This window comes from Trachurus japonicus, chromosome 4 (genome assembly GCF_045865225.1).
Source record: "Trachurus japonicus isolate A0001 chromosome 4, Traja_1.0".
Lineage (NCBI taxonomy): Eukaryota > Metazoa > Chordata > Actinopteri > Carangiformes > Carangidae > Trachurus > Trachurus japonicus.
Genome location: NC_140910.1, coordinates 12,419,967 through 12,706,608, shown reverse-complemented (window position 1 = coordinate 12,706,608; position 286,642 = coordinate 12,419,967). Strand labels below are relative to the sequence as shown.

General features: G+C 42.3%; 14 protein-coding genes and 1 non-coding gene across 82 annotated transcripts; 8 read left to right on the top strand and 7 right to left on the bottom strand.

Annotated features, from left to right (window-relative positions):
• Positions 1-6,709: 6,709 nt before the first annotated feature.
• LOC146988556 (uncharacterized) lies at positions 6,710-7,840 on the bottom strand. Its single transcript, XM_085775404.1, has one exon. The coding sequence runs from the start codon at positions 7,838-7,840 to the stop codon at positions 6,710-6,712; it is 1,131 nt and encodes a 376-aa protein (XP_085631530.1).
• A 9,757-nt stretch (positions 7,841-17,597) lies between these two features.
• atp8b3 (ATPase phospholipid transporting 8B3) lies at positions 17,598-34,667 on the top strand. Of its 4 annotated transcripts, none has more exons than XM_085774063.1 (30): positions 17,598-17,776; positions 17,862-17,889; positions 17,973-18,077; positions 18,325-18,389; positions 18,844-18,929; positions 19,080-19,193; positions 20,107-20,205; positions 20,842-20,903; positions 21,520-21,592; positions 21,831-21,901; positions 23,059-23,150; positions 23,234-23,392; positions 24,711-24,799; positions 24,890-25,083; positions 25,182-25,390; positions 25,990-26,021; positions 26,160-26,316; positions 26,968-27,156; positions 27,278-27,390; positions 28,485-28,652; positions 28,992-29,103; positions 29,239-29,314; positions 29,391-29,514; positions 30,389-30,575; positions 30,704-30,927; positions 31,011-31,094; positions 31,945-32,169; positions 33,069-33,207; positions 33,452-33,582; positions 34,075-34,667. In XM_085774063.1, exons 4-30 carry the CDS (start codon positions 18,365-18,367, stop codon positions 34,315-34,317), a joined length of 3,477 nt encoding a protein of 1,158 aa, XP_085630189.1. In that variant the 5' UTR covers positions 17,598-17,776; positions 17,862-17,889; positions 17,973-18,077; positions 18,325-18,364; the 3' UTR covers positions 34,318-34,667. The 4 variants fall into 4 exon arrangements, with proteins under 4 accessions (XP_085630189.1, XP_085630190.1, XP_085630191.1 ...); XM_085774064.1 differs by having other exon boundaries at positions 17,609-17,776; positions 18,022-18,077; XM_085774065.1 differs by lacking the exons at positions 17,862-17,889; positions 17,973-18,077 and having other exon boundaries at positions 17,727-17,776.
• A 5,859-nt stretch (positions 34,668-40,526) lies between these two features.
• onecut3a (one cut homeobox 3a) lies at positions 40,527-58,698 on the bottom strand. The gene is made up of 2 exons (XM_085774074.1): positions 57,443-58,698; positions 40,527-42,069 (listed from the first exon to the last, which is right to left on the bottom strand). Exons 1-2 carry the CDS (start codon positions 58,479-58,481, stop codon positions 41,777-41,779), a joined length of 1,332 nt encoding a protein of 443 aa, XP_085630200.1. The 5' UTR covers positions 58,482-58,698; the 3' UTR covers positions 40,527-41,776.
• Positions 58,699-81,666: 22,968 nt separating this feature from the next.
• foxq2 (forkhead box Q2) lies at positions 81,667-83,332 on the bottom strand. Its single transcript, XM_085774079.1, has 2 exons — positions 82,801-83,332; positions 81,667-82,059 (listed from the first exon to the last, which is right to left on the bottom strand). Exons 1-2 carry the CDS (start codon positions 83,305-83,307, stop codon positions 81,685-81,687), a joined length of 882 nt encoding a protein of 293 aa, XP_085630205.1. The 5' UTR covers positions 83,308-83,332; the 3' UTR covers positions 81,667-81,684.
• A 2,613-nt stretch (positions 83,333-85,945) lies between these two features.
• Positions 85,946-104,755, top strand: pias4a (protein inhibitor of activated STAT, 4a). The gene is made up of 11 exons (XM_085774073.1): positions 85,946-86,371; positions 88,724-89,105; positions 89,244-89,328; positions 89,439-89,480; positions 89,709-89,799; positions 92,212-92,340; positions 97,092-97,197; positions 97,330-97,403; positions 97,508-97,668; positions 100,902-101,053; positions 101,199-104,755. The coding sequence occupies exons 1-11, from the start codon at positions 86,345-86,347 to the stop codon at positions 101,471-101,473; spliced, it is 1,524 nt and encodes a 507-aa protein (XP_085630199.1). The 5' UTR covers positions 85,946-86,344; the 3' UTR covers positions 101,474-104,755.
• A 6,249-nt stretch (positions 104,756-111,004) lies between these two features.
• map2k2a (mitogen-activated protein kinase kinase 2a) lies at positions 111,005-121,044 on the top strand. Its single transcript, XM_085774045.1, has 11 exons — positions 111,005-111,783; positions 111,986-112,196; positions 113,155-113,301; positions 113,450-113,527; positions 113,916-113,967; positions 116,632-116,756; positions 117,382-117,595; positions 117,777-117,841; positions 118,345-118,406; positions 119,106-119,151; positions 119,255-121,044. Exons 1-11 carry the CDS (start codon positions 111,695-111,697, stop codon positions 119,363-119,365), a joined length of 1,200 nt encoding a protein of 399 aa, XP_085630171.1. The 5' UTR covers positions 111,005-111,694; the 3' UTR covers positions 119,366-121,044.
• A 2,963-nt stretch (positions 121,045-124,007) lies between these two features.
• On the top strand, positions 124,008-147,262 carry zbtb7a (zinc finger and BTB domain containing 7a). 4 transcript variants are annotated; one of them, XM_085774027.1, is made up of 4 exons: positions 124,008-124,207; positions 134,222-134,785; positions 135,833-136,731; positions 138,909-147,262. In XM_085774027.1, exons 2-4 carry the CDS (start codon positions 134,300-134,302, stop codon positions 139,342-139,344), a joined length of 1,821 nt encoding a protein of 606 aa, XP_085630153.1. In that variant the 5' UTR covers positions 124,008-124,207; positions 134,222-134,299; the 3' UTR covers positions 139,345-147,262. The 4 variants fall into 4 exon arrangements, with proteins under 4 accessions (XP_085630153.1, XP_085630156.1, XP_085630154.1 ...); XM_085774030.1 differs by having other exon boundaries at positions 124,035-124,207; positions 134,226-134,785; XM_085774028.1 differs by lacking the exon at positions 124,008-124,207 and adding an exon at positions 125,306-125,466.
• Positions 147,263-155,311: 8,049 nt separating this feature from the next.
• Positions 155,312-183,850, top strand: tcf3b (transcription factor 3b). Of its 50 annotated transcripts, none has more exons than XM_085774007.1 (21): positions 155,312-155,873; positions 158,912-159,008; positions 161,108-161,180; positions 166,585-166,658; positions 167,363-167,435; positions 167,981-168,021; positions 168,261-168,393; positions 168,811-168,857; positions 173,419-173,518; positions 173,607-173,707; positions 174,035-174,128; positions 174,271-174,329; positions 174,679-174,754; positions 176,897-176,958; positions 177,176-177,373; positions 178,156-178,264; positions 178,554-178,698; positions 179,028-179,081; positions 179,685-179,917; positions 180,036-180,184; positions 180,315-183,850. In XM_085774007.1, exons 2-20 carry the CDS (start codon positions 158,934-158,936, stop codon positions 180,176-180,178), a joined length of 1,890 nt encoding a protein of 629 aa, XP_085630133.1. In that variant the 5' UTR covers positions 155,312-155,873; positions 158,912-158,933; the 3' UTR covers positions 180,179-180,184; positions 180,315-183,850. The 50 variants fall into 50 exon arrangements, with proteins under 50 accessions (XP_085630133.1, XP_085630131.1, XP_085630130.1 ...); XM_085774005.1 differs by having other exon boundaries at positions 179,682-179,917; XM_085774004.1 differs by having other exon boundaries at positions 178,153-178,264.
• Positions 183,851-184,182: 332 nt separating this feature from the next.
• LOC146988548 (cytochrome b-c1 complex subunit 10-like) lies at positions 184,183-186,173 on the top strand. Its single transcript, XM_085774025.1, has 3 exons — positions 184,183-184,324; positions 185,389-185,530; positions 185,991-186,173. The coding sequence occupies exons 1-2, from the start codon at positions 184,263-184,265 to the stop codon at positions 185,507-185,509; spliced, it is 183 nt and encodes a 60-aa protein (XP_085630151.1). The 5' UTR covers positions 184,183-184,262; the 3' UTR covers positions 185,510-185,530; positions 185,991-186,173.
• A 318-nt stretch (positions 186,174-186,491) lies between these two features.
• On the top strand, positions 186,492-195,925 carry mbd3b (methyl-CpG binding domain protein 3b). Of its 5 annotated transcripts, none has more exons than XM_085774041.1 (8): positions 186,625-186,690; positions 189,134-189,202; positions 189,916-190,075; positions 192,116-192,253; positions 192,342-192,432; positions 193,618-193,795; positions 194,345-194,497; positions 194,729-195,925. In XM_085774041.1, the coding sequence occupies exons 1-7, from the start codon at positions 186,677-186,679 to the stop codon at positions 194,490-194,492; spliced, it is 798 nt and encodes a 265-aa protein (XP_085630167.1). In that variant the 5' UTR covers positions 186,625-186,676; the 3' UTR covers positions 194,493-194,497; positions 194,729-195,925. The 5 variants fall into 5 exon arrangements, with proteins under 5 accessions (XP_085630169.1, XP_085630167.1, XP_085630168.1 ...); XM_085774042.1 differs by having other exon boundaries at positions 186,662-186,690; positions 189,134-189,163; XM_085774043.1 differs by lacking the exon at positions 189,134-189,202 and having other exon boundaries at positions 186,492-186,690.
• Positions 195,926-196,181: 256 nt separating this feature from the next.
• Positions 196,182-212,863, top strand: LOC146988546 (unconventional myosin-Va). 3 transcript variants are annotated; one of them, XM_085774038.1, is made up of 35 exons: positions 196,182-196,455; positions 197,087-197,197; positions 197,301-197,472; positions 198,329-198,473; positions 198,657-198,813; positions 198,911-199,054; positions 199,204-199,285; positions 199,391-199,498; positions 199,646-199,758; positions 199,846-200,114; positions 200,204-200,285; positions 200,609-200,749; positions 200,873-201,004; positions 201,177-201,260; positions 201,349-201,465; positions 201,543-201,640; positions 201,756-201,842; positions 203,008-203,328; positions 203,672-203,828; positions 204,592-204,831; positions 204,932-205,141; positions 205,262-205,355; positions 205,474-205,622; positions 205,723-205,938; positions 206,166-206,266; positions 206,891-207,005; positions 207,249-207,351; positions 207,701-207,817; positions 209,146-209,297; positions 209,513-209,602; positions 210,026-210,158; positions 210,244-210,544; positions 211,486-211,660; positions 211,746-211,826; positions 211,910-212,863. In XM_085774038.1, the coding sequence occupies exons 1-35, from the start codon at positions 196,429-196,431 to the stop codon at positions 212,069-212,071; spliced, it is 4,986 nt and encodes a 1,661-aa protein (XP_085630164.1). In that variant the 5' UTR covers positions 196,182-196,428; the 3' UTR covers positions 212,072-212,863. The 3 variants fall into 3 exon arrangements, with proteins under 3 accessions (XP_085630164.1, XP_085630162.1, XP_085630163.1); XM_085774036.1 differs by having other exon boundaries at positions 207,246-207,351; XM_085774037.1 differs by having other exon boundaries at positions 201,543-201,647; positions 201,763-201,842; positions 207,246-207,351.
• A 2,472-nt stretch (positions 212,864-215,335) lies between these two features.
• Positions 215,336-265,147, bottom strand: unc13a (unc-13 homolog A (C. elegans)). Of its 5 annotated transcripts, XM_085774031.1 has the most exons (43): positions 264,741-265,116; positions 258,996-259,025; positions 257,449-257,548; positions 255,685-255,802; positions 254,256-254,379; positions 252,563-252,633; positions 252,263-252,317; positions 251,513-251,542; positions 250,833-251,025; positions 249,272-249,391; positions 246,895-247,743; positions 245,969-246,062; positions 244,683-244,729; positions 244,440-244,518; positions 242,618-242,692; positions 242,304-242,523; positions 241,424-241,651; positions 241,020-241,161; positions 236,890-237,059; positions 236,646-236,761; positions 235,553-235,716; positions 235,302-235,455; positions 235,134-235,202; positions 234,711-234,800; positions 234,324-234,458; positions 232,691-232,824; positions 232,401-232,486; positions 230,664-230,790; positions 230,452-230,548; positions 229,516-229,659; positions 229,292-229,369; positions 229,038-229,115; positions 228,791-228,879; positions 228,490-228,636; positions 227,863-227,986; positions 224,655-224,684; positions 222,985-223,041; positions 222,807-222,887; positions 221,821-221,968; positions 220,966-221,022; positions 217,788-217,880; positions 216,148-216,307; positions 215,521-216,043 (listed from the first exon to the last, which is right to left on the bottom strand). In XM_085774031.1, the coding sequence occupies exons 1-43, from the start codon at positions 264,760-264,762 to the stop codon at positions 215,755-215,757; spliced, it is 5,514 nt and encodes a 1,837-aa protein (XP_085630157.1). In that variant the 5' UTR covers positions 264,763-265,116; the 3' UTR covers positions 215,521-215,754. The 5 variants fall into 5 exon arrangements, with proteins under 5 accessions (XP_085630158.1, XP_085630159.1, XP_085630160.1 ...); XM_085774032.1 differs by lacking the exon at positions 220,966-221,022 and having other exon boundaries at positions 215,336-216,043; positions 264,741-265,147; XM_085774033.1 differs by lacking the exon at positions 249,272-249,391 and having other exon boundaries at positions 215,336-216,043; positions 264,741-265,127.
• Positions 265,148-266,402: 1,255 nt separating this feature from the next.
• On the bottom strand, positions 266,403-271,512 carry hmg20b (high mobility group 20B). Of its 3 annotated transcripts, none has more exons than XM_085773969.1 (9): positions 271,434-271,512; positions 270,939-271,025; positions 270,007-270,207; positions 268,528-268,648; positions 268,337-268,386; positions 268,169-268,235; positions 267,792-268,007; positions 267,579-267,711; positions 266,403-266,894 (listed from the first exon to the last, which is right to left on the bottom strand). In XM_085773969.1, exons 2-9 carry the CDS (start codon positions 271,017-271,019, stop codon positions 266,882-266,884), a joined length of 882 nt encoding a protein of 293 aa, XP_085630095.1. In that variant the 5' UTR covers positions 271,020-271,025; positions 271,434-271,512; the 3' UTR covers positions 266,403-266,881. The 3 variants fall into 3 exon arrangements, with proteins under 3 accessions (XP_085630095.1, XP_085630094.1, XP_085630096.1); XM_085773968.1 differs by having other exon boundaries at positions 268,337-268,389; positions 271,434-271,511; XM_085773970.1 differs by lacking the exon at positions 266,403-266,894 and having other exon boundaries at positions 267,575-267,711; positions 268,337-268,389; positions 271,434-271,511.
• Positions 271,513-273,077: 1,565 nt separating this feature from the next.
• LOC146988542 (elongation factor 2b-like) lies at positions 273,078-280,942 on the bottom strand. The gene is made up of 13 exons (XM_085773967.1): positions 280,879-280,942; positions 279,355-279,569; positions 278,139-278,320; positions 277,688-277,899; positions 277,371-277,549; positions 277,034-277,139; positions 276,510-276,762; positions 276,191-276,386; positions 275,711-276,077; positions 275,256-275,609; positions 274,939-275,121; positions 274,552-274,684; positions 273,078-273,439 (listed from the first exon to the last, which is right to left on the bottom strand). The coding sequence occupies exons 1-13, from the start codon at positions 280,879-280,881 to the stop codon at positions 273,246-273,248; spliced, it is 2,577 nt and encodes an 858-aa protein (XP_085630093.1). The 5' UTR covers positions 280,882-280,942; the 3' UTR covers positions 273,078-273,245.
• Positions 276,849-276,915, bottom strand: LOC146988543 (small nucleolar RNA SNORD37). Its single transcript, XR_015035800.1, has one exon. It is a non-coding gene; the product is annotated as a small nucleolar RNA SNORD37 (small nucleolar RNA).
• Positions 280,943-286,642: the final 5,700 nt, after the last annotated feature.

Below are 286,642 nucleotides of genomic sequence, written 5' to 3'. Positions count from 1 at the left end.
TTCATGGGAAGCTGTGCAAGAAGGATGAAAACTGTATTGAAACCACAGTAGTCCAGGCTGCACATGCGATCATAGGCAGAAAGAGACACCACTAAGCTCACACTTGTGTATTTTAACTCACTGATGTTTCCTTCACACCCTATGTCTTGCAGATAGCACCATTGCTTATAAAATAATTCCAGGCATCATATCATAGACTTGCAAACTTTAGAAAAATAAATAAACACTTTAATGACAAAAAAAAGACTTGCAAACTTTGCAAGGCAGTGCAGATTAAACTGTCACTCAGGATTTCACACATGAGGGACTTGAGTGCAAACCATAACTTCAGTTGTCCAGTTTAGCTGCGAGTACTCCTTTTTGTTTTTGTCATTCACACTTTAGGCATCTCCTCAGCATACGCTCTGATCTTAGAGTCATGGTTTGATGTGCCAGTCAGCCTGAGCCCGAAGCTTCAAAACAAGTTTCAAAGAGGCCATACACCCAGTGTGGTGGTGAGAGAACGCACATGAGGTTAAAAATATTCAAGCCTGTGCCCAGTGAGCACATAGACCCTCGTATGCATGTATGAGAGCACGCACACCTGCATACTGGTGTGTGATGCAAAGACTAAGCGTAGGATACTCAGAAAAGCAACAGCAGGAAGACAGAAAACAACAATCATACAGGGAGACAGAGAAAGAGAAAATAAAAAAAGAGAGAGGGTTCCTGAGTGAAATCTCTCTTGAGGCCAAGCCCGCTCACTACTCTGCTGCACATTTGCACCTGTTTCTTATTGACTAATTATAGCCAGCCTGCTTTTCAGCAAGGAACTTCTTCTTTTGGTGTCTGTCTGTTTTTTCATATTCTACCATCTGCTGTTGTCTTGCTGTGTGAACCCTGCCAGCCACTGTAAAAATAACTACCCTCGGCCAGTCCATACCTCAATGTACTCTTCTAAACTGCCATCAGGGAAGTTAGAGTGAATTTATGCCCTCTTGGGGGAATTAAGAATTTGCCACAGTTCTTGGCTCAAATTGTCTGTTAGCATGTACATTCCTTGAAGGGCGCTGCAAGTAGCTCTCGGCGCCATCCTATAAAAGTTTACTCAGTACCATCGCAAGAGGAAACTAATATAATAGTTGGGCCCCTCTACAGAGAACATGGTACTTAGCCATTGAAGCGGTGTTGAAGACAGATGAACAATGGATGAAGAAAATATCTTCGATTTAATTTGTCTTACATCAGTGTTAAAATCCATTAATCTTGATTGTCACATTATGTGTCGGGGTGATTTCTTCTGTTTTTTGTAAAACCTCGTCTCAATTTGTCCTATCCACATGAGTTTAGTTTAGTTTAGTTTATTTAGATCCCCATTAGCTTTTGCCACGCAGCAGCTATTCTTCCTGGGGTCTTTTCATCATAATAAATGACAAATACAAACCATTAACACACAACACATTAATACATAAAACAGAAAATACATACAGAAAACACATACTCAATACAAAAACAAAACATCCAAGACAAACACTTATGTCACATATGTTACCCGCTCCTACATTGAATCACTACACAGCAAGAATACCAGGACCCAATTTACAAATAGGCTACTAATGGTCAAAATTGCGAGCAAAATAATAATCTCTTAGTTTCATTTTAAAACTAACCATGTTTAACCATGTGAGATATGACACATTGAAAGCTCTTGAGATTTTAGATATATATAACTTATCTATAATGGTTTTGTGGCATTTCAGAAAGGCTAAACTCCATTTAAACAACATTTACTTAAGCTTATGTTATGACTTGCTACTCCATAAGTGTTGTGCAATCAAGCCTCAGATGTACAATAAGTAAAAGCGCATGTTTCTCGTTGATAATTCTCACTCATAGATCAGGAGAATAGAAACACCTATGCATGGTAATGGCCAGATAATAACACTTAAAATGTTCAGCAATGCTGTAGGTTATACTAGAGCAGCCACACCATTTTTTGCAACATAGACCAGTTTAAGAAAGACAAATTTCCCAGGGACGATAGTGTCTAATAACCCCATTATCAAGTAGCTAATTGTTGTATTTCACCAATGAAAAAATAAATAAATAAGCAGTTCATCCTTTATGTGCATCCCAGTGGCAAATTTGCTTCTGCCTGGTACTAGTCCACAGCCCCAGTGGCTGGGGACCACAGTTTTTTTTGTTTGTTTTTTTCAGATTTAAGTGTTAAATATTTACATTACGAAGATATCGGGTGGGAGCGCACACCAGCGTTGGGGAGGTGCTGATAGCAGGAACAAAAATAGTGAAAAGAAATGGAGTCGCACACTCGTAGCCTCGATGTACAAAAAACGTATTTAATATAAAGTAGCGAAAATGAACCAACGTTTGGACCAGGAGGTCTTCTTCGGGGTCATTTTCTCTACATATTAAACAAGTTTTTTTGTACATCGAGGCTACGAGCGTGCGACTCTATTTCTTTTCACAAATATCTACATTCTAAAATGTATTCATGAAATATCTTCAGCTTCACATACATCTAGAATAGTTTTTTTTTAAAGGCAAATTAAAGTACAATTGAATCTTAAACACCAGCAGTAGTCACAGCCTCACAGAGTCTGATATTTATTTAAAAAAGAGACAAATTACTTAAAGTACAATTTAATCTTAAACACCAGCCACCACCACCATATATTTATATGAATATGTCACTGAAACAACAGCAACAAAAGCTAAACTAGTCACCAATCAGCTTTACAGAGGAATTGCTATACTGCTGGTTCGGAGTACCTACATTACAACCTATGTGTTTATACCGAAAAATGTGAACCAACCAAACATTAATAATATACTTAAAATGAGAAAAAAACATGCTTCTTTTAACCCTAACCCTTTTTGGATGATCAGGATGTGCGGTAATTTCCATAGGGTTTAGATTATCTCGGATGATGTCTCAAAAGATCCAATGTAAATGGTGTAGTTCAAAACAATGCTTCAAGACCATTGGAGTCACAGTGCACCAAGATGTCGGCTTAACTGAGATACCGTATCTTTTCTACTTCTGTAAAATGTGACCGTAATCAGACAACAACATGAATATCACTCTTTTATTTATTTTTTTAGATTTTATGACAAATGATCAAAATTGAATTATAAATTGTGCCATGTTATAGAAACACGCCATGTTCAAATCTGTCTTCGTAAGTCATTTTTCAGATATTTAAAAGGTAGTGACACTTCCCCTTCCTCAAACTATTCTTGTCAAATATAACAGTGAAACATTTTTAGGTAATGTAAAAAAATAAATAAAAAAAAAGACAGACAGAAAGAAAGAAAATAAAGACTGTCTTTTTTTGATGATATTGAAAATGTGAATATTGGTCTAAAGTTGTGTGTTTTGGCAACAAATTTAAAAGATTACCCCCAAAAAACAAAACAAATTTTACTGCGCTGATTGTCAGTGTCAAACAACACAATAGTAGCACATGTGTATAAACTATTATCCTTTGGTCACTTACACCACAACAATCATTTTCTTCTCTGAGTCCACCTGCTATTACACATCGGTCAAAACCGCCATATGTGTTAAAATAAGCTTTCAGGCCTTACCTTCAACGGTTGTGTGCAAAAAGTCCGCTGCCGCCGGGGTGCGAACGACCTAATTCACAGATATCTTGTTCTCACCGGCTATTAATTCACAACTTGAAGCACTGAACTCTCCTGTGAGACTGTGTTATGCGATTATAAGCAGAGGGGGGCTCATAACATGTTGCTGCTTTCAGTCCTGCCCTCTCACCTCTACTTCTTTTCTTGCTCTCTCTTTTCTTTAGGTGTTGCTTTCCTGTCTCTGACTCTGACTGTCCACCTCTGTTATCACATGTCTGTCTGCCCCCCCCTCATCACATCTAGTGTGGTTGTGTTCGTGGCTTTCCCACATAGTGGTCTCCCCTTTGTGACACTTCTGTCAGTTTCAAACAGACATATTTTATGTGTTGTGATATGAGAACGACAATAATTGAAATTGCTAAAGAAACTCTACAATGGCGCCACTTGAAGTGAAGTCATTGTTTATGTAAATGCATGCTTTTTGTCTTTTTGTCCTCGAGTTGTATTACTGTTGTTTTGCTAAGCTGTGGTTAGATCGTACTGTGCTGTGTGTAGTATTAATTATAAATGTCATCCAAACAAACTATACTATTTTACATTTAAGGCTTACTGATGCTTTCCTGAAATACTTAGGCTTAGCATGAGTAGTAGCATTAGCCATAGAAACAGTAGTAGTACAAGAGACTAAGCCACAATATCAGGGCAAAAGATAAGTGTTATTTGTTGTTACAGAGTGAACTGAAGTGATGGAAATGTTTCTGCATGAGTAATAAATAAATCTTTAGTACCTCAGATTCACAGAAAAAGAGAAGTGTTCCTCACTTATCAGCGTCGAAGTTGCTACTACATGTCTGCAAATATGATATTCTGATTATTCTGCTTTCACTCTGCTTGCTAAAGGGCCACTTGTCATGTTGTAAAAAATACAAATTTACTTTGCAATAGGAATTTTAGCGCGTGTTTAACATGACAAGAAACTTTACCTCAACCACCATTTCTATATATAGATGTTGTCACACACAGACAAGTAACGTTTTTGCTTCCTGTTATGATGCATTGAAGCTGTAAATGTTGAAAAAAGTCAATGAGAATAGTTAAGAGTTGTATGGCCAAGAAAACTCAGTTCAATGTTCAACTTCTCAGCTCTAGCATTTTGCAGAGAAATCTGTATGTGACTTCATTTTCAATCAAACTGTAAGCTCTTTATGTGGGATTGGAGTAAATGACAAAGCCGTGTTGTCGGAATGAGAAACTACATTACGTAAACATTTAGATGTAACATCATCTGATCTGACATTAAGCAAAGTGCATATTCATGAATTCTATCACTCAGAGCTGGTAGTTTGATTTTGGCTGATGGCAAAAAGAAAGCATTATTTACTTTTAATATTGATTTTCAAATTAAGATCAATTCATTTGTAACCTTGGAATATTTCAGTAACTTTGAATTTTTTTTATCACTTCCTTTTTTCCAGGGTTAAAAATATGCAAGAGGCACATAAAATGAAAATAAGTGACATTGTATAGAGCTATAATTGGATCTATATACTTTCCGTTTGGTTGCCTGTTTAACCCTGCTGAAATGCATAGCCTACTAGTAATAATACTTTAAAACCTCTCTCTCAACTACATAAATAATACCCACCTGCTGGTTTGCCATTTGCCACATTATTTGTGTTGTAGCGCCCTCTGCTGCAGTTCAGGTACACGCACTGCCGTGTCAGACTATTGTGATGGCCTGCAGAGTTTTGTTAAAGATGAAACGAGGACATAGGAGAAATAATTCGGCCATTTTTTCCTTCTAAGAGTGTAACAAAAAGCAACATTGCAGAGAAGCTGTCCAGAACTTTGAGACGTTTACAAGTGCCATTAAAAGAAGAAACTGTCCCTAACAAGGAAATTAAAATCTAGTTGATTTGTAATATTTCATAACCAGTGTTTTTATTTAAGCCATACTAGTTATCGTACGGGCCGAAATGGACTTTCTCGGCCGTGCATAAACGAGTTAAAGCTCTAGATGGCATGCAGCTTCCTGTCGACATGTATTTGTTTAAATAAGCCTTAAAAATGAACAATAGGTCAAGGTAAAATGAAAGACTTGGGCCTTGCTTAATGGGTCGAAATTGTAAGTAATCTAGAATATTTTAAAATGGCTTTTATGTTTAAAACGATAAACTCTTATTTCCCAAGCCTTTGTTTAATGATATGGAAATGCCTTTGGTCGTACACGTAGCCTTTTTATCTCAAATTACAACAGATGCACATTTAGTTAATGTGTTGTTGTTTTTTTAATTATCGTTTAATATTCATTCCTGTAACAAATAGTTCAGCACCAAAGAGCAGTTTAACCATCGTTATAAGGGTCTATTGCATCTGCAGAAGCAATGCACGAGGAGATGAAACACGAGAAAAAACAACATTTCAACGTTTGATTTTCCATTGAATCAAAGTGTGCTGGGAAATCACGCAGTGGGGATGAAAGGGAAATACCAGGTCAGCAAGCACCCAGTTTCACTGTTTATCTCACCGCAGTTTAAACGGTTAACATAAAAATCCTCAAGCAAAACCAACCCACAATCAGATCAATCGAATCCACCAACAATGTAGATAATACGTCTCTGATATCCCAATTCACGACATAGTAAGAGTAGAAGTGTCTTTTTGTATCATAATTAACAAGGGTGCATTTATAACTTTACAATCATTTGTAAAATAAAGAAATTACCTATAGGCCACTTTGTTGATATAGGGCGTAGTGGACAGTACCGGTCACTGTGTGCAATATAGCCACAATTTCATTAGAAACACGTTTGATACCAGAAAATCACACAGTAAATTCACAGTGCACTGTGCATTTTATGTTTCAGAAAATATATCCTGTTAATATATAAAATAAGGCACTTTTTGTTTTCATTATGGTCTAATAACAAATTGACATGCATTTGGTTTGCATGCTGTATTTTTGTTACTCGCTTATAAAGCCTCTTATGTATTAATTAACAATACAAACAGCAGTAGACTTTTACCCCCACTAACTAACATGATCATAATAAAAACACAGTACGCTTTTTTTTTTTTTTTTTTAACTCTTTGCAATAATGGTTTTGACAGTGAAATTGTCCTGTCAGCGTCCATCGGAGCTGAGGTTGACCCCGAGCTGAGACAGTCCCGCTGGCGCACTGAAGCGGCTCCTGAGCCCCCTCTGGATGTCCGCCTCTGACACCAGACCCGGGCCCTGTCTCTGTCTGTCGTGGATGTAGAGCGGCAGGCCGGGATAGACGGCGGGTGGGGGCAGGTAGGAGGATCTCCAGGGCAGCAGGAGATTATTACACACCGCCGGGTGACTCAGATGCGGCAGCAGCCAGTTCTGAGGCGCGTACGCCAGTGTGGACGGGGCCGGGTGGAGTGGCTCAGCTGTGGGCACAAACGCGCAGATGGAAGAGGCATGGCGCGAGGACTCGTCGGTGGAGTTTGGGATGTCATCGCTGGATGAGACATGTCGCTGGGCATCCTCTGCCTCTGCTGACCTCAACCCCTCCACAGCTGACCGGGGAGAGATGACACGAGCCCCGGGGAGAGGGAGGATGCCTTGCTGTGCGCCACTCAGTGGGTTCAACCCCCCAGCACCTTTAGTGGAGCCAAAACAATTGATATTTGCGTCAAAGTGGTGGTGACTGGCTGTTTCCTGGGGCCTCACACCCAGGATAGAAGCCGGCGGTACCCTGGTACTCCCCCAGTGTCCTGCCTGGAAGAGAGCTGGGGTGTGAGCGCCTCTAGGAAAGGACAAGGTGGAAGCTACAACAGATGGAGTGGATGTTGCCCCAGGAGAAGGAGAAGCAGCTTTGCTCATTTCTGCGCACAGACTGCTGTGATACTGCAGACTGAGCACATGAGCCCGCAGCTGCGCGTTCTCCTCACTCAGTGCCAGCAGCTGACCCTCCATCATCAGGTCACTCAGCCTCCTTTTCTCCCTGGACCGCTTCGCTGCCTCGTTGTTTTTGCGGCGCTTATCCCAGTAGGTGGAATCTTTCCTGTTGGCGGGGATCATCTCCCTCTTGCGGCGCGTAGCGGGGCCGACGTGGCCTCTGCAGGTGCGTAGACGCAGGAGACGTCGAGCCAGCAGGGAGGGCCTGGTCACGGAGAGCAGGAGCCTGGGGTCAGGGTCAGACTGGCTGAGGGGACTGCTCTCCACCGACGAGGATGGCTGGCAGGGAGCAGCGGCCCCTGCGCCGCCAGGGCTCCTCGGGGTGGACATGTCGCAGGACTGGGGAAGTAAATCACAGTTTCAGTAAAAAAGCCTCTAAATCAGCCAACCACATTAATTAGCAGTCTCTAACAATAGGTTTTTGAACCATCTGTTCCTCCTTGACAGATAAAGAAAAGAAAAAGTTAATAAACTTTTACTTTAAAAATCTTTTGCCGATATTAACCTATACATTGTTGTCTGAGAGAAAGTTTGAATGAATGCAGCTTTTGCTTGTACTCGTAACTTGTGAAGTTGCTGGTGGACCTGCATACCCCCACCAGACTCATCACAGTGAAGCCACAAGGTGAACAGCGGCGAGCTGTTGTCTTTCGTTTTTCAAGTAGGCTATGTGTACATGCATACACGTGTTAAGATTTTTAAAAAGACAACATCAGATAACGGCAAGAAAAGCGTGGAAAGACTGATCAAAGAAAAAGAACCTAACACTCGTGACTATTAAGTGTTACAGTGTTAAAACTCACCGCACTGACCTCAGTGAAAAGATGACACCTGTTAGATGACTTGAAGAGTGAATCGGCTCTGAGCCAGTCTGATGTAACTCTGCAACACGCAGCAGCCTACAGCCTCACACAGCGATCCTTTATCTATATTTCTGTGGATGGGAGACGGCTGCAACAACCTGTCAATCACAATCAGCGGTGCTGAAGAGAGTCGAGCTGCTGGACGGCGCACGCATATAATGTAAACGCGCAGCCAATGGCGTTGTGTCTTCGTGTTGTCTGTTTAAAGCTGGGGAGCCTGATCAGGCGACTTCACATGGAGAGCGGAAGACCAAGAGAAGAGTGTGGTGACGTTCAAACAAACAGGTGATACTGAAATGAGTCACTTTGGATCCACTGCCCTACTTTTAAAATTCCTATACAGCGGTGCGCACGGTCAGAGCACATTACATGCAGAAAGGTGTCTTGATGCAACCCCATCCGAGCTTTACTCATACATGTACATGGGGTTGTGAATTAAAACGTGAATTATGCAATTTATTGGTTTTAGATTGTAGAAACAGAAAACAAAACAAACCGAATTGTCGCACAAGTCAAAGGCTATACAGTCTGTTCAAGTCATTGAAGTTTAGAGGTATTGGGCGTTTGGATTTGAAATAGCTTTGCAGCACTGAACACTGAAACATGTTGCAGTCAACATTTGAACAATGTTTTCTGCTCATTATAGAAACTCACACCTCTAATTTCTCCTCACGTGTTAAGTGTAGCGTCTGCTATGAAGCTCTATAGCACCTATTTAATGTCCCCTATGAAATTCACGGTGCGAATCGGTCTGTTCATCTGACAGCCTAATATAATCTATAATGTCCATGTAAGTATATAGTTTGTGCAAATGTGTGGACGCTTAATAATACAGTCATTGGTTGTCAGTGCAGTGAACATAAAGTACCTAAATGAAGTCAGCATTTGGGGTAACCACACTTTTAAAGAGAATCAATTGTTTTTGGTAGTAGCACTGCAAGATTTGGAAGTACACACTTGGCATTGAGGGTGTTTAAGTATCTTGGAGAACAGTGTCTCTGTGTGTCTTGGTGCCTTTGTTGTCCAGGTCATAGCTCTGGGGTTCAGACCGTCTGTTTTAGGACTCCTTGTTCTCGTCTCTGAAGATAGATTGTTTTCAGACTGAATTTGGGATTGATAAGACTTTATGGTATTAGGAGATTGATAAAAATCAAAACATGTACACTACGTAAAATTTTCAGTGCACCATGTTCTTGCTTTTGACTTGCATTTCCCAGTTTCAGAAGGTTTCCTGGGACACCTGGAAAACTGCCGCTCATGTGGACTTCTGTCCTGTAACTTGGCCCATGATACTTCTGTCCAAGCAGCACAGTTTATGTTAGCATTAAACTAATGAGTTAATGGCACACACACCTTACTTCGACATAAAAAACAGGATAATGCTAGTGTGAACTATTCCAGATGTTTTCTCTGGAATCACTCTCCCATAAAGATTTAACATCAGCATTGAAGTTGTAAGATATACGTGAAGTTAAGATACACCGGTAGGGTGGCTGACTGGAGGCCGTCCCCACCCCCTCATTAACTGCCTTTGTTGAATCACTGACCACACAAATCATCATCAAACTGGAATCTTGTCATCATTGCAGAGCAGAAATATCAGCTGCAAACCTTTCCACCCTTTAGTTTCGTGGAAGCTTGGGTCAATATAAGAGGTGCCCATTAGAAGATCACGCTGTACCTTTCTCACCCTGGCCATCTTGTGTTTCAAATTGTCATTTTGAAAAAAAAAAACACTGTCAGGCAAGAAATCCACCTGCACCAAGGAATCCCACCTAAATGGAAAACCACACTACACTGCAGAAGGGTGGTCTTGTACAGTTTGTGCTGAAGATCTTACAATGGTGTGCTGAGTGTGGGGGCTGTCCAGAGCAGTAGCTACCTGCTCTCTGTGCATTAAAAAAAACTCCAGCAGATTTCTCTATGTGACTCACGGTAACCACAGAGGCCACAGTCTTCTAACAGTCAGATTATTCTTTCAGCGAGAGTCTCCAGATTTTTAAAGGGGCATAAACACATAAGATTCTTGTATTGATTCCTACTTCTTATTAGTTTGTTTATTTAGATCTCCATGAGCTATTGGTTTGCAGCAGCTATTCTTCCTGGGGTCTATGCAGATCTGATGTTGATAATACAGCCATACATATTCGCAATAACAATAATTCACATAAGACAGTACATGGCACATACTGTACTGTACTGCACATAATAACAACTTAACAAACACATAGGAAATAACCAAGCTCCCACTGAATAAAAGGACTAGTAAATAGAGCTAGTAAATAATTATCAATGGCATGCACATGAATCTAGAAAAGAACGTGGTAGGAGCGCACACCAAAATTGAAGAGGAGCTGACAGCCGGAACAAAAACAGTGAAGGAAGAAAAAAGCAGTCGCTCAACTCATAGCCTTGATGTAGAAAAAAAATATATAATTTATTAAAAAAGGACCAACGTTTCGACCTCACACAGGTCTTCCTCAGGGTGTACTGCACATGAATCTATACACAAAATTAGACTCTTTAATTGAAAATGAATTAATTGAATTGAACAATTCTTCTAATGGTCTTGTGTGTTTTTTTTTTAAAACTATATACAGTGCATGTTATTTGTTGTACGTTATAATTTGTGAGTGAATTCCATCCCTGCAATTGCCCTTTATGATAACTTGATGTAGTTTTAGATCTTGGTAAAGTAAAACAACCTCGAGTAGCATGTCTTTATGAAACATTAATGGAGTCATTGCTTTAATTATTGATGGTTTCCCAGTAGGAATGTCATCACAACAATATATTTTTTACTTATAACCAAGACAGACAATCATGCATTATTATAACATCTGTTCTCAACCCACAAGAAAGACCAACACACACATGCTGCTTTAATTTTGTAATTTTCTTTTACTACCTATTGATGTTGTTCACCAAACAGCTGAGCGATAATTTAAATGACATAAAGCGAAAGCTTGAATTACTTGTTTTACAGCTTTTTGTGTCATCCCTTAATTGCAAAGTATTGCCCATTTTAATTACAATTTATTATCATACTTACGCCTAAAAGTTTGTTTCCTTCACCTATTAACACAGTATTTATTGAGTGCTGGTTTTGAACATAAAGAATAATTTGTTCTTATAACGCTGGTGGTTTTAGATACATTCAAAATACAACAAAATACGAAATATAGTCTACTACCAACTTTACCCCCTGCTCAAGATTTGTATTTAAACCACTAATTGTTCTCTGCGCTTGATACACACACATACAGTACACACACCCACACCCACACCCACACACACACACACAACACAGCCTGTTGTTGTAACAGGAACTCGTCTTTGTTAAGCGTTATGGCATCTAGAGCAAATGTCAGATAATTCAGTTATGGGTAAATTGATGAATGCATGATTGAATTGTTTTTCAAAATATTAGTAATTCAGCTTTGCTTTCTGTATTGCGCAGTACTGACAAACAGTCTGCTCTTTTTGAAGATGAGTCATTGTGATTGCTCAAATGAACATGCTCAGAAAGCACTGTGGTATGGCACAGTGGGCCTGCATAATTTTCACCACTGCCACTTTCTCATTGTGTGGCAGCACCCACATCCTGACTGCATGTTGCAGGTGATTTCTCTTCATCTGGATGCTCTATCTAGAACAGCATGTCCTATTAGTTTTAAAACAGTTTCCAGTTAAGGAAACACATCTGGTATGGAATCACCTTGGTGATATGAAAGCCTGTATGACTAACGCCATGTTAGATGTAGCTCTGCTTCTTGCCCAACGTATGATACAGTGGACCTTCCCCCCATGAATCAGTTTTCAGGATGAGGTCGGTGTTCTATGTTTTTCTCATTGTCAACAATTCCCATGAAGTGATGAAAACCCAGCCTAGCATTGGTTTTTCTCAAGACTTTCACAACATACCCGTTTATGTTAATTTGTAAAAACACATCACATATTTAGAGCGTCTCTTTTTCCTTAAAGGCTACATCATTTCCTTATTCAGCTGAGCACTCCACAAAGAGGACGAAGCATGTGTGTTTAAAGGGACTACTGATACTTAGTTCTGACGTCATTTGCTGTACCCAGTAGGGGGGTTGTAGTGGGCTTGAAGCGGTGTGCAGTACGTTGGTGTTTTTATTCTTGGCAAAGTGGAAAATAATGTTCATTCATTCATTCCATTCAGTTGTACTGTGACCTTTGTTGTCGTTATAACAACAACCAAAACACGATTAAACCAGAAATAGGTCAGAAGTCACTTTCTGAAGTCACTTGGCACGTCCAACTCTGATTATTCCACTGGGAGCAATGAAGGAGATCACAGATACTGACCAATTATTTCAGCCCATAGCCAGCAAACTAAATATTGGATTGATTTTTCACAAGCCTCTTATTCGAGACATGTCTGCCTTAGTAAAAACACTCCAATGAGACTTCAACGTAGATCTCTCCTCTCTGTCAGTTCTGGTGTCACTGCTGCAGTGGTGCTGCCATCACAGTTTAGGGCAGTGTTTTTCACCTTGGGGTCGTCTGGAATTTAAATGGGGTCACCTGAAATGTCTAGTAATTATTACTGATAAAAATATTTTTTATTCTTATTACTATTCTTTTTAAAATTATGATTAAAATCACCACACACAATCTTAAACAACTTTATTCTATACTTTCACTTTCTCGAATATAAATCGAGTTCAAATAAAATGCTGCATATAGAAATATCTGAGCTGACGCATCCTGATTGACTGCTGCAATCATGTGACTGCACGTGATCGCCAGAAATTTGTGATGTCAAAATGGGGTTACGAGCCAAAAAAGGTTGGGAACCACTGGTTTAGGGGGACCATGAGCTAAAAGTTAAAACTGACATAAAACTTCTTGTAACAGTTAATTTATTGTTGTTATTATTACTAAACTGTTTTTGGAGAGAAAACTGAGAATATTGGACTGATATGATCTTGTACTGGGTTGGTGAAATGAAAGTGTTGTGTTGTGCTTTATTGTAATGTTTCAACATTGCATGCCACAGTGCTGCAGGCTCTCTGGCATCCTCCCACAGTCCAGAGACATTCATACTGGGGTAATTGGTGACTCAAAGTTGCCCATAGGTGTGAGTGTGTGAGTTCCAACGCTCCAGCAATCCTGCACGGAAAAGCGGTATGGCCGATGCACAGATGTCTCTATATGAACAAGCAATCGTGACCACGCCCATGTAGGAGACAGGAAATACATATAACTTCTTCCTATTGATACTGCTAATAATGTCTCATCTTTTGTTATAGTATCACTTAGGCATCTGGAAGGGTTACAGTTTCACAAGCTTAAGGCACAAAAACAACTTGGTCAGATTGAGAAAAAAAATGTGGTTTAGGTCAAACTGAATACTTCAAAGAGCGCTCCGGGGATGACATTGTTTTTTTGGGGGGGTTAACCCAGAAATTAGCATCACGGTGGTTTTCTTTACAAACACACAGTGGTATTTTTCCATTGCTCACTGCTCAACTTTCCTTCAGAAATTGGAGGTATATTCCTCATATTCAGCTCAATCACACTGTATTAACAATGTGCTTAAGATATTGATAGGCTTTGCTGCTGCGAGTACGAATGAGAAAAAGAAGGTGTCATAAACTGTCTGTTCTCCACGGGACCACACAGTCTTGCCTTGACTGACAAGTTGCACCTTGTGCACCTACTCATTTCACTAGAGCAACATAACCAGGTGACTCATCATTGGGGGTTAGTCGACTCAGTTTATGTCTGTGAACTTTGATGTTGTTATGTCACCCCCCACTCCTCACACACAAACACACACCCCCACCCAAACCAAACCTCATTACCATGTTCTACTTTTCACAAGCTATTGTCCTCTCTGTGCACTCTAAGCCCATTTAATTGGAAATACCACTGCTTTGCTTTGGCTTAACCTATTTAACATTTGTTTGTCTGTCATGTCAGACCGTATTTCTTTCACTGCCCTCTCAAGCAGGCCTTCTGTGTGATTGTTGGGGTGGATGTCTGCTGGCCTGATTCCTGCTCCTTAACTCGGCTGAGCTGTTAACCACTTTTTACAGGAAATTGAGCCTCAGCAAGCATGGGGGTATCACCTCCTCATTGCTGCACTTGTGTACAGTCTCACATGAAAACCTTACAGTAGTAATGAAGGTCCCTGAGATAGCACAGGCAGAGAGAACTGAGAAGCTTCCCACAGCCCTGGGCTTTCTCACACTAGTCTGATAACAGGGTCGGTCTGAGGGTCATGCACTGCAAAGATCCTGTGAGATACAGAATAGGATGAGAACAAACATCCTCACGTTAAAGACGTAGTGGAAACTCAGCCTGTATTTTTAACAGTGTGAAAACGAGCATGTCTGTTTTGGATTGGTTCTTGACAATTGTGGTTTTTATCATCAGCATGAGGCTTTTATAAAGTGATAACTGTGATACAGTTGGCAAAAGACATTGACTTAAAATTGCATCTTGGTGCACTCACAACTGCTTTGTTGTGTGGCTCTAAATTATCTTTCAAGAGAAAGAGTGCTTATCTAGAAATCACAGTTACGTTCTTGAAATAACAACCCAAAAATGACTTTTCTTGCCCACGTCTGTCAAGTTGTATCTTCGTTGCTGCAGTGGACATGTGTTGTTGTTTTTCAGCGGCCTCAGGTTTAACAGGTTTTTTTTCATCTTTCCATTTGTATTAAACAAAAGATGAGGAAGTTAAACTTGTCATCTTCACTTCTTGTATTCTTCTCACTAGCTACTGAAACTGCGGTAAGAAAAAGAATCATAGCTAAATGAGACCTTTCTTTTACTTATAATAAATGACGTCTTTGTCAATTCTCAGAACTTAATGGTGTAGAAATAAATAAGAAGTGTTGCTAATATGATTGTGGGCAGCTCCTCCCTTCCCATGTACTTATTTTACCACCACTAACAGGGACAAATAAGTTGTATCATTGCATCAGACAGCAAAGTGGTGCACAAGAATCTAATTTATATGAGCTGATTGTAGTTTTATTCTTCAGATTATCACCCTAAATTTTTGATCACTTGAATTTAAAATGATGACATTTTGTCTTGGACTAGCTTGATCCTTCAAAGTAAAGATTTTACAAGAACTCTGTATTCATAAGAGACAGCTTAATAATGGTTGTTCATGGTTGAGAGGCTTTGCAGCCGTGATGGGCAACGGTTAAACTGTGGTGGAAAAGCCAGGCCTATTGGCTGTCATTGTTTCTGGAGGCCTGAGAGCACCTATGCCACACCACCCGCACATCACCCTAACCACTCACATGCACAGCCCAGCTGTAAAAATAGATAGGAAAGATCGCCCTAGATATGCAGACAAATCCACGTACACACATGTAAGACGCAAGATTCACACCCGTTCAGGTGTTGATGCGTGGCCTTTGTGGGGACGACCTCACTTACACAGGGAAGAGATATGAGCCAAAGAGATATGAAACCACAAATGGTACATTTAACTGACACTGAGTGAACATCCAGTCAACGGCCTCCTGTTCAGAGCTGCTACTGTTTATAATTTCACCTTTCTTTTCCCTTCATCTGGTGGTTAAACTGCAGTGGTTGCTTGTCTCCACCAGGTGGCATTAGATTCATGGAGAAAGGGGAATGGTTGTCTCTTTTAAATAAGCACTGCAAAACCTGAGTGATGCTTAGCCTAATCTCAACCCCAAAGTTCATTCTTAGTTTAAATAAAATCAGGTACATATATATATATATATATATATATATATATATTACAGGTCAAAAGTTTGGACACACTCAATGCATTTCCTTTATTTTCATGACTATTTACATTGTAGATTCTCACTGAAATTCCACTAATGAACCCTGACAAGGCACACCACCTGTGAAGTGAAAACCATTTTCAGGTCAGGTTCACCTCTTGAAGCTCATCAAGAGAATGCCAAGAGTGTGCAAAGCAGTAATCAGAGCAAAGGGTGGCCACTTTGAAGAAACTAGAATTGGTGGGGGCAGAGATAGAGGAGGAGGAGGAAGAAGGAGAGGAAGAAGAAAAGACGTGTTTTCAGTTATTTCACACTTTTTTGTTAATTCCACATGTGTTCATTCATAGTTTTGGTGCCTTCAGTGAGAATAAAGGAAACACATTGAATGAGAAGGTGTGTCCAAACTTTTGGCCTGTACTGTATATATAAACACTCACAAAAAACTCACACATTCATGAGTGTTTTCTTAACTTACTGAAATTACCTCTTAATCTAAGTAATTCATGTTCTTTTTTTTTTATAATACTTTTTTTATTGGTTTTTCAGTTTTATAAGTACAAACATTGGAACAGAACAAAACAAGACACAACAGAACATCAAAAAAAGAAAAAAGAAAACCCACCCCAAACCAACAGTGAGCGCTGCGCTGTACATAAATAAGTAAATTAAAAAAGACGACATGAGACAGGTAAACAAAGAGATTCATGTTCTTTTTGATGCCATATTAAAAAAAGATTAAATTATAATTGAATTATAAAAATTGGGGGTCAGTATTTAGTTGTTAAATGATAAATTTGACACCAGAGACCAATCCACACGTGGACTATTCTTATTCTTACTATCACTTTCAACTAAGACTGAAATAACTTGGTCACTTATGGGTAAGAATGATATTTTGTTTTATCACACTGGACACATACTAACTTAAAAATGAGTGCACAAGCAGTACTTATTTAAGGTCTGTTTAATCTAAATGATATAGTCGTGCGTCATTTTTATATAGGGTACAAATTATTTTGATAATTTAGATACATGTATACGTACAGAGATTGTATGAGAAACAAAATGGTTTCGGCCATGGAAATCCAGTCTGGTAGTTATACTGCTTTCACATTCCTGTAAACTAATACTCCCACTGTTGCTGTGGTGCAAAAGCACCATCACCTTACTGTCATGGAGGGTTTCTAGGACACTCAAGTTATTTAGGTTAGTAAAAAAAACATTAAACCAGTAAGCATGTGAATGGTCTTTTAAGGTTTGGTTTTTGGTCGTTTACTCCCAGGTACTAAAGACTTCTTATGTTTTTACAGTTAATAACTTTGAAAATGAGATAAACAAAGCAGCGATTTGATATGCTGGTTTAGGTGCCCCTCCTCCACTCCCCTTTCTCTCCCTTAGGTAAGGTGCATGGGGAATACAGTCTCTGATACTGGAGCCTTCACCTGGGAGAAAGAGGAAGGCGGGGCCGGGGCATGTTCAGGAAAAAGAGAAACAAAGGAGGTGGACGAAACAGGTGTGTGTTATGAAAAGCAGTGAATGAGTGGTTATGAAAACAACCATGTTAATCTCTAGCTGTGGTCAGTGGAGCTTCAGGATTGATGGCTCAGCTATGTCACCTGGTTGCAAGAGCTGTACAGTACTGGGAAACAGTGCAGGTAAATGCATGACTCTTTTTGTTGCTTATTTCTGTGCTGCCATGATTATTTTCAACTTGCCTCTTTTTTTTTAAATTGTTGACAGATGTGGTCTGGGCAATAATTAACCACAGGTTAGTTTAACAACAAGTTAAATGTAATGTGACTGTTCTGGTGCAGATTAATTTGCTATGACTTTGTGTTTGAATTCTGGCAGCTTTGATACAGATGGTTGGATCTGAACAGTCTCAGTTCTCTCTCACCAGGATTGCTCATGCAGCTTCCAGCAGAGTTTCATCCAGAGGAGCTGATCCATTTCTCGGTATTTCATCATATAGAAAACAAACCAAGTGTTGCCTCAAATTCACCTTTTGTATTTTTGTTTGTGTTATCAAGTGATTTATAGACAACGGGTAAAATTTGTGCAGCTTCACCTGTTGATTTATAACCTTTTATAACCTATGTTGTACGTAAGCATGGTAACACGGTGTAATGAGTTACAAGACTGATAAATGTATATCAGAAGCAGACAGAAGCAGCTCTCTCACTCACTTGTCTCCCTCATGCAGCTTAACAGAAGTCTACAAACGTCTGAGTCCACCCATCATCATGGCCACGGAAAGTGTTGAAACTGGTATGTCACGTTTGATCTCCATCCTTTAATTTCCATTTTTCTTCACCTACTCACCACTGGAACTTTATCTTATCTATCTAACTTAGATGTGTCCAGAGGGGAGTGAGTGATTTTAAATGAAATATTATCTATATCCATTAACACAAAATTTCAGTTTCATGTCTTACACCCTGCATGCCCAGACTGTGAGTTTCTCCTACAGTGTATCATGTGTCTTTAGGAGATGCTATTAGAATCAGCCTTCTACTAGATTTGTATGGGACAGCTATAAGAATCCTTTTGAGATGCGGTTAACAGCAGTACACTGCATACGCATATTAATAACACCCACTCACACAAGTGCACGCGCACACACATACTGTATTCATCTGTTGCCTGCTGATGAAAACGATACCTTAAATCACTTTGCGCAAATGGAGCTGGACTAAGACTCTGGCTAACATGTGTCTGACAGGCCTCTCATGGGAGGTGAGGGCAAACAACCGCCACTACCACAAACAGAAGAAATCCTTTTTGTGCTTCCGCTGGGGGCAATATGCGGTGAGTCCGTTCTGTGTCAGCTTCCTTTCTTCCACATGGTACCTTAACACCTATTTGTATGCTGATGTGTTCAGAAATGTGTTGAAACGTACACGATGCTTCCCTCGTGCCTCTCTCTCACTCTGTGTTGCTCTTCTTTTTGGTTGTCAGGACAATAAGGTGCGTAGTCACAAGTACTCCCCCCTGACTTTTTTGCCCCTGACGCTGTTTGAACAGTTCCAGCGAGTCGCCAATCTCTACTTCCTTCTCATGATGGTGTTGCAGGTCAGAGGAAAACTCACTCTGTCTTTTCATGTTTTTGTTGTCTAATGTTAACATTATTCAAATAAGCATCAGAAGAATGAACAACCAGGAGAACAAAACAAAGTACTGCACTATCGTGTCTGAAAGTGGAAATATGACTTTCTGACAGACTGTAAACACTGATGTAACGTTGCCCTATATTCTGATGTGATCCAACTTGTGACTATGATTCTGCTCTGTAAGGGACAACATAAACAATCAATGAGACCACATCAGCATAAACAGCATAAAACAATTACATAGGGGAACAATAACTACACAAAAAGGTGGAATAAGTATTGAGGGAACAGGATAGAGCAGTATAATGTGTACAAATAAGTGTAGTGTAGGGTGTCTACAAATATAAATATATTTTAGGCCCTGATTTTAAAGCTAAGATAGCCTTAGCAGACCTTAAACCAAGTGGACGTAACGAGCAGGTTAAATTTGATTATAAAATTAATCAATAAATGCAAGGTATTTGTGAAGTTATCTGTTAAGATAACAATAATGCAGTAAATATCCAAAGAGAAGTAAAAGTTGCTTATCCACCTCTTCAACTAACCTATGGTGCCACAGTTGCCACCCCAGAGGCAAATAAAATTTGTTCCAATGGATGGATTTGGCATTTAACCCTGATCATGAATCCCTCTGCTAAGAGTCATATGAGTTCATTTGGGCTGACTTTACTTTTTTTTTTTAATTAAGTTTAAAAAAGTAATGCCACATCTGTCTTAGACTTAATTAATCTAACTTTATGTCTAACTTTCATCTTTTACGTTTGTTTGTCATAGTTTTTATTACTTGTAGAAGCACTTTGTGCGTTCAGCGTCCACACGTGTGATCAAATTTCCTTTTCTTTCTTTGTGTATCCATATTTGCATGATGTTTCCAGTGTGTCCCTGCCATCTCATCCATTCCCTGGTACATCACTATAATCCCGCTGCTCATGGTGCTCTCTGTCAGAGGGATCAAAGACCTCATCACCGACATGGTGAGACCAACACTCACTCCTTTTATGCTCCCTTTTGTCAGGAGGAAGGAAGGTATCCCTTAGCGATGAATGCACACGCTCACGCACAAAATGATCTAAAACACAAATATATGGACTGGCCTCATGCATGCATTTATGCACCTGGCACCTAGGAATGTATGCACTCCTTTCTCTCCTTCGTTGTCCTCATTGACTCCTTGTCCTCTCCTCATTGACAGAACCAGTCATCCCAGTAGCATTAATTTTCTCTCCTATCATTAAAGCTTTTCCTTTTAAATGCAGGCGTGGTGTTTTGCATGGAGAATTCTCTGGTTAAGTGCATCACTGAGTTACGGTCGTTAACAGCTCTGGGTGAAACGCTTGCTTGACCCCTCTCTATTGACTAATCATTTAGTGGAGGGTGTAAATCTCCCAGCTGGTGTCACTGTAGAGCCCCGGTAATGGCGTTTCTCCTTTCTCCTCTCTCCTGTTCAACCTTTCATGGCCACCCTCACTCACTCTCACATGCTCCCTGTCCATCACTCTTTTTCTCCATCCTTGTCATGCTTCTCAATCTGTCTCTCTCTCTCTCCTCTCATTCTCTTTTACGGTCCGTCTTTCTCACCCCCCCACCCTCTCTCTCAATCTCTGGCCCAGGCAAGGAGACGCAGTGACTCTGGGATTAACTCCCGACCCTGTGACGTACTCATTTCCCAGAGGTGAGGACAAAGACAGTGGGTTATTCTCTCAAGACTCAGTGCAGATCCCGTTTGAAACAGCCCTCTAATGAAGCTCTAATGAAGTGTGAATGAGTGAATCCTTCGATGGCCCCCTCGTGCATTAGAGCAGGGCGAAGACCGAGTATCTTCCGCACCTTTTTGGAACAACTACCACTCTTGATGACAGTCTAATGTGCTTAGATTCATCATGTTTCTGAGAATGTTTATTTCTGATGTTGTGCTTTGTCCTGTAAACTAATAGAAAATGGCAAGAAAAAAATTATTGTGCATTGTTTTTTAGCATTTACAGATATATTTTTAGTTGAAGGGCCCTGCAGACATGTTTTTAAAGTAAAAACTACTGGAATATTTATATGTAAACTCAGAGAGTTTACTTCATGATCAAAAATATGCTTCTTAACTGATCATTATTTAAAACACAGGCCTGTTTGTTTTTCTCCCTGTAATTCAGAACTTTATTAACATGCACTGTAGGCATTTTGTGTGTAGTGTTAGTTCATTGACTAATTAATAATTTGTGGAAATGCTTGCTAGAGCACTAGAATAAATACTCTTACTTATTAAATATGCTTACTGCTCATCTGCTCTGTCTCAGTTTCAGCAGGGCACAGTGGAAGGACCTGCGTGTGGGAGACATACTGCGTGTCCACAAAGACCAAGTCATCCCTGTGAGATAAAAAAACAACAACACACGAACAATTAAAAGTTGTTTTGAAGAAAGCAACATGTCTAAACAATCATTGTACTGCAAGATGTATGATTGCACATGTAATAAATTAGCACATGTATTGAGTTGAACATTTTGGCATGTAGCAGTTGAATTTTGTTTAAATAAATGCTCTGTAGCTCTGCTTGTATTCAGAGTAACTTTACACTCAGCCACCTGTCTGTCTTCATTCCTCGCAGGCAGACCTTCTCCTTCTGTGCAGTTCTGAGCCTCACAGTTTGTGTTATGTGGAGACAGCTGACATCGATGGGTAAGAATCACAGTAAACTTAATGTTCGCATATCCCAATGCTTTATTCTTCAATCATCATCTGATATGTTGTGAACACAATACATGATTGTATATATTAGCTTCATGAGGATTATACATAGATAAGATAGATAGATAATTTATTAATACAGACTCTGGGTCCAGTTAAAAACACAAGAAAGGACAGGAAAAGAACAATACAAACAGCGACAATACCAACAACAATGACAGCAACATCAACAGTAGCAACAGCAAGACAACAACAACAACCACAATGACAACAACAAGGACATACGGGGTAGTCTAGCAGCCCCTTATTAAAAGACACTTATACCAGTGTTTCCAGAGCAGTGACGTGTAACGTGTGGCACTAAATGCAACGTTTGTCAGTTCCATCACAATCTGATTTTCTGAGTTGTTAAGACGACAAATTAACTTATACATGATATTTGTTAAGACAGACTGGAGAGTGTTGACTCGAGCAGTCACAAACATTTCAGTGGTGCTGGTCCATCTGGGCCGTTTTAACAAAATTCTTGAAGAGTCATTATATGCCACTTGTAATCTCCGAAAGCTTGTTTTTTTGTAATTTGACCACAGATGTGCAGTGTACAGCGGTGTGCAATAAGCTTTAAACAGAGTCAGCTTCACATCATCAGAGCAACAGCCAAATTTCTGTCTTAGCACATTTGCTTGCACATATAACATGCGAGACTGACGCAGAATGTCCTCGTCATCAGTGTCTGTGATCACATGACCAAGATATCTCACCTGACTACAGGTTTTTAAAACTTGACCTGACAGCTTAAAGTCAGGGAAAATCATATGTTTATCCTCATTTGTTCTGGAGATCATGATCACACTCTTTACATCATTATATTTTATGTCATGTTATTCTCCATACAAGAGAACATAATAATAATAATAATAATAATAATAATAATAATAATAATAATAGTAGTAGTTATGAGTTGCTTTTGACATAAAAGCTCTAATTGTTTATTCAGATTACTAAACAAATGTCCTTATTTTGCTCTTTAACCATGAAATTAAGAATACAGAAGTTTGGTGATCATTTACTTGCACACTGACTTTACTTCTTAATAACTATGTCTGTTTTATGCGTCAGCACTTCGGTTGTGTCTTTTCTGCTCACAGAGAAACCAACCTCAAGTACCGGCAGGCGCTCAGTGTTACACATACAGAACTGACCTCTCACCCCTCAGAGGAGGCCCTCGCTGCATTTGATGGTAGTGATTTCTTTCAAGAATGCAGACTCCAAAATGTGCTCATTTACACAAAGTAAAAGAAGATGTCACCTCTCATTTTACAGGCGTTGTGCTCTGTGAGGAACCCAACAATCGGCTGTACACTTTCAGAGGCCAGCTGCACTGGAAAGGAGAGAGTCATCTGTTGGACAATGAACACATGCTCCTAAGAGGAACTGTCCTACGCAACACAGAGTTTGCTTATGGCCTCACTATATTCACTGGTACATGTAGAACGAGCACTGAGTTTCAAACGTGATGTCAATGTAGATTTCTCTGTGCCGGAGAAATGATGGAGGGATAGGATGCCACAGGTTTTGTTTATAAAAGTGGTAGACACCCTCAATCTGTCTTGTTGAGTTGAAGACTAAAAAAATCTCAAAAGGCTATGGGAGGGGCGGTGTTTAGCTCAGTTGGTAGAGCACCCGCCCCATGTGTTGAGGCTATAGTCCTCGCTGCAGGCGGCCCCGGTTCGAGTCCCGCGTCGGACGGCCCTGTCCTGCGTGTCATTCCCCCCGTCTCTGCCTCCCATTTCCTGTCACACTCTCAACTGTCCTATCGAATAAAGGCATGAAAAGCCAAAAAATATACTTTAAAAAAAAAAAAAGGCTATGGGATGGATACAAACCCGAATTTGCAGCTCGATAGTTTATTTTTGCAGCACGTTTTGTTTTTGCATGTGTTTTGTTATGAGTGGTTTTGTTTGCATGCGTTAAGCTCTCGGAACCACCGTAGACGATGCCTAATTATCACAAAATGTTTTGTTTCTAGGCCCCTACCCTCATTTCACCCTCTACTGTGGCCTCCTCTAATGACACATTTTATTATGTGGAATACATTATACTGCTAATTATGGATAGTACTTAACTCTAGCAGGAGTGGGTCGGTTACTGTCTGGCAGATTACAGGCTCCTTCTGTCTTTTAAGTGATCATTGATCGGATATTACTGAACCTGGCAGAGGTGTCATGGATCTCACTGTTATGACCCTTTCAGTTCTGGTGAAGCAGATCAATAGATCAAATTCTTTCAGAGATGGGTTTTATGCCATTCATCAGAGACTGTCTATTGGTCTGACCCCAGTTTAGCCTGATTATAACTCTTAACCCTTCTCACACACGCTTATCATAGCCTACTTTCAAATAAATATGAGTGAGCTTGACATATTATTGTCATTGTAGGACTGAGTTGGAATCAGTTTCCTGTTCTTGGACAGTTTGGAGATATGTCACACGTTCTCAGTTTTGTCATTTTCACACAGTCCATCAGTCAGTTCAGCAGTCTATCTCAGATTGAGACAACACCACTGGAAAACATAGTGTGATACTTTATTGATCCCTGCAAGGGAAACTCGCTCGTCCCCCCCACGACCTCTCAGCAGCGGGGTCAGACACCCCCGGAGCTGGTAGGGCTACAGCATCTTGCTCAAGGGCACATCAGCAGATGCTCGCTGACATGAGGGCTCGAACTCTCACCCCCTGGCTGCAGAACGGCCTCCTTGCTCGGCCAGGCCACCGTCTAATAGCAGTTTGTTGTGTACCAGGCGCGGACACGAAGATCCTGAGGAACTGCGGGAAACTGAGAGTGAAGACGACGCAAACGGAAAAAGTTTTGAACAGAGTGGTGATCGGGGTGAGTTAATAAAGGGCAGGGGGATGAAAACCATGAGGCATAGAGCGGAGCAACTATAAACTGTGTTTTGTCCATATTCTGGATCTCTAGATAGTTGTGGCCGTGCTGCTGACGGCTCTGCTCCTTGCCATCGGCTGCGGCGTGTTTTCCAGCCAGGTCATGAGCCAGACGGGGGTTCTGTCTGCTCTGGTGGTTGATGGCAATCCAGCCTACACCGGCTTCCTCATCTTCTGGAGCTACATCATCCTGCTTAGCCCGGCCATGCCCATAGCCCTCTACATCACGTTAGTTGCCTCTGCAGTGTTATACTCTGTAATATACATGTTATCAGCCCACTTGTGTTTGTGTGTATAATGACTTCCTGCTGGTGTGACGTCCACAGGTTTGAGGTGATCCACACGGTCCACAGCCGATTTATTGGCTGGGATATAGAGATGTATTGGCAGCAAGCAGACAAACCAGCCCAAGCCAGGAATACCTCATTGACTGAGGAGCTCGGCCAAGTGGGATACCTCCTGAGTGACAAAACTGGGACACTAACTCAGAACCGTTTGCTCTTCCGACAGTGCTGCATTGCTGGAGAGATCTATGGTAACAATAAATAGCCACTTTACATTAAAAAACTGAAACTGTCTATAATACAAAGTAAATTTTCTGTAAATCTGATATTTTAATTGTCCTGCTTGGAAGAAAAATCCAAACCATAGCCAAGACCGAAACAAATACTCTATCTGGCCCCGTGCTCCACAGTCAGGACACTGTGCACAGCCGCCTACGGTGTTCTGACTAATCACCACATTATTTTTTGACATTTTATGAGTCATGGGTTCTTAATGAGCGGTGAGCAAACTTTGCTCAGCCGCTTACAGTGGAACAAAGATCACTCAGGGGAGGCAACATCTCATCAACTCATTCATTCCTCAAGAGAGGGACAACAGGAGACACTTAACATGCTCATTTCCAACAGCCACGAGTCCATCTACTAAATATTTAACACCCGCTCTGCCCACAGAAGACTAACTGTAATTGAAACCTTGTCAGAGTCACATCAACCATATGTCGTACGTCTGAGCCATTTCCTGCTTCACACCCCTTTCTTTCTTTCTTTCTTTCTTTCTTTCTTTCTTTCTTTCTTTCTTTCTTTCTTTCATACTTTTCACATCTGATTTTTATTTTTTCTGTTTTCACAGGTGAGGCATCAGTCAGGGCAGAGGATGTAGAGGTAACATAGTATTACTAATTCTAAGATTTTATCTTATCTTCTTCATCTCTTTATGTCTGTTTTCTCTTTTTCTTATCTTCTTTTTTTCTTATCTTCTTTTTTTGCTGTTACTCAGTTTCACTCACCTTTTTCCCACAGCCCATGGACTTGAGCTGGAATACATTCTCCTGCGGTGGTCTGTTCATGTCGGCTCCCAGCCTGGTGGAGAAACTCAGAGGACAGCAGTGTCCACTTACCAGGCAGTTCCTCACAGCTCTGTCTTTGTGTCACACTGTCATGGCAGAGTGGAAGAAAGGTGAGCTTCTGTTTGTGTTTGTGTGTGTTTTAGATTCAAACTACATTAAGTGAGCTGTTATCTGCCACCTGATAAAAATGTCAGGTCTTAGTCAATAGCTGCCCGTACTGGTCTGATATTTGATGATATTGTGATATGTGATTCTGTTTGTTTTTTTTGTTATGTTTTTGTATTACATAGACTGGCCTGATGGGGGCGCCATAATTAATAGATTATTCACTGTAATTTCCCCCGTGTAACTTCTCTGTTGTTAACACAATTTGAATGGAAGATGTATTTTGTTAGTTATTTTTTTGTCACTGAGCTTTAAACATCTGTAAGTTTACTTTATTCTTTGTTAGGATCCCTCAAGTCCACACAACAACAACAAAACATGATGAAATAGAACGTGAACACATGATAAAAATGGACAAAAACAAAAACAATCACATGAAGTTAGGAAAAAAAAGTTTTTGCCCATATTACTTAACATATTCTTATTCATGTACAGAAGTTGTATATGGATATACACTAGTGCTAAGTTGATGGGTGTACATGGTTTAGTTTTGCATTATATTTATGCACCTAATGATCATTTCCGATACATACATCCATCATGTTTGGATTACACCATGTTTACTTGCACCTTGTGTGCCGACTGCATTCCTCCAGAGGCGCCAGTTTACCAGGCTGCATCCCCAGATGAGGAGACTCTCGTTGGTGCAGCCAGGGAGCTGGGCTGGGTCTTTCTTTCCAGGACAAGAGACTTTGTCATTGTCTCTGAACTTGGTGTTACACGACAATATCAGTTGCTCGCACTGCTGGACTTTACCAGCAGGAGGAGACGTATGTCTGTACTGGGTGAGAGTGACACAACAACTTCAGCCTTCCAGTCTCTGCTATAAATACAAATATAAGTTCTCCTCTATCACTGTCTTTTACTATATAAATTTATTCATATTGGTTTTGTGTTGTCTTCCAGTTCGGGAGCCAGAGGGTGGGTTAAAGCTGTATTGTAAAGGGGCGGACATAGTGATCTTGGAGAGACTGCAGAGGGACTGTGCATATCAGGAAAGGACAGAAGGAGCCCTTGAGGTGAAGTAAAGTTTCTATTGAACTAGTAGTATGTGCTGCAAAGTACACCAACTAAGCAGACAATTTCTATGTCATATATTATGTATTAATATATTGTATGTCAGGATATTTTGGTTTCCATTTCAGCCAGTCTACAATAAATTGCAGGGGGCTTCACCTCTTGTTGCACGGGTAACTGGTGAAGAAACAAGCAGATCTGAACAGCATGTATACAACAGAAACACTAGCAAGTGCAAATGATAAAAAACACTTACTGCAAGCACAGTAATAAAAGCCTTGTTTAAAAGTAAAGGGTTTGTTCTTTTGTGGAATTTGAACTGGAAATTTAACTTTTAATAAAACAGTAGATTGGCAGAAACCTACTAAAATAGCTACAGAGACCTAGCCTGATGCATCAGCCGCTTATTTCATTACATTTCATATAGCGTCTGAACACGAGCCATAGGGATTCGTTTGCTTCCGGGAGGCGGTTGCTTACGTTTGCTTCAACTAATCGCTGCTGCTTGGTGGTCACGTGTGCTATACACCGGTTAAGCTCATAGGTTAGCTTGAGCGCTTGAGTTCAACGGCTTCGCCTTCAGTTCCCCATCTGTTCGCTGATTGGTCCGTCCACCAGAGCGGACGGAGCAAACGAAAACATCAGTCAGTATTTAAAACTCCTTCTGTTGTCTGACAACAAAATGGAAGTGAAAAACTTGAAAGCTCGATGCCAATTTCCCTGTATTAAAATGCCGTATATAAAGTATGTAAGCCCGAATAGGAGCGAACAGATAAGGGGCTGAAATCTGCTGACACTAGGCAAATTGCAAATACTGTAGGACACAACTGTTGTGTATCAGTTGTTTACAGTGGTTCTACAACAGTTGTCAACTATGTCCTCAATTTGAGAGTGTGAGTTATGAGAAAAAAACTGAAAAAGACAGATCCAGGCCAGTTATCTCAGGTTTAGTCCTAATGAGACTTCTTGGGGCTTGCATGCAGGACTTAAATGTTTGTCTCATATTTTCTCTGCTGACCCTTCACTTCTGCCTGAAAGATCCCTCGGTAAATAATGTGCAACCTGACAAATAACGTGTTAACTTATCTTCTGGCAGCTGTTTGCTCAGGCCTGTCTGAGGACTTTGTGTGTTGCGGTTCGATCCGTCCCTGAGGCATCATGGGAGCAATGGAGTAAAACTCTGGCCCAGTCTGCTGCCATGGCGACCTGTGACCGTGATGCACTGCTAGAAAAGCTGTATGACCAGATGGAGAGAGATCTGCAGGTGGGCTTCTCCTCAGCGTGATTTTATGTGTTTATTGTCAATCCTGCATTTGGACTTCTGTGGCAGATCATTGACTTGAACACCAGCACATACAATCCTTTTTAAATCAAGCTTGTGCTTAAGGATTTTTGCACGATGTGTTTCCCTGAATTAAGTTTTATACACGTTGAGCAAGCAGTTACTCTAGAAGAAAAGTGAATCCCTGAATTGTTGGTAAATACTGTGTTGTGTCATGTTGACTATCATTTTATCATTATCTTGTTGTATTCCTTCCTATTATGTTACTGCCAATATCCTGTTTGGAAGGTAAAAACAAATGCTAACTATCATGCTCTGTAGCTTCTGGGGGTGACGGCTATTGAGGACCGGCTTCAGGAAGGTGTACCTGAGACTATTGCTCTTCTTCAACAGGCTGGGATTAAAGTATGGGTATTGACTGGGGACAAAAAAGGTATTGTGGCATACTGCAGCAGGAAGGGGGGATGGGTGACAAGATTTTGAAAGCTGAGATAAAGCTACATGAAAACAAAATCTCACAGAGCTGTTTGTCTTCTCCACCCTGCTCCGTTCTCCTTTGCGCTTCTAGAGACTGCAGTGAATATCGGCTATTCTTGCAAACTGCTGGATCCTGATACCAGATTACTGGAATGGCAGGAGCTGAGGTTAGCAATGATAAAAATACACACACATGCACACACACACACCATCTCATTGATCTTTGTGTGTTTGCCCCGGCAGAGAGATACTCCAGGCCCCAGACCCAGTGGTCAGTTTCTTCAAGGCCAGACAGACAGAGCTGTGGGCTGTAGACATGGAGACGGCAAGAGCAAAGACTGCTGTGGTCCTCACTGGACCTGAGCTGGTAAACTCTGGACTCTACAGTGAATTGATTGCTCATTAAGTTTTTACATGGCCAAATACCTGCTGTCACGTAGTTTGCAAATGACTCAAAAAAAGCTGTGTCATTTCTATCAGACACTTGAGAGGTCATTTAAAGTAGAAGTAAGCGGAATGTTTGTGTTAATATAAGTCTTAAATAGTTATATCTTCCGACAGCAATCACTTATATAGAGTGTTTGGTCTGAAACACGGGTCTGTCAGTCACTCTGCTCTGCTGTAAGCCGAGGAGAAAACTTTCCTTGTATCCTACAACCTTTATCCAATGAGGAGAGAGAACGGCGTAAAGGGGCGGTCCTCTCTGTGTGTGCAGCCAAGGGATGCGCGTGAATGTGGTGACGTAGGGACGAGGACGGGGACTGCTAACTCCATCTGCTGACAAGAAGTTAGCCAAAATGACCAGATCGCTTACTTCTGTTTTAAGCATATGATTTTAGGCATCATCAATTTTTTTTTTTTTTTTTTTTTAATAAACATACACCAGCATTGAAGGGCATGATGACGCCTTCCTATTTATGAACAGATTTTGTGTTTTCACATTCTGGTTTTAAGTGGTGGCTCTGGTGGAAAAAGTGACATAACATAGCTAAGTAACCTTTGAATCAAAGTCTAATGTAATATGTAGAGTAGATATGATTGACAGTCAAATCTGATACAATCACTACCACACAGGCCAAATGAAGAAAATCTTTTGAGCGGTAAACTTCCATCTTAAAAAGAGACAAACAATACCCAAAACAATAATGGCAACTCCTCTAAATTCCCTTTAAAGGTATTAAAAATGATTTAATACAAATATATCACAAACTGAGCTGCTTGATGATGATGTCATACCCCAGGCAGAGTTTGACCAGAGACCAGAATGGGGGACTGCATTCATGCACCTGGCTAAACAGTGTCAGTCAGTGCTGTGCTGCCGTGTAACACCTGGACAGAAGGCTGACATCGTCTCATTGGTCAGGAAACACACCAGTTCTATCACCATGTCCATCGGGGATGGTGCCAATGATGTAAACATGATCAAGAGTAAGTCAAACGACATGGAAACAAGAGAAAAGAAAGATAAAATATTTGGTCGTCACTCTAAACTGCAGACAAACTGCCGATCACTGCTGTCTGTGTTGATGTTTTCTTTCCTTACCATTGTCCACCAGCGGCTCATGTCGGTGTAGGACTGGCAGGGGTGGAGGGAGGACAAGCAGTGCAGAACGCAGACTTTGCATTGTCCCAGTTCAGGTTTCTGCAGAGGCTGCTACTGATTCATGGGCGCTGGTCATACAGGCGCATTTCCCTGTTCCTGCGCTACTTCCTGTTTAAGACCTGTGGCTTTGCTCTTGTGCACATATGGTTTGGTTTCTTCAATGGCTTCAGTGCTCAGGTTAGCTATATGTTTATCAATCATATAAAGAAAGGAAGATGAACACAGAGAAAATATCTTCATTGTCTGCTTCTCACTTGCAGTCTATGTATGAGACATGGTTCATCGCTTTCTACACAGTCTTCTACACAGCGAGCCCTGTTCTCTGTTTGGCCTTCTTTGAACAGGTGAGACAAAGAAGATTAAAAAAAAGATTTTTATTAACTGATAAATCATATATATGTATAGATATATACATACATGCATACAGCTGGGAAAATAAGTATTGAATGCATCAATAGACTTGCATGAGCATGCATAGATGCCATGTCGGATGAGTGCATTACTCGTCGTTTTTTTTTTTTTTTTTTTTTACAACTGTATCTGCTGATTCCAGGTCTGTCTGAAGCTCCCTGTCAGTGATCCTTGGCTCTTGGACAACTCTTCTTAGTTTTCTTTTGACTCTGCCAGAAATCTTGTGAAGAGCACCTGGTCATGGCCAGTTTATGGTGAAATGATGTTCTTTTCAGTTCTGGTGGATAAAACGGTGCATTGAGACACGTCTGTAACCAAGGTCTTTAGACAGCTCTTTGCTTTTACCCATCATGAGACGCCTCTTGTGTGACACCTTGGTGATGAGAAACCTTTTCATAAGCGTCAATTTGGACTAAACCAGTTGATATTACTTTGCACTGACTGGGGACAGGATTTACTTTCTAAATACTGACAGACTCCAGCTGCTTTCTTGGCTTTCCATACCTTTTTTCACCTCCCTTTCTTCTTGTGTTCAATTCTTATTCCCTGTGTCATTTCACTTTGTTACACATAACTTAATTTATGGACATAAATGTTTGGATTTCTTTGTATATGTGCATTATTTGGGTTGTTGCCGACATCTGGTGAAAATGTCAATAGCTCTATTAGAAATATATTTTCTGAGAATAATGTTGACGCATTCAATACTTATTTTCCGCACTGTGTGTATATACAGTATACTATGTCTCATCAAATACTTGAGGCTGCCTCTTTGTGTTGTAGGATGTGAGTGCGGAAAGCAGCCCGAAGTGGCCTGAGCTGTACAAGTGTGGACAGAGACAGGAGCTCTCCAGTCCTCTGATACTTGCCTTGTCACTCCTGTACGCTGTCTACACATCGTTTGTTCTCTTCTTCATCCCACTTGGGGCTTTCTACAACACAGCTTTTGACCTCCAGACCATGGCAGTCACTGTTTCCATGGCGGCCATGTTTGTTGCCACAATTGAGGTCAGGATCACATTTTTTCATTCAAAGAAAAACCACACCATCAAAAGTTTAAATGTAGTAATGATGTTAACTATATGACTAAATGTCATTTCATTATTAAATGATAGTTTATTACGGTACATCATGTAATATGTAATTGACGCATCGCACTTGAGACAAAATGAAAAGCAAAAAAGCTAAACACAACAACAACAAGCTGCCTAGAAATTATATACAGTACCGGTACTCTTTTAAACGGTAGCTGGATTAACCAAAATAAGTCTGATCATCATGACAACTTGAATGATTGAATTGTGTGTGATTAGTTGCTCTGTGTCTGTGATTGATGTCAAGATGGTTCGTCTGTGTTTATGAGGTATTAGATGGTTAACAACAATAGCATTCTCTCATACACTGTCACAACATGGTGTGGTAACCTGAAGAGTAAATATAGAAGGAATCTGTCAGACGTTGCTAATCATAAGGCCAATTTGGGACAGAGGGTGACGGCTGTGTCTGTTCTCTTCATTTTGAGAGGCCACATTATAGTAGGAGCTATACATAATGCCTCTGGTAACAATATATAGGTAACGTGAAAAGTCATTAATTACACAGGCTGTTGGTTTGCTCAGTTGTTTCAGTTGTTCAATCTTAATCTAATATTTACCTGAGTTGTGTGTGTGTGTGTGTGTTGGTCATTGTAATTGGCTGGAGACTGCTGAAGCTCGAGTGAGATGCAAATACAGAAAAGTCATGAATTGTATTTTTACATTTTCCTTAATTTAATATTAAAAGAAGTTTGCAAAAATATTAAAGAAAAACATTGAACATGGCTAACATGAAGGAAATGTGTTTTTACCCACAACCTTTCTGATTGGTCCACATGTGCCTTGCTGACAGTGTTGCTGTTTTTCTGACAGATCACACTGATGACCAGACACTGGACAAAGCTCAATATTGCAGCTGTGTGTGTCTCTGTACTGCTGTTCTTCATCTTCACCAGGATCACACACAACGCACGCTTGTTTCAGAGATCACCCAACGACTACATCTTTATTGGTACACTCCTCTCCTGATCGCAGGCCTCCTGTCTGAGGCCATTTTAACATCCCAGTACTGCACCAACTGCTGGATTTGCTTCAAATAGAGAGAGAAAAACGTTATCCAAAGGACAGATAAAAACATAGACCACAGCATGAAATGTCCATTTCAATGATCATTTAATGTGGTCTCTTTGAAATGAAGGATCTGCCACTGTGTCTGTGAATGGGTTTGATTGCTCTGTGTGTGTGCTTTTCGTCAGGCGTGTCTGATAAGGCCTTCATCGATCCGGTTGTGTGGCTCACAGCTCTGCTCACAGCTTGGACGGCCGTTTTGCCCTCAGTGACCGCTCATGCCCTCAATGTCATCCTCACCATCCAAGCCAAACACAAGGTGAGACAACTGAATGGAAAAACAGAAGAAAAAGTCAATTGAGACAATAAGGGGAATAGGTAGAGTATCAGTGGATGTTAGCAAAGATATCCATTGAAATTTGTGACAGCTAAACTCACAGCAGGTTATTGATCCGTCACAGATTTTTTTTTCCAAACTACTGAAAACTTAGAAGTCTCCAAACAAAATGCAGCCTCATGCAGGTGTTACCACTTGTTACATATTATTTTCAGTATTTTTCTCAGTTATAATTCTGGGGTTGTGTAGTGTATATCTCAATATGAATATGGTTTTTATTTCATGTTTTTTTTTGTTTTTGTTTTTTTTTACATTTTGATGTAAAATGACCGAGTTTGTGAATCACGCCTTGTGAGGTTGTTTTTCTGGGTTGTTTGCTGTCGGCCAAGTTACTGAGGCTGCATTTCCCTAAAGTGTAAACATTTGCAATGTGTAAACGGTCACTGATGACACTCTCACCTGCCTGTGATGTAGGTCCACAGTGTGTCCCATCATCCCGTGGTGCTGAGGTCGAAGTTTACGAGAGGGTCGTCTCTCCGCCGGTCCTCTTATGCCGTCTCTCAGGGAGCCGGGCCTGGACGTCTTATCACCTCTGGGACCTGCATCCGCAGCACAGCAGCACCGGTGGATGAGAAGGTGACTGCCAATTGCAACCCCACTGACTTACAAGGCCAAATTCACACAACGGACAATAATATCCCCCTGAATGGCACTTAACTTAGTTTTAATGGGATATGGATCGTATGTGCAGCATCGAATCCAAATGGTGAATTAAAAGATTATATTTTGAGAATTTTTCTTGTTTTTGTAGTTGTTAGTGGAACCAGCACTTTATGCAGCTACTATTTTCCAATTACAGTAAATACTATAATGTACAAAATAGATTATGTACCACAAATCTAGTTTATTACTTTTGTATAGACTGTTTACCTCTGTATGAACATCTCTACTCTTTGTTGTATAAATCTGTGGTGGTAAAAATCAAATTTCCATCTGCTGGGGTCACAGAGGGATTCCCTTTAAAGATCAAACCAAACACAATAAACTGACAGCACCGCTTTGTTTTACAATTGTTTTATTTGTTAATTTATTTCAAAACACGCAATTTTACCCATATTATCCTTTAAGTTTTTATTTTTCTGTAACAGTTATTACTCAGATTTTTTTCCTTCTCAAAAGTCTCAGCTAGAGTGAAACTAAAAGTCCTCCACAGGCTCTCCGGCTTCTGCAGTGGGAGGAGGGAAAAGAGGTTTTCTGACCAGATGTCGTAAGTGGGTGTATCCCTCGTGTCGGTGGCGGTGTGTGTGTGTGTGTGTGTGTGTGTGTGTGTGTGTGTGTGTGTGTGTGTGTGTGTGTGTGTGTGTGTGTGTGTGTGTGTGTGTGTGTGTGTGTGTGTGTGTGTGTGTCTCACTCCCACACTGTGTGTGTGTGTGTGTGTGTGTGTCTTGATTCATGTAAGGACAGAATTTCTTCTTTCTCCTCTTGTGTTCTTCGTGTGCGTGTGTGTGTGTGTGTGTGGTGTCAGAGAGTGTGTGTATGTTATGTGTGTGTTTAAGTGCAATAGGTGGAATGTCCACATGGCCGGTAAATCACAGGACCCGTAGAGCAGCCCAGAGAGCTAAACATTGTCTTCTAGGTTTGGTAGCCAGATTGTCATACCTCTGATTTCATCTTTGGTTTCTGCAAACACTCTCAAAAGGCAGACTCACCCTCTCCAGCATGTGCCTGTGTCTGTTTGTGTGTCTGTTCGTCTGTCCGAGTGCAATATAAGCCACCGTCTCCGGACGACTTTGTAAACTTAAGTACAATGTAAGAGTCTTTGCATTGATTGTGGCCCTTCCTTGGCTCTGGGGACAAAGACATTCAAACATTGTAAAACAATGGAGCCATGAGCGGGGGAGGATCAGCTTGCAAACGTCAACATGGACTCCATTTTGATGTCAGTGGCAGTTTGGGGCATTCATGTAAAGCTGTACGACATCAGTCTAGTGAAACGTGGTGGCTGTAGTGCTCCTCTCTCCCCAGACACTCGCAACTGTACCTGAGTGACTGGGGATGCTCTGCTGCCGTAGGCTCATGGGGAGGTGGGGGACAGGGCTCGGAGATGGGGGACAGGGTCATGGAGGATAAAATATGAGTGTCTAAATGTCAGGGGGAGGTGTGGGGGTTGAGGGTTGTACACTCTGACCCAGCAGCAACGATTAAGATTGGGGGGGTCAGGTGTTTGCATAGTTCTCTGTGCAAAAGCCACCAACCGGAGCCATTTTTATTCCTCGCGGCTGGTTACATCATCATTAGATTAGCAGGAAAATGTGGCAGGTGATGGGAAATATGGTCTTTGCACCACAGCTCTCTTTTCCTTTGGTACTCCTGCATTGCACTACGATCGGCAGGAGGGTGAAGAGTGACGGGGGGATGAGGAGGGAGTGAATTGAAAAGGTTGGATGAGTTTTAATTTTGGAGTGTCGTGTACCACGCCGAGCTCGAACTCTACAGTCAGATTTGGCTGTGATGGAGTGAAAGATGGATGCGTGGGAGTGACAGGCGGCGGGATGGGGCGGGGCGGGGGGGGCGAGGCGGGGCAGTCGTTTGGCAGTGGGGCACTACAGCTCGTCACAATTCAGACAACCTCTTTTCCCTTGATTTTGTTCAAACATCCTGCCCTTCCTCCTTCCCACTGGCCTGCACCTCTCTCTACCTTTTTTCTTGTTTTGAAACTGATTGTCTTCTACCATCACAAAGACACTTGGTTCTGATTGATTAACAGGTAACAGAAGAGGGAGAGCACAGTGCGACTGGGGGTGTCTACATCAGCCCCACCGGCAACCTATTCGATCCCACAGTGAAACGACACACACACACACATATGCTGTTTGACAGCAAATGCTGACGACATTTCTGGTGGGATGATCAGTTGCCAAATGGTACTGTGGTTGGTTGGTCGGTCAGTCAGTAAGAAATGGTTTCAAATTTTCGCATGACAAATATTGCAACCCATATTAAAGGAACATAAAAAAGAAAACACTTTGTCTTCCACGTAGGTACAAATGAACACACATACACAGATTGAAGAAAAGCATGTAGACAGACATACAGGTATATTCAAGGCCGCTCGGGCCTGTGTGTGTCCCTCTGATTAACTCCAAGTAAACAGCCTGTCTTTGGAAAAGCAAGACACACATTTCAGGACCCGAGTGAGGACCACAAGCTGAGGAATGAAGATTGAATGCTATTGATTGGGAGGAGAGGAGTTTGACCTCCCCCAGCACACACTGCCCCCTACTGTCTGGATTTATATACATCAAAGAAACATGGGGAAAGGGGAAGGGTTGCAACAACACATGCACACAACCAGTGAATCCAACAGTGACGGAAAATCTAAAAACAAGGACCCTTCCAACGCCTAAACCCAAATCCTCCCACCCTTTTTTTGTTTTGTTTTGATTACCAAAATATCCCCCACCCTTTCTCCACCCACTCCCAAGTCTTTCCATCCTCCTCCTCCTCTCCCCACAAAATCACAGGTCATTCCTGTTGGTTTCTATACAGTTATACAATATCCATGCACAAAAGAAAAAAGCGCACCTTCTTTTCAATAGGAGGTGCTGGTCTTTAATATTCTAAGAACATCAGGAGCACTTGAACACACCCAGGAACCTTCAAAAGTAACTGTGAAATTGTTTTTTTTTTTTGTTTTTTTTTTCAGAGAAAAGACAACTTAAAGGCAGAAGAAAGCTAACAATGAGTAAAAGGTTATTCCTCCTTTGGTTTAACATTTTTTGGTTTAAAATTCAGCCCAAATCATATTTTTATTATTTCTTTTTTTTCTTTTTTTTCCTTTAAATGTACCTGCCTATGAAAGAGCTTTGAACTAAACATCTGAAATGAGTAGCTCTTGCCCCTCTCTCTATTCTAGCCTTCTCTTCTGTCTCTTCTTTTCTCATGTTACCCTCCACAGAAACATTCACAATGTCTTTTCCTTTATGAAAACAGTAAGTACATGCCGTAGCAAAAAACAAACAAAGAGAACGTACGAGAAAAATGAGCAAACAAATAAAAGGAATTTAACAGTATAAAGCTTCAAGTCACAAGTTCCAAAACTAACTATCATAGTATCATAGTTTCATAATCATTGTTATCATTAGCAGTATTATTTTTTCAGTTTAAATTACATAAAGTTTACATGAAAGGTTTTTGAGGTATTTCAGAATTAATTGTCAACACACGCCTACCGAGTCTTAGCACTAGCCAGGGGGAGAGGTCGACTGGACAGACAAGGTGGAGGGAGGAGAGATTTTTGTGTCTATAAACTGTCAGTGAGTCCTCCACACTTCTCTAGTGCAGCCTCTGTGCTTGCACGAGTGGAGAGAGAGAGAGAGAGACATTTAGTGGTAAGGTTTTATAACTACAGCCCTCCGAGCGCTTAGAGCCTCTGCCTTTTTACTCCCCTCTTTCTCTGTTACACAAAAATATCTCTGATGTGAGAGAGGTAAAGTGGCTGAGAGTAGAAGCACACGGGGCAAAGGGGGAAGAAAAAAGAAGAAACACAAAAATGCTGTGAGCTACTAGAAGATCAACGATACAGAAACAAAGACTGACAGATTAAAGAGTAACATATAATTTTGTTTCAAATAAATAGTGTATAGAAAATGTTTTATAGACTTTCTACATGATAAAGTGCTTGTATTCTAGTGTATCAAGATGGAAAGTCAATATGGGAGAAAATGCTGACACAGCCCCCACTCTGCGTCCCTCTCTTTTGCCCCCCTTTTCTGTCCATCCAATTATGGGTGCATTGTCTGTGTGTGAGTGCATGTTTGTAAATGGGTGTGCAGCTTTATGCATGCACCTTCCTGGCTGTGTGTGTGTGTGTACGTGTGTATACATGTGTGTGTCCAGTGCAGTCCCACCCGTGGTTGAAGGGAAAAGGCACTCAACTCTGTCTGCAAGGCAGCCACCTCCTATATGTGGCACGATGCAGTCTGACTGCGCTGTTAGTGGAAACATGTATCTATGTGTTTGTGTCTATATCTGTGTCTGTAACAGTTTTGGGCAAAGAGGGGGGGCTCTGTTTTTATTTTTTGTTTTATTTTTTCATTTTTTTTCATTTTTTTTGTCCCCCTAGGCAGCTTGGGACCGGTAGGCTGCAGTATCTTTGGTATTAGTGGCGGTTTCACAAACCACTCAGCTTAGTGAGGTAGCCACATTGGTTCTCACTACAAACAAATGCCATTTTGTCAGCCTAATACCTAGAGCTGAATCTAGCTATTTACCTATTCTCACTGAACTGTATACCACAAATCAATGTTAGCTCTTCTTCCCTTTGGCGACCTTAACTCACTGCTTACAGCAACGTGAAGTTAGTCGGTACCTCCCGATCAACTCCTATACAATGACCATCTCTTATCTAATCTGCACCGCTAATCTAACTACATTGTTGGAAATGCTACAGTTGCATCTTAAGACCATACAGATAACTATTGAGTCCCGAGCTTTAACCCCCACACACCCTCCAATGAAACACACTGAATCAGCCAGGACATTTGGAGGTCATTGTTTTGTCCCCCTCCGTTTTACCCCATTCTTGGGGCTCAGCTTAAAGGGGGCTGAGAGTACCACAGTTCTGACATGAAATGCCAAAAGAGAGAAAGCGTCCGTCATTTATTCTTCTCTTCAGCAGCTCCCTGTTTTTTCTTTTTTTTCTCTCTCTCTCTCACGGTAAATGTCTCCTCCGAGTCTATATTCACATAGAATGCCAAAAAAAAAAAAAAAAAGGAAAAACGTCCTTCATTGGCCTCGGTCCTTGCATCCCTCTTTCTTTCCTTTTAAAAAGTCCATCCTTTTTTGTTTTTGATTTATCAACAAGGTGCCTTACTTATGCACAACAGAGCACAATAGTAACAAGAAATAGAAACTTTGTGTCTATGGTACTAATTAAATACCCGCATCAATATAGAGAGGAAGAGAGAAAGAGAGGGGGGCAATGGGATTAGAGGGAAGAGGAGGTAGAGAACCAAAGATAGAATGAGAGATCTTTTCTTCTGCTTCGAAATGTGTCCAGTGATGTGTTGGAGACATTTTCTTTTTGTTGGTAACACATACTCTGTGTCTGTGTCTCTGTGTCTGTGTGTGCGTGTATGTGTGTGGTATCTTTGTCATTTGAGGTTGGTTATTGTATGCCTTAAAATCTGACTCTCTTTTTCTTCTTTTTTACTAAAAAAGTATATTTTAATTCAGATAAAAGCTGATTGTTGGTTGGCTATGGCACACACCGTCCGTCATCAGTGGGGCGCACTGTAGCTGTGTGTGAACCCTAGTACCATATTCTCTGATTCGCATTAAGGCAGTAAGCATTGGCACTAATTATTGTAGCATTTTATCAGCTGAGTGTGGTGGTTAGCTACTGACAACCCTTGTGTGGGAGTGACCAGGAGATTTACTTTGAATCACATCTGTTGAAAGCTTCTTCTTTTTTTCATTTTTTTTGCAAACAGATGGGATGGAAAAATGGACGAAAGATTTGCTCAAATGTGAAGCCACCCAAAATAATCTAAATGAAACCTTCACTGCACCTCAAAAGTGTCTGTACTATAGTAAGCCTGTCTGTCATATTTTACTGTTACCGTTGTACTCTTCTATCCCCCCTTTGTGTAATTTCTGTTTCTGTTTTGCAGATACTACAAGATTTCGGATTGGTTAAGTGAATCCCTGCCTTTTGCTAAATCCCTGTGTTTTCAGCGTTCAGTTTAACCATCCCCCTCCTCCGGCTTCACCAGTGCTGGTTGGATGAGGAACAACAATAGGATAATGGTTAGCTATTGATCTGCCTTCAAAGAGCTGTGAGGGCCTGAATGTGTTGTGCCGTGACTTCTCCTCAGCATCTAGTGGCTCTTCCCTCCCTCTCCTCCGCTCTGAACCCCCTCGCTCTGCTGGACACAGGTCTCTGCTCTCAACAGCAGGGGGCACTGTGGCTCTGTCAGCGCAGACAGGACAGGACAGGGGAGGGAGAGAGGTGTGCTGCTGCTGCTGCTGCTGCTGCTGCTGCTGTGGTAGTAGTGAGGCCTTTGTGTGCCCATCTCCACTGGGTTCCATGTGCTCCTCTTGCTTTCTGATTTTTTCATATGCAGCTGTAATGTAGTTGGCTGGATGCCCGAGCGTGTTGTTGTCGCTTGGTTCTCAGTTATTGATCAGAGGAAAAGCTCCCAGCAGAACAAAGAGCATGTCCAGACATCTCACCCGCCTCTCCTGTTGGTCGGAGAAACACAGACTCTGGGCTCAGGCTAAGAGTAACAATGACATGTCTCCCTACAGGCCTCCAACATCTGTGCAAAAAATATAGACCTGGGCCTGGAAGACCTGAGTATCTACTGCCGAGCGTCTTGCGTTTCACCTTCAGGAGGGGTCAAGGCCCCGCTCTCTCTGTCTGCATTGATTAATTTTTCAATTCATTAGTTTGCCGTATGATCAGGCTGAGCTGCTCTCTGAAATGGCTGGCCATCAGGGAATACCTTTGGCCGAGGAATGAAGGAGACTACAGGAGGAGGGGGGGAGGTAGAAGCAGAGAATTGGAAAGCCTTGTTGTTTTTTTCATAGGCTGCGTTGTTTTCTTTATGACGGCCTTGTGTGTGCAGGATGGGGCTTGGATAATAAGGCTATGTGCTGTTCTGTTGTCAGATTTATTGCCGTTCTTTCGCCCTTGTTGCTTCCGTGTGCCGGCGTAGAGGGGGTGTGAGAGAGAGTAAAGAGGCAGACACAAAGGAGGTGAGTTGGGAGAAGAAAAAAAAACTGGAATCAGTGGTTACTTGGGTGGTGAAGCATAACTCGGATACCGTCCAACAAAAACGTCAAATCTTTGGTGTCTCTTTGTCAGATGCTGTAAAAATGATTTTCTTTCAAAAAAAGACAGATTAATGATTGTCCTCATGTGAGAAATGCAGAGTGAGCCTGACTTCACTGTTTCACCTTTTTTTTAGATTTTGTTTGTTTCAGGTGAGAGCTTGAAATTCTGACTGACAAAAAAGATGATTGCATGGCACAAAGGGTTTTCAGGCAGAGGACACATTCAGACGGCCCAGGATGTAGGTAGGGTTGTTATAGACAGGTTTCACAGCCAATTTCCCATGTTGCCTGTTGTTCCAACCTGGTTCCCCGGCCCTCTGAAGGTCCTCTCCTCCTCTCAGGCCTTGGAGAAGGTGGTGGCGGATGTGCCTGGCTGCCCGGGGCTGGTACCGTGGTCGTCGTGCCAGCGGTCGACGCAGCGGCGGCGAGCGTTCATGAAGAAGTTGCTGACGGTGCTGAGCTCCAGTCCGAGCTGCTGGGAAATGGTGATCTGCATTTCCTTGGATGGACGCTTGTTCTCCTTGAAGATGGCGATGAGCGTGCGTCGCTGCAGGTCAGTGAAGACCAGGCGCTGTTTCTTGGGCGCCGTGTTGCGGTCCTTGTGTTGCTCCTGCTCTTTGCGCTTGCAGGCTTGGTGTGGATGGCAGCGGTGGGAGGGATGGAGGTAAGAGTGGGAGGCAAAGAGGGGAAAGAGAACACAAAGCAAGGTAAATATACAAAAGTGATTATTCTCATGATTAAATAAGAAAGTTTAGATGTGGAGGGAGATAAACTAAATGTATCATTATCCAACACTTAAACACAAAACTTAGTTTATACATCAGAGATGCAGCAGTGATTCTACAGCTCCATCTCTATTGCCATATTAAAGTTGATTTAAAGCTAATCCATGCCTCCTGCCCAGTGGGAATATTCCTTCCATCCTGCAGAGTGCAGACAGGGAGCCAGCCTGCGGTGAGAGAAAGATGGGGTGGGGGGATGAGGGGGGACTGGCTGTTGCCTGCTAGCTGGAGACACTGCTGTTTGATTCAATATTAATGCAGTTTGAGTCGCAATGGGGGACTGAGTGACTGTTGCACAAAAGTAAGCATTTTGTGTGTGTGTTCGGAAATGAGAGAGAGAGAAAGAAAGGAGGAAGGAAGGAGGAACCAACGCAGGGAAAGAAAAACTTGGAGATAAAAGGTGGAGGAGTGAGATCAAGTGTGTGTGTGTGTGTGTGTGTGTGTGTGTGTGTGTGTGTGTGTGTGTGTGCGTGTGTGTGTGCGTGTGTGTGTGCGTGTGTGTGTGTGCGTGTGTGTGTGCGTGTGTGTGTGCGTGTGTGTGTGAGAGTGTAAGACCCGAAGAGCTGAGAAGAGGAGGGAGGGGCGGCAAGTGAAGGAGAAAGAGAGATATTGACCGACTTTGCTGTAGGAATTGGGGGTTCTCTGTAGGGACTGAGGTCAGAATCCCCCCCAGCAGGTCTACAGTCTGCTACTTCAAACAGAGCCCACTGGAGCCCACTCTATTGAGCTCTGAGAGGGTATTTATAACCCACTCAACCCCCCCCCTCCCTCCTCAAACCCAAACACTCAAGAGGTGCATGCACCGGCTGCTATGAGCCCCTTCCCATACACTGAGCAATTTTCAAAAGAAAACACACCGAGTGTACTCTTTTACGTTAGGGAGGGGGTCCGTGGGGGTGGTGGGGTTGTAAGCAGCGAACACAGAAATTAATAGTTAATAGAGTGTTGTATTGTGGGTAAGTGTGTTGTAACTCAAAGTATTTGTAGGAGACGAGTGGAGGGCAGCTGACAGGTTCAGGGTAAAAAGGCAAGAAACGGCACCCAGAGATGGTGTTGGAGTAGGAGGGGGGGGGGGGGGGGGTAGAGGTGGTGGCGGTGGGGGGGTGGAGGGTTAAGGCACCACCTCTGCAGCCACATGTTCCCCTGCTGGCTGAGGATCGAATCCTGCCAGAACGGGCTGTGTGTCCCTCTCAGCCTCCTACTGTCTCAATAAAATGAGAGCAAATTGGAGAGAGAGAGAGAGAAAGATGCCGTCCCTGTGGGGTCTCCACCTGCTGCCGTCCGTATTGTCTGATACTTTCATAGTTGCCTTCAATAATGTCTCACTCCCACACTGTGTGTGTGTGTGTGTGTGTCTTGATTCATGTAAGGACAGAATTTCTTCTTCTTTCTCCTCTTGTGTTCTTCGTGTGTGTGTGAGGTGTGAAGGGGGCGTGTGTGTGTGTGTGTGTGTGTGTGTGTGTGTGTGTGTGTGTGTGTGTGCGCGCGGGTGTGCGCGCGGGTGTGTGTGTGTGTGCGCGCGGGTGTGTGTGTGTGTGTGTTGAGGGGGGCTGTGATTATGCTGAAGTGGCTGGAGCCAAGCAGTGGCGCTGTGTGTCTAATTACAGTGGAACAGAGCCCATTGATCAGCCATTGCAGTCCAATCTGTTTACTACAGATGTCTAACCTGCACACAGACCTATCCATCATATTCATATTCCACATCAACACTGCAGCTATATATATATATATATATATATATATATATATACGTATATATATACTTCACCCAAACGCTAATATGCCACATACAAAATTGTACGAACGCTTGTATCCATATCATCATACTGTGTTATACTGTGATTTATTATAATATTAAGGGTAGTCATGAGGATGGGAAGGAGGAGGAGGATGGTGATGTCATTTTATGGTTTGCTGAGAGTATTCAGTGTCACAGTGAGTTAAGTCTCAACAGGTCAGACGCTTAAAGCCACAAGAAGTCACATAAAGCTTTTGTGAGGAAATCGTTGGCACCGATGAGGCCCAGCGTTCCCCAGAATCCAAACTTCCCTGCATCTGTTGTCGTCTTTTTCTTTAAAAAGTCGCGCCAAGTATAATGACATCAGAGGCACTTTTTAAACCCTCGGCATCTGTGTGTCCTGATGAACCTATAACTACAAACCAAACTAAATGTCACCCAGTAATTCCAGGGATAAATGCTGGCGGGCTGACTCATATGATAGATTTAGAGGAAAATTGATTTATCTGTCATTCATCAATATGACAGCTTCTTTGAACCCCCCTCCCCCCACCTCATGGAGATATCTGACTTTTTCATACAGTGTTTGACAAACATTCAACTATGCATGCTTCTTCAATTACTCTGAGTTGTTCTAATCATGACACACATACATAATATATTGCAGTAGTTGGTGCTATTGTGTTTTATCATCATTGGAAGTGTAATTGTGTTTTCCTGTTATCCATGCCGAAGTGAGTGGAGATTGAATTAGATCAGGTAAATTGAAAATTAAACCACTGTTCTCCCCAGTGGTTAAAAAGCGACACTAAACTACAGGTTAATTTTCTCATTTTCTAATGAGCTGTTCCGAAGCAAAATTAAATACTCTAGTTTATAGTATCACCTTAAGTGAAACTGGCTACCAGTAAAAAAAAAAAACAGAACATCTCCATCCAAGACAAAAATAGATAGTCCTGTGTAGTAGTTATGAGACGTGGGAATGTACAGCCTTGGTGGAGGAATAGCCATTTCCAAACGATTTCTTCAACAACAAAGCCAATCAAACATTTATCATTTACTGAACAATACCAAAATTTCACACGGGAGAAAACCCTTGTTTACAGATCACTGTTTGAAGTTTCAGGCAGTTTGTGTTGGCAGACGGGAGGATGCAGGACTTATCAAAACATTTAAAGACTTGTAGTGGATCAGAGCTCCACGGTGACCACAGAAAAGTCACCGCTCAGCAGAGACACGCCGTCCCCTCTGGGTTCAACTTGTGTGAAAGAGGATTCGTCTCTCAGCGGGACACTGAGCTTAAACCCTCATCAGGGCTCTGCCAGGCCTGTTTGAAGTCCAACAGGGAGCAGCAACTACTTATTCTGTCAGGCGTGTTGCTTCATCATTGAACATCTTTGGCAAAATGATAAATAATAATAATAATGATGATGAATAAATAAATAATAAATACATTTACTGAATCCTCAAAATAAACATGGGCCATAAATTCTCTAAATTCAGACAGTTTCAACTTATTCTAAAACATAAAAATACATTTTATGACATATAATGTCTTAGTTAACAGATTTTTTTTTATATTGGACACAGCCTTTAAAACAGCTTCTGCTGTTTTTCCTGCCAGATTAATAGTCAATATTATTATAGATATGGATGAATTTCTATCTCAATGTCCAACTTAACTTTCCATTTGTTTTCTGCAGCTTCTGGTCGACCTGGACACCTCACTTCAGTGTGACTTTTGCATCCAGATGAGTGACCTTGCACACAGGTACACACACAAACACACATACACATACAGGTATAACATGGTGTTACACCTTAAAATGTCCAGTGTTTCCATTTAATAGTCTCTCTTGTTATTATGTAAATTTTATTTACTTTCTTTAAACTAGAAAATATTTTCCCTTTCATGAACAGTCTCGCTGTCACTGTACGTTTCAGACAGTAAAATCCACATGGGTCTCTCTGGCTACAGAAAGAGGAATCTTCTGAAATCTATGAATGGATTTGTTTTAAGAAGTCGAGAAATCTGTGGAGAAGAAACGAACTGCTGGTCAAGATTACGTGGCATTTTTAGGACTTTATTCTCTTTTAACCGCCCTGAAAATTAAGAGATGGCAAAAATAGACGTATAAATGTAATATTTAAGCACATAAAAGTGAGTCTGGGAGGGAGGAGTGTTTTCCTCAGAGGGTCCCAGGCAGTTCCTCTTGTCCACATCTTTATGCCGGCGAGTCACGTCCTGCCACCGCATCGACCGCTTGCTTTGTGCCGTTTCGATCGGCAGGTGTCGCTCTCGCCGTAGCCCGGCTGCACGGGGCGCCGTAGTGCGCTGCCTTTGCTACAGGCGCTGGATTTAGTAATCAATATCGATCGATCGGTGAGGAAGGGGGCCCTGATTACTGAACCAAGCTCAGCGTAGAAAAGAAAAAAAAATCGATCATTGCAGCTTTTAGAGCTACAGTAGGCAGCGAGCAGAGAGACGGACATAAACTCATGCACAAAGAGCAGCCCCGACCAGAGCAGAGATCCCGGTTTGGAGCGGAGTGTTGTGTGTGTGTGAGGTGTGCACCCCGCTGCTGCACGGCCAGAGAGAGATGTGGTTTCTATAACCCGCTATATGGAGCCGTGAACGGGAGCTGACCTACTTTGAATGGATCCCTCAGGCTCCTCACACACATACAAAGACTGGCCAACAAAGACATATTCATCTGTGGCTTTACTGCTTTAGTTAACATACATACATCTTAATCTGCTGCATTCTTATCCTGCTATTACTGTGATATTACACCCCACGATGAATATAATCTACAACATTGATACTGGACTTCTTGTCTCATATCATGCTCATATCAAATTCCTTTAATGAGTAATTTTTTCCCCTTCTCTTTCTATCAACCTGTGCTTTTCTGCTGGGGTGAAAACAGTAGAACTTGGGCCTATTTCTTTTCCACTGATAACATTAATATTCTTTGCTTCACGACAAACCAAGCGAGGTTAAGAGAAAGGCCCTGGGTGTTCAATATCGATCGATAGATTCGTGAATAATTCGTGTGTGAAATTCAGTTCGTCCAATTAATTATGCCTCGGAGAGAGAGAGGAGAGGTGGGGGGGGGGGGGGTCTGGAGAGGAGATTCATGGATGGGGATGGAGAACACCAGCAGCAAGGCAGGGAGGGTGTGATGTGATGATCCAGCTTTCTCTGCGGATTTCAAATCAGAGGAAAGCTGAAGAGGAAACGATCATCACCTGGTTCACCTGCGCGGACTCCATAGGATCCAGTCTTGGGGTGTGTGTGTGTGTGTGTGTGTGTGTGTGTGTGTGTGTGTGTGTGTGTGTTGGGGAAGATGTGTGTGTGTGGGGTAACTCCTCTGTCCCCACAGATGCGAGTCCATCTTGAGCATTAATCATTTATTGATCACCGCTGCCCTTCCTGCTCATAATGAGAAAGTCAAACCGCCTAATATTGTGCCTATGAAACCATCATTACACATCTGCATCTGTGATTTCCCCCCCTCACTTTCTCTCTCTCTCTCCCTCTCTCTCTCTACTGCTCTTCGTTTTTCAAAGAGTCTCCCCCGCGGTGTGAAATCCAATCATGAGGCACTGTTTGTGATCCCTGTAACGCAAGACGAGGTGAAAGTCTGTTGATTTAATTAATTTACCAATAAACATGTTTACCGGTTACGGTTCGGCGCGTCACACACACACACACACACACACACACACACACACACACACACACACACACACACACACACACACACACACACACACACACACACACACACACACAGTCAGTCCTGTCCAGTCCAGTCCTCACTAATAATCTATACAGTGTGCTTGTAGTTGCTCTCTTCTCCATATTGTAAGAAGCATGATTGGGCAATTTGATGTTTAAGCTTCAGGTCTATTTATGAAGTAACGTCCCTGCTGTTATGGGCTGTTGCCCTAAAGATTGATGGCAGCGCGTGCGCCGGCACCGTGGCATTTATTCCATTCAGGCTGCAGGGCAGTGCCAACTCTCTCTCTCCCCCTCTCTACCTCTACCTCTCTCTCTCTCTCTCTCTCTCTCTCTCTCTCCCTCGCCAGGCCAAAACACTCCCAGCTCAATACTCCTTAATGTAATGAGTGAGAATTGGTGTTAATATACTGATAAAGCGACACAATTTGTTTGTTTGCCTTCTCCAGCGACTCAGCTGCGAGGCATTTCTTCTTCAGCACTTCAATAACACTCAACCTGAACTCAGTTACTTCTCCGCCCACACGGCACCTCGGTCCTGCAACACTCTGGCTGCAACATTTTACTCCAGCTGCATGCGCTCTTTTTAAAAAAAAAATATATATATTTTTAAATTTGCTGTATCATCTAAATCACAGTTGTGCATGCACAGGAATTTATATTTTTGCATTTTAAAATAAGTGTGTCAGTTAACACGTCCTATTGTGTGCGCTGCGTCAGATTAAAATACGGACCTGAGGAATATGATTCATATGATTTTATTCAGCTCTGTTTTCTGTTTTCACCACCACCTGTTATTAGCAACCACTATTAAAGAAAAAAACTCAATAACCAGTAAATGCTGCTGTGTGTGATGATCACGCGCCTTATGAGGTTTTAGATAATTAAATGCACTCAGCCATTTAAGCGCATGATTGAGAGAAACGTATCACTGAATTATTATTATTATTATTATTATTATTATTATTATTATTATTATTATTCGTTCTTTTGCCTGTTTAATAGCAGCCTTGGTCTGCATGTGCTATTTACTTGTGTGAGTGGGTCCATTGTTAGTGTGATACTCTTACCCACGATTATCATTGATTTTATTTATAATTGCTTTGACCAGTTATGCGTGATAGAGGTAATGATTATGATGCTTTATTTTGAAGAGACAGACAGGCAGGCCCATGCTCTCATTTCCCACAACAACAGGTGTGGGACCGCTGTGTGTGTGTGTGTGTGTGTGTGTGTGTGTGTGTGTGTGACTGCGTGCGTGTGTGTGTGTGCGCGCGCGCGCTCTTCTGTAACGTATGAATTTAATAGGGGATTCATTTTGCCTGCTTTGATAAATTAAGACGAATTGTCCTTGAATTGTGGCTCATATTTGGCGAGTGTGGCCAAAATCTCAGTTCACTGTTTAAAAACGAATATCACCAGTTAATAAGCCCATGGGGGACAAATCAAGAAATAAACTACTTTTAAAAATTCGCATCATAAACCTTTTTAAATAATTTATATCATGTATTTAGAATAATAGATTAACTTTTAAACAAATAGCATTTTGGAGTTGGTGGGAGAGCGGTGGGTGAAGAGGCTTTTTGACCGGTCAATAGACTCGCATGTCTGGGCTTCCTGCGGATCTGAGACCGGTGCCAGGACCCAAATTCCCTCTAAGCTCCTTTTTAATTTACTGAAGAGAGTTTACACTCATTTTAAAGCTGCGTAAATTGGTCCGGGGCGCATTGATGGCGAAAAACAAAGAGAAAGAAAGGCTGAAGTGCCTGAAAAAACAAATCTATGAATGTAAACCTATGCATTTATATATTTAAAGAATATGTTTGTTTTTTTTTTGTTTGTTTTTAATTATCAACTTTTTAAATCTCGCGGGATTAGCCGGGTACACCGAGGTCAGTCAGGTCAAATGCCCTCCTCCTTACTTAGATTGAGGCGCACAGATTTCTAAAAGTTACAAGGCAGGAGATGTATGTTCATTCTCTCCAAGTGTTGAGCTGACACCTCTGCTGCTACTCCTGATTTCTCGCTAGAGAATCAGCCAACTGATCTGCAGTCAGGCGATACTGTTGACTCTGCGAGGAGACACACACACAGACAGACAGACAGACAGACAGCTTTTCAATATGCAGGAATTTTGGAGATTCAATTCAATACAGTTCTAACACTCAATCATGTGGAGAGAGTCAACTCAAATATTTCTGACCCGGCGCTTATTGCACCGAGCTAACTGCATTTATATGGTCGATTTTCTCCAATGCAAAACGCAGCATATTCGATTGAAATAAATAAAGTGTCGTGTCTTTATTATTCTGTTGCAAATTGCAGGGGTTCTTTAATTTAAATAGTTTATAGTCACTATGTTAGCGTTTACTCGAAACTCCATTTGAGCCTTTTTTTTGCAAGTCAGATTGTTGTTTTTTGTTTTTTTGTCTGAATCCTATTATTGATTATTTATTTATGGAACGTCTTGAATTATCTTTTCTATTAATTAAATTATTTAAGAAGATAATATATAATTAAGAATAAAGCCTTTACTTCACCAGTTATCTTACTGTAATGATAATAGCATAATAGTGATGATGATAATAATATTAATAATCTTTTTTTTAATTTTTACTTGAAACTCTTGGAAAATGTTGTAATTAACTCTCGTGTAATACAAAGGCTGTATGGGCTGACATCGATTCATTCATCAATTGATTTCACAGTCGTTTTGTTCCTTTGTTGATCTGTGAGGGGTTGGCCAACCGGGTACGATGCTGTGGGTACGATAATCTGTGTGTGTGTGTGTGTGTGTGTGTGTGTGTGTGTGTGTGTGTGTGTGTGTGTGTGTGTGTGTGTGTGTGTGTGTGTGTGTGTGTGTGTGTGTGTGTGTGTGTGTGTGTGTGTGTGTGTTGTTGTGATCGACCCTGTAAAAAAGACTTAGGTACAGAGGCTCCATACAAACCATCTGTAGACTCTCGTTTCTAAAATCCCCGGCGTGAGCCTCGATCTGTCACCAGCACAATCTCAACGTTTCTGTGTTTTCTCCCACAGTGTCATTTTTACACCTTTAAGTAAATACTTCAAAAAACAACACACTTTACGCACTACGCTGTAACAACGTCATATTCCTACAACACCTAATCCTTTAGTTATTCTTTATTCAAGAAGTGAAGTCATATGGAAATATATAGGCGTTTTCTTTTTTCCTGCAATGGCGTATTTCTTCTTATTGCCCCTAAATATGGCCGCTTCTTTTTACCAACACGTGCATCAGCATAAAAAATAAATAGAAATAAGCTGAATTATTTTGTCTCCATCTAAAAAATATTAGATGTTAACATGTATTATGAGATGAACTAAGTCCCTGCTGTTACAGAAACCTCTCCGCGGCCTCTTTTCTCTTTAATCGTGTGGACAGCGTCCTTGTGTTTTTAGCCTACGCATTAAACAAGCCATTATCGGGCCTTTAATAAGCGATGGCCTGTCAGGACGTCAGATAAGCGGCCAGTGTGTGTGTGTGTGTGTGTGTGTGTGTGTGTGTGTGTGTGTGTGTGTGTGTGTGTGTGGACATAGCGCTGTATCACTGCTGCTGCCTCGGCCTCGATGGACACAGACTTGGAACCGCTCTCCAACCCCCCCCCCCCCATCCAAAAGAAAAAAAAAGTAATCCGTTACTTATCCGTGGGAGAAGGAATACCTGCAAACACATCACAAGGTCTATCTGGGTGCTGACATATCAGTTGTTCAAATTATGAGAGGAAAAGATGCTGGCAAATTAATTGTTGAATTTGCTATTTGTACTCATTATCTGTGGGGAGCCAGTGGCTCCCTGCAGTGGTGTCAGGCGCGCAGGACGCACGGAGCAGACCCAGTTTTTGGGGGCATCCCGTCGTTACATAACAGCGGGCTGAGCTCTACTGACACAGCGCTGATGTGGCTCTGGTCAACATTTTAATTGCACAACAGTCTGCTCTTTGGAACCGTCACTTGCTCTGGCTCTGCGGCGGGTCAAAAGCCACAGTTTGATTTGTCTTCTCATCAGCCATCCTAACAAACAAACACACACACACACACACACACACACACACACACACACACACACACACACACACACACACACACACACACACAGAGAGAGCGTTCACCCAAATCTCAGCTCCCCCTGTTTGTGCAGCCATTTGGCTCCAGAGCGCAACGACGAATAATCAGATTTTAATCATGATTATCTTAAGGGTTTTGGGCTCTTTGTTAAAAAAAAAAAAATGTTTTGCCTAGAAAGAGGGGGTGGTTGGTGCACGCGGTGCCATTAACCCTTTGATGCTAGCCGCGTGCATTCAGTCGACTCTGCCAGCAATTTGATTTAAAGGTCATTCTCTCCTATCGATCCGGTTTGGCGAGGGGGCGACGGAGTAGCGTAGGAATTGATCATCTAAAATAGAAGAGACGGTATTCGAGACTGTACAGAGTCCAGACCTCTACTGCATTTCTAATTGCTATAAGCGCCCTCCCCCCTCCCCCACCCCGTGTGAATTAGAACAAGGTGTGTGAGAGAGAGAGGATGTGGAGGACAGGACAGTGCAGCCTCCTGCCTCAGCCAGTCGGACTAATCTGATTTCTATTAAAATTACATTATTTTGAATAATAAGGTCGACTTGGTCCGAGCAGTTGTGTGCAGGATGGAGCCGTGTGGGTGGGACGTAATGAGCGAGGGGGGGGGGTTAAACGACTGTGAACTTTAAGTCGTCTCATGCTGCTAATCCTGCTCCATCACAGAAATAGAGGGGCGCTGCTAAAGCTCCCAGATTGTTTCTAAAAGTCAGCATTTGACTGTTTGACCAGGGCACGCGGCGAGGTGTTGCAACAAGGCCAGCGTGAGTGCAGAGCGCGCGCTCATTAGTCATTCTGCTGTGTGTTATGAAGGGTGAGCTGTTAATGGGAGAAATGGTGTTGCATGGTGGAGATGGAGGGGGTTGCATGGCTGCATGGCGCAGCTCCAGAGATGGAAAGGAGAGGCCGGGGAATGGAAATCGATATAGATTCAGGGCTCGCCAGATCGGCCTTAACAATGTGGCGCAGACGCACTCTACATCCCGATCACATACACACAGGAGAGAAGAAACGGGGAGGCGACACGTATGCAGACTGTATATGCTGCTATGATATTGTCCTATGCAGGCATGCAGCATGAGAAGCTTTGAGTGCGTTTCAACACAGCAAAACGGATCTTATTACAGGGTGTATGAATATTAATGTCAGCCCACAACATGAAGATTTATGCTAATTTAAAGTTGCATTAATTGAGTTTACCCTTCCACCACATACATCCTGCCTCTCCACGCAGGGCTGTAGATAACGATGCAAGTCATTGCATCTGGTTAGAGCTATGCTGAACCCAGGATTTAAGCAAAATAGCCTCGAGGTAGAACCTCAAGAAAATGACTGTTGCTCTCCCACCAGAGGATTTCAAAGGCGATGCTTGTACATGCGTGTGTCAGTACTTACAGCACACGTTGCTGTGCTTAACGAACAACGAGGCTCTGAAACCGCAGCTGCACTGTTTACTCCCCCTATCTTCCCCTCACACATCAATTATTAAAGTACCAATCGATCATTTCGCAGGCTAACATCAAGCCATCTCTTCAAGAAAAAAAATCCTGTTTTAGATTATCCCGCATCAATCACATCTTAATGCCCTATCCAATTAAACCCATTATCCTGGCTCAAATGACCAAAAAAGAGCATCACTACTGACTGTTGTTGCTGCTTTAGGATATTTTGTTGTGAGCATCCCAAAACTAAGGACGACCTCGCTGTATTTCAGCAGCTCCCCAAAAAACTAGCAAAACCCAAACAAGCCAGGGAGCTGGATGTGATTTAAATGGAAACCCCCGGCTGGCTTCGTGCTGGACTGGAAAGCAGGATGCAGGAGGGGTGTGATTGACGCGATTGTGGATTGTAATATTGATCGATGGGTGGAAGCTGTTGGATGAAATAATGGTGTTTAGGGCCTACAAGAATGCTATTAACTATGTATTGGGTAAAACTCCGGTTTACCACCTTGAACTGTCCTCAGAACAAGAGACGAGATCCTGCGGTTCAGAGTGGACGGACGGATGTTTCAGCACCATGGACAGTGCCCTCAAACTGACCCGCTGAATAAAAACCAGACGCTTCCTCAAACTAATGCTGTGCAGAGGGAAATAAAAAGCTGTTATTAACTCCTGGTAAAAACCTACAGCTAAACAAATCCATTTTATTTGCAGTAAAGCATTCTGTCTTCTAAATTATGCTACTTTTACTAGATTGAGGCAACCAAGTACGATCAAACATCTCGTTTAATCATTAATCATTACCCTCAGCCTGAAAATAAATTACCTATAAGATAGGCAACCGAACAAAAATATAATTAGGCCACCTATGAAAATGAAGGTAAAAGGGCGCAGCGTGACGGTGATGGGGGTCGGTGGATGGGGTGGGCTGTGTGGAGGGGGGTATAGCTGCAGGATTAGGCCTGTGTAAACTGCGTGTAGTCCATTGAAACATGAATAGAGGCCTCCCACCCTTATTCCCTACAATGTTTTTCCTCCGTGTCCTGTGGGTCTTGACCTACGCACCCTGGCACGTGCTCCGGCCATTCAAATGGTAATGCACCAACTGCGCTTTTTTTTTGGCATACCATGGCACCTCATCACTGTCACAAGAGAAGACATATCTAGACATGTGAAAGGCTTTCTGCTTCCAGCTTCATGCCCCTGAGAGAGACAGTATACGCACGCGCCATTTCTGGGGTATAGTTTTAGTTTATATAATAGAATGTTTTCTGCAGCATCTGTCCAGAAAAAAGGCGTGAATATCACTTTAATAACCCCAAATGGCAATAAGTGAGAGTGCATAGAACATGGTTACAGCAAAAGGAGTGCTCTTTCTTTCTGTCTGTCTGTCTGTCTGTCTGTCTGTCTGTCTGTCTGTCTGTCTGTCTGTCTGTCTGTCTCTCTGCCTGTCCTTTCCACAACAGCTGTCCTCTTTCCCCTCTTTTCCGGCTCCGTCTCCCCCTCTCTGCTCCGGGGGAGAGAGGCCAATGGGAGAGAGTGCTGAGGCGGGATAATTGATAGATGCACTGGCTATCCTTATCGATCAGGGCTGTATTGACCCAACCAAATACATTGAGATGGAGTGTGGAATTCAACACAGATGCAAAGACGAATTGTTTTCATCGTTAATGCGATCTTTAAATGCCTCCCAAACCTCACTTTGCCCGTGTCTTTCTTACTTGTGCAGCTTTACAATGAAGCTGCCTTTTTTATTCAATACTATAGTCGACTGATAGATGTGCTTTAAGACTCTCTGGATATGCATAAAAAAGCCTGACTGCTCGCTTGGCCTTGGTGTTATGGTCCTGCATATGAAGAAAACAATAGGTGAGAAAGGATGTGGGTCTTTGCCCTTCGTTGCACTGGGAGATGTTAAGCGTGAAGGACACACATTCCCCCCCAAACAGGCCTGTCTCTGCTCTGTTTTTCGTTTCAGGAGTGGATTGTCCTGTGTGTGTGCGTGTGTGCGCGCGTGTGTGTGTGCAGGGACTGGCATTTTCACATTAGCTAAGCAGGGCAGCTGCATTGATTTGTGTGACTGTGATGAATTTGGAATAGTAATTTGAATTTATTGATTGATGTGGCCGAGCGAGTATGGCCCAGCCTCACTTTCAGCCTCCCCCAGCCCCCCACCCCCCCAAACTCCCACTCTCAGCCCATGCGAATCCAGGATAATGGTGATTTTAAAATGCAATAAGTAAAATGTTGCTCCGTGCATTTACATACATGTCATTTGTCATTTAGCCAAACTGGATTTTCCCCTCAAACCTACCGAGACAGCAGCTTCATACACAAAAGACTAAATCTGCTCTTCAACTAGAAAAATTAATTCGGGGGTTATGATGAAATGTACTTCCACACAATCATTTATAAAACCATCTGTCTGCGCCCCCTGTATTTCCATTCCACAGCCACAGAGAAGAAAATATTACGCACGTACACACAGCTCACAGCTATAGGCTGTCCTGGGCCTCACCACATGAAAACATGCAGTAGCTGTGCACTGCACAGGACTGTGCCACTCCACCACGTCAGTTGAATTGGGGGGTTTTATCCTGATGCCGAGTGTGGAAGATATAAAACCCCACAGCCCAATTAGCTTTAACAGCAGTGGCACTTAAAGAGACAATTGTAGAGTGTTTAAATCTTTATTTACCAGAACCCCACTAAATGCGCAAAGGAACAATTTACATGCCATTAAGTGCTTTTCAATAGGGCATTGACTGGAACTAAAATATGCCACTATATCTGCTTAATTGAACTGTGCGCTGAAATACGACACAGAAGAGCTGATTGACGTTTGGAAGCGCAGCACGTCTAAACAGGGCCTTTAAACAAACATCAATGAGAGGGGACCTCTCACTCTCATCTGCTGTAACCCCACTGCGACGTCTCGCGCTTTCATTTACGTTCTGTTAAGCAGGTTGTAAGTGTTAAAGGGTTTAAAAGGGGGAGGGGAAGTGGGCTCAAACCACAGCGGTAAGTGGTTGAATCTTTTAGCAATAAAAACCAAAAGGATGGATCAGGAAGATTCACAAAGCTAAAACGGAGGGAAGGAAGGTCTGTGTCACAGTTCAGCCTCTTGCTGAACAGAAGGAATGTCTAGCCCCTTCCCAAATGACCCCCAAACACACACACACACACACACACACACACACACACACACACACACACACACACACACACACACACACACACACACACACACACACACACACACACACACACGCAGTGATGTCCAAAGTCTGACACCTCATACTTTTGGACCCCACTTGTATAAGAGTGGGGTCCAAAAGGAACCACACTAAATGCCGTTTTCCTGCGACAGGATATCTAGACTGGCTTTGGAGACGAGATATCCCAGAGTGCACAGGAGACAACTGAGGCCAGACAAAGACGCATCTGTTTGTGTCTCTGTCTTTCTGATCCAAATCGATCATTTATTAGTACGCTACTCTGAAAGGGGACCCCTGGACCTGAAATATTGATCCATAGGAGGTCATGCTCTTCCGACTCTTTGGCCAGGCCTCAGACAATCCTCGTTTGCGACGACGCGCTTTTTTGACAGGGCAAGTGCCAAAGCATTACACCAGGTTTTGCCTGATACAGAATAAAATTGTGTATTTGAGCGGGCGCTGTCTCAAAGTGTAGACGTGTTTTACTTTTAGAGTAACAGCGCTGCAAGATGCTGTGATTTTTGGTCATATCCTGCTTTAATTTCCTTTGTTTGGTGTCTCTCTGTGTTTTGTTTTTGTGTGAGAGTGAGAGAGAGGATGAGGGTGAGCCAGAGGGAGAGGAGTGTGTGTGTTCATGCTGTATCCGTGCGTAAAAGTGCTCTGCTACCTGCGTAAAAACAGTCATACGAGCTGTACAGTCTGCGTTTGCACCAGCTCTGCTTTTGAGAGAAGCCACCGCTCTTTTGTTTATCACACTTCCAGTGTTGCACGGCGTGTGTTTATACTATCATGGATCGTAGCATCAATCAAAATATAGATTTCCCCCCAACATTTAACACCCCAACTGTCATGATGAAGTTTTACTCGATACAATCGACTAATAACTTCTAGTAATGTCTGTTTGAGCAGGTATTGACAGTCTCGCCACATTGACTTCTAATTGATCCCTCCACATCACTCAGGTTGGGAGCTGTCTCCTCACTCACCTGCAAGCCTGAGCGCTGACATCCGCTGGAACTCGGGCTCCTGGAGCCACTTCCACATCCTCCTGAACGTCTCCCGGCCAGACTTGAGTTTACTCCACGGTTTAGGATTCCGCAGCAGGTCAGACAGGGTTCCCTGGGACCGGCACAAGATCCTCTGAGCAAAGATGGCCTGTGGGATGCTGTAGCGCTTGAGCTCCGCCGTTATTCGCTGTGCCACCTCCTTGGTGTTTATCTCCTCCACCTGCCCCGACCCACCTCCCTGCCCGCCTCCCACCACCGTCTGCCTGTCCCGGTCTGACAGCATGGACCCGTTTGCCTGAGAGTGCGGATGACTGTGATGGTGGATGCCGTTCAACGACGTCATGAGCCCGGCCCCGTGGCCCCCGAGACCCCGGGCCAGGTGATCCTCGCCTCGGGACAGCATGGCCGCGTGGGACTCGAAGCCCCCCGAGGAGAGCATCTTGTCGTTGGAGAGGTGAGCCCCGGGACCGTAGGCGCTGAGAGTCTGCTGGGAGCTGTGCAAAGTCCCAAGGCCGTTGGACAGAGGGGACAGAGGCTGTCCCATGCCGGACATGTCTTTGGGGTAGTGGCCGTAGAGGTTACCCATGGAGGCGAGGCTGCGGTCGTCCCTCATCAGGGTGAAGCTGCCGCTGACATTCCCGGCCGCGAGTCGCTGGTGCGCCGGATGATGGTGAGCGTGAGGGTGTGGGTGGTGAAATTTCTCCGACACGGTGGATATGGGGGGCAGGTGCTGCAGCGGCGTCAGCGTGGTGTAGGTGCTGCTCAGGCTCATCCCGGAGTCACACGACATGGTCATAGCGGGGTGCAGGGGCCCGGACAGAGCGTGGTCTGAGCGGTAGTCCCCCGCTCCCTCCAGGATGGAGGCCATGCTGGACACCATGGCTGACCGCCCGTGCGACACCAAGTTCCGATGCGACGCTGACGACTGGCGCGCGTGCGGGGAGTTCATTAAGTCGCTCGTTTGGTGGGAGTGAGACACACCGTGCAGATTTCCAATGTTTTCCATTGTAAGCTCCATTGTTGGAAGGATCTTTATTTCCACCCCTCTCGCCACTCTCGCTCTCTCCCTCGCTTCTCTCCCCCTCTCTCTCCCTCACTGTCGCTCTATCTCACACTCCTTTCCAATAAATTTTGAACGATTTCAAAGCCGAGCCATTGATTGTAGTTGCCTCTCTGCAGTCAATCCAGCATGGTTTTAAAAGATCGGGTCCCGGCCGCCACACAAACTGCCAACCGAAAAACCCCTCTGCTCAGTGAAGGTGTCTGCGCCTCTGCTTTCCTCCGCTGTACAGCACCTTCCACTATACCCAAAGCTCCGCTGCGCTCTCTCTGTGTATATTGACGTGCCCGCGCTCATGTCAGGATGAGACCGACCCTGTGCGCATGTGCGCGCCCCCGAGGTGTATCCTCGCACTCGCGCATTCTGTCTGGGGCCAATCTGACGTCACTGGCCCCTATGTCATGGGGTTGTTGGTGTCGCAAACTGAACCTCGGATTCCTGAAAAAAGATTGCATTAGACACTTGTGAAGATAAACCACACAGATGCAATCCTCTGCAGCGTGTGCAACGTTTACACTCAGATGGATAAGAAGACCTCACTCCTTGTTTTCTCTGATAAAAGCTTTTGACACGGCGCCAGCAACGCATGTGATGTCTGTGTTGAAAGTTAAATATTAATTGACATGTATCACATCAGGCCACGAGCGTAATTAGAAAACCACAACTGATCTTGAAGGGGAGGTCATAACTCACAGCCTCCGCTTTTTATTGTTTTCGATCCTTATACACAGGCAAAATTGAAGATGCATAATCTCCTGATAGAATTACTGAATTTGAAGATATCCATTTCTTTAGATGTTGTTTAAAACATGACGCTCGACTGCGTGGATGACCTTTGACACTTCTCCAGTTCTTACCAGTATACCAGTGAAATTATATCTGCGTCTATCTTTTCAAATTTCTGAAAAGTAAAACATCAAATGTCTTTGTCTTGCATTAAGTCTTCATTCGGCTTTTTTTATCACTGATTTTTTCCCCCCCTCAATCTTCAAAAAATATTAGGTTACTGAATAAATCCCCTGATTTCATCTCATCATCGCTTCTAAGGGCTTCGACCCTCCATTCACGACTTGGACTCCGGCTGAGAAAATCAAACTCTCAAACACATCAACTCTCACATAGTTAATACTTCATGCTTTCCAAACTTCGGCATGAAACTCTCTGCTCGCTGACGTCAATCCTGGTCAGCAATCCATCACTGTCAGAGTATGTATGGATCAGGAGATGCATCGATAGGTCGGTAGCTATAGCAGCACGATGAGTCGGAGGGACTGGGTTTGTGAAAGGGGGTAAACAACAACAACAATAATAATAATTTTAGTATTAATAAGTTGCGTGTGTTGGGTGGAAATTGAGGGATGTGTGAAGCGTCATTGAAGTTGTCAGAATAGACTTCAGTCTCCTGTTACTGTAATACCGAGTTAAGGCCTGTTATTTTAATGCCAGATAAAAACTTTTTACAGGGTGGACACAATGTCAAGAATTCATGAATATAATGTGGAGCAGCACCAATACTCCAACATCTATTGAACAGATAAGACTGTGGTTGTAGTGGACTGGTTTTGTGATGATGGTGAGTTTAGTTTATAAGGTGTTCATGTTGTCTATAAATGTCACTCAAATGAGCTACTGATTTTAAATTTTTCGTTGTATCAACCATACAGTGACAATAAATCTATCTTATCTTATCTTATCTCTTATCTAAAACAGCGTGACAGTCTCTGCAGAAAAATATAGCAGCCATGCTTTTGTATGACGGGATTGTGTTGTGTTGTGGCAGGTTGTGGAGGAGTGTGTGTGTCTAAAGGGTGACGTGCTGAGACACAAGTGACACATGAGGAAGCTGTAAAACACACACACATCAACACCCATGTGAAGTGTTTTCAACATGTTTGGACACATTGAAGTGTGTGATTCTTTAGTGTGAGGTGTGAAGGGGGCGTGTGTGTGTGTGTGTGTGTGTGTGTGTGTGTGTGTGTGTGTGTGTGTGTGTGTGTGTGTGTGTGTGTGTGTGTGTGTGTGTGTGTGTGTGTGGCCTTTAGTAGCTCTGTGAACTAATGTGAACATTGTTACCAAGTGAAGAGCCTTGGCATTTACACCGAAGTTATGTAAAATGAGGCCATTAAGATTTCGACCAGGAGCTGAGGAAAAAATAGTCTAACAATCCAGGAAGTGGCATCACTAATCATTTGCAAATTGCATAAAATAATTTCCCTGACCAGTGTTTACCAACAGTGAGGTCACGGCCATCCATAACTCCACTGATAAATTGTGATATCATGGCCTTGGCACACAGCTCCTCACCCCCCTACCCCCCACCCCCCCAAAAAAGATAGAAAATAATGACCCTAAAAACTGTGTCTTTGCTGATTGCCAACGAGGGATGGTGGCTTTTGGCTTGTGCCATCAGGAGAACAGCAGTGTCCGCTTGGGTTAATGTCCCTGTATTGATCCCAGCAACCACTGCTATCGAAAATGAATTACCGAAGCCCGCACAGCAGCGAATCCGTCATCTGTGCGCAGCCAGCCGGCCAGAGCAGCTTATTGGTCGCGGTGGTGATGGATGTTAACTTTCATTGCTCGCTCCTTGCTCCTAATTCACCAGGGTTTACAACCCAAAACAGCGCGCTGAAAAGTTTTATTCTTTTACCAAGAACTTGTAAACTTCATAACAGAACCCCTCACCCCTCACCCCCCTGACTCTCTGTCTCCTGTATTATTTTATTGGGTTCCCCTCCGCCACGCGAGGTCAGGTTAAACTCTGCGCAGATTGAAAACAGCGGGGTCAACATGGCGTGTGGAGCTGATCACTGTACTTTTCCTATTCCCAATCAATGTTGTTTTCTTCTGTTTCATGCAGCTCGGCCAGTTGGTTCAAAAGCAAACCAAAAAAAAAAAGAAAAAAAATTGTGATGCAAAGTAAACCCAGTTATTTTCTTCCCCCTTCCACCCCCCCGAAAAAATCCATGTATCCGCCTAGAGCTCGGTTTTAATTTGTATTTTAATGTACTGTTTTCGAATACTTAAATAAGCATATCCTATGGCAAATACAATATGAAATATTAACTGTGTCGATATCTGCGGTGTGACTGGGGCGATGCCGCAGAGACCCGGTGATTTATTTCATATTAATAACAGCGGGCGAGGCGGTGGCCTCAGCACCACGCACGTTGGCATCGACTTTACACACACACACACACACACACACACACACACACACACACACACACACACACACACACACACACACACAACCCCATACACAGTGCAGAGAACGTGCAGCAGTGTTTTGTGTGTTTTAATTCATTTGTTAACATAAAATCCCCCTTTTTTTCTAAAAGTTTTGAATACCATGTTTTTCTAGGACTTTGGTAGAAGCCTACAGTTTGTGAAGCCACCACAGCATTTTGTTGGGTTTTTTTTTGGTTTGTTTTTTATCTTTAAGCACTGCTGTCGTTTACTGATCAACTAATCAATGTTGAACCCGGAGCTGCGCTCAATGCATTTCTGAAGGATCAATAGCGCCAAAAATGCATTCAGCTCCAATGGTCTAAGTTAGGTCTCTGCTGTTATGTGTTTGACCTGTCTCAGCAAACGGTTTCATTATAGGCCGACAGGAAATTACCATAGAGCACTCTGCTGAAAACTTAAACATGCAGCTTTAAATTGACCTCAGTGCACTACATTTAAATGTGTATTTCCTTTATCGTTCTTTTGTTAGATTTATCTTTTTTGTTAAATATAATGTTGTAATAAGTTATTATATTGCAATACATTTCCTTGTAAAAAAAAAAAAAAACACACATATATAACATATAAATAACATATTTCGCAGCAAAAACCCACATGTAGCTTGTATATATACTTCACTTAAAATCATTTTTTTAATTTCATCTCATTCATATGAAACACAGGGCGGTAATGAAAGGTATTACTGGGCCAACTCTCCCGCAAGCCTGTCTGTTTCCCAGGAATCACTCGATAGAGACAGACTAATCTTTTCATGACTTCTTGAATGACTCCGTGGCTGATGCATCACGCTTAATGTATTCTAAAGTATATTTACTTGAATCTGGCTATTGGCAAAAGTTAAGTAGCAGTGTTTAGTAATGTCGCATTGATCAGGCCTCTGAGCAAGTCAGCGGGATGGGGCGCTGCTGCTCTCATCCCAATACACACACACACACACATACACACACACACACACTGATGTGGCCTTGTTGGGAGAAATATACTCCACAACATCTGCTTTGTTTGATTATGGCTCTACTCGTTCAGTCCACTTCAGTGTGTGTGTGTGTGTGTGTGTGTGTGTGTGTGTTTGACAGAGAAAGAAAGATCAACTTAATAATTCTCATATGAATTGCAACTGAGGATAACAAACAGCAAAAACTTGAGTTATTTCTGAAAAAGAGTATTTGTCTGTGCTTGTGCGACAATTTATATATATACAGCATTTTTAGCTTTTAAATACAGTCATTTTTTTATTCTTTTTTATTGTCACCAGCCCTTTTTAACTCACCACTTTGCCTGTAAACAAGTAAGTTTCAGTGGGCTACAGGCCAAATCAATCTCCTTGCATTTTGAATGTTACATGTTTGTCCTGTTAAATCTTTAAACGGCAGCCCACTGCTCCAACAGTTAGTTTCACAGCCAGAGCTCTGCAGCCACGTTTAACAGGCCTAAATAACGCACATCGAGTCGCTGTGTTTGTAAAGCGTTTGCCTGCAGTTTGTTAAGGAATTAGTGTGTTGCCATAGATTATTATTTTGGTACATTTGCATTTGAAAGCGCCCAGCAATAGAGGACCGTGGTGATCAATAGCCCTGGTGCCTTATCGATCTATCCGCAGTCTGATCGATTGGCAGAAAGAATTGGACGCACATCCTCCTCTCTGCTCTTGGTTTCACTCAAAATGAAAGTCAACTTAGAAATGGGCACTTAAATACAGCAGGCCACGTGTGAGGATCGGCTCCAAAAATATTTAGGGACAACAGGTGCCAAAGCAGGCCTGGCATGCCCACCAGAAGACTAATCAATAATCGATACGGTAAGATATTTCTTGATAGATTTTTAAAAGAATAAATTTAAATTTTATATAGAACACTCTTGAAGAAAGGCTTGTAAAAACACTGCTTTTGTAAAAGAAAAAAAAACAGGGTTTCATAATAAAACAAAATAAAATAAAATAGAGATTATAGTCGTAACAGCTTTTATTCTTGTAGTTTACCGTATTTTACATTTATTTCCTATGGAGCCGTGTCCTTCATTAAACTGTTTGGATTCAGTTTTTTGCCATTCGTCCAATTTATCAAAGGACAAATGTCTCCAAACAGAGCTCCTCGTCTGTCTGTGTGTTATTGGAAAGAAACGTAATTTGAAAAAATAACAATTTGAAAAAAATATATATATAATTTTTTTGTCATAAAGGTCACTGGATTCCCCAAACAGATTTATTTGGGCTGTGACAAGCTGTTAGCAAAATAACCATCACTCAGGTGCGTTCACATGATGTCACAGCAATCAATAAGGCTACTAATCACAAACACATTCAATAGACTATCGATCCGATTGGGCTGGATTACTAAATGTTATAGGGATTAATTTAGCTTTTTTCGGTCTCTCTCGGACACCTCGGCTGAAGCTGGCAAGGCCTCGGAGTGCTAATGAGACGGCTCCGTGTTTGTTGCGTTGTCAACAAAAATGATAAATAAGAGAAATAAGAGTTGAGAGTCAGGCCTGTGAAGCCTCGTGCCGTGTTCTCCATCCTTATGTGTTTTCATTTCACTGGACAGCACCTGACATAAAACACTGCTGCCAAAATAAGACCACCACTTTATGACCAAATACTCATTTTATTTTATTCATGACTGCAGGATGCTGGAGGATGTGGGAGTGTTTGTGTGTGTGTACATATATATATATATATATATATAGGAATGTAATATATGTATTATGTATGTGCACAAACACACACACACACACACACACACAACCTACATAAAAAAAAAGTTTTATATATCACATGTGTGAGTGTGTGTGTGGGTGTGTATTCAGTGTTATGGCTGTGTTATATTGTAAATAAGTAGTGACAGAATTATATTTTGCTTTTACTTTTGTGTGCTGTGTTGTTTAGATTTGTGTATGTTCAGAACATTGTGTATGTCAATAGAAAGATGGACAGATAGTATGTGGATGTGTGGATGGATAGATAAATAACACACACATCTGACAGAACTCTCTTTTTAAATTGAATGGAGGCTGAATTGACTGGAGCTGTAAAGGGATGCAAATGAAGTGAAACTGCTGTGGATTCATTTTTACAATCCATCGACTGTCTGTGTTTGACTGACGATATAAGTGACGATATAATTGTTGTGAGCTATAGATGTTGAGGTAAATGCTGGAGTGTGTGAGAGAGAAAGCGATTGCGTGTGCGTGTGTGTTGGTTTGCAAATTGTATATAGGAATTCATTTATAACTGAACGCTTACAAATATTTAAATAATTTGATGCACACGGTCCAAATGTGTGTGTGTGTAGTTCTATACTGTTTATTGTCAATGTAATATTTTCCACACACACTCACATCGTTTTTATTTCTATACTGGATTAAAGTGATCATTAGTTTATAATGTGGATGCATATTAGCCTATGGGCCTATATAGGCTGTGTGTAATATGTATACATTTATTCTGCATCATAGATTGCAGATTAGAATGATTATAGATTGTAATATGTATGCGTTATCTCACAAGCTGGTTAAGAGCATTACTCATTGTTCTTCTCCTCCTGCCCTCCTGGTTTAAACCACACAGCTTTTTCCCCTCTTAAGTACTGCTAACGCTGGATTTATTAGGCTTAAAGAATAGCCTACACATCTTCCTCAAAGGGGATCAGACATTAAGTGTAGATCAAAAGGATACGGTCTTAAAAACAGAACAATGCCTCTTGCACAACACTTATTCTTATTCCCTTATGCATGTTAATTCAGGGATTGTATGTAGACCAGTTTAAATAGCTTTTTCTTTCAAATTATACCCGTGTGTTCCTGCACAACAATAATTCTCATGGCCAGAGGGGTTTACGTTGCTCCCCAGCTTTTATTCTATTAATTTTGCACCAAAGTAACACAGTTGCTTTTGTAAAAAAAAAACAACAACTTTCAATTCTTCAGCAGGTGTGCTGATGTTCTCCAAAAAATATATTTCCAGTATGAGCCTGGAAGTTTTTTTTAAATCCCGTCTCCAGTTTTTTTGTGTAGAGACAGAAAAGAGGAGGCGTAGATACATTTATAATGCAGGCTCACACCAGTGCGCCTTTGTATTTTCAGAGACGGCTCACTGTATGAAACAGTGACACAGCTTCAGGGAAAGTGATGGACTGCTCGCTCGGATTTGTAACATTCAGATGTACAAAAACAGAGCCAGTGTGACCTACTACTGCTAGTCATCCTGGCTCTGATATCAAACATGTTTTTGGTGTGCTACAACTGCAGATGTGTGTATCCGTGTGTGTGTTTTGTTTTTTAGATGGAAAAAATGGTGAAAAATATCGTAAAGTATCGTGTTGCTACCTTGTAAATCTTTTTATATATATATATTCATCAGCGATGGAGTAAAAACCTCACACACCATATGAAAGTGAAACATGCATCAGTCAGAATAAATGTGGAATCAAGAACAATTGGCTTTTGCTTAACATCCCCCCCCCCCCACCTCCCCTTACCCAACCACCACCAGCAACCACCCACCCACCAATACATGCCCCCCCCCCCCCCCACTGCTACCCCTCTTCCACCCCCCACCCCCCCCCACACACACACACACACACTCTTCCCCTCCCCAAGTGAAACTCCCACCCTCCACACCCGATAGAGCACCCGTTGCTAAGCGACAGAGGGAGAGATGGATTGAGGAGACATAGTCGATCAATTCTACAGAGAGAGAGAGAGAAAGTGAGGGAGAAAGGAAGGGAGGCAGGGAGGAGAACGAGAGGGAGAAGGGGAGGAGGGAGGGAGAAGGCAAAAGAAAGAGGGAGAGAGGAGGAAGAAGAAGAAGAAGAAGAGAAAGAGAGGAGAGGAGGGGAGGACAGAATGCAGAGTGATTGCGGTCGTATTTGGGCTTCAGTTTGGGCTGAAGACGCTCTTTTGAAACATCTATCTTTGTTAACTGTATCGTGCCTCCGAAAATAAATCCATCTCTGCAGCTGTCCACCCTTCCATCTTTGTCCAAGTGCTTTACTTTAATACTTTTATCACTACAAATTACAGTCCACACAAGCAGCCTGTGTTTAATATTCCCTCACTCAAAAGAGAGTTAAGTGTATATTGCATGCACTCTTTCTCTCCGGCTCTCTGCCTTTCTCCATTAGTCACTGCTCCGCACACACACATACACACGCAAACATGCAGATGCCCGGCAATACCACATGCCCCACTGTGTGTGTGTTTGTGTACGTGCGTGTGCGTGTGCAGAGCTGGGTGTTGAGCGCATCGACTGAGTATCGATCCCACCACTCACCTCCCTGCAGTCAGCTCTTGTCCTACATAGCATGCCCTGTCTGATTTCTCCCTAAATGGCTTTTATCCAGCTCCAATCTTTATTTAAACTGAAAAGTAGGAATTAGCACCCACTTCTATCCCAGTCTCTCTTACCTTTTCTTTTCACTGTCATCTCACAGTGAGTATCAGCAAGTATCGGTCCACTGACCCCTCTCCCTTCCTCCCCTAGCTATGATTGCTTTCCCACTCAGAAATGTGCAGTACAGTATGTTACTTGCATTCCTCCTCCTTCCTCACTGTTTTGTGCACTTTATATGCATCACATGGAGAACAGATGCAGCCCTTGTTTCAAATACTGATTAATCTGAGCAATACTTTGCCAACCTCTCTATTTAGGAGTTTGGTCTCAAAAAAGAAAACCAAAAAATGGCCAGCGCAAACTCAAGGTGCCTGCTTCCTTTGACCAAAACTGACCATAACCAAAGTAATATTCAAACTGCAGTCCTGTAAGACAAAGAAAGAGCAGGACATTTTTCAGCCAAATTTGGTTTGTTTTTTTCTTGAAAAATGGCTCAATCTTTATTTTTCTGTTAAACAATTGATTAGAGAGAGAAAGAGATACTGTATGTGTGGCTGTGATCATCCCTCCTGTCTGCACTGACAGTGAGGAAAGAGATTTCAGCGTAAGCGACGAAGGACAAAATCTAGTTTTTATTCTGTGCAAAAATGCATTCTTAAATTCAGCCTGAATTAATAGAGGCCTCAGCTGTCTGAGTTTTTACAGAGAATGTTTCCAATGGACACGTGGACATAGGAGCATTGTTTACGGGGCACTTGAAAAAATGTAAACTGTTCTTTAATTGATTACACTCCAACTGTATCCACACTGTATTTGAATTCGATGTCATTAATGAGTCATAAATGGGGTCATGAGACAACTCTAGTTATTTAGGATGTTTATATTCCAACCTTTTCATTGTCATGGCAACAGGGCAGACATCTCAGCCCTCAAATGAGCATCGTTTATTCTGCACAGACTATTCTTCATATTGATGGCCTTTCCTTATTGTGATCAGCCAGCCACAGCCTGGGGAGGAACCCTCTGCGTGCCGTCATCCCTTTCGATTTGATTTGATTTGTTGCTCATAGAGCGAAGTGATGGGAGAGACTCTTATCTTGGCCGAGCAGAAACAAGCCATACCAAATAAGACACATCGGACTATCTGTGCTGGCACACACAATGGGGATTAATTGATCCCCTAATACCACAGATAAATCAATTCCTTCCTTCCCCCCTGAGCTCTCTGGCCAATTGGACAGCCTCACCATTGGATCAACAGAGCGTCTCTAGCCAATGGGAGGCGGGCTGGAGTTTGACTGACATCAGCACAGAGGTGAGCCCGAAAAGAGGTTAGGGAGAGGGAGTCCATCAGAAAGCCATTGGTAGCAGGAGTGAAAGTGAAGGCTGTGGTGTAGTCAGAGTATACAGCAATCCACAGAGAGAACAAACATGCACAGAGGTGGAGCTAGGCTGCATAAGAAGAAGGTATTACTGGCATAGCTGTGCTGCTGTACAATAAGTGTTGTTCAGGTTTCACTGCTACAGACACTGATGGAGGAAGCCTTAATTGTAACTAAAATGTAACAAGCCGACAAAGACCAATAAAACATCACTTAACTACAAATTAAATGTGAGACGACAACATTTCAAAATTATTTTTTGATTTTACAGATCAAACATCCTCAATAGGCCCCTCTCCTGCCGACTACAGAGCTTTATCCCTGGTCAAGACATCAGCCATTTTCTCACAGTTACCCCATCTTATCTCCAGCTTCGTTTGATCCATCTCCATTAGAGTCTCCATTACGCAGCCCGCCATCATTCTCACTCTTTCACTTATTTTGTATCTCTTCCACCCAATCTTTCTCTTATCAGCACCTTGGCGTTTCTGTCTTTCCCACAAACACTGTTTTCCTCATACAGCTCATATAATAACAGGCTAAAAATATGCCTTCTTTTTTTTTCTTTCCAGTATTGATTTTGCCTGTAGCATTGTCCATGGAGAGAGAGGGAGAGAGAGAGAAAGGAGAAAGACAGGGCGGGGGAGAGAAGTAAAAGTAGAAACAACTGGAAAAAGAATTACTTTCTACGTATGTGGTAATGCTCTCACCTTTCCTATTTTACTTAAGTAGAGAGCCATCCTCTGCCTCAGTGCAATAGCTTTCAATTAAATGGTAAATGCATTTACTGTGGTTCTTTCTCAGCCAGTCTCACCACTCAACATCGCAGACCGCCAAAGCACTCACACACTGTACGCATTTAATAATAACCCACTGAAATTAGAGAAACCTTACCATTGCAAATATGTTCCAGATCAGCTTTTCAGGGAAAATGGTTGGCTCTTTTGGCACTGGTGTGTAATGGGAATGGAGAGAGTTGATCAATAGGCTATTGATCGTAGCTGGCCAGAGTCTGGGGAATTGAGAGTGAGAATAGAGGGGAGTTGGGGTGGGGGTTGGCTCCAGGTTGAATTTTTTAAAATGCTCTATTTCAGAGATGACAAATAGTCTATTTGAAAATAGGGAAACAAAGAGAGAGGGAGAGAGCGTCATAAAGAGATGGAGAGAGAGTTTCTGCTTGTTGTGTTCTCTGAGCAGAGAACTGAGACCTCCCTGTTTCCCACAAGTTGCAGTTTTTTGGGCAGGAGCTGCTGAACTACAAAGACAAAGGAAGCAGGGACTTCTCAGGCTACAGTAGCTGCTGTGTACTCTGGCTGCAAGAGGAGGAGGAGAGTGGTGGTGGTGCTGGTGATGGTGGTGGGGAGGGGGGGCTTATTATAAAAAAAATCCTTCAAATGTGTTAGACAGTAAAAGGAGCACATGGACAAATAATTTACACCAGAATCCTGCATCTGACATTACATTTAACCTCACTAAATCTGGGCTCATGCTACATTTATTCACATTATGTTCTGGATACTACAACCCAGATCTTCAATGGACGGTGGCCAGTGTCTGTTTCCTGCAGTGAGAGATACCCACATTCAAAGTCACACACATAAACCTCTGATGTAAATCTGTCCCGCAAGTGCAGCCAAATTGCCATCTGTGAATGGGTGCCATAATGAACCTGAAGTATGAATTAACCTCCCTGCTGGAGGGTAAGCTGGAAAGTGATGAGCGGCCTGTAACTCGTGATAGTTTATCTTTCTTTTAAGGTGCTAAAAAGAGAAAAATGAGCATTTAATATACAATATGTTGGCACCCAAAACATTTTGTGTTTGTGCATGTAGATAAATTCAGATCAAGACAGATTTTCTCCCGCAAAATGTGAATTTCATTTCCTTTTTCTGTTCAACACACACACACACACACACACACAGTGTTGTTTGGTGGGCAAAACATCAGAGTTAGATACCGACAGTGTAAACACAGCCTGAGTCCATGTTTCTATTCATCTTTTAAATGTTGTATACCTGTGTTTAAAGCAGCAGGATGCAGAGTGTGTGGGTCATCTGGAAGCACAAATTCTCTGTATGAGTAATTTCAGTGTGTTAGTTTTACTGTGGTGACAGTTGCGTATCTTGTAACACGAGTTAACAAAGCTTTAACAGTTAAAGAAGTAAAAGAAAACAATGAAACAAACTTAAGTTTCCACTTGGTTTCTGTATCGTTAAAACTGCTTCAGGGTCACTTTAACAAAGTCTTGCTTTCTCACAGTTAAACCCAGAGTTACAGTTCATGAGAGAACACATTTGTACTGTGATCAGAAGATGGTGAAGAACGAGATCAAGGTTATTTCTGGTGTCATTGTTTCGGTTTCCGCAGAAATATACAGTTCTGGCTTATCAATATCCGTCGGGCAAACGAGGGCAACAAGTGCACATTATATTCCTATGTTCCAGATACTCTTCACTCGCAAGAATATCCAATGGCACAATTTATACATGTTACACACACACAGACTTGTAAACATGGGGAAATAAGGTGGAATCATTACTTCTGAAGGCTGCCCAACTCAACTGCAGGCAATGGAAAGCAGTTAGAGCACTAGCCTGTAAACACCCCTGAGAGGAACCTATACCTCAGTAAAAATTCAGCTGTAAATAATGTATTGAATGCAAACTTAAGGTCCACAGGGAGATATGGATAGGCTCATTACTCTTTTAGTTTGCTGGTCTTTTACGTAGTCCACATAGCTCTCAAAAATCGACTCCAGATGCTCCCTCTCTCTGTTTTGATTTAAAGATGCTTTTACCTGCGGATATTGTTGTGGATATAGGTATTGTTTTTTATTTTCTGCACATTGCCCTGAGGTTTGAAGGCTGTTAACTCATGCACCCACGCACATGCTCTGTGCCCTGTTAAGGTTATTGTGTGTGCAGCACATGTGTGTCTGCGTTATCTGTGCCGGTAGTTGAGGTGAACACGCGGCCTACGTCTGTGTGCCCTGTCCGGGATGCATTGATCTCGAAGCAGGATGTCAAACATTTTAACGCCGATCTTGTCCTTGTTATTGCCTCACACAGCCGGGTTGTTAATGCATTAAAAATCGTTTGTCCCTATCTTTCCAAACTTATCTCACCCTACTGCCCTGAGCAACACAAGAATACCCCTCCGCTGTAACATACACTCCACTCCCGCCCCTCCTCCCTCCACCCTCTGTTTCTAACCATGTCCTTCCATCCTCGGTCTCAATCAATCTTTACGACACCCGGTTGCATCTCTCTAATGTTTCCGGACTTGACCGTATCCCCGTTCAAAAATTCTTAATTAAGCCCGTTCTGTATGTTTACCATTGGGCAAATTACAATCTGACAGGGCTAATAAAACAACATTGGCGAGAGGAGGGCCAAGAGGAGCATGTGCTGTGACCCTTACCTCTTTCACCTGTCTCTATCTCCACCTCAGCTTATCTCCCTCCATCCCCACCTCTTCATATCTCCCTATTTTCTACCTCACAGGTTTTGAGGGAGGAAAGGGGAGGGGATGGGAGAGAGGAGCAGCGGTTTGGCACCAGTTGGTCAGGATCTTATATCCATCGCTGTCAATGTGACTATTTGTTTTAAATACTCACATGTCATTACACTGACATATCTTGATAATACCATTCAACCTACTTGCTTCTCATCTCTGATTATTAAGATTCATGAACCCGCCTGCCTGCATGTCAACTCTTACAGATATGAGTCATATATCTATGTTCACATCAGCATTTTTCTTCATTTGGGTATTGACTCGTGCACTGTTCTCACATTCTGCAATCTATAGCCCATACGGCGTGTGTATTATATCTCTATTTCTGTACAGTTTTGTCTGGGCACTTGAGAGCTGCCATTTCATGATGCTAAAGCATGACAGAGAGGGAGGTTGTGTCATCAGAGTCTCTTCAGCTGCTTGGCTTAATCTTAAACACTAATTAGGAAAGAAACAGGGGTCTCTGAACCCAGCAATGCTAAATAAAACAACCCTAATCTTGAGGAACCACACAAATCAAAATCAAATGCCAAGATTTCTTAAACGGCTTCGACCAAATCCATAATAAAAAATAATTCTATGCCAAATTCGAGTATGTTGTGGGTTAATACTTGAACAGTGGCAACAGTCTGTGCTCATACTTGATAGTTTGCTCAATAAGGACGGTGGATTTTTTTTTGCGTCCTGTTAACGATAACTGTTCACCAACAATGCAATGCAATGCAGAAAAAGTAATTGTCGTCTCATGTCATGCAAATTGTATAACTTCCTGTTGGTGGGGGAAAAAATGGTTATTGTGTTGATATGTTGTATACAAAATGTCATGATGTTATGATAAAATGTAATACATTCTGCCCAGAATTATTCTGTAGTATGGATTTGGACCTCACTACAAATCAAATTAAGCTTTCCCTCAATAAATAAACATAACCAAACTCACTTCACTATTCCAAATCAAGTCAAGCTAAAGCAAACACAACTCTGCAGTGTTCATATCAAACTGTACAGAGCTGACAGACACTATATGAAAAGATCATTAATAGCTGGACTTTCACAGATGATGCACTTTCTCCCTTAGCTCTAGTTTTACATTATGCAGCCATATGTTTGGTCCTTTTTGTGTAGGGTTTTTTCATCTACTACCAGAACTTTCTCTGCAGAAACCAGAGGGTCTTTTTAATGCAATAGTGGTAAAAACACATGCTCCTTATATCCACATGCTAAAGTGTTAAGGAGGGCACTGTACCTAAAACTACTCGGCAAATGTCACTTTTGATGATGCATGAAGGTTGTCAAGAGGGATACCACCATGGAGGTGGAGGACATGGCTGGAGGTTGGGTATATATGTGTATGTAAAACGAAATTGATTACCTCCACCTATTATTTTACTCTGCAAATAAGAAATTGTCTGCAAAGACGTGTTGCTGATGGATTCTCAAAATGTCATTTTCTTTTAATTCTGTGAGCACCATAAATGAAAAGCTCCATCATTTTAGGCAACAGCAGGGTAGTATCTCAGAGCCTAAAATCAAAATGATCTCACACAGCTAAAATAGGAACGAGAAAGAAAATTGCGTTTTTGAATATCAGTGAGAAAACAGACTAAATACAGGACCCTCATAAAATCAAATCAAACCATCAGAACTCAACAATACACTACCTCGCTGAATCAAAATCAGGCCTAATTATGGAAAAGAAACTGTAGCAAAAATGTACCAGTGACGTGAAGGTAATAAGAAAAACCTTTTCTGAACCAATGTAGAACAAGCTGATGGCTCAATCTAATGTTGAGGTCAATGGTTTTACAGGATAGTGACTGTGGAGCACGGCGTTGGCTGGATGAGGATTATCTACTGTGTGTTCACTGTCTCATCAAGCCCAGAGCTGATCGGAAAAGGTGAGTGAAGCTCTGATGATGGACAAATCTAAGAAATTGACAATCTCACAGACAGAAAATCTGATTGAAGCTGGGATTTCGTGTGAGCGCATGTGCATGTGAGTGGCAATGTATGTCGGTGTGTGTTCTCCTGTTTGTATGTTGCACTACATCACCTGACAGGTGCAAAGCCCTGTGGGATGGCACTGCTGTATCTTACACTTGGCTGAACATATACAGCAGATCAGAGGTGTAACAAATCCATTCCTGACTGCCAGAACCTTTCAGAGAGTTTCTGTGCCTGTGAACAACACGTCTCCAGGTTTCCACACCTCAGAGCTGATGTGTATCTGACACACAGATGAAATGTAGCCTCACACAGAAGTAGAGAAGTGTTCCCAACAATCAGCATGATTGTGTGTGTATTGTGTGTGCATGTCTGCATGTGCATGCATGTGCATGTGCATGTGCATGTATGTTTCTGTGTCAAGTGTGTGTGTGTGTGTGTGTGTGTGTGTGTGTTGTCTGGATGGCGTCTTTAGAGCGGCTAATCAGAGGAGAGGTTGAGGAGAGTGTCAGAGTGTCAGGCTGGCTCCGGTGAAGAGTCCTTGAGTCCTCTCTCTGTTTCTGTGTTGACACCTCTTAACCTCAGTCTATCATCTCTCACACTCGCACACTCCACTTCTATTGACACTCGCTACCCTGCAGCTCTCCAAAGACCCGAGGAGAATCCACTACAGTGATTGTCCATGTGAGGGGAGCCTGCGGAGAAGAAAGGATTATATAATGCGCCGACGTACAGAGCAAGAAGCGGGCGGATTGGGTGGGTTGTTTGGTTTCTTATCCCGACATTTCTGTTGTTGACCAAGAGGAGAAACTAACGAGAGAGTGACAGATTGACAAACTGAGTCCATCTGTCAGTGCTTGACAAAACGCTGCATCCTCTCATGCATCAATTCGTAAATGAATCTTTTTGTCTTTGTCTCCCTCTCACCAGGAAGTGTACAGGCTCTGTGTCCACCGCTGTCACTGGCTAGTGTAAGTGGGGTCAGGAGCGCGGGGTCAACGGAGGAGAGGTCAAAGGTCATAGAGCAGTGGGTCTTGTTAAAATACCTTTTAGCCTCCTTCAGGGATATTATGTAATGGCTCTGGGAATAGGTTGGGTTCTAGGTTGACTGTTTTGTGGTGGTGACTGGGTGATATATGTGTTCTGCTTTATGCCAGATGTATATTCATTACCCTTTTTAAAAAATCAGGATGCAGAGGAAGTGCCGGGAGGTCAAGAGGGGTCGTCCTTAAGAGGTCACATTTATGTGTTTTTCGGATGTACCTTTGTTTTGGAGGATGCACCTTCCAGGAAGTGATCATCTTAAACTCCTCTGAGGGCTCTCAGGTTATAGACACTAAGACAAAAGGATTTTCTTTGTGTTACAAATGAAAATCTTAAAAAGCTCTTCTATTAAAAAAAAAAAAAAATGTGTTCTACCTCTTAGACTGAAGCACAGGCTCACCTGGAGAGGTTAGGGAGAAACTGGGTTGCGCTGATCAATATATCGGACACATTTGAATATCAATACAATGAGCGCCCTGTCTTCAATCTTAATTTTTAATATGGTGATAATAAGTGTATTAATTTTCATAACTTTCATTCAATAACCTTGGAATATGAGCGATGGTGGCCCATTTTTGCACAGCAAATATGCATCTCCCCGCTCCGCGCTGCCATTGATCAGTCCTGTGCCGTTTCTCTCCCTTTCGCTTTGTCCTCCGGTCTCTCCCTCTTCCTTTCCTCTCACACCATTGCACTGTAAAATTCATCCTTATTCCCCGCTTCAGCAAGCTAACTGTGCGCACTACCTTTTATCAGTCCAGAACTGTTAAATTAATAAATTGATATTGACGAGCTATCAGCCGGGGGGATAAATTATTTGGGAGTAGAAGGCTCGGGTCACATGACTTTTAGTACCCACGATTCTGTAATTATTCCCCACGAGAAGAACCGTGGTGTGGTGCACTGCCCCCCCCCCCCCCAAGAAATGAACACTCACTCTCACACACACACACACACACACACACATTATCACATGAACAACTATAAATATCCTCACATACAGTGGATTGCAGGGGCCATGGGAATACTGATGATCATTACTGCTATCATAACCTTCATGATACAGGATGTTAGCCCGCTGCAGATTGCATTTTATCATCACAATTTGCACAAAAGTGAAGGGGAGGAACCTGGATGGTGTAGCAGCAGCGGAGCTACCTGCCACGGTGCGGTGGAGTCACCTCCTGCAGCTCTGGAGCAAATGCAAATGAGAGGTGCAACCTGGGCGGCGATGCTGCAGATGAAGGGAAGGGGACAGCCAGCGTGTCAGAGTGCCAATCATGGAAGTGGTCTCGTTGCCCTCCGGCCATCGCTGACCTTTTGACCCTGGCCATGGCCTAAATGTCAAAGGTCACCAACCAGGGTCATCTGGGATCACTGCAAGACCCTGGCCAGGGATGCATCACCATGGCAACACTCTGTTCACTATAGGAGGAGAGACGTGTGTGTGTGTGTGTGGGGGGGGGGGGGGTTGCATTCGGTATGCAGATATCATGCACACAGGAACACACACCTACACACACACACCAGGTTGAGCATCACATGTGTGTGTGTTTTTTTTTCACTAGGAGTCAAATTGCCCCCAGTTGTCTTCCAGTGAAGCGAAGCACACAGGAGCCTGACATAACCACAGAGAACACACACACATACACACACACACACACACACACACACACACACACACACACACACACACACATTGCTTTGCCACATCCATATGAAGTATTTGTCCAGCTACAGAGGCCATATTTTATCGGCTAAGATGGCTGCACAGCTCTGCCATTATGCTCCATTATAGGGGTCAAAATGTCGCTGGGAACATATAGGGAGAAACATCTTCATAACAGTGAGGGAAATGCAAATTATCATTAAAAATGTAGGCTAAATATGTTATATGTGCAAATTATGCATAATGTGCAACACATTTTTGTTGATAACTGAAATTGACGAGGGGTAAATTACAAAAATTCAACTTCCATGAATGGCTCCTCCTCGCGGCCCCTGGCTGCTGCCTGGAAGTATTCGCTTGCACCGTGCGTCATCTAGTGGACAGAGCGGTGTGTTATGTTCCTCGGTGCTGCAGCTCGGCTCCTCAGCCGCGGCGGTGGAAGAGGGGGAAAAACCCCAACTAGTCTGCTTTTGTCTCCGGGGAGCTCCGGTCGATGCCTCGTCCCACCATATGTCTGATCGCAGCTGCCAATCAACAGGTCAACGCGACCCCGGGGAGGCAGACACTGGTGGGGAGAGATCAAACAGCGGACCTCGGGGATGACAGATGCAGATGAAAAAAAAAGGCAATAAAACATTGCTTCAAAGATGGTAACGGTGCACTGGGAGGCAAATTATTGTTAACAGTAATCTGCAGAATAGCGCCTCGCATTCTGATCGATTGACTATTATGGAGCCTTTGAAGCCGAGGTAACGCCAGGCTATTGTTCATGGTGGGACACAACCAGAAAATAGCAGCTGGTTTTGGTTCAACTATAGCGCTTAAGCCTCAAATACTACTTACTTCTATACAATCATGCTTTCTAATAGAGTTGCAATTTGGGCTTCACAGGCGTTAAGCCTATTGAGAGTTATTCATACGTTCAGCTGCTGTCGCACCACGACCAAGCATCTGGGAGAAAAGCAGATAATTAAGTGAATAAAGTCAAATAAATAGTAAATATTCAATGCTAACAATTCACAAATTCGCCTCCATATCTATCATCTACTTCAAATATGATTAAAATAATAATAATAAAGCATCAGGTGCACATGCTTTCATAATGTAGGCTTCAGCTCCTGTGGGTCTAGTATTTTTTTTAAGTTGTGCGTTTAACTCCTTTTACACAAAAGCAAAACAAGTTCGTGAAAGTAAAATAAATTAGGTAAAACTTTGACAACTCAAATCTGGATTTGTTCTAAATGATTCAGCTGGTTATATGTCACTTTTTCTGAGTTATGAAATAAAAAGTTGAAAAGGAAGAGAAAGCAAGACTGTATTAGACTAAGAAATTTAGAGATCTTACTGTAAACTAACACTACAGCAATTCAGTAAAAAGATGAGGTTGATTTAAAACGTGCTCAGAGAAAAATAACTTTTTATCAGAGAAAAATCCCACATGTCAAGTCTGACATTTAAATTCATCTGTCATCATTTGTCATATTTTTTCAACTAGGCTGTTTATCTCAGAAAGATAAGGCTATGGGGAGTTGTATAGTTTACTGGGTAGAGCATGGACTGCAGGCCCAGCAGTCCTTCACTCTAAGAAATGTTGGGTTATTTTTTCAACCCAACAGCTGAGTTGAGACTGTTGGTTAGTTTAATTGGGTTGTTTTCATCAAGTTGGGTAATCTAAGAACCCAATTTGCTGGGTTATTATCCTTGGCAGTTGAGTTATTAGCTGTTGGGTTGTAATTTCCATTATACTGTGTTGGGTCATTTCGGACTACCCAACATGTTGGGTTGACGTTCGGTGGGAGGAGTTTCCCAGCATGCTTTGGGACAGTGTGTTTGTGATTCTAAGTTTAGGTTATTTCTGTTACATGTCGCCACAGATGTTACAGCTATACAATCTTTAGTGATACTGTTCTACACACTAATTTACTAATTCAATGTTCTACTCAGTTTACAATTACTGTTGTAAATAAGCACTTTGACACCATAAGTGAAGTTATGTTTTTGGTTAGTGGTCTCCCTTCCTTTGTGTGCAGTTTGTCTGGTGGTCTGAGGATAATAGACAGCATTCTCCCTGTAGTTAAGTGGTATATGAGCTTCTACAAGATCTAAAGTTAGTCTCTGTTTGAGTTTATGTTAAATAGAACCCTAGCCTGCCACAATATAGTTGTTAAGTGCAAGTTTGTGACACACTGTTGAGTACTAGCTTCAGTTAGCAACCCAACTTGATTGGTTTAAAAGAACCCAGCAGTATAGTCAATGTGAACCCTTAATTGGGTTATATGAACAACCCAACTGGGTTGTATAAACAACCCAACTGTTGGTTTAAGGAAACCAACCCAACTTGTTGGGTCAAAATAACCTAGCATGTGTTCTGTCCAATATTTAACCAGTGTTGGGTTAAAAAATAACCCATATTGGGTTGTTTTTAACCCAATATTTTTAAGTGTGTTGCTGCAGTGGTCCTGAGTTCGATTCCACCCTGCGGCTTTTTGCTCCATGTCAGTCCCCCTCTCTCTGTCTCCCCATTTCCTGTCTCTCTCCAGTTAACTTGTCAATTAAAGGCATAAAAGCCTCCAACAATACATTATAAAATATACGGCCTACATATAAATAGTTTAAAGTTAAGTTTACAGTCACTATGAATACATGCTGTATCTGCAGTTAATGCCTTGTGATTTTAGAGTCATGAAGACAGAGGCACATTCAATTATTTTATTAAACCCTGTGTGCTGGGTTAAATCATTTTTACAGTGCTGCTAATGAAACCTACTGTACCGCACACAATAGAAACCAGAAGCTGAAACCCAGAGCAACCTTCACTGAACTGATGGTAAAATCCCTGTTTTCCTCAGTATCTCTTTGATCTAGGAGCATGTATGGGTTCAGGCTTCATCCTATGTTGTGTGAACTGTTCTGTGTTGAGTCTATAGCCAAATCAATGAGATACATGTAAGCCAAAGGGAATCAGCTTTGGAATGCTGCTGTAACTGTGTTGTATTAAAACACGGCCATAATGTTTCATCGTCATCTCAGCAGGACTGATCTTCTTACCTCACTCTCTGCTAATCAGGAACAAATCTTTGTGCCTTAATCTACGGCCCCCGCACCCCTCCGCCCATCTCATTAGATTAACAAAATGACATGCACATATGAACACACACATACACACACATACACAAAGACAGCTCATGACCTCAATCTTACTCCCCTCAAAAGGTAGTTAATTGCAATTGTGTATGTGATTTGGTTGAATATAATTGTTTTATAATTTTTTGTTTTTTTTTACAGTATTGTGGAAGGCAGGTAAAGCATAATTACATTTACCTGATTGTGTTACACAAGTGTATGTCTGTGTAGGAGTTTTATGTGTGTGAACTGCACGCTCATGGATGTGTGTGTATGTGTGTGTGTGTGTGTGTGTACCACAAACATATGCAACCAAATTAAAGCCTTAAAGCTGGTGAATTGAAGAGGATTTGATGCAGAGACCAATTCATGGGAATTAAGCAAATTAGGTCTCCAATTAGCTGCCGACATTGAATAGGAAGATTTGGTGAGCAAAAATTAATTAGATGGATTTGTCATTGTTCTAATGAACATAACCAGAAAATAACTGTTGTGAATAACGCCCTCTCTTTCCCCCTCTCTGTCTCTTAAGCTTTATCCCTCTGACATATTGTTTGTCTATTCAGAATGTAATTTCATGTCAAATATTGCCTTATTCAAATATTCAATAATTTGCAAATAAGAAGCCCACATGAGCTGAGACAAACAAACTTCAGAAAAGTCAATGTATGACCTAATCCTCTTTGGCTGGAGCACTGGGGACGTAAATGCCAACCTTTGCAAGTCAGAGAGAAATTTCACTATTGATGTAAAAGCTGGACAGGTACAAAATTGACTTGATTCTTATGCTGGTGATATTTCTGAGTCATAATACAACTAAACTGTTAATGCTTTAGAATACAGGTTCATTTATTGCTTTTAGGGTGTGCTATATATGTCCTTCAAAAAAAATGTTACTTGATCCATGCTGTATCCATTTTGAGTGTAATTTTCTGTTAAGTATGAACTAATATGAATATATCTTTAACTATTCTTTTTGCTGTACATTTCTGTGATGGCTGCTTTATGCATACATATCTGACTCATTCTTTAAAAAAGCCCCTCCCACCTCTCTCCAATAAATCAGCGTCCCCTCACCTCCCTCTCTCTCTCCCTCTGGCTCCTTCCCTTTCCTCTGCTGCCTTCATCCCCGGCCTCCTGTGGTCCCCCTCTTTCTGCAGCAGCGGTTACAGATTACACTGTGTGATAAGCTTCCTATTTCTTGATACTATTTGGGATTGCTCAGATTATCTGGCCTCATATCCCTGGGAGTCGGCTTTGGGAAGCCTGATTTTAGGCTCTTAAGGCAGAAGATTTTGCATCCCGACAGCTTTGACTAATTAGCATCTAATACCAAGTGGTATTTTAGCATTGGGCTCACTTTTAATTCTATCTACACACACGCACAGGCCAATGCATGCACACACACACACACACACACACACACACACACACACACACACACACACACACACACACACACCTGAGGCATCTGATGAAAAAACATCAGTTAAATTCAACATGATTTAATGAGATTAAAACAAAACACTGTATTATATTTCTGGTGTTCTAAAAACATTCAAAAATACAAATTAAAGATGTGCAATACATTTAAAATATTTGTACATTTTATTCAATCATTGAATGCACTAAAAACATTTTGTCCTTACTTACAAAGGTGAACATAATGTTTATTTATTTAAAAGGGACAATACACATTAATGAACATTCGTACGTGTGCACAAATGTAATGAGCAACTTGAGTTAGCAATTTGCTAATTTGCATCCGTGCCCAACTTCATATCAGTTATCACCTAATGATATAATTATAAGCAAAAATGTGTTAAAATGTCTCTTTTATCCAATAGTAACAACAGGCCCAAACTGAGTGCAGGATTCCTCAGATATATAAACTGTTCACTCTCAGGGCAGAGAGGCATGCAGGCCCGGGTAGAAGCCCACTTGTGGCTGCACACGGGACCAAGGCCAGTAGAGTCTGGGTGCCAGACAGGACAGAGGGAGCGCTGGGGCCTGAGGACAGCACCAACAGGCGGTCCTGTGAGGCCGGGTGAGGGAAGGGTGGTATGGAGAGCTCACAGCGGAGAGGGGGTGTTGTCCTGCAACCCTACGAACCCTTCGCCGCGCCCTTCGGCAGTGATAGTCCCCGTTGGAAAAGTCCTGATAGTTTGATGGGTGAATCGCCCAGAAGTGGCCTTTACCATTGTCACTGCGACCTGCTTTGACGAAGCAATCGTTCAGAGACAAGTTGTGACGAACGCTGTTCCTCCAGTTTTTGTCCTGTTGAAGCAAGGAAAGAAATGTTGTTAGGCCAAGAGCAAAACCTTGAATTAAGTAAGAGTTAAACGGTGGGTGACCCTGTTCAAAAATGAACATAGGTGGCTGCTAAGTATCACTGATCCTCCTCAGGATGTCACCTCGTCCTGTAGTTGGCAGGATGCGCGATAGCGTGTCAAGACCGTATATGATCACAGTAAGACACGACACCCTCAGTTACCTTTTTAGCACGTCAAACCAGTGATCAACTTTAATCCACTAGGCTACGTCCAATCTGTTGTAGCACCTGGTAAAGGCACAGGCAGTTTGCAACCTAGCAACAGGATTACTTTATTTGTGAATTCGCCAACAAGAAGATCATCTAGTGTCCCTGTGAGCACCTAATTGCCTAACCACTCAGACAGATTACCTGCCAAGTAGGTCACATCATTTGTGAAAATGGCTGCCACATTATTTTTCAGCAACAGAATCAAACATGACAATGAAGACTTGGATGAACACGAGTTGTCATCTGTCCCAAGAAAGCCTTACCAGTAGCTGTGTGGACAAGTTAACAAAGTCAACAAAAGATTCATTTCAGAGTTCTCCCGCAGACACTAACCACCTGTTTTCATGTTGTTTTGCAGCTTCGCCTTGTTACTCAATTGGACTTTCTAAACATCCTCCGTCACTAGCACAGCCACATATGCTGACCTCTGCTTTTCTGGTAAATAGGAATACATGAGAGCACAGACGTGTACGTACCTTACTCTTGAAGTAAGGGTAGTGGTCCATGATCCACTGGTAGATGTCACATAGCAGTAGTTTCTTCTGCTCGGATGCCAGGATTGCCCGGGAGATGAGTGCGATGTACGACTGGTTGGGTTTGTCCGACTTGTCTGACTTGTCCGGTTCGCTGCTGACAGACATGGTGGTGGTCACTTCCTCCTCCCCCTCTGGTTGTTGGTCTTCATCCCCCTCCTCTTCTTTGACTTTCCTCTCTTCGGTGTCTACCGCTGACCTCTGTAGCTGCGTCTCGTGTATCTCAGAGCGAATCCCCACCTCTTCAGGTTTAGGATTCTGATGATTTAGCATGTTGTTCGCCGTCTCCTCTTCTGTACGACTTCCTGTCGCTTCTTCTTTAGAACCTTTGACTCCTTTATTGAACAGAAGGTAGTCAATAGTGAAGCTCAGTCCCAGCCTTTCTCTGACGCCGGTGTGGCTGCTCTTGTCCTCCATTGTCATTTCTGAATTAAGATATCTCAGACTCATCAAAGAGGTTTTATTGGTTCCAAACTGACTGTTGAATAGTAGAAAAATGGAAAGCGTTTCTCTCAGAAGTTTTCTCAGAACTGTGTGGCTGAGTTTCACAGCATGGCTATTTTCTTTTAAAATCAGGACCCTTCATAAACTAAATCTCTCAATGACACTCACGTGTTTCGCGAAGTCTAACAGTTGACTCGATCACAGATAAAGATGAGCCTCTCAACTGTTGTTAACCCTGATACGCTGATGAGCGACACTACCTCAACCTGTGGAAATGACGTCAGTCTTGAAGACTAAATAGGCTCTCTTTGTTTGCCAACGAAGTGTAATTAAGCGTTTTCGCCGCCCTGACAACTCTGCACTGAACCAAACGTCCCTCGCAAGATCCAACTGCCTATTGCTCCTGAATCAGTTGTTAAGGTGTCTCTATTTATATGACTGTGAATTTATCCCTCACAGAAAGGGGCAAAGAAGGCACAGGGGTGGTCCAGGTAGGGGGTCTCAATTGAGGCGGATTATTTTTATTAACCTACGCAAATCTTTGTAATTATGGGAGATTAAACACTCAAGATTTAGTAAGACATGGTGTGCAGAGGATGGATGCTGTAGAATCAAAGGCCTTTTAGATGCCAGTTTTATCCTGTTAAAGTTGTTTTGTCCATAGAGATGCTGTCCAAAGAATTACTTTAGTTAACACAGTGCAGTAATTAATGAGTCGAATTTAATCTAATGGAGAAAAAAACAAAAACACAGATTCACATTAAGTCACACAGTAACCATGACTAAAGAAAACAAATAAATTCATTTCTGGTTCATATGAACTTTTTTTTTTTAATTGTGTCAACCATGACCTTCATTCAAATTCTTGCAGGCAATCATTACAAATAATTAAGAAATACAATGAGTTTTTGTTTGTTTTTTCATTTACAATGTGATGGGCCTGCACAAATACCAATAGTGTTCTGCTTGTAAATTAATTCACCAAATGTAATGTCTTGCACATTTTTCAAGAATCTCCAGGTTAAGTCCTGATACTGTGTGTTTTACAACTGTGTATTGTAGTATATTGTCATCTTTAATGGTTAGGGTTGGGGTATTTTGGTTCAGTTTTTCTTTTGAAGAACGGTTATTGCCTATAGTGCTTTTTAATTATGAGTCACATCATATAAGGGTAGTATGGAGGAATATTTTATCAAACTTTAAAACTCTAAAAAAAATTATCATTTCTGTTTTTTTGTGGTTTACATTGAAATACAGTGCATTTTGTTTGTTTTTGTTGTTTATATTATCATATCAAACATACATTTCAAACTGTGACATAAATTCTACCTTTACACTTGTTTAATACAACTGGAATTTAAAAACTGAAATGATCAAGATTAATGTTTTTAAATGATGAAAAAAAAAGTAAGTGTCATTTCAAGTTTTTTGCTGTTTGCTGTTATGAAGCTTACCAAAACATCTTACTCATCTTAAAACATAGCCCCTTCCCCATATAGATAGTTATAGATAACTTTATTACAGACTCAGGTCCATTAGCCTATAAAAATAAATATATATAAACTGCCTTAATTTGCTCACATATTCTGCATCTTCTTCTTACGATTCAGAGAAGCTGTATCATACTGACAATATTGAAATTATAAATGTGTCAAAAGTCCTATGTTTTATCTTAAAGTCTGGGATCTGAAACAAACAAAAGTCTGTGTAAATTAGTTTTTACTGGGGGAGGGGGGTAATATGAACTGTCGACAGGTGTGGGTATTGTCTCCACAGTGGTTATCATGTCAGTTAAGGAACAGGAATGATTCAGTGTCTAGATGGATCTGCTTTATTCTGCATTCAGAGCGCATGAATTAACAGTCAGGTCAAATCATGGACCATATTGCCCTCTTCTGTTTAAATAATGGAACATGAAATGCATGCACATCACAGAGCACAATGCTGCCTTTACATTAGCAAGCTTTTGAATTGTTATCAACTGTATAAGTCCATATGCAGACCTTTGCTATATAGGATATGAACCAATATTAGAATTGTAAATAGATAGTAGCTTGTATTGTGTAAAATGCACCATGTTGTAGGCTAGTTTGGGTCTACATTTGTGAAATAAATTTTGACAGGTGCATCAAAAAAAAAAGAAAAAAGAAAAACTGAGTCCTATAGCATGTGTCTTTTTTCCCCCTCAAATTCACAAACTGTAATTATAGATGGCATATTCAATTGGCCAGCTTAATGACAAAGCCAGCTGTCCTTTTGTATGTACAGCATTGTTTTATTGATGTCTCACGTCCAAAGTAAAGCCAAAACAAAACACACCGTGTTATTACATGATACTGCAATTCCTTCAATTGATTTTTGTGTTTCCATGAGGCTATTCTTTGCCACATATAAAGAGCTTTTGGAAAACCCGGGCTGGATCACCAGAGGGTGCGTGAAGGTGTCCCAACCAAACATATTTTTGTTTTGCAAAAAGCGGAACACAACATGGCATAGGTGTCTTGGACATGATGTAGCTGGTGCATGTTTTGACGTGTGGGTGTATTTTGTCAATCACTCATTTTGATTCAATAATGAACATACCTCAGACAAAGCATCAACTCCACATCTCGCGGCTGGGGGCAAAACCTGAAACGGATTATTTTGCTCGGAGGGGATTTGAAGGGACCATGCGACCGATTCCACTTGACACCCCATGCTTTACTCCTACGTTGAATTTAAACATTTTTTAAGACCCTTGACCACAATTCCTCAATACTATAAAACAGGCACATCGTGGATATCAAAACACTTTAACACGCGGTGTCATTATGGGACACTGAGGCCTAATTTTGAAAATGAGACCTGTCTCTTAGTGTTTTTAAAAAGTTGTACTGTAACTTTAAAAAACGGTGATCCCGCCCATTTTGTTTGCAGCGCTTCGGGGCCCGGGTAACCCCGCGCTGTGATTGGCTGATGGCGCCCGTCAATCAAAGCTTCCTCTCCGTTCCATTGGTGAAAGACTAGCCGTCGTCGCTGACTCTCGCGGTACTGCTGCACGAAGATGGCGGCCGAACTGGTGGAAGCGATGGCAAGTAGAGCTGGGCTAGCTTTGGTTTGATGGGAGACGGGCGCGGGAGTGTGGGCTGAAAGTGTGCCGGGCCGTGGGGAAACCGGTGGCTTTGTGTGGATACGGTTAAGATTCTGTACTTTTAGAAATGTGGCGTATTACATTCACGACGAAGCGAACTAGCCTGCGCCGCTAACACAACTAGCCTGCTAGGTTAGTGTTAACCAGGCAAGTGCGTTGGTTCAGCTAGCATCACGCTGCTGGCTCAGATGGAAGAAATGAAAATGAATGATGAGACCATACAAACATTTAGGTGGTTGCTGCTAGCATGCCTCCCGCCATCTGAATAAACGACATTATTTGTCGCACAGTGAAGTCTCTCTGTCGCTACCAGTGAGTTTATGGAGCTGTGCACCTGTCAAAATGTCCAGTTGCCATTATTGAATACCGACAGCCCAGTCTTTTAGACAAGCTAGCCAACCGATAGCAGAGGCTGTGCTGATGGTTTTGTGAGTGAGGCTGGTGAAGCTGCAACGTTACTGACTTTATGGCTGCAACTTTTTTGCGCAGCTCATCAATCCCAACGCTCAGTGGACATTTGCGTTATTGTGAAAATCTTGTGTGGGCACAAAGCTGGCTTATAAAACATGGCAGCATGGCACTTTGGCTTTTCCATTCACAACAACAGTCCGTGTGCTGCTGCTGCTGCCCGACAGTCATGTTGCCTCACTAAGTTACCGCTACCCGTGAAATACACAAGATTGTTTTGTGGGTCCAGCCCTGAAATAACTGTTTTCACCTTTCAGTATGTCCTGTTTACAAGTTTAGTAAATCCCAACCTGGTATACTGAGTACATGATATGACTTGGGTAATAGACTTTCCATTGTACTGTCTTCTTAAATCCGATGCACTCACAGAGTAAACACGTGCTTATTATGGTTTGTCTTCCTCCTAAAAGTTAACTTGCTAGTGCTGGGCATGCGATTTTATCCAAATGCCATTAATGCAGATAACGGTGAATTTTTATACGCTTTATTTGATTGATTGATCTCACTAATTGTATATATCGTTAGATATATCTAATCCATCTAATAAACAAATCTATCGGTAATGGAACATAATGCAGTAGTAGTGAACTTTGTACAAGTTGTCTAGTTTTATATTTGAGGTGTATTCTATCTGATGGGACTGTAAATAGATTTTGGTACGTAAACATTGTTTAAGAAGAGCTGTGCCCATCTTTTGTTAAATGAAGATTCAAAGTATTGGTATTTCCATATATTTTGAAGTTGCCTTAGCAATTTTGTGTCTCCCTTTGAACATGGGGCATTAGGCTAAATCCTTAAACTAAATACAGCCCAATGTGTTCATGTGTCACAGACATGTAGTCTTGGTAATACAGTGTTGAAGTCATACATTTTGAGTGGTATGATGAAAATGTATAGTATTATACGATTAAAATATACTACAGTTTGTCCAAGAATGGGACTATGAAAATGACTTGGCCAAAATGAAAGTGGTCAAAATGGGGATTGGTGTAACTTCTTACTATAGCTGGCTAATAACATGTCCAGTTCATCCTTCTCAAGGATTAAAGTGAGTCGCCTGCTATTTAATTTTAAATGCTGCATTTAATTTTCTAGATGTGGAGGCTGTCAGGTGTCAAATTTAGCAGCCTTGTAGGGCATGGAAACCAACAATGCAATGATTAAATTATTAGAATTAACAAGAGGGATCTTTGAGGGTTTTCTGAGAAGATAATACATTCACTGGAGTAACTCACAGAATATAAACACGTACAGTGGAATGCATTTATGTGCTTGAGTCACATAGTTATATATCTAAGCCGAAGCATGAGCCTCCATGGCATGGACTTCGACACCGTTGTGTTACACATCACAGTTCTGAACACAACGCCGCCATGCTATTAAAAATCATGCACTAGTGGGGCTGCATTACGCCAGGTATGTTTGGTACAGTGTAAATAAGCATTAGCCGGCAAAATGAGGGTTCAAAAATGATAGTGAGAGCTGTGTTTAAAAGAGGCTAGTGGTGAAATTCAGATTATAAATCCCTTGTGGAAAGCGTCAACAACAAACAGTTTGGCAAAGAGTAAAATATTTGAAGCATTGAGGTATTCGAAAAGGCCATAAGTTTAAAAAAATCCACAGAAAAAAGCCATTACAGCTGCGTTAGTTAAATGGTTTTCCATTTCAGTCAAATGTAAATATGCCACAGGTGGAAATGAGAATGAAAATGAGTCTAAGGACTTGTAAATTGGTCGTATTGTCACTCAAACCTCCTCTGCATAGAATATGGAATGTTGCTGTATTTTATATCTCATGTTTTTGTCTTTCTTTCTCTTCCCGTAGAACATGGTCAAAAGTTTTCGGGTCTCAGACCTGCAGACACTGCTGGCCTCAATGGGTCGCAGTAAAAGTGGGCTGAAACAGGACCTGGTGGGGCGCGCGCTGAGGCTGGTGCAGACCGAATACAGCCCAGAGCTTCTGAAGAACGTCAGGCAGCTCTACGAGTCGCGCTTCCCCAAAGCATCAGGCTGGCTTGCAGCACGGCGTCCAGAGGGCGTCCCAGTTACCTACTTACCCCTCAGCTCATCCCCCACTGCCACCTCTCAGGGCGCAGACTACCTCAATGGCATTTCCAAACCGCTCCCCACACCTGCAGCAGAGGTCAAGCTGGTACCACTGCCCTTCTACCAAACATTGGAGACACTCTTGCCACCAACAGAGCTAAGTAAGTGCAGATCATTTGGTGTCTTTATCCTTGTATTTAGGTGGTTCTCTTTTGGAGAAATATTTCTCCCTTGATAAATTATTCAGCTACGTGCTGTGCCTGTGCTGTAATGTAATGGAAGTTTTCTACACTTTACAGTTTCCCAGAACAATGAGAAACTGCAGGACAGTCAATGCATATTTGAATTAACACCAAGCCAAGCAGACCAGATCAGAAATGCGAGGTAAGAACGTCCAACATTTTCTCCCACATCTGCACTGTTTTGTTAAGACCAGCTTTATTTCAAAATATGTAACTGATGCTGGTTTTAATCTGTGTCCTGTCCTTTCTCAGTGAGCTGCGTCCAGGAATCAGATCAATCCAAGTGGTTCTGAGGTAAGTTCACAGTGATTTATTTTGAATCAATCACCAGTAGATATTTCGTAATCCTGTTGTTGCAAAGGGAAGAAAGGAAAATGTGTGTCACCCTGCATGGACAAACACTATTTAACCCTCAGCTTCATATTTCCCTTTTTGAAATACAGAAGTTCTGAACTACGACATGATGGATGCAGAGGCAGTCATGCTAACTGGCTTTTTCTCTCCTTTCACTCTCTGTCACAGAATCTGTTACACAGACTCCATTGGCGTCCAGGAGGACCAGTATCCCCCTAACATTGCTGTCAAAGTCAACCAATCCTACTGTCATGTGCCGGTGAGTTGCTTCACTTATTTGGCACATGCCGCACCTTCAGAGCACAAACATGACTGAAGCAGGAGAGATCTACTGTTCTTGTGAAATATTTTTTTTCTTCCAGTGATTACAGTAAGCCTTCTGTTTATATACAGTCACTGAGTCACTGGTTGGGTTGACAGTGACAGACCTACTGCCTGTTCATGGCCAAACTGCTGGCCCCATATTGAATGGTGGTGATGGATTACCAACGCAGGCATGTGCCTGGACGCCAGGATGTGTAATAAGACAAGTAAAAGAATATCCAGCTACAGATTCAGCTTTGGTTGAAGTTGAAATTGAAGCAATTGACTTTGTATTTATGGGTTTGTTTAAAGGTTGGGTCTGGAGTTTTGTGCCCAAAAATAAACATTAGACTTATACAAATGAAATCTCTTAATCATCACCTATGGGCTTCTAGTCCTATGTGGTGGTGGCAGTGTCTGCAGCACCCCCTCCCCTGCCTGTATTTTGGTCTTTTACTCTGTTTTGTTATGCATGTGGACGTTTCTGGGTGGAGAGCGAGAGAGTCTGTGTTTTTTCTCCAGCTAACCTGCACTAGCTGTCTCTGATGCTGCCTAGTCTCTCTCTGTCTCAGCAGCAGCAGTCAGGACGGCAAAGAAAAAGAAATACAGTCTTGAGTGAAGCGCTGGAGCCGCGGAGCGATTCCCCATCGTCACCAACAACTAAAGCCTCGACTGGTAACAAGTATTAGGGCCGTTGTTGGGAGCTAGCTCGATGCTAACTTCGGCTAGTGGTAGCGGTTAGCATCCGCCGCTAACACCCACTTCCCAGCTCACCACAACGGCATAACACGGAGGCTCCTCGTGTTGGTGACGGTCGGTTATCGGCCCATGGCCGCGGTCTTGCTGCTGTCAGGAGCAAGAGGCTACACAGTTGAGCCCGAGAGGAGGGGCGCAGTTGGAATGTTTTGTTTACAAACTGCAACAAACAAAACTCCAGACTCTACCTTTAACACTGAGAAAAATGAAAAAAAAAAAAAATTGAAATTAAATTTGTTTTTGCTTCATATACGCCTAAATAAGCAAGAGCACAAGGGCAAGCTCATAGAGAGAATAATATACGGAACTATAGATGTGACTGTAATCTAAGATCCCTGTGCAACTTGTTTGGAGCTCTGTGCGCTTCCTTTAGAGAATGGAGCTCTCACTTCCATTTTAACAGTACAAAAGGGAAAAGACTAGAAGCTGTTAGTGTTGTCACGATACCAACATTTTGGTACCGGTATCGGTACCAACATGTTTTTCGATACTTTTCCAAATAAAAAGAGAACACAAAAAATGTCATTATTAGCTTTATTTTAATAGAAAATCTTAGAACTATAACATATGTACCAGTAAATAATCACTAAATCAGTAAACAGTCATTTTGACCAGTTGTAATTTTTGGGAGAAATTGTCATCAGTAGTTTATAGAATGAAACATAAACGTTCATTTTACTCAAACACACACACCTATTGTTTCCCATACGTAGACCAAATTGACCCCCCCCCCCCACTCCTCCGCGTAGCTCGCGCTGTAATGGTAAATTAAAAAAAAAAAGCACCTTGCTTCGTTTGTGGCTCGCTCACTCGCTCGCCGCGGCTCAAATTACAATGCGGCGACTTCACGCGGCGACGTCACCACTGCCGGCGGCGCAAAATGAAAGTACCGGTCCCATCTAAGCGCAGTATAGTACCGTTTTAAATGCGTTAGTACCCCGGTACCACTCTAGTACCGGTATACCGAACAACCCTAGAAGCTGTTTGCAATTTTGTGCCCCTTGGATGAAGCAGTGAAGGAACAATAAACACAATAATGAGCCCAAACAAAATAGTTTTTTAAAACTCCATCTAACCTCTTTAGATAGAATTCTGATGCATGCCATTTAAAGAGGAACTATGTAAATCTGGTCGCTTTTCTGCTGTTTTGCTAACTCTCGTCCCGGCCATGTGCATTTGTTTACAAAGAAGCCAGCAAGAAATAAATCAGTAGAGTGGTGGATAACGTTATATACGACGTTACGACGTGTATATTTGTGTAGTCATAAACAAGAGATTACGGGTCATGGGGCGCGTTTGTGTCGCGGTGCCGCAGAGAGAGCTGGGACACCGGGGCGGTGGCTCTGATCTTGCAAAGTTGTTTTTCAGCCAAGACACGCCATAGGTGACATGCACGTGGAAGGCAGAGAGCCTCCTTTGTCCCCTGTAACAGGTTAAGCCATTTATTAAACCTTCACAATTACTCCAAAGCTGTTTAATTAAGGTACAAATGTAGCATAGTTAAGCTACAAATCCTGCATAGTTCCTCTTTCAGCAAGTATCTCAAACTACTTCAGAGGATAAAATAATTAATAACTTATATTGTCCTTTGTGTGTGTCTGTGTGTTTACAGGGCTATTACCCATCTAATAAGCCTGGTGTGGAACCCCGTCGTCCATGTCGACCTGTGAACATCACTCCCTGGTTGCATCTCTCGAGCGTCACTAACAGAGTCACCATCACCTGGGGAAACTTTGGCAAGGTCAGAGTCTGTTTCTGAATCTCATATTGTGGAATAACACCATTGTTGTGGTGGCAACACAGCAAGGAGACTAGATATCGTCCTCTGGTAGATTACAAGGAGCACCCAGGTGAACTGCGGCACATTATTTCTGAGTGATTTCCAGGTCCCACTCATTTGTGCGTGGTCAGACTCCTGAAGAAGGCTTTTGTGGGCCAAGTGCTGAAATGCTTCAGCCGCCTTCTTGCATGTTGCCTCCACAATCTTGATCCTGATAAGCAGCTGGAAAGCTGATGAATACACTCTTACCTGTGTTGGCATCCTCTCCTTCAGGGCTCTTCTGTAAACCAATTAGAGATGAGCAACGTGAAAGTAAACAAACACAGAAAGAAACAGGTTTTTCTCATGTGCTAATCAGAGCTGAAAAAATTAGTCGGATAGATAAGTTGAAAAATGATTGTCAACACTGTTTTGATGGTCGATCGTTGATACTTATATAAACAATATACACAGGAAAAAGAACAGAAAAGGATGAGAAAATAAAAAAAGAATTCAGAAAAGAACACGCTGGATTGCCATGTCTCTGCAGTTTGTTCCTGCATTACCAGTGTGATCGTCATTGTTCTTCTTGAATCCTTATCTCATGAGTCCACTGTTCCATAATGTATATTTCATTCTAGAGGTCGACCGATTAATCGTTTTGGCCGATTAATCGGCGCCGATAGGACGTTTTACAAACTATCGGAATCAGCTGAACTTGGCTCCGATAGTGGCCGATGGCTGCAGTTTTTTCCACAGCGCCATAAACTGCTTCTTCCCTGCCGCTCTCTGTCTCTCTGATCACTGAGGGGCGGGGCTGCTCTTCACACACACACAGAGCAGGGGAGAGAGAGAGACGGGGCCTGTGCAGCGGCAGCAGCAGAGAAGTGACCCAGGTGAGGGTACTGTAGGTGCGGTGCGACCGCGAGAGAGGCGGCTGGTGGAGGGGCTGACTGGAACGAAACTCTCTTGTTATTTAATGAGAAACACTGTAGTATTTTCTCTTAATCATATAAGGGTTCCTGCATAGATAATGTGGTGGCGGCTGCCACGCTAAATATCTCACCGCCACCAGCTCACGAGTCAGTGGGTTTTTTTTTTTTTTTCCCCTCCGGCTTTTTGTGCTTTTATTTTGAAAGGACAGCTAGAGAAAGACAGGAAGGAGGAAGAGAGAGCGCCGCAGAGTTGGGGCAGACGCACAATAATGGCTCTTTACACTACAAAGTTGGGCTCTATGGGCTCTACTCGACTTGGTTTAGGTCCTGTTCCATAACAGCAGAGTTCCTCCTCAGCGGGGACGGGGTCGTCATATCACGGCCGCTACGTGCGTCTCGCTCTCTTTTTTCTCTCCTCCCGTCAGCTCCAAACACACTCGTCCAGCTCGATCACGATCATTACAGCGTGGTTTTTCTTTTTACAGTCTATGGGTTTTCCACACAGTAGGCTAATTGTAGTGAAACAGTCACCTGTTAATGTACGGCGTAACCACACCACGAGCTTACGTCCTGTTTAGTTACAGTCTCCTCTCCTGCAGCGTCACGTCACTACAGCTGTTCTGATGTAAACAAACTAACGTGTGGAGTTCGGCTGTTCGTCACTCACAGGGTCCAGGGATGATTCAGTGTCCCACATCCTTTAGTTTTACACTAGCTAATAGCTATATATTATTATTATTAGAAAAAATTTAAAAAATTAATTAATATATAATTTTTTTTTCGGTGGGGGGGGGGTATCGGCCGATTAATCGGCTATCGGCTTTTTCCTGCTCCAAACTATCGTTATTATATCGGAATTTAAAAATCCACTATCGGTCGACCTCTATTTCATTCACAATTTCCAACCAGTCATCTTGTGTGTGTTGAAGTCATTTTTAAAGAAAAAGATTTTAACTCTAGGGCTCCAGATTTTACAATGTGATTATTATTTAATAAATCCAGATAATACAGTTTTATGGAGGTTAGCCTGCCATAAGCCAGTATTAAAATATACGGCCTGCACCACAATTTCACTGTACTAGTTTTGTTAAATATTTTATACAGTGTTCTGTAGTATTTATTATAATGCTCAGGGAGAAAGAAGACAGTCATAGCAGATCTGTAGTGGTAAGATTTCAATGGTCTCTCTTTATCCACAATATTAAAATAAACAAACATGAACAAGATACTGCAGTTTTAAACCACCCTCAGCATGTCAGATCTGGTGCATAGGGAAAGTGCTGCTGTAAATTTAGTCAGTTTAACTTTTTCTAATGTTTGTCCAGGAGGGAGCTATATTTGCAGTAAAACTTTCAATGTTTTTTGTGTATTTATTTAAGTTGATGCAAGTAGATATTTAAAGCGGGTTAAAACAATGTGCTGTATTAGGTTTTCCTACGATGCGTGACTTTTGTAATAGGCCCATATAATGAAAGAGAATGCCTTGTATAAAACACCAGAGGGTTCCTAGGGAAATATTTGATAAGATTTCTCCTCCCATAAAAAATCTTGTTAAAAGTTTCAGTTTCTCAAAGTGAAGTTTAGCTTAATTTTATGTTCAGTGCCAGTGGCTTCAGAATCTTTTCAGACTCCTCCACATTTTACACACTGTATTGTGTTGATTTGAATTTAAATTGATAAAATTGTCACGATGGATTGTGGAGTGCAAAAATGAAAACATATTTTTAGACTTTTTTTTGCAAACTAATAGAAAATCAAAAGCAGATATCTCTTGTTTACAGATGGTGGTTTTGTGAATAGAACAACAAGTGTTGTATAAATGTATCTTACACAAGCCCTTTGATCCAGAAATGCAAGTGTCAGAAGAGCAACAGGCACAAACAGAGCACCTTTCATAAAAGACGCTGGATCTCCTTTTCTAGAAAAAAAGCAGGGATTTTGATGAAACCCAGCCATTAGCTTGACTTTTCTCAGGAACGGAGGCACGTAGAAGCAAACGGTTTGTGGCCATTTGAAGCAGAACGTTTCACCTTTCAAATGAGCCATAGTATGTGTTGGTGGCAATAATATAGAATACGCTGTGGCTCTACAAAAATCGTCAAAAATGGTCTAAATTGCCGGTACACTTGACTAAAACTTTGGAAAAGAGCGCAGCACTCAGTGAGTTAAGAAGGGATAGACCTGTGTATATAAGTTTCCAAATTTCACACTGCTAATGTTATGGTACCCAAGCCACAATGTTCAAGGCGCTGCTTGCAGATGCCAAACGGTATTTAAAAGACTAACCCCTTTGGGCAGAACTCCAAACACTGTGTGGCGAACACCAGGTACTGCTCATCACCTGGCCAAGGCTGTTCTACGGTGTAGCATGATGGTGGACAGCAGGGACAGACAGACTGCTCAAAACAGAGGGAAGGATACATTTAAATGAGTATATCTGGTTCTGGAGGGCACCCGACCTCAGATGGTGGTAGCCTCGCATCACCATCATCTTCAGACAAGCGAAGAGCCTGGTGTCAGTTACCTCCCAATTAGTCTGCATTCTGGTTCCTGTCTGTAGCGGATACCGAAATCACCAAATTCACCAAAATAAAAGTGTTCACCAACATAAAACTTATAAAATAAACATTAACTTGCAATACAATAAAAGCAAAATGTTAACTTAATTGCTCGGGGACTTTCTTGTAAATTATATTCCTTAAATTAAAGAGTTTTACCGCATTTTATTAGCTTGGTGCTTTTATTTTGACGGAAAGGCCTGTCTCTCTTGCCCTGGATCCGTTTCCTTCCCAAAACAGCGAGTCAACGGCCCCAGACTAGATGGTGGTGATGGTTGAACTTTCAGTATGAAAGCAAAACAGTGCTCGGATGGCGCTGGGTCGAGTGTCTGACCATCTGTGGATGTCTCAACCAAAGCCTAGACTTAAAGCAGAAGTAAGCGATCCGGTGGTTTTGGCTAACTTCCTGTCAGCCGATGGAGTTAGCAGTCCCCGCCCTCGTCCCTACATCACCACATTCACGCGCATCCCTTGGCTCCACACAGAGAGGACCACCCCTTTATGCCTTTCTCTCTCCTCATTGGATAAAATTTGTAGGATACAAGGAAAGTTTTCTCCTCGGCTTACAGCAGAGCAGAGTGACTGACAGACCCGTGTTTCAGACCAAACACTCTATATAAGTGATTGCTGTCGGAAGATAGAACTATTTAAGACTAATATTAACACAAACATTCCGCTTACTTCTGCTTTAACCTCCATAGAACATCCGTGGAGAGTCTGAATACTTAGTCTACATGATAGTTTCAGTTTTTCATTTTGAAATCCAAATGTGAGGAGGAAGGATTATTATGAATCACTTATAATTTATTCATTTATCATTACTCAGCTGCTCTTCTCCTCAAAGCATGGGGACAAAGTGAGACCAGATGTTCTGTGATATAACTAGGCATAGGGCCCTTGCAGTATATCTAGTATCCCCTGGCCAACTGATGAACAGCTTTTCTTTTGGCCAAAGGGCGAACCATGATCCTCAGGTTTGTCTTCTGAAAATTATGATATTGACCTTTTTACATGCAAATTTCAACATGTGTAAAGAAATATTTAAAACGTATCCACGCTCTGCCATTTTAGCCCACCCACCAACACTCAATAACCCATAAGAATTTGTTTTGACTCTACAAAATGAGTAAGTGTCCAGAAGGAGATGGCATCTGAATACTTTAAAGCTCTTCTACTGTGTACTTTATTTTAGTTTTTGTGGTCTTTTGAACTCACAGCATTTGAATCTATGTGTTTGCAGCGGTACTCGGTGGCAGTGTATTTAGTGAGGGTCTTCACTGCAGCAGATCTCTTCAGCCAACTCAAACTCTGCTCTGTTGAGAGTGCGGAACGCTGTCGTGAACGCAGTAAGTATTACTGTTCATAATTTCCTTACGTTTTTTACTCATTAACACTGTTCTGGTGTACATTATAACATTAATAGGAAATGAGTCGTCACAATGAGCTGTCACATTAAATTATCCATCATTTATCTACAGTACAAGACAAACTACGCTTTGACCCAGAGAGTGAAATTGCAACCACAGGCCTCCGGGTTTCTCTCATCTGTCCAGTGAGTATACAAACATGAGAACACATGACGGGTATCTCCTACGTGTTATTCCTGCATTGAATTTTGACATCTGTGCTTTGTCCTCTCCCTTTCCCATCTCCCAGTTGGTGAAGATGCGGCTCGGTGTACCCTGTCGAGTTTTAACTTGTGCCCATCTTCAGTGTTTCGACGCGGTCTTCTTCCTGCAGATGAATGAAAAGAAGCCCACGTGGACTTGCCCTGTCTGTGACAAGCCCGCTCCTTTTGAGCTGCTCACAATTGATGGGTAAGGAGACAGAAACACGCTCTGACTCGTCCAGAGGTGGCAAAAGTACTCATATTCTGTACTTAAGTAGAAGTACAGATAGTAAAGTACAGATAGATGTGTAAAAAAATACTCTGGTAAAATTAGAAGTACTGATTCAACTCCTTTACTCAAGTAAAAGTAAGAAAGTACAGGCACTGAAATGTACTTTCAAAGTAAAAGTAAAAAGTAAAAATGAATTTTTGCCGTTAATGAAACCTACATCATTTGATAATATTAATTTTGTTAAACAAAAAAAGTTCAGACAGAATAATCAAGATTGAACTGACCAGAGGCAGTGTTTCCCAACGTTTGGGCCGCCACAGACTCTCACTAAATAATAAGAATAAGAATAAGAATTTTTAAACAGCGTTTCATCACTTCTCATCTCTGTCAGTCAGTCCACCTGCCGTCTCTCTCGCGTGCGGTCGCACCACACGTACACGTACGCGCACACACGCGCGTACATACACACAGACACGGGCACATGGACAGGTTGCGCTTTGCCGCTCGGAAATGGTAAATGCACTATCTATTGCGCTGATTGTACGGTGTTCAACCCCACCCCCCACCCCCACCCCGTCGGATAGTCCGACCACCATCGCTTCCTTCCTCCATGCAAGCTGCCTCCATGTCGCTGCTACAGTACAAGTTGGTAACTCGGTTCTCTCTCTACCACCCCTCCTCCCTCCCTCTTCTTCTCCCTCTTTCCCTCTCTAGGGCCCCGTCCAGACGAATACGCGGCTTCACCGAATCCGATCTTTTTCTTAATCGTTTTGAAAAAAATCTCCGTAAACACGGCATCGTTTTCAGAAATATCTGCATCCACACGCATCACCTGAAAACGACCCAAAACGCTGTAGTACCTACATACTGCAGGCGTGTGTGTGGAGTGTGTGTGGCGCTGCAGCGCTGCCTGCCACACATAAACAATTAAGACAGAGAAGAAGACGGAAAGTCCCCGCTGTAATTCAATAGAAGAAGTTCCCCGCTGTATTCAAACTCAAACATGGGATTAAATGTTGACAGGGAGTCGTGTCAGAGTAAATATGATGATCAGTGATGATTAAACAGGCGCGATTCAGCTGCAGCGTCTGAGCGACCTGACGGTAGTCGGCCGAGACTGTCAGTGTGCAGCTGCTGCTGCAGCGGTGTGTGTGTGTGTGTCTCAGGTTACAGGTAGAGCGGCGGGGGACATGACATCATCGTTTCAGAAAAAGTCCGTATTGGCCGTCCAGACAAAAACGCTGGGGCGGCGTTTTCAAATTTTCCCACTCTGGGACCCGTTTTCAAAAAATACCGTTTTCACCCCCCGAAAACGCCGGATTCGTGTGGACGCGAGGCCGATCCGATAAAGTATTTATCCGGATTCGAAAAAAACGGATTCGTCTGGACGGGGCCTAGTTCTTCATGTCTTTTACCAGTGATTTTACGTCGTGTCAAAAAAAAAAAAAGTAACGAGCCTGTTTTTACAATGTAAGGAGTAGAAAGTACATATTTTTGCGTATAAATATAGGGAATAAAAGTAAAAAGTCGTCAGAAAAATAAATACTCAAGTAAAGTACAGATACCTGAAAAATCTACTTAAGTACAGTAACGAAGTATTTGTACTTCATTACTTGCCACCTCTGGACTCGTCCCACTGCTGCAGCATCATCATCTTTTCTATAAGTCCGTACCATTTTTTAAATGTCATTTTAACGACCCTCTTTGCTGGAACCAGTCTGGGGAGTATGATTAAAGCTTCTCAGATGTCAGGCCCCATTTCAGAACTCTTTATACAAGTTGAACCATGCACCAACCCATTATGTTTTTATTTTAAAACCTTTGCATGTTTTGGATGGCATGAGAGGACCAACTTTTGATTCTAGTTTATAAATTAGGGTTGTACAATATGATGATAAAATAGTTTTAGAATTATTTTGACAGATACTACTATTGAGATAAGACTCATCATTTTAGATATTTTAAACATACAATACACTTTAGTCCTTTTTGTTACTCAATCAAAATAATTATCGGACACCAAACAAACTCTTCACAGCACTGTTTTTCTTATCACTGTTCAATGTAGCATGTAAATCCTGTGCATATACAATTTGCTGGTGAAAAAGCACAACAGATTTTGCCGTCTCACTTTGTGACTCTTGGGGCAAGGAAGAGCGGAGTGAATCAGCATGCTGCAGACAGCTCCACAAAGAAGTAATGGCACAAATCACCAAGTTGGACATACAGTGTTTTATATTAGGCCTGTACAAGGAGAAGTGTGAATAAATCCTCAGTTCATTATAGAACTGTGGGCAAATGCAGCTGATTTACTGGGTCCCAAGAAAGAGCAGTTGTCCGCATAGGCTTGTATGTCACGGATTTCTATTAATTTTGTGCAACTAACATAACACTACAAGGAACGCTCCATCCCTCTCAGCCTATAGTCGAATGTCCAAGCCAACTTGTCCAACCATATGAAAAAAAGAGTAACCATTTTCAGAGTACATGTGTGTTGCACACTCGCTCATATAGATTATTCTCCTGATAACACATCTTAAAAATAACAGTGAAATACTGCTCAACAGGAAAATGACAAGTGAGTCTAACAAAGATACTGTCATTGCGCCTTGTGCCACTTTGCACCAGCTGTGTAGAGCTCTGCATCTTTGATGCACACAGATGGTTGATGCTGGGATGCCTTGTAGAAAAGAATACACGTAGATCTACTCTCTTTATCTTCTGCTCACCCGATGATAAAGTATTTTTCTATCTGGGCGTGTAATTTCTTGCAAATTGTGAGCAACTCTCATAGGCACTCCCTAACTTCCACAAAGACTGAACGCATTGTATTACAGTTTGGCCCTGAGATGTATTTGCATTCCTTAAATTAAGCTTGTGTGAAAGTCCCTTCTTAAACTGATCTCTAGGTTTCACTTTCAGTTGCCTAATTACTAAATGCTATTATGTTTTTTTCTAATTAATGCAGTTTTTTAGTTCATAAGAAAATCAAGCATTTTGGAGGATTTCTATGATTTTCTTCACGGAGCATACCTTGAGCTTTTTCTTGTTATTGAATGAAAATAGATGGATTAAGACACAATTTGCAAACTGCAGGATCCCATGCAGACGTTGCTGCTAGGCTTTGCTCCTGTCGTTAAGTATTCTGCTCATTTTCTGGTGTCAAATCTGTTTTGTTGGACAACTCTAACCAGCACTGTGTGTTTCAGGCTGCTGTCTGAGATTCTTAAAGAGACGAGTGAGGACATTGAGGAGATTGAGTACTTGACCGACGGCTCCTGGCGACCCATCAGAGATGACAAGGAGAGGGACAGGGAAAGAGAACGCAGCAGCACACCAGAGTACCCTGTTGTTGATATATGTAAGAGTCAAACCTTGTAACATTTATCTCTTTAACTGGATGTGTTCACTTTTTCCTGTGGATGAGTTTGCTGGAGTAAATTCTTTTTACAATGTAACAATGTATCTTTTTTTCCCCTTCTTCTAAATGACATTTTTGTCTGCAGGCATTCCTGAGGCAAACGGTCATTCACCAGCCCACAGCAGCACCAGCCTGACGGGTAAATCTGGAAGCGGTTCAGTGGGGATGGCAGGAGTCACAGGAGGAGCTGCCGTGGCACCGGGAGGAGGCGCAGTGGTAGATCTGACTCTTGACTCCTCCTCTGAGGAGGAAGGGGGCGGGGCAGGAGGAGACAGCGAGGACACAGAGGACAGCGCTGACAGTCCTGCCCCAAAGAGGGGCCGATACAACTACGACAAGGACCTGGTCACTGCCTACTGACCCCACACCTCTGTCCCCTCATAGACTGACACACACACAGAGACAGAGAGGCAGGGGGCTAAAAACTTGAGGACAGGAACACAGTAATCCACTAGATGCAACAACCCTTCCCTATGCCCAAACATCGGAGCCTTTTAGCAGCTCTGATTTATACCCAGACAAAACAAACACACTCAAACATGCACTGTTAATGAATCTTCAATCTAGAGTGATTAGGATTCCTCTTTGTACTGTACACCACTGGAAGCAAATCGAACTCTTTTTGGCCAACCGTCACCTTGCAGTGAATATCTGTACCGTCCTGCCTCTACTAAAGAAACTGAATGGATCAAGCACCCCACCACCAACACCACCACCACCACCACCACCACCCAACCTCTCTCCTCCTCTCCTCCTCTCTCTCTCTCTCCAGACAATTTCCTCTCTACCACCCCATTTCTCTTTGTATTTGACTCTGAATTACAGGCTCTTTTAGCCGTGGGCAGTCAATGTTTGTGTCTCTGATTTTTGTCACATGTGTGATGAACAGGCAAGTTGGTAATGGAGGCTCCTCAGTAGTTTTTGGTAAAAGGTCAAAAACAACTATTGGAAAAGAGCATGAATAATTTGGGGGAGGACGAGGCAGAGGTATGTGGAGTGTGATGCAAATTGATATATTTCCTATTGTGTTATTGTTTCTTTGTTCGGAGAATGAAATCAAAGCTTGAAAGGGTTTTTTTCAGGAATCTATCCTTTTAATTATATGAAAGGGCAGAACACAATACTGGCCTCAATGTGTGATGCTTTCCATTTTTATTTTGTCCTTAGATAAGAGAACCTACCTCAGTCATAAAAACTTAGCAGACTGACCAGGGAGTAGCTATGGAAGAAGTCGAGGACAGAAGAATTGATGAGTGTTTCTGAAGCCAATTTTACACTGGAGATTTTGTTTTCCTACATTTTGATTTTTTTTTTTTTTTTTAATTCCATCGTTCCATGCAGCTCTGTTTCCTCTAAGCAACAAAATCTTTGCAGGGTGAGTTAGTTTGTTCATAACTAAGCTAACTGAACTGTAGGTGTCAGTGATGAGTGGAACATTAACGCAGTTATCTAGCTGTAACGTGTTTTTATTTGGCTTGACGTGTCGGGAGCATAAAAGGACGAAACGCATCAATATGACTGTGGCAGCTGTGCCAAAGCAGATACATTTTAAGAATTCACTGACAGGAGACGGTTTCAAGATTTTGGTGCCTTTTGTTTGTTTTTGAAGATTGGAGCTCATTGTTTTAAGACTAGCTGAGCTGGCCGGCAGATGAGACCCTAGTCTGAGGTGTTTTTATTTCATTTATATTTTACGTAGTTTTTCAGTATGAAATAGACAGAAAGAAAACCCGAGGTTAAAGGACTGTTACCTAACAAGATTCAGAAGTGCTGTCCTCTTTTTTTTTTCACCCCCACATTTTGGCATCCTTCTCTGCAAGTTTCATATTTATTTAACTGCATCATGTTCTCTTAACAGTTATTCGTCATAAAGCTACATGATATTTGGCTGTAGGTCTGTACAGACAGGAGCTGCTCGTTGCAGAAAGCAGGACCCCTTTGCTACGGTGGTTTGTGCGATGAGAGGCTCAAGGCTGTGCTGTTGAAGAACACTCCTTTTTCTTTTCCTGTGAATGAATACGACCTGGGTCAAAGAAGCATTCAGAGCATTTTTGCCGTGGTGGGTTCAACATGTCTGACACAACGAAACGTAATGAAGTGTCAGTAAGTGCAATCCCACCAAGCTTAAAGTCATTGATTGGATTACAAATTGTCCTGTCTGGAACAAGTGGAGCTGCTTCAACCAACAATCCCCCTCGGCCTCCTTTCAATGTAGATAAGGTCATATCTATTTGCTGGAATAGAATTGGACTTTAATTGCTACATGCTGTAGACTTACAACTAATATTCCTCAGCACCTGCACTAGTATTGTCAGTATGTGTTTGCTGCTCCTCAGATAAGGATACACGGGCTGCGTGTGCAGGCCTCGGGTTTGCCTGCAGGAAGGTCGTCAGCGTTTTGCTAGAAGAGAGAAGGTGTTGCTGTGTTGCCAGAGCTGTTTGCACTTTCATCTGATACTTCATCACAATATGGCTTATTTATTTTAAAGCCATTTTAATCAAGGATCAGTAACCATTGTAACCACATCTCCTCAAAGCATCTCATGCATGGGAATTAGAAAATGTGAAACTAGAAATGCGGCAGTCCCACTCCACTTTAAGACACCAGAGAAGGGAAAAAGTAGTGGCTCAGATGAGTTCTGCATGGGATGATTCCCCTCTCTCATTGTCCCTTTTTTGTTGCGGTTTGATCAGCACACAATCTGGTTTCGTTTTGCCTCGCTCAAATGCACAGAGAAACGACATTTACACATTGATCCAGGCCCTCACTGTTGCCAAGTGTGTTGTGTGATAAGGTTGATGATTGGAAAAAGTGGGTCAGATCTGGTCTTCCATTTTTCTCCTTCCTTTGAGACGCTGACATAGCTTACAAACTCAGTGTAGTGGTGAAAAATATTTGATAATCACACAAAATTGATCGACAGCATTTTGCCTGGTCTACATTGGTCTGTCCCTGAACAGGATGTTCCATATAGGGCGTTTTGAAGCAAAATAATGTAAAGAACTCTTAATACCCATCTTTAACTAGGCAATTTGTATTTGTAAGTAACTGCTATACATATAAAAAAAAAACAACATTGTTAATTTGTTGCTAGATGTAGAAAGTCATTATTTGAACGGATCTCCTAAACTTCTCTTTGCCTTATGGTTAAAGGTCAGAGGTGCTGCAGGTTGCTTCTGTGGATCTGAGCCAGATACGTTTGCAGGTTGTTTGAGAGCTGGAGAGAGCTGAGGGTCTGGTCTTTTTGTAGTGGCATCTCTTCTTATTATTATAATGCATAAGGTAGCATGGGCAGAGGCTTACAATCCATGATGTAAATGTTTTGTTTGTTGTGTTTTTTTTTATATGTTCATATTAAAAGACAATAAAATTTAAATAATATTTTATTAAGCCTTGAATTGCCTCCAGTTGTTCCTATCGGCAAACAGACAATAAGAAGCTGTGGAGGGCAGCGGTACCTAAAGCTGATGCCACTGAGGAGCAGGAGGACTGGTTAAGGTGTGGATTGTTATGTCCTGTACCACTGCTCAGATCTGGGGACACATTCGATGCCTGTTGAGGATAAAATTGTAAAATTTAAAATGATCGTATTCTAACAGCTGTTATTGACGTGTGGAATTAATTAAAATCAGTTCTTAAAATCCTGTCTGCTATTGTTTTATTTTGAAAATAGAAATGGACTGAATGCACTCAGCCAGACAGAAATGTTTCATAACTAAATCCACTCAGGATTCAAATGCATCACACCTTGTTGTGGCCATAGATGGGGCTCTTTTGCCTTAGACAGGTGGCAATGTGGAGGGAACAGTGATGAGTGACGTGCAAGAAAGGTCCTTGACCATATTAACTGAGGTTACTATGACTACCCTGTTAGCACCTTCAAATCCTTGACCACCAAAATGCCCCATAATTACATCTTTGAGTCAGGGAAAAGGGAAATATTTGTAGTTATAATCCCTACTTTCTACTAAAGTAAAGAAATGACTGCTGTCAACCAGTCAGTCTGGATTAGTTAAATGATTTCTGTACAAAACTAATCAGTCCACATTACTCATTCAAAAATCCTTAAAGATTAAGCGATTATTGAATTTAGCCTATTAGATCAAAAGCATGCAACAAACAGCAAGGGGGACTAGATAAAATTAATCCCGAGGAGATTCCCAAACTAGGAATTAAGTGGATGAGGCTGGTCTGTCTAATAAGAAATGTTAGAAGATATGTGAATTTTGTAGAAAAGATATTCAAGTAAAACTAGCGGAAATGTACACAATGGATGATTCATTGATTGTTCAGCAGGAAAAGCAGGTTACTACTTGCATGAAGATAATCAATTACTTTGGTTTCTTAAGAGGTTGTGACAGCGAGCCAGCATGCACAGTATCAGGAGCCTCTAAATACATTTTCTAATCTTTAATTTCATTATTTACACATTTGCGTTTCTTGCTGGGACCAAATGTCAAAATGTTGGTTATCTATAGACCTCAAATTAACAACAGATATACTGTTATTTGGAAAGGGACTAAAATAACTTATCTGCCATCCATATTCAGGTCAAGGGTTTTATTCATTTTATACAGTTTATATTCACTGAGAACTTTATTTGTTAACACTTGTACATTTGCTTATTCATGCTGTTACACAGTCAGCCATTCATGTGGCAACAGTATAATGCACAGAGTCATGGGGATACAAGGCGCCAACATCAGAGTGGGGAAAAAAATGTGATCTCAGGACTTTGACCATGGCATCATTGTTGGTGCTGAACTGGCTAGTTCCAGTGTTTCTGAAACTGCTGATCATCTGAGACTTTTACACATAACAGACTCCAGAGTTAACCCAGAATAGTGTTTAAGACAAGCAAAGAAACAAAAAAAAAGAAAAAAACATCCAACGAGCAGCAGTTGTGCAGATGGAACCGCTTTGTTGATGAGATGCCAGGGTTGAATGGTCAGACTGGTTGAGAGAAAGGTTTCAGTAACTTAGACAACAACTCTTTAAAACTGTGGTCAGGAGAAACGCTTCTGAGAACACACAGCATGTTGAACCTCAAGATGGTTAGGCTACAATAGCAGAAGACCACATTGGGTTGCACTGCTGCCAAACAGTTACAGAAACCCAACTCTGCCATGGACACAGGTGACAGTTAAAGTCTGAAAATATGTATCCTGATCTGACGAGTCTAGATTTCTGCTGAGGCACGCAGACGGTAACGAAGGAATTTGGCGTCAACAGCGTAAATCTATTGACCAACCTGTGTGAACAGTCCAGACTGGTGGTCGTGGTGTGATGGCGTGGGGAATGTTTTCTTGGCAGTTTGGGCCTCTGAATACCAAATCAGTCATCTACGGTAATACCACAGCCTGCCAATGTGGTTGCTGATCTTATGCTTATAACTTTTGGTCACAAATGACCCATGCTCTAACGACTGCTGGCATGACAATGCACCATTTCACAAAGTATAGTTTTCTCAAACTAGTTTCATGCACATGGCTAAAAAACCCCACCCTCTCCAGATCTAAATCCATTAGAGCATCTTTGGGATGTGGCAATTTTGTTTCAACAATGACAAAAAATTACTAAATCATTACTAAACTATTGACATCCTTTGCTGTTTCTATTTTCTCCAAAATGTGGTCAGGTATGAAGTCCAAGGAATTTTCTGACACAGACCTCCGTCATGCAACTATGACGAAGCACTGGTCACGGCGAGGGTATAAACAACTATGTGTACAGTGGCAACAATAATTGTGAAATGGAAGAACCACAAGGACTCTTCCAACATTAGGACGTCCAGGCAAACTGTATAATCAAGCCAGTGCAAGAAGAACCCAACAGTCGCTGAAAAAAAGCCACAGACATTTTTCTGGAGAACCAGAAGGAAGGAAGATGACCATCTCAGCAGCACACCGTTAACGAGGCACTATGGTTGAATGGGTTGTTGTAGGCCGCTTTGTGTAAAGGCGACTCTGAGAGGAAATACTGAACTCTGGGTAAACCAGACACTGCTCATCACTTGGTTAATACCATACCTATGGAGAAGCAATGAGGTAGCATTATGTTGGGGGTGTTTCGCAGGGCAGAGATGCTAGTCAGAAATGAGGGAAAATGACATCCCAGAATTTGTAAAATATTCCTTCAGAGGCATAAGACAGAGGGGGGTATGGCTTTACCCAACCTGTTGTATTATTATTGGGCAGCAAACCTACAAAAAATAGTTGACTGGGTTCAAAGGCCAGATGCTGATTGGTGCCAACCAGAAATGAATGCCTGTATATCAACTTCACTTCCTGCATTAGTTACCTCAAAGCTTCCCCTCTCGCCTAAACAATACTCCTCATGTCCTATTGTAATCTCCACCTTAAAAATTTGGTCACAATTTCGACAAAATTTCAATCTGACAGACTTCTGTCTTTATAGTCCCATCTGCAATAATCATGTTTTTCTCCCAGCCAAATTAGATCCTGTCTTTGTCCAGTGGCAGAGGGCAGGTTTAAGTAAATTCAGTGATCTCTACATAGACGGAACTTTTGCCACATTTGATGCTCTTTCCACCAAGTTTAATTTACAGCGCTCCAATCTTTTCCGCTATCTTCAGATTCGTCATTTTATTCGTACCATCAGCCCATGTTTTCTTAATTTACCTCCAAAAAAAGGAATAGATATCATTCTACAAATTCCCACTCACTGTAGAGGTCTCATTTCAAAATCTATAATATTATCATGTCATTCAATAAAGAGCAGACTGGGTAGAAGAACTTGGAATAAATATCTCCGATGCAACCTGGGATGATGCACTATAGAGTAAACGGGTCAACCTCATGTGCTCGCCTTGGCTTAATTCAGTTCAAGGTTCTTCATCGAACCCATTATAGCAGAGCCAGACTCTCTAGGATCCTAATGTCAACATTGTCATATAGCTAAGGCTGAAGCTTTTAGCAAAGATATCCAACCTAATGCTGAAATGGCTATATTTGGAGTTCCGGGGGAGGGTTCATTAATAACAAATAAAATTAAAAATGTGATTGCTTTTTCAACTCTCCTTGAATCCTGTTAGAATGTAAATCAGCACATCCACCCAAAGCTTCCTCCTGGATGAAGGACCTGATTCTATTCCTTAAGTTGGAAAAGATAAAGTATTGCGTTAGAGGGTCAACCCAAAAATTCTATGAAGCGTGGGCCCCTCTATTATCTTATTTTGAGAAATTTGCAGTTCTCCCACAAGATAAAAAATTTAAAAAGGCAAATAGCCTATTTGTACTGTCTTGAGGTCCACTTTTTCTCTTATTGATTTATTTTTTATTTTTATTTCATTTATTTTTCTTTATCTTTATTTATTTATTTTGTATTACAGTATTATTTTAATATTGTATATACCTGTAACTTTCTTCGTATAACATTTGAGGTGTGCTTCTCACTCACAAGTTTATTTTCATTATTTAATTTATTTATTTAATTTATTTGTTCATATTGGCAGCACGATGGGGATGGGTGGGGGGAAAGAAAATAAGAAAAATGTTGTATGTTGAATATCTGTGATCAATATTAATTTCTTCAAATAAAAACATGTTTTAAAAAAAAAGAAATGAGGGAAAATGTAGTGCAGCTATACACAGCAAGGTCCTTGAAAAGAAAATCTGCATTGAAGTGCACATTGTCAACGCAATTAACAGAATTTTCTCGATGAGAAGTTCGGGTTCGGGGGAACCATTTTTTCCCCCAGTCCCACACTGTACTTCCCCACAGGAGCATAGTCTTGGAGCTGCTACCCCCAGCTTGGGATCAATAAAGTATAATAATCTATACTGTCCTTGAGTGGAGTTTGAGAGGATCTGCCAGGACAAATTGTCCAAGTCCAGATGTGCAAAGCTTGCAGAGAGTTGCCCAAGAAGGCTCAAAGCTACAACTGTTACCAAAAGGTAATCCAAGAAGTACTGAACCTAACCCAAGACCGAGTCAAGGACCAAGACCAGAGCATACCAAGACCAAGATGACAAGACCAAGACGGGGTTGAGACCAAGTCAAGACCAAAACCAAGGGGGTTTGGGTTGGGGTAGGCCGAGTACAAATGTAGTCGATTCCAAGACGAGGCCTTGACCTTGACCTTGACCTTGACCTTGGTCTTAAGACCAAGACTGGTCTTGAGTACCACAACACTACTTTTAGCAAATGAGAGATATCAGTTTTTATTATTATTATTATCTTTTCAGAAGTTATTTTTGGATGTAATTGTTGCCTTTAATGTGATAGAGAAGCTGAGAGAGAGAGTGATAGGTCAACAAACACCAAGAGAATGACAGGATGACATGCAACAAAGGACCTTGGCTGGATGGGAACTTGGGCTCCTGAGATCACTGACTAAGTCTTAGTGGTATGCACTTCCCAACAGTTTTTGATGATGTTTTTTATGATTACAAAGGATGTGCTTTCACTTTCATTACCAGGTTGACCAAGTGTTGATTTTATAGGCAAAAATAGCACTTTTTAAAGAGATCATTAGAGGACTGCCCTGATTTCCAAGCAACAGAAAATGATTAATGACATGAATAACTAATGCATTTTTACAAACTTTTTTTTTCTACCAAACAGTACAAGGACTTGGAAGTGAAGTTTGTGGCTTCAGCAAAGGGCCATCCTTTCTAAATGTATGCAAAAAACAGTTTGCACTCAGCTGAGTGTCTCAAAGTGTTGCATTAGCAACTTAAGCAATAAGAGGAAACTGGGTTGTGAGATGTACCAGACAGAGTGTTGCCGAGTGAGGAGTATGTAGACAAGCTCAGGTTAGGTAATGTGTATTTTAGGAAGGTGCACTGATTAAGTAATGAATGTGGGTCTGTAGCTACTACTAGATTGTTTAAGGTTATCTGCATATTTCGCAGATAACATGTTTGTGAATTGATGAAAGTGCAGGTCAGCATTATGGGGATAGTCCTGGCAATTTCAGTAGGCCATGCAAAGAATGAAATTTGAGCAGCCAGAAAACAGAGCAGCTGTGTACTTATTTGAATACGGAAAACACCTTGCTTTCAACTCATTAGTTATAGGAAGATGAAAGCATACAATAAAATAGACAAATAAATACAGATTCAGGAATTTCCATCACATTTGGTAAACATTTACACCTGGTATTGCAATATCAGTTGTCTTTATTCATCAGGAATTACCAACAAATTCAAGTGACTTCAGCATTGTGCACTAAATAAATCTCTTTAGCTTTACTTTAGAAAGATTTAGAAGAAAGGACAAAGACAACAAGACTTTGATCTTTGTAGTAGTTTGCTGTATGAATGAATATACAATACACAGTGTTAATAGATGCAGCTGAAAGGCATCATTTCAGATTTTGACTGTATTGAGAAATTTGCGACACATTTTTGTTTTGAGGTATGGAGGCCCACAGATCTATCCAATTTCTGAAAATCCATCCATAGGTTTCAAATGTTTAAGTAATAAATTAACAGCTTTTATAAATAGACCAATTCTATTCTGGACTTGTGGGAAACGGTGTATTGTTATTTGGGGCATCTAATAACGGAATTTCGGAGGGTTTGGTAAAGTTTATTGTTTATTAATGTTAGGTGATAACATGGATGTATTATATTACATAATGATATTATCAAGTGATATGATTTTTGTAAAGCTTCAGCTGCCTCTTGTCACCACTGGGTGGCTGTAATGTACCGCGCCGCTTGTTTACTAACTGGCTTTAAACACATAAGAAAGCGACATGGTTAAAGTTGGCTTTTTACCTCATTAAAAACAGCACACCGGTGGTTATTATCACAAACTGCAGATGTCGTACATCTCCAATGAGACTTCTTCTGCATCCTTCGTATCGGACGCTCTCAGTCTCGCGCTATTTATGAAGGGCTCTCCCTGTGGGTGTCACACACACACACGTCTGATGCTACAGCTGCTGCTTCCTGTACTGAAGCACCGCCGCCGACCAGAGCCAAAGCCCTTTTCGCTTCACAGCCCCACACCCCCACACCCCGAGCCTGAAACACGGAGGGATATCTGCTGCTGCTGCTGCTGCTGCTGCTGCTGCTCGGACGCTGCGGTTCTGCGGAGGGAAGCCAGCCGGCCAGAGTGGTCCTCCCCCCCGGCGTAGCAGCCGGTAAACCCGCGGCCCCGTTGTGTTGCGGAAGCTGAGAGGCGAGGAGCTGCTGCACTTGAGGACTGAGAGACGCAGGGCACGATTTTTCTAGGAGCTGGTGCTAGCTACGTAGCGGCTAGGTGGCTAATGGCTAGCTGCAGGTAGATAACACAGAAGAGGCAGGATAAAAAAACAGATATGTGTTCACTCCAAACGCTATAGATGCACCGGATAACGACCTGACTTTTTGGAAAAAGCACATCGGGATGATACGTTTTGCCACATTGGTTCACTGTACTATTTTTTGCTAACGTTAGCCAGCTAACAGTTAAGTTACTAGCCACCTAGAGCCGACCCTGTTGCTTTTCTCCCCACCACACTTGAGTTTCGTAGAAGGAAAAGGTTAGTTTAGCAAGCTGCTCGGCTCCTAACAGGTTAGTTAGTTGGTGCATTATTTGGGGAAGTCGTTTCAGGGGTAGTTATCGACATGGCTCCCAAAAGAAGACCCGTACCCCTGAACATAACGCCCATTGGGGAGGGACAGGCCACCTCCAACACCATTGATGCTGCATCTGAGTGAGTAGCCCTGCTGTGGGTTTAAAAATGAATTGTACCTGTGTTGGACATAAAGTGTTAACCTTAAACTGCTCTGTGTTGGACAATGTTGCTCCTATTTATGAGCACTGGATCACATTAGGTCTGTGCACCCATGTAATAAGTCCCTGTCTCATCATTTATCCCTCTCTCTCTGTCATCACCTGTCTTGTCCCCCTCACAGAGCCAACCTCGAGGCCTTACAAAAGAAACTGGGTGAACTAGACCTGGACGAGCAGCAGAGGAAACGACTGGAAGCCTTCCTCACCCAGAAGGCCCAGGTTGGGGAGCTGAAGGATGAGGATTTTGACCCCATATGTGAGTTGGGTGCTGGAAACGGAGGAGTGGTCAACAAGGTCCGCCACAAACCCTCTGGTTTGGTCATGGCCCGCAAGGTGAAAGCAACGACTTGTTGAATACTTCCTTACAGGTGAAGTGTGATGTGAAGTAAGCTGCAGCAAAACGCAGTCAGGGTGAGCTCAACTTAGATTTTAGTGTGGAACTAGGAGTGCACTGCTCCCATGTCTGCCTACAAGACCACAATGTAGTCAAACATTAACAAAGACCGCATACGGCAAAAGCATATCATGTCATATTATAATATACTGCAGCATATTATATCACACAATAATAGAGGTGTGTCTGTTGTTTAGCCTTCCCACACTGATATGAATGAGGTGGAAAAAATAGCAGGAACACCTGTCAGCAGCTCAACAGTACCACAATTTGTAGCTTTTAAAATGCTCAGACAGTTGGATCAACACCTCTTTGACACTGTGCAACAATAAACTTATTATCTTCATGAAGGTAGTGTTAATAGATTTATTGCAGGACTTTTGTACAGTATTAGTTTTAGCTTGGTGCCTTTTTTTAATTACAAAAACTCTGTTGTCACCATATTTTATGACACCTAAAGGGATCCTTCTCAAAATCTGTTTTTTTTTAAAGAATAATTCCCACTATGTCGAGCATGTTAAGCATACAATGCAGTTCTTGTGTAGTATTGTAAACTTACTGCTAGTTGCTTTGTCTCTTCTTTTCACCCTATTTTGATCAGAATACGGGGTGAACAGTGAGATGGTAAATTACTGCTTTTTGCATACAGTCACTGCAGCAGCAACCCAAGCAGGCTCAAGCTTGTAGGCTTTCAAGCTGTGTAATAACTTGTCTATTTTTTGGTGTGGTAAACACTATTTTAAGAAGATAACTGTGAAATTGCAAATGGTGTTAGTCAGTGTTGGTGGGTTAGTTATGCAAACCAGCGCCTCTGAAATGTGTGACTTTGAGACAGGCAATGAATGGTGTAACTGCATCTGGGGCACTTGTTCACGGTCTCATATTTACCCTCTTTAGCTGATCCACCTGGAAATCAAGCCTGCCATCAGGAACCAGATAATCAGAGAGCTGCAGGTGCTGCATGAATGCAACTCCCCCTACATTGTGGGCTTCTATGGGGCCTTTTACAGCGATGGGGAGATCAGCATCTGTATGGAGCACATGGTGAGAGACAAAGACAATTAAGTGAATTAATGCGGTCAAGTGTCGGGGTATATTTATCTTGTGTAAAATATTTGTTCCCAAAGAGCCTCATGTTTTTTGATTTTTAAAATGTTATGTTAGATTTCATTTGTGCCACTTGTCGCTCCAGGATGGTGGATCCTTGGATCAGGTCCTGAAGGAAGCCAGAAGAATCCCAGAAGAAATCCTGGGGAAAGTTAGCATAGCTGTAAGTAATTCCTCAGTGTTTATTACATTTTTAAAAAAATAAATAAAGTTTCAGCATTTTTCTATTTATTTTTGAGCAGCCTATGAAAGATGACGTGTCAGTGATTCTTTAAAAAGTTTGGTGAGTCTGTTGTGGTGTTGCTTAACTGGCTTTGCTAATCAGTAATGAATTAGTCACAGAACAGAACCTACTCTGTTTTATTTAACGTTTGCTCGCAAATTTTGTCTAAATAAACCAGGTGTAAAGTTATTACCCAGTGAATTTTGTTTTGATTAATATTAACACACAGGAAAACATTCATTTTACATGTTTATATGTTAGATTATGTGCACACTATTGTCTGAGATTTGGCGTACCATTTTGTAATGTTTTCCTCTCTTTGTTACAGGTATTGAGAGGATTAGCCTACCTACGGGAGAAGCACCAGATCATGCACAGAGGTATGTGTGTACTCTAGCCTCAGTAAATTACATTGCTCTTCAAAATCTTGCTGCACTAGAAATGCAGGTATGTAGGTTACATAATCAAACTATTGTGATTGACGTAGAAATTTGTCACGTGATGATGATCAGGGTGTATGCAGACATAAGGGTTTGAATTAAGTCATGTTTTGGTAACATCACACATTACATCATTAACACATCATATAATTTTATTGCAGGTTTCTTTTTAATGCAGTGTTTATTACACAATCTCATTTTATTTTATTGGCTTAACTCCTGTGACTTGTCTTCAAGCAGAAGAATTATGACACAACTTACAGTGCCATTGACTTAGATGATCATGACATAATGTTTTGTTTTATCAAATGCAGAAAAATGCAGTCTGATCCAGTATTTCTATATTCACACGTAAAAAAAAATTGCCTCATCAGCTTTAATTTGAGGTGTTTGACAGAAATATTCCACTTATAGTTAAGTCATAACAACTGTTGTTTTACATACTCAGCTATTCCAGAGCCTCAAATCTCAAGGAAATGAAATTCGATATTCTTCAATGGCCAAGTATGTCAGCTCAACAAGCAGCAACTGAACAAGGCAGCATTAAAAGTCTGGCAAAATATCACAAGTGAGGAAACTCAGGGCTTGATGTCCATGCGTTACAGACTTTAGGCGATTAGTGATTTTCATCTAAAATATTAAAGATGGTATTTATATTTGCAACAATTTATCCAATCACTTGTAAATCTATGAATATTGTTTAACACCTAGAATCCAAGCTGAGAGGTCCCGAACATCACGGCTTGATGGCTTCCTGTCAGAATTATTGTGATGGTGTAAGGAGACAAAATGGAAAGAATGCACCACTGTCCAAGTGCTCATTGACCTGATTGTATCGGATGATACATTTGAAGTGAAAACACAGTTGTCATGAGTGACCTTGAGTTTGCTGGCAACACTGTAGTTAGTGCTATAACAGAAATATGTTTAAATTGCTTTTGTCTGGAAATGGCCATAACATGTGTAGAAATGGGCAGCCTATAAGAGCAGTTTTGCCAGATTACAGAAGACTAAACCTCATTTAGTAATAATGCAATGTGGATGTTTTTTTATGGACGGTTGTCGTGGGTAATATAATGACTCCCATCCCCTCAGTGTTACTGGTGGCTAAAATTTGCTTATTCTGATGAGGCGACCAGCCGAGAATGTTACAGTCTAAACATGAGATTTAAGAAAAAATGCTGGACAATTTTCCGCTGTCATTATCGTTCCTGCTCTGAAATAGGCTCAAATGTACTAACAAAAAACATTTAAGCATGATTTGTATTTTCAAACATCTATGAACTCTTTTTTTGTTGTTGTTAGTGAAACCACTTCAAATGTGCCTGTCTAACTAGACAGGCTCCAATCCTCCATGTAGTTCAAATTTTTATTAATTGTCTTCATGCGTTTTCCTCCATATGCGCTGCATCAACATCTTAAGACAATTAGTATGTTCACCGCATGGCCGCCTATTATTTGGAAATGTCAGGAGTTCCTGATCAAATAAGTTTGTAGCATGAAGCAAAAACCATTATCTTTGCGATCAGAAAAAATAAAAATCCCGCCGTTGTCTAAGGCGGCCAAGTTTCCAACAGCACACCGTTGAGAAACCATGGGAAACCACGGTGCGGCACGGTGATGTCTCTCAGGGTCGGTGGTACTCCAGGACAGAGTTGTCTGTGAGCTCAGGCGGTAATTACAGCCTCTCAGATGTGATTATACAGCAGCCGCACCCTGTCCACCCCTCCCTCCACGTCTCCCTCCATCATTCTCCCGCTTTTTCATGCCACCTCCTTCTCAAGCACTTCTTAACATGTCCTTGGTCGGTGGGAGGGGGTCAGTCGCCGCAGAGGGCAGATTGCAGGGCTCAGTCATACCCCATTATTTTGCAGGATGTCTTTTGTAATGAGCGGGAAATGTGGAGGACCAGGCTTGTTTATAACAGGGGCTCAGCAAGACTTGGTCCCTATTTTCTCCTTCTGCTCGATGAGCATGGTACCACAAACATACCTTGTGTGGGGGGGGGGGGGGGGGGGGGGGGGGGGGGGGGGGGGGGGGGGCACTGAGTTAGTCACCCACAGCCCTCATGACACACTGCAGTCCTTGTCAAAAATGAGTCTCTGGGGGCGTCGTATAGCTCAGTGGGTTGAGCAGGCATATACATTGGCTATAGTCCTGCCTCTGTACTGTATGCAAAATATAGTGAATAAGTGTTTCAAGACAAAATCCTGTACAAAGATGTTTGCTTTCAGATAGCTCTTGATATTTTTTCTGTCCTTGGAGGAATTTTTCGCAGCTAGCACCAGTTAATGTCTCCAATTAAAATGAAATACACTCAAGCAATACATCTAATGCACATAGTTGTACATGGAGAAATACATCAGTGCCCCTGTGCTTGTCCAAATGCAGAAGACACCAGTGTGACTGTTCTATTATTTGCTACGTGTTTAGCCAGATTTGGTAGTAAGCAGTCTATTCTCATCCTGATGACTACAAACTCTGTGATTGCCAAAGTCAATAGTGAGGTGATAAGTATGGATGACATTTGAGATGTGGCAAAAAGCAGTGTCTCACTGAACCTGACATGTATGTTTGTTTGTCCACATCCCCTCTGCCACATAGATGTAAAGCCCTCCAACATTCTGGTCAACTCTCGTGGGGAGATCAAGCTGTGCGACTTTGGCGTGAGCGGCCAGCTCATAGATTCCATGGCCAACTCCTTTGTTGGAACGCGCTCCTACATGTCGGTGAGTCAGCTCTGCACGCCTGCGCCCCCACCCCTTTTCCTCTGGCCCTATCCCCACTTTCCTTCTCCTCTTTTCTCACATTGCTCTTGTTCACTGGCCCCACCCTCTGCCTTCCCTTCCTCTGGCCCTCCCTCACTTCCCTGCCAAGAAGCGAGGGCTGTGCCCAGGAAAGGGCTCTTTGGCAAAGAGCTAGGCAACTGTGCTCACTCTTTCTCGTCCTCCTTTCCCCCTGACTCTTAGACACCTGGTGGGTGCAGCGCTGAAAGCCGCGTGTGTCTCTTCCATCTTATACCCAACCCCGTGCCCACAGAGCACCGGTGGCATTGAGACAGTCGCACTTGTATCATAATTCCCGAACGCACACATCTGTCCTTGCTCACCCCTGTAACTCCAACAGGCCAAAGCTGCTCTTCACTTCCTGCCAAAACCTCCCATCCTCTGTCCTCTTGCCTTAACCGCACCCACCTCTTCTTGCCATAACACCCCCTCCTCCCTCTCCCCTTCCATTATCCTCTCCTCCACTTCCTGTGCCTTCTCCGCCTAGCTCTCTGCCCAACCCCTCTCTCCTGCCTGGCATCTTGGCTCTACCTGCTCCCTCTGACGTAGATTGTGTGTTTCTCAACAGCCGGAGAGACTGCAGGGCACTCACTACTCGGTTCAGTCTGACGTGTGGAGCATGGGTCTGTCACTGGTGGAGCTGGCGATTGGCCGCTACCCCATCCCCCCACCAGACGCCAAAGAGCTGGAAGGCATCTTTGGACGGGCTGTTATGGACGGAGCTGAGGGAGAGCCTCACACCAACATGCAGAGGCCTAGACCACCAGGCAGGCCCGTGAGCGGTATGAAATGCAAAGGCACACAAAAACACACAGTTACATAAGATGGTCACAAAACTCATCCATGTAACTGTGCATTTCTTCACTAATGTTTGAATGATTAAGCTTGAAAACATAACATTGCTTTATAAGTAACGTAACTGTTTATGTTGAGCTGTGTGACTGATGTTTCTCTTGTTTATAGGACATGGGATGGACAGTAGACCCGCCATGGCAATCTTCGAACTTTTGGACTACATTGTAAATGAGGTGTGAGATCACAGATTACACAGTATTTTGAAATGCATGCATGTCTTGACGTATGCGGCACGGTGGCACAGTGGTTAGCACTGTTGCCTCACAGCAAGAAGGTCCTGGGTTCGAATCCCGGGCCGCCCAGGGCCTTTCTGTGTGGAGTTTGCATGTTCTCCCCGTGTCTGCGTGGGTTTCCTCCGGGTGCTCCGGTTTCCCCCACCACTAAAAACATGTCGGCTAGGTTAATCCTCCAGTCAGTGCCCCTGACCAAAGGCACTGGCTCATAATCTGGAGTTGGTCCCCGGGCGCTGCACCGTGGCTGCCCACTGCTCCTCAGGGATGGGTTAAATGCAGAGAAAGAATTTCACTGTACTAGCTGTATATGTGACTAATAAAGTACCTTTACCTTTACCTTTACCTTTACATTTCTCTCAGTTCAGGTTACCCAAAGTGCACAGTACTGTACCCATCTGCTTTAATTTCTCAGTTTTTCTCAAATCTTCTTGTTTCTCCCTCAGCCGCCTCCTAAATTGCCACACGGTGTCTTCACCAATGACTTCCAAGACTTTGTGACAAAATGGTGAGCAATGCAATGTCATGTTTGACTGACCACTGTAAAATTATCAAGAACTGAAATGTGTTTTTTATTGGTATATAGTAACATGAATCAAGCAGTTGGTGCTTACTAAAACGCACAAGTGTAGTTCTGTGCTTGGGGGTTGCAGTTGGAAGTGCAAAGAAACCCAAAAATGAACAAATCCATATAGATCCCCTCCATACATATTGGAATCACAGTTTGTCTCATTAGTTTATCCATAACAATGTTCAGTTACGTTGAATCTATGTGTGCGTTTTCCCTCATTCAATTATCTAGAGTGTGTATATACTTTATACATAAATCTGAAAACATTGTTGAATAGTCCAAAAACTATCCACATGAAGTGTGGTATTTCCCTGAATATACCCAGTTTCTCACTTACGCGAGCTGGAGGTCTTAAGTTTCCACAGCGGTCTTGTATAAGTTACTGAGAAACAGTTTGCTTTCAACCTAACTGTGATGTCATAAAATCATACAGAGAAAGTTTCTCTATTTAGCGGATAAATGTGAAAACAGCCTTCCAGTGTCAGACAAATGAATTGTTCTACACAGTGAAGCTCACACAAATAAGTAAAGTAACAATAAACAAAGCATGTTTTCAAGTGGAGGAGAACAGGGGCACTAATGTTTCTTGTAAAGATTTCATCCCAGTGACCTTCTTGTTGTCATTTGTGTCTGTAGTTTGATCAAAAACCCAGCTGAGAGAGCAGATCTGAAGATGTTGATGGTGCGTACCTGAGCTTCATTTTCACCTATCTGGCAGTTTGAAGAGTGGTTTCTTTGTAAATGATTCTAGAAAAACAATGGTTTCCCTTTTGGTTTTCTTGTAGAGTCATACGTTCATCAAGCGATCGGAGGTGGAGGAGGTGGATTTTGCCGGCTGGTTGTGCAAAACCATGGGGCTGAACCAGCCCAGCACCCCCACCCGCAGCATTGAGTGAAGAGGCCCACACTGCCCTGACGCACCTCTGGGTCTTCCTTGCATACACATACATATACTGTACATACACATACACAAGCCATCACACGTATTGGCACTTTTTTTTTCATCTTGGTTTTGGCTTCCCCCCCTTCATTTGTTTCTTCACCAGCAGCAGGGCCCTTCGAGTCATTGTACTGTAATACCACAGCTTCACCGTGCCGGTGTCAAGAGTAGCCACAGCTCACTGAAGGGCTGCCAGTGCGTCAGCTGAATTTTCATTGATTGACAAACTTCTTTTTGTATTGTTGAATATTCTGTATTAATCTCTTTTTCTATGGCAACAGTTGATGGCTTGTGGGACTGTATTTTAATAAATTACCTGCTGTAGAGATTTGTTGGGCTGAAAATGACCAGAGAGAAATCCAAACAAATGATCTACTTGCAAATTCTAAATTAGTTTTATTGAAGGTGAATGCAGTTATTTTGATTTAAAATCCCTTCGTTGAAGTTAATCACGCTAAAACGTTGTCTGAAGAGACCTTGCAGTTACCTCCAATATAATAATCAAATTTGTGAGTAGAAAGAGCAGGACAAATGGGCCTATAAGGAGTCATTTTCACTTTTAGGTAAATGAGCTATCGTGCTAAAGATCACTTTGTGAACAATGTCACAAACCAAAGAGGGTACTACTAATAAGTTTTTCAATGCCTGATTATTTTATTTTTTTGTATGCACAGTCATGAACAGTATATCAGTGTACTTTGAATGTTTTGATTCCCCCCCCCCCCCATTCAGTGACCTACACTCTGATTGTGTTGACATTGTCTCCTCCATATACATTTCAATCAACATCTCGCACTGTGCGTCTCCAGGAGGCATATGCTGTGGAGGCCTGATATATGCCAGAATGTCTCTACTGACATTGTGAAAACAATGATCCAAATGTATTCATGGGATGATATAGCATGGTTTATTATCTTTCTTATACTGTATGTGTATTTTATTTCGTAAGATCATGAGGGGGATGATTAACTGGTGTTTTTATCAAAAGCCTGAATCTCTGCAATGTCAATTTGAAATTTCAATCATGTTGACTAATCTAACTTTTTTTCTCTCTTAGTTGTTGGTCTGTACTTTCCCCTGAGGTGTATTTGATTATGTTCTCACTGTACTGCTACGCGTGGCGCTCCAGGATTTCTTGTAGGACACAACCTAAACAGAGGTGTGCTTTTGGAAACGACTCGGGTTAAACACTTTTGAAAACCTTTTTTTTTTTCTTGTGATTTAACTCAATTAATTGTGATGAAAATACACAACTACTGCAAGTGAAACTTTGGTGGTACAAAAGGTTCGACTGCAAAATTTTAACCCCGGTCAGTGTTGGTCACATGGTGGTGGTGGTGTTACATGCTAGCCTGCCGTCTTGCTAGAAGCTCTTGTATTCTCTCTGCTTATGGCTGCCCTTTCTTATTCCCCCAAAAATGTGCATTCGTTCAGAGCAAACTGGATGCATTGTCACTTGTATGTGTACAAAGCTATATACAAAAATTACAGGAGTACTATTTTGCAGTCTTAATATACAAATTTTTGATTTATGTAAATGACAAGGGAGAAGAGTCATTTTATTATAATATAAAAATGTGTTGGATATGGTTATAATGTATAAAAAGATGAAAATAAAACTTATTTGTGAATGTACTGTAATTTGTTATTCATGATGTCTCCTGATATCCACTGTCATTACTTTAAAGTTCATATTTAACATATTAGACCACTAGAATACAAATGTCATGTGATTTCTGATATAGGCTATTGATACAGTGGGCCATAGCCACCGTCCTCCGTTTTTCCTGGTACTTTCAAGTTGATTTTTAGTGGCAGGTGTGGAGGGGTACACATTAGTAGACGGAGAAAATAAAAACATTTAAAATTGTCCCAGAAAACGTGACCTTAGTGGCCTGGTTATGTTGTGACTTCTCCATCGCTTTCATACTAGATAACCTACCTGAACGACTGTACTCGTTTCTGATTGGCCGGTTAAGGTAACGTTCCAGTTCCAGGGAGCGTGTCACCATGGCAACTGTGCTAAGCTTGATTGGACCAGTTACACCTGTCCTGACCGCCCACGCCGTTTGGCCATAGACTGTAAAAAGTTTTGGCAGGTGAATCACGAGTTGAATGCAGAGTGGTAAGTGGCTTCATATTTTGTCACATTAAAGATCTGTCGACCTTAACTACTAACGTTACCTAAACTTAACGCCATTTCAGCTAAATAACTGGTGGTTTGTTACCGTTAGCTGTGCAAACACAGCAGAGTGGTGCTGCTAAGTTACAGTTTGTAGGCTAGTTTGGTTCAAATCATAGACACATGTGATTCAAATCGCCACAGTTTTCTTGCAACTTCTTAAGTTGGTGGTCGCTAAACGGTTAACATCTGACCCCAGCCTTTATTAGGCCTACAACCCACACACATTTTTCACATTTACAAACTGGTTAGGCTTTTGTTGGCAACGCTGGACGGTGACCAGGTACAATTGGTAAGTACTTTACTTAAACAATTTTGAGGTAATTGTACACGGAGTATTTCCATTTTCTTTGACTGTTTTATACTCCTTACCCACCACATTTCAGGGGGGGATATTGTACTTTCCACTCCACCACATTTATTTGACAGCTTCAGTTACTAGTTACTGTTATTGTTAGACAGTGGTTTCCTTTGGCTTCTGACGTCTTACATAAAGTAGAGAGTAGTCTGAGTCACATTCAAAAGTCTTTGAGTTATTACCAGCTCTGCCAAATAGGGATTTTCATCCCTAAACCTCTCATATGGTTCCATTTTGATGTATATTCAAATTATCCAATATCCCACTGAAAATAATGATGAGAGAAAAAGTCAAAAACCTAGATTAGATTTATGTATCTGAACTTTACTTTCCCATTACTCAGCTTATGACTGTAATTTATCTGGTTTCCCTCAACATAAAACTCTATAGAAAGTAGTTAAAACAACCCCCGCCTCACTGCAGTCGAGTGAGTAAAACTTAATTATAGAGCACTATCCTAAACCTGAGTTACAAGATCATGTAAAGCAAAATGAAACAAAAAAAGTAACATGCTACACTCTGATGTGTCAGTGTTAATCATACAATATACAATAATGTAATAATGACACTTAGTAAGTAGAGTGCCGGTATTTCATGCTGGACTACTTGAAATGGATTATGCATTATTCTATAATATATTACTATACCTCCTCTGCCGCTGTTTGTCAGTTGGTAAAGCAGCAAATTCAGAGATTCTACTTCTGCCTCCTTTTTTAGCTAAATTTAATATATCACCATTCAGACTGTAATGACAAACACAGATTTGATGTTGGGTGTCTGGAGTTGGAGAGGACCAATTTATGTTGGACTGAAGGGCGACACTGCCATAAAAGTGTCTGACATCATTTCAGACTGCCATGGGCCGACAACAAATAATTCTGACTGTGGGTAATTAGGGCAAAACTGAATAGAAGGCAGCTTGTGTAAATATTATGTATTTATGTGAAAGTGCATCTTTGGCTGTTTTCATTTCACTTTGGCTACAACTTATCCACATGCATCCTCTTCACTTAGCATTGCAAATTATAGCAAGTGTTGGCACCGAATGTCCAAAGGCTTCAATTCACGTGTATTTTGTAGATTTAAAAGCTTTAACCCTCAGATGCTCCAGGAGAGTGCTGAATACTGCCCTCTAGGCAGAGGTAGTGTCACTGCCTCTCCGTGCCAAAAAGCCCCATGGTTCATTTGCAAGGTTATCTGTGCAGTGCCAAGTCAGTGTCAAGCCCTCATGCACTATGGGACACACCTCCTCTGAGACTGACGAAAGGCAGCTATTTACAGGCAGAAACACTGAAACCCAATTTCAAATGTGTGCCTGAGATATATAAGACTTAAAAGTGCAGTCAGAGGTGCGCTGAGATGGTTTATGGTGCAACAGAATCGTATAATACATCTTGTGCTCCATCCCACTCTGTGGCACAATGGCTGGCTTGCATTCACTGAGGGGGTGTGCGGTGGGCGGTTGGAAGTGGCGCAACATCAAGTGCATGAGCTGTAAATTTACACATGGGAACTTGCCATTCCCAACCGTGGATAAGACACTTTTCGACTTAGTAATGTCTTCACTGATGCCTCACCTGTTGGAGCTTGGCAGGTATTATGTGGAGAGACTGGGCAGAGCCAGAGAGCGTTTCGAGGGGGTTGCTGGCAGCCCCTACTGTATGTGCTGGAATGTGCCATGGCTTGCTTTTGGGGTGGGACACCATGACCTCAGGCAATAGGATGGGTGGGTGTGACTTGACTCACACAGAAAAGCAAAGGAGTACGAGAGATGTGGCATGTGAGAAAAGACAAGAGTTGTGACTCTGTTTTACCTTAAACCACACATTTGAGCGCCCAGAGAGGGAAACACTGGCCGCCATTCATGGCTTAAACCACACAGTGGGAAGGCATGGGTTAATGATTTGTGTCATCTCTGATTGAGTTTATGACTTTGACAACTGTCCACTTTTGAGCGCAAAGAAATTTCCACTTTACTTTTGTCTCACAGAGGGAGGAGGGAGCGACAGAGGGGGAATGCTGTTTCTTTAAGAGAGAGGGAGAGAGAGTGAGTGAGAGAGGGAGAGAGAGAGAGAAAGGGAGGGACCTCTTTGCCCTCCAGAAACCAGGAAGGGAATTGAGTTGATCTGCTGCTGCTTGGTTAGCGCATACGGGGCTTTAAGCTGCACAACAGTGAGAGGGAGAGAGAGAGAGCTCCGGAGAGGAGGAGAGGAGAGGGCTGAGCTAACCCACAATAAGCACCACCACGGCCATCGCAGGTGAGCTAAAGGCACCCTGCCACCCCCCCGCTGGCTGCCCCGGGCCTGTCGACCAGAGGGGAGCAGGGCAGAGGAGGAGAGGAAAGAGGGAGGAATGAGGGAGGGGGACAGAAAGGAGAGCAGGGTGGGGGGGTTGGCCGGAGAGGAGAGGAGAGGAGAGGTGGGTCGCAGCAGTAGTCCCCAGTCAAGGTTCCTCTTTTTTCTTTTTTTTTAATCCTCCTAAAGTACTTCCTCTGTACTGCTCTTTACCTCTGGGGAATCTTGAGATAAAGTTTATAGGATGTGTTCAAGGCATTAACTTTTCAGGCAGGTGGAAGCACTTAGAGGAGGAGAGGAGGAGGGGGGTGGGGTGGGGGGGGTGGGGGCTCTCGAGAGAGAGGGTGGGGGGTACTCAACGAGGGGAAGGAGGAACCAAAAATAATTCTACTGGACAAGGTACAGGCAATCGCAACAACTTTACTTTTCGGGACAGTGGCAATTGAATTGCTCAGCGCGGGGGCAAGTTGGGTGCTGTGTGCGCAGGGCATGTTGTAGTTGCATTGGACTGTTTGGAATAGGAATAACTCATAATTTAGGTCAGGAGTTTTAAGTGTGTCTGAAATGTCACTTGAGTGCGAGCTGATGAAACAATCCACCTCTGATGTTTGCTTAACGCTGTGACAGTTGAGACTGAAATGCTTTTTGTTTTTTCTTCTTCATACGAAGCTCGGCCCTGTTTGATGGCTGGTCTGTACTTTAATACCTGGCAGCCTGCTAGCAACATACTGTAGTGTATAATTCAGCCCTGAGTGCTTACGTTAGAGCAGGCTTGGAGATAGTGGGGGTGGCGAGGGCAGCAAGAGCTGGGACTCGTAGTCCACAGCAGGGATTGCAAAGCAGGTCAAATGGGGTTTCAGGACTCTATATCCCAGAGTGCCTTGCCCTTGGCCATCCAGGAAAGGGAACAGCCGCCAGCCTATCCCGACGAGGAGGTGTGGTGAGTGAGCAGCAGCTGAGCCAATGAGAGCAGGGGATGCAGAGCAGAGTTGTGGGCTGAAAATAGAGGGGGGTGGTGGTGGTGGGGAGAGTGGAGGGGTGGTGGGGGGAGGGTGAGGGGGGGGTAGGTGTCTGTTTGTGTGGGATCAGGCAAGGGCTTGCCTGTATGACTAGGGCCACTCGCAAGTTTCCTGTCTGTTAAAGCTGTAGCCCTGCCCAGAGACGTAGGCAGCAGAGCTGGCTGACAGGCAGATAGGGCCCGGGAAACATTTTCTGCCTATTTGGTAAGCATGCCAAAAACATCCACACACACATACACACGCGCACTCTATGTGTTTGGACTGTGACTGAAAGGAGAAGAGGGGCAAGAAGAGGAATTAAATACCATAACATGTTGTGTGTATGTATGTGTGTGTGTGTGTGTGTGTGTGTGAAGGAGAATGACAGAGATGGGGCTCGATGGAGTTCAGAGTTCTTGACCCACTTGCAGATAAAGGAGGGAATGGCAAATAGGTCAGTGCTGAGTGTAAGGTGCCGCACAGGACACTGCTCTGAGAAATAGTTGTTGTCTTCAAGTTTGTATCCGCATCAGGCTAACTTTCTAACTATTGGCATGCGAGCTCATTGTGCATCAGTGTTGTTTCCATCCTATTAAGGAACAGCATTCTTTTATGCTTTCATCTACTACTGTGATTAAATGGCACCGCTGCTGCTATTATTAGTGGAGTGGAAGATGAAGACAGTTGCACATCCTGTATTGCTGCTTCTTTAGGGTGTTGAAGTAATTCCACAAAAACCACCGCAACGAATGTTTTCTAGGCCGGGGCACAGCAACCATGCTGATATCTGACAGTACAGGTAGCATGTTGAGTAATAGTTTATTTGAAAAAACCACAGTAAGTGACGTCCGTTCTTGCTAATGGGTTAGCTATGCAACACATATTGAGACAGCTGGATTTCACTGTTTGATTAAGCTGCCTAAGCAATGTCTATGCAATATTGAGATATAACTCAAAGCTCTGTGCTATGCTGGAGAACCTGTGTGCTTGCTGATTGATTTCAGTTTTCCTCTGCTAGTCACACTGGTCAATCTCATGTCATCTTTTTCTCTGAGCCCGCTACCCCCGCTACCCCCCCTCCCCAAGCATCTTGTTAAGAGCAGATTCTAATCTCGCCTGTCATGTCCTGCTTGCTTGTGGCCCGCGGTTTAAAGACTTCACAGGAACCCTAACTGCCTTGCCCGATAACCAGATGCATAATTTTTGGCTTTCCATACTTGTTGAACCCGTTTTTTTAAATGTGTGGGCATGGAGAGGGTACAAGAAGAGCACAGTACATGAAGACGCCCAAGTGCTGGGAAAGTGTGTGGAATGCTTCTTGGAAGGCGGCACCAAGCAGCGTTGATGACATTTATTTTTTTAGTTGAATGTCTTGGAAAATATTAGTTACAGTAAATATTGTCCTGGTGTTGACTCCTGTGACACTTAGCTAGGTAGAAGTATGGAGGAAAATATGGTGAGTTCAAGTAAATTCCAGCAAGAGGTTAAACTAGGACGCTATATGTGTTTTTGTGTGTGAGTGTGTGCTTGTGCGTCTGTGTTACCAACAATAGACTCAAGGGGAATTGCAGGGGACTTCAGTGGCTGTGGGCAGGTCCAAGACACCACCCATCAATTTGGCGGTGAGGCTGAATACAGTTTGATATTCCTGTATGTTTGTGCCTACACCACTATGGCCTGAAACTAGCAGGTTCAGACAGACTGAGAAGACAGGTTGCGTGATGTCGCCGTGGCAGTTTGAGGCTTTATTTTAGAGTTAAATGTTGGCTGCATACAATATACTACATGTAACAGTCATTATGCTTGAGCAAAGTTGTTTTTGATGTGGTGAAATTATGTATTGTGGCCAATACAGTGGGAAACTGAAGAGTTTCTATGCTGCTCTTCTGTTTCTTCATGTTTATGTGTTATGTGTATCATATTTATGTACTGTTTAAATACTTGAATGGGCCTCTTCCTTGGCGAATGCAGCTTCACGTCCCCCTAATGTTTGGTTCTCCTGGTCAGCTGCTCAGTATACCACAGCTCCCAGCCTGACTAGGCAGACAGACAGACCCCTCTCTGTTGTTTTTCTGTTGTTGTGCTGAAGTCTAGGGGGAGTAAAGGGGCTTCTTCTGTTCTCTTCTGGGACATTTATTATGGAGAGGCCAACACAACCTGATCAAATTAAAGTGGGAGAGTAAGAGGCTGGGATGTTTTTCAGGGTGGGGGTAAAACTAGACTTGAATTTTCACACATTTGGAGTGAGATGATGACGTTCGGTGATTTGTGAGGGTTCTTAGATTTTTAATATACTGTAAAAACATGAATCACATGAAGGGGTAGTTTTATGTCGGCTGTAAAATGTATTGTTACATTGACTGTAAGGACTTTACAGAAACCAGAGGCTTCTTTTAATTAAGCAGAGAGGCGAGCTGATCAGGAGGGGGATATGTGACCAATATGACACTGTCTGCATGTTGATTTAGCGAATTGGTCCGGGATGAAACAGAAGAGACGATGGGTGGGTTGCATTATAGGATGGCGAGACACAGGAGGGTGGGTGGGTCCGCGCTGCTTTGCCTCCTCAGCAGTGGAAAGGGGAAGTGGGTGGTGTGGTGGGTACTGTGCAGCAGAGAGTCTGAGACAGAGATGGAGCAATGATGAGATGAGAGCGACAGATGAGAGGAAGAGAGAGGGTCAGACAGTAGGGACAGAGAGAGCAAGCAAGCAGAGAGCTGGTCATCTGATAACAGAGCGGGTTCTGTTACACGCCTGCCACAGACTCACAGGAAGTCCTCTTTCCCTGCTGGGCTGCGCATGCACAGAGCGGCGCAGCCCGGACACGTCGGGCCTGCGGACCCACCAACTGACCAGCTTAGTTTCTGCTGGACACCGCCGCCGCCGCCGCGTCAGGGTTGTACTGCTCTTTCTCAGGCCATGTGATAGGTGTCATTATACTTCCTGGTTGGCAGCATGGTACTGTCAGAGCATGTTACTCAAGCTAAAAGGAACTCAGGCGGTGGATGTGGTTTTATTACATTGCAGCTTGAGAAGGGCTACTGTCCCGAAACATGTGTTATGACGCTCATGACTTTACACTGAAATACCCACCAAAGGACAAATGTACAGAGTAGTGCTGTAAATAGTTGTTGTGGTTAATGTTGTTTCAATACTCTTATCTCCTGAAGAACTAACATTATGAACGAATGAATGGATATGTCACCATATTGTTGTTTTCTGCAGTGATCAGATTATCAGAATAAAGAAACACCCCTAAAATTCAATACTAGGTCAAATAAATTCACATACAGTCAAAATCATCAGTGATCCGTTTTTGTTGAGGCTACTGTTGCAGTTGTCTGTGTGCTGTCTCAACTCTTTTGTGAATTGTGTGGTGTACTTGTGAGATCAGACTCTCTCTCTATCATATTATAATTATGATGTCTGTCTGCCTCACACATATGAAGCGGCAAATATTAAAGTGTGCAGTCTAATACAACATAGACTACAAACTCAACAAATAACTTCAGTATTTAATCACCATGTTTCTTTAAATGTTTCAAAAACAATTTAAGAGGTGTAAGTTTTACATGATGAGTAATTCACAGCTGTTGTACACGATTGAATGTCAATGTTGCCTTTTCTCTGGGCGCTTTACTTATAGGAGTAGCTGGCTACACTTTCACATTTCCTGGTTCTTAACTGCTGGGCAGCAGAAAATCATACCTTTATATGGACATCATAAAACCCCCTGCCAGCTTCCTCACTTTAAACTTATGGGCGGTCACCTTTCCTCTTATTATTGAAGCAGGTTACACCAGGTAACTGAATGAGATCTGAGAGTTTATCATTGACATCTGAGCCGGATTCTTAGGCCACCATGCACTCTGGAGTTATGAGTGAGCTTGTAGGTTTAACGCCCTGCCTCGCCCACTACCTTTTGACTGGCTTTGTGTCTGTGTTTTGGCAGCACTTCCTGGTTAGTTTCTAGTGAAAACTGCCAGGCTTAGACCAGCCCTTACAACTTCAGTTTTATCAGTCACTTGCCCTCTTCCTGCTTCGCTCCTAATATGACAAATCAGGTTTCCTTTCACTATGGCAGCAGTGAGTCACTTGGCCATGGCACTTATTCAAAATCCACTTGTCCTAGGAACTGCCACCCCCTCCCCATTCTGATTATCTTGGAATATCCTCTTGGTCCAACCTTGAACCCTCTTGGCCTAAGGAAAGTGATTCCCTTGCCGCAGGGCGGGCTAGGCAGGCTTGTTGTCTTAGAGGCCAGTTGAGATAGAGACTGAAATGAGGACAAGATAGGAAAAAGAGAGATGATAGAAAGAAAAAAAAAGCCAGAGAAGCACAGACAAGAGAAAAGGGCCAACCACATGCGTCAATTCCCTTTGAAAATACTGGAAATAATACTGGAAGAATGCTATGTCAAAAATGTAACATGCAGAAAAAATGAATATGTGAGTATTGGGGGCGGGACTAGATAAGCTTTTGCTTCTCCCGCTTTCCCTTTCGGTCATGTGTATTGTATTAATTGGATTGAGATGATGTGTGATGATGATGACTAATTGACATGCCCGAAATGAACCAAATAAATAAATAAATAAATATAAAAAAATTGCAGTTTTTTGCTGCAGTTTTTTTTTTTTTTTGCTCTCTGATCTTATACAAACCTTTGTGGTGGTTTAATACTCTGATAGCGAACTCGCTACTGCATGTATAAAACCTTCCCTGATTAAAATTGGGAGGAACTTGATAGAATTGTTCTCTTGTAAAGGCAATAAGCTAATAACACTTCACAAGGTGTTTGTGATAAAAAATTAACAACTGCTCTGTATTTCAGTACTAAAAGGTGGCCCATCTGTGCTCCATTACCATTTATGGTTCAAGGGATCAATGATTTAGTTATATTTGCTCTCATTGCTCACTCTTAAAGTTGGGTTGCTCAGTGGTTTTGAATGATGCGTTATTTTTGTGAACCAATCACTTTTTTGCACGCTCAGGAAACCAGCAACTGAACGTTTTGAATAGGTGACCAAAGGGAAGACACTAGCTGTCTTTAAAGTTCAGTCCCACCAAAAGGCTCCCCACAATGGGAGTTTAGACTGGAATAGCTGATATTACTTTTTTGATAGGCTAGTTTAGTCTTATTTGATAGTTATGCTCTTCACTTTATCCTTACCTTGAGTTTGTCAGAACCTTGCAAAATGTGGTTGTTTACAGTTTGTAAAAAAGTGCCGGTAAGCAATTTATTTTCATGTCTATCTAAGAAACATCTGAGGTTGCACAGGGTTAACAGTTTGTTCCTTTGTATTTAGGAATGACTGGTATGTGTCAGGCAAAGACAGAGATACTTTGAGAGTGGAAATTTGCAGTCCTTCCGTAGATGATACGTATCAGAGAAAATAAAAGTACTTTGCTAACTAAAACCACAGCCTGTTGTCAACGTGTTTGACTCTGAATGACAAGCTTATTGGGTGTGACTGTCTTGGCATAGATATTAAGAACACACATGCAGCATAGTTAACAGAAGAAACGGCGAGGCTGAAGACTGCTGTCGGTTGTGTTGTCCCTGAAACCTAACTTTGATATCTGCTCTGGCCGTGCGTAGATATCCAGGAGGGGGGTAGAAGCGAGGTTGCGTATGAGATGGAGGTGATGAGGGCGGAGATGGGATGGGTAGGTCCTGTGTTAAAGCGGTTGTTTGACTTGCAAAGCAGGCCCGGGTGCTTGCAGGCTGGGCATTGAAAGAAGGCCCTTCCATGGAAGAGGAACGCCAGGGACACGGACAGCTGCCGCGCTGCTTTGTGCTGGGCTGCGGGCCTTGTCACCCACAGGCATGAATTAGTGATAAGGAATGTTTCAAGCCATGAGGAGGTGTCAGGATCAGGTTTGTTGCGCTGTGTTTCCTCTTTCTTAGTACTCTTAGGCAAGTTGTTTGGGGACAGGTGGCTCCTGCATGTAGAGTAGTCCCTCCATGCTTCGTTGGCACCGAATCAAGTTTGTGTGTGTGCGTGTTTTATCTCCTCTCAGCTCAGCGTCTTTACCCACAAAGCCGTGACCCAGGGTCAGCTGGGTATGTCCCGGGGATAACGCACACCGCACAAGCTTGCAGCGTTGCCCGGTCTATAATGCAGGTGCTGTGTGTCTGTTCGCAAGAAAGCAGGTTGGCTTGGGTCTGGATGGGCTCACCGAGATCTATTTCCACCTGTGAAGGACATGACCTGTAGCCGTGTGTTTGCCCTTTCCCTCGCTCTTTCATACATCTCCACTGCACTCCACTCTCTCCCTCTCCCTTCCCTGTGCCATATCTCTTTGTCTTTGCCCTGCCCTCTCTCAGCATATTCAGATGATGGGTTGGATAATAAAATTTGCTCATGCCATGTCCGACAGTCCGTTTTCATCAGAGCTTTGTGAAAGACAGTGGTTGTAGTGACTCTGCAGTCTGGTCAGCTGCCCATCAAAACTGAATTGAGTTATGGGAGACGTAAGATGCAGTGGAGGTGTTTTTGCAGTTCATCAAGCAATGTGTCTGAATGTACAAACTTTTATTTGAGTGATCTCTTAATCAAAAAGCTTTAACCTAAACTAAAACAATTATTAACCAGTTTAGAAGATCACGACAAGTCGGAGCAAACGTCTGCCTGCCGTTCCCTCCCTTTGAAAAGGCTTTACCTACTGTAACCCTGACATGTTACCAGATCTCAAGGTGTGGAGGAAGATAGGCGTCGCTTTCTACAGGGGAGAGAAAAGGAAAGGTGAACACAGGTAAACTGGTAGGACAGAGAAGAGGCAGCCAGGTTAGTCAGGTTTGTTAGTGGGGGGTAGTGTGGAACATACCAGGAGGGCAGGTCTGCAGGAGTGTCATTAGAATGCTCTGTACACTGTACATATCTGCAACCCCTTGCCCTGCCCTCCCCCTCTCCCTTAACCTCACCCCCTGCTGGGTCTCCCTGGCAGATGGAGAGGGAGGGGGGTGGAGTGGTGGAGTGGTGGAGTGGGCCAATGTCCTATATGTGTGTTTCTGTGCATGTTTCATGTGTTATCGATGGCTGTGTGATGCGACAGGTCCCAGTAGCTTGTGTGTGAGTGTGTTAATAGAGAAATCGAGGATGGCTTGTTCTGCTGAAACCCCGCTCCGACTGTGCAGGCTTCAGTCGATCATTTTAATCTCCCCCCACACGTGAGCGAGGGGACAGCCTTCCCTGAAACTTGGCACACAGTACAGGGTGGGGTAACCAGCTCAGACCGGATTGACAACCTCCCTTTTTAATACTGTTCTCTCGCTGCTTGTTGCGTGTCCTCTTCCTCCTCCCGTGGAGTTCTTCCACAGGGTCTGCTCTTGCAGCCCCCCCCCCACCTCTTCTCCCCCCTCCCCTCCCCTCTCTCCTCCCTGGCTCTCAACTGACACAAGCTGCACAGCCCAGCTCCCAGCATGCACTCTGATCCCCACTGCCCTCTGCCTATCTGTCCTCCACGACCTCTTACATGGTTCCTTGTGTGATGCACACAACCGTGGATAGTTGGCGAATTCACCACAAAACCTGCACTCAGCCACCATCACTGCACACACACAGATATACTGCATAAATATCTTCACGATGGAATTCACCCACTCGTTGTGTTTGAGCTGGCAACGAGCCTGGCCAAATGTCACTCTTCATTCACTGCCATCAGAAACTAAATTATTACACGTTGTCACTCCTGTGCTGTTGTTCGATTTTGTAGTAAATTTATAAATGTGTCAGTAAATTTGCTTTAAAATCAATTACAAATGTTAAGTGGTGTGTTGTGTTACTTTAGACTCTCAGGGCTTCTGGATCCCGTGACAAGGAGTGAAATGTTTGAGTTGGTAGTTTTGGCTGCCATTTTTTGGCTCCTAATACGAGCTACTGCTTTCAAAACAGATTTATCAAGCGTTCAACACATGTGGCAAATGTAAAGCATTCTCTTTGGAGCTCAGATCAGGCACTCATGGAGCACAAAATGACTTTATTAACTTTAACAAATTGGTGTGAAAAATCCGTAGACAAGTTTTTGCATTGCCAAGATTTTAATGAATAAAGATGACTTGTTAGAGTGAATCATTTCATTTGGAGACTCTGGAAAAGTTAGTGTTTACCACAACTGGGATGACTGGGAGTATTTCAGGAGCATGGAACGATGAAGATGAAGATCTAAACCATTGATATGACATGTCTGCTGTTTCCTCCTCCTTCTTCTTCGTTGGTGTATTTATGAACGCGAAACTTGTGAAACGTGTTCTCAAACATGGCGGCGCAAGATGGCGACACTCTCTAAAGCAAGACCCTTGCTATATGTATACAATAATAATTATAAGGCTACGAAAACCAAACAAATTCGATTTTATAGCGATTATACGCTTACACAAATAGGTAGTATATTCAGATTTTGCCAATAAACCTGGACAAATATTACACACTGGACCTTTAAAGGGACAACGAGGAGTTTTGGAAAAGCTAAGCGTTTTCACACTACATTTATGAGCCTCCGCGCACCGTGAAATTCTTTGACCGGTGCAAGACAGACTCATGTTTTCATTCATCAAGAATTAAAGTCAGAGGTTGGAAGACGATCACATACCGTCGTAGTTCCCACCATAAACGGCGATTCGGCTGCGTTTTTCTCATGACTCACCACGAAACCGAAAGTAAAGAAACGCTGGTCGGCTCGACCAGCATTTCCGCCACCACTAATAATAACTAAATAACGATAGAGACAAAACAATATATTTATCGAAAATGGACCCATTAACAAGTGTGGGTAACGTAGATTCATCCACATTAACGTGAGACTTTTTTATAACCAAATAGAAACTCCTCGTTGTCCCTCTAAAGATTTTAAGTTTCAACTATGCACTCTGACTGTGATGAATGAATTGATCACTATTCCACTCTCTTTCTATGCCCACGTAAGAATGTCTTGACCGATCTTTTATTTTCATCTTTGTCTTTTCTCTTTTCCCCCTCAGACAGGCAGACGGACAGACGGCAGGACGGATACACGGGTGGGGGCTGTGCTAGGCGGCTCGGCGGCAGGCTGGTGGAAGATGTCGTCAGGAGCCGGTGGGAGGGGAGGAAGGCGGCTCAGGGGGACAGCAAGCAGTGGGGGTGGAGGAGGAAGAGGAGGGGCGGGAGAAGCCGAGGAAGGCCCCGTGGGGATCCCTTTCCCTGAGCACAGCGCAGACATCCTGGGCAGCCTGAACAAGCAGCGGCTCAGCGGCCTGCTGTGCGACGTGCTCCTGGTCACTCAGGACAGGGAATTCCCAGCTCACCGCTCCGTCCTGGCCTCCTGCAGCTCCTACTTCCACAAGCTCTTCACATCAGGGGCCGCCGCTGACCAACAGAACATCTACAACATTGACTTTGTGGCAGCAGAGGCTCTGGGAGCGTTGCTGGACTTTGCCTACACAGCCACATTGACAGTCAGTCACAGCAGCGTGGCTGACATCCTCGCCGCTGCACACCTCCTGGAAATCTCACCTGTCCAGGACGTCTGTACACATCTGCTGGACACCAAAGTGCTCTCCCCGCCGGTACAAGATCATTATTGAACTTAAATGTGTTAGATTTGAATTTAAGCTTCAACTTCAGATTTGATCTGCTCTGCTTTTATGAGTTAGTGACACCATAAGCAACCAATTTTAAGTGTATAATTAATTTATAGTTAAACAAAGACCATCTTATGTACAGTAAAGTTCAAGTGCTGCGGAACTGGAATAACTTTTTTCAAATCTAGTTCTCCTGGTTCGGCCACTTAGGGAATGATGCGTCCGGTCATCATACCATCCCCTTCATTAAATAGTCAGCATAGTCAAGCTTACATCATGGCCTTTATCAGTCTCTCTCACTATGCCAAACACACGCCCACAGCCTTGGGGTTAGTTCAGCACTTACTCATTCCGAGCCAATAGCGTATGTGGAAGGACAGCATGCTCTTTCACAGACCACAGACACAGCATATCACAGCTACACTTCAACACGATCAAGTCTAGCTGTGATATGCTGTGTCTGAATACGTTTTTTTTTTCTACATCATGTGATGAATTACAGCCGTGCTTCAGTGTCATGGTCACATCCTACAGGACATGTTAAAAACCCTTTCACAGGCTCTAATGTCGAAGAGTCCCAACCGGTATCACAACAGTTTGTGGCCCTATACTTTAACACAAGTTCACTCAACAACCTATTAAGAGTTGGTAAATGTGTCAGTGAAAACATGCATATGTGGTTTTGTGCTGCTGTACTGTTTTTTATACACACAGCAGTTAGCAGTGTGTTTTGCTAATTAGTTTTCATTTCTCATTGCGCATGCATTTACCCAAGAGCACACTGGGTCCCTGGGTATGCATCCAGGATACCCAGACAGCAATCTGCCCCCACTGATAGTTGTAAATGGAGGTCCTCCTAGTCAGCCTTCCCCTTAACTGACGTAACTTAGAGAATTTGATTTTCTGATGTACTTTTTTCTGTGCTTTCCTTCTGTACTTGTGTCCTCTTCTATTGCTGTCTCTTTTCCCCCTGCACAAACTTACATGGACTTTAACTTTCTGTTTCACTCACTCTCTTTGTTCACCACCTAGGCGGGCAATGAGCGAAGAGATGAAGATGAAGATGAGGAGGGAAAGGGCAGAGGGGGCAAGGAGCAGGGGAACCGGGTCCGGGCCCGGGAGTACCTGGAGTACTTCCAGAGAGGGGCGCACTGGAGCAGCAGCTGCAGCACGCCAGAGCTCAGGGACCTGCCTACACACCTGCACTTTAACCACGGCAACGGCCCCAGCAATGGGGCTCCAGGTGGCCCCGGTGAGTACTACTCCCCCTTGGCCCTCGCCTTGGCCCAGGCCCCCACCCAGGAGCCGGAGGAAGAGGATGAGGATGAAGAGGAAGAGGAGGATGGGGAGGCAATGCAGGGGAACGGAGCAGGCCTGGGGTCGGCTTATTACCCACCATCCCAAAACGGGCACTTCTACCTCCCCCCTGAGTCTAGGCAGCAGGAGACAGAAATGGAGGACGCAGGTAGGGAGGTGATGGTGAGGGAGAGGGAAAGGGGTTCAGCCAGTGCCCTTCTGCAGCAGATGATGGACTCCATCGGGAGGCAAAAGGAGCACTCGACGACCGGGGAGGAGCAGGGAGATGGGGACGACCCAGACATGGAATTTTACTTGAATTATTTTAACAGCACGCAGCACGAGGATACAGCTTCTGCTGCTATGACACAGGGAGTGCCACAGCTCTGGTTATCACGGGGCAGCACAGGCCAAGACAGAGTTAGAGGGGAAAGGGTTGCTGGAGAGAGAGGCAGTGGGGGTGGAGGAGGAGGAGGAGGAAGTGGAGGAGAGAGGAAGATGCGCTCCAAGGCCTTCCAGAAGTGCCCCATATGCTCCAAGGTCATTCAAGGAGCCGGCAAGCTACCCCGCCACATCCGAACGCACACGGGAGAGAAACCCTATGAATGCGCCATCTGCAAAGTGCGCTTTACCAGGTAAGCCCAATTAATGAAGTGACTACCCCGTGTCACATGTACTAATAGTCTTGGACTTGGCACTGTGGACAAACCACCCAGCACTGGGGAAACACCACAAAGCCAGGAGCAGGAGGAGTATTAGCACTAACCACCTTAGCTTTGCATTAAGAAGGCAGCAGTTTGTGAATCTAAATGTTTATCTTGTTCATGGGCTGACCGAGTCCTCACAAGGTTTTTCACAATGTCATTGTAGCCAAATGCTAATCAAAATGTCATATAGAGTATTCCAGCTCAGAGAGAGGGGTTAGATGGTTATAAAACCATGGTTTTATTATGACAACCTTCATAGCAAAGTCCTGGAATTTTAGCATAGGGGTCCTATAAAAGAAGGCCGTGCCATGGCAGTGTTATCTTGTGGAGGGCTGCTATAAAGTGCTGTGCTCTGATACAGAGGGGGATCACAGGTCCTGAATGGTGCTCTATGTGCTCCAATGCAGTAATTTGAACTTTTGATCTCTGGTTATGTTGATTATTGCCCACGGCAGGTTAGTTACACCCCCCACCCCCACCCCCCCTCCTCTCTGTCACTCCTTTACCTCTCTAATGAAATCTGCCATGTGCCGCTCGGATAAATATGGCTAGTCCACAGCAGGGGAGTTGAGTGCACATGGTTTTCCTGTATTTAGGAGTCCTGCATTTTCCTTGAAATCATTCCTTTAATTAATTAATCAGTGGACTGGTGCTGGAAATAGATGCAGTGGGCTAGAAATACCTAGAAACTCTGCTGGCATGGCAGGTAAGGAAGACCAATCTGAACTTGCCTTCTAGCTAAATTCGACCGGCAGTGGGAAGGGGGTATTGTAATCTTAATCCTGTTTGATCAGGGTTAAGAGTGTGCCTCGCACGGTAATAAATCACTCCTGTCCTTTAAATAATTCACCTCTGTCAGTATGCCACTTTGTTCCACGGCTTCAGCCAGTGTGTGCGTGTTTGTGTGTTCATGTGTCTGTTTCTCCTCACCTATTATATACATGTGCATTTCTTTGTTTTCATTTTTATATTTGGGGCAGAGTTTGTACAGACGCATTAGGGCTGCAGTGGGTTTATTTGTTTGCTTGTATGGCAGCTCATCTACTTAGATGGCAAGTGTATGTCTTTGTGTGTGTTCAAATGGAGTTGTCGTAACTAGACTTGTTTATTTAGAAGCCCTCTGCCCTGGATGTAGAAGGGTTAGACGATTTAAGAGCTTGGGAGCTAGAGAGATAGTAAGGGCAAGAGGGGGGAGGGAGGGAGTGAAGGAGGGAGGGAGGGACAAGAGTCAGATAAAGACTAAGGCAGGCTGATAAAGTTTAGTGGGCGGTGTATCAGCACAAAGTAAAAATTGTTCCAGGATGTAATATGATGACGTTAGATTTAGAGTCAAGTCATACTTTGGTCTTATGCTGACCAGAGAGTAATTGTTGTAAAACTCAAATTATTGAAAACTAAGTTTTTCAAACTGATTTGTGTAGAAGTGACACCTACTCTTATACAAAATTTAATTAAAATATAGCTCATGGGCATAAACCTAGGCCACAAAATTGATGACGTTTTACAGCCTCATCTATATTTCAGCTTGACTCAACAATAAATGTCAAGTTTTCAAAATGATTTTGGAATTGTTCTTCTGCACAGGACACTTAAATCTTAATTTTCTAGTGACAATAAACTAGCATTTTTTTTGGAATATATCTGTTTATTATGGTGTCCTCAAAGAAAAGTTAACAGAAATCATAAAAATACTGAGTGACACGATGAACATTGAGCTTTCTTGTCAGTCCACACTTGTGCTCTTGTGTGCAGTTACACAGATAAAGATGTAAAGTTTATGGCTTCTCCTTAGTTGGTATGGCTGCACTCAGAATAAATCTATTGGATGGGATCCAAACGATGGCTCTTAAACAGAAACTAAAGCCATCCAAAGTTTATTAAGCGGGCCACTGGTACATGTGAGAATTAAACATATATTTTGAGTTAATTGTGTATTTTGTCCATGATATTACATAGCCTCTGATTAGTAAGTGACCCTGAAAAGAAAACCTGAAGCCTGCAATGTATACATTCAAGTGGGTGTGAGTCAATTCTCTTTTTCATTTGAATTTTTCACTCTGTGTATTGATTCTGATTCAGATCTTGTTTATTTTTCTCCCTCCCAGGCAGGACAAGCTCAAGGTTCATATGCGGAAGCATACAGGAGAGAAGCCTTACCTGTGTACGCAATGTGGAGCTGCCTTTGCTCATAACTACGACCTGAAGAACCACATGCGTGTACACACCGGCCTGCGTCCCTATCAGTGCTCAAGCTGCTTTAAGACTTTTGTGCGCTCGGATCACCTTCACCGCCACCTCAAGAAGGACGGCTGCAACGGTATCCCCTCTCGGCGAGGCCGAAAGCCCCGGGTGCGAGAGCCGGGGCTCCTTGAACCCCCCTTGGGCCTGCTGACCCCCAGCCCCGACACAGGCCCTGTTCCTCGTACCATCAGGGGGCGGCGGCGTTCTGAGGCAACCTCAGCAGCCGAGATGGGAGCGGGTGCTGGAGCCCATGCACACAGTCCTCAGCTGCAGGAGTTGGCAGGGGAGGCAGGGCCCTGAGACTGCAGGGGCAAAAAGGACACTGCTGGACACCATAGTCACTCTGCACTGCCTGTGAGACAGGCCAGTGAACAGAGGAAAAGAAACACGCAAAGGCAAACTTTAAAAAAAAAAAAAAATGAAACAACTAACTATTCCTCTATAAACCAAATCAGGGTGTCACAAAAATCTAATCTTTATATTTCTTTCTCCTTTTATTTTAGGAAACAGATTGACTTGCAGGCACTTGAGTCGGTTTATCTGTTAAAGAGCAAAGAACGCTTCAAATCATACACCCATGACGTCCACTTTCTGGGCCATTTCTTTCTTTATAATAATAGGGGTTTTATACATTGGCATATGTGCTTGGGCAAATGTATGATAGATACAAAGAAACTCTGAGCAACTATGCAGTTGATTTAGATTTTTATTGGTTTTGTCCTCACAGCCTTCAAGCTCTAAGCAAGGTGTCTGTCAAGCACCTTCTGGCTGCTGTACGGGTGAAGCGAGGACAAATCCTCCCAGTGAAAACAACTCTTTTTCTATTCTTTTGCAGGTCTGAAATGTACAGTTACCATAGAAACAACATTGCCACAATATGGCATATGCAAGGAAAACACACCACAATTTTGATGCAACAGTTTTTTTCTCACTAAATGTTCCAGAAAGATTCAGACAAGGGTTTGATTGAAGTGTTACTTACTCTATAAAATGCATTTTAAGAATCTATGGTTTGTCTTATTGAAAAAACAAATTCATGTTGAGTCAAATCCACTTTAATGGGGGCTCGTCAATTGCAGGACTAGGGAAAAAGAGGGGCGGAGGGTTTGTGTTTTTAAAGCACTACCATTGTCAATGTATGTGTTGGCTTTACTACATTGCCTCATATCCCTCATGACTCTGCAATTTCAGCATTTCTGTTTCCCTTATGATTTTGTCTTAAATTTTTTGTTGTTGTTTCTTTTTGTTGACTGCTTCGGGTACTTGACACTTTATAATTGTATACATGTATATACAGCAGGTGGTGATATGACATTGGTCCCCTCTTAATGCTGAGGTGTACTTACCAATCGGGTTTTTTCCTCTTAGGCTTGATGTCATATTTCTCACGGGAGTGAAACTTGTGGGTGAACGAAAAAAACTGTATGAATGTTTAATGAAACAAAAAAAAAAACATTGAATCACCCATTTGTCCTAAACTTAACACTTGACATGTATAGTTCCTGCCCAAAGGACGAGGAGGTTGATTGAATGAATGTGCTTAACTTTGTGCAGTTTTTCGGAATCTGTCCTTGTGTGACAAGGCGCGGGTAGCATTTAACCAATCGCAGGTTAAAGGAATGGCAGGGAGCCTGAGCGAGAGAGTGACAAAGAGTACGAAGAAGAGATAGACGAGCACCTTTTTTTTCTATGTTTGCACAGCTTTACTAAAGATATCCAACAGAGCGATAGAGGTATATTTAAAGGAAGTAGGCTGGTGTTGAGGAGGGAGTGAGAGGAGGTTTATGTATCATGTATATTCCAATCGTTTTGCCCGAGGGACCACACAACCGTGAGGCAACCTGTATGATGAAGAGAGCAATAAATACCTGTCGAAGTTGGGAGGCCAAATAGGAGTGCAGCTGCAGCTGGTCGATGGGGGGAGGGGAACAAGGGAAGGGGAGGGGGATCTCACAATGTCTGTTGCATTCCAAAAAATAATCTCCCCCAGCTCAGCCACGTTTCCAGGCAGGAGGGGATCAAATCAGGCCTTTTCTCTCCCTCTCTCTCCCTCTGTAGTCCTCTAATGCCCCCGAACCAGCCTGGAGGGGATATTATTATATTAGAGTCTGGTGTTACTGTGGGGAGGACGCCTGGTGCTGGCAGTTTAGTGTGTGCGAGTGTGTTTACATGTACGCGTGTTTGTGTGCATGTGTGTGCATGGCAGCCAGGGTCCCTCTGGCCACATCATCACTGTGAGAGTCTGCCACAGCCTGTTCAAACATGCACCCTGAGCTGCCAGCCCCAATGCACTTTCTCTGTCTCTGACACACACACACACACACTCATGCTCATTGAGTCCAAGTATTCTGTAGAGAAGGGGAGAACACCAGGGCTGACAAATCTGTTTAAGTATTGTCAGTGACTCCATACATCTGGATTTGTTAGTCTTAAGATATCCAAGTTGTGTTTTGTACTCCAAATCCAATGTTATTTTCCGAGGAAGCACATTGAGCCTTGGAATCAAGAGGAAAACATGCATATAATTTAGCCCCCACCACCAGCACCACCACCACCACCGCCGCCATGATTTCTACAGTACTTCTGTAGTTCAACTTCAAGTCCCTTTTGCACGTTAATTGGAAAGAGCCAGGTTATGAATGCACTTTGTTACTGAGGAGGGCACTTTTGTCAACAAAACGGGTACTTTGAAACAAACCAGTTGGGAATGAGATCAGTCCTTCCTTTCTTCTGTCCATGGTGGTGAAGTAGAAGCTCCTTCGCTGGTTTTGTTCAGGTTTTGATGACATGCTGCCAAAAAGAAAAGAAAAAGATCAAACCAGAAACATGCATGTGAGTCCACATTGGGGGAAAAAAGAAGCTAGGTTCAGATACAGACAATTTGGACATTGTGATATTAAAAAAAAAAATACAAATTTGATCCATGTAACTGATTGCACTTGAAGTTTGTTGTTGAAAGAAAGCTAGTGAATTGTCTTATGCCTTAATGTTAAGAGAAAGAGGAGAAAAGGAGGAGACAGATGAATAAGAAAGGGCAGTGTGTGTGTGTGTGTGTGTGTGTCTGTGCGCGCGCGCGCATGTACGTGTGTGTTTGTGTGTACATGTGCGTGCACATTTCTTGTGTGCACAAGCATGCATTGCTGGCTGGCAGGCTGGAGGGTCTCAGGACAAGCTTGGATAAACAAACTTCGTGTCTACCCCATCTGTTCACCAGCTACTCTCATAACTACACATGTTCTCTGAGGAACCACAGTGATAATAGGTCCACGGTACCACAGAAGCAAAACTACCATATTGTTAAACAACTCACTGGACAGTTGCTTGTTTACTTCACGGCTCTCTTGGTGCAGATTTGCATAAACTCTTCGTTTACTCTTGTTGGTCATTGTTAGGGGCTGGCTAGGTTTTGAGAGTACACGTTTCTATTTTTGCTTCCCTGCTATGATAAAGATGGGGTTTAGTATTGCACAGTTTGATTTCTAGAGGCAGACCAATGTGAGATGGGTATATCCACCTGGTTTGTGATCTTTATGTATAGTGGTACTGAGTGTGTACTCCTTACTTCCATTTTGTCTTGATGTGGCAGAATTCTTACCTGTTGAGACCTGTGAGCCATGTTTTGCTGGACCTCAATATTTCCCAAACGTCTTATGTTGTTTGTTGATTAACCAAAGCTTTTTGCCCTCAATCTTGGTCTACTGTGGACGAGAGGTTTTGAAAGTATGTCTATAATTTATCCAGACTGGGCCTCCCTGACAAAGCCACACACATATGCCCTCCTCTTGAATACATATGCAGAAAGGTGTGTGGAATCATACAGATCTTTACTTGAGTTTGCTTTCTGTCGCTCTTTGTATCCTTGTGGACAATAGAATCAGAGGTTTAAGGATGTATAGTTCTTTTCTGTCTGTCTACACTCATGTTTCTTAAAATAATGTTGTGCTACAGCTATTTTTTTTTCTAACAATTTTACATGGCTGAGCGTGTGTGTTTGTGCATGTATGCGTATGTATGTGTTGGGGTGGGGGTCTTGGTTCTGGGTTGCTGTGCCAGGAGGGTGGGGTAAATGGGTGCTTGGGTGGGGTTATGGATATAAAGCCTGATAGCACTGGAAATGGTGCTTTAGCTGAGAGAGCAAAAGTTTGCACTAATGTTAAATGTCCTTGTCCTGCTTATGGGAGAAGGGCAGGAGACCTCAGAAAGGCCTGCGAGTTTCCATGAGCACAGAGCAGTGTGGTTAATACTCAATGGTCTCATAAAGAGTCCATCCAACCCCTCCATAGAAATAATCATGTACAGTACATTAAAAAATACACAGACGTCCAACAACAACAACAACAACAACAACAACAACAGATACCAAAGGAGAAAAAATGGCTTGCATTCAAGTCATTGGACATTTTATGCTACTAATCTAATGTTGGATTAATGGAGTTTTACTGTTGAACCCGAAGGCTCTTGAAAAGAGATTCTGGATGTAACTTCTGATGGAAACTGGTGTGAAAACAGCAAATTATATTTGCTCTTAAAAATATTCCAAATAAACATTTAGGCACTTAAAAAGTAGCAAAGCCTTTTTTCGAAAAACATTCAGAGCATTTGAGTTGGTCTTGATCAGATGGCTGAGATGAACTGTGTGCAGGTGCCAGCGATACTGATTCCAATTCTCTTTCAATTTAGAGATGGGATTTTATCAACATTTGTTTCATGTTCAATGACCTAATGAAAACCTATTGTTTGACACTGTTATTTTGATCATTGCTGAATTGGATGATTTCAGTTTAATTTAAAAAATGAATTTAAATGTTCTCTAATTGAAGCAGACTGCGACTCTGTGGCCGTGCCTGAGCAGAACTAAGCTTATTGTTTTATTATTCCAGACAGCCGTAATGTGCAGTGTGGGGCTGAGGCTCACTCCCACCAGGTGGACAATGCAACATCATGAGCCTCAGTGTGCCTTAAGTGGGCAGAGACTGACAAGACTCACCTTTTCCCTTTGGTTTGTTATTCTGTTCTTGTTTTCTGCCCATATCTTAAGACCAAATTGTAAAAGCCAATTGAATTCGCTCTGAAATTGATCACAAAGCTGTTTTATTCCTTAGCCTACTTGAATTAATTCATAATAATGTCTCTGTACTAGCCACTAAATCAGAGCCACGTCTCTATCAGCCTCTATGGCTCCATAGCTGGTGTTATGGAGCCTCAGCCCCAGACCAAGGTCACTCAGACACAGGCTACACTGAGACAGTCTCTGAACTTCATTGTTTAAGTGTTTTCAAAAATTGACCTTGATGTGTTTTTTTTTCAATGCTGTTATCAAAGATTTTTGGTGAATCTATCTTAGAAGGCCATACAACAAGACGACCAACAACTATGATAACAATAACTGTAAATAATCAACCGAAGCAGGACGGGGTGACTGTTATTACGGCGATTCGTGACGGCAGAAGGGGGACTGTATGCTTTGCTTCGTCATTTTGCTGCACACCTGATTTTTATTTTTTTTGTGTGTGTGTTTTCCATTAGGCTGTTGATGCACAGCAAGCTGAGCGCAGCATATGCAGTACGGCACTATGCGCAGCGTGGCTCTGGCACTTGCACAGACAGCCCTGGGTCCTTCAGAGAGGCAGCCTGCTGTCTGTTGGCTGCTCTCAGCCAAGTGGGGACAGTTTGCACTTGGAGTTTTTCTCAGTCTCTGGGGATACAAAGGTTGGCATACAGGGAGGGGGATTAAATACGGGTGGTAGGGGAAGGCTGGATGTTGATTTCAGGGATGAGGTTGGAAAACCCAGATGATGGACTGTTTGCTGAGCAATGGTTCAGTGCTGGTCCTTTAAGCTGGTAGGAATCGCATGGCCACAAATGATAAGAATTGTAATGCAAAGGAGGTCACCACAGATTTCACACTGTTGAGCTGCAACAAGGAGAAAGTTGCTGATCTCTTTTGTCTCTATGTAAGTACTTCTCAGGTGGAAATACACTGCTATGCATTGGTTTCAATGTCTGCTCAGTTTGTGGTTATGTCTGATCATCCCCCAAGTTACTTCTCTGTCTTTGCCTTTGTTGTTCATACCAATATTTAACATAATAGTTCCCTGAAAGATGAAAGCAGGAGCAGTTCCCTCATTGTAAAGTTATTAAAGTGAAATGTATAATTCTCCATCTAATATTGATCCAGTGAATTGTTTGTTGGAGGGAAGGAAGCCACTGGAGATTCAGTCTTATTAGTCAGACTGTAACATTTTTGAAAGGAGATGGGTTTGGAAAAGCACAGAGGCGGGGAGGTGTATGTTCTCTTACTTTCTTCTCCCCTCGCTCTTCCTCTCTCTGGACTCACAGTCTACATCTTTGCTGCCGACTGGCCTTTGATCAAAGATCACACACCCTCAGCAGGGGAATCAGCAGGAGAGCAAGAGAGGGAGAGAGGATTGGATAATGTCTGGAGGAAGACACAGTTTCGGTTTTCAGTCACTTAAACCAGTTTTAGGATACATTCCATAACTTCATACTGTGATTTCCACTTTGGAGTTTTTGGCCAGGTGTTAACGATGTGAGCTGGAGACAGCAGGAGGAAATGGTCAACATTTTGCAGTTGGCTGTTCTTAGTCTGTCTGTGTAGCGTCACTGTCCCTCTTCTTTGTGGCAGACAGACATGCGGACAGACAGTTCAAAAGGCCCCTAGTGTACCGCTATCCAACTGCCTTTTTTCAGCTTCTGCGATTGTAACAAAAGCACTTTGCGAAAGGCCATCCTGAATTTTGTGTGCTTTTATTTTAAAGTTATCACTATTGTTATTAATTTGTTGCTCCTGTCAATGTTTTTTTTTGTTGTTCTCTCATTGCAAATTATTATTTAAATGCAAAAAATTATATGATGAAAATGAAAAAAAAAAAAAAAGACTTGAATATTTGGTATCTGAATTGAAGGTGGTTTGAGCTGCCACATCAAATGAACACAAACAAACACATCTCTGTTATACTACCACCGTACCTGTTATATGCAGCTTATTGCATAGTCACACAATGATAGGAGGGGGATACAGGACGGATCTCTCCCTACCTGCTCTCTGCTTACTGTCTCAGATCTTGTTGGGATAAAGGTCATTTGAGCTCATTTTGGGAGACTCCTTTTTCTTGAAAAAGAAATCTGTATAACAGTTGAAAAGCTTTCTGAGAAGGCTAGCTGTGCTGAATGTTAAACATGCAGTGTTGTATCCACTGCAGAATCTCTTTGTCTTCAATAACGCCCTGTCTGTGCAGTTAAAGGCTGGATCTGGTATCCATATAGAGCTTAAATGATTAAGAATGATGTATGAAATGGCCAAATGACCATCATGCACTTTTGCAAATCAGAATGGGGAAAGGAAAATTGGCCTTAACATCTATGTTAAATCACGATTATTGCAGTAGAGTGAAAAGAATAATATTCAATAAATCTCTAGTTCAGTAAATGGTTAAACTTGGATGAGAAAGAAATAGGCTACTATTTATAATAGATTGATTGGTAACTGTGATTATTATGATTCTTAAGAGGTTTTTTCTGATGTATATTTAAAAATGGCGGCATATACACTATGTCTCAATCCTCCAATCTGGATGTTGAATTGTAAATGCACACAGAGTCACCAGAACCAGAAAACTGTTGCTCCACTTCCCTCAGTGAGCTCAAACTTCTATGCATGTTGGACCCCCACCCCACACTCCCCCTCCCCTCCCGCACTCTGTGTATCACAACAAGTGCATCCCAAAGGCAGAATTGACCTGCTGTGAATTCACTAATTGAACAGAGTTTGGCCATAAAGTGCAACATCATCCGGCGTTTCAGCAGAGTGCAGCAGCCGTTTTCTCTCCCACATGATTCCGTGTGGATTTACTTTTTAAAATAATCCCTTTCTCATCACAAAGATTTTTTCTCAGCATAGCAGTCTGTCAGTCCATATCTGTGGGAAGCTGCAGGGGGTTGGGGTGGGTTGGGGGTTAGAGGAGTATAGGTGATTTTTTTTTTTTTGAGAATTTGCACTTTTTGGTGACGAAAAGAAATTGTATTGTATATGAGACCACTAAATCCACACAGTCTAAACCATATAATTCCATTTTGTGTCATTTTTCTTTGTTCTGTTCTTCTTCTTCTTTTTTTTTAATATATCCAAAAGTGTCTGGCATCTGGTTGTCTGGTTTAAAGAATATAAAATCTTTCTATTAAAAACAATGGTTGCAAAGTTTTGTGTTTATAAAATTGTCTCTTATTACAACTAATTTAACATCTTGGCATGCATGTTTGTTTTGTGTTGAACCATCTTTCTCATGTGCTGTACATAGGGCCAACACTGGGGACAAGTCAGTTCTCTACACCAACCAGAAGGTGGCAGTGTTATCACTGTTTTGATGATTGGAGGATGCAGCAAACACTGCCATATACCTTTAACGTGTGTGTGTGTGTGTGTGTGTCTCTCTCACACACACACACACTCTCTGTCTCTTTCTCTCTCCCCCTCTCCCTCGCGCTTCTATTTATTCTTTTTTCTCTTGCTAACTCGCTCATCCTATTTAATGACCATGACAGCAAAGACTAATTTAATGTCTGCATTTTGTCTGGTGCATCAACATGGACGCACATGCATCTGTGCTTTCATTCAAATCATACATTAGAAAATAACACATCACCAGTGCAGACTGCGTGTTTTGGACTGAAATACATCGAGAGCAGTAAAGTGAACCCGTTTGGTTCCAAGGGCTATTTACTCCCAGAGGTTATGGCCTGTGTGTGTGTGTGTGTGTGTGTGTGTGTGTGTGTATATCTATCGATCTGAGGCCACCAGTACTATTTTAAATCTGATTCGTCCCAGAAGTCCAGCTGTAGACGGCAACCACTGGCTTGTTGTCACCCTGTCTTCTTGTTTGTCTCAGTCTGTCTCCCTGAGGCGATCCTGTGGGGTGACAGAGGTCATAGAACAGCTCATTAACCCCACCCCAACAGCCCACACATTGCTGCAGTCCTCAGGCCCTGGCTACACACACTCACACAAACACACACACATTTTATAATGCTCCACTAATAGCAGTTAAGTCGACTTAAGCCCACTCCTTGAGCAGTATGCTTTCAGGGATGCCACCATGACAGACGTGTGCATGTTGTATGTAGTATCACTGCATCCTAATACATTTCTGCCAGTCATCCTCAACACGTCACACTCATATGTTCATTATTTGTATGAAAAAAAGTGTTATTTTTGCTTTATGTCTGATTTAAAACTACTTTTCAACATTTCCTACCACACATTTCCATTCAGTGTCATATATTAGAGCAAGAGAAGTTTTATTCCATGTTGCTGAACCTGTTGGCCAGAGGTCTCTAGGCTCCAAGTCATGAATTGTTATGTTTGCAAGGTATCTAAAAACACAGTGGGGTATGCTGTTATTTTCCATGTTCAGACATCATTGTTGCAGTCAAAACATATTGGATAAGAGGAACAGCAGCACTTCAGGTGCTCGGAGATGCCTGGAAGCTGTTGTCTGGCGTCTCTAGTGGTATTATTCCCTTAGTCTGTGCATGTGAATGTGCACGCATGTGTGTATGCATGTGCATGTGCAACTGTTTCTGTTTACATGTTTGCCTATATGCTTATGCGGAAAAGGTGTGGTTTTATCATCTTGCTCGCTCGCACACATGTGCATGCATACCGTCGTCATTAAGGCTCGCAGTAAATGAGCCTCTTATTGCCCTCCCAATGAGCAGTTGGAGACAGGCTGTAATGTAAAGAAAAACAGTGACACGCGCACACTAGCCTCATTTTCGACACTACACACCCTTCTCTGGGGATATAAAATGCCCCTGCCTCTGCACACTGTGGGACATGAGTTTCATCCAAACTAGCTGCCGTCCTCAATAAAACCCACGTGAGCAATCTCTGCAGTATAGATTTCCAGTTTCTCTTAGGGTATATTTTGTTCAGATCAGGTGTTTAAACTGTTCAATATGACAATAATTAGGCAGCACAGAAGACATGCTCTTTCTTATGTTGATAAGGGACATTGACCTTTAACCTGTGCACCCCTGTAGCCCCCCCACCACCACAACCCACCCGTCCCATATGCCCCCAGCAAACCCCCCCTCCCTCTTGCTCTGTCCAGCTCCCATCAGGAAGGATACAGGGGGGGATTGGACAGGCTTGGAGCCTTGCCTCTGGCCATCTCTCCTCCTCCCCGGAGAACAGAGGACTGAGGTGCCTTTAAACCACTGCGGCAAAAACCCTACCAAAACCCTGCAGTCATTAATATGCAAAAATGCAAATGAGTAGGTAATTAAGAGCTGGAGCTCTCTGGAGGCTCTTTGATTGCTAATGAATTCTAATCTGCAAAGAAAGGGGGGAGGGGAGGAGAAAAAGAGATGAAAGAAATAGAGAAAACAACGAAAAAGAGAAGCTTCAACCCAAATTTTTGCCATGTCCATAAGTTTTCATATCAGATTTGTTTTTGTCTGGAGGCTGTAATGTGAATTATAATAATTACTTGATGATAGGTATACAGGTCACGAGCATTTGGGGGAATATAAATGTATAATGAACTGCCTTCAAAACACATTTATATCAAGTTAGGAGAAGGGTTTCTTTCTTTCTTTCTTTCTTTCTTTCTTTCTTTCTTTCTTTCTTTCTTTCTTTCTTTCTTTCTTTCTTTCTTTCTTTCTTTCTTTCTTTTTTTGCTTAGTGAACACCCATGAAAATAAGATTATACTAATGACATGGATATCAATGGGAAAGAAATCACTTTGTAATGGACACAGTGCAGTAATTGTGTAGATATGGCTAATTAGTGGAGAACATGACAGGCAAGCAGACACCTCTGACCAGCAGCTACCAAAGAAAATAGAAGGTCAGATATCTCAACAGTGCGTTCTTTGCTGCAACAGCAGCTGTGTGCTGGAGTAAAGGAGATGTCATTTCATCACTTTCTGAGCCATAACACATCCCCACTTCCACTCTAACTCATTCACTCTGTCACTCACACACACACACACACACACACACATACACACGCATGCACACACTGCTGTTATTGTTGTTGCAGTGCTCCCACTACATCAACAATCGCTGCTTCCCTCCCCCACACAGGCTCACATCTATCTCCCTTTTCACTCCGTCTCTTCCCCCTCCTGTCCTGGGCAGCCCTGACATGCCTACTTCAATTGATTTAAAGTCAATTCAGCTTCTGATCTGATTGTTATCATGTGACTTTTTGCACACCTCCCCTAAATATATGACCACTGTATTATTTTCAGATTAGGATTGAGTTTTTTTTTTTCTTTTTCTCATAGGTAAGATATCTCCTTTCTATTTGGCACTTTATCCATCTGCTTGCTACACTACTTTCTGTGTTTCTTCACCTTCTCATTCATCTCTCAAAAACGAAAACACACACACGCACACACAGAACACCACCACTGTAGTCTCCTATCTGCTCTTCCCCTCAGCTGTCCACTCTGGTAGTGGGCTTCTCAATTGCCCAGCTTCGTAAACAGGAAGCCGGTGTTCTGTCCGTTGTACCTGAAGTGTGGGTGGCAGAACAGGGGCACCCATGCAACTGCACAATAATGGGAATCCAAGATGGCAGGGAGGGGTCCCATAAAATCACCAGAGAGAACAGGGGAAGGCAGCACGCAGGAGAGCCATTGTCAAATGAGAGCAGACAGAAGCCAAAAAGGATTGTTGATTTAGTTTTTCCTTTAGTAAATAGATTGGTGATTTGCTTTGTGTTTGTCTGTGTGTATTGGATCCTGTCTAGAAGTGTAGTGTTTGGGAGGATTAATGTCATGGACAATCCCTCAAACTCATTTTCTTTCTCACTGTGGAGCTCTGTGGGAATTACAGTTTCAGGATAAAGGAGACAGACTTTGCATTTTTCTGCTGATGATGGTCCCGTTTTGTGATGTAGTTAAATGTGGGTTCATTGTGTCCCTCTAAGTTTGGCTGTTTTGGATACTTGTTTGAATTCAGAAAGATGTGCTGTCCTCGCTTGTTCCAAAACAATCACTCTGTTTCACTCATGTTTTTCCAACTATCGCTGAAACAGGATACCATAACCTTGTGGATTACTGCCCTGTTTAAATCACTCTCCTCACTCTCCGCACACTTTATTGTTGTTTTACATGTTGGAAGTCGGCGCGAGTTTGGGTGTTTTCTGCCAGGAGAGCTGTAATAGGGGGACGAAGCTTGACTGGAGTCAGTTTATCATGAGCACAGAGAGCACAACAGATAGATTCCCCCGTCTCCTCCCCTTCAGCACAGATAGACTCAGAGCATGGGCATTCAGCCAACACTATCAATCTATCCGCTCCTACCCCCAGCCTCTAACTCTTATTGGAGGACAGCTTCCAAAGGGGCAAGGAAGCATGAATCATAGCCCAGCTATGAGAAGCCGTTATGCCTCTAAATACACGTGTTGTGGCTCAAAATCACTCCGTTGCTTCGCCATTAATGACAACCTCACCAGTGATTGTCACAGCTCTGTAACAAAGTTGTAGCGTTTAGGAGGGGCTGAGGCTGCACGGGGAGAGGGATTGTTGGTCTTGGCCTAGTTTTCTTGTCTGATCAGAAACCTGTGCACCTCTGCCCTTCCCCCACCCAAACCTAAGCCTCTACTATTACAGGCTGTGAGGGGCTCAGTATGGAGCGAGGTGAGCAGCTTGCCTCACCAGTGAGCTCTGTGTGCGCTGTGTGTGCCGCCTATACTGTATGTTTATGGGCTTATCATTGTGTGTGATATAACCCGGTGATGTGGTTTGGCTTGCATGACTGGATTCATATGAGCGGAGCAGGATGGCAATGAGGGATAAATGTGTACAACATGTGTGAGTGTTGAGGTATAAACACTGCACCCAGCTATGAGACTGTGGAGGGGAAAAAACACTGCTGTTTGATTGCAGATTAAAACAGCTGAAATCAAAGGTATGTGTGTAATGTATCTATACTATGATGTGGTATTGGCCTCCTTATTGGCCCTCAACAAAGCATTGTGGATTTAAAAAAAGGGATTCAAAGAGGATCAACTAATTAGCACACATTATTACACCATATTACAAGCTATTATTGCTTGCGTGAATTTATCTAATTCAAAATATCTGTACATAGATAAATATTTCATTAATATGCACAAATATATGACCGATTAGCACCAATGTACCAAACATATGCTAATTTTCCATGTGCATCTGTCGTTAATTACAGATATGAAGCTGGGAATGGCTCGAAGGAATCATTGGGGGCATGTGTGACAGCATCCCTCCCCACTCGGCCTTTAACTGTCCATTGTACTGTGAATGTATTTTGAGATTATAGATGACATGTTTGTGTTTTTGTGTTTGGTCCCTCCTGTATAATGACGCCGTAAGCTTTGAGGCCGCCATGTGGTAGATTACCCATAGTGACGGAGGGATAATGAAGCAGTATTTTAACATAAAAGTTCATCTTTTAAAGCTCATTATCTGATCTTTTATATCTGTGTTAATTATCCGTGTGTTAATGAGCGTCATCTGAAACAAACACAATAGTGGACAGCAGCTTTATAACGCCTCTATATAACATTATATAGCACCTATTCCAGGCAGCATTACTCATTTTGTTACAGATGAATATGGATTACTATACATCAGGAATAACATATTAAACCAGATTGGCTCCAATGAGAAAGTGGCACCACCCAAATTCAATTGTGTTTTAAAGTATGATTCATCACACCAATATTTCTTATTTACAATTCCTCTGTCTTCTGCTTCCTGCTTTCCAACAAATTTTTGTTTAATTTTGTGTCACTGTTAGTTGCACTGTGTGTTCATTAAGGTGAGGACCCTTACTATATATGTTTTTTTGTTTGTAATTATTATTCTTTTTCAACCGCCCCCTCCCTCTCTTCAGCCTGGCTGCCCTTGTACATGCTCTCCATGTCAGACCCAGCTGTTACTACAAACTACTTGGAGGGCTTACAAGCCTCATTGCTAATACTGACAACAGCACTATTCTTACTCAAGGCCTAACGTCTACTGGAAAAAGCGAGAATATGAGGGATTTTCTCTGCCTCCGCCAGAAATTCATTTCCCCAAACAGATGTTTCCATCTGTTCAAATCTAATCTTTTGATTAATACATTCCTCAATGAAAGGAATCCAGATAGGTGTTAGATAAATAACTCAAGATGCCCTTTCTTTGATAGTTGTGATTATTTTCTGATGCTACGGCTGTCTTTTCATTTTTGTGTGTGTCTTTCAGTACCTGTGTATGTCTGCATATGTGCAACCAAATGTGAGTGTGCGCATGGTATGTTTGTGAAGGTATTTATGGCCCATATGTGCGTTTGTTCCGAGCAGTAACCCCATTACATTCCTAAGACGGTCCATGACACTAATTAATGTTCTGTGCCGAGGCTTTTCCTTTACCCTGGGGACACCCAATGGATTATTTACCTATATGTCCTATTGACAGCAAATCCCCCCTCCATTTGGTAACCTCTATGCAAATAGACAGTTTGGGGCATTAGAGGAGTATCATAACACTAAGCAGCTACGCAGAGTTTGCATTTACCATGTCTTAATTCTGTTAGCTCATACACAAGTCATGGGCATCCTGCCCACATGGTGACTCAAAGGGTACTTGAGCCACCGTAGCCTTTATAGTGGTTTATAGTAATAACAGCTTAGATGTTGAGGTGGTTGGTTTTTTGTTTTCTGCCTTTCTAAAATAATGAATGTGAAGAACGTATATGTAACATGGTGATTTTGAAGGTTGTAGACAGGAAACAAAGAAGGGTCATCTTAACTTCCCTCTTCTGTGACAAGGTTTGCCCTCAGGTTACAAACAACAGCTGTCTAACACCTACATCTACTTTTCAATAGACTGGTTATTGTGTGGTTTCGTGAGAGTGCAATCGCAGAGGGATGCAGTGTGCATATTAAATAAAGGAAGAAAACACATTAGTGAAACATATTAGTGTTATCTAAATGTTTTCTAGTTTGGGTACAGTTCATCACCGCCTGGGTATAAGTAAACTGCACTTAATCCCAAATGTTCATCTGTATGTTTTCTTATATTGTAAAAGCACCATTTCAACAGTATGGACAAATTTACGTTCATCCGGTATGCCCTCCTGTCTGAACTGTTTTCTCTGAACTACCCCCCCCCCCCCCCCCCCCACACCCCACACCCCACCCCCTACTCTGTGATCCTATACTCTCTGCTCTCCTTCCTCTCCACTCTGCTCTGGAGCAGCCAGTTACTAGGGCTGTGTTGGTCTTATGTTTATCGCCTCATTCACAAAAGCACGGAATGTGGAAATTACAACAAAATGACCAGTTCATTGATTAGGCTACTCACTTGACAGGGAATGAATTGGCCATAATTTTGTTAATAATAATTATCAATTATCTTTTTCAGTCACTTTTCCAGCAAAAGGGCCACACATCATGAGGATTTGATGCTTCTCTATGAAAAATATGATTTTTAAAAAATTTAAACTGAGTATCTTTTACTAGCCTAGCCTACTGTAGGGCTCACTGAGAAGACATGTAGGCTGTTACTTTCAAAAATGTTATGGTCAAAACGATTAATTGATTTTTCTTATTAACTGAGAAAATAACTGGCAAATTATTCAGTAGCCTAATAATTGTTAAATTAAACTCAATGGTGAAAATAATGTTTCACAATGATAAAATTCTACATGGACCAAATTAATTTTGAAACATTGCATGTAGACTAGCCTACATGTAAATACAAATTGGAAAAAAACAAAACAAGCCCCTGCCCCCTTCTCAACAACCCATAGGGAAGTCAATCAAAAACATTGCAATTACAAGCATTCAGTTAGCATAGACTGCTATGAAAACAAACAGTGACGCTAGCTTCACATGTAGCGCTACTTCATGTTTAGACAAAATTGTAGCCTACTGTAGCTAACATTTGAATCTATAGTTTACAGTTGCTGTTTTTTTTTTAACAAAACCAAAATTATTTGTAGCCGGGTAGAGAAGCTACACTGTGTTTTGAAGAAAGAGAAAGGAGGACACGCCAACCACAGTAATAAAATGATGTCAGCGGGCATGTTGGAGCCCCCCTCAGCCAGCCTCCCTGAGCACACAGGGAAAGTGAGCGTCAAGAAGAAGGCGGGGACTAAGTCGATCTGCCGCCGCTCACTGGCCAGTCTTCCTGTCAGTCAGCAGTACACGCTTTCCCATTGGCTGAGCCCCTTTGCATTTATCGTGCCATCTCGTCAAGCTGCTGCTGTGTAATCGCAGGTAACTTTCTTACGATAGCCTTCCGCTGGACGACCTAGTTCTCGTAGCGCTCCTTCATTTTGAGGATTGCAGACGCAGTACTCGAAACTGAAGTTCGCCGTCGGACATTTCCGTCTTTTTGGTCATCGTAAGACGATAAAGTAGTATTTTTCCGCTGGAAAAACACCCGCTCTCTCAAAGGCGTTTGAAATCGGACACCGCTGGCGTTTGAGGCCCTCACATTTGTGCGGAGGGATACGTTGTTGCGTCTGACAATGTGGACGGAGGTGGTGAAGATGTCTACGAGAAGAATGAAATCATCTCAGTTGTAACAACAAAAAAGGAAGACGCGACATTAGTTACTATAATAGATTTGTTTGCACACAGGCTTGTTACATTGAAGCAAACACGTGGGCGCTGTGTGAAAAGCAGGCTTACCGGGACAAAAGGAAGACATCTACTGTGCTCCAATGCGTTTCATGCACTGAGGTCGAAATTCTCTTGAAGTTTTATGTTTTTCCCCTTGCGAGTCTCTTTTCTTTTTACTGTTGGATATCAGACACTTGGAGAGGAGAGGTAAAAACACACTCTTTCACTTCATGTTTCGGGCGAAGTTGCATGAATTCGATGTGTTTCATTGCCACATATTTCGACGCCTGCAATTTTTCGAAAAGTTTTTGGGAATGTGTGGTTAAAGCGGGGGATGTAAGTTTTTGTCTGGTTTGAGGTGGCGAGCTAAGTGTGTGATGGTCTCCGCATCGACCACGGAGAGGAGGAAATTACTCCTTTGTTCTGCAAAAAGACTCCCACCAACGTGAAATGTTAGTCCTGCCTAACAAGCCTCATTTTGTTTTTTCACCGTGTATCCGCCACTAGCTCTCGCCAGTGTGTGGAAATATGAAATCTTTACGTTGTGTAATGTTGGCGAGCATTTAAGCTAAACTTTGTGTTGTGGGCCTACGCGTATTTTCCATACAAGCCCGAGACAAACTTTCCATAAAACCCATTTGGTAGCCCTTTAAACATTCCTTTATGGAAGTGTCTGGCCACCAGCTAGACTTTATTTTATTACACATTTGGCAGGAAATTCCTCATGCTCCCACCCCCACCGTCTCCACCACTGAACTCCCTCATAATGCACGACTTGAACCCTAATATGCGAAAGAAAGAGAGCAGAGTATTTTCGTTGCATGAAGTTTGGACCATTGCTCTTTATTCTCCCGGGTCAGGGCCGCTGCACTTGTTTTGTTTTTTGTTTTGTTTTTTACACATAATCTGTTTTCACTGGGAGGTCGCAACGGGATATTATGGTTTTGTCCGTTTTTGAAGATGATGTCAACATAGTTCAAAATAAATGGTGAATGGCTTTAGTTGTCAGCAGTAGCTTGGCCCTGGATGTGGCCTAGCGGAGATGATCAAATAATGTACAGCCTACATCCTGTGGTGCCCTAGATGTTTACTGTCATTGTTATAAACTGTTTGACCCAAAGTGGGCATTATTTATAATTATGTTTCTGGCACAGGACATTAACATCCGTATCTTTCGGGGGGGCAGTGTTTGAATCAACAGTTGAATTTGCCTTTTCTCTTCTGTGCGGCAGCCCCCGTTGTTTCAGTCCTAATAGCATTGACATAAACACACGTTATAGTTACTTTCTTTTCTTTATGTGAACATTTGACCTGACTGATAAAGGCGAAAAACTGCACAACACATGCGCACGGAATTGTAATTTAAAAAAACAAAACAAAAAACATTTAATAACATAAGAAAAACAGAAAAAGAAAGTAGGTAGCATACCTCAGTTAATTACATGTTTGTTAGACGGGTCAAAGGAACTTAATTTGGTCCATTATTATGTTTTTTTTTAAAGTCATGGTCAAAAACTGACCCAGGCTCTAAAATGTGAATTGTGTTTGGCCTCAGGTTTATTTCACAAATAAAGTTTTTTGGTGTAAGGCGTTTGTTGGGCTGAGTAGTTTGATTCCCTGAAAGTGCAGACTCTTTTGTGGAGAATGACCTGCCTTCTCTGCCTTGTGTGGGGTGACAAAGACCCCTAATCTGCTTGCTTCAAATATTGATCCAGCACTAGCTGAAGATGCCATTTTGTTACATTAAGCCCTCCATGTGCTCTACTCCATTTAACTCACTGGTTAAATGATATTTGGGAATATTAAGTTTATTTTAGTGGTGTGTATGACCTATTTAGTCCATCCTATCCAGAAGTTTGGGAAAAGACACAACAGCCATGTTCCTAGCCTATTTACACTTGGAGCGATATGGTGTGTATGTGTGTGTGTTTTCACTTCCTTTCCTTGTCTCAAGGTTAGATTAGTTTGGCTTGCCAGAGTTCACTGGAGTTGGATTGTGTTGTTTGTTGCTCAAAAAGTGACTTGTGGTGTTTTCAGACATGCAGAAAAAGATCTGTTGAGTTTAATGCTTTTCATTGTTTTGCTTAGAAGTGGATCTAAAGTGATGTCATTTCCTGATATAATTTCAAAACATCTGAGTTCCCTTTGTTTACATTTCCCAATTTGACACTTTAGACATGAGCATCTTTTTTTTGTTGTTGCTCTATGATGGGATCAATTTATGCTAGTTCTGTGTTACAAAAGAGGCTGTAAAAGCACACCACCTGTTGGTGTCCAAGTGCCTCTATTCCTCCACTTGCTCCTCTTACCACTAGTTCCATGTGAAGCTCACAGAGCCACTACTCAGCATCAGAGAGCGGCCTCGGGCTTGCGTTGGAATGCAAAACACAGGGTAAATCCACTATTCATGCTTACTGTGTCATTTGACAAGGTTGTTTCTGAGTTGACATATGGTAATTTGGTAATGACGTGTTTGCATATAGTCATTAGCGCTGCCTTTCACCACTATTTCCTTGGGCTAACAATAGTCCCAATTATGTCTGTAATAGTAAATGTATTACATTCTCTTTTATGTAGCAATGATCGACATGGCTGTGTTATTTGCCAGGGTTGCGTAAAATGAAAGACCATTTTTTAAAGTCATTACTTGGTAGTGATTTGACTGAAGGCAGAGTATTCATCATTTTGTGGCAGTATCTCTTGTACTGCTTTGATGGGAAGGCAGTGTCTCAGAGAAATTATCATTTTTAAGTAGACCGGCCTGAAGTCTATGTGTTAAGTCGCCTCGTGTTGTCTGTTTTTCCTCATTGGTGTGCATTTCAGTGAGGTTAGTAATTTGAGCTGCATGTTTCGGCCAGCTGAGACTCAATAGACGATCACTGATTGTCATGTTTTAACTTTCCAAATATGCAAGATTTGCCCATGACTAGCATCTATTTTTATTTTTTAAATAATTTTCGAATCCCCAGAAAAAATAATGCTTTAGCAGTGAGAAGGTTGCCTCTGCGTTTTAGAGAAGTGCTGACATACTGCACCCCTACACTGGTGTCTTATGGGAGACTAACAACTTGCCAATATGAATCATCTGACAGGTTAAGATAAGGGTTGTGATACAGCAAAGCTAGAATAGTTTGAATCATTCATTACCATCATTCACCTTGTTTATTTTTTAAAGAACTAAATGTAACTTCTCTTTGTGCTTGCTAGTGCCATTAAAATCCTGTATCTGCAAATTTCTCTCATAGGGTTTATTAGAGACTGAAGGGTATGAACGAACAGCAGCAAAGAATGGCTGCAGTGGGAACTGACAAGGAACTCAACGACCTCCTGGATTTCAGTGCGGTAAGAGAGTGGGAGAGCAGTCTGGGTGGTTCTGGGTGGCAGTGGTAGGTGGGTGGCACGGGGAGAAAGAGCTAAAGAGAGAGCGATACAGGTCGGGGTATAGGGGAGGGAAAGAGCTGGAGGTCTGAATGAGAGAAGTGGGGAAAGGGCCGTGGAAAGCTAGTGGGACGCTTAATTTCTCAAAATCTGAAACATTTTTTTATAACAATAGGTTGTGTCAGCTGAAGTTATTTCCATCTCTCAATCCTGGCAGGCAGAGGTAGTGTTGATTACATCAAAGCATGGCAGGTAAAATATTGCTATACCTCAGGGTGAGTGGTGAAAATGAATTTGAGTTTTAAATATAGGTTACTCAATTATGTAGGTGATGCAGAGATACAGCAACAAGGAAGTGGATCCTCACTGAAATGAACTGGTGTCCACTGTAAAATGTAAATAGTGAATCAGGAACGAGTGCAGGAGATGGTGGAAATAATTTCACCCCTGTTCGTCTTATTAACAGAATCTGGAGGGGCGGGGGGTAATAATGTGATGTATGTGCAGACAGCCTCTGCATTTCTTTTTGTCATATTTTTAGTCTTAGGAAGATATTTTCACAGAAACTCTTTCAGAGCTATCCTCCAGACATTATCTACAAAGTGGATAGAGGTATTCTGTTCAGCTTTATTTACCTGTGTTTCATTTTGTTGTGAAGCCCTTTGTTGAGCTTTACGCTGACATAAACATCTCAGAGGCCCAGTGGAGCTGTGTTAGTTTTTGCTCCTAAAGAAATTGGGTAGCTGCTGAGGCTAAATTGCCAGCTCTGGGTAATTATTATATATGGGGCGCAATAGCTAATTCCAAACTGTGACTCCTAATAAATATTGTCAGCAGTATTAATGTCCCATGTGATATCTTTGATAAACTAGAGTTGACTAATACTGAAGTGGTGATATCATTACAAGAGTCATTGAGATTTTTAGCACCAGGGAACAACAGGACTAGCTTTATTTTTGTGACTTTTGGAAATGCTTTGATGTGCTTTATTGTTAGAGCGCCATTATAAAGACTTGCAGGATTAAGGCAGCTGCTTCATTAATGTAGTCATACTCTCTAACACACCATTGGTATTTAAAGGAAATCTTACCCCACGAAAGAAAAACACTCCTTGTTGTGAGGGGGGGTTGTGGGAGGCTCTCATTAGACAGTTGGGTTTGTGTTAGAAAAGCTCAGATTGATCAGCTGCCAGTTTGTGTCAGCAGATGTTCCATCTAAATGTGACATTTGTAATATGGGTGAGGAACTGTCAAACATTGTACAAACAAATTTCCCTTCTATGTTTATTTGCTGGCTAGTCACGAAAATGCACGCTTGATTGGACGTGGAATAAAGCTACACATGTCTGAGATAACTTCAACCAAATGTAATGGAAACAAAGATGGTTTCCAACTCGGTTGTTGGACTGGTTTAGACTGTTCAAAAAAAAAAAAAGGAGAAAAAAAGGGATCATATGTGGTAGTGGCAGATTGTGTTATGGTGTCCTACTTTCAAAAAGGTTTGCTTTGTACAGTCGAGCTCGTCACTGAAAGATACCACACGGCAGAAATTTAGACCACACCGCGGTAAAGCTCATAGGGGCTCGGCTCGCTGACAGCGCCCATGGCCTCATCAAAGTGTTTTAGAAGTTTAAATATAATATTCCTCTGGACCTCTGGTCTTTACGTCTAAAAGGTTTAATCTCAGGATTCTGCATATTTGTTTTGGCAAAACTCGCCTATATATTGGTTGATGATACACTAAAGAAATCACATGATTTCGAAATGTGTTATTTTGCAAGGAAGGAACTTGAACGCTCCTAACTTGATACTACTGTGTAGTAGCATGTTTTACTGTTAAGATGGAAGTTTTGCTATCAATGGTTAAGTCCATGTTTTTCCAATAGTATCTGACTTTAGACCGATCCAAAAACTCAAAGGGCCGATGAAGGGAGGAAAAAAACGTACAACAGCCGATCGACATGTGTGTGTGTGTGATGTCATTTATGAGTAGAAATAGGATGTGTGAAGTGTGCCATCCTTTACTTTGTTATTTACACTATCCTTTCCTCTTTTGTCTTGTAGATGTTTGCGCCGCCAGTAGCCAACGGGAAGAACAGGACAATGACACTCGCCAGCAGTCAGTTTGGTGGATCAGGTAAGTTTTTCAGCTTAATTGCACAAACCTACACTAAATTTCAAGGCAGGGGTGGTGTTTTGTTGATACAGTATATCTTGGCAAATATTGGGTTTCACTGGAGCTGAGCATGGGATTTTAACAGACAATACTGTGGCCATGTGTAGGTTTTGGCAACAGCAATTACAATGTAATACAACTCATGATCTTAAGCATTAAAGGGGAGCTCACCCGAGTCTTTTTTTTTCTCCCCCACATAACCCTTGTGGTATCTTGTACGCAGGCGGTTTCAGTTTTGTCTGCCCAGGTTTTGAGATTTCTGCCACTGCTTTTGTAGCAGAGGTTAATTTTATTTGTGGCTCTTGAAGCTTTACGAAATTGAGGAAATGGTCGTGCTTCTATTTGTTTATCCTACACTGATTGTAATAGATTGAGTAGCGCAAGTAATTTTTGAAGAAATTACTGTTTGGCAACGCACTGCAGCTTCCTCTAGGCCTGTTTATGTGGCGATTCCTTGATTGTTATCTAAATAGAAAAGAAATCTTTTCAGACTACTGTTCTTGGCCTTTTAACTGTCCTGAATATAGTATTGGCACATCTCGTCAAAACTGAAAAAATAGACTGCACCTTTAAATCTTTCCAGACTATGAATATTTTTGTATGAAGAATTGAAACTATGAGATTTATTAATATGTTCACGTGAGTTTTATTTTAACAACCCATTAGTCTTCAGTTCACTATTTTAAAGTGCAAACTGGCTGCCATTTGACCCCCTCCCCCCAGCACCTGAAGCCTTTAAGTGAGCCTTTCTCTCTTCCTGAATGTTATGAGTAAGTTGCATTACTTTCGTTCCTCTGTCACCCTGCCAACCTGGCGTGTGAAATCGAGTCACACTCCCCAGTGTTCCCCAGAGTGAGAACTTGGCCACAGAGGAACAAAGACAAAAAAGGGGGCTTATGGACTTGAAACGACTCCCCCACCCTGAAGTGTAAAACACTCCTCCCCCAACACGGCACAGGGCTCTTACCCCCACTGATCTGCAGGAAATGGCTTGAGCCCGAGACAATGTCCCTCACCCCCAGCTCACAGCCTCTTAAACTGGCCCAGCATGCAGAGAGTGGCCAGAGTGGAGGAGAGAGCTTGTTGAATAGGGATCAGCCCGAGGAAGGCAGGATTCTGTTTGTTTCTATTACAGCAGGCAATTACTAAGCAGTGAGGAGTTAATTCCTTCCCCCCTCCTCATGTCCTAAAGTGTGGCCCTCAGTCATTGACACCCATTTTAATGCGATACTTCAAGCTGTCACATTTAACTTTGGGATATCTGCAGGTACCCTCTAATAGCACTTGGGAGTCAAAAATGTTTTCTCTCTCTTGTAGATCTGTGTCATGTTAAACACATGTAACACATAAGAGACGTCCCGTCTGTATGAGGTAGAAAACTCATATCGACAGGGGGGAAAACTCGATCCGGAAACGGGTGCACATCCATATGTCTAAATTCATATTTTCTGTAATGAGTGGATTTGTCAAAAAGGTTTTGAAACCTACTCCAGGCTGTTGTGTACTAGACGGTATGGCTACAGGCAAGAAAACCTGTCTATTATAGAACTGATGACCATTAAAGAACAATGTGTGCTTATGATGTCACTTAGGCGGCTTGTATATTCAAGGCCCCAGCAGCGCGGGAATGGTAGTGGGCAGTCTAGTGGCCCACCAGACCACCACTATTCATCAACACAAAAGTGCTCAGAGGGGTGCTAATTGCATTAGGCGTCCTTCTCCCTTCCTCAGTGGCCAGAGTGTGCGTGTGTGCTGGGGGGAGGGAGGGTGTGTCGGGTAGAGTAGAGTGGAGAGGAGGGGAGAGGAAAGAGGAGAGGATTGGCAAGAAGTGCGGGATGTTTGAGAAGTAGGGGAGGCAGAGTGTGATGGTGTGTGGTGGGAGCTGGCCAAGCCCACAAGCCTTCAGGCAGGCGTCCCCTCTGTCACCTTTGCAGCTGCTGGCAACGTCTCCAACCCCCTTCACACACATACAAACACACAAATACACAGGACGCGACATGCTCGCTTCCCTGAGATCACAACAAAAAACACTGTGAATTTACACGTGCCCCCCTCCCCAGTAGCTAGTCGGGTAGCTATATGTGTTTGACTTTTGCACCCTCGGCTGTATACCTACACACACAAGTGCAGTATTATGTCAGATATTTCTCTGTGCATTAGTGAGCTGTAGTTAGAAAATCTAAGCCCTCAGAAAGAGGAAATCTCAAAGGAGCATGGCTTCCTTCTTCAACTAAATTAGATGTTTTCAGAGCCTGCAGCCGTAAGAAGGCTTTGTGGCTTAGAAAATAAATATTTTTTCTGGGCTTTGGTTGTGAGTCAGTATTTGTCTTCATTCACACCAACCATGTCGAACTCTAGATGGATGCGATATGCTTCTAGGAAATGTGTATATTTAACCGATGGACAATTCAGAGTATTTTAAATCTTAACCTTGTTTTCCAATTTATCTCTTACTTCACTTCAACCTATGTAGCTCCCGTTTGATTAGAAGCACTAAGGGTCACAGCATGTGTCATCAGTTGAGCCACAGATGAATTAAATTATTTTTTTCAGTATATAATTGTCCATTGTTTGAAGATCAAGTGAGTTTTAGATCTGTTAGTAAGTATTAGCTACAGTACTCTGTCTTTGTGTAGTCTTGGATGTCCTGTAAGTGACTTGCGTACTGAAACAGCGACATTAATCATTTTATAGCATTTTAATGCTATGTCTTTTCACAATATGGGTAAAAAAAGGGGGGAAATGTGTCAACACAAACAGTAAAACATTTGGATACATTCAACAATATTTGCAATCAAAAGCACTGGAGTTATAGGTTTCAGCCTACTAGTCTGGTAGCTTATGTTTTTTTTTATTATTATTTATTATTAAAAACGCATAAATGGATTTAACAAAAGATTGTTGAACTGCTGGAAGTTTCTTTTCTACTTCTAGCAATATGATGCAAAAACAGCAAAAAATTGCAAGATGTCAATGCACCCAAAGAGGTGTGTTACCACTGCTGCGCAAGCATCACCCTATTGTGTCAAATTAATCAATTGCAGGTATTTAAAACACATCCACAGTAGCTGAGAACTACTGCGTAGTAGCTTGAAGATCCTTTGTTTTCTTAACAAACAAAAAACAACGAAACCTAATTTTAATTTCTTTTCATAACCAGAATGAATAATGAATTAAATAAGGATATAAAGATCTGGGGCACGTCATTTTAAATTAAATAGTGAATACAGACTCTTCAAGTGTCAGAGCAAACTTTTAAGGTCATGGACAATTGGTTCTTTTAAACCAAGGCATCATAAATATTTTTAGTGGCCAAAATGATTGATTCAAGAGTACATCACTGACCCACTTTAAATGGTTTTTACAATTAGATTTTAAAACTTGCTTGTACAAGAGAAACATGGCCACATACCCGGCAGCCAAATGTTATCATCTGATATGTAGTGGCCAGTGTAGCACGTGACCCCAACAGATTTTCTATTTTATTTTTTAATAGCATGTGAAGTGTGGCAGGTCAGTTATAAGACCATTATACATTATTTTAACATTTTGGTTGCCTGTGGTGACTGTCAATTTGCATTTGGTATTACACATGACAAGAGATTAACAACAATAGAAAGATCTCTCCTCTGGCATAGCTGGGCTCTTCTAGGCTGGCTGAGCGTCAGTGTCACCTCAGCAGCTCTCCACCTTGTTTTAATTGCCTTCGAGTTAATTACTCCAGTAAGTGTGAAACAATGTTGTCAGACTTCTCCTGCACAGCCGTGCTTTCACTCTCTCCTCCGCACCCCCACCGGCCAAATGGAGGCTTCATAGGTGGATGAGTGGTGTATTGAAAATGGCTGTGAAGATCATGAACTTACTCTCTCAAACTCTACTTGTTGTGTTGGAAGGCCCACTCAGTGCAGGTTATTGTTGACAGTGGTGCGATGTGATTTTGCAGTTTACCCACTATATTTTTATGTGTTTAGCATATATGGAAATAGAGCGTTGTTAAGTGGAGAAAGGGGGGGGGTTTGAGGTAAAGTACACTCATCCATAGCTAGGCCAGAGACAGAAAACCTCATTGTTGAAGATTTTTATCTTGCTAATTTGGTATTACTGCTCATGGTACCAAGCTTTGGCCAAAGTATCTTCATAAAAACTCTGTCATCTTTATTTAGAGACGAGCCCGTCACCAGTGTCCTGTGCCATTGGACATGGTTGATGGTGGTGCGGCGCTTTATTAGTGCTGTGGCCTTTCAGCAGGGCCGACCTGACAGTGAGCGAGGCTGATCTTTTTGAGGTCCCCTCTCCTCCTGTTTGCCTGATTCTCCATGCCACTGGCATCAGCGCCATAGATCACGGCTGTCGCAGCGTGTGTAGGTGCTTGCACCGCTCTGTTAGTCTCATCACTCATTCTCACTCGTCAGCCAGGCTGCTGATCTCGCCCAGACCCCTCTCACTCTTGTTCTCTCTCTCCATCTCCCTCTCTCTCTCTCTCTCTCTCCCTCCCCCTCTCTCGTCCCCTTGCTTTTTCCTTCCACCCGCTCACTCTCTCTTTTGCTTTCTCACACACATTTTTTTAATTAGGAAAAAAAAAATCAAAGACGAAATATGAATATTCATAAGGAAGCCGCATTAATATGCACAATTATGCAAATCAGCATGCAATTAAGCCTTGTGTCTCCAGAGAGCCTGGATAGCATTAGTGCATAAGACAGGGAGAAGGGGATGATGGGGGTATTTTGGAGTTTTCTGCTCCACCAGTCTTTTGGCTGTGTTTTTCCTTTGTGCCACACATCAGTTCTTTCTTTACCTAAAACATAATGGTTCATGTTTTGGCTTTACACATTTTGTTTTGTGTTACATTATGTGTTTTTTGTGTGTCAAATAGACTGAGTGGAATTTTAAGTGTGGTTTAGATGACATTATATCCTCTTGGAATACATTAGGGATATTAATGGTTAATTTTCTGATATTCAATGACCATAATGAACGCTAATGGTACACTGAGCAGCATTTCCTACGTGGTTTTCCACAGAAATTGTCTAACATTACATTGCATCTTGAATGCGACAGCAGCGTGTTTGATCAATAGTGATGCTCTATCCTGGCTTGTGCAAACCCACTGTGGCCACTTAAGGATATCGAATGCTGAGAGAACGGCATTGTGACAAGTTCCCTGATATGATTCCAGCATCAGGGCATTTATACATATCTGTAGTGACACATAGGATAATAATTACGTGTACTCATTTGGTGATTGCTCATGTTCTTTCACAGTACAAGCCCAACCTGCCTTTTGATTCTATCATATCTAAATCAAGACGAACATCCTAGAGTCCCTGCCTGTCAATCTAAGCACTGTCATTTCTTTTTTCAGCAATAGATGAGCGCAGCGGCTCTGGGTCTTGGGGTTCGGCAGAACAGAACAGCCCCTCTTTCAGCCAAGGACGGGTAAGATCTAAATACACACACACTCACACTCTTTAGTTGCACATGATTTTTAGTTTTGAGATCTGAGCATTAACACCAGATGCCATGATATTGTCGCACACTTGCACATATTCGGCTAATCACTCTGCATTAGATGAACACATACACACACACACACACGCACGCACCCTCTCCCCTAGCCACCACAACAGCTTTGTGCTGTTTTCCTACCGTGTGCCATGTTTGATTTGAAGTGGTAGTTTTACTTTCTACCTAATAACCTTGGCTCAGGATCCTGCATTGGCAAGCGCTCTGGTAGCCCAGAACCTCTGTGGAAGCCCACCAGTAATTGCAGCTTCACATCCGCCGTAACTGTCTTGGCACAACTCTTGTGTAAATACAAGGAACAGGGGGTGAAATAGATGCAGCGGGCTTTGATTACCACAAGTTGATAATTAAGAAAGTCGGTTTGAATCCCCCGAGCTGATGCAGATTTGTTTGGCAGGGATCCTGTTAGTTAGACAGAAAAGCAGAGGGAGGGTAACTGCTAAGCCATATAGGTGTGCTAACAAGACAGTGATGGCCTTTAAGAGTGGTTATCATTTAGGTTTGGGTATTTGTAAAAATGTATATATGTAATGATAATGCCTCCATGTTCTTTATTTCCGTGCCTCTTTGCCATTTTGAGGTTACTCATATTGTTTTGTTTGCGGTTGCTCCAGCAGGGCTATGGAGAAGGATCCCACTACAATGAGCATGAAGGCTTGTCCTCTCCATTCATCAGTTCAGGCATTGCAGGTAAGCTCTTCTTTGGCTCTTTAAGTAATTTTTCACAAGGGACTCTTACTAGGTATAAATGCCTTGATGAATTTTTGTAGCACTTAAACAAAGTGAGTGTATAAATTGGGTAAATGCACTTCTCGGTACCAGACGTAATGTTGCTTTGTCACACACACAGTTTTAAAATAAACATGTTGATAATGGCCAATTCGACTGTTGTGCATATTTTGTTATGACCACAGAATTGTTTTTCTTTGTGGCAAAATGTGTATGTGTGTCTACATGCATGTATGTGCGCGTGTGTGTGAGTGTGTGCGCCTGTGTTCATTCGTTGAGTGTTGGGGATGTTAGGGCACTGAAGCAGAAACCTTCCCTAGGGTTTTTTTCTGGCAGGCGGCTTTATGCAGCTGAGCGTACTGAAAAAGAGGAGAGCATCTCTGGACTTTCTGTACTTTAGAAAACCTAGTTTTCATTTGTTTTAGCACACATCAGTGACTCTTAATGTGTGCATACAGCTCAGGTTTTCACTCCTTTTTAAAAAGATCTTTGCTTTAATCTTGCAGGTAAAAATGAGAGGCCACCATACCCTCCCTTTGGAAGCCAGGTATGTTACTATTTTTCAGATTTCTTGCATTTCACCACAAGGTTATGCATGTGTTAGAGATATACTCACATAATGCATCAATGTAAAGGAAGCCCTGCTTTCTCACTTCTCTTTTCAGGTTAAATACTTTGAATTAACCGTCTCCATTTCCTAGAACAGAAGCTGTTTGTTTGTGCTGTGCTTTCCCACACCCCTTTTATGTATTATTAGTAAGACCTTGTCTCTCTGTCTTGTCCTAGCCTGGTTTTCTTCCTAGTGACATAGCGATGCCCAGCCCAGATGCCATGTCACCCTCTGGACTCAAATCTGGCTCCCAGTTTTACCCATCATACCCTAACAATCCCAGGAGAAGGCCACCTGAGGGAGGCATAGGTAAGATAGACATGAGGCATCTAGCGTTAGTAATTTCATTTTATGTTTATATTTTTTTCCATTCCTCTATTTCAGCAATCTACTGGTTATTTTCTTGATTGATTAATTGTTCATGGCATAATTGGCCTTCGATGAGCAAAAATTTTATTTAATGGCTACAAATTCTTAAATGTTTTTTTTTTTTAATTAAAAATAATAAATAGTTTCAGCAGCCTCATTTCATTCACACCGACATGCACATACAGACTGGCACACTGTTACTGTTGTATGTTGTCTAGTTTTTGTTTTCCAGTTGAAATTGGATGAAACTGCACCTGAACTGACATAATATTGACGTATATGTCTTTGCTGAGTCCTTATTTGTTTTTTTTCAGTCTCTGTTTCACCTTTTCTCTCTCTCCACCCACCTCTATGTAGACACCCAGCCAAAGAAGATTCGGAAACCCCCTGGCCTGCCGTCCTCGGTGAGAGCTTATTTCTGCTTGCCTTCACAGCTCACAGCCAGTCCTCTCTCTCTCTCTCTCTCTCTCTCTCTCTCTCTCTCTCTCTCTCTCTCTCTCTCTCTCTCTCCCTCTCTCTCTCTCTCTGTGCGCGCTTGAGCAGTTCTGTGACAGACGGGGGTAAAGATCCTCTGCTCAGTCAAACTCTGCAAGCTGACAGTCAGGCAACTCAAGCCCCAATAAACATCATCACCGTGGTTGTCTCTACACTACACTCAAGTGGTGTTCAGGGTCTGTCATGTAGACAAGCAATTTTATGGGATTTTGAGATACTTCGTCAAGTCTGGTAACTGGAATTACACGTTTACAGAGGTTATGGATTTGTGGTATAAAGATGCAGATGTTTCGGGGAGGCTAATGCACACGAGGTCTTGGTAGTTCTCTCAAAGTTCGTAATAAGATACTTAAATTTGTTAAGCCGGACAGTGTTTCACCTCGCTTTTTTTGTCTTTGAGGTGGGAAAGTGGGGGTGCGAGCGTCATTTCGATTTAGGCTCCAAATTAACTTAGACGTATATGAGGGAAAAAACGACTCGGCTTCGATTTTATTCTAAAAGACACGTGCATCCACGATTCTGTGCCCCCGAAGCCTGCATCGCATTCATGTGATCGGTTTTTCAGGGTGCGCACTGGTATTTAAAAATCAGATGGCAGAGGGAGAATAGCACCGTTTGGTCAACCCTGTCTGCAGCTTCTTACTGGGTGCTTCGGGTGGAGGGCTCCAACTGTTTTGGACTAGTCAGACCAACAGGTCCTGCTCCTAAGCTCCTAGATTTCCCGTTTTTCAAGGGGGGCGGGGGCTCGCGCTGGCAAGGCGGGCCGTCCCACCAACAGAGCAGTAGGGGAAACACTGCCGGAGTTTTAGAGTGCTCTTCTTGAATCTTTTATCTCTTCTCTCTTTTTTCACTAGCACCTGACAATGTAGAGACCATACAGGAAGTTGTTTGACTAAATAGTTATCAGTCTGGGAACACTTTCACTTCTTTGAATAACAATCTTGTAGTTTTAGTTCCTAAATCTTAAGTTATTTGTAAGGTGTGTTCCTTAAAGTTGTTAAAAGTGAAATTTAAATGTATTAGTTTAAGATTTAAGTGGATTTGACGGCGGATTCCACAGAGTGCTATTGAACCCTAGGTCCATGCAGTTTGAAATATCCTTTGATTTACTGTACCAAGTGTCACATTTTGTCAGTGGGCCCAGAATTCCCAGCAGCTGATGCAGCCTGTGTGTTGATGATGGCAACCACACATAGCTGGAAACACTAGTCACTGTTACATGTTTGAGAATGCACTGAATGAATCTCACTGTTGGTTTAAAGTGACTTCACAAAGAATTGAATGCAGTTGCCCACATCATGCTCATTTATAGTTTAACTTCACAAGCTAAATTTGAGTCTTGTGTGCTTATTACCAGCTCATCCTTCTATACAGTTTCAGCAAGTAGATCATAGATGACTCAGAGGCAGTTTTATTCGGGTCTATTCGAATACCACATCAACACAACAGTACCTTCTTAACATTTTCTTCTACTTTTACCTAAAATAACTGATGCAAACGTGATATTTCATGTCTGACGGATCCTATCAGACAGTTGCCTGTGGTACTGTTGCTATTAGATTCCAGTCTTGCTGTTGAGCTGCCACTGGGTCATCAATATGAAATACTGCCATTGCACAAACATTTTCTGTAACCCAGTCCCTCGCACTACTGTAGTTCTCAGATGACAAGAGTGACCCAAAAAATAAACCGGGTGTGGAACCTTTGCGTCTCTGCTGTGTTTCAGCACGGTGCCTTGAAGCAGTACACCGGTAACACAAGCAAAGGAAAACAAGATTAACACAAGTTGTTGTTGACAATTCATAAATCAGCTCGTAAATGTCGAAGAAATTAAAGGTCCCCTAGGTCAAATACTTGGAGATGATTTCATTGTCTTGGTAAATGTTGCACACATTTAGACAACAAAAGTTAAAGGAAGATCAACTAGTGCCTTTGCTCATGCATTTCTCAACACATGAAGGAAATTCAAAGGATTCATATGGCTGACTGGGTCCAAATTGCCGAGCCACGGCTGTGTTTTGTGGTAAGACGTGAAGTCGAGCGTTAATAGTTCTGTGGTATGACTCTTAGTTTGAGAAGGAGCTGCAACAGATGCAGCTACTGTAGCTGATTGTATTGATTAGGTGGGTTCATATCAGATTGACCAATTGGTCAGAAATAGATCACTATTAGACATGAACTATCTGCTTAATCCATGTTTTTGTTTATTGTACACCGATGAGGCAGAGAAATCAGTTTGTTTTTTGTTAAATCGACAATTTCCTCCACCTGTAGGTGTTGAAGTGGCTGCTGACACCTCTGTGTGTAGACAGACAGACTTACCACAGTGACGACATCTGTGATTTGAACGTGAATACTTGTTGTTGCCCTGTCTTTTTCACTGTCTGAACCTCAGTCATTCCCCACAGTGTGAACGATGGCCGCGTGGTTTTAGTGCAAATGAGATGTCTGTGTGTGAACCCCCCTCCCCCATTTCACCCAGCCCTCCGCCTACGCTTCACCACATGATGGCCTGGGTGGGCCTCCCCCTGTGAGTGACCCAGTTGTGAGGCGCAGTGCTTGCGAGGCCTCTTAGCCCCGTGTCTGAGCCCAGATTAATGACTGCCGATGATGATCCTGTGGTCTGTCCTCCCTCCCACACTCCCTCTCTTCCTGCTTCTCTTCACCGCCCCTTCAACATACTCCTCTTTTTTTTCTTTATCTGCTTTTGTCACTTAAATCATGCTGCTGTAAATCAGTAAATGGACAAATAACTACGGCCTTCTAAAGGCTGTTTTCCCATTTCCCCTGAAGCTGCCTGACTTCTGTAACCTACCAATGCCTGTACACAAGATCCTTGCCCCAACCCCGTGACCCTTCACCCCCTCTCATCTGCAACAATCAGGCACATGAGGGAACTTCTCTTCTGCCCCCTAGTTGTCCACTACACTAACCACAAAACCCACGTGGTTGAATGAAGTGCTCTGAGGTTAGTTTGATGTTAATCTTCATCTACTCCCCTCCCCTTTGCCACAACCCATGTTTTTATAGTGTAGAGACCTTTACATGGTCATAACCTGAATTACATTAAACCCCTATTAGTTAAGGATTTTACCCTAGAAATCCCCTTTCTTCCTGAGAATACAATTATCCAGCAACACCAGTCATTGTGTAGTTCTCTGTTCCCATCTAGAGCAGCAGGATTCACTCGACATTGTTCACCGTGAAAGAACAACTCAAAGCCTATTGTTAAATGAAGCCATCTCCGTCATGTTTTCCCCTGAATTAACCGTGATCATTTTAAATCCCTTGTTTCCTTCACACTCCCCTGGCCATATCAAGCTTTGTTTAAGTCATTTAGATTACCTTCTCCTGTCCCCCGTCAACACCCCTTATCTCTCTACCCATTTCATAAATCATCAGGGCCTTCATTTTTTTCCCCTCAATCCTTCCCCTTGCCCCTTTACCACCCCCTACCCACTGCACTCTCTCCATCTCCCTCTCTCTCTCCCTCCCTCTCTCTCTCTCCCTCTCTCTTGCTGACTGGATCCCAGCCCCCATCTCTCTCCCTCTCTTCGCTCCCTCTCCTCAGCCCAGCTGCCTGTGGAGTTGGATATGGTCCAGGAACAGGCAGATGGCTCTGTAATTAGAAGTGCATCTCTCCATTCCCTTTCCACTTCTCCCTGTTAAATCAAATTACAGAAAAAAATCCCTTCTCTGGATTAGCATTCTTTGCAGCATAGCCTCAATTCTCTTTCTCTCTTCCTCTATCTGCCATGTACAACAGAGGAGGAGAGAAAAAGACAAACTGAGTGGCGGCTGATGGTGTCGAGAAACTGAGGGCTTCTCATGTCCATCTTCAGTCTGGCTTTGGAGGCGTAGCATCCATTTTTGTTGGCAATACGCAGAAAGGATGTGTGACTCTTTTAAGGTGCTAATATCAAATGTCCAGTTTCATTGGAGATGATCATTTCCGTGTTTCTAGTTCTCTGTTGATGCCACAGAGAATGTGATAGTGCTAGTCTGAGGGTATTGCTTGTGGAGTGTGCATGGGTGTGTGTATATGTGTGTTGGCTCACTGAATGCATGGTATGTGTGCGAGCTGATACCGAATGTGTTTTAGGGAGGGGCTGCAGGCCAGGCAGTGCGATGTCACTGGGGTCCTGGGAGCTAGAGGAAGTGCTCACTGTGCACTGGGATTCAAGCCGTCGCTGTGCCCAGCATGCCATGGCCGCTGTGTTCTCCTCCACGGGCGAGGAGCCGGTTTGCCTACACCGCCGGCAGACTCCCTCTTGCCATCTTGTGGCCAGTGAAAGCTAGTGTTTTCTCCATAGCAAGGATAGGGTCGATTGTACATTACATTGCTATTTTGTCTAATGTAATGCTTGAGGTTATAGAGGCAAACTCTTTTTTTAAATCTAGAATCCTATAGTACCTGTGTTCAGATCTATATTGTTTATTGTACAACTCATGGACTGTTTGTTTGCTTAGGTGTATGCCTCCACATCTGGAGATGAGTACACCAGAGACAATGGAGGATATCCCGGTGCTAAGCCTGGAGCTGTCTACCCTGGCTCCTTCTACATGCAAGGTAACTTTTCACAACATTTCACTGGAATGATTTTTGTTTTCGGTCAAACTTGTTTTCATATTTGCAAATGTGTCTCCACTTCTCTTAGAAGACCCCTGGTCATCTTCTGGCTACTCGGCCATGCTGGGCAACTCTCCACACATTGGACAACCAGGCTCCTTCTCTGCAATTAACCCACAGGACAGGATGGTGGGTAGAAACAGCCTCAGTTACACACTAGTCTACTTGTCATCCTTTTCCCCCATTTCACCGACATCTTTTTCTTTCATCACAATAGCTCATATCATCATTGTATAGCTTGAAAGGACATTGAACTTGAATGTATAAGTTCACATTGAGATGTATTAATTGATTAATCCATGATGTATGAATATATTTATTTTATTTCATTTATTAATTAAAGCTAAGCATCCATTATAAAGCTGATGTATTAAAATCAATTGCAAGTGTATGTTCCTTATGAAGCTGCTTGTATCCCTCCTCCAGAAGCGTCAACCCCTGCCTCTGTCCCCACAGAACTATCCTCTGCACGGCAGCGAAGTCAACGGCTTCCACTCAGCCCCCACCACCTACAACCACACACCCGCCATCAATGGAGAAGGCATCATGGGTAAGGAATGTTTAAAATGTCCTCATCACACAAATATCATTGTAATGTCTGTCACTGATTCAACTCCCTGGTCATTTGGATTTTTTTTTCTGCCAAAAATTAGCGGGTCATCTGACTCATATTACTTATTTTGTCTCTGCAGCCAACCGAGCCACCACAGCTGGCAGTTCAGGAGATGAAATTGGGAAGGCTCTTGCCTCAGTGAGTTCTCTTCTCTTTGTTGGTTTTTGAAATTAGTGCTGGGCAATAAAACAATTACGACAGTTTTCACCAAGATTTTTATTTTCTCTGACAAAGTGACAATGTGATACTTTCAGGCGATTCTTGTAAAAAAAAAAAACAAAAGCGTGAATTTGAGTATGGCAATGATGCCAACAAAATTCCTTTAGTAGTTTACTGTTTTGTTTTTTATGGTTTGATTCAAAACAGATGAAAGTCTTGTAACACACATTGAAGATACATCTGAACAAAGGCAAAAGATTGAAGTTTTAAAAAACTAATAATTGTTTTTTATTTGAAATATTTTATAATGCATTGTATTTTCTTTCAGATTTACCCATCGGACCACAACAGTAATAACTTCTCCTCAGCTCCGTCTACTCCTGGATCTCCTCAGGCCATTGCAGGTACAGTTCAGTCCTCACATATGGATATTCAGGGGTGCAAACTTGTCACCTTTCGGCGAAATTCGCCGTTTTGGATCCCAAATTGGTCATTTGTGTGATTCGTGTAAATCCGCAAAAAAAAAAAAAATTGAGAGGGGTCCGGCGAGGCGAAGCAATGCACCTGTCTCTTTAAGGCGCATGCACCTTATCTGGATGACAAGGAGTCATGGCAGCGCTCCTCTTCTGTCCAGCAATACACGCCTGAAGCTTCACTTTTTTTTTTTTTTTTAAAGTATATTTTTTGGCTTTTCATGCCTTTATTCGATAGGACAGTTGAGAGTGTGACAGGAAATGGGAGGCAGAGATGGGGGGAATGACATGCAGGATAGGGCCGTCCGACGCGGGACTCGAACCGGGGCCGCCTGCAGCGAGGACTATAGCCTCAACACATGGGGCGGGTGCACTACCAACTGAGCTAAACTCCGCCCCCTGAAGCTTCACTTTTAATACAGACTAACTAATGCGACTTTTTGAGCATGGCGAGTGAAAGAGTCGGAGCTAGAAGATGCGCCAGTAGCGTTGTAGGTCTGCTGTATGGGACCGCGTGTGTGTGATGATCGCGATCGAGACCAATTAGCGATTAGCGCGTTTAGCATTTATTAGCTCCAGTGTCTCCTTCTCTGGAGGAGGGTCTGGCGAGCGAGACTAGCTCCAGAGCGACCTGTGCAGCAGCAGCAGCAGGAGGAGGAGGTTGACTGACTGTGGCAGGACACCTCTGCCTCTGTTTCACTTTATGTTGCTGGTAAATAATGTGGTTGTAAAAGTAGTAGGCTAAAGTTAAATTATTTTGTATGCACTAATTAAAGGGGCAGAGCTTTAAGAGACATTTTAGCTTTTATATTTTATAAGATATATATTTTGTAAGAACCACAATTAATAAATATAGGTTATATATTTCAGTGAATATCTAATTGTTCTTAGCATTTGTTAGATAACTTTCTTTGCCCAATAAATTAAAACATGTTGGAACTATCAATGTTTCCTCTCTTGCAGCCAGAATCTCACCTACTTTTAACCTCAGACTGTCACAATGATGTATCAGATGTCAGACTGCCTCATTCTTTAAGTTTTAACCTGAACAAGACATGATTGATTTTCCCAACGATCAAAGTATACGAAACCGAACCGAAAACCATGACCACAAAACCGTGAACCGAACCGTTTGCTTGAACATCTTTTAAATACATATTGCCGCTTAATATGTTTTATGTAACCTATGGCATTTTTGAGCTTCATGTGTGTTATTGGACAGAAAGAGCAGCGCTGCCTAGGAGCATAGCCCACGTACAGAAAACACATTTACATCAATAAATAAATGTTTCACAATGAACCAATCAGTCTGTATTAAATTTTATTTAGTTTGAAGGCAAGGTTTGCAAGGTTCATCTGATGGACATCAAGGGACAGATTCTCCCAAGTTTTGCACAGCTTTTGCTCATGCTAAACCTGCATAGGCTGAAGACCCCCTTCACATATTTAAAACCAAACACAGAGAGACAGATTGTGCAGGTTTAACAGGAGCAAAAGCTGTGCAAACCTGAGTAAATCTGGACCCTAGTCTCATGCTAAAATTGACTGTAAATTCACCTTTAAAGTTGTTTTGTTTTTTTTAATTCCCCGGGGGAGCATGCCCCCGGACCCCCCTAGGGGGTCGGTATCTTGTCACCTTTTTTACCCCTGATGAGTTTGCACCCCTGGATATTACAAGGGTCAAATTATTACCAAGTCAAGAACTTTATGGTATTCATCTGTATTATGGAGCCAATAAAAGTTTTTTACTACATGGTTTTGATGTAGAATTTATGGCAGTGGCAGTCTGACTGCTTTGTAAATTCTGCCAATCAAAAGGCTGGTAAACCGAGTTCAGGTGGTTTCACCCTTTTATTATTCATCTTTGTGATGCAACCATGCATTTTTTGGATAATATATCAATTTCAGTGATAGAGATCCAACATCATATTATTCATAAACATTGACATTGTTCATTTTTTCTTGTGTAGTTCTTGGTGTAAAAATGTTCCTTTGCACAGAAATGTATCTGCAGCTCCATCTGGAATAAAGTTAAATTAACACTTAACACTTTCCCAATATTTCTCTCTGCAGGAGCTCAGTCTCAGTGGCAAAGACCAACCACACCCAACTATGAAGGGCAACCACATGCACTGGTATGTAAAAAGCATTTTTCTGCCACTTCAAAGTCTTTTGGAGGCAGGGAGCTGCTGTAATATGTTCTACAAGTCTTAACATGCTCATTATACTAGTTTAGCACAAATGCTTTATTAAATCATAAACTCTAAACTACTGTGTGTAGATCTGTTGGCTGTTTCCTGTGCTTGTATTGTGTCACATTGATATTGAGGTATGTTTCTTGTGTTTATGCAGCAGAATAAAATGGAGGATCGTTTGGAGGAGGCCATCCATGTACTGCGTAACCATGCTGTGGGCCAAGGCCCTGGTTTAGAGGGCGCCCACTCTGACATGCACAGCCTGCTGTCTTCAGTACACAACGGGGGCCTTGGAGGCCTCTCTCCAGCTTTTCCCAACGCTAGCCTTGCCCTCAGCAACAGACATCCTGCTATGGTGAGTCACCAACTCCACTCAAATTGTATTTCACTTGTGTTTGTAAGTGACTTTGAGTAGTGTATATGACAACAACATATGGAAAACAAGAGTGTACATTGTGTTTTTGGTTAATTTTATTACTAATGTGTAATATGTATTAAAAGTTTTATGCAAAGATTTGGTGGTCACACTGTCAAAGTGGAGATTCAGATTTGTTTGAAAGGAATTCTGTGCAAGAACAATGCAACAGTCTTTGCTGAAGAAACCATGTCAGTGTTGGGATCAAGAAAAATAAGCTACCTATAATTTATAACAAGACTGACACAACCTTATCCAATGCAAAATACTTTGATTTGACTCTTAATTGTAGTTTTAAATTTTTCTTTTAATTAAGTTTTCTGTCCCAGCCTGCAAAACTCAATTCAGAGTTGTATTACCGTACTCAGGACTTTTATTGCTGTGAGAAACAATACCCGTCAAACACAATATCATTTGTGCCATCTGCTGGCCAAAAATAAAACTTCAAGCAGGGAGGAATAATGAACAGTTTGAAGCATAATTTTCACAATTGAGTCATGTACATTGGCTCCTCAGAAAATTAACAAAATTATTCATTTCATTTACAATATTTTTATGTCCATGCAGACATACACCTCTTCTCAGTTTTTCTTTGTAGCCAATGTGTCTACTGTAGTTGGACTAACACATTTTGTTTGGGGAACACTTGCAGTCTTGTTTTTTAGTGGTTCTGTGTGCGTCCTTGTGAGATTTACATCATTGTTCACCACCTTCATCAGCAGGGAGGGAAACATGAGGAGCCCACAGGCCTTCCTCCCAGCAGCACTCTTCTGCACGGTCATCATGCATCCGGGCCCACACCGTCAGCTGGCCAGCCAGAAGGCTTTACCAGTGAGTTTGACTCATATCTTTAGTTATTTTGCACACCATGTATGTATGTATGTTGTTGTTGACTGGCATTTCGTTATGATATATCTCTTATTTAATGGTATAATGGCATGGAAATAAAAGATTCATAAAGTCTTGCCACAATGCTATTGTACATTTCCACTGATTTATCCCTAACCCTGAGATCCCTAAGAAAAGGGGAGTAACATTAAGCCCATCTCCCATCTCATGGAAAACGTAAAAGCTTCAGTGCCTCAAAACTGAACAGTCACATTTCTGTGTTTGTCCCTAGGTCTCCCTGGTGGTGTGGCCCGCTCCACACACTCCTCCAGCAGCTCGGACATCAAGAGGGAAGACAAAGAGGATGATGAAAACTCTGTTGGAGACAAGTCCGAGGATGACAAGAAGGACTCCAAGGCAGCACGTAGTCGAATAAGGTGGGTTGTCATTAGTCATTTCTCTGAACTTTTACTATGCATTTGTGTTTTAACCAGAACTTTACCAAATGGATAACTCATGCTCTTACAGTCAAATGCAAACTATTATATTCCACAGAGGTGGAGATTTTCTTGTCACAATTGCCAAATATGAAAATATAAAGGACATGTGGCGATATTGGAAATATCCACTGCAAGGTCCCAAATGTTAGTCGCTCATAGAAGATAATGCAATTCAATTACTCTGTCGTGTGTGTCCCACTGACACTCAGATTATGTTAGATGTTTAACAATGTCAAAACCCCCCTCCCTTCATGTCACGTTTTCAGAAAGGAGGCGTTGACCCTCCAGATGCTCTCTGGCCTTTCAGACCAGAAAGATGAGTAAGTTTACCAGAAGAGAATCAATGTCTTGTGCTTTGTGGGCTCTTCCCAGACCTCACTCAAAGCACATGTTTGTGGCGCTGGTGTCTAAAATGTGAATTTTAATTGGCAGAATCATCGTAGTAAAATATTATGATATTCACCACCTCAGTGTTGTATGACTGACTTGGTATTTTTTCACATATGCTACAATGGAGTATTAAGATTTGATGTTTGATATTTGATGACAACTTTTATTCCTAATCAAACCGCCAATTAGAAAATTATACAACGCACAATTTTACAATGGTCTTTTAATGACCAAAATGACGCAAGCCGAAGGTCCAGTTTATCATCCTCTCTTACATTACTGGATGTTGGGTGCAGCAGCAACATGCAGACAATGCAATGTCTACTATAAAAAGGAAACCTGTCTAACTTTTTTGGGGAAACATTTTTATATTTTGAAGTGGATGCTGTTTCCTCCAGTATTCACTTGTATGTAGTAATGAGTGCTTACACATCTCATCTCTAGCACAACTAGAACCTCAGTGTTTAATGGTTGGTGTCAAACGTCTTCCTGTCTGTGGTCTGATCACCTTTTTATCTTTATTTTCAAAGCAGTAACGAGGAAGATGATGAGGACCTTCCCCCGGAGGTGAAGTTGGAGCGTGAGAGGGAACGGCGAGTGGCTAACAACGCCCGTGAGCGTCTCAGAGTACGGGACATCAACGAGGCTTTCAAGGAGCTTGGGAGGATGTGCCAGCTGCACCTCAGCCATGACAAACCTCAGACCAAACTTCTCATCCTGCACCAAGCCGTCAATGTCATCCTCAATTTAGAACAACAAGTCAGAGGTCAGTGTGCGAGCAGCACATGGTGGATGGGAACCATAGTTTTTCCTCAGCTCTGGTAAATACGCAGTTGTTCCTTGATACTGATCAGGCCTGTTTGTTTTTCCTGTTCTCTTGTCAGAGCGTAACCTTAACCCCAAGGCAGCATGTTTAAAACGCCGCGAGGAGGAGAAGGTGTCCGGGGTCGGTGAGGCTCCCATGCAGCTCTCAGGAGGCCATCCTAGTATGGGAGGAGATGGCCACAATCCAGTTGGCCACATGTAACACCGGGTAGGTCTTCAGAGTTTGCTAATGAAGTGACCATTCAGAATGTAAACCAGAGGATTTTGTTTATATTATTTTCCCAAGATTACATTTTTTAGCAGTCGGCGTAATGTTTGTGGCCCTTTTCTTTTTACAGATCTGGTGGTGTTTCCTTGGCTGTCAGAGGATGTGGCCTTAACAAATTTCTTCCACCCATTATTCTCAGTGTGTGTGTATATGTGGACATGTCTGTGTATTGTCCGTTCAAGTTTCAAGATGCACATTCACACACTCGTACACACATGCATACTGCCAAAACTGACACAGCCTGTTTGTCGCACTCCCAACCATGACTACAAGCTCAAATGTGAAGAACTTTTTTTTTTTTTAATTTTTGCTTTGTTTTATACATTTAAGATTTGTTTTCATTTTTTGGTTTCCACATGATGATGGAACGCCGGAGTACTTTTTGTCCTGCCACAAATTGGGACTTCACACACTGCCGAGAGGTGCTCTGGTGAAAGAAAGGAGACCTAAACAAACACAAATTAATTCAAGGATTTGTGCCTAATTGTTACATGTTTTCTATTTGACATTTAAGCAAATTGCTTTACATGTGAGGAACATTTATTGTAAGGGATTGCTTATGTGAATGAGCAATTATTTTTAATGTATGTCATTCCCAGCGTGATGGTACAGTCTTACATATGTTATGTAACCAAACCTATAGTTGAAGTTGAATTGTCTAAATTCAGTGACTTTTCCTTGATCTTATCAGCAAATGTTGAGGGAGGGCGGTGAAAAGGTCACAAGGGGAGGTCAACGTTTTTACAGTTCAAACGCAGCTTACATGAAAGACGGGAACTCTGACACAAGAGGCAGTCTCTGACTGGAGCCCGGTCTCGTCCCACAAGGCATCTGGAGACTTGGAATAGAAGACTCCTTCCCTTGAAGGTTATGAATTATCCAAGTGGTAGAATCTGTCAACGACAAAACTGTTCTTCCTCTGTGTTGACCACAAATTCTAGTATTACTCCAGTAGTTCCTTGTCATAGGTTCAGGTTTTTGTACTGCTTTATATACTAAAGCATTCATAGACAAGACAAAGCACAGTTGTGTAGGTTTAGGCTGGAAATAAAGTGTTGACCTGTAATGCATTTCAGTCCCTGAAAGTCCTATGTAAAAGCCATTTGAGACTCTCGCTAAGTGACGAGCACTACTGTGTGCTGTTACTTCCCTGAAATGGTTCACTGACAATGCCAGCAGACTTCACAGTTCCAAGTTTTCCCCCCCTTAATCTTCAATCTTCTGTAAAAGACAAAAGAATCTGGGTTCCTGTGACGGAGGGATCTCATCAGTGCGCAGTCGTTGAAGCAGACAAGTCTTTGTGAAACGAAGACTTTCTTTTCCTAAGCAAGCATTCCCACTGAATTACAGCTCTTCACCTATCTTCTTAGTAAGTTTGTTCTCACGTTTCTTACTGAGAGAAGTGTGATGTGTAAATTCACTTCATACATTACTCTGATATGTTTCATTTTTCAAAATTAAATATATATAAAAATATATATTTTTTTGTTAGTCTATACATTGTAGATTTTTTACATAAATGGCAATATTAGTTTGAAGTTTAGAGTGTATTGTAGATGAGCTGAATAAGGGGATTTGACATTTAAATGAATTTGTTCAAAAATTAATTCAAAATTGAACCAAGACGGCAGAGGAAAAAGGTCAACAGATTATTGAAGACAAATGTTGAAAGCGTTTGGTGTATCCTTTTTATTCCAGTTATAGTTGTAAGGCATATCATCAGCTACCCAGATGAATTCTTTCTTTCCATTTGGGGGTATGTGGACAGTTTGTGCTGCAATCTTGTTAAAGTGGTCTGACTTAGCTGTGAGGCGCCGAGGAAAAATGTGGGAAGGGATTTTTGTCTCTAACAGTAATTATGCAACTGGTTTTTGAATGTAGCTACCATACAAATGTGGATCGCCTTCATTTTCAAAGTTGTGTTCCTGCGTTTTGTCAGTACAGTATAATAGTTTTCATTTCACCTTTTTCTATTGTCTGCCCTCAACCAAGTGGCTCTGTGTGCAGCTCACTTTTTTTTAGTATCCTGCACATATTTTGGAGGCAGATGTCGGTATTTGCGTGTAAGGTAATGGATAATATGGAGAACAAAACAGTGTTATTGTGATGTTAATCCCATGTCATGTCATGTTTTGACTGCATTTTACCAACGTGTAATCACAAATGGGAGGTAGAGCATTTTGTGTGTTTAATTTCTACAAAAAGAGATGACGAAAAAGACCTATACAAGTCAATAGTGTGGCCTTTTCATTCTCAAGACTTAAGATGTCATGATGGGAGAGTGATACCTTATCAGTGCCTGAACTTGTATTTTCATTTAAGACAGTTTTATTTTGTGAACCATATCATTTCATTTATTATGGAGATTAAAGAGGTACTTGTTCATTCCCCCACCCTCCCTTCTCCTAATGCTTTTTTCAATTTTCAGGAAGAAGTTTAAATGGTATAAAGAGATTTTCTTTCAGTGTATCTAGTTAAATAAATAAATGTTACATAGATCTTGTTTAGTTTTTATTCCTTTTTTTCTAATTATTCAACTGGATTATATTGTCCAAACTGCTGTTTTAGTTAAGGTCATGGGTCCAGGTCATGAGTTTTCTTTCTATCTGCCCTATATTTCTAAATCACTTGACATAACGGGGTTCAAGAGATGCTGCTTTTGGCTCTGATTGTCGGCTTTTGATGCACATTAACATGTTTCAGTGTATGTGTTGCTTCACTTTCAATGTAGGGAGTGAGTTTTATTTTCCATAGTAGCTAGTCTCTAATGATTTGGAGCATTTTAAATTTCTGTATATCAGAGTGCAAGCCCTCTGCTGCGGTGACTTTCAGTATATTTTGTCTCCAATGACAATTTTCACCCCTGACCTTTTACTCTTCCAGCTCTTTGGTAACATTGACAGTGACTTTTTGTGAGAAGTTCTGATTGCTTCTTTCAAAAAGTTGTACTTGATGTTTTGGATTTTTTTTTTTTTTTTTACTATAATTATTATTACAAGATCAATAAGTGTACTGAATATTGTCAATTTGTTCCAAGTAAAAATCTGACTTGATGTCAAGTAGTATTCTGTGAACATCCCATTAGCCTGCAAGCTATATAGTCAAATTTTTTGTTTGGGGGAACTTAATTTCTTGACACAAGTCTGGACAGACAGTTTGCAGAAAAGCAACCCTGACCACTGCAGGAGCACATAATGTCAACAGAAAATTACAATATTACTATGGAAAGTGTTCAGTTGACGGGCTTGGACTTGTTTTGGTATAAGAAAGCGGTAATAAAACGCTTGCTTTCAACAATTTTGTCATATCTTTGTTGATCTGAAAGGAGGGGAGACTATTGAGTGTCAAATACATTCACAGGTACAGAGCCTGCTATCTTGGGAGTGACAATGACTCCTGCAAGGTCCTCAGAGTGCCTCACTCAATCTCTCTCTCTCTTTTATATATATATATAAATATATATAGTTGAGAACTGTCCTGTATATAACAGTAATGTAGCAATAAATGTGCCATTTTTAATAACAGATTATACCTTTTCCAATGTCTGGCTTTTGAATATTGTATACATAAAAAGGAAAATAAAGGAAAACATTGTAATAAAGGGTTTATTGTAGTTCGGAAAATGAATTTGTTCCTATTTTCCATTGCCAATAGCTGATCAGGGAACTAATGCATCCATGACGGCTTATTGTGTATGCAACCAAGGTGCCACATTAGATCCAAGAGCATAAACGCTAATATTGATCTGTACAGTCAATAAGCGCAAGACTCTGTGTATTATAGCTGAGTGTTTGGCAGAGACACAGCACACAGATTTCTTAGAAACATCTGTGTTGTAAACTGAGACCTTTGGAGTGCTGGCCTGAAGCGACCCTGAGCGTGTTGTTGCAGCCAATGCAGGCCACTGTTTATTTCTATCAGGCGTAAGAAGAGACAGTCCAGGGTCCTAAACAGCCATCAGCAGCGCAGCAGCAGCTCACTGCATGGAGTAAAGAGCAACAACCAGGAGGAGGTCAGCATGGTGCAGAAAATACTCAACAAGTTCGTCGGTGCCAAGTATGTGTCCATCCTCAGGACGTGGTAAGTGAAGTTAGCCGACACCGGCAACACAACTTCCGTCGTTTCCAGTCCTGTCTTTAAAACGAGTCCGTGAACGCCTCTGTGTCCTTCAAGAACCCCTTCGTTTACTAGCGACTGTTAGCTTAGCTTAGCATGCCCGTTTGTTTTGCTACCAACTGAATTAGCATGGCTAGCTAGTTAGCATCATCCGGTTGTCAACGAGTTACCTGAGCAGCACCTGAAGGAGCGGCAGAGCAGATTTGTGTCAGTCACAGTCCTCTCAACCCTGTTCAGTATGTTTCTGCTGGTCAACTAATCAAACTTATCCTTATTTGAATCACTTAGACTGCAGGGATTTAAACGGTAACGTTAACGTTTCCTCTGTTTATATTGTTAGCTGAGCTTATCTCAGTTTTACCTGTGAGATATTGGACCAATTTAGGATTAGCTGGTAAATTAGTAATAGTATGTGATATTACCAGAGCCCAATACATGAATGAAGATGTTTGTTTTTGTGACAGCTGTTTTTATTTGTTTTTTCTTCGTTTAAATATAATGTGTGCACAACAATGACCTTGCAAAAGACAGGGGAGGAGGGGGCACTGCTAACCTGATATTTATACAGATAATTTAGTCAAGAAATATGTTGATAAGTTATTAAAATTAAAATGAGTACTGATTCATCAAAATTTAAAGCCTTAAATTAATTCATCTTTTTTTGACCAGTGGCTATTCATGTTTTCCCTAACTTACATGAGTATATAGATGGAAGTTTCTCTTCGTCATCCGTAATCACAAACAATATAAGATTGGGAAAATTGCAAACACTATCATATCTGTTAAATCTCAAAGTGTTGAAGCATAGAGATTTGATTAATTCATTAAGTATTTTTAAAACTACAAGTGGACAAGTGAGTCACAACAAGTCCAGGTGAGGGGGTTTGTGCTTCATGTTATATTGGTTAAGGAGACTAATGTTCCATGTTATAGTTGTGGATGTATGTGTATTGCTATTGATTGATTGTGTCTCCTTGCATTTCTGTCTCATTTTTAAATCCCATTGGCACTTTCTTTTCCCCATCTAGGGTACCAAACCTGGTGGGCTGGGGAACAGTGGGTGGACTGGCCCTTGTCCACTTCACAGACTGGCGATTATTCCTAGACTATGTGCCATACATTAACGGAAAGTTCAAAAAGGATGAATAAGATCTGACATAACGCTAAAATGTGAGTGAATTATCTTGAAACCAGCACTCATTGTAACCGAGCCTTCCTCCACACACTTGGTCAGTAAAGTTCAGTTGGATTGCACATTAGCCATATTGTTACTTATTTAGCCACACACCCCTTCCTCCTGATAAGAAGCAGACAGGTGTAGACCATGCCAGGTCTTTATCTTGAATGTTCAAATAAATCATATTTTTGATTCTGTACCATTATATATTGTAGTAATACAACATAGTTATTTCTAAGCCATGTTAATAGTTAACACACCTTTATTCTCCACACTCCTCCACTCCCACCACCCTGGAAACCACTGTTTGGATGTGGTTGTGTCAGAACTTCTCTTGAGTGAGACAGGAAACAGGTTTCCAGTCTGAGAGAGGAAGGATGTGCTTTTCACACATTCAAACAGACGTGGTTGTGTACATTTTTACTAATGAATGGGCTGTGTGTCTGCCTGCAGGACCAGAGCTTGGCAGTGGGCACATGGGTGGATTGCTTGCACAACGCAAACTTAAGTGGGATGCGCTGGCTCAACAATCAGTCGCTGAGGGCTTGTTAGGAGTTCGGACAACAGGATGCACTATATTATATAAATGCTATTTTTGATTCATTGTTATTTAATGTGAATAAATCTTTAACCTACCCCAATGACTCTGTTTTTTTTGTGCACATTTCCAACAAATATTATGGGTCCAAAGTGCATGATGATGTTTTTTTATGCATTTGTGTATGGAGGATTAACATGTATGCAAAATATATTCTTCAAGTATTTGAACATCTTTAATCATCTAATACATGAAGCAGTTGTAAAAATGTGTATTTGACTGTCCATGAATATTTTTACTGTTAAAATAGAATTATTATTTTTTTATATGTTTATTTTTACTTTAGAGGATAGTCTTATAATATAACCCGTGCCTGCTGGATAACTATTATTAACAGAGGTATTTTAGGCCCAGCTGCTGTACACTGACAATACGCCAGTTTCGCGACAGATATCAGACAAGAGTCATTTTATCAGCCAGACTGCGAAATTTGCGTGGATAATGTCTTTCATTTCTCCCATCGAAGGGGGAGGGGACTGAGAGGAGAGGGGAGAAGGGATTTAACATAGCGAGAGGGAGAAAACGAGATAGTGTCTTCAAGATGGATAAAAACGAGTAAGTACATCATCTAAGGGACAATAAAACTACCGAGCGCGGTCATAATTGTAACTATCGTTTAATAAGCGGCGTGTCGTTTTCACTGTGTGTGTGTAAAGTATGTTTAGCATCGATTTAGGCAAAATGCACTCGGTGGTCTAGCGTTTGCAAAATAGCAACGCTGTGGTCTTCAGCTAGGATGTCGCTCTTTTCTTCAGCATCGCTGTGTATGTTTTTATGGTTTGATTGCTCCGATATGTACAGCTAATGTTGAATTAAGCATGGAGTCGGTACAGTGCGTCGACAGTGTGCTATGTGCTGTTTCCACACAGATTATTTTGAACCTCAGAAAGCAGATGATATTTTTCGTGCATGGCTGTAATACACACAGAGTAGCTGTAAATACATTGACATGCCTTTTAAAATGGTGTCTGTGTTTAATCGATGAGGTCTACTTTGTTCATTCATAAAAGCCGGCTCCAAGTCCGCTGAATGACAACGGTGGGCATTGTCGTGGTGAAACGGCTCAGTTTCACGGAGCTCAACACGAAACCTGCACATTTTTGTATTTTTTACCGCACACGCTGCAGGTCTGAGTCTTTATTTCACCCCGACCTGCAGATTGAATTATGCCGTCAAGCTTTATGGTTGTTGTCATCGCATTTGCGTGATTGCTATTTACGGTCGATGTGTAGCAGCGTAATTTATGTTTCCCATAGGTTAACATTGCTGCGGCGCTAGCACAGAGTGTCAAGGTACATGAAGTATAAAATAATACTACCGGTGAAAAAAACTTCAAAACAAAAGACTTAATGACGAACATGATTTTATTATTGCACCGGAATGACCCAAGCAAGCATAGACTCCACTCTGTTATTTAAATGTTATTTTGACATAACCAACATTTAAACCAAAATAAGTCAAGGTAATCAAAAAATTCAACATAGGGACTGTGACATGCTTAGCTAAAATTACTATTGAACTTGTGTGTTTAATTCAGACTTGTCTTAGAAAGTAATTGACTTTAAACTGGTTTCAGCTCATTCAACAAGTCTAAATTCAAGTGCCAATTAGCCTATTATGTAAATAGTTTTATGGAATCAAAACATTGTAAAACAGTATCATAAAAAACAATAATTATTATCCTATCTGGTTTTGTAGTTACCCAACTAGACTCAAAATATCTGTAAACAATGTACATGACATGCTCTATGACTAATGTTTTTGGTTTGGAGTATTATTCTATTACTTTTGTATTGTACTGTATTTTTTCAAAGTAGTTACCTATCTGTTGTTTGGTGGTTCAATCCATGGCTGAACTTGACCCAGGTTCAGGAACAGCATCCAGAGTAAAAAAAAAAAAGAAAAAGAAAGACTATGGAGGTGGTGGTCCTCTGTGGCAGCCCTTAGTGGAGCTAACCGGTACCTTTTTTCACGCCTGTTTATTTACTGTGATTTAATTTCTGATGATAATCTTGTATCTTATTTAACAAAATGTTTGTAACTTTCTTTTCTGTTTCAAGAAATGGAAACTACAGCTAGTCTAAGGGGCTTGACTAGGGTCTAACTGTTGAACTCAAACTTTGTTTGACCTCCTTTCACTACACTCACAGTATGGTTTAAACCAATCAATGCTTTTACTCTGAAGTCACAATTCCTTAACTTCCTGTCGTGTCCCAGCTGCATTGCGGTGTCTTTACTTAGCCGCTCCGTCCTACGTTTTCCTGGCGGATGTAGCCGTCGTGCCCGGCGAGAGGAGCAGGTAGTGATGCGGCTGAGAGGTCCGCGGCGGAGAGATCTGCGCGACGACAAAGAGATGAGATGTTGTGAGCAGCCGGGAGATCCCATTACAGAGGACGCATGTAGTAATATGGACGAAACAAAAGCGTAAGAAGCGCCAGGCCCGTCGTGCAAAAAAAAAAAAAAAAAAAAAAGCGACACATTTCCTGAAACCAGCCTCTGCCTCTTCGCAGTAACTTTTAGTGGATTTTTTTTTAAAGCGTTCTCGCGCGGAAATGGAGAAGAAAAGATGGGATTGCACTGCTCTCCCCAAGGGCTGGAAAATGGAAGAAGTGACCAGAAAGTCGGGTTTGTCGGCAGGAAAAAGCGACGTCTATTATTTTAGGTACTGACACAACGAGAGCTCGCAAAACTTATAGGTGCACAAGCCACGAGTCGGAGTGTAATAAGTAAGGGGGTGTGGGGACGGTGGTCGGTATAAAGTTTGTGATGGGAAGTGGGAGGGAGGGGAGGGGGCCCAACCAGGCCAAGCCAGGCCAGCTCCTCTCTCAGTAGCCGGGATAAAGAGGGAGTCTGTCCAACCCGTGCAGGCTAAGTAGTGGTGGCAGCTCCTGACGCCTGGCGAGGCCCTGGATGAATAAACCACAGTGTCATGTCAGCTGAAAAAAGTCTTCATTTGCCTCTGAAGTGAATCAACAACGGCAGATTTGTTTTCATTTAGCAGAGGAGAAGAGCAAGATGAGGAACAGAGGCAAGAGAGGGGGGAGGCGGGTCGGTTGTATAGTTTGTGGTAGGCTAACTGTACAATCATACTGGTGTTAACTGTGGTGTGTGATGTAAGAGACATTTGCATGAGTTACTAGCACGTATCCACCCACAGTTGTGCCTTTTGTTGGTCATCGCTCAGGCTAAAGATAATGTTGCTCACACAGTCAGAGCTGCAATGTTTCCATTATGAAACATTTGGTCAACGTGTTAGTATGTATCTCCATATTTACATCTTCTCCACAGGCTACTCTTTGCAATGTTGTTGAATATGTTAAATATAGATAACTCGCATCAACTGTCATCTCTACTAAAGACGTGTTCAGCTTTTAATAGACACCACCAGGGCTCAAGTCAAGCGCTCATCAAAGATTGCACTCATTTCACACAGTGTAATGTGATTTCAGTGTCATTTCTCATTTGGATGTGCTCTGCTCTTCTGTTTGCTGTTGACTTGTTGCATGTCCTGGTCCTTGTTGGTGTAGTTTTCTGTCTGCTGTGTGTGGGTACCTACAGTGTTTTTTGAAGCGTGACCTGTCCTCTTCTGTTTCTCTGCCTTCATCGCTGATCAGTTTTCGGTGTTGACATCCTCTGTTCTGGCCTGTTTGTGTTTGTTTGTGTTGTTTCTCTTATTGTGTGTGTCTGTGTGTGTGTGTGTGTGTGTAAGAAAAGATATTAAAAAAAAAAAAAGTGGTATCTCATGTCCTCTATCACTCCTCCTCTCCCCCATCTTGCCAGTCCGTCTGGGAAGAAGTTTCGGAGCAAGCCTCAGTTGGCCCGTTACCTTGGTAACCAGATGGACCTCAGCTCCTTCGATTTCCGCACGGGGAAGATGCTGATGAGCAAGTTGAACAAGAACCGTCAGAGAATGCGATATGATAACAACAACCAGAATAAGGTAAGATGAAACAGATTCACGAAGGACTGTCAAACAGGACTGATGGAGGCTGGGGACAGTGAGACGTTTCTGTATTATACAGTGTCCATGACACGGCCCATAGCTGCACACACCTGATAGTGATTAAACAAAGGATTTAGATTTAGATTCTCAATAAGTAGTAACATATTAGGTGTCTATTGTAGGGCTGGGCGATATGAGAAAAAATCCTATCACGATAATTTTTTTCATATCAGTCGATATCGATATATATCACGATAGGACTCAAGTCACTGTTTTTGTCAAGCCTAAATGTTCCATCATACTCACAAGTGAGATTTGAAGATATCAGAAGGTTATTTCTGATTTAAATATTTATTTTCTGTCAAAAATTTAACATTTCAGATGTAATGATAAACATATAAAAGCAATGAGTAATAACAGTTTCAGATAAATAAAACTGGTAGGCCTATTATATGTACAGTTAGTTCCAACCAAATAATTTGATTGGACAAGAGACATTACATGAGTGCTGATATACCAGCACTTGGACTTTTACAGACATTATCACTTCACTGTTCAGGCGTTCTTTAACATTACATCAGACAGGAGTTAAGTCAGAGCCAGGCTCCCCATACAGGAGCTGCCCCATCTCTCTGCTGCTACAGTTATAAATGCACCTGAACATTAAAACCCAGACCTGACGTGGTGGTCCATCTAATTAGCGATCATTCTCAGCCTAAACCTGGCTGAAAAAGAAAGAGAAATCGCCGCGGTTAGCGCTGGCTTCGCAAGTGGCCAGTGTTTAGGTCGGCACAATTGTTGCAACAGTTGCGGTGCGTCTGTGTGTCGCTCTGGTGTGAGCAGCAGCAGAGTGGCCACACCGTGACTGCGCTCCCTTTGATGTGTGACGGCGGTCGGGTGGAGCTCGACCAGAGCTCGACCCGCTCCGACTGCCTGCTGTCTCCGCTGTTAAAGTTTAGCATTACCACGTGTTGTGCTGTGTACAGTCTTCCTGTGCTGTGTCAATCTAACCTGGTTGGCTCAGCCATTGGTTCAGCGCGGCGCAACTCTCGTTTTCATTGGCTGTTTCTAAACATGAATGAATGAAACCTATCGACTTTCTATTGACCACTTTGCCAACCATATTGCTATTGAGTAAAGTTATATCGCGATATATATCGTTATCGTTTTATCGCCCAGCCCTATTGTACGGGGAGAAGTGAGTGACGAGTTTGTTGGAGTCTGCACTGGCTGTTTTTAAACTTTACTTTGGTGATATGCCAGTGGATCAACAGGATTTAGGTCTTTTTGGCCTTTCAGATAATGGCAGGTGCAACCGAAACACCTGTTCAACTCAGTGACAGGTGCAGGACATTGCTAAGAGTTTATTGTGCTGTTTAATATCAACCGTATCTCCTATCAGACTGTGTGTGTGTGTGTGTGTGTGTGTGTGTGTGTGTGTGTGTGTGTGTGTGTGTGTGTGTGTGTGTGTGTGTGTGTGTGTGTGTGTGTGTGTGTGTGTGTGTGTGTGTGTGTGTGTGTGTGTGTGTGTGTGTGTGTGTGTGTGTGTGTGTGTGTGTGTGTGTGTGTGTGTGTGTGTGTGTGTGTGTGTGTGTGTGTGTGTGTGTGTGTGAGATCTTAGGATGTACATGGAGATAAGCCCATGTTGTATTTGAACTTGCAAAACGTTTCAAAGCTGGAGAACCTTAAGTGCTGGGGAAGGGTTATTATCTGATATGAAAAGAATTGGCACTTTTCTAACACACAGTGGAGTCTCACATGAGCCTGTGATAAAAAATGAAACAAATAACTGAATGTACCTGCTGATTATTAATGTTCTGATTTATATTCCACTGGCACGCCAGGTGGCAGTGTGTTGATAAAAAGTTTTTTGATATTGTACCATGCGTCAATTCAGTAAACTGTTGAGCACTGACATACAGGAGGCCTGTACATGCTGTGTAACCCAAATCCTCTGACCTACATGACCGCATGCACTCATTTTTCGCTCCCACCCACCCTGCTGCCCCTCCTCTCTGTGTCTTTCGCTCTTTTAAGGGAAAACCTGACTTGAACACGTCACTCCCAGTCAGACAAACGGCCTCCATCTTTAAGCAGCCTGTTACCAAGGTTACCAACCATCCCAACAACAAAGTGAAGACAGATCCTCAAAAAGCTGTCGACCAGCCCAGACAGGTAAGAAACCTCTGGGTATCACGGTTAACGTTGCCTCACACAAACCTGAAGCACCGGTTACCTGACAATGTCACTTTCTTGCCCACAGCTTTTCTGGGAGAAGAAGCTCAGCGGTCTGAACGCTTATGACATTGCAGAGGAGCTGGTGAAAACAATGGAGCTGCCTAAAGGCCTACAAGGTGATCCACCACCATTTTTTCTTTATTATTATTATCATCACAGATTAGATTAAATTACACAGCTGACATCGGTCGAACCAAGAGACCGATGTCAGCTGAGACATTGCAATTCCCAAACTGCAGTCGCTGTGAGTCAGCGCAGTGTGCAAAATATATATTTGTAAGAAAGAAAGAAAACTAACTAAAGACAGAAATGAAAAGTGGGACAACAAAAAAACAATGGTGAATGAAAGAGTATGTATGGACTAGTAACAACAGGTGAATTCACTTGTAGGGGGACGTTTTGAAATATGTTAGTTTAGAGACCAGGCAATCCTTTTCAAACCATCAGAGAGATGAACAAAAAAGGTAAGCAATTTAGTTTGCTAAGCCTCTAGGATGTGACTGTAACATTCGTACATCCATTTAGACCACGACTGAGTAAATGTATCCCTTTGTAGACAAAGTGAGAAAGTAATCTTTTCCATTATGTTTCATTAACAATATCTGAAATGGCAGCACTCACAAAATAATCTTGAAACATTTATTAAACGCACAGCAGTGCCTGACGGACGCGTTTCAGCCCTTGGCTTTCTTCAGTGTGAGCCAGAGCCAAGGGCTGAAACGCGTCCGTCAGGCACTGCTGTGCGTTTAATAAATGTTTCAAGATTATTTTGTGAGTGCTGCCATTTCAGTTTTTTTCATTGTTTCGATTTTTGAGCCGGCACCCAGTTTTATCTTTACACAAGAGTCGAGCACGCCATTCCCTTTGTTCTCATTAACAATATCTGCCCATTCCTCTATTGTGGGAAGTCAGGATGCAGCCGGCGCCTGGTGATGGTTTTCTTGCCAGCAGAAATCAGAACACCAAATAGGTATTTGTTGAGATGCCCTATGATAAAAGTTAACTTCTCCCAAAATACGTTTTGAAATGGTAAGGTTTTTTCATATGGAACATGATTTCTAATATTTTCTGCATCTCAGACCAGAAATTTACAATTACTGGACATTCCCAAAATAAATGCCAGAGATTAGCATCCTGGCTCCTGCACATTGATCCACAACTTTCACATTGTTTCTTCAGACGGAAGAATTTACTTCTTTTAGTGACATTTTGTCATCATGTCAGTATTGATCAAAGTCGGTTCCTTTTTATTTTTATGAAATGTCGCTAAACCAAAGCTAACCACCCTGTCGGTCCCTCAGGTGTCGGCCCAGGCTGCACAGACAAGACTCTCTTATCAGCTATTGCCAGCGCTCTCCATACTAGTGCTGCTCCCATCACCGGCCAGCTGTCTGCAGCTGTGGAGAAGAACCCAGGCGTGTGGCTCAACACGGCGCAGCCGCTGTGCAAGGCTTTTATAGTCACTGATGAGGACATCAGGTGGGTCAACACTAAACACAGCCACACATGGATCACCAGATTGTTAATTGCTTAAGCCAATATCCCCCCCCAAAAAAGTCTGAACCAAAAATTGGAAACCAGATTTTGCCACATGCTGTGACCTGTGCCTGTAGAACAGGTGTGCTGCATATCTGGCTCTGATCTTTATTGTGTGAGTTTAAAAACAGGAAATAACCACTCAGGCAGTTTGAATAATGTCACCTCTGTTATCTGTTAAATCAGTCCTTGTAATGTTGGCTTGTTTTTGATTTGTCAAAAACACAATTACACCAAAAAAGAAAGAAAAGAAAGGCAGGATGCAAAGAAATAATGAGAAAATCACAATTCAAAATGAATCTGCCACCATCTTTTATTTTCCCAAAGATAAACAGGTTGAGTCTATTGAAGATGTCCACAGTCCATAACAACTGACCTTGCTCTTTGTAGGGAAAAAAACAGAATAGACCATCTGCTCTGTGCTGATTCAGTGGCTGTTATAGGCATCTGTAACTGCCAACTGTAACAGCTTCCTGTTGTGTTTATGTGTAGGAAACAGGAGGAGCTGGTGTACAGCGTGAGGAAAAGGCTGGAGGAGGCGCTGATGGCTGATATGTTGGCCCACGTCGAGGAGGCTGCCAATGACGGGGAGGCTCTGAAGGAGGAGGGCAACGGCAGTGAAGACATGGAGAGCGTATAGCACAGGTTGGTTAGGGGACAATTCAGGAAATCAACAAAGTTAGGATGAAAATGACTCAGAAAATGTTACTGTGTTCCTCCTGTGGTCAGAGAGAAAACAAACTTTTACAAACTACTAATTTGGGTAAATAATATGTCTTCCTCTTTCCAGTTTGAAACTGTTGAACAAGTTTTGCATGAACAAATAAAATGATGAAGTTTGAAATGCGACCTAATTGGCACCATCCTCTCCTGTAGGGTTTTGTAAAGTCTGGATAGGTTTGTTCAACGTCTGCGCAAGCACACGAACAGTAGGAGCCGTACACCAGTACAACCCTGAAGAACTGCCCCCCCCCCCCCCCCCCTCCCACAAGTACCTGCATCCAGTTTAAACCTAAACCTGACTTACTACCAACTGAAAGACTTGGTCTCTAATGAATCCACTCGTCATTAACTCCACTGGATGGGACTCGATGACTTCAGCGCCCCTGAAATGACTCAAAGTTGATCTATGACTTTAAACGCTTTTTAAAAGGAATCTCTTAACAAGAAATTACATTAAATGAACTTGCAAACATTAAAGATAACTTAACTAAGGTGTGTCAAATTCAGTGTTCGATGATGAGCATATTTTTTACCGAAAGGCTTTGAATGGGTTTGTATATTTTGCGACAATCATGTCAGAAACATTTTATGTCGGCAAAAAGTCAATTTGGGTGCTTTTTTGTTGTTGACGGCAGATTGGATATGAATGTTTTGTATTTTTGACATGTCTCTTTCTTGATTTTTCTTAAAGGTGCACTCCATGGGTATTTTTAACAAAACACACTTATTCCCCTTTTCTGAGTGGAACCAGTTGAGTTTTTCCTACACTAAGTTGAGCTCATTTGAATCAGCTTTTGGGGGAGGGGGGGTGGGTGGGGGGGTTTACTGCAGGCTACTGATGTTATTAAAACAGATGGTGTAGTTTGAAGCTTATGTACATCCATTGGACAGGACAGAGTTAACTTTTTATTGTTGTATTTTCAAGGAAATATTATCTTACATGTCAGCTTTGTTACCCTGTGAGTCATGTGCAGTATTGACCAAAGAGGAGACATGTCATTTTGAAAGGCATTAAGGTTGTTGACTCTAGTCTGTATTTGAAAAGTGAAAGAAAGTATACTTGAGTGGGCTGAGCACAGTGGAAAAGAAATGACTTGAAACCTCTTTCTATAGTACAACTATTACTGTTTGTAACTCTTCATCTTAATATAGGTGCTTACTGATGTTGTGAAACATTGCTGTTTTAGTGCCAAGGCTTTGTTTCTGTCACAGCTTCAGTTTATAGTTTTTTTTTGTTTTTTTTTTAATGTGTCAATGTTACCACACACATGCTGCCTCCTCGTAAACCCACGCACAAAATTGGTGACACGGCAAAATGACAGTAACAGTTTAGTTTTCATGTCTATTCATTTATCATTTGAGGAATCATGATTTTAGCTCATCCCTGTATGTCAAGGTTTGATTATGAATAATGTCAACTCACAATTGTAAAATTCTCTTCTCAATATCAGCAGGCTGATTGCTGAATTTGATTGTATTACTTATTAAAATGAGTCAGTATGTCACCAAGTCTGCAGCTTGTGGCTTTCTTTCTCCCAAGAGCATTAAAAACTGTACATTCATATCTATAATTGTGGTTAGACTTGTATCTAACTGGTGTTCACAGCTCTGTAATAATTCAAACTGTAGGCTACATTCTCCTCCACTGAATCACTGCATCCCTCTGCACAGTTAACAGTTAACCTGACAGTCTCTCTGTCTTTATGTGAGCGTGGACAAAGTGCAACACACTGTCACCCACCTGCACACACAGCGGCTCTGCAGATGAGCAGAGGATACCAGCTGTTTCTTCAGAGGGCTGCCCACTCAGACGTTCTCAACAATGTTTCAAGACGCACTTTGAAGAAGTTAAAATGGCAACACTGGAGTTATACAGCAAGGTAAGACTGAACTGATTGTTTTTCATTTTCATATTAAAAATGATGCTTCCCTTGTCACTCTCTTTTGCAGTGTTAATCACAAGTGTGTCTTTAAAGAAGAGTATTTATTTTACGATATAAAAGCAGCATTGTTAATCATTTGTCAGTATTGTGTTTGTGTTATGTTACATGTCAGGTGTGAGTTTGTCAGCCTTTCCAAGTTACATAATTTTTCATTGAATGTGTTTTAGTGTTTAAATGGTTAGCTTTTCTGAGTTTCATACGTTCTGTATCTTATTTAATCCTTATTTCTGTAAACCTGCTGTTCAATAATCTACAAAATTGCAATTATCAAAGTACGGATTAAAATGTATCTGCAAAACTGACACACTAGGAAGCAAATTAGATAATGGCTAATCCGTTCAGGTTATTTGGACAGGGATGACCAGCGTTAATTTTTAACACAGTTTAAGAGGCTTTTATGCTGATGGGGGACAAATGTGTTGTCAGGGTGGGGCCAGAGAATGTGACATGTACCTGAACAGTGGTGGACAGAAAACAAAATCAAACTCTTTGCTCTCTCAGACTGGTGCAGCAGATGCCAAGTGTGTTTTATTTTTCCCGTTTCACAATACTCTGTTACTTTGCTTAGGGAGAGAGTGTGTGGATTCCTGACCCAGATGCAGTCTGGGTATCAGCCCAGCTCCTCCAGGACTACGGTCCAGGGGAGGAACATCTCCTACTGCAGCTGTCTAATGGAAATGTAAGACATGCAGTACATTTACATTGTTCAGGAATCAATATTAATGCTCAAGTTTCATGGTTGCCCCCCATGCCAACACCCATCTTCCTCCCTACATTGATAGGTGGTTCATTACCCAGTGGGCTCCTCCCCCTCTGATCTCCCACCGCTGGGGAACCCCGACATCCTGGAGGGGGAGAATGATCTAACAGCACTCAGCTTCCTCCATGAGCCTGCGGTCCTGCACAACCTGAGGGTTCGATTCCTTGACTACAGCAGCATCTACACATACTGTGGTGAGCACTGAGCGGGAGGCAGCGGAAGATGGTGTGAGATTTAAGGAAATTATTGAGACAGGGAGGGCACACTAAAAGAGGGACAACATACTGTCTGTGTAAGTGAGACAGGCTGCTACTAAGTGCTTCTGTTTGCAAGATTACAGCTCATAATGTCACCTTGATTACACTAGGTCAAAGGTTGAGACATGAGGCCACACCCACACTGCCACTGGTTGAAGATGTTACTGCGGAGCAGATAATGCAAATTCTTTTTTAAGGAGGTGTCAAAACTGAAATCTGTTTTTAATCCAATGATGATAGACATAGGAACTGTCATTTTTAAAGACATTTGTCCCCTGAAAATCCTGCTTCAGTGATGTGCAGGTGAATTACAGGTTGTGGTCAGGATGTTGTGATGTTTTCTGTTGCAGAGGTGAAGCAGACTTGAAGAAAAAACACAGATTTTCAGCCCAGTGTCAAGTCAGCCATACCATGCATCCCAATATAAACTGAAGCAAAATACCACACTTTTAGTGTGCAGGTCACATTTGAAAACAACAAAAGACGCGTTGCACTCAGGACACAATATTTGTGTGACATAAAAACACAATTAAGATGAAGAGACCAGCATTAGCTAATCAGGAGAAGCCACTGCAACTGAATGTACCGCCACGTTTCATAATTTTGAGCGCCTGGTTTTGTTTTGACAAAACTAAACAGTTTTGGTTTGCACTGAGAATGCTGAAGTTACATCTGTTTTTAAAGTGTTTATAACAAAAATATAAACTGAGATTCACTAATACATAATGTAATATGCAATATACAGTATGTGTCACGTAGATTCATGTTTTCTTGTGTCTTCCCCTCCCTCCAGGTATCGTGTTAGTGGCCATCAATCCCTATGACCAGCTGCCCATATACGGAGAGGAGGTGATAGATGCGTACAGTGGTCAGGACATGGCCGACATGGAGCCTCACATCTTTTCAGTGGCAGAGGAGGCCTACCGCACCATGACCAGGTCATAGCTCAAGCACTCTTATCATAAATTTGAGCAACTGTGAATATTTTTTTAACGTTTTGAAAAGTAAACCTGGTATTTCATATACTATCATACTAATGGGATACCTAAAACCTGCAGCAACAAGGATGAGCATCACTTTACTCAACAGAGTATGACGACCACTGTTCTTTGTGCTCTTAGGGAGGAGAAGAACCAGTCTATCATCATCAGCGGGGAGTCGGGCTCAGGGAAAACCGTCTCAGCCAAATTCACCATGCGATACTTTGCAGCGGTTGGAGGAGCAGCACAGCAGACCAGCGTGGAGGAGAGGGTTCTGGCTTCTAACCCTATCATGGAGGTGAAGTTTCTTTCATTAGTTATTTTTGTTCATTTGGTATACGCACAAAATAATAAAAACTCAAAAAACATGAATTATTGTGAATTCTTCTCTACAGTCTATTGGGAATGCCAAAACAACTCGAAATGACAACAGCAGTCGTTTTGGGAAATACATCGAGATTGGCTTTGGCAGGAGCGGCGACATTATTGGGGCAAACATGAGGACATATCTGCTGGAGAAGTCTCGGGTTGTCTTCCAGGTAAACTCTCATTCACTGTCCACTGAGAACATTTTAGGTTTTTATCTGCACATAACAAATACTCTGCTGAGTGAGAATGTATTACCACACACGGGAGTATATCAAATATGTTTTGTGCAAATGTTAATGATTGTTTTATGCCTGAAAAGGCATCAGCAGAGAGAAACTACCATATCTTCTACCAGCTGTGTGCCTCCAGAGAGCTGCCTGAGATGAGATCCCTCAAACTGGGTGAGACTTAATCACCGGCGCTCCCTGGTTCTTTGTCCATAATGCACCGTATGTTATCATGCGTGCTGCATGCAGGGATAGTGGAGGTTTGTCTTCTTGTTCCAGATGCACCTGAACACTTCCGCTACACCAACCAGGGAGGAGAGATGCAGATACCTGGTACTGATGATGTAGCAGACCTGGAGCGCACACGCAATGCTTTTACCATTCTGGGTAGTTTTATTATCTATATCTATATCTGTACATCTCTCTCTATATACAAATTGACAAACACAAACACTGTACATTTTCAGACCTGAATCATGTCAGTGTTTGTGAGGATTAAAGAAAAGACTGCTGGTATATTTGTCCAACTTGCAGGTGTGCAGCCTGACCAGCAGATGGAGCTCTTCAGGATCCTGTCAGCTGTTCTACATCTGGGAAATGTCAACATCCAAGCCAGTGGGAGAAGTTCAGACAGGGGTTATATTGATGTAAGAAATATATTGTAAACACATCTGCATGGCCATCAGCTTATTTCCCATATCAGCAGTTAGACCTGACTCCTTGTCCTCTCTCAGGCAGACGACCGCGCTATGGCCATCTTCTCCAAGCTATTAGGAGTTGAAGGTCCTCAGATGGCCCACTGGCTGTGTCATCGCAGGCTGGCCGTAGGGGGTGAGATGCTGGTCAAACCCATGTCTGGTCAGCAGGCGACAGAGGCCAGAGACGCCCTGGCTAAACAAGTCTACGGCCAGCTGTTCACATGGACCGTCCAGAGGCTCAACTCTGCCCTGCGCACCCAGAGCAGACAGGTCAAATCCTTCATAGGGGTGCTGGATATCTATGGGTGAGCCATTAGTTTTGGTAGTGTTGGATATAATACACAGTGTGCAGTGTGTCTTCAAGCTGAACTGACAAGTATTTCTCGCTGAGCAGGTTCGAGACCTTCGATCGGAACAGTTTTGAGCAGTTCTGTATAAATTATGCAAATGAGAAGCTGCAGCAGCAGTTTAACAGGGTAAGTCCTGATGCTGGCAGAGGCGTTTTGGTGTGTTTGCCTTGACAACCAGAGGGGTTGTGTGTGACAGTTGCACATTTCTTTACAGTGCCTACAACCTTGAAATAAAGTCCAACTCACTTCTTGCCACAAATTCCTCTGTTGTTTAATCCCTTATACTGATATCACCAAGCACAGATTGTTTTTGTAGCCAAGCTTTCTAGCTAGTTTTTTATGATCAGGATGGGTGATGGGTGGATTCCTTGCATGTATTTGTTGTTTTCTATCAATTTCAATGTTTAATTGTTTTGATTGTCCTAAATGATGATGTGTTTTTTCTTCAGCACGTGTTCCACTTGGAGCAGGAGGAGTATGTCCGGGAGGAGCTGGCCTGGAGCAGGATTGAGTTCAGTGACAATCAGCAGTGCATCAGTCTCATAGAGGGACAGCTCGGCCTGTTTGATCTGTTAGACGAGGAGTGCAGGGTCAGTCTTGCACCTCTGTTTTTCTTTCTTTCAAAATCTAACTACAAGAAGTGTCGCATTATATGAAATGTAAAAAGCTATTGAGCTGTTGTGCATTTGATAATTCTCTGCGTTCTCGATCAGATGCCTAAAGGCTCAGATGACAGCTGGGTACAGAAGCTGTACAATCAACACCTGACCAGCAAGCGCCACCCTCACTTCCAGAAACCTCGCCTCTCCAACAGCGCCTTCATCATTCTGCACTTTGCTGACACGGTGAGACAGATGAACACACTCCATGAAAATCAATTGAGGGGAAAACTGAATGTGCACTGTAGCAAAATCTGTGCATGGGCTGCCCACTATTCATTATAAAAGAAAATCTGTGTGTCCGATTGTCCACTGTATATGTTTGAACAGCTTGTGTTGTGGTTTTTCTTTTTCTCAGGTGCAATACGAATGTGGCGGCTTTTTAGACAAGAATCGAGACACAGTCTTTGAGGAGCTTATTAATATTCTGAAAGCAAGCCAGGTAGATACATGTTAGTAATACCACAAGTTAATACATTTTTTTATGTGATTAGGGAATCAATAAGTGTGTGTGTGAATGTTTGAATCAGTCGGAGCTGGTGGCAGAGTTGTTCCAGCAGCAGGAGGCCATCTCCGCTGTGGCCAATGGAAGTGTTCGATCAGGGAAAAGAGCGACCAGAGAACACAAACTGACCGTGGGCTTCCAGGTGAGCAGTCACCACCTTCATCATCACATCACACAGATCATTGATGATATTGATGACACTGTGTTTGTGTCCGTCAGTTCCGTCAGTCCTTACAGATGCTGATGGACACCCTGAACAGCACCACGCCTCACTATGTCCGCTGCATCAAACCCAACGACCTCAAAGAGCCTTTTATGCAAGTCCTCGCCTCGCTGGGCCTGCCTTCACAGTCCAGTCTTTGTTTAAAGATGTGTTTTACTGGAGACTGCCATGTGTGCACTAAACAAACCATGACATCCCCTCCATGTTAGGTTTGACCCCAAGAGGACCGTCCAACAGCTGAGAGCCTGTGGGGTGCTGGAGACCATTCGTATCAGTGCTGCAGGTTATCCATCCAGGTAATGAGGGGACATTTGTCTCACTCCCCACAAAGCTCTTTACACTTATATACACAGTCATTATCACTACAACAATATGAAGACTCACACAATGCAACACACACACTCACACTGAGAGCAGAGGTTCTTTAACCTAAAATACTGTAATAAAGTAAATTCATAGGTTGTCAAGTAGGTCAGGCTGACAGAAAGTAAGGGGTTGGGCAAAAAGATAAACAGAGAAACTGGTTGCACACACTAAACACAGAGAAGAGAAATGCTGGTACAGCTGCAGAGAATGAAGACAAACTGGCACAAATTAGGGGCGGGGTCAACGCACACAAGAGCGGGAAACACACAATGGCAGGAAGTGGAAATCTCAAATCAAAGGGACAGGGTAGACGCACCAAAATAAAACAGGAAGTGAAAACAAAGTTAAAGAAAAGAGAAAACATAACCCAAAGTGCAGGATGGGACAAGACAGTCATATGATGGAAGATGTCAGCATTTGCATCTAGCGTTCACATAATTTTGTATTATCAATTAATTAGTACTTTTGTATTATATATCTATATTTTAGGCAGTTTAGCCATTAAATTTTCAAGATAAACAAAGACCAAACAATTGTGTTGTGTAAGGAATAAGTCTCAAATTGCAGATGTCTGAATTTCATCAAACTCTCACACATAAAATCACAATAGTATTACTGAATATGACTGCAGGTGCATTTCGAAATGAACAGAAAGCCACAACATACTCCCAAATATTACAAAAGCAATATATGTATATGAAATGTAAAACTTTTAAAATTACCCACACACATATTTTAAGGGCAATGAATTAAACTATTCATTTCTTACTTACTATAAATGTGAACTGTCAACATTTTAATCTGTAAATACTGTACCCTAACCTAATGTTACCCCCAGGACCCGGGACAAGGGTGGGGTCAAGGGGAATGGATAAATGGAATTGTAATGAAATAAAACAAAATAAAAAATTGATCACAAAAAAAAAAATCTGTAAATACTGTAAATAGCCATTTTTTATCAGAATAAACATAAATCATCATTTCACATATGAATATGATTATCTAAATATTAATTGACTCAAATTGCATTCAATCTCCTACAGAAATGATCTGAATAGAGCGGTTGAGTTATTTTCTCTCTGTGTTATTTGCCAGGTGGACGTACGAGGAGTTCTTCAGCAGGTACCGTGTCCTTCTTCGAGGCCCTCAGAGTCAGGAGCAGGCCCAGGCCTCGTGCAGACAGACCCTGCCTCAGCTCATCTCAGACCCAGACCAGTACTGCTTTGGGAAAACCAAAGTATTTTTCCGAGCTGGTCAGGTGGCTCTTCTGGAGCGGCTGAGAGCTGAGAGGCTCCGTGTGGCTGCAGTGATCATCCAGAGCCGGGTCAGAGGGTGGCTGTCACGCATCAGATACTCCAGGATGCTGTGGGCAACTGTCACTATACAGAGATACTGCAGAGGAGCTCTGGCCAGACGGTGAGGCTGGACAAAATATACTGTCTGTTTACTAGACAGAGAGAGAGAGAGAGTGTGTGTATCCTATCTAGTATACAAGTTGTGGCACAGTATTTAGGCTATATCAGTGTATTTCCCCAATATTAATACTGCCTCACCATGCTGTATATGAACATAAAGTTTCAGAAAAATATACAAATTTCCAATTTCAGTCACTGTGGAATCCGGAAATGGTTTTGTGTATACTTTCTCAATCCCTCATATATAATTTCCAAACATTACCAAGATTTAAACATTTTGAAGTCATGCTCTCCTTTGTATTATTCCAAAGTTTAGTTATGATAATTGCCTCATTTTTCTACAGCCTGGCCCTGACCCTGCGCTACACCAAGGCGGCCTTAGTGATCCAGAAGACCTTCCGCATGGTGGTGGTCAGACAGCTGTTCCTGATGATCCGCCAGGCCACCGTCACCATCCAGGCCTTCACCAGGGGCACGCTGACACGCCGCACATACAGACAGGTCAGCAGTTAATAAGTAAAGGGATAACGCCACGTGACATCGTCCATTAATTCCTGATAAAATCAACATCTCGATGGGATGGGACCAAAGAAATAAATATCCCAAAAAAAAGTATACTTTAATGTGTTTTACAGTTAAAATCGTACATTTTCTCACAAGCCACAGCGGAGCCATAGCAACTCTGTCGGCTTAATGTTACGTGATACAAAGTATTATTTCAGAAGGCCAATTAAATGCACTTCTTACCTCTTTTTGTCACAGACTCTGGTGGTCAGAGGATGAGTCAGTCAGACAGTCAGAAAAACTTGATTTATCCATATTAGCAATGGCCATAAATAAATAAATAATAAATGAAAATACAACAATCGGCAACATGAGAAAAATCACAACTGTTTAACACAGCATCACACAGCGGCACAGTAAACATTCAATGCTGATGATGGATGATGAACTGAAGAAAACTTGTTATGCTCTAAGTCTCTGTTGCCATGGTTGCCAACCAGCGCAGTAATTTAGAACTGTCATCAGGCAATTTGACCGTGACGTCTTTATACTACTAGGTGTCCTTTTTCACGGACACCCAGCAGCAGCCAATCAGAACTGAGTATTCACCCAGACCATGGTCAACAGGCTTTAACCGCCCTGTAACTTCCATCAGAGTTTGAATCAAACATCCTCCTCCTGCATATTTAGTATCGTTTTATTTATTTGTTATATAGACATAACCTGAACTGATGAGAATGTAAATCTCCTCTCCTCTCAGCTGGTGGCAGAGCGTGCTGCCGTGTTGCTTCAGGCCAGAGTGCGTGGGTGGTTGGCGAGGAAGGCATACAGGCGAGTGCGTGTGGCGGTGGTGTTCATGCAGTGCTGCGCGCGCCGCAGGGCCGCCAGGAGAGAGCTGCTGAAACTGAAGAGCGAGGCCCGCTCAGTGGAGAAGTACAGAGAGCTCAACAAGGGCATGGAGGTCAAACTGATGCAGCTGCAGTTAAGAGCCGACCAGGAGGTGGGTGAGAGTCTTTGGAGCAGTTTGACCCGTTGGAATCGTTTGAGAGGTTATTTCGTTTTAGATTTTGCATGATGAAGTTGTGTTGTCATGTTGCCAGGCCAGGGAGAGTGCTGCTTTGAGAGAGACTCTACATTCAGAGCGAGATGCCGCCAGTGCTGAGCTGGAGGCTCTGAAGGCGACAATACAGAGACTGGAGAACCAGAAACATGAGAAACCTCAGCCCTGTCCAGTGGTCAGTGAGAAGGAGGAGGAGAAGAGGAGGAGAGCAGAGGACAAAGCTGCTCTGGAGATCCTGCTACTCACACAAGTAGGCCTAGAACAATGCACGCATTTTCAAGATGTTGTCTTTGCATTTTCCTCTCCACAATTTACCGTTCACTAATTCAGATATTAATTGTTGATTCCTCTGTCTTTCTCATTTTTCAAGGAGTTGCAAACGCTACGGGGAGAAAAGGACACTTCTGACAAAGAGAGAGAGGAAATCTCAACTCGTCTCCTTGAACAAGAAAAAGCACAAGAACGTGAGTTCCTCGGCATTTGTCTCCGTCTTTTTCACTTTTATCCCCCACATTTGTATCTTAGTCTTCCTGTGTGTGTGTGTGTGTGTGTGTGTGTGTGTGTGTGTGTGTGTGTGTGCAGAGCATGTGCAACAGGCTGTGTCGCAGGCGAGTGCAGCTCTGAGGGAAGAGCTGGATGAAGAGAGGAGGAAGTACCAGGGTCTCCTGAGAGAGTTCACCAGACTGGAGCAGAGATACGACAACCTCAGAGAGATGAGTCTTCTCACTGAGGTTCATAACCACAGCTGTGATTCCCCCCAAAAAGTAACAGAGTCGGTTTTAAGCTCCATCCTGTTTCACTGAGAGTGTTTTCTTTTCCTCCTCATGACAGCGCACCAAGGGCCACAGAAGGACCGACTCTACCCAGAGTCTGAGCTTTGAGCCTCTCTCTCCCTCACCCACCCCGCTGTCACCGCAGTCCCTCACCCCACTCTCCCTGTCACCATTCCCATCTGCTTTACCTTCCCCCGAGGAGGTCCGCAGGGTCAGCGTCACCTCTCCCTCCCTGGAGAGAAGAGCCTCAGTGTGGAGCTCAGAGGGACCAATGGTGAGAGAGAGTAGCTAGAAATAGAAGAGAATAGTGGGATTTCCCAAAAAGGTCCTCATGTTTGTTTGAAAAACAGTTTTATGAGTATTTATGAAGGCTGAGATCTAAATATCACATTATTTCTGTGAATGTTAACCCCTGCATGGCACTTTTTCCAACTGGTGTTGTAATCTAGGAAAGTCAGACAACACAGCGTCATCACACTTTGTTCATTTTTGCTCTGACAGGAGCTGTTGATGGAGAGGATGGATGTGGCCAGAGAACCAGTGGTGAAGATGAGAGGCGAGGACCTGGCACACGCCTACGACGCCGTACGAGTGGCCAACAAGTCAGTCTGACTCCTACCAGTGCTTTGTTTGGTTTCCCTGTCAGATTTATGCTGTATGCTGTATTATGTATATACACAAACAAGATAACAACGGGGAAATTTAGTTGTTACATCAGCCAAGTTAAGAAGAAAGTAGAGAGGGCTAAAAAAAAGAAAACACAACACAACTCAACAGACAGAAAATATAGACACAATAAACAGTAAAACAAATCACCCTTCAACCAGGCAATGTGCAAAAACAAGTACTGAGGATATAAGGATATAAGGATATAAGGTGGCCTGATATAAAAGTATTGATAGGTAAAGTGATTATGGTGTAAAAATATTGCAACGTAAGTGACAATGATATAAATATAAGTATAAATAATACAAATACTACTACTGCAGGTGTGCATGCAATGAGAATATTGTGATGTAAAGTGACCATTTATATAAAAATATTGCAAAGTAAGTGACAATGATATAAATATAGATATGAATATAAATATACTAATATTTCAGTGTAAGTGACTATAATATAGAAATAAATAATATCACATATCTTGTTTGAGGTGATATATATATATGTATGTATGTATGTATGTATGTATGTATTTGTGTATCACCTCTCCCTCTATCCGTCAGATTTCTGGAGAGTCAGCTGCGTAACCAGCGCAGTCAGAGGGAGGAGGAGCTGGAGGCCCTGAGGTCCGAGCTGAGTGGAGCCGTCTCTGGTTCCTCCTCTGCTCCCCAGCGACAGGTATGGACTTCATCACGTAATCATCTGTGCTCCATGAATTATTATGTTCCCATCTCGTCTTTTTACTTCTTCTCTCATCTCCCAGTGTGTCTGCCTTACATAACCACCACAGTAAAAAAAAAAACAAGTCAGTCTAGCTGCCCTCACAACTGGCTGTTTGCTTAAATGCTTTTCTTCTTTTGCGCTCACTGTGAGTCACCTTGGTTCAGATCCAAAATGTGGATTTGTTTGTGTGTGAAGGAGCTGCAGGAGCACCTGGAGGCCAGAGAGAGGGAGTGTGTCAAACTGAGGAGAGAGCTGAAGGAGCTCAGAAACACAGTGTCCCTCCGACGACTCCTCACTCAGGGTGAGATTTCATTTCCACACCTGTAAACTCCTCTGTTTCATTATTTCCTGGTTTTTAAAATGTCATATCACTTTCAGAATAAAATGCCTGGTTCTCATTCTGCTTTTCTGTTAAGACAATAAATATTGAATATAAAGTTTCACTTCACATAGCACTGTGGTGCATTATTTGCTCTTAAACTAATGAATTTGAAATAGTAAGTATACTTTAAAGCTGGTCAAATGAAAAGCAGCTGATTCGTAAAGGTTTCCACTTCAGCAGGTTAAAACAAAACTTCTTCTGTTACGTCTCTGTAGTTGTTTTTTTCTTGTGCTGCTTTTTCATGTTCCAGTTTCACTGCTCTCGTCAGCTGTGAGCCCTGAGACTTCGTCCCGTCCGACCCAACCAAAGCCAGCAGCAGCAGTCACTGGTTTGCTGGAGTGTAGGAAGAAGGATGAAACTAAGCTCATCAAGAGCCTCATCACAGGTGAGACTGACCCCAACTGACCCCAGCTGACCCCTCCATCCTGCCTTCATCCTGCTTTCATCCTCACATCTCTCCTCCTGCCTCTTTTCAAACAGGTAGCGTTGCATAGAAGTCAAAGAATCTGAAAGTAGAGTAACAGCGATAATCAAAAGCATTTATCAGTAAATTCTTTGACAGTGTACACAAGAACTCACCACCATCCACTGTGTTGAATTACATACAGTATATATAGTTATCAGATGTTTTTCCTCCTCATACCAGGAGGCTGATTGGACAACCAACGTCAATTGAATACAGATAATCATACAAACATACATTTCATCATAACCATAAAGATTTAACTCTACTTTATACAGGTTCATTTTAGGAACATTTAACCTAAATAGAGTTTCTTGTTTACATTAAGTAAGAGCCAGTGCTACATTTGGCATCTTGTACCTTTAAATGCTCATTTTAATTTTGCTAACTGAATGTTTAACAGGGCTGATAACCTTTCAGACCCTGGATTCAGATTATAGGTGCGTTCGAGATGAGCCAGGCGTGCGCAGAATCGATCGCCGGTGACCAGCGCACAATGCATGCTGGTTAGATTTGTGTCCGACTTGATCCCGACTTGCTCTGACGTCATGCACGCGCCTGCAACGATAACCTCACGAGATCAAGGCGGCCGCAGTTTTTAGAGCCAGGCGCCGCAGTTGCTCTCCACCGACTGCAACCGACTGCAAGCCTCAGGGCATGATGGGAAACGCGCCGGATCATGAGCTGATTGGCTCTTAGTTAGGACTGCAAACACTACGTGTTGTTGTATAATGCTGGATTATATGAATCTCATGTTGTAGGCCTATACTGCTTAAAAAAATATATTCACACTGAGTCAAACTTCTGTTCTGAGAAATATATTGGTTATTTATTGGACACTTGCAGTAGGCTACAGCATAAGAAATATATATTTCAGTGACTTCCTATTTGTATTGACGGCGGCTGGAAACTGTCCGACTTGACTGCAGCTTTCTGTCACCGCTGCTGCTGCTGCCGCCTGCTCTCGCCGACCGTCCAGACGAGGCGCAGTTCATCTCGAATGCATCTATTCTTTCCATTAATTTGAGTCACTTGATTTGCGCCCAGGACAGTGTCTTAGCTTCTTTGCGAACACTTCCAACTCCAGTGGGACTTCAGCCTGCTCTGACCTTATCAAGACACCACAACTTTGTGTGACATGACTCACGAAAATAAACTTGTACTACTCTGCCCAGCTCGTCTGTAGCTGACAGTTCTGACCTGGCCATGTTGACTCTGCCGTTGCTGCTCTTCTCTTCTCTGTGCTGCAGACATCCGTGCCGACAGCGCCCTGTCTCTGCCTCCTGGCCTGCCTGCCAGCGTGCTCTTCCTGTGTGTCCGCCAGGCTGACTGCAGCGGAGACCAGAGCCGCGCTCGCTCTCTTTGTAGCGCTGCTGTCACTGCTATGAAGGCAGCTTTGAAGGTAACCTAGGATCTGAACCTGCTTGGTGTGCCATATGGTTTAGGATTAATGCATTAGGGGCAGTTCACATCATGTCAGGTAGATTGTCACCGCACAGAGAGGTGGACCCAACTTACTTTGAAACACTTTCTTGTGATTGCCACTGATTGTTTTGTTCCGTGTGTGTATGTGTCTTCACCCTCTGTAACCTTTTCTCATCCTCTCTGCCTCTGCAGAAACATAGCACCGATGTGGATATGACAGCTCTGTGGCTGAAAAATTCTTGTGTCTTGCATGACCTGTTGACCCAGCACTCCCCAAAACAGGTTGGATGAACATTTATTGATTATTATTCATATATTATTGGCTTGAACATTTTAGTCCTTCCTATTCCCACTTTTTATATAGAAATTCCTGGTAACCCTTTAATTTATAGGCCGCTAATTACGTGATCATGTCATGAAATAGCCAATAAATAACAATTAATTGCATAGTAATGTCATGTTTTTAAGATTACACATTTTTTGGGAAAGGCCAGAATTGTTCTCCACCAAGTCATCACAACTGACCGTTATTTCGGGGCTATTTCTATGCAATCAATCATTTTTTTCTTAGCTATTTCTAGACATTATGACGCAATTAAATGTTATGTATTGTCTATTTCTTAACATTGTCACGCAATTAGCGGCCTGTAAATCAAAGGGTTACCAAATTCCCTCATGCATCACCTTTACACCTTTACATTTCAGGCCCTTGACTCAGACGAGCTGGTTCCACTGAGCTGTGACGTGAGCGACCTGAGCCGCTCCCTGAGTGACCTGTGTATTCAGGCCTATCAGCAGCTTCTCTCCATCACCGGGACACGCCTGCATAACATCATAGGTACCACCACACTGAAGATGATACTGATGTTCCTGCTACCCCACCCCCATTATCTCACATGCTATCTATCACCCCTGTCCCTCAGTCTCTGCCCTGCTGGAGTCGGAGACCATCCCCGGGCTGTCCGGCTCATCAGCCAAGTTGGTAGTATCTAGGAAGCGAGCCGGCTCAGACCCCAGGCCCGCTGCCGGTGATGCTGCTCCCACTATGTCGACAGTGTTGAGGGAGCTGGGGGCGCTCCACACCGCCCTGTCCCATCAGGCTCTGCCCGCAGCGCTGACGGAACAGGCCTTCCACCAGCTCACCTACTACATCTCTGCCTCCGCTCTCAACAGTCTGCTGCTGCGCAAAGACATGTGCTGCTGGAGTCGAGGGATGCAAATACGGTATGAAAGGTTACACAATACACGACCACCGTTCATACATGATTTGTTGGGTATTTAACTCACTGAATCAGCCACAAACTTCTCTACTGATCTGTAGATATTTTTTTGGGATCACTTTAATATGCAATATACCTACAGTTTATACTTTATAATCTTCGCTGTACTAAAACAAAATCAGTGAAGTTGTAAAAATTAAAAATTCACCCCCAGTAGACAGTGTCTTTACTTTATTTTAAATAAAACCCAAAAGAGACTATTCTAGTTATTGTTTAAAACGTGACTGGAATGGTTAATTTATTGATTATTTGAGTACTTGCTAAACAATTAACTGTTAATTAATTGAAATATAAAAATGGTTTTTCAGTGCACTATACTCATGTGATTGGATGTAAAGGAGGGAGACACCTGATTGGCTACAGACGATCCCCTCTTAGAAAAAAATGCATTTGTTGATTGGGTCAGAGGAGTCTCAAAAGTTTCACACACAAATGCAGCGAGGTTTACAAATTAAAAGCACTTTGTAAATGCAGGTCCAACAGTTCATATAGTACAATATAGCAATGTAACAAGCTCCAAATATATATTTTATGAAGACTGCAAATACTTTTACATGCATATATTTGTGAATTTCTTTTCTGTTTGTGTGTGCATCGGAAATATGTTTATGAATCTTATTTTTGTGATGTGAATATTTTATTACTTTTATATGGAATTAAACATATTTGTGTATGCATTTAAAATCTATTTGTGTTTTGAGTCACATATCCCCAAATACATTTGTGAATCTTCTTTTGTGTGTTTATTAATTTCTGTGTATATTTATTAATTATGAGACTGTTCTAGCTCCATAGTGTACACTGTGGATCTCCTCTCTTTAGGTGTTTCCCATACAAACACAGCAGATTACTGTATTATCACCCTCTCTTTCTTCTGTCTCTCAGCTACAACGTGAGTCTGCTGGAGGAGTGGATGCGTGGCCGAGGTCTGCAGGCAGGAGGCGCTGTGGCCACACTGGAGCCGCTCATCCAGGCCGTTCAGCTTCTGCAGGCAGGGAAGAAAAGTGAGGCGGACGCCCAGGCCCTGGTCCAGACCTGCACTGCACTGTCCAGCCAGCAGGTGGGTCCATCTGTCCCGAGTCTTCAAGAGAGAGAGAAGACACTTGCTGCCTTTTAACTGCTGGTGTCTGATTTCTGTCCGACAGATTGTGAAGATCTTGACCCTCTACACTCCACACAGTGACCTCGATGAAAGGGTCACTCTGAATTTCATCCGCACTGTCCAGGTACCACAGTGCAGGTCTACAGCTCTAAGATCTGTTTTGTTGATTTACTTTAAACTAACGTGTCCCTGTCCTGGCTCTCCTAGGGGCTCCTGAAGGGCCGCTCTGACGGTCAGCCTCCACAGCTCCTGATGGATGTGAGACGATTTTTTCCTGTCACGTTCCCCTACTCGCCTCCCGCTCCCCTCCACGCTGAGCAGTTAGTCATCCCAGACTCCCTCAAGATCTCCTTTCTACGCAGAGCCTAGAAAACAGGACGTCACCTCAGCTCAGTGTAAATCCCAACACACTGAATATAGTCCTTTGAAATTTAAATAACTGTTAGGATAACTTTTAAATTTCTCTCTTGAGGTTTTAGAGGAACAAACTTGATATGATAAACCTTTGAGTTTCTTAACATTACCATGGATGGGGAGTGGTCATGTAAAAGTATCTTAACCAAGTTTAAAAAGGCACCAGTGCTGATGATCAATTTTCAATTAATTTTTCTTTGCATTCAGAAATGGTACAAGTGTAAAAGAAAAAAATGAAACAGAACTTTTTTCATATTTTATTGGAAGCAGAAACACAATGAGACTGCAGTCCCAGTAACCTCAACCCCCAATAAGAACAACCAGAATAAAAAAAAAAAGAAAAAAAAATTAGAAACATCTTGTGTATAAAAAAATTCTCATGCGAGTACTTTGTACCACTACACATTTTCAGGATTACATATTTATATATTCACAACCATTTGAAAAATAGAAAACAATAGTGAAATATCAAAATAAAGGACAACAATTGGCAATTAACATCAAATAATTATGCGTGCTGGCACAATACATTTTTTTCTTTTTTCTTTTTATTGTTCCTATCATGCACCATTTCTGGAAGTACAGGACCCGGCGTCGCTGTGCAGGTGTCTGTCTGTGTGGCCTGGCCAGCTGGACAGAACAGGACAGGTCCTACATGTCTGTCCTCTTGGTGTCTCTGTGCTTTTCGTTGTGCTTCTACATTTACCCTTTGCCCTTAATTCCTGTGTGCATTTCTGTTTCACATGCCAGCCCAATACCCCAACACGCAGAACTGAAGGGAAGGACCCCCCCCCCCCCCTCTGACTAAAGTATCATTGTCAATAGCAATAAATAAAGATTTTTCTTCGTGGCATTTCCAGCTATGTGACAGTTGTTTACCTGTTATCTAAAGTTATTAAAAGAGTGTGCAGATGTCGCCTTAGAATAAAAGACTGAGTACACAATGAAGAGTCACACAACAGGCTTAGAGTCAGTTGAGTTGTAGTTTCCTTAAGCAGCATGATGAGTATATCATGTCAGAGTTAAAGTCAGAGACAGTTTATCTATTTAGATGTTAATCAAGCCCAATTAAGATTTGTCTGTTGTTCATCTCCAGTATGTGCACAGTCTTCCTACATCGTCCAATAATAGCTACATTTCCAGAAAAGGCACACGCACACTCACACACACACACACACACACACACGCACACGCACACGCACACACACACACACACATAATTCCCAACTGCCGAGGCACCCAGAGCAAAATTCAAGTCTACAAAAGAGCAGCAAACTTCACTTCACATAGTCTGACATGTGTTTGTTACATCCGAGCTATTTACAATGTCCAACAACAACAACACCGACCGATCTCTGTTCCAGATTAATTTCCCCTCTGCGCTGAAAAGCTGTACAAACAAATTTCAGTCTCTAATTAGCTCCACTACAGCTGTGATATTTGGCCCATTACAATAGAGACAGCATTTACAACATATCAGACAAACGCTTGTGCTGATATAATTAGAATAATAACCCACAATGTAAACATTAGAAGACTGTTTGGAAAATGACTCATCTACATAGACTTTTAAAGATTAGATGCATAGAGTTCAGTTCTTACACCTTGTTAAAAAGAGGGTGCTGTTTAAATTATTCAGTTGTGAGTAATTAGGGGCAACTGAACAACGAGGCAGAGAGAATAAAAACAACCAAAACCTACTGTCATTACCAAATCTTTACTCTGTTTTTGAGAATGAGATCAACACCATTTTCTTGCCTGAATGTTTTTTTTTGTTCACATCAACAACAAGCATAAAAACTTATGCTAGATAAATAAAGCAATAATTTTCTTGTTTTTTTTTTGTTTTTTTTTAAAAGGGCATTAAGAGACATGCTGGACCATCGGTGGTCAATCCAAACATTTATTTCTATGAAATTGATGTGTAACACCTGCAGGTCCATAATTAATGAAGGGCAGACAAAATGTCTTTCTTCTGAATCTTTCCTCCTCTACTCTGATGAACAGAGTAACAGACTGAACTGTAGGCCCTCTTTTTAGTGACAGATCCAGATCTGGTGCGGTCTAGATCTGCAGCCCTTTAGCAGAGGTCTGACGTCTCGTTATCAGAGATCAGGGTTTCCCCACCTGCAGCTGGATGATCAGGGAATAATGGTTAGAAGGTCGTTAGCGATTTGTGCTCCCCCTGTGGCGTGTGGTTTTGTGACACACGGATGTTATTTTGGCAAAATAAGGTCTCGGGGACTTGTTTTCATCATCTCCTTCCATGCAAACTTTGATTTGGCAAGTTTTTTTTTTTTTTTTTTAACAAATGAAGGTCCCACCTGTCTTTCTTCCCTGCACCTCTCACACACACCCTGTCTAGTTGTGGAATGTTTACAGTAACTTAAATACAGATTTCATTTCTTTTCCCCCTCAAATTAAAATACACAGCCCCCCCCCTGTGATGCTCTTTGTTTGTGATGGCTTTCTGTGATTACATTTGCAGGTAACAGGCAACACGGGAGGCTACATGAGGTCAACATTAGAACATATTACAAACACACTCACACACGGCTGCACACATTATACCTTCTCTCTCTCTCATATACACACACACGGTGTCACACACACACACACTGATGAACGACAGTGCTTGAGGACATGTTTTCATCAGATTCATCTCTCTATACAGTCACTATATAGGAGACAGAGAAACTGTACAAGGGTCAACGTGACAGAAGGCATTGAGGGTGTCAGGCAGTGTGCTCTGTTACTGGGTAGACAGACAGACATAAAGACAGACGAGGACAATCTTTCAAGTACCGTATGTCCATTGAGTAATCCTGTGTAACTTGACATATGTCCTTCATATATTATACTATACCTATAATGATAGAGTTATTCAAATATAAATATGATTTTGAAGAGAGTGGTAAATAAATATAAAATTATCATAACTAAATAGTGCTTTGTTCCCAATATGTGTTCCCCACCCTGATATCTGGAATGTTTGAGGCTGTGCAGCTGTGTTGTTTTTCATGGGTCAGTTGGATAGTTGGTCCTGTTGTGCTTAGGGCTGGTCTTGGCATATTTCAGTGATTATCTGTTGGTCCCTTGTCTCAGCGGGTGCAGGCCAGGGAAGGGAAAGAGGGTCTGGGTAGCAAGGGGAAGGAGGAGTTAGGGTTAGAGGGTTCGGGGTTAGATAAGTAAAGAGGCAAAGACAGGAGTGGAAAAAGCCCAAAACATGAAAGGCTACAAGATATTTCTCACTGTGACCAGTCAAACATGTGTCTATACATGCGTGTGCATGCTTATGGAATGGCATGATTCACCTCTACAGACAGAGGAAAGTAGGTACATGATTATGATTTAACTGTATGAAATGTTCATATCGTGTGGATGGTTAATATCTGTGACAAGAAAGACACTAGTCACTTTCTGAAGAAAATTAAAGTGATACATTGTCACTGTGTTTTTTCCACTGAAATGAATGTATTTACAGCACTGGGGCGTGTGGTGACTGTCGTCTTATCTGTGCTTTTACAACACTGGATCATTAGGGCAGTGGCTAGCAGTGGCTCGGGAGAGCTCCAGGGCAGTGGTCGGCAATATCTGATTGCACTTCAGACGAGGTTTGTGAAATTTAGTCGTGACTCTTAGCTGCGGCCCTCCTCGGCGGAGCGTTGGTCGGACTTGAGCTTGACGAACTCTTTGGCCACGTCGTCGTTGTTGCGCTGAGAGAGGATGCGCAGGACGGTGAGGCCTGTCTCGTCCATGTGGATGCGTTTACCCAGCGGCAGCCAGCAGGCCACGCTGCCTTTGGAGGCCACGTCCTTCAGCTGCAGGACAGCCATGCCCACGGTGCGGTCCTCGCGGGCGAAGCAGTAGTCCTTCACACACACCTGCAGCTCGTAGCACTCGGGCCCCACCTCATTGCTCAGGGTGCTGCAGCAGAGATGAGAGACAAGGGCAAGCGTTGTGTAAGCGTCTCCACACCATTGCTCTACAACCGAAAATATCACTAATTAGCGTCATCGACAGCTACTCACAAGGTGAAAGTCTCGTTGTATTTGGGAGCCCAGCTGTTGTTCTTGGACTTGGTGGCGTACTTCCTCTTTTTATCGCTGAGGTGAGGCCCGATGATATAGACCTCCACAAATGGCCGGAATATTCCCTGCGTCTGCCACCTCAGGTCATTGGCAGCCACCACTGAGACAGGGGGAGTGGGAGGAAAGGGAGTGGAGAGGTGTGGGTGAGAGAGTGAGTGATTCATGTGGAGAAAATGTGTGAAAATGCAGTGAGAGAGAGAGAGCAGAGAAAATTCAGAGAGCAAGAAAATACTGGCTCCCCCTCAGGCCTCACATTCACTTTCCTGTCAAGATAGTGAAGGTAGGATTGGAATTTAATTCTATTCTCAATTACAAAGTTTTATATTTCTTTGGCAGCTGAAAAGCAGGTTTTTATGCCAGCATCCTATCATGGCTATCTCACATATATTATATAGCATATTATGTATACACCGAGCCAACAACGACATTGGAAGATCTACATTTATGGCTTTCACTCACTTGTGTCTTATTTTCTGTCAGATCACCCTTGGTCTTCTTGCTCACTTCTGTCCTTATACTAAATACTGCAGCCAGCTTAAAGCTCTTTACCTCTCAAACCTGCCCCAGCAATAACTTAGGTGTGATCTTATTTGAGCATTTAACTTATTTGTAATTCATTTATATCAATTTAAGTCTGATTTAATTCAATTTAAATATGAGAACTTGCATCTAAAGTACTTGAATGGATGACTTATCACCTACTCTACCGTGGAACTAGACATTTATATTTACTCATATGGCAGTCGCCTTTGACAACAGTGAGTTATAAATGATAGAAAACATCCAAAGCTCGAGAAGAGGAGTGTAAGTGAATAGTAAATGTTGGTTATGCATGTTAGGGTGTTGGGAGAGGAAGTGCTCTCAGAACAGGTGAGTCTTCAAGAGATTCCTGAAGATATGGAGAGGGTATGTGCTCTTTTAAGATGCTCTGCTGTACTCTGGACCATCTGTAAGGGTTTCAGAGTGAGTGAAGGGAGACCCACCAGAACAGCATTGCAGTAATGGATAAGGATTGCTGATCATCATACATGACACGAAGGTTTCTTGTGACCTTGTTCTGGGTCGATATTAAGAGGCCAGTTTGACTGTGGTGACTAAGAGTTCAGTTGGTTCAGTTAGAAAGGTTTAAGTGGCGTTATTTCATTTACGTATTGTGCATATATGTCATAGAGACAGGTACAGAGAATGTGTGGTCATCTTACAGGAACAATGGTACGAATAGTTGATTGTCATCTGCATAGTCATGAATGTGAGCGTGGTAGTGTTTCATTGGACCCCAACTGCTTTATATTGCAAAGAGAAGGGGCCCCAGCACTGATCCCTGGAGGATCCCAGTGCGGAGGTGTTGGGATAAGGACGTTTTTCCTCACTTGAGATGCCATGTCAAAGGACAGATTTAACTTATAAATTGGGATACTTGTGACAAGCTTTTTCTTGAGATTTCGAACCTTGATTTGGTATTGTTTTATCAAAATACAAAGTCAATGTCAAGAATGAACTTGATGAACTCACACGTATTGATGCATAGCTATACACTGAATCACTGATACTGTTCTAAGCTCCAGAGGGGAAACACTTACCTTTCACTGTGACCTTGTGCTCTCCAGTGTTGGGGTGAGTGAAAATCTCAACATGGATAGACACCTCTCCCACGGCATCGTCCACCCCAGAGCCTGACAGGACAGACAGACAGTGCAGACAGAACATTAATAGTTTTAATCAACTCTCTGTGTTCCTCTCACAGTCCAAACACCGACACATGTCACTGTGTCCTGTTATGAGACAACATTACAGGCCAATTACATTTCAGTGTTTTCAACTGAAGAATGAAATGGATTTGGCTGTAACTTTTGGATACTACACAAAATACTCATGCGACAAACATTTCTTTAAACTGAAATAATCACTGTCTAACTGGAGGATTTAAAATAGGGCATGGTGATCTGTTTGTGCATATGTTGTGGTCTGGATGTGGGCAATCAGACAATGCTGCTATGAGTGGGCACAAGTCTTTTAAAGTAAGTAGTGCTGCAGTAGGTGTAATATATTAAATGATGAGGTGATTTGTCTTCTTTTAGTAGCAAACACCTCCAAACAATTACAGTCCAGTTAATAGTTTTCTACAGAAACAGACAGGTTATTTCTTTCGGTGAGCCACTCTGCGTTGCGATTAGACACAGACTTCTGTGGCCTTTGTATAGATTCAGCAAGCGAGAGGTAACAATTTGGATCGAGCGAGGGCAGTAATTTGAGCCCACTCATAGATGCAAAGTGTCTGCTTGGATGCAGGGCTCTTAGTTAGAGGACAGTGTGGTTCCCCCGACACAGATCAGGTCAGGACATGCTCAGATGGATCAAGTGGACACACCCATTCCTTGGTAAAGACTTTTACCCCAGCATGGAAAGAGGAGGCACAAGAAAGGTGAAGGAGTTCACAGGAGGGAGTATTTCAGCCTCTGTGATGTTGATGAGGTATGGTACTAAATATACCCAGCTTGCAAAGTAAAGCTATACCATGTGAAAAGAGATGTGTCCTAGATAATACAGCTTGGAACACAGATGGATCTAATTTGAGGTTCATCCTTGTCTTTAACTCATAATACCACATTGAGTTAGTCCACGTGTGCACTCTCTACAAAATGGCTCAACACTGGACTTTCACCCAAATTTAGGTTCTTGGAGTCCTGCAAGACTATTTCTAGGGAGAAGAGGAGCGTGGCCTGCCTTTATAGTCCCATTCAGGTTTCAGCTCTTTTGTCTGGGAGGGAGACCGTGGACAAATCTTTCCTCATTGTCTCAATGTGGTTTTGTGCTGCTGCTGTGAACAAGTGGTTTAATTCCACATACAACTCCAGAAGGATACGGTGACAGATGGACATTAATTTTCAGTGTTTTAATTAGTGTCTTCGCTCTGTCAACGGTATCTTTGTGGTGACGACCAGCAGCCTGTGTGCGTGTGTTTTCAACCAGCCGCCCACTAAACAAGGTGTCTGTGGGAGTTAGACAGCAGAGTGTTCCTGGCATGCAGCTCTCTGGGGAGCATTATGGGATTGTTGGTCTCGCTGCCAACGGGACCAAAGAGAGCAGCAGTCATCCATCTGGCCTTGTCTACACTGTGGAGGGAGTCCATAAAAGATGAGAAAGAAACTTTGCTGGCAGGAGGATGTTGCCAGAAAAGCGCAGGCTTTTCTTCTTAAACAAGCACAGCAATCAGAGGTGTATATTTGGTGCCATATTGCAAATGTTCACCAGAATAGACATTAAATCTCTAAACTTGTGCTGTGATTGCACTGAAGCATCGGCCGAGTTCACTGTATATTCACAAATGGCCCTTGATTATTTCAACTACAAATAATGCAGCATATAGCCTGCAGTGTGTAAGAATGACAGTCACCACAGATCAAAGTCCTTTTTCAGCATAGGAACACATTCCACTGAGCTTTGTCCTTCATCCTTCTCTAATATAGTTGGGAAAACGATCTGCCTGGCAGGAAGTGAATTTACATCCCTTTCTAGAGTCAAGGACGTCCAGCCGCTAGCAGCTTGTTATATATACTGTATATATTGTATATATACAGAATAGATGTCTACCATGGAAGCTAAGACAGACCAGAATAATTAAAATTTTATAGAATATATATATAAAATTTATTTATTTTTAAATTGTGAAATTTAATCACTATTGAAAAGGTCATGAAATTGAAATTAAAATACCAGTGCTGTCAAAAACTTGTTTTTTGATTCAAATACAAACATTCAAAATGCTCATGTGTTGATTTTTAGCTGTAAGAAAGTGGGCTGCATTAGAATGTGGTCAGTGCAGGAAACAGTGAATTAGCTGAAGGCATACAGCTCCTGCATCGTCCTGTGTGTATGTGTTTGCCAGAAAAAGTCAAATCTTTTGATACAAATCTAAAGTGACAGAAATCAGAGCACATGACTTGAGGGACTGCCTCTGATTGGCTCAGTCTGTGGAGGGAAGATGAGCTGAGCACCCTTTTCTCATGATTGCTGCAGGCAGGGCCGCACTGCACGTGGGAGCTCTGTGTGTGTGTGTGTGTGTGTGTGTGTGTGTGTGTGTGTGTGCGTGTGTTTGTGTGTGTGTGATGACAGAGCAGGCAGGGACAGAGGACCCTCCCAGACAAACTGAGCCAACAGCCATCATCGTCTTCATAATCTGCTCCTCTTCATCAGCGTCTTTCACCTCAGACACAGTGGGAGGGGCGGTAACGTGGAGGGAGGGGGTTTCCTCAATACACTGCACTTCTGCTTCAGTAACCTTCAGTCTCACTCAGTCACTCACCCACGTGTACACACACACACACACACACACGCTCGGCCCCTGGCCTCTCGGTGACATCATGCCAGATCAGGATTCCTCCACACTTTAATGCATTTCTGTTCTTTGTGTCTGATGTCCGCGCATCATGCTTCAGTGTCTGCTCATACATACAGTCCATGGCGTATGTATTCAGTGCAGCTCCATATACAGACATCAGTGTGTACATTACATGCATGAATGCATAAAAGTCCATGTTCAGAGTGTCGTGGCGGCTATGTACTGTATGTGTGTGCGAAAAAGAGAAGGAAGTGAGTGTGTGCAGTGCACTTGTCTGCTGGGATGAGTTTGAGCAGGCGGGGGGGAGGGGTCAGGATGCACATGGGGAGGGAGGTGGAGGGTGGAGAGAGTTGGGCTTTGGTCTGGAGACTTTCTGGGAGTCCTGGATATCTCAGGCTCTGAGCCTGAGTGCCACATACCCTTCTCTGGGTAAACATCCTCACTAGTGGTGAATCTCACCCCCTTGCCGCCGAACACTGGCCCACAGACGGGGCAGAAGGAGGGAGTAGACAGAGAAAGGAGAGACACGTAGAAAGATGAGGTTTGCAGAAGTTACAGAGTAGAAAGACAAAACCAACATGTTAAAGTCTGATGAAGTATCTCCACTGAAATTATTATAATTCCTCCGATCAGCAGCCTGATGCTCGTCCTGCGACATGCAAAGCTCCCGCAGACCCACTGCAGTAAAATTAACTTTTACATATGCTCCAAAAAACCACATGGCATTTTGCCTGATTTTAAACGATCATCCAGTCAAATGGCATTTCTACCAACGGTGCTCAGGGACAGTGTGTCAGCATCAGCGCTTCCACAGAGATAATGGCTGTTATTGTAGCCATCTGACGATGGGATGGAGGCTGAGCAACGGAATCAAAGAGTGAGAGAAAAGGGGGTGGGTAATTATTTTTTTCATTGCAAATAGCTGTCAGATCATGTAAAGAATAGTCTGTGTGTTTCCGCAGGCTGGCTACCAGGAGACTCAGCGATTCAAAGCAGGGGGGAAAAATACTGTGCTGCTACAGCTTCGACTTTTTCAGGATATAAAGCTCAGCATTTGGGAAACCCTACTGTTAACAAAGAAGTGGGAGACGCTGAGAAAAGTGGCTCCTCAGAGAGCTTGGGGGAAAAAAAACAGACGATAATAATGATGATCTGAATTAAAGAATTACATAACATTGGAAATTCAGTTCGCATCTAGCAAATGAAGATACTAGACGCCGGTAAAGAGACTCAAAAGTGGGACAGAGAAAGGGAAGAGTGTCGCGTCAGGTTACCTTGTGAGTTCTGGGACTGGACAAAGGTCTTAATGAGTTTGTCTGTGGCCTGCGTGTAGAGGGAGAGGGCGTAGTGGAGAGACAGGAGGTCAGGACTCTTCTCCAGGAAAGTCTTCTTCAGACCCACACCACCAGCATGGAAGTATTGCTAACGTAGACAGAAGCAGAAAACGGATGTTCACTAAAGTCCTGCTGCAAAATGCTACTGAAGAAAGAAAAGTGCTTTTTTTAAACTGATACATGACAGATTTTAGCTTTCATTTATTCCCACATGTAATGATAAGATGATTAACTGATAATGGAGCGACAGAAACTATTTTTTACATTATTCTTTGGGCATAAATAATTATGGTGATTGTTCCAGGTCCTAAAATGTGACAATTTGGTGATTCATGTTCTCTTATGTTTTAGTGAATTGAACATTTTTGGAGAGCATGTTACAAGGCATATTTGCCTGTAATTGAAAAGCTCATACAGTTAATACAGGGATGTTTTTCTCATGTTCTACATGTACACTTACTCATTTGAAGATGCTTTTATCCAAAGCAACTTACACATGAGTGAAAACACTAAAGCTGTATAGCAGTCACAAACCTTGGCGTAACTAGGCAAGGCAAGGCAAGGCAATTTTATTTGTATAGCCCGTTTTTACAAACAGTTTGTCTCAAAGGGCTTTACATGGCATCGTAACAACATCCTCTGTCCTTAGACCCTCACATCGACTGAGGAAAAACTCCATGGAAACCCTTTTACAGGGAAAAATCGGAGAAACCTCAGGGTGAGCAACAGAGGAGGGATCCCTCACCCAGGACGGACAGACGTGCAATAGATGTTGTTACAGACAAGAAAACAGTTTACTAACTATTACAGCTATCTATTGACTGTAAGTAACTTATCATTCGCCTACATACAAATAAATCACAGAGCTATAAAGCAACAAAACATCTCCACTTGTTATGCGCATGTAATGGTGAGTATCTATCTACCTTGATGGTGTCCAGAGCCAGCTCTATCACAGCACACTGCTTGGGTGTGAGGGCTTTAGCCTCCTCTCGGACCATGTGCTCCTGAGGACAACAGAGAGAGAGAGGCACAAACCAAAATGACCAATCTGCACTCATATTTTCACATGTCAGAGCCCAGTGGTGTGAAAACATGTCGTACCTTCAGCTTGGACAGCTGTCCCAGCTCCTTGGCGGCGTTAAAGATGAGCTGAGTGCCCTGGAAGAACCAGAGAGAGAGAGCGATAGAAGAAAAGTAGACAGGTAAAGAGAGAAGAGTGTTGTTATTATCATGACAAAACAGGGCAGCAGTAGAGGGCTTAGTGTCACACAGAGGACAGCAACGTGCCTGACAGACAAATTCATAAACAGTCACTCTAAGCCGCTTTACAGATGTCAAGGTACTTTTCCCTCAAGTGCTGTTATCATACTTATCGGTGTTATATTCATTCCAAAACATTACACTTTGCTGCACACGCGCACACACGCACATAAAGTGAGACATTTCATTACGTAGAGAAGGGAAAGTGGTTCGGCTCAAGGCAAGGGCGAGAAAGTAGACAAACTCGTGCGCTCATGAACACACACATGCACACACACACGCTCCCACCCATAGCAGCTCTAGAGTTGCACTGTGGTGTACGCAGGTATTTACAGGAAGTCCAGCTTAATGCAATTCTCCTGTAAGAAGATATGTCAGTGAGTGCTACTGACTGCTGCTTCAAATTGGTTATGGCTCTATACATGAATTATAGCATTATAATATACTGAATGTGGCTACAGCCTGCTCAAGTTGGAGTTCATCGCTGCAAAAATGCCAGAAAACGAAACAAAATACACAAATCTGTGCGAATCTGTGAGGTTCGTTATTTTATAAAAACTATAGAGAAAAAAAACACAACCTTTGAAACTGTGCTGTGTCTAGTCATTGCAGCTGATACTTAAGATTCAGTCAGGCGAGCAGTGCCTGACAGGAACATGTGGGTGCAGTCCAGTCTCCCTCCACCGCTATGCTAATGTTTAAGGGTCAGAAAATAAGGTAGATGATTGTACTGTTTTGTTGCCAAATGCACCATAACCCCAAGTCACATCATTGGTCTGCAGCTTTGCCTTCAACTTGTCTTTCTGTTGTTGAACCAAACCGGCCTGCCTTCCCTTCCTATGAACCAGTCTGCCATCCAGTCCTCCCATTCAGCTGGTCTGCTCTCCCTGCCTCCATTGCCTACCAGAAGCTTCCTCCTTCAGCTGTTGTTAACATTTCCATGTTTCTCACATTCTCTGTTGTAAACTGTTTTCTTGTCTGTAACAACATCTATTGCACGTCTGTCCGTCCTGTTAAAAGGGTTTTCTATGGAGTTTTTCCTCAGTGGATGTGAGGGTCTAAGGACAGAGGATGTTGTTATGATGCTTATGCTTATGTGAAGCCATTTGAGACAAACTGTTTGTAAAAACGGGCTATAAAAATAAAATTGCCTTGCCTTATTTTCGTGTGTGTAGCAAGAAAATCACGAAACATAATGCTGTATTGTTTTATAAATCTTAATGCAATTAGGTGAACTCCTTGACCTGGGGGTTGTGGTGCATTTGAGCTGAAATATCTGTCTGTGTGTGTGTGTCTGTGACCTATGGTGAGACCGGGGTGCAGAGAGCTGCTCAGTCTTTGACAGTGAGATTTTCACTGCATATAAACAACAGTATAGAGGAATGTTATGTAAAAAAGAAAAATCAATATTTCCACTGCTTTATTTGACTGGGGAACTGAGACGGAGACACAGAGAGAAGACATGGAGGAGAGAGACAAGACACATTGATCTGAAGGGGTGTAGTCCTTACATCACTGTGAGAAGCACTCTTCAGCCTCCCCTGGAAAGACAGCATGTGGTTAATACTTCAAGCAGTGGCCAGTCCTTACAGTCTGACTCCACTCTCACTGATTAGTAGGCAATTAAAAGTGCACATGTTGTTTCCCAAAATGTTCACAAAATTTAAGGATGCTCAACATCAAGGCCGGTGATGTAACATTCTGTCATTTACCTAATTGTTTTTTTTAATCCCCAAAGCAACAACAACATGTTTTGTGCCATAAACAGACATAGAAAATGGCAACACGAGTAAAAAAGGATGCAACAAAAAAATCTTTAAATAATCCATTCTGATGCTCAATACTGTGCTATTTTATGGAAAGCCACTAGCACCACTTGTAATAAGTTGACATACCACTCATCGTAAAAATCACAGTACCAGAAAGCAAGAAAAATGCTGTGCGGTAAAACTCCAAATGTAAGTTAACATGTATGTCAATGCAAAAACATTCTTCTGTCAGGGAAATGAGTTATCCCAAACAAAAAGTTAATGAAACAGTCTGACATTCTGAGAAATAAATATATTTGTTGTCATGCAAAGTGTTAGATTGAGAGGATTTATACAACTTTCGTGTCTGTTTACACTGACAGAATTCTCTTATTATATCTCTTGATAAATTGAAAAGGTGAATTTCTCAAAATGTCCATGTAAAAAGTTAAACTATTCTGCAAGAACAAGAGATAAACATCTGAAACATCAATCTACCAATCACATTAAAGCTCTATGTGAGGATATAATACAATAAAACATTTGTTGTGTCAGTTGACTATCAAACACACCAAAAATTTAAGCAGGCAACTGTTTTGCCACATGCATAGGAGTCAACTACAACCCAAAATGAAGACAAACATGAATGGTTGTTGCTCCCTATGAAAAGTCACCACATAGAGCTTTAAATAATGAAAAGCATTTTGAATCCATGTTGTATTTTGACCAAACATCAGCCCAAACCAACGGCCGCTGGCAGGAAACAGCATTATACCAGGATTACAACAATCATGACATAATCATGACAACAGAACATGAAACCAAACCAGGACAGACCAACATGACAGGTCTGCAGAGACATACAGTACAGTACAGTGTTGTACAGTATACTGAGAGAAGACTGCAGTGTTGCAATAGATCAGATGCAAGCAACAAACCCACAGTGGGGGGTGGGGGGTGGCGGGTCAGGGACACAGTTCAAACAGGAGAGTAAGGTGGGGGACAGTGGGGAAGGAGGGAGAGGTTTGAGAGGGACAGAAAGGGGAGGGGCTTGAGGTGGGGGGGGGGGGGGGGGCAGGACACCAGATACCAAGCCACCGAGAGATCAGAGTCGCCCCACCAGAGTCCCGGTAAAAGGACACAATGCATGAGAAGAAACAAGGCAACACCAGGCGCAAGAGAGGAGTACCACTTCCTTATTGAGGAGAGTGTTCAGGAGGAAGAGACAGCAGAAGAGGGGGGCACTGATTGGTGGAGACTGTTGGGGGGGTGGGACCTATCAGAATCAAGTCAGGAATGCACCATGCTTCTGTCTTCACAAAAGAGAGACAGAGTTGAAGAGGAGAGGAGAGAAGAGAGTTGAAGAGAAGAGAAGAGAGTTGACGTGAGTTGAAGGGAAGAGAAGAGAAGAGAAGAGAAGAGAAGAGAAGAAGAAAAGAAAAGAGGAGAGAAGAGAAGAAGAAGAAAAGAAAAGAGGAGAGAAGAGAAGAAGAAAAGAGAAAAGAAAAGAGAAGAAAAGAAGAAAAGAAAAGAGGAGAGAAAAGAAGAAAAGAAAAGAAAAGAAGAAAAGAGAAGAGAAGAGAAGAGAAGAGAAGAGAAGAGAAGAGAAGAGAAGAGGAGGTATGGGACAGAGCAGAGAGGTGAGGCCGTGTGGAGGGACAGGGTGCGATGTGGGGCAAAAAACAGGGGAAGATCGCAGCCACATATAGCAGAGAGTCAACCACCGTGGACGGACAGACAGACACACACGCAGGAGTGCTGTACTTACAATCATCTGTGGAGGGAGAGCGGTGGGAGCAGGATGTAATAGTAATCACAACAACAACAACCAGAGAGAAGGGTCAGTCAAGCTGCAAAGAGCCCCACATCAATCAAAAACACAAGTCTGGGCCTCAGGGCTGGACGGCTGAGGAGCCAAATTACACCTGTCTCAAGTCTGGACTATGGATGCAAATAACTTTAATACAATCAGCGTGTTTTTTTTGTTGTTTGTTGTAGATCATGTGGCTTTGACACATTCAGAGCTCACTATCTTTACCTGTCTACTTCCTGTCTCTGCTCAGTTGCACATGTGGCATCTGAGCCTGAGCCAGTCGTGATAATACATCACTGACCACATGATAATCAAGGAGAAATTCCGCCTTATTAATAGTGATATGAGGCTCTTTCGTTTATAACCAAACACAAATAAGAACATATATATCCAAAACAAAAGAAAACAAGTGGCTGCTTTCCAAAATGTATGAGTCTTTTTGGAAGTGGGCCAGATCCTTTGGGCAAACATTTTCTGCCACGTTATTGTGCATTACTCATAAATCAGGAATGGCTCCGAATAATTGTTAGCTGACATGCTGGAGAGCAGCCATGAGCTGGTGTTTTAATGATATGGTGCACTCCTTTTTTCTGTTTTTCTTTAAAGGGTTTCATCTTGATTGCTTGGATGAATGGAGGTACCGGGTGCAATGTTGAATATACTGTGTGTAGGGGTTGTGGAGTGGATAGGATGCCATGTAGATGTGATGCGAAAGCAGTTTGATCTTCTTCTAGCATTCTTTTTTTTTTATAGGATGGCCATCTTGAATTGCAAACACACACACAAAATGTCTGCCTCTGTATTCTTCCTTTTCCTCATTCTCCACCTCCTCCTCCTTTTTCTTTTGATGCTGTCTTGGCAGTTGGAGGTATGGGCATGTGTGCGTGTAGCAGCATGTGTGCTGCATGTGTTTCCTGCTGTTTAACTTGTGCTGTGGTCATCATCAGTAGATGTTAAGTACTCATTTCTTTCTATTCCATATAGTCTTTCCACAGGACATCCGCATTAAGCTTTTTGGAACAGACACCATGGTGTGGGTGTATATAAATATATCTGTTTGCATGTATACATGCCAGCATGAATGCTAATATGAGTAGCTTGAAATTCATATTGTGTGTATTTGCATAGTTGTGCATTTGTAGGTCTGTGTGCTCTCACCGTTTGGTCTGTGAGTGGCGGCAGGACGATGGTCTTCTCCATGGTGTTCATCACCAGTTTCCACAACTCCTTTAACACACGTTTCAGCACAGTCTTCTCACAGATCTTAGCAAACAATGTCAAGCTGGCAAGAGGTGGTGGGGGGGGGGAGGAAAGGGGGTGGAGAAAAGAAGGAGAGATGAATAATAAGAAGCAGAACAAGGCAAACGTTGCTCTATTGAGGAAATAAAGGGATTTTTGTAAAGACAACCCCCCATGACCAAAAAGAAAAGGTACAAAAGCTCAGACTTTGGAGAATTTCAATACATTTCCCTCTCATCTAGACTCAAATAAACCTTTAACCTTTCCTAAGTCTCTATGAACAGTGTGAATGTTGGTGAATAATTTGACACTATCTATAGATGACACTTGAGTTATGAGTGAAATCCTGAGTTAAATAGAAATCCTTCTCAAATATGGGGAAATTACATACAGTTATTCAAATCCTGCATGAGGATTGTTGGTCTAACACTTTTTGAGCTGCAACTTTACCTCAAAGAGATTGACATATGGATTTAAACCACGCTAACCTGGCCACTAAACTCAACAATCCGTTCATATTTCCAATAAAAAGACAAATTTCCTCACTTGCTGTCCAGGAATTCCATAATGGGCTGCAACACATTGTCAGCGTCTTGGGCCACGCTGCTGGCATTTCCTACATTTGAGGTTCCCTTCACCTGAGCCAAGATGTCTCCCATCTGCTTCACATTCTCCTCAATATGAGGCTGGAAACTGCAGTGGAAGAATGAGAGGTAGACTTTGATGAAGTCTGTCATCAAATTCAATCAAAAATCAAAGTGAATACACGTCAATTTAATGTAAGAGTTTTGGCATTTGCAATGCAGAGCTCATTTCCATGGATGTGTTTGGTGGTGTGGGTTTCTACCTGACAGAAAAGACTCTGCTGAGATCATCCATGACATTATTGAGCTTAACCTGCAGGTCTTTCAGGATATCGCTGGCCTCCACACACAGCTGAGGCAGGTGAAAGTAAACACAAATACACACACACAGTTCATTAAGTTGCAGTGGAAAGTGGAAAGTAATAATGTCACTAATAAACACAAATACACACAAAGTTTAACTTGTGAACAATCCCAGATAGGGGTTGGAGAAGAAGGAAAATCACTCACATCTTTTCCACCCATGGCTTCAAACATCTTCTCCAGCTGAACTCTCAGCTGTTGGATGTTGTTGATCAGGATGCAGGGCTGAGGACAAGATGGCATACAACAGTCTGAAACACTTCCAAAAGCAATGCTTACCAAAAAAAAACTGTAACGCAATAACAGGGTTTTCAAGTATGAAAAAGTTAAGATGAAATATGATATTTGTTTAGAGCTGGCTGACTTGACCATATGGGTTCATCAAGTCTTTGCCCACTCACCACTTTCTCCATGGAGACATAGTTGGCAAAACACTTGGAGATTATATCAGCATAGGAAAGAAGTACATTGCTGATGGTCTGGAGAGAGAAACAAGAAAGCAACAGGTCATTAGTCATCAGGAGATAGATGTAGTTCAGTTTCTGTTTTTTTTAGGATGTCTATCCTGCATATTGGACTTTATAAAGTGTGATTTAACTGTAATTACCAATTTTTCGGAACCTACCTTCGCAAATCGTTTCATGTAGTGCCCCACAATCTGCGGATCTGGACACTCTAGCTTCCTGATGATCTCAAAGCTCTGGTTGAGCTGGGAAAAGACATCCACCACCGAGCAGGAGAAGAGAGCGTGCTCGGATGTGACCTGGAACTGTATGGCAGAGGAGATGTGCAAGAAGTTTAAAAGCTGGGGAAAGGAGTGAAGGGAAGAAGGCGCAGCAGATTAGAGGAAAAGAGCACAAGAAAGAGATGAGACGGGGTAGCAGGTGAAGCCGGGGTCCAAGGGAAGCTAGAGGGATGTGACCTAGAGACATATAGCTGGACTGATTGACATTATATCAAACTGGACCTTTGATATCTTTCACTGTACAAAGCCATACTGCCAGTTAGACAGCCATGTGTTGACAGGTGGAAGCTCCTGTCTGTCTCAGTGTAATTGGCTGGCGGTTTGTGCCTGGTCCCTAATTGGCTGGAGGTGAGTGTGTCGGTGCTCTTCCAGGGAGTGTGTGTAATGAGGTGAGAACAACTTTCCTGCAGTCAAAACTCTGGAAAAAGGCCATTAATTCACAATGTCCTGCTGTCACTGACTTATCTGCCTCCTCAGGCACATGCACGTCTCATCCACACTCCTTTCAACTCCCGAAGAATCTCCTTTACACAACGGCACACTTCTACTGAAACACCCTCTTAGCCCAAACACTTTCTGGTTTGTGTCTGCGCTGCTGCATCCATGGCGCTGTTGCTGCCTTTGAAGAATGCAGGAGTGGGAGGGGGGAAGTGTGGGAGGCAGAGCGGGAGGGAGGAGGAAACTTTGATAACTTGGAGTGTGACAGAGGAAGTACAAAGGATGGATTACAGTAATTCTGTCAGCACAACAACAGCGACTCTGCATTTCCAGGGGAGTGGAGGGGAGATAAGAAGGAGAAGAGCTGCAAACTTTTACCCCATCTTTTTTGTCTCTTTCCAAAGCACCATGCAGGAAGTCCCGAGACACTTCCTCGTTTTCGTCCAGCCATTGGATGACAAATGGCTCAAACCACCTTTGGAGAGCAGAAAACCAGGAACACAAAGTTACACAAGGACAACAATGCCTAATCCTGGTCTTACTGAGTGTTTTCAGTCTGTGGATGAGGTGTTGGTGGAGTTGCTACTCACGCAGGATATTCAGGCACTCTGCTCTTGAAGAAGGGCAGGTCTTTGCAGTACTCGTTGTAGAGCCACTTGACCTTGAAGTGCAGGTTCATGTAATCTGCACTCTTGCACAGGCGATTTTTTTCATGCTCTGGGAGAGAGAATAAAGCAGACAAATCCATGTTGAGTTCAAAGCTAATTTCTCCTGGGTGTTACAGCTAAGTTCACCTGTAACCACAGACCCACTGTGCTTACAGAGGCGTCGGCCCAGAGTCAAACACACGTCCACGTGGAATATAATCAATGGTGTAAGTGCACAATCATGTTCCAAAGACCATTACAAAAAGAGGACCAATCACACCAAGAAATAAAAATATATATCACACACAAGAGTGAGTATGAACCTTTGAGTTTTGCACAATTTGGAAAAGAAAGAAAGAAAAAGTTTTCCCTTCCCTAACACTGGGAGCATTCAAGATCCCTTTCTGACTATTTTCAACTGGGACGTATGGCTGCCACAAATAACATAGTCATCTGTGTCCATGCGGTTGCATAAAAACAACCACAAATCAAACAATTTGTGTATAATCAGTGTGATACTTCTAGCATTTCTTCAACAAAATGAGAATGGGCTTTTCACTTCTCATTTGTATGTAGATTAACCATCATTTTGTCCCCTCTGCCGCCATGGTCACTCTGAACTCCATGGCCTGTTAATTGCAATATGTATTAGTCCTTTTGTCTGCCTGTGCATAGTAATGGAGCCAGATTATAATTTTCCATTTGGGGGCAATAAAATTTTCCATCTAATTGGAAGCTCCATTAAAGCAGAAGTAAGCAATATTTTTGTGTTAATATAAGTCTTAAATAGTTCTATCTTCCGACAGCAATCACTTACATAGAGTGTTTGGACCGAAACATGGGTCTGTCAGTCACTCTGCTCTGCTCTGAGCCCAGGAGAAAACTTTTCTCGTATCCTACAAGTTTTATCCAATGAGGAGAGAGAACGGCATGAGGGGCTGTGTGTGCAGCCAAGGGATGCGCATGAATGCGGTGACGTAGGGACGAGGACTGTTATGGTGCGTTCAAGGCAACCCGTAACTCGTGTTTTTCCGACCTGTGAAGTCGTACCAGTTCGATCTGGTGCGAGTTCACGGGTCGGAAGTTACGAGTGGCCGTTATAGTGACTTTCACAGGTAAAACAGGTCGGAAAAACACGAGTGGGTTGCCTGGAACGCTACAAAGTAGTAAGGTGTGACTTGAAGCTGTAATTTACGGTTTCAAAAGCCTGCCTGGAACGCAGCATTAACCAAAACGACCGGATCGCTTACTTCTGCTTTAAGGCCAATAAACTGTATCTTGTAACCCATTTGACCCACTCTCATGACATTTGGTCCAAACCTTGTGTGTGTGGTCAATACTACCTGCAGAGCCTGTAGTCTATCACATATTGGCATGTAAGTACTTGTGACTGTCTAATAACAAAAAAATCATCAGGAACATGAATGTCATTTCATTTGATGAAAGAGATTGAATGATCAACAGCATTTACATCTAGTCCACTGGACATAGAACAATTACAGTATCTATTCAAGCCTCTCATCAATATGAAGTGCAGGTGAACTGCAGTATATTGTCTTGTGTGTGAGAGATTGAGACACAAAATCACTGTTAGCGGATAAATGTATCTCTGTTAGTTGTCGGTGCATTGACACGGCTGTGTCATTTGAGAAGCTCATATTATCACCACGATGCACTTACCCTCCATTGCATATTTCATATCCTGAGCGAACAGGTTCCACATCACCTCAGCACTGATTTTACCCACGTTGAGCTCCTGGGGAAATCTTGATGGAGGAGAGAAGGAGAAAAGCTTAGTGTAAAAATTTTGAAAGGCAATGGAGGAGAGTGTGTATTAAGTATTAAGTATTAAGAGAAGCGACAGCAAAGGTAAAATGCCATTACAGTAATATGGGAATGTGATGACATTTGAAAAATTGAAAAACAGGGACCACGGAGATGAGAGAGACATAAAGAAAATGAAAACATACTGATTTAGGCAGGGAGTGTAGGAATTCTTGTCTTCTTCAATGATGGAGACAATAAGTGTGATGAGTTTGGACCAGAAGTCCAGATTCTTGATGCTTGGTCCCTGCTCCTCCGGAGGCACGGCACCCTGCTTGGCCTGGAACAAAACAAAACAAAATAAGTTTTGATCTGACTTTTACGTTCTGGTCACTTAACATAAAATACGACAAGCAGAAAAACTATGAATTTGCATAAGATAAGTGTGTGCCGCTCAAACTTTTTTTAAAGTCACATATTGGATAAAATAACAAATGGGGAATATCGTCTGATAAGCAGCAAAGACACAACATTGTGTAATTATGCAACCATTCAGTACTTTTATTGTGCGTTGTACTAATGTTACTTTTTATTGTTTGAGACAGAGAACATATTTTTGAGGGGAATTCTTGACTGTGTTGTTAATTCAACAACTCATACATATTCAACATTTGCTGTTCAAACAGCTTTAAACAGACTCAGAATGTCAACTGTCTGGACGACTTCTTTGAAACAGCTGAAGATGTGCAGGAAGAAGAAGAAAAAAAACCCAAAGCTGAGCCCTGCAGGGGTTGACGAGTGAAGAATGATCTTGCAGAGATTTCAACAAAATATAGCAACGTCCCTGAGGATGAAATGTTTTATTCAAAGGGAAAAAATGCTTATTTGAAATTCACCAGGGAGTCTGAATGGGGCTGGTGCTTTAATGAGGACTCAAAGCAAGTTCTAGAAATCCCTGTTGAAATCTGGTGCAGGAGTGATGGATGGAGCAGCCTGGCCCACTCAGACGGAGAGGATGATGGGGACTCTTCACACACAGACACAAAGTACACACATGCACGCACACACCCGCCAGAGTCACAACGCCTTTTACATATCACTGAGGACAACGCAGAAATCGAGGGTGGTCCTGTGCAAAAGCTCTTTTGAACACGCAATACTTTTAGCTAAGCCATGTGTTCAGTCAAGGACACCACAACTTATAAGAATTCATGAAGAAAACTGTTGGCCGCCAAGTTTGAAACAATGATAACAACTCTTTCAGGAAGTTTAGAGTTAGAGATTTGTCCTGTTCATTTCATTTGAGGAAGTCAACCAAACTAATGCCCAGGAAAAAGGAAAGTGCATCACTCTTTGGACTTTTGAGGCAAAAAACAGTTCATTCAAATGGTGTTTAGCACCAAGTGAACAATACAGGACGGCAGGTAATCAAGACCCTGTAAGCAACACAGTCATTTCCTAAATGTAGACAGAGTGACCACAACCTGATCATTTAAACTGGTCCTTAGCCAAAACCTGGCAACCTAGAGAAAATAGAGTGGGACACGTCTGCCAACAATCAGAGGCAGAGGCAGACCAAGCTGTCTTTCCATAATGATGTCTTTACTCAAGTATTAAGAGCCAAGTTTTATTTACCAAAATAAAACTCAAATAAAGAGTATTTGACACACACTCACACCAAAATAAATGTTATGTTTTCTTGGGGAAAAGACAAACAATGTGTTGTCGGTCTGAGGGAAAACCAACAGAGGAACACAGTGAAATATACTGAGCTCTTTAAAATCTGCCGTCTTTTTGATGGAGAGAGAAAGAGAGATCTAGTTAGTTGCTGCTTCTTACCGGGTCTGTCTGATACTCGCGGCTGTAGAGCTCATGACAGTTATTAAAGATGTACTCGTAGGTGGAGTTGAGACAGGCTTTGACACAATCCTTCACTACCTGGCTGGCTCTGGGTGGAGACTGAAGCTCTTGGACCTGTACAGAGAGAGACAGAGGGAGAATGGGAGACAAGTCAAGTAAAGAAGTGACTGACGTATTAAATTTCTATATTATTGAACCTCATGGTGGATATGATATGATTCCTTGAAATTCAATTGTAGGATCATTTGAAGATGAACATTTTGAGCACTACATAAAAAGACACTGAGGCTCATCACACTATGTCTGTTGAACATATTGTGTTAAATGATGGTAGAGCAGACGAGCAAAAAGAACAAGGGGCCGTACCTTCATTCTGAAGAAAGTGATACTGGTGAGGAGGTCCACTGTGGACTTGAGGTCCTGCAGCCTCTCAGGGCTGCTGGCTGGGAAGTTGTTCTGCATTCAGACCAAGAAAAAAGAAAACAGTGAGCCAGCAGCACAGATGATATCACATCAATCTTTGTCCAGTGTGTGTGTTTTTTGTCCATGGGCAGTATCCAGCACAGTCACACAGTTTTCAATGCCATCGAACCCTTCCACTTGTTACTGTGTGGGTGTGCGGTGTTTGCCGAACGTGTCTTTGCATGTTACAGAGGAGCTGTCACTCTAATTAACACATCCGACTGCTTTATTCACAGTTTCTCACAAAACAGAGAGAGAAAGAGATGCACAGAAGAAGTACAAAAGACAACTCATGGGTATAAACAGTGAGATGGAGATAGATCTTACTCGGTACATGGACAGGTCAATCCTCAGAGAGTTGTGCAACTGATCAAGAAGTTTGACAAATCGTTCTTTCTGTGGGTATTAAAACAGATAGGATGATAAATAAGTGTTAAATGAACACTGAAATTATAGGTTTTGTGTTTTTTGAATTTGTTGAATTTCCTGACTCACCCCAAAGTTGGAGGCAGCGAAGCGGTCAGAGGCAGAGACGTTGTTTGTTGCCTGGGTTGTGTGGGCGTAGTAGGCGTTGATGTTAGCCAGCAGGGTGCTCATCACCGCAGGCACACCTGGGCACATGTACTTAGATGACAGGCAGGCAAAGTGGCTGTGAATGAGGAGCAGATATGTAAATAACACTGGACACTAACGGTTCACACAGAGCTCCGTGCATGACAATAAGCAGGTTTCTGACAGCGACATACGTCATGGCCTGGTAGATGGACTCCACTCCGTAACGCATGGCAAACTCATCCACAATCTCCTGAGGAGTCTCCTCAAAGTAAACCTTCCATGCATCGTCCCCTTTAGCATCGGGGATCTTCACCACGCCGTTGTTCTGGATGTCTGTCACGTAGTGGAAGAGGTTCTACAGAGGAGAAATCATCATGAATGATAAATGATGAGAATTACATGAAAGGATACGTATAGAAGATACACTTGTCCAAAAACAAAGCAGAGTTCAACCTCTCAACCTGATCATCGTTAAATGGCCGGGTTAGTTAAATTAGCCATTAAACTGAATTATGAGGCCAACGCAAGGTGCTGTATTGGCTACTCAGCCATAAAGCAGTTATGCTGCTGTAAAACATCCTGAGTTGGCTTTGTGGTTTATGGCCACTTATCTGCAGCAATAACAGTGGTCATTTGTCGGTTAAGGTTCAGCTAATGTGCTCTGCTGAGTAATGGGCCGGGTAATGATTCCGTACAAGGCCGCGATTGGTCCACTATTAATCAACCAAGTTCTCCGCGCAGAGCGTCACAGACTAGAAATGTGTCTGATGTCTTTGCTGTTGGAAGCGGTCTTTACCTTACCAGAGCAAAGCAAACTTCACGGAGTATTAACTTAAGTTCAATTTAGAGTGGATCCATTATGGAAGCGAACATCAGTCAGGTAAATTAACTGTTTGGCATGGCTCATTAGGACAGCTTGGCACAGAGGTAGATGCACACACGCACACACACACACACACACACACACACACACACACACACACACACACACACACACACACACACACACACACACACACATACACATACACACACACATACACACACACTACTATAAAAGAAGTTTTACTTAAATGTCCAACCTGCTAAGAGTGAACCTATCAGCAGTAAAATCAACTGGGTATTCAAAACAAAGGGTGGTCTGATGTTTTACATGTAACACACGTTCTTTCTTTTTTTTCAGCAGTATAGTATTTGAGTACAACTTTTGAATAGGTGTATTTCTACATACAATCACACACACACACACACACACACACACACACACACACACACTGAACTTACCTCATGCAAACAGGTGTATTGAACGTGATACGGGGCGACTGTCTCCTCTCCTTTGATCTCCACATTAATGTGCATGCGGATAGCTCCAGACACAGCTGATTTGTCCGTACGCTTGTCTGTGACGCACCAGACAGACAAAACACAGTTACCAGACGCACAGCTAAAAAAAAAACTCAATCTGAAGTTAATGAGTCATAGGAGAGGTGATGAGTGAACTAGAGCAACAGAGGAGATGTGGACTGACCAAGATTGTACCAGACGTCCATCTCTCCACTCAGAGTGCGGACCTCGATGATGGTTTGACCGAGGAAATCATCCGATTCTCGCTTGAACTTCTGCTTCACGCGAGACTTTATGTCATCGTCCTCATCCCACACTCGCACCTTGATGCGATCTGAGGAGTTGTGACACTCACTGTGCAGACAGAAGCGGAGAGTTTACACTGATTGTTCGCCAAGAAGCCCAGATGGATCACTATCGTTGAAGTCATTGAGTCATTAAATATGGAAGTGTAAACAAAAGTGTAAAAATCTCTGGAACTGAACTGGAGCTGAAAGGTCTACTAGACAGATAGATAAATAATCAACGACGCAGATAACTAATCAATAATTTAAGTAATTCATTTAACAAAAAATGGCAAACAGTAATCTGGAGATCACCTGAGGCCAAATTAAAGGGATAGTTCACCCAAAATTTAAATTTCACTCATTATCTACTCACCCTCATGTGGACTAAGGGCTGTAGGATACTCTGACCATCTGTGAAAAAATGTATTACCAATAGCTTTCTTTACCATTGTGTTCCTGTAGGTGTCTAGTAACAGCTCTCAATTTATTTATTTCCAAATCCATTGGGAAAATTCTGGAGAGTCAATCAAAGTTAAGGTGCCCAGAGGGCTCGGGTGACAAAAAAAAGAAAAAAAATGAAAATTCTAATTTAAGGTTGTGAGATGTCTAACTAGGGGTTTTAAAGGAAATGGTACTCAATCAATTTACATAAGTAATTGAACAAGGTGAAAACATATTTAACAATCAAACATCAATGGCTGGGGAGTACCATAGAAATGGATAAAACACATATATTTAAGTGCATTCAGCAGCTTTACAGCAAATTTGAGTACAGGTGTACCTTCAGTGATTCACTTACAGAAAGGCAGTATCTATACACAACAATACAATACAAACAGGTCATATACAAATAGGCAATCTCATCCATCATAACATCAAAAATATATACATACCGAGGATGAACACAGGTGTTAATAGTGAGGATGATATCACACAAGTAGAGCAACAATAGGCAGATCATCTTTTCGTCATTTTCAGTCAGACCAGACCAGTCATACTTCAGAAGAGTGATGACACCAACTGTGCACATGCATGATACCCAGTACATGAGTGTGGTTTCTATGGTCATGATGCCCTCTGGAAGGATTGAGAGGGAGCATTGCATCATGGCAAATATTTTTGGAGAACAAACACGATTTTAAGGTATGATAGTTACCTTTTGACATAATAATAGTTTTTCCTTCTGCTAGCACACGCTTTTATCTAGTAAATTAAGAAATGCATTAATATTCTCTTGTTTATTGCTTAAAAAGAACAACCATTCACCTAGCTAATGTTAGATAACTATCTAGTTAGCAAGCATGAGAGTCATTAGCAAATGTTGATAATGTCCATAGGAGCTAGTTTATGTTGTAATGTAGTGATGAGCTAGAGCTAATTTATGTAGTAATTCAGTTTCAATAGGTACACAACTGTCTTGATCGAGTCCATGGTCCATCATATTGGGGAAAAAATATATAACCAGTGTGATCAATTGAGTTGTGGCAACCTTCTCTACTATAGTAACCTTAGTCTAGTTGTATGGACCACCACAGTCTGTTTTGACAAAAACCATGACACTTGTCTATTTTAGCAGGTACAACATGTGCATGATTAAATTATCTGACTTTGAGTAATTTAATCATGCACATATGTGTCTACCTATTATCCAGACATGGCTCAGGAGTTGTATCATGACCTGATAATTTCTACCAAGACCGACTAAAAAACAGTTTGTTGGACACAGCACCGAGACAAAGAGTCCTCATGCAGTCTTCTGATTAATGCTGCATCGTCCACACCCTCAGAATAAGCTAAAATCTGAGGATGGCCTTTTGAGGTGACTTTTGAGAGCTTTTGAATCTCAGCCCCAGGACCATCACAAATGAAGCACCTCAAGCCATAAACTCCATGTTGTACCTGCTAAAATAGACAAGTGTCATGGTTTTTGTCAAAACAGACTGTGGTGGTCCATACAACTAGACTAAGGTTACTATAGTAGAGAAGGTTGCCACAACTCAATTGATCACACTGGTTATATATTTTTTCCCCAATATGATGGACCATGGACTCGATCAAGACAGTTGTGTACCTATTGAAACTGAATTACTACATAAATTAGCTCTAGCTCATCACTACATTACAACATAAACTAGCTCCTATGGACATTATCAACATTTGCTAATGACTCTCATGCTTGCTAACTAGATAGTTATCTAACATTAGCTAGGTGAATGGTTGTTCTTTTTAAGCAATAAACAAGAGAATATTAATGCATTTCTTAATTTACTAGATAAAAGCGTGTGCTAGCAGAAGGAAAAACTATTATTATGTCAAAAGGTAACTATCATACCTTAAAATCGTGTTTGTTCTCCAAAAATATTTGCCATGATGCAATGCTCCCTCTCAATCCTTCCAGAGGGCATCATGACCATAGAAACCACACTCATGTACTGGGTATCATGCATGTGCACAGTTGGTGTCATCACTCTTCTGAAGTATGACTGGTCTGGTCTGACTGAAAATGACGGAAAGATGATCTGCCTATTGTTGCTCTACTTGTGTGATATCATCCTCACTATTAACACCTGTGTTCATCCTCGGTATGTATATATTTTTGATGTTATGATGGATGAGATTGCCTATTTGTATATGACCTGTTTTGACCTGTATTGTATTGTTGTGTATAGATACTGCCTTTCTGTAAGTGAATCACTGAAGGTACACCTGTACTCAAATTTGCTGTAAAGCTGCTGAATGCACTTAAATATATGTGTTTTATCCATTTCTATGGTACTCCCCAGCCATTGATGTTTGATTGTTAAATATGTTTTCACCTTGTTCAATTACTTATGTAAATTGATTGAGTACCATTTCCTTTAAAAATCCCCTGACTTCCTGGTCTCAGCATGAGCCTGAAGCCACAAGCGTAACGCGTTGCTCTGAAATAAACTAAAGATCCTCATAACCCAGTCTAGTGTGCGGTATGTTCCCACTATTTGTGTTTTTTTTTTTTTCTAACTAGTGTACTCTTCTGAAGTATTTTGTATTTCTTTCTTCTTTTTTATTTTCATTTTATTTATTTATTTATTTATTTTTAGAATGGAATCTTTAGATTTAGAATAGGCTAGAATCTGTTCAACAATGACTTTTACTATACCCTTTGCCATACACTATAACTCAAATATACCAATAATATATGGTCAGGGAAACATTTTTACTCAAAACTAATGGTTGAAATGAACTCAGCACCCCTTAAAACCCCTAGTTAGACATCTGACACGCTTAAATTAGAATTTTCTTTTTTTTTCTTTTTTATCACCCGAGCCCTCTGGGCACCTTAACTTTGATTGACTCTCCAGAATTTTCCCAATGGATTTGGAAATAAATAAATTGAGAGCTGTTACTAGACACCTACAGGAACACAATGGTAAAGAAAGCTATTGGTAATAAATTTTTTCACAGATGGTCGGAGTATCCTGCTAAATTGCTCTAACTACTGGGAGAAGTTTCAGAGTCCTCCGTGGCTTCTCTGAGTTACAGGGGGTCTTGGCGTAGCAGTGCATGTCCATATAATGGTTGCATATGGATACCAACTGTCTTCGTAACAAAAAGACACACCAAAAAACATCCAAATACCTCCATGCTGCTCGTATGTAATGTCCGTTTTGTATTGAAGCTCCGAAATGCGAAATTGTTCCGAAAAAGTCTATTTTTCAAGCTTGTTTGGGGGCTTCAATACAAGACAGACATTACATATGAGCAGCATGGAGGTATTTGGATGTTTTTTGGTGTGTCTTTTTGTTGCGAAGAAAAGTGGTATCCAATTGCAACCGTTATATGGACATGCACTGCTACGCCAGACCCCCTGTAACTCAGAGAAGCCACGGAGGACCCTGGAAATTCTCCCAGCCCTTAGTCCACATGAGGGTGAGTAGATAATGAGTGCAATTTGAATTTTGGGTGAACTATCCCTTTAAGTGGAGAAAATGTCCAACATATCAACCGGTCAACAGAATAATATTGTTTTCAGGAGGTCTTTACTCACAAATTAAAAGTTTCCTCCCATACAGGGTTGAGGTTCCCGTATATGGTCTTGGTCCTTTTCTTGGTCTTTCCCACCTGGACGGTGACATAAGGATCACTGGAACCAGTTTTATCCTTGGCTTGTAGACCCTGGGCGCACAACACTGACAGGAGGGAGAAAAAAAGGCCAAGCTGGTCAGACACACTGTGAGTGGATGTTTGTTTGGATACAAACAGATGCCTCTTAACTCATCTGACCTTGTGCTCTATTGCCCCACAAACGCCACCTGTGCTCTCTTCATGCAAACGGCAGCTTGTCTCTTTTTATAGACACAAACACCTGACGTGTGTTGGCTCCACTGACTTTGATGTTGACATTGTTGGCCAGCTCCCTTCAAAGCTACTGTACTGTACTTCCCCTCTCACCTGTGATGCTGATCTTGGCCGACCATTTGGAGGTGCCATCGAGCACGCTCTGTTTGATCTGCTTCATATGGGTGACGTGAGTGGCCTTGAGGATGGCGAACACTTCCTGAATGAGTTCAAAGATCTCCGGTTTGTTCCTCTCGCGGATCTTCATGCGGTCCTTGAGAACCATTATGATGTTCTGGGTTCGGTCCTCTGCACCGTGTTTTGAGCTCTTCTCTGCCGCCCCTGGTTAGTGGGACAAATAAGAAAAGGATCAGATATGTAAAAGCATTGAGAATTGATTTGCTACGAGAACTCTATTGCGTTAAGTTCCTACTCAGTTATTAATTACGATAATAACAAAGGATAGCATTCTGCGTCTAATAAAAAAAGGATTTGAAAATGGGAGATTTAATTCAAAGCGGAGAAGAAGACTGTGGAGGTGATGACAAATGGTTATATTTCGTGAATGAGAGGCGGACACATTTGCGGAGCTATAAAATGCTGAGTAAAAAGAAGATAGAAAAGAGAGGTGGATGACAACAAAAGATAAAGGGCTTTTAATATCCTCTCAAGAAAACAAGCAAAACAGGAAAAGGAGGAGTGAGAGAAGAAGGAAGGAAAAGACATGACTCTTCAAGCTAAAATCTCCTTTTAACAATATATAAACTGACCTTAACAAAACAGAAAATGAAAACAATAATTTACATAAGAACAGAAGCACACGCCTCCTTTTACACAGTATAGAGCCTCATTTATCCTCGGTGTCTAGAGTCATGACGATAAACACACACTGGATTGCTAAATTTAAATTACCATACCATATTCTTAATCCAGTCTCTCATTCAGTGCTTTAGGGGATAAGATGGGGATAATGTTTTCCGGCGTTTTCTCTTACTTTGCAGACAGTCAGCATTAAGTAGATCTTGGCACTTTTCGTGGCACTTGACTCCGCACTCGGTACAGCGCATGCCCTGGCGAGCGATCCCCCACAGCAGTCCCTCACACTCGTAGCAGTAGGTGGGGGTGGTGGCGGTCCACACCTCAAAGTTATGCGGGGTGGTGCAGGAGATGGGGTATATGAGCGCCTGGAGGGTCTTCTTATACACATGACTCTTCTACAGGGGCACAGAGGAGCGATAGTGTGGGGTCAGAGGAGCCTTGTAGCAATATGTGAAATATTTCCCTTTAATGGTATAAGAGAGCACTGACCAGTTCTTCATTATGCAGCGTGCTGGACGTCAGGGCCGAGGTGATGCCGGCTTTCCTGGAGTTCTGAACCAAAGACTGTTGTGACAGAGGAGAGAGGGGGGGGTCTTTTCTCTCAGTTTACAAATCTTAGTGCAACCTATGAGGCTGTGTTTATTATTACAGTCTGCCTGCCAATGTTTTCCTGAATAGTTACACCAAGCTGGAGATGGCATCTGAAAAATTTAAAGTGCTTCTTTTTTCTAAAAGTGACCAGCGTGCTGGTGAGACCAGAAAACGATTAAACTGTCATAATATGAGTGTTTTTAGAACATCAGCATTACTCACCATAGCCTTTGGCAATGAAGTGAAGAGGAGAGAAAAAAGGGAGAGATTCAATATGAGACAAAGGCAAGAAATAGACGGGAAATACCACGGAGAGTTAAAATTACAAAAGAGATGTTGATATTCTGATGCACTCATTCAGCATTTGCTTTGTGATTAAACAAGAGTCTGCAGTCGGATGTGGAGACTTGAAGGGCGAGGCTCCCACAGCTGCAACCAGACTTGAGTATCTGATGTCTGAATGAAATAGCCTGTGATCGCTGCTCAGGACCCCACCCTGTGCGATCAATTACCTGAGACACTCTGACACGTTGTCAGTGTGTGTCTGTGTGATCGAGAGGGAGAGAAACATAGGAGCACCTGCTTGTAACTGTCTGCCAGTGTGCACTTGCTGTTAACTGTGTGACAGCAGGATTTATTAATGAAGACAGTCATCCGAGATAATGTAGGGTAACGGGGGGATCTGGTGTGTTTACCAGAGCGGCACCACTGAGCTTTACCTGGCAGTTGATATAAAGAGTGAAGAGAGGAGAATGAAAATTGCTGCCCTTTTCCAGTCTACCCTCTCTTAGCTTATTTGTTTTCTTGCCAAGAGTTAGATGAGAAGATTTAAGACACTCTCGACTACAAAAATACTACAAACAGGGGTTGACGCCAAGCCTGGTGATGTCTGAGGGTAATAAAATCCATCCACCACTACTTCTAAAACTCACTACATTTCATTCCATGTGTTTATTATATACAAATACTGAAACATAACCATTACATGTTGAGTCTTTATGCTTTGCTTTACTTGATGCTTAGCTAACCAGCTGCTGGATGGAGCTTCATAAACAATTTTCTTGTCCAAAAAAGAACAAGTGCATTTCCAAATGCCAAAGTATTCCTCAGGGTTCCTGTCATTAGTCTTTCTGGAAAGAGGGAAATGGCACAGATGCTGTGTGCTTCCATGCATATCCTGAGCTTAATGTGTTTATACCTAGCCTATACTTGCTAGTAGACTCTGAGCCTTGTGTGATTTTGATGGATGTAGAAAATGATAAGATAGTCAAACAAGGTGGCTGGTCCACGTGAGGAACAGGATTTAAATTTTTCGCAGTTGTGTCACTAACGAGCTGAGCAGACATGGGAACGATGGCAGGGTGGGGTTGTGAAAAGGTCTGTTATATGACAGCGTCTGTTATATGACGCATCAGTATCAGTCAGTGGTGGCCCCTGAACCCTGAGGTTTGACCTGCCACACTGTAAAAGCAAGGAACTCGTTGTGTTGTCTGTGGATGTGGTGCAGTAGGCTAAAAGACAAAGAGGAAGAGAAGGAAAGTGTAGGAGGAAATCTGAGAAGAACAATAGAAAGTTAAAGCAAAAAAAGAGAAAGTAGAAAGTCAGAAGGTAAAGAGAGCAGGAGTATCTTCAATATGTAGCTGAGCTGAGTGATAGATGGACCGGCCAGATGTGAGACAGTTAAGTCAGGGAATATAAAGTGATTAGCACAGAAGCTCACCAGATCTCTGACCAGAGGCATGGCTTTCCTCTTCCTGAGGTCTGGCATGCTGTCGATGCTATACAGAGCGCCACCCATCCTGGGGACAAAACACAACATGTAACAGGACTCAGCCTCCCTTATTTTGAAGTGGAGCCCTGGACACAACAACTCAATTAGACATTAAGGCCGTGGGCTTGGCCTCGGGTTGGTAAGTTATAGATTTTCAATGACCGTAGTAGCAACAGCGTCATGGTTACTTACCCCGCTGATAAAAGCAGAGAGGCGATGCCGACACTTTCTCCTCGGGCCTGTGGAGAGAGAGATGAGATGAGAAAGGAAGGCGAGCAGGGTGCCATTAGAGCCGTGACTGGAAGCAGAGCATTTCACTGTAGGCCTACTTGTACTCATTTTTGTGCGTTATACTAAGAAAAACTAAATCAAGAGCTATCGCATGGTGTTCCTGGAAAAAAAACGATGACAATATTTCATGGCAAGTTTCACCAGTAGCTGTTGCCACAATAACTGAAAGTGTTCCCAGAAGTCACAAATGAATAATACAACAGCGGTACAAGTGGGAGATAGAAAGGGGCTGAGTTGTGTCTTTCTTATTGAGTGTGGTGACTACTGACATCAGCAGTGGCTTCTCTGTGTTGGAGGATCATAGTAAAAGTAGATTACAGCCAGATGGCTATCCGTGTTATCATTCTTCTAATTCTATCTGCTCTATTATAGAAAGACACGTTCTTTGTCTGCCTGCCTGCCACGAGAACAAAACAGCACTGATGCTCACGTCACACCGACGCACAGAAAGAGTCATGATTGGTAGAAACGCCTGGCTTTGAAAATGACACTTAGCAGGCTTACAGCAGCTTCCTATGTGTTGCTTGTCTCTCCATAAATTATCTATGAGCTGCGCGAGGATACATAAAAATATCAATTAGACTGATTAACACACTATTGACCACACCCACCTGAGAGTCGGCTCCAGCCACGGGTAATCAGAACGGACTACATGCAAATCGCTACGAGGATGGCAAACAACTGAAAAGAAAATAATGAAATGGCAAAAAACAATACAAGGGGTAAACAAAAACTATTAAATAAACACAAGACAATACATTTTTTAATACACAGCAATAACCAAAAGCTGGGGGGAAAAAAAGACGAACAAGTCGGCAAAAAGCTGGGGGAAAAAAAGCTCACTGTAACAGTAGGACATGCAGGAGCTGATGCAACAAGTCAGTGAGCTCAAACAGTAGATGTATGAATCAAAGCTGAGCAACAACTTGTGGCAAGGTGAAGAGGGCCCGGGCGGGGATTGAACCCACACCTCCCGGGCAAGAGTCATGCGCGCTTGCCAGTCACCCAAAGGGACATCCCCTTGGCCAAGTAGCCAGGGCACATGATCAATTGGAGGCATAGTGACAGGAACCTCAACTGTCACAAACTGTTTTTTCCACAGTTATGAGCACAAACATTCACCTGGCACACACACACACACACACATGTAAATGCACACACAAAGAAAGAAACACGCAAGGCCATACCTCTTGCAGTTGTAGTCGCACTCTGCTGAAAAGTCGAAGCCAGTTGGCCTTGGCTCTGGCAGGACCAGGTTCCATCATCTCTCTCTTTGGGAAGCTAGAAGAATGATTGAATGATTGAACATTTATTTAAAATTACTAACTTATATGGCAGTATTTGCTCTACTGCTAATGTATTAAAAGGACAGTGTTTTAAAATGTCATGGAATCATATTAGCAAACACACTGAAGGGGAACTACTAGTGTTTAAGTACTTTTGGGGCTTCACTTATACCTGACTTAATATCAAAATGTCTCGGCCCATTATATTGATCATCTGATCCACAATATCATTACTGGGTATTCTATTAAAATGATAATATTCTATTCAAATCTCTACCCTGTCATTGGTGTTGGTGCCTTCTTTTGGATAATTACCTGTCAGTTGTGTATATATATTATACGTGCTTCCTGTTACTGGTTATATCAGTGATGACAGTGTGTGACAGACAGTTATTTGTCATTTTTTCCACTGTAAAGCTGAGTTACTTATCTATTTATTTTATACTTACTTATTAATAGAGGGCCTCATTTTTACTATAGCACTGTTTATCAAATTGTCTGCTCCTACTCTTGTATTCTGTGTTGTTCTTGCATATTTTAGTAGGATCGGGGTTGTGCAATAGTTTTATTATTGCCTATTTGGTGCTGTCTATCCTTCTTACTTTTCGCTGCTACTGTATATCATCGTACGATTGGTGTTCTATCGTTGTCATGTGCTTGTACTGTGATGTTGTCATGTGGCTGTTGTGTGTTACCATGTGTTGTTTTGTGATGTGGTCTTGTCCTGTTTGACGATACAGTCTACCTGCACTTCTGCCCACAATGAATTTCCCTCTGGGACAATGAAGTATATCTTATCTTATCTTATGAGCATGAGCACTGTTCACCTTGGGACGGGGGGCTCCTCTGTTTTCTCCACAGGAGCTGGGGGGGCGCTCTCTGAGGCTGGGGGCTGCTCCGAGGGCAGAGGTTCCTCCTCAAGTCTGAGCTCAGGCTCCAGGGGTTTGGAGTCTGGAGCTGGAACCTGTGATGGAGCTGCAGGGATGGATGATGATGTTGTTGTTGTTGTGGTGGCGGTGGTGGTAGCAGACATATCTTGCTGTGAGAGTGCAAAGCTTGGTTTGGTGGGGTCTGAAGTGAAAGGGGGCAAGAGGCTGTCCTGTGAGACTGGAGGCAGACCAGGAGCTGTGGACGGGGGCTGGAGCTGATCGGCAGCCGGACGCTGCTGCTGCTGCTGCTGCTGCTGATGCAGCGATGGCTGCTTCTCCAGCGGCGGCCTGGCGCTGGACAGACCCTCAGAGGGCGGCATCAGGGTGGGGGCGGTGCTTGTGGGTGTGGGGGTGTAGGGCGGCTCCTGGTCTTCGCTGAGCGTGCCGTCAAGTGGGTACATGTCTTCATCTTCCTCATATGGCATCTCCTCCTCGTCTCCGTAGTTGTACTCTCCTTCCTCGGCGTACATCCCTCCCTCGTCCTCGTCGTACAGCGCCCCCTCCTCCCCTCCGTCTTTCAGGTAGCCTCCCTCGTCGCTGTAGACGCCTTGGGGGTCTTCGCCGTCCCAGCCCGGAGAGTCCTCCTTGCCGTAGCTGACGGAGGAGTGGCAGGAGTGGTAGGAGTCGTTTTCGTCATAGAACTCTGAACCTCTCAAGCTCTCGCCGTCCTCGGGGACAAACTCCTCGCTGAGCTGAGAGCTGCCTCGACTTAGCTCACCTGACGAGGCGTAGCGGCTGTCCGTGGGACTACAGGGAGGGGGAGATACAGACACATGTTACATAAACACACCCACACAGGTTGGAAAGTAAACTAGAGGACTTCCCAGAGTTGTTGGATAAGGAGTTTGGTCACAGTGACACTTAAGGAACTTGTGTTGGGGCCAGGGAGGGAAACAGCTAACCAATAGGAAAAGAGGAGCAGCTTTAAACCAACCAATCAGGAAACTTAGAGCAGGGGCTCAGACTAGTGATGCATCTATATAACTGCAGGGGGAATCATGTTTTAGTCATGGGGAGGGTTACTATGGATACTAGTTCACTCCGAAATTAATACAGAAACACACACCATACAAAAGCACATGATATGAAAAAAAAAAAACAGTTTTAAAAAATCTGAATAGGCCTATTCAAATGAAAGAGAGTGAACCTGGAGAGATTGAGGGTAATTTATTAGCCTGGCAGAAGAAAAACCATCTCTTTCTGTAGATAAATAAGTGAATAATATTTATTCACGATGATGAATGAAGCTATTAGACACTGAGACGGACCATGAGTCAGGGAGAGATTTGAGACACATACGAAAACAATTTCACACACAGACATGCGCTCACACTTTATTGCTTTGTTTCTATTGATTACAGTCATCCTGGTTCAATAATGCATAGTGCAGGAGCAGTAAAGCAGAGAACTATATAATGGCTTTGGGCTGTGAGCCATAGGGAATGCAGCACAAGAATGGAAGAATGGACACCTAAGCACTCAATTACATCGCCCCTGTCCTTTTCTATTCATCACCTATCTCACAATCTGGTCCAACACACGGACTCACACAGACAGTGAAAAATGCTTGTATGATGCTTAAGGCTAAACACTTGTCTGTCTACTTCCTCAGCAAAGAAGAAAAGAAAAAGACAGTTGTAATAAAGATGAAAATGAATACAATCCATCTTGGCTTCTCTGCCAGGGCCCCATTACTGGGCTGATGGCCTTCTGCTGTCTCACAGGTGGAAATTAAATGTGTATAATTACCAAGTATGGGACACCCAGAGTACGACAGGGCTCTCCTTAAAGTCTCACATACAGGATGAGGCTGTAATAACAGGCTGCCACGATGACAGTTACACACACACACATTCAGGCTTCTCCGCCAATTCCAACCAACAATTAACCTCTCAGTTTCTGACTGTTATGCAACAATGTACACACACACATCTTGTCAATCACCCACCCACACACATAAGTAAAACAAAAATTGCACAGAACTTATGAGGGTTTAATAAATGGAGAAGATGAGCATGATATATTATTGGTGATACTGATTTGTGATTCTTCACCGGGAGCACAGTAAAGATAGATGCAGGACCAGTAGTTTTCTAGTTTAAAAAAATATAGAATATATACATATACAGAGACAGGGTAAGAGCGCATGCATGCAAGCACAGCGAGCGAGGAGGACGGGACAAGTCCACCACTGACGTCACAGCGAGACGGAGTCACAGGCCGGAGCAGGAGGAAGAAGAGGAGGAGGATTTGGAGAGGAGGTACAGAGACCCACCTATCGGACAGTGAATGCCTACTGTCTAGAGAATACTGACGACTGGTGCGCCGGCTCGACCCTGAGCCTGAGTCGATATCGCTGCGCCCGTTGGTGGCCGAGTCTAAACTATCATAGCGTCTGGTAAGAGGAGCAGGAAGGGAGGTAGGGAGGAGGGAAGAGGTGGGAGAGGAGCATCAGTACAGCTCAGTGCAAATCTTTCAAAGAAAGCTCTAACCAAACTGAGCGTCTGCACCGCCTGTTTAAAAGACAGCTTCACAGTTTTTCAGGTCGGTCTTATAAAGATAGTCAGTTTCATCAGTATTCCTGTTCACACTGCAGAGATCTCTTCTTAATGCGATTCCAATAGAAGTGAAAGGAAAAGCTAATATGAGCATTCAGCAGCCTGACGGGGTCAAATCAAGTGGGGATATTCAAGATCTAGTTGTTTTTATGTAAAATGTAGGTTTTTGTGTGACTGTAATCAGGGCCGTTGCTAGGAATTATGGGCCCCCTGAAAGAATACTAAAGTGGGCCCCTGACTTTTCCACTTTTTTTCTTAGACTTTTCCATTTTTTATTTAGCCTACTTTGTTTTGATGCTAATGCAGCATTACTATGAGTATTAGTCAGGGTCTAATGCAGAATAATTCAGTCATACAAAGATTAGACTACTGGGGGGTTTTGTGGGCCCTACTCGGTGTTGGGCCCCTAGAATTATCATCACCTTACTCCCCTATACAATGGCCCCGCTGTAATGTAACAAGGAAACACAGTCTGTTGTTATTTGTTATTGTTAAGTGCATTAGGAAGAGATTTGTTCCTGTACACACCTGACTATTGTTTTAAGACAGCCTTGAAAAATTGCAGACCCATCCTTTAAGCTTCTGCACAAAGTCCTCTCACTGAGGTTGAGCAGTTTCATTTACCCATCTAAAGGTCAAACTTTATGTGTCAGGGCAATGCACGAGTTTGATCATCTGCCACCTTCAAACAAATAATACATTGTCCACAGATTGTCAGAAAATACTGTGATGACCAGAGAAATGCATTCATTTTCTGCACAAGTTAGTGCAGAAGAGATCACATGGGGTTTCTGATGCTCACACACTCAACATGCCCACGAAGATGCAGGCACGCACACACACACACACACACACGCATTCGCACAGAAAAAGAAAACCGCAAAGGCCCGCTTCATACGTGACCTGTATACAAGAAGTGTGTGTGCCCCAGCATGCTTGTATACACTGAGGCCAGGGTTATTCTCTAGAGGAGGAGAGCACAGTGGGACATGTTACCATGTACAACACAGTGAAACAAAACAAGGCCGCAGGGGCTCAGCTGTCTCAGGGCCATATGCTGGACCCCGAATGGATTTATCCACACAGGAATATTTTGTTTACGATGGGGAGCGTGATACTACATTCTCATCATTAAACATCCTTTCTCCCTCTTTGCAGATACATTTTGTCAACCTCACCGTGGTAATCTCATGGGCACACATCACATCAGCAGTTAGACTCAAAAAAAAAAGAAAGAAAAGAAAACACTCTACGTTGGGGCTGTTGTGTGTGTGTTACCTCATGGCTCTGTGGTCATAGTCCAGCTCATTGATGTCATCATTGTAGTGTCTGTAGTTCTGGTGCCTCATGGGATACTGGTGCATGGAAGCGTTGGGCTGAGAGGTGGTGTAGTAGGGAGGCGGGATGCTGTTGCTGGTCTCGCTGCGGTAGTCACTGTCCCTGTCGTCCACAGCGCTGTCTGGGTCGTCGTCTGTTCACACAAACACAGCGGGACATCGGACAAGATGAGGGGGCGAGACAAGAATGACGCACAGAATTTTGTTACACACTATCTGAAAATAATTCTAATGTTTTTCATATTTTAAACACACAAAGGTGGCGGGAACATTTCACTGCACATGGAAGAATAAGATGGAAAATAATACTCTGTGATTCTGGACTGGTCATAGGCGGAAGATGCTCCCTAATATATCTTCAACAAACACTGCACAAATTTCTTTTACTGTGACTTAATTCGATTTCACTCTTACAGCCTGACTTCAGAATCCATCATTAAAACATGGGTGCAAGCAGAGAGGAAGTTCACAGAGGACGTGTGGAGAGGAAAAAAATATATTTTCATGGCAGTAAATGGTTTCTGGAGAAAAACTGGAAAAGATCATTACATTAAGGGAGATGTGGACAATAAATACAGAATTACTCAGAGTCATTAGCAGAGGCGCATGAGAGAAACTTACTTTGCTGATCTCCCCACAGACTCCAATTACCTGCAAGGAGATAAAGGGTTTGGAAAACCAAATTAGCTTTGGGCTACGAAATTAAACACGCCACCAGCCCACAAAGCTGCGTAAACAAACATGTAGAGATATGTTACCCTGAGAAATAATTATTTTAAGATGTATAGTTGTGTGTAGTTAGCTCATAAGTGAAGTAAATCAGTGTATACGTGTGTGAGTGTAAAGAAAAGCCCAAGGTCTTTAGAGAAGCTTAGATGGAAACCAGCTTTTGTTTAAATGCTGCTAAGTAACCAAGAACAAGAAACACTGACATGCAGCATCATCTCTGCACGCACACAGACACACACACAAACGTTTTACCATCAACTTCTACTGTCCACAGAGTTATACCATACACACTTATCCACTGGCTCCCTGTGTCATCATCGTTAGGCAGACGGACAGGTTGGCGTGCGTCTGACAACCCAGTGCTTGTCAGCTCACATTCATTACACATCTAGCACCTATAAGTCATTTTAGTGCTCAGGCAGGCCTGCATGCTTGATTCGTCACATCAGCTTTCCCCATCCCTCCCTCTCCACCCATCCTTAGACTCATCTATCAGCCTCATTTCTACCTCCTGTCTAGTCCTGTTCTCAGTAAGTCAGGGTGACGGAGCAGGGGGAAGAGGGGAGAGGCAAAACTGGAGGCATGAAAAGGACACAGCAGGGGACAGCTCAGGAGGAGGTGGCTGCAGGAGAAGAGACTCACAGCACTGTGTGGATGGCGCATGTAGTGGTTGCTCCTGTTCCTCTTGATAGGCATACTGAGGGGGAAGAAAACATTAATAGACATCTCAAAAGATAAGAAAAATGAAATCTGGGGTGAACATATTGATGGTGGTAACTGAATGTGTATGTAGTGTAAGGCAAATGGAACAGAAGTGGAGGAAAACGGGTATGAAAGTATGAAAGACAATACTGTTAAGAGGAAGGGACAAATAGATCAAGAAATAAATAATGATGGTGCAAAGGGAGTGATGGGGAGAATGGCAGAGAATGAAGTTCTTACATCTTGATCTCTCATGGCATTAAGTTGTTCAAGCTTCTTGGCCCAGTATCTGGCCTCTTCCTCTGGAATGTCTGCAGCACACAACAAACAAACACTTCAAACGCTGCTCTGCAAATCAAATATTGAACATTATGAATCTCTTTTTCTAGGACAATGGTGTGTTTGAGTGTGGAGGAAAGTGTGTTTTTTCCACACCTGTACCCACACCGCTACAGTGCTGTCATAGAGTCCTACGTAGGTCATGGGCCTGATATCCGTAGCAATATTGGTAGTACTGCTTGTGCTAATGTATTAATACAGTGTTATTCAACCTTGGGGTCGGGACCCCACACGGGGTCGCCTGAAATGTCTAAGAATTGATTAAAAAAATTTAGGGATGCACCGAATATTCGGTAACCGAATATATTTGGCCGAATATTGCAAAAAAAAACAACATTCGGCCTTCGGTGGAATGAGCGCGAAGCAAGGCCGAATATTAAAAAAAAAAAAAAAAAAGTCTGATAAATACGCAATTGCGCAACGATCGAAACGGCAGCTTAAACCCCAGCTTTATTAGTAAGTGACTCCTACTGCTGGAAAAACAATAGCAACAAGAGCAGTGGGGGGAAAGCTGCACAGCGACCGCGTGCACCGGTGCGTTCTGTCTGCAGCGGAGACACGGCCACTGAGAGGACTGAGTGAGGGGACCGGTCCTGTAGGAACGCGCCTTTTAATGAATCATTTAAAAACCAAACACACTGAACAGCATGCTGAGTAGGCTACGAAAGGGAGAGACGGCTGCAGCAGTTAAAACGAAAGCTCCTCGTCCCAGCATGTCGCCCACTCCGTCCGTGGTCGACAGCTTTTAAAACAGAGTTTCCCAACCTTGGGGTCGGGTCCCCACGTGGGGTCGCCTGAAATTCAAATGAGGTCGCCTGAAATGTCTAGTAGCCTAATTGATGAATTAAAAAAATCTGACCAAGAAAGGTTAGGAACCACTGTTTTAAAAGACACTTGGGTTTTTTTGGAATGTACTTGCATAGATCTTTCAGCACTCACAATGGGCTGATATAGGCCTAAATGAAAAACTTTAAACTTGTTGTGCTTTTTTGATGAGCAACAGCTGGAATATTCAAAAACTGTCAGAATAGTCAATAAACATTTACTTTCTTTGAAAATTAAGTTTAAAAAAATATTTTATTTAAAATTTATAACCACTTTCGGTATTCGGTATTATTCGGTTATTCGGCCAAGCGTTTTGATTTTATTCGGTATTCGGCTTCGGCCAAAAAATGCCATTCGGTGCACCCCTAAAAAAATTACTGATAAAAATATAAAAAATATTATGATCAAAAACACCACACACAATCTTAACCAGCTGCATTCTATACTTTCACTGTCTCGAATATAAATCGAGTTCAAATAAAATGCAGTATAAAAATATCTGAGCTGGCGCATCTTGATTGACAGCCATGATCATGTGATTGCGGGGTCGCCAGAAATGTGTGATGTCAAAATGGGGTCATGAGTCAATAAAGGTTGGGAATCACTGTATTAATACCATACTACTTGTCTACTACAGGTCCCTAATACAGTAGTAGCAGTACGCGTCAGTAACTGTTCTCTCTTGTTGTTGGCATATGAAAAAAAAATTGAACACAAAGAGAAATTATACAGAACAAGGCAGAATAAATGGAACTATCAAAGATCAAACCTAGTGGCAGTTCAAAGCGGGTGTCGAGCAGCAGCCTGTGAAAGGTCGGGTCTTTGGTTCCACAGATCTCATTCTCAGCCATGATCACATTGGAGTCCAGGGTCAACCACTGACCTGGCCCCTCCTGGAATAAAAAGAGGAGGAGGAGTATGATTAGGACAGTAGAATACATCAGTGTTTCAGCATGTGCTTTAAGTCTGTCTTTCCTGGCCTGGTCCTAGACCTGAGTCTCTCAGGATTGAATGAAAACCAAGTGGCAGAACAGTCTTAGCCTGATCAGGCTGACGTGCGCATCTCCGTGACACAGACTCAAGAAAGTCATTGTACTTGTTGAAATTCATAAACACCCCATATAATATAAAAATGTTAACATTTCTATTTAAATGAGGACCTAAAAACTGATATACTATAACTAAGCTTTAGAGATGCTGTTGGACATGTTTTTAAACTTTAGAGTGAACCAGACGAGCGTTGTCCCCCTGCTTCCAGTATCTGTGTTAGGCTCGACTAATTGCCTCCAGGCTCTAGCTTCGCACTTGATTGATCTTCTCATCTAACTCTCAGCGAGAATACCAATAAGTGTATTTCCCAAAATGAAAAGAACTATTTCTCTAAACGAAAAATAAAAGAAAAATGGGAAAAAAATAACAACTGAGATGAACCTCGTCTCTCCCAGTTTACCCAGACATGTATCACCACTGGGAACAATCAGCTTTGAGCTAAACAAATAGTGACAGGAATCTGACAGGAACCATTTACTGCTTCATCTTGAAATAAGGAAATTTCTCCACCATGCATCATAATGTCTAATTTGATTAAGTGACTTATTTCACTAATTCCAACTGACTTTGCACAAAAAAAATCTTTTTTTTCCTCACAAGGTATTAATTTCCCACTGTAACGTCTTCATAATGTCCATAATTAACAAAACTGTTTTAGCACGTAGTCTTTACAGACCATTGTTATTCTTGTATATTTGAGTGATCAGGACATAGTCCCTTTTCAACATGGAGGAAAAAAAAACTGAGCATGGTGTGAAAAGGCCCGTTGGGTCACCATACCTCTGAGTCACATTTGGCTGCACAGTTATACTTTGTGCCAAGTGTTTTATGTTGTGCCCATTTCATTTTCCATACATTTTAATTAGCTACAACCAGGGGAATAGAAACGTGACAAAAACACACATAAAACAGAGCTAATTCAAAATGCAATGTGGCTGAAAGTAATGAGATGACACCAATAAAAAAAAGCTCAAAGCAATTTCCTGGTTTTACATAATGACCTAATTACAGGTAGCATTAAAAGTTATGTGTATTCATAAGCTATATTTTGATTTGGCTAGTTTAATAATTGCATGTACTGTACAGTTTGTGTGGTCTGTAATTTTAAATCCAAAGAGGAAAAAAAAGAAAAAAAGGTAGCTGTGTACCTCATTGGACTGCCGTATGCTATGCAGGGGGATCCATAAGGTGCCCACCATGGTGTCCCAGATCAGCCCTTTATTCCACACCTCCACTGTCAGACCCAGATCCAGGCGGTTTATTTCACTGCTCAGCAGAAAAAGGAAGAGGTCGATTAAAAGACAAGAGGACATAAGAAAAGAGGAAAGAGATTATAATAATATAGAATTTCATAGTAAAATTGAGGCAGAGTTGTATGTAGAAGTATCATAGCACAGAGGGTTTTCAACAGAAATATATTCCATATGCCATCAAGAGCTGCACTTTAAATCTGGAGATGGATATGCACTGTGATTCAATCTTCTGAGGGAAATGAGTCACTCAGCATGAGGATGGAAAAGGGAAGGTGATTGTCAACCAGGCCGCTGGCAAGATATAAAGAGAAAGCGCAGATATGGCAACAACAGAGACAATCTATATTTCAGTATGACAAATAACTGTTATTGAACTCTGTGCCCCATTTTCCCATCAAACAACAGTCATAAACAGTATACACAACATAGAAACTCATCAGGACTAGATGGGGTTTGTATATGACCATATGTCTGACTGGCAGATTTTCAGTTCGCTAAGAACCAATCAACGTCAAACAGAGCCTCTTCTCAAGCCCCTCTTAAGTGAGTCAAACCTAATTATAGCCACAGCTTTGATATGAAAATGCATCTATTTGTTTCACTGAGATCGGGAGAAGTAATATGGAAAATGGCGGAACGAGGGGCTGAAGTGGAGAGAAGAGAATAAGAAGAGAGAAAACTGAGAATTAAAGATCTAAAAGACGGAGAGGTAGGAATAAGTTGTTTTTAGTTCAGTGTTGTTACAGTAAATTAAATATAAAAACCTTCGACCCTTTTCATCAGTTGTGTTTGGTTTGGTTTGGTTTTTTCACATTCTGAAGTTATGAGATGTTATGAAACCAAGATGGGCCAGAAAACCCTCTTCCTCGCAGTTTCCACACTCTTCAAAGGGAGAAAGAAACACACCCAAAAAGTGGGAAATAAAGGGCAAAACTATCAGCTTTTAGGAGGTAGAAACGTCACAGCCGACCCTGCTGTTCTGACTTACACAACATCTGTGTGAAGAAAAGAGGTCCTAATGTGTATGTTCATTGGTATCCATTCCACGGACAGAAAGAAAACAATTTGAAAGTACTTACCACAGTAGTATAGACCATATGTATATTTCTGTTTAATTGCACATGTGTTAAAAATGTATCGGATTATATCAAAATGCTGCTGTATAACTGTGCCAGCACAACATTGGGAAATCTAAACAGAGCTTGATAGCTACAGTAATAGACCACCAGGATACTATGGACAGTTTTAAAAATGAAAAACATGCCCACATTACCCACAATACAATGCATACAGTTGTTTGTCTGTGATTCTATCTCTGCTACCTGCCTGACCTCAGTGGGGTGTATGCAAAAGAAAAAATACTCTGTCAATCAGGGGACTGTGTGAAAAGACCTCCGAATCTCCACAATCATAACTCTGTGGATCCATAAAGAGAGAGGTTTTTTTTTTTTTTTTACACAACAGGCACAGTGAGAAGGAAACAGGCGGGTGTGGAGAGTAAGCAATACAGTGAGAAACTGTGAGTCCAAGTGTGCAGCAGCAAGGGCTGTCCCACAAATAAGCAAGAGTCAAAGAAGAAGACAGACACTTGAGAGTGGAAAGGCGTGCTGCGCTGAAAAAAGGAGGTCGGAGACATGAGAGGGGGCAAGAAGCACTCACAACATGAAGTCCTGCTCCCAGCACGGCTGGCTGCCGCGCACCGCGATGGTGGTGCTTTTAACATTCTGCACCTTCAGGGTCACGTATGTGTTAAATTTCTCTGTAAAAAAAGGAAAACACAAAAAGTTATGATGCTGTGAGTGTTCAGAGCAAGTGACAAATAGTAATAGTAATAGTAATAATACGTGAATAGGGTAAAAATTTTAACCTTTAGATATCTGCATGAAAATTACCGAGTTGATTACTTACATTAAGACAAACAAAAAATGTATTACAAGTTTTTTGAAATTCTTTGTTAACATTAGCAAATGTGCATAAATTTGAATAAACGTGCATAAATTCCACCGTTTTGATGGCACATATATGAAGTTGCTGTGGTGGTACTGGCATGAAAATTGGAATGAGTTGACTCCATCGGTCAACCGACAAGTTGACCACTTTAAATTTCAAGATGACTGCAATTTTTCAACACAGCCACATCCTTAGTAGAGCAGGTATGACATGCTCCGCCTCTATTAATGCTCATGGGTAGCCTAAATTGGTTCCATTCCTTAAGTTTTTTAACTGTAATATGTTATTAAGATTGAACAAGACATTTTCACCTGCCGCCTCACAGCAAGAGGGTTCTGGGTTCGAACCCGCCGGCCGGCTGGGACCCTTCTGTGTGGAGTTTGCATGTTCTCCCCGTGCATGCGTGGGTTCTCTCCGGGTACTCCGGCTTCCTCCCACAGTCCAAAGACATGCAGGTTAGGTTAATTGGCGACTCTAAATTGCCCATAGGTGTGAATGAGAGTGTGAATGGTTGTCTGTCTATATGTTAGCCCTGCGATAGACTGGCGACCTGTCCAGGGTGTACCCCGCCTCTCGCCCAAAGTCAGCTGAGATAGGCTCCAGCTCACCCGTGACCCTAGTGCAGGATAAGCGGTATAGAAAATGAATGAATGAATGAATTTTCACCTGCTCTACCCAATGTTTAGATCAGGTGCTGTATGTATGCAAATTAGCCATACGTAATTGGATTATGCACTGTTGGCTCATGTCATACCTGCTCTACTAAGGATGTGGCTGTCTTGAAAAATTGCAGTCATCTAGAAATTTACAGTGGTCAACTTGTCGGTTGACCGATGGAGTCAACTCATTCCAATTTTCATGCCGATACCACCACAGCAACTTCATACATGTGCTGTCAAAATGGTGGATTTTATGCAAATTTATGCAAATTTGCTCATGTTAACAAAGAATTTCAAAAAACTTGTAATACATTTTTTGTTTGTCTTAATGTAAGTAATCAACTCAGTAATTTTCATGGAGATTTCTAAAGGTTAAAAATTTTAACTTATTCATGTGAAAAAAATGTTTTATATGCGTATAAATGGGATATGTTTGGGTGTTTTTCGAAACTTTCCCCTAATGGGATTCTTCGGGGTTTTTTTTCCCTCACTCAGGACATGTTGAGGATGCAAAATCAGTTGAGTTTGCTTCTGTTGCAATTTGTTCAACCTTTTCTCATAAAATGACTGGACTACAGGTCATAGGTCATGACTCACCTTGGGGTCCATCAAGCTTGGCTTTCTTCACTGTAAACAAACAGAGAAAACAATCAGTTTTTAGTCCAGCTGTGGTAAAAGTGAGAGTGAGCGTGACACCGTTCAAAGATTTCACATTTTAATAGCATAAATATAACACACAGTGAATCCATGGAGGTTTGTTTCATGCCTACGCTTTCAGTGTCATGTGACTTCAGCCTACAGGCCATGGCAGACCCCTGCCTGTAGCTTTTGCGCATGAAAAGTATGGTTGGCTGGTGATTCACAGGAGCATGGCATTTTAGAGCAAGGGAGGGGGCTCAGGGAGGCGGGTGGGGGGTGCTGGGGGTCTTCTCAACCTGAGACTCTTCTATCCTCTTTAGGCAGAATGCCAGGATCTCAATATGAAAGACTGCATCTGTTCATCAGGAGACGTCAGGGTCTGTGAGTCACTGGGCCAGAAGGACAGTAAAAGGTGATGCCAGGGAGGAGAGTGGCCACTCTGACTGTAGGTGTGTGTGTGTGTATGTATTCCTGCATGGTTGTCAACAGGGGGGGGGGGGGGGGTTGGATAAAAGACTGAGCAGTACTGCCTTTTGTCTAACACAATAGACGAGGCTCTGTTGAGATGCCACTGCCAGTTCCTCCACACAGGGACTTCTCTCCGGAGGTACCAGACTGACTTTTAAAACCACAGTGACGTCAAAAGCCTTTTCATTATTCATTCAATCCTGCACCCTGCCTATGCCCAGCATCCCCATGTCCAACAGCGAGGTATTAATATTCAAAGCTCTGGGTTTTAATCCCTGCTGATTGCCTCTTTCCACTGGTGTTACATTTTAAGAAAAAAAAAAAAATACAAGGACTAAGCATAATTCAAAATCAATCTAATTGGCCCTCAACAAGAAGACATTAAAACCCTCCCTGACTAGATGGAAGAGCATCTTTATAATGTATGACCCACAGTCCAACTAGTCTAGCCATGAAAGAGCTGAATAAACAAACACAAGCAAAGCCTCCAAATTATGGTGGTTGCAAATGTGATGCTAACAAGGAAGCACGTCGTCAGTCAGTGACAGCCGAGCCGAGCAGGTATGATAATCATTGTGGACAAATTTGCTTCTAAAAATAGCATAACCCAAGCAAACCCTTGGGATAACGCTTATCATTTAAATATCTCAGCTTCATGAGGCAGGTGGCGGAGTATAAGCGGCGCAGGGGAGCATGTGCTTCTTGGCCAACTTCAAAGTAAAATCCCCTTCCTGATATTTTAGCTGCTGACAAGGCAAGTCACGCCTAAGGGGTAAAGGAAGGTTCATCTGGAAGGAAGCACTGAATATACGTTAGACAAGAAGAGAGACGTTGGAAATGGATTTTTCCTTTGCTTTTAACAGACTTTAAATGACAGATGCACCCCGACTGCACCCTTGCCAACACTCTCCTTCCCTCTCAAAACGCTGTCCTCTTCTCGCCATCACCCAGTCATCGCTCCTCTCTCACTCTCTCAATCACTCGCTCGCTCCTACAAGCCCCTCCTGCCATGTGGCAAGTATGCACGTGTGCTCCCTTTCTATCTCTTTCTCTCGTGCTCCATTAATCTCTCTGTGCAGCCGGATGCGGGCAGAGCGAGCTGCATCCCCAACACTAAAAATAACCACTTCAGTGTGACAAGGGTGGGGGGTGCCGGAAAGGGGGGGTAGGGTACTTACAGCTCACAGGCATAAGACTAAACCACCATCGCTGCAGTTAGAGCAGAGAGGAAAGAGTGAAAGGGAGTAGGTGTTACATGTTTTCTGCAAATCCTCAACAGAAAATGTTGATTCCCTGCCACAGTAATTACAGGATCTCGTTTTCTCTTTCTTTGCTGAGGCAAAATTTGACAAATGCATTTACTCATGCCCTGGTGCAAAGAAGTTAAAGGGGCGTTTATTTCATGAGGTTCTGCAATCAAAAGCTTTCAAAGAGCCCATACTTCAGAGCAATTATCCTGACACAGAGAACAACGATATCAACCTGGAGACAGGAAATGCAGGGAGGAGATTTCTTAGAAAAAATATCATAAAAAAAGGAGAAATGACTCAAGTGCACAATCAAGTAAAAATAAACAGTTAGAAAGACTGAGAGGTCATTACAGTCTTTCCCCATTAAACCTGAGTCACACATCTGAAGTGTATCTGGGGGAATATGTTGATAATGTTGCTTCAACTTTAGCTGCCACGAAACTTAAATCTGCCACGTGATGGACTGAAATGAAGGTAAAAAGCCATGATATATGAGTGTATTTCAGAGAACAAAAACATAGTATACAGTACAGCCTTTGCTTCTAACTATTTCCACACTTCCAATAACCCTGGTTATTATTACAGCAATGTGTTTGAAATGGTAATAAGACAAAGAGCTAGCTGAGGTCTGTTTGGTTTTAAATGATATTCATTTCTAATGTGGGACTTTTCTGCCTGCTCCCACCAAGATTCCTCCCTAATGATCTGAATACATATGTAAATAGTCCTAAGTAGATGTTACTGAAAGAAGGTGACACTAATGAGGATGTCTCTCATGGCTCGCTCTGTTAGAAAGTTATCACATCTGAACTGCCATCTCTGCATAGGAGGTGACAGTGATAGGAGGGTTGCCAGACCTGAATACGCTCATTCAGCTTCTATGGCACATGATATTTCAAAGACTGCGGCTAACAACACAAGACATGATGTAGAGTAGAACACACACACACACATACACATACACACACACACACACACACACACACACACACGCACACACACACACACACACACACACACACACACACACACACACACACACACACACACACACACACACACACGTCTAGCCAGGGACTGCCACTGCAATATTTATATCGGCCTAACTCATGGTACCATCATCTTCCCTTTTATTACTTCACTTTTTTACAGCCACTGTGAAAAAATATAATATCAATATAAACCTAGCTGCAGGCCTATAACAGTGTGTAGAAACTAATGAGAAAATGCCAGCGGAGACCTAAAATACCATTGGGGTTGCTATGCCAACAAAGCTTCAGGACATAGAGGGGCCACCAACGAGCCTGAATCTCAATCCTGACATCTGTGCAATCAGCTCTAGCACTGGTGTCAACAACACACAGTAGCATCCTCTTCAAAAAACACCAGAGGGCTGCAGCATCCTCTCCCTAAGTCTGAACAAGGCGCTTGAGGAAATCGCCTTTTTCATTTTTCCGTCACTGCTGCTCCCAGACAAATCCGGCTCTGCATTTATCAAGTGCCAGCGTAGGAAATCTGCCTAAACTGGCCCCAAATTCTCAGAGTGCACAGTTCAAATGTGTTCCTAGTTCTAGGCTGAGGGGTTGATTTTAGAGACCTGCAAAACAGTTCTGGTCAAACTTGTTTGAGGGTTTCCAGGAGGTATCAAATGACAGGATAAAGACGAGCACACATTTCAGCAGGAATTTAAGTTGATCTTTCTGGGGTTGAATTAAATTAACTTTTGGTTTGAGTCTTTGACAGATGTGATTTTATTAATTTCCGTAAAAAAAAAAAGAAGTCTGTTAAAGTGTCATATTTATTCAACAACATATTGGTTTTCTTTTTAAGCCAAAACACAAAGAGAACTTCTGGCTAAGAATCAGTGTAAGTCTGAGAGGGAAAGTATAAAGAAACATAGTCTTCCTAATTCTTGATAGTTGCTTGAATCTGCTTCTGTATATAGGTCAAGTGACTTAAATGTTTGGTTTTCAAAGTGGGAACTGGGGATGACCAGGGGTTATTCAGGTGGAACAAGAAGATCCCTGAAGCATTTACATTAATACAATCTGTCCATTTGATTTCCCCTTGGACGTGTATGCAAATCAATTTAATTGATTCCAGACAGAGGTAGGGGACCTTTTTTTTTTTTTCAAAGAATCAAGAATCAAAGGATCAAGCAAAATCAACACAAGTTTACATCTTTTATATGACCACAGGTCCTCTCTGCCTGTACGTGTAATAAGCTCATAGTGTACATGTGAAGACACTAGATCTCTTTTGGATCCACTTGATAATTGGAAAAAGACTACATTACAGACCACACCATAGACTGCAGTGACAACAGTCGTAGCACCAATGACTGTAGCCTATAAGAGATATTGGAAAAGCAGTCATATTTCAGCCCAATGCTAAGTCGAGAGCCCAGGGTGCGATTTGTGAAAAAAACAGAGGGGGGGATAGTTTATAGTCACTTTTGTCCCCCGCTACCTCCGCACCTGACAACTACCGTTCTCAACCAGACTCTGGTCTCCTAGTGGACCGGGTCTGGCTCCAAGTTTGAGCAAATGACCAGGAGACCCGACCAGGTCCGACCAGTGTTGACCCTGGACCCGATGCGGTCGGACCGCGGCAAAAATAAATAGCCTAAATAAAAGATAGACTGTAGGCTAGTTGTGTTCATAGAGACGTAACAGGTGTGGTACGACAAGCTGTGATCAGCTGTGGTCATTGAATAGACTACTAGGTCATTTCAATTTGCGCATCTGTGTTTTTTTCCTTTGTATTTTGTTTTATAACATGCGCATCGAGAGTGAGTGAGTGAGTGAGCGAGCGCGAGAGAGAAACAGCGGTGCACCAGATGGCCAACCGGCAAAAACTGAAATGAGACGGTTAAAGAGAGGAAAAACAGAATGTACGATATATGTCCAAGAGACTTTGTCCCGAGGAAGGATCGGATGGTGGCCCAGGTTTAGTGATGAGGAAACTGTCACTGTCAGCTGCACATCTGTCAGCAGCTGCTCCAAACAGACACGTCACTAACTTTATTTTGAAGGGACAGATTAGATGTTGATTTTGTTAACAGTGACTTTGTTGCACCCAAACATTAAGCATATAGAAACAGACCCGGCTTGAGACCGGCTTTTATTTGCTCAAACCTGGAGACAGACCCGACCCAGTGCAACCGGCATCTCTCGCCTTTTTTTTGAGAATTGACAGTAGCCTGGGCTACATGACGGTCTGGGAGACGCTGTGCGCTACTGGAGGGGGGATGAGAAGGCTCACGGTTCAAATTATAGACTTGATCTAAAGTAGGCTCTGTCTGACCAGAGGGGGGGACAACACGTATCCCCACCGGGGATAATAATAAATGACCAGAGGGGGGGACATCGAAAACAGAGGGGGGGGGGGGGGGGATCCCCCCCCGGGCAAATCGCACCCTGCGAGAGCCTTTATACAGTATCCAATGTGAAAACCAGTTGAGGAATCTTGAATAATTCAGAAGTTGAACAGGATGTAGTTGTAATCATAGAGCCTAATCAATATGGAGAATGATATTTTTGCATCACGTGATTTTGAGGGGCAAACCCTATGTAAAGAAACCCTGAGGCTGAGGCTGCTGCACACGCCTTTTTTTGCCTGTGCAATAACGCATAGAGCTGTTGTGGCAATGCCAGCTTATGTAAAAAAAAAAAAAAAAAAAAAAAAAGGGAATCCAAGCTGTGATAGAAGACAGCAGGGGGGATCACTTCAGGGTGATTGACATTCAAAAACAAAAATAGACCAGGAATATGCAAAATTGGCAAAGGTGACAGGAAGTAGGCTTTATCAACGTGACACATTAAAGGGAGAATAAATGAACCTACCAAATAATCTAAAGACCTATGTGTATAATGGTTAACGCCTACAGGTAAATTCCGACAAGCCTTCAAGACTCGACTTGGAGCCAGCTTCTTCCAACAGACGCTGGAGGAAAGTGAAAACAAAATGTTAGTTTCTCTCTTACCTCCGACACACAGCAATGACATTTCTTATATGCGTCTTTAGTTCGCGGTCCAGCTTCTTCACTTGCTTCCTTCAACAGAGCTAATGTGTGCAGGAGACAGGACTCAACCCGGGAGAGCCTCGGTGGGCTGGAGAAGAGGAAGCCTGCCGTCGGTCTCAGACCCGGGGCCTGGCAGAGCTCGTTGTGCCGGTCAGGAACAAGTCTTCACACTTGGAGGGTGGACGTCAGAGTCGCAAACCACTCCGTCTTTTCTTTTCTCTTTTTTCTCCTTGGCGTGTCTGTCTAAAACTGAGGCTCTTCCCCCCCACCCACCCTTACACCTTCTCTCTCAGCTCCTCGCTCCCCAACACACAGCCATCTTGTTCAGCTTCAGCACCACCGCTGCGTGGACAGCTCCTGGCAGTGACGTCAGGACGGCGGCCGCGGCTGTGATGATGGCGGTGTGTGGATGAGGGGGGGGCGTGGTCAATAGAGAAACTGAAACCCTCTCCCTCTATATTCTGTGGAAATTATTTTAAGGCACGATCGGGCATCGTCGACTAATGTGAGAATTATCAACAGTAAGGAGTCCAGTGAAAAACACTGTGACAGTAACTACTGCTCTGAACAATATGATCCTGGTACACTGCCAGCTAGTTTCTCCTACGGAGAATAAAAAGTATGGATTCTCAGGTACTGTGGCTGTTTAATCTCTGTACTGCACACACAAATTCAACAGGGAATCGAGTGTATGGTGTACAGCACACACATGCACAGACATACAGTATATATGTAGGCGATACAATATTTATAGGTAGGCTGTCTATATGGTAGGTAGTTCAGACAGCTGGTTGTTTAGTGGATCCGTTAAGCATATATTTAATGAAGTAATCTTTCAGGTAAAAATATTTCATGGCTCCAGATTGTAAAATATTTAAATTTTGTTTGACATTTCAATACACTGGGTTTCAGCCTTAGAGTCTAACTAAACCATTTATCACCGTGTTCTCTTGGAAACTGTGATGGGCATTTATCACTGACATTTTATAAACCAACTGAGTAATCAAAGATAAATAAATGTATAGATTGACTTACTATGAAAAATAATTCTTAGTTGGCCTCCTTAGGTGAGGTGATAGATTTAAATGGTAACTTAACTAAAAGCAGATGAACTGTTGGTGCTGAGAACTACAGAGTGCAGATAAACGAAAAACATAGAATTAGTAATATGCTATTAATCTTCCCAATCTTATCATTTTACCAATGGCAAAATATCAACCATAAACAAACACGCTGATATTGCCTAGATTCAAATCACAGCTACTTCCTCCTGTGTAGGCCAACAGCTCCCCCTGCTTGAACACAATATCCTTTGCATCTGCAGAGCGCTGTAGGGCCAGTGGCCCAGTATCATACAAATGCACATTTTAATAGTTACTTTTCATTTGTACCAAAACACTCAAATTTGCTGGGTTTAAATGGTAAGGCCATACAAAGTAGAAGTGCACAAATTCATGTTTTGTTGGAGACATTTGAATGATTTAATGAATATTTCAAAAAAATACAAATGTACACAAATATATAATATTTTCACATGAAACTGCTTATCTATCCCACAACCTGCAATTATTAAGGTAAATTCCTACATGTATCCCCTTACATTTTATTTTTATCCTCATCCCATTTCTTTTTTTTTCTTTTCCATGCAGTCTAAATATAACACAACATACACATTTTCCACCCACCACAGGCCAACAGGCATTTCATGTAAACTAGATATTGGACTTATCTTATTGGACAGGTCGTGGTCCGAAGGTAACTGCTGTTACAGAGCTGTACAATAGAGCTGGGGTCAATTCAAATATACTTGAGGCATTTGAAAGGTTAAAATTACATTACACCCTCGACTGCCACACAGTTTTACATTCACAAAAAATACTGTGCCTGAATACACATATTCCACAGAATACATATATTCATGAAGAGGCATGTAGATATGTGTGTTTGTGGTGTTTTGAAGTGTTTTCTCCCTTGCCTTTACCACCTTGAGATATCCACATGTATTGTTTTTGAATGGCACTGACTTGACCTGACATAATACCACTGAGCTCGTCACATGTCCCTTCAATGCAGGAATGAAATCGTCTCTGGATGAAGTCTTCTCACAACTTCTCACTGAAAAGGAAATACAACACACAGAAAGAAAACGTGACATTCAGACATACACTTTAGATACAGTCTTCAAGACTTGAGAGTGACAGCAAAAATAATCATGTCTGAGATAGTTCCAGTAACATTTGTTTTCTTATATTGCCTCTTTTCTTTCGGTAATCTTTGCTGACAGGTAGCAAAGACTACTTAAGGAAATAAATATGTTGGAGCTGATAATAAATTCTGATTCTACTCGACTAAAAACACAACAGAAAGTGATGGTTAAGTCTAAGTGCATACTTACTTAACATTTTATGAATAATTGTCCACAACACTTAATCTCAACCATTTACAATGACACTTTAACAGCAACAGCTTACTCAAATACTCAGATTTTTTGCTCTCTTGGAGGGCCACTTACACCGCATATAAAAATGTCTTTTTTTCCCTCTCTTTTTTTTTTTTTTTTTTTACAATACACCACTTCAGCCATAAACAGTCTAGATCTGAGCAACCTTTGATTTTCTCTCCAATTTCCTTTATAACTTCCCTTTGCATAGTCTCCATGTTTTATGCCACTCGGTGTACATGGCCTTGAAATCTAGTGTAGCCATATATTTTCAGAGGAAAAGACATCCTGAACAGGTTAAATGTGTGATTTGTATGTTGTGACGCACATGGCGTACGTGTTGAAGAGGTTTGAGTTACCTATCCAGATGAGAGAGGACCTCACAAAGCTGGCTGAGCAGAGCACGGTGCTTGTGGGGGTTTCCCTCCAGCACTCCACTGAGACGACTCAAGTATGAGTCCAGGTTCCCAAGAGAGGCCGTCTCACCTGTACCTGTTCAGAAGGAAAATCAGATTTATATTGCTTTCATTTAAGAGTACTACTCTCTATTGGCCTTCCCTCTGACTGCTGACCTGGCAGGGGGACTGAGGAGAGACTGTTGACCAGTGTGTGTTTAATGGCCAACAGGTGCTGATGAAGAGCCTGGGTGCGCTTCTCGTCCTGCCCCAGTTCAGCCTCCAGACGCTCTTTAGCATTGTACATGTCCTTAATATGCCGCTGCAACACTGCATTCTGCTCCTCGAACTCAATGTTGGCCTTACGAAGCCGCCGCAACTCTGCCTCACGAGCTGAAACCACAGCAAAGTATTAATAAAAATTGCGCAAGTATAAAATGATGACCTATATGGAACATGTAACCTACAGAGTTAATGTCCTATAAGCCAATATGGTTGGCTACATTTTTGAAACTGTCAGAATTATCATTTTCCATTTTTCTTTCCCTGGTTACCTTTGTTCTGATCAAGGAACTCTTCTGTGAAGATCGGGATGTCAAATCTACTTGTGAGTTCAGAGGCCTGGGGAGAGAAAATCAGCAATGGGCAACTTAGCTGTGTGCAATATATACACCAATAACATTGCACAATAAATATACAGTGTGGAGTATATTGATGGGTACCTTTGTTAAAGAGGACCCTGGTGCATTACTGATGATTACAGATGGAGTGTCTTCTGAAAGAGAAAAATGTTTGTCCAATATAGCTCAGATGGAACAATAATGGAATAAGACCGTGTCTTGCCATTTGTCCTGTGAAATGACTGTTATTTTAGAGGCAGTAACATTAACGTTGAGTAAAAATTAACTGTAACCTTTCTTGATTCTTTTGTCTTGTATCTTAGCAGTGGTGATCTGATAGGCTTCAGTCTGCTGATATTCCTTCAACTCCTGGGCATACTGCACCTTCTCCCGCTCTGCCTCGTCCAGATAGCGCTGTCAATACACAAATTAAGTTGATATTTCATCAAGGGGAAGAAATCTGTTTTGTGTAAATATTTGAAACCATTAAAAAAAACAAAAAAAACATTGTGCATATAGATTTTCCAACAATCTAAGTGGAGAAAACAGTGGAGAGGTGAAAAGGACAAATAATAATGCTCCTGGTAGAAAAGATCAAGTACAGGAATAACACCAGCATTTATACTCTTGACTGTATTTCCATGTGTCATTATGAATGTTTGTCCAAATGGCACCGTAATAAACACATAATTAACCCAGTTCACCAAATATATACAGGTATAACATTGCACCACTGACAGGTGAAGCAGGAAAAATGGCCAGTGTAAGGATTTGAGTTAGACTGACAAGGGCCAAACTGTAATGGCTATACGACTGGGTCAGAGCATCTCAAAAACTGCAGCTGACGTGGGGTGTTCCCGGTCTGTGGTCAGGATCTATCAAAAGTAATCCAAAGAAGGAACTAGTGACAGAGTCATGGACAGCCAAGGCTCATTGATACACATTGAAGGCTGGCCCGTGTGGTCCGATCCAACAGACAAGCTACTGTTGCTCAAAAGATAATAAGTTAAAGGGATAGTTCACCCAAAATTCAAATTTCATTCATTATCTACTCACCCTCATGTCAACTAAGGGCTGGGAGAAGTTTCAGAGTCCTCCGTGCCTTCTCTGAGTTACAGTGGGGCTCCATGCAGCACTGCATGTCCATATGACGGTTGCGAACGGGGCTCAATTCTCTTCGTCCACACCAAAAAACATCCAAATACCTTCACACAGCTCATCTGTAATGTCCCTCTGTATTGAAGCCCCAAAATGAGAAATTGTTCAGAAAAAAATTAAATAAGTCTATATTTCAAGCTTGTTTGTAGCGGAAGCTCCCAGCACTGCTCTTCCTGGTCCGTCCAAATCTCGCGCAATTTGCATTGACACCGGTGCAAATCTCGAGGCGAGATTTGGATGGACCAGGAAGAATTTCTCATGTTGGGGCTTCGATACAAGAGGGACATTACAGACGAGCTGTGTGGAGGTATTTGGATGTTTTTTGGTGTGTCTTTTTGGACGAAGAAAATTGAGCCCCGTTCGCAACCGTCATATGGACATGCAGTGCTGCACGGAGCCCCGCTGTAACTCAGAGAAGGCACGGAGGACTCTGAAACTTCTCCCAGCCCTTAGTCCACATGAGGGTTAGTAGATAATGATAAAATTTGAATTTTGGGTGAACTATCACTTTAATACTGGTTCTGATAGAAAGGTGTCAGTATAAACGGACCACCACACAATATTAGGCAATGGTCATAATATTTTGCCTGATCGGTGTATGTGTGAACAGTTACCTGTTTGTCATTCGGGGCTAATCTTGTCCACTCTGCTCCGAGTCTCTTGGTGATTTCTGGAAAAGGTAAGTCAGGATATCGGGCCCGCATATGTTCCCGCCGTTCATTCAGGAAGCGGACATATCCTGTTACTGGTGCCTTGGGACCATTCGGTAGCACCTTCTTTCTTTTCTTTCCTTTTGGCCAACCTCTCTTCTTAGGCTGCAGAGAGGAGAAACAGGGGCAAATGTCAGTAAATTACACTGTAAATTAAATTGCACATTTTAATTGCTTCTTTAATCCAACCAACACCCAAAAAGAATTGAAACACCTTTATACAGGAGTAAGAAAAATTGAATTAACTTTGGCAGCTTCTCTTAGCCTCAGTTCTCAAAACTGTTTAATTTCATTATGACCAATAAAAGTAATAGATAATTGATACAACAACACAAATGGACAAATAGTCCGATACAAAACATTTATGAAGCTACAATTTGTGATGCTGTTGAAATGTAGGTTTGCATTATTAAACTAATGATTACTAAGGATATGGAGGAGTATTTCCTCAGTTTTTAATTTTAGTTATTTACTAGAAGTTACCATGTCGAGATACATGTATGACTAATAATAACCACCACCCATCCAGTCAACTTCCCTATATATTTATTTATTTATTTTTAAAAGTTGACTAAAATGAATATTTTGTCTCCTTCTGTATGTGTATTACCCTTGAAATGAATATTTATTCCAGGCCTGTTGTAATAGAATGAATTACTTTTCGTGAGCCTAATAATAGGAACTGAGCATGCAGCAAACTGTATAGTAAAACTCCTCAAACAAAATGCTCAGTGAAATTCAAAACTGGACAGCCTGTGTGATGAGTCAAATGAGGAAGCAAATGTAAACCTGGTAATGTGAGCCAGTTTACCGTGTTTAGATGTAGCAGCACTCACCTCTTCTTGTGGCTGATCGGCTGAATGTGAGGCTCTGGGCTGCTGCGATGCATCACTCTGCTCCTGTTTGATGCCTCCCATGATATCCTTTCGTGCAAGTGTAAAATAAAAACAGCTTATTTTATTCGTCAGGCTTATGACGCAGGATGATGTGTGTGTGAGAGAAGTTGTTTAAAAAAAAAACAAGGTAAGGGCTATTGTCCATAAAGAGCATTAATGTCCCCACAGTGTTGCCGTCTCTGATGCTAACCTGCCTGCTAGCACTTCAGTTAGGCTAACTGGCCGCACTGTTGTAACACGCACACATACGCACAAAACACACACAAAACACACAACGGACACAAAGGTAATCCAAACTGTTCATGCTCCCAAAGGATAATTATAATAACACAACAAAATATATATTTACAAATACAATAATATGCATTAGTTCAGTACAGTGGTGGTTTTATACAACAATTTCTACATTTTAGGATAAACGTTATTATTACTCACCCGATAATGAATCTCTTGGCCAAACAGGAAGAGAAGCTCTCCTGTCACCTGATTGGTCGGAGCGGAGACTCTTGATTGGCTGACGAGAGACTCCCCAATCCAACCCGCCCACCGATTTGTATGCGCCATACACTGTGGTATGCGCACAGCGGTAGTGGCCTACGTAGGCTCACCAGTAAAATACTGATCGATAATCTCACTTTTCCCTTGTTGCATTGTATTTCTTAGAGGAGGGCAAACTGGTATTAAAGTATTAAATAGTATTAAAGGGAAATACTCGAGTACAAGTACATTAAAAGTGTTTTTAAGTACAGTACTTGAGTAAATTTGTGTAGTTCATCCCACCCTAATTAGACAAAACTATACATTTTTGCTCTTTATGGTTTATATGTCCTGAGTTTTCTTATATTGTCAATATGGCGTAAATGTAATTGTGTGGAAGTTAAACTTGAATAGTGTCTAACTGGAAGATAAGGGTGTTGTTTCAACAAGCCCAGATGTGCCTTGCCTGGTTTATTTTGAAAGTCTTTGTCACAAGCATGCAACATCCGTACATGTACAGACTGTGTTCACTACATTGTAACATATGCTCCACCCTCCAGGGATCGCACCGGAGGATATGTTTGTTATATGTATATAATATGTACAACTTTCATTTTTAAAAACTGATGAAACACTAACATCCGGTTTCGAAACACGGCGACCAAACGGAACTATTTGAGTCAAGAAATACTACGAAATGATGACTTTTCACCCTATGAACATCGAGGCTTCTCCAAACGAGTGTTTCGACAAGTCTGACCCGAACATCCTACTGTGCATAATGTGTGATTGTAAGAGTTAACCAATACCTTGCCTTGCTTAAATTTTCTTACCTAAATAAAATAAAATAAAAAGTAGGGCATTAACACATCGAGTGCTGCCCTGTTTGTTCTTAGCTGCAAAAGCAAGACGGTAATCTGTCCATGATTTTGTTTCCAAGGTCCGGGAAGTCGCAGAGTATCAAATCCATCTCAAGGTACTTAAGAGAAGAAGACCAGAGTCAGCATAGCCAGTCTATAGCTATCAGTTGATTGAGGTGTGATTTCATGTTAAATAACTACAACCTTACTAGTGCCAGAAAGGTTAAATGTGGCCAACTGTAAAAAAATAAAATAAAAATATTTATAACTGGTTGATGTAACAAGAGCAGACGTGCCAAAATCTGCATCTTTGTTTACTTCACATCAAGGATTGCCATATCGAAATGGGGCTTGGCCCTTGCTTTGGCCTTGACATAGTTACATCAGCCATCTTTTCAGTCCTAATTTTGGGTGTTAACAGGTGTCAGATCTTGTAATTGTCATAATTCATTGAGTACAGTTTTCTCTTCAGACCAAGCTCTCCACAGTTTACCTTCTGAAACCAAATTTGTGCTAAATGGTCCAAGAAAAAACTGCAACTATCAAATACACCTCACAGACCATCAACAGGTAAGAAATAAGTATTCCAAAATAAGTACTGTTCCTTAAGGAAAAAACAAAACCATCAGCAGCAAAAGAATTTCAAATTGTCTGCCAATAGAACTAAAACTCGTTCATATCACGACACTGAATCTATATCACCCAAAAAAACAACAACCCAGAAAGTCCAAAAAACAGCCTCAACCATAAAAGTTTTTATTTTCTTTTATTATCGTTTACAATTTTTGTAGTTGTTTATTCATCGATCCTTTTGGCAAACATTAGTGCTCATTGTGTTCTGTACAGTCCGGTCCCATGATGTAACTTATATTTTTGGGGAATGAGGCATGAGCCAGGTGGGTTCAGGCTTTTACAATTTGTCCAGGTAGTTGTCCAAGGCTGGGACACCTTCCTTGAGACCTTTACGTTTGCGTGTGTCTGTGACAACGATGCCGGGCTTGCTTCCGGGCTCCATTGGGTTTCCTGGAAGGATCTGCCAGTGGTCGAACACACACTGTGGGAAGGCCTGGCCACCAGTGTTGGAACGAAGGTCAGCTGTGAAACCTGGGAAGAGACAGAGCAAAAACACGTTTCATCAGTGGTTGCATGTGAAATCACAGTCTGCTATTGAGCCGTTAAGTGTGCACAATGCAGCTGTATCCTATTAACTTGTTTACTTGGCAGAGTGGACCATAATACACTGAAAGATCTTTGTTTGAGTTAGAGTTTTAAACAACATTTTTCAATCTGATATCGAGAAATAAAGTAGCAGTAGTAGAAGAAAAGCTCAACAATAGAACACTATGCCAATAGCCAAATGCATATGCACACATCATACACATGATGCTTCTGGTGGTAAAATGTCTTTTTGCAGCCAAAAGTGCCTTTTGTTCAGTATATAAATTGTACAGCATGTAATCTTGTTTTCTGTGATATGCAATAGCAACTCTTCCCACTGAGAATTAGAAAAAATAAATATCTAAACCAACTAAAAATTAAAATGCAATTGAGGCAGACCACATCATGTTAAAAATGACTTTGCTTACCCCAAGTACTCATCAGAACAGAGCACATAACTGTTGATATGCTTGTTTACTCAGTGAAGTGTACACCTGACTGCAGAACAGTGAAATAGGTAGTAACCTGTGTAAACAATCGTCTGATATGAGAAACTAAACTGAGTCTCATTCCTATCACCACACCTAGGTCACACCTGTGACCTCAGGATTAATGGTGCATTTCAATGACCTTGCAAGTCAGAGCTTGAAAATGTGTTGTATTCGAGTAGATTGTGTTTCAGTTCAGAGTTGGTAACAAGTCCAAAAAGCAACTTTTTTGGGATGGATTGTAGATAGTGATAGTTTGCTGGTGTAAGTAACATGACTGTATGTCTACAGGTAGAAGTTCCACAATACTGGCAGTTCAAGTAATTTAATGAGACAAAAAAACAAGACGCTAGTGTTTATTGTTGATGCTCTGGTTTAGAGGGTTACTCAAGTTCAGACTGCCCAATTCCAACTTCAGGGTGCATTTCTGATGTAGGCAGCTGGGGACTCAGAAAGTATGACTTTGAAATTAAACACTAATATTAAATACATTAAAAAAAAACAAAAAAAAAAAACTACTGCTTTGAGAATGCACGTTTTTCCTGCTTGGATAATTTTTTAAGGACATACCGAAGGACTCCATGACAGGCAGGTAGGCCTTGATGACACGCATGGGTGTTCCCATGACACTGGCCTCCTCGAACACATGACCACGCCTCCTGGTCAACACACCGTAGATTCCACCCATTGCAACTTCAGGACACTGCAACGTAGGCAAAAGATTAATTATGAAGAAAAAAAAAAAGCTCAAATCTGCGAGAGGGACATAAAACTAGATCTCGACAGCTGTAGTATAGACCTGTTGGTGTAACAAAATATTTTCTTCACAGTCTTTGTGCCCTGTCAAACCCTCAAAAGGTGTGACAAACTTGATGAGCAACTTTTAAAACAATTAATCACAGGGCCCGGCCGAACTAAGATACATCAGGTTGCTCAAAGACAAGGATACAGACTTACCTGAATCTCCACCAGATAGACGGGCTCCATGAGTCTGGGTTCGGCTGTCAGCTCACATGCATACAGAACTCTGCGGGCAGTGGGGATGATCTGACCACCACCACGGTGGATGGCATCTGTGTGCAGGGTCACATCATGGATGTCGAAACGGATGGCACGCATGTTCTCTTCACAGAGGACACCCTAAAGACAAGTTAAAAAGATGCATATTGTCAGATCTCTGGATTTTGGAACACAATAAAAAAAGACAATGATCTTGAGACAGTTTCAGCTGAATGCAATGACTATTGAATTCTTGCATACTAGGGGTCCCTTACCTCCTTGACGGCCCACTGGAAACCAGCCACGACACTGTCCTTGATCTCGTTGAGGTACTGCACTCCCTTGGTAACGTCCACCAGCAGATTGGGGCCATTTCCATCAGGACCGAAGCACCAGATCTTTCTGGCCTCACTGACGTCCCACTCGTACTTGTCAGCAAGGTAGCGGGCACGGGTCTTGAGCTCCTGACGAGCGGCAACGTCACCCTTCTCGATGTCCTCTGCCAGGCCTTCTTCGAAGGGACGGGCCTTCATGAACAGACGGTTGTGCTTGTTGGGTGACTTTGACAGGCACATGATATCTGACTCCTCACTGACGGTCTCTCTGTAGGACACCACTGGTTCAGATTTCTAAAAAAAACAAAAACAAACAGCAAGTGTTAATGTACCAAATTGACCTTAATGAATGTTTAACACTTCCTGGGGCAAACATTTTCAGAGGTCAGGTTTACCTTGAGTGGAATGCAAGCGTGGTCTTCCTCCAGATCCTTCAGACAGATCTCAAGATGCAGCTCTCCAGCTCCAGCAACGATGTGCTCTCCAGACTCCTCAATGATACACTGCACCATAGGATCAGACTTGGACAGACGCTTCAGACCTTCCACCAGCTTGGGCAGGTCAGCAGGGTTTTTGGCCTCCACAGCAACTCTCACGACAGGGCTGACACTGAACTTCATGACTTTCATGTTGTGCGACTGCTCATACGTGGTGATTGTACCGGTCTTGACAAGGTACTGGTCCACACCAACCAGACCCACGATGTTACCGCATGGCACATCCTCAATGGGCTCAACGTAACGACCCATCATCAAAATGGTCCTGCAAAAATCAACGTAGAGAGAGAACATCAGTTTTGAAGTGGTCATTATGTCTACCTTACGCATTTATCATCATAAACTGTAGGATGCAGCAGGCCAGATACCGGAACTAACCTCTGAATTGGCTTCAAGTAAAGGTCATCCTTCTTTCCAGGCACAAAGTTTGGTCCCATGATGCGTACTTTCAGGCCAGTTGAGACACACCCAGAGAACACACGGCCAAATGCATAGAAACGACCCTTGTCAGTGGTGGGCACCATCTTTGAGATGTACATCATCAGTGGTGCCTTGGGGTCACAGTTCTTGATACCTGGGTAAACAGTTTAGTCCCGAGTCAGTATCGGCATGCAGAAGAATCCAAAACATGTGCTATAGATGTTTGACCTCTGACTCCCTAGGATGAAAATCAAAGTAAATATGAGTGGTTTCATACCCATGGCAGCCTCATCATCTCCAGGTCCTTCATAGAGCAGCTCACAGCGGTACTTCTGGGCAGTGACAGGGGAAGGCAGGTGGATGGTGATCATCTGCAGAAGAGCCTCACCAGCAGGCAGCCAACGACGCATGACAGCCTTCAGGAGAGGCTTACCCTCCTTGTCCTTCTCCTCAACATCCAACTTGACCTCCAGCTTTGCGATCAGCTTGGCAGTTTCCTCCTTCTTGAAGTTCATGATGGCATCGAACACCTAGAATGAAGTCCTTTTGAATTAGTATATTGAATTTAACATGGCAAAGCCAAAGATGTTGAAGTAAACCTTTGTTTTTGTGCCCTGCTCAGACTGAAGGTTATCATCACTGGTAAATCAGGTCAAAGTGAAGAATATTCAATCATCACTTGCAGGTTTTTAATCATAGTGCAGTTTCATCAGAAGCGTTAACTTGTTGTAATGTGCACTTCTCTGAAGACAAAATGTACTGTACCTAAAGATTTAATTTATGACTCAAAAATCTGCTTACCTTGAAGATGGGGTCCAGGATGAGAGCAACAAAGGTGCGGGGGTATTTCTTGCCATCAGGTCCATTGGAACTCTTGCTGAACTTTCCAGTTTCAACATCATAATACCTAAAATGGACAAGATAAGAGAATTTACAAAATAGTCATGAGACAGCTACATTGTTAAGACAAAATACAGAGATTTTGAGAGATTGTTTGAAATTGAAAACATTCTTAAAAAAGCAGCCATTTCTGCATGATGCTGTGCTGTAACAAGTGCACCACTGTGTGCTATTGCCGTCTGAGTTACCCAATCAAGCACTTCATTACATAATCTGGGCCACCATTTAAGAGACTCACCTGTCACCCCACAGTTTCTTCATCATGTCCTCCACCTTCTTGCAGCGCTCAGCTCCTGTCATCTGAGCGTTGCCCTTGGCAGCAAACTTGGCTGCATACATCTCAGCAAACTGCTTCAGGGTGAAAGCCCAGCCGTGGAGTCCAGAGCCAAAGCCGACGGTACCAATGACTGGATCAACCTAGGAGAGACAGTAATGTTTGAGGACACATTTTCAGAGACAGCTAGTTCAGAGTTATGCCAACAAGGGATAGGACTTAACTTGGCACAAGAGGAACGAGTGTTTTACCTAAGATCAAACATTCATACAATCACTTACCATGATGTTGCCCATGGGTCCATGCTCATCCTCTCCGTAAGTGGAGATGATGACGTTGACTGTCTCAATGATACGCTGGAAAGTCTGGTACAGGTCTTCTGGCTCAAGCTGCAGCTCCAACAAGGCACGGTCCATCTTGTTCATCATCAGGACTGGCTTGATGCGCTCGCAAATGGCCTGACGAAGCACAGTCTCAGTCTGCACACAAACACCTGTTAAGGACACACATTTATTAACAGTTTAACCCCACTGAAAGCAGGTTAGGTTGTTAAATCGTAATTTTACAGAAGTAGTACAGTGGTAAATATTGAAGTTCCCCTGTAGTATGTGCACTTTTCTGGATCCTGAATGTATGAGATAAATGGCTGTGACTGGCACTGAAAATGTTGACTTTATCTACATCGGCTCGAGTCTGTCTGTTGTCTTCTGAGGAATTCAAGCTTGTCCTTACCAGACACGCAATCCACCACAACCAGGGCTCCGTCAGTCACACGGAGAGCAGCAGTCACTTCAGAGGAGAAATCAACGTGCCCCGGTGAGTCAATCAGGTTGATCAAGAAGCCAGATCCATCCCTGGACTGCTTAATGAAGGCCAAGTCGTTTTCACACAGCTCGTAGTACATGGAGATGGCGCTGCAACGTAAGAAATAGCCAGATGTCAAATATAGTAGTTGCCCAACCAGCAGTTTTTTCCCCCCAAGCAACAAGCTTTATTAAGTAGCTAAAAGTGCTCAACATATGTTAATTATTCAACCACTTGTGAGGCTTTACCAGTGTTTGGTTGGCTTCTAAAAATTTGGTCAAAGAAATGTAATGTGTAGAGTAATTGACAGAAAAGTCTTGTCAACACTGGGCAGACATTTCACAGGGTGCTTTGAATTTTGGTACATACAACAATATAACCAGCACGGTTTTCAAAATGGTGTGAAAAGATACACTCTTATACACTGGATATGTATAAGAGCAAGACCATTTTCATTGTGCTGTAGACCAATGTAAAACATCTTGGTGTCATAACCACAACCTGAAAATCAAACACTTTCCCACAACTGTATGTGCTGCTCCTAGATTTTGCAGTAAGTGTCAGAGATGCAGCCCTCTTTTCAATGCAACAAACGGTAGGCATGATTTACAGATACGTCAATACCATAGACTGTAAAAAGAATGGACGTAGCACCCGTGACGTCACCCATTGGTTTGGGGGAGTCTGTTTTGTGCCGCTACTACGGGGGTTTGAACCGCGCCATGTTGGATTCTACTTGCCATATTTGGAGCGGTGCGGCCGTTGGCCGGCCGAGAGCCCGCCCACTGGCCTCGAAGCAGCGGTCTCCGGACCTGTCACTCAACGGTTCTGCGCCCTAATTGGCCAGAACTTTAAACCTAATAATAGTAAAACGGTAGAGTTTAAAAAAAATTCACCCCCCTCAGAGTGTGTGCGGGGGTAGAAACTATCGATTGAGACCAAAAAAATAAAATGTACCAGGCTGTAAATATGTTTTTTTAAGCTGTAAAATCGGCTATTTTAACATGGGGCTCAATTGGAGTTGCTCCCTTCTGGAGCCAGCCCCCAGCGACAGCCCAGGGGATTGCAGTTTTTTGAACGCGGAAGTGAGCTTCACTTCTCAGACCGACAACTGCCCCCTTGGTCAATACAGCAAGATACTTACGTTGACTTGATGGTAATGCAACGTTCCTGTTCATCTTTGCGTGTGTCCGTGAAACGGGTCTCTCCAGCACGCGCTGAGGCAATGATGCCAGCCTTCGACACCAGCGAGTCTGTCAGAGTTGACTTTCCATGGTCCACGTGCGCAATCACAGACATGTTACGGATGTTGGCCTTTTTGTCCATGATGACACGGATCTGGTCTATGGTAAAGTTCACCTGTGGAGGACAAGATCAAATTAAACATTGTCAGAAAAAAAAAAGGGAAAAAAATGTTTTCTTAATGCTGCTGCCTAGCCTTCTGACATAATCAGGGTTTGAAGCCTGACACTGTCATCCGAGTATGAATGGGCTCAATTTCCTTAACCATTACAGAATGATTCTCTATTGAAATGCAATAAGTACAGGGACACCCAGTTGGTCTGGGGAAAGATAAATGGAAGCTAAGGCCTCACCTGCCACACACAATTCAACTCTGATGTGCAGCTAGTGCACAAAAAAAGTGCCCTCGTAGCAAAAGAGCACAGCTCTTCTTGTTTCAGCAATTTGCAGCCACTAGTATTCATGCTTTGGGAATACCTTATGTTAAAATATATAAACGTAACGTTTTTACCAAGTAATTCACAGCGAAGGGTGTAGGTCTTAAGGTTACTTCGCCCTGCAGTAACTACACTTTGCCAATCGGAAATAGTTGCTGACTCAACGTGAACTATTCTATACTTCCACCCTGGGCGTTGGGTATCCGCCATCACAACTATGACGTTATTGTTATCCGCACTCCTAAGATCGGTATAATCAATGCCTCGTCAACATTTATCACCACATCCAGTGAAAATCGCTGTTTTATTTCCCTACACAACTACAGAGTCGATTCATCCTTGTTACATGTCGACTCCCCGCTGTAGCACCCGGCATAATATGTCGACATGAATAGGCCACGTGTACAGACTTTGACACAATGCTAAATGCTACCGTTAGCTAGGTTAGCCTTGCCGGCCGGGGCCATGAAATGCCGGCAAGTGTTACACCGGCGAACCGCCATATCTACCAAGTCGGCAAAAATGTTGTGTGGATTATCGTCGCTAACTTTACAAACTGTAAATGGCAATGTACTATTATTGTGACGAAAATGTTTGCACTTTACGAAACAACAGCTAACGTCAAAGCAAGAGAAAGCCGCTGTCAAAGTTCACCGCAACACTATGGCGTCGCCCCAGGTTAGCATTTTAGTCATATTTCGACAAATTGCCATCGAAGCCCGTCATAAATGGATTAGTTCTGTTGCTAGACAAGTAGGACTGTAAGTTAGTAAAGAAAAGCTGTCTTTTCTCGACTGGCGGTGGCCGTTAACTCGCTAACGGTCCAGAGTAACGTTACAAAATGGTTGCCATTTTGATCAAAGCAGATCACACAACTGAAGCAGCCTAGCATCCGTTAAATGCTCATCCTGGAACACCAATATTCACACACGGGGCACCTTATGTACCCAGTACTTTATTACATGGTCAGAAATATATAACCAACTCACCATTTTGACGGATGGTTTTGGATTCGCTTGGTGGAGAAAAGAGACAGGAAATTTTACACTGCCCACCTCACGAGGGCATAGGCAGGGAAGAGACCGCTGACGTCAGAGAACAGTGATTTATACAGCGTGCGTCCGCCGTGTGCGTCATCACGTACAGAAGTTACGTTGGTGACTGCAACCAGAACGCCTCTGCTATGGCTGCAACCTCGCTGCTGAGCTACTGGCTACTTGTTGTCATGGACATGGCTGTTGTGACCGTAGTCACAAAGTTTGCCACACGGACAAAACGAGTCATAGGAGCTTCAATTATATAGGCTATTCCTGTACTTCACCGTTTATTGATACACTCTCACAAAGTTAAAAGAAATTGAAGAGAAATAAATCCCCCAGCATCTTGATTTTTGCTATAACAACACGTGACGAAGTGTAGGCCTATATCCAGTTTTTTTTTTATTGAAGAGAAACATAAAACCACGTCAAATTGCCTTTTTAAAAAACGATAAATGTCAGTCTGGTCTGGTTTGATGGTCAAACTGTAGACAGATAATTACACAAATATCTTGTAGGCTACTTAGGGAATAAAGTCTCTTTTACTGGTTTATGGTTTATGATAAGCTTCCCAAAAATGAACCACAGAGAAATTGGTAAAGCCATAGCCATCTAGTGGAAAGAAGTAGGCAAAAAGCAACAGTCAAGTCACTCACTCCATTGTAGATGTTGTAGCATAGATTTAAAAAGAAAAGAAAAGAAAAAAACAGATATATATGCTATGTTTTTTCCCCATTAAATGTCATGACTGCATGTAAAATTGGTATTTCTCAACTTTCATTTTATATCTTAGCTTTGATTCTGATCTTAACAGTAATGCCACACATGCTGTTAAGTTTATTTCCACAGTGCCAGAAAGTTGCAGCATTGACAGTTGAAGGTGAATTCACAGATTAATCATAACAGTTGTTGTATAATTTATGGATGCTTGGATCAAGTAATATTTTCTGATAAACTAATGTAATTTGACCCCCAATTCACCAAAGAATTGCAGTAGTCAGATTGCTCATGTCTTGTTGTTGATTCTTTTTACCAGCAGGTGGCTCCCTGGCTTCACTTCCAAACACTGCAGCACAGGAATCCCATAAAACACAAGTTTGTTCAACCATGTACATGTTATCATGATTATTTTATCCATAGCTGAACAGGCTTTGTAGAATACAAGGTGTTATAGCTATAAAACAAGGCTAATATTAATGACAGACCTTGGTGTCTGTCATAACATTCTAATCTATGCAAATCCAAATAAATTTTATACCGATTTCTTCTATTGTTGGTCTGACTAAATCCCCTGAATGTTTGTTTCATAACCAAAGTTTTATTCATTTGTGTGGCTTTTAAGTCACCTATACGTATACAGAGATACAAAGGAGGTGAGACAGACAGACAAATAAAGCAAGCAGATTGATGCAGAGGGAAATCCTTGATGGTTGTGAATTGTGAACTCTCAGTGGCAATGAACAAAGGGAACATCAAGGATGAGCAACTTTTGCTCTTTGTCAAAATCATCTTGAGCTCCTTATTATTCACTCAGTCTTCAGGTCATATTAGAGCATTTTAGCCACAAGAAAATATGTTGTTTAATTTTGCTTATACAGGTACACAATATAGACAGGAATAAAATAAATAATACACCCAGGAGGAGATAAGTAAATCTAATTAAATTACTAAATAGTTAAAGCTAATGCAGAAAAATTTCAAAATGAATTCATAAATGGGCATATTTCAGCTGTGCTGTTTGAATAATTGATTCACTGAATGACAGATATAAGTATGATAACTAATATGATAATAATTCGATCTTGTATTATCACCACATGTCATGGTTAAATTGCGTATTACTGAATGATACTCCAAGATATGTACATAAATGAGAAAGATCCTTGACTAAAATGCTGCCTGTGATTAAAAAAAATACATTAAATACTCTTTACTTCATTGCACAAGGACTAGAATGCTTTTCTATTTTATTGAGGTTATTGGAATTCTCCTATTAATTTGTAATAATGAGACACCACTTCCATATGTGCAGATTTTCACTAGTACAGCTTCGGGTGCCTCAAATGTAACACTGTTTTTAAAACTGGTGTCGATCTCATGTGAGGTAAAATGGTGAATGCTTAATGTTATTGTGTGTGTATTTAAAGGCACAGAGTACAGCGCATTCATCTTTTCCATTTCCATGCCTCTCTGCAAAGGCAGTGGTCAGTTTGAGAACATAATGGAGAAAATGGTGTAGCTGATGCATGATAGAGTGACCATGTATGGCCATACTACTGTAGTAAAAGCGCTTTTTAAAAAGTATAAAATGATTCCATGGTGCATGTGCTTGATGGAAACTGGAGGCAGGGAGGGGTCTGTATAAGGAGCAGGATAAGAAAACAATCCGGCATTACATAGACACAGATGCACCAGCACACAAAAAACATTGAAGTACAAAGAAAGGTAGATTTAACACATTGTTAATTACTTGTTTGAATGGAAGGTAACTGTAAATTTTTCTCATACGTCAGCACCTGATCTGCTTATTAGGCTGTGCGCTGTGGCTTTCAGCAGGCTGTCATATCTGAAAACACAAAATGATTGACAGGGACAAATGGCAGATGACTCAGCCTGAGTAATTGACCATAGATTGAAATGACACCAAACTTTTAGAGGGGTTTGAGCTTTCTCTGAGAATGTGTCTGATTAAAATTCAAAGTTGGTTCTCTTTTTCTGAGAGCAGTCCATGTTCTACTGGTGCTTTGTGTGACAGAAAGAGACAGTAGTCTGACATACCGTGTCCACATATTTGCTCCAGTCTTAGCCTAAAAAAAAAAAAAAAAAAAAAAAATGCCTGAAAGTCTTCACTGTCTGCAATTTATCCAGTCATGCCCTGTCTCTTTCACTCACTTGCCCTGATGCCTGCCCTCATTTACGAGAACCTGACCTCACACAAATATCAGTGGCCTTTGTTAAAGTGCTTACAGTCAAAAATCATCTGTGATAACACTTGTTGTTTGAAGATACACAACAAAGAAAGGGAGAAAAGGTTATATTCCAGTGTTACATCACAATATTGATGTGCTGTAGAGCTCCAAACACATTCAAATTTCTTGATCTCGAATATAAATGTGGCTTATAGATCATATGCAGCCTCTCCCATGAAGCTGCTCCAAGGTACCATTATGGCAAACAGCAGATAACAGAATAACAGATGAAGCAAATAAACACACAATTTTGTCTTCAAATGACACTGTTAGCCACCCTGTGAATACCTTGTGTCAGAAGTGCCTCTTTCACAAAAAAATATTAAAGTCTGGATGTTAGATCTTTAATGATTTATGGTAATAAGAATCAGCTGTATTCCCCAAGTATGTCATCAAATACAAGGGATTTAACTTTTATTTGCAGCAGTTACTCTGTATTAACACATAGCAACAAACACAGATGTGCAGATATAGCTACTGTATAAACAAATGGTAGCTGAGTAAGTAATAGGTGCATGGAAATATTCTGTGCTTTATGTGTGTATGAGTATGGCACTGCGTCACAAATACAGCCAAGTCATTTACGCGGTTCAATAAATACAGTAGGCCTACTTGTGTGAAATAACGATGAGTGAACATGCGTCTGCTTGACATCACAGCTGCCCATACATTTAGCAATATAGAAGTATGACACATCTAGAAAAGAGAGAGTAAAAACCTTAAATTATTGGCTACAGTCAGGAGATGGGAACAATCTATATGACCTGGAATGACACAGGAGGACAGGGATGTGCAGAGACCAGAATATTTCTGGTCACGACAGCAATGTACAAGTGCCTTTTGAAAGTATTTTGAAGTGAGCTAAAGGACACCTTTGGAAATGCCAGTGTCCTTCAGGTGCTGCTCGCTCAAGCATGTAATAAAACACTGGGCAAAACAACACCATCCAAGTCATTCCAATATGGATTCACAGTTTTGCCAGTCACCCAGTGTAAGTGAGTACAGATAATGAATGGGTGAATAGATTTCCATTCTATATATCAACAGATAATTTGGGTAAATACTCAATATTCATAGCCAGGGCTGCTGGACTATAGTCTGTGAAACTAAATTAAATGTGGTCCAGAAGAGTCAGAGGGGAATTAGAAAACAGTAAACTAATGATACCATAAAGAAATGTTTTGTTATTGGTGCTCAACACTCTGGTAGACAAAATGAAGTAGATGAATACAGAATGAAAGTACCATAAAGAGTAGGCTAAGTTAAAGCAGAAGTAAGTGGTCCGGTCGTTTTCGCTAATGCTGCGTTCCAGGCAGGCTTTTGAAATCGTAAATTACACCTTCAAGTCACAACTTACGACTTTGTAGCGTTTCAGGCAACCCACTTGTGTTTTTCCGACCTGTTTTACCGGTGAAAGTCACTATAACGGCCACTCGTAACTTCCGACCGGTGAACTCGTACCAGATCGAACTGGTACGACTTCACGGTCGGAAAAATACGAGTTTCCTTGAACGCACCATAACAGTCCTCGTCCCTACGTCGCCACATTCACGGCGTCCCTTGGCTGCACACACAGCCCTGCATGCCGTTCTCTCTCCTCATTGGATAAAAACTGTAGGATACGATAAATGTTTTCTCCTCGGCTCCAAGGGGGCAGTTGTCGGTCTGAGAAGTGAAGCTCACTTCCGCGTTCAAAAAACTGCAATCCCCTCGGCTGTCGCTGGGGGCTGGCTCCAGAAGGGAGCAACTCCAATTGAGCCCCATGTTAAAATAGGCGATTTTACAGCTTAAAAAAACATATTTACAGCCTGGTACATTTTATTTTTTTGGTCTCAACCGATAGTTTCTACCCCCGCACACACTCTGAGGGGGGTGAATTTTTTTAAAACTCTACTGTTTTACTGTTATTAGGTTTAAAGTTCTGGCCAATTAGGGTGCAGAACCGTTGAGTGACAGGTCCGTAGACCGACCGCTGCTTCGAGGCCAGTGGGCGGGCCCTCGGCCGGCCAACGGCCGCACCGCTCCAAATATGGCAAGTAGAATCCAACATGGCGCGGTTCAAACCCCTGTAGTAGCGGCACAAAACAGACTCCCCCAAACCAATGGGTGACGTCACGGGTGCTACGTCCATTCTTTTTACAGTCTATGCTCGGCTCAGAGCAGAGCAGAGTGACTGACAGACCCGTGTTTCAGACCAAACACTCTGTGTAAGTGATTGCTGTCGGAAGATATAACTATTTAAGACTTATATTAACACAAATATATCACTTACTTCTGCTTTAATAGAAAAATGAAAAAATGCAAATGGTAATATTAGAGGTAGAATAGTGGTCAAAAGTGCAAAAATGGAAACACGTTAAGTGGATAACAGTAATTTAACGGTAATGGTAATATAACTAAAGTTGTAATAGCTATGGGTCAACTGTTGTGTACCGGGGTGTGGGTTCCGATGATGACTCCGAGTCGTATTGTTGATCTTTAGTTTCGTTGTTTATTTCCATCTCACAACATCTCAATAACAGAAACACCGGCAACTCCTCAGACAGCTGATCGACACTGAAGCGTTACCATGGAGACACACACACAACGGTCGCTCTTTTCCATATTGACCAATGACTGAACAGGACTCATATCGTATCACCATGACAACTTCAAACAATTTGCCACTTCATGTGAACCACTATTTATGCTATTTAATAAATAATAACAATAATATTAATATTCTATATTAATACACCACACTCCTC

Coding starts and splice junctions, on each gene's coding strand:
- LOC146988556 (XM_085775404.1), bottom strand. CDS start 7,840: ATGTCCACCCCGAGGAGCCCTGGCGGCGCAGGGGCCGCTGCTCCCTGC.
- atp8b3 (XM_085774062.1), top strand. CDS start 18,248: ATGAGTTACAAGACTGATAAATGTATATCAGAAGCAGACAGAAGCAGC. Junction 26,317..26,967: donor CATGGCAGAGTGGAAGAAAG/GTGAGCTTCTGT, acceptor GCATTCCTCCAG/AGGCGCCAGTTTACCAGGCT. Junction 33,208..33,451: donor CAACGACTACATCTTTATTG/GTACACTCCTCT, acceptor GCTTTTCGTCAG/GCGTGTCTGATAAGGCCTTC.
- onecut3a (XM_085774074.1), bottom strand. CDS start 58,481: ATGGAGCTTACAATGGAAAACATTGGAAATCTGCACGGTGTGTCTCAC. Junction 42,070..57,442: donor GTCAGCGCTCAGGCTTGCAG/GTGAGTGAGGAG, acceptor ATCCACACCAAG/CCTGCAAGCGCAAAGAGCAG.
- foxq2 (XM_085774079.1), bottom strand. CDS start 83,307: ATGAGTCTGAGATATCTTAATTCAGAAATGACAATGGAGGACAAGAGC. Junction 82,060..82,800: donor ACCCTTACTTCAAGAGTAAG/GTACGTACACGT, acceptor TTGCTTCAACAG/GACAAAAACTGGAGGAACAG.
- pias4a (XM_085774073.1), top strand. CDS start 86,345: ATGGCGGCCGAACTGGTGGAAGCGATG. Junction 97,404..97,507: donor GGGTTTCTCTCATCTGTCCA/GTGAGTATACAA, acceptor CCCATCTCCCAG/TTGGTGAAGATGCGGCTCGG. Junction 97,669..100,901: donor GAGCTGCTCACAATTGATGG/GTAAGGAGACAG, acceptor TGTGTGTTTCAG/GCTGCTGTCTGAGATTCTTA.
- map2k2a (XM_085774045.1), top strand. CDS start 111,695: ATGGCTCCCAAAAGAAGACCCGTACCCCTGAACATAACGCCCATTGGG. Junction 112,197..113,154: donor GTTTGGTCATGGCCCGCAAG/GTGAAAGCAACG, acceptor TACCCTCTTTAG/CTGATCCACCTGGAAATCAA. Junction 119,152..119,254: donor CAGATCTGAAGATGTTGATG/GTGCGTACCTGA, acceptor GTTTTCTTGTAG/AGTCATACGTTCATCAAGCG.
- zbtb7a (XM_085774026.1), top strand. CDS start 131,087: ATGTTTCAAGCCATGAGGAGGTGTCAGGATCAG. Junction 131,120..134,221: donor TGAGGAGGTGTCAGGATCAG/GTTTGTTGCGCT, acceptor TTTCCCCCTCAG/ACAGGCAGACGGACAGACGG. Junction 134,786..135,832: donor CCAAAGTGCTCTCCCCGCCG/GTACAAGATCAT, acceptor TTCACCACCTAG/GCGGGCAATGAGCGAAGAGA.
- tcf3b (XM_085773971.1), top strand. CDS start 158,934: ATGAACGAACAGCAGCAAAGAATGGCTGCAGTGGGAACTGACAAGGAA. Junction 166,659..167,359: donor CCTCTTTCAGCCAAGGACGG/GTAAGATCTAAA, acceptor CGGTTGCTCCAG/CAGGGCTATGGAGAAGGATC. Junction 173,708..174,004: donor TTAACCCACAGGACAGGATG/GTGGGTAGAAAC, acceptor TCCCTCCTCCAG/AAGCGTCAACCCCTGCCTCT.
- LOC146988548 (XM_085774025.1), top strand. CDS start 184,263: ATGGTGCAGAAAATACTCAACAAGTTCGTCGGTGCCAAGTATGTGTCC. Junction 184,325..185,388: donor GTGTCCATCCTCAGGACGTG/GTAAGTGAAGTT, acceptor TTCCCCATCTAG/GGTACCAAACCTGGTGGGCT.
- mbd3b (XM_085774040.1), top strand. CDS start 188,688: ATGGAGAAGAAAAGATGGGATTGCACTGCTCTCCCCAAGGGCTGGAAA. Junction 192,254..192,341: donor CTGTCGACCAGCCCAGACAG/GTAAGAAACCTC, acceptor TCTTGCCCACAG/CTTTTCTGGGAGAAGAAGCT. Junction 193,796..194,344: donor GTCACTGATGAGGACATCAG/GTGGGTCAACAC, acceptor GTTTATGTGTAG/GAAACAGGAGGAGCTGGTGT.
- LOC146988546 (XM_085774036.1), top strand. CDS start 196,429: ATGGCAACACTGGAGTTATACAGCAAG. Junction 198,814..198,910: donor CTTCTAACCCTATCATGGAG/GTGAAGTTTCTT, acceptor TCTTCTCTACAG/TCTATTGGGAATGCCAAAAC. Junction 205,939..206,165: donor GGAGCTCAGAGGGACCAATG/GTGAGAGAGAGT, acceptor TTGCTCTGACAG/GAGCTGTTGATGGAGAGGAT.
- unc13a (XM_085774031.1), bottom strand. CDS start 264,762: ATGTCATTGCTGTGTGTCGGAG. Junction 241,162..241,423: donor GGCCAAGATCAGCATCACAG/GTGAGAGGGGAA, acceptor CCCTCCTGTCAG/TGTTGTGCGCCCAGGGTCTA. Junction 234,801..235,133: donor TTGACCTGTCCATGTACCGA/GTAAGATCTATC, acceptor GTCTGAATGCAG/AACAACTTCCCAGCCAGCAG.
- hmg20b (XM_085773968.1), bottom strand. CDS start 271,019: ATGGGAGGCATCAAACAGGAGCAGAGTGATGCATCGCAGCAGCCCAGA. Junction 268,649..270,006: donor TAGCCCCGAATGACAAACAG/GTAACTGTTCAC, acceptor GTGTATTGACAG/CGCTATCTGGACGAGGCAGA. Junction 268,390..268,527: donor AGACAAAAGAATCAAGAAAG/GTTACAGTTAAT, acceptor TTTCTCTTTCAG/AAGACACTCCATCTGTAATC.
- LOC146988542 (XM_085773967.1), bottom strand. Junction 278,321..279,354: donor TGCATTACCATCAAGTCAAC/GTAAGTATCTTG, acceptor CTTACGTTGCAG/CGCCATCTCCATGTACTACG. Junction 273,440..274,551: donor GCCTGTCATGGAGTCCTTCG/GTATGTCCTTAA, acceptor GTCTCTTCCCAG/GTTTCACAGCTGACCTTCGT.